The 286,623-nt window shown below is 38.3% G+C and overlaps 4 protein-coding genes and 2 long non-coding RNA genes across 7 annotated transcripts; 3 read left to right on the forward strand and 3 right to left on the reverse strand.

Moving 5' to 3' along the window:
• The first annotated feature begins 10,754 nt into the window (after nucleotides 1-10,754).
• On the forward strand, nucleotides 10,755-11,364 carry LOC135698515 (cuticle protein 19.8-like). Its single transcript, XM_065218524.1, has 2 exons — nucleotides 10,755-10,834; nucleotides 10,905-11,364. Exons 1-2 carry the CDS (start codon nucleotides 10,820-10,822, stop codon nucleotides 11,307-11,309), a joined length of 420 nt encoding a protein of 139 aa, XP_065074596.1. The 5' UTR covers nucleotides 10,755-10,819; the 3' UTR covers nucleotides 11,310-11,364.
• Nucleotides 11,365-20,674: 9,310 nt separating this feature from the next.
• On the forward strand, nucleotides 20,675-170,529 carry Ret (Ret oncogene). 2 transcript variants are annotated; one of them, XM_065218515.1, is made up of 10 exons: nucleotides 20,675-21,123; nucleotides 48,580-49,256; nucleotides 95,131-95,882; nucleotides 153,633-153,801; nucleotides 153,872-154,244; nucleotides 154,309-155,260; nucleotides 167,983-168,284; nucleotides 168,352-168,825; nucleotides 168,893-169,053; nucleotides 169,125-170,529. In XM_065218515.1, exons 2-10 carry the CDS (start codon nucleotides 49,028-49,030, stop codon nucleotides 169,820-169,822), a joined length of 4,110 nt encoding a protein of 1,369 aa, XP_065074587.1. In that variant the 5' UTR covers nucleotides 20,675-21,123; nucleotides 48,580-49,027; the 3' UTR covers nucleotides 169,823-170,529. The 2 variants fall into 2 exon arrangements, with proteins under 2 accessions (XP_065074587.1, XP_065074586.1); XM_065218514.1 differs by having other exon boundaries at nucleotides 20,675-21,119.
• Nucleotides 170,530-211,433: 40,904 nt separating this feature from the next.
• Nucleotides 211,434-211,836, reverse strand: LOC135698507 (uncharacterized). The gene is made up of 2 exons (XR_010517490.1): nucleotides 211,720-211,836; nucleotides 211,434-211,642 (listed from the first exon to the last, which is right to left on the reverse strand). It is a non-coding gene; the product is annotated as an uncharacterized LOC135698507 (long non-coding RNA).
• Nucleotides 211,837-245,692: 33,856 nt separating this feature from the next.
• LOC135698508 (uncharacterized) lies at nucleotides 245,693-246,226 on the forward strand. Its single transcript, XR_010517491.1, has 2 exons — nucleotides 245,693-245,819; nucleotides 245,884-246,226. It is a non-coding gene; the product is annotated as an uncharacterized LOC135698508 (long non-coding RNA).
• A 15,607-nt stretch (nucleotides 246,227-261,833) lies between these two features.
• Nucleotides 261,834-268,673, reverse strand: LOC135698509 (ATPase inhibitor mai-1, mitochondrial-like). The gene is made up of 3 exons (XM_065218512.1): nucleotides 268,499-268,673; nucleotides 262,259-262,400; nucleotides 261,834-262,193 (listed from the first exon to the last, which is right to left on the reverse strand). The coding sequence occupies exons 1-3, from the start codon at nucleotides 268,546-268,548 to the stop codon at nucleotides 262,062-262,064; spliced, it is 324 nt and encodes a 107-aa protein (XP_065074584.1). The 5' UTR covers nucleotides 268,549-268,673; the 3' UTR covers nucleotides 261,834-262,061.
• Nucleotides 268,674-283,637: 14,964 nt separating this feature from the next.
• LOC135698510 (protein MCM10 homolog) lies at nucleotides 283,638-286,170 on the reverse strand. The gene is made up of 2 exons (XM_065218513.1): nucleotides 284,862-286,170; nucleotides 283,638-284,792 (listed from the first exon to the last, which is right to left on the reverse strand). Exons 1-2 carry the CDS (start codon nucleotides 286,071-286,073, stop codon nucleotides 283,638-283,640), a joined length of 2,367 nt encoding a protein of 788 aa, XP_065074585.1. The 5' UTR covers nucleotides 286,074-286,170.
• Nucleotides 286,171-286,623: the final 453 nt, after the last annotated feature.

Genomic DNA, 286,623 nt, shown 5'->3' on the forward strand with positions numbered 1-286,623 from the left:
GTGGTGGTGTCCAGTCCAGTAGCAGCAGGAGTGCTTTCAACAACACCAACAACGAAAGGCTGCCTGCAAGCAGCGAGCTGCAGAGCTCGTATGAGCAACCATAGAGAAGGAGGAAGAAGTCCCACTACTAGGCTAGGATCGGAATCAGTAGCTCGTCGTGCTCAGCTCAGAATTACTCAACCATCACTACAAAATGGTCCTTTTCAGGACCACCATAAATTTGTTAAGAGTATTATTTGGACATTTGTCAAGGTCATCAGTTCCCGCAAGCAGCTAACTATCAAGGCTCAACCTGGTATCTATATAAGGTGTGGAATTGTAGACCCGAATCTATTGGTGAGATTAATCATCGTCCGACCATTTTCCAGAACACGCTGGTAGGAAGTGTTAAAAAGAAGTGGGAATAATTCGCTTTGGGTGTATTCAGTCCCCAGAAAGCCAATAAAATCAAATTTGTGAGAAAATTAGCTCTCACGAGTTCAATCTCTCGAAGTCCCTCCTTTTTTACATATTCTGCACAAACGATACTTTCCGCCCCGGCCCATTCATATAATTTGGAAGGAAATCCTGTGAGGGGTGAATTGAATACACTTTAATACCAAAATGCACAAAACTTAAAAATTCATAAATAACAAAACATTCAAAATACACCTTTTAAAGTCGGGTAGATGAATCGAAAATACTCAAGTTGAAAGTCCCTTGGATTCTCTTCATCAATTTTCTCTTTGAAATAAATACTACAAATTTGATACGCTTACAAATAAAAAAACGGAAAGAGTTAAGATAATTGATGATTGATCAATTAAAAGAACTAAATGTTCACATTTGTTCCGTCCACTACTCAGCAAAAAAATAATTTTGATATCACATCAAAGTGGATGCACTACAATCATGTCGAAAATTTCATGTAATTTTTATGACCACATAAATAAACAAATGCAGTAATAGCAGCGTAATCTCAGTTCATGCATTGTATTAATGATAATTTTGTCCTTTTTCAAAATTATTTTTTTGCTGTGTAGCGGTCCTACGTCAAGCTTCCGTTCGTGCTCCTAGGCACAGACCCTTCTACTTTTTTAAGGCCAAGTCACTAAAGTCACTTTTTTTTTGTAATCAGTCTTTATTTTCAACTTTTTTAGCGTGAACTTTTTTCAAGATTTATCATTCTTTGCTTTGTGACGTTAGTCGTCTTTCTCTATCGGCAGGGTGTCTGCTTATTTTTCTAAATAAAATTACCTGAGTTTTCCAAGTTTTCAAAGTTTTCCCAGAACATTGACGGATATTCCAGGCTTATAATAAGGAAGCTATTTTTTAATGCGTTAAAAATACGTTTCTTTTTGTAGACCAAACGATTTTAAGACAATTTTAAAGAAACAGCTTTGCAATCAAATGAATTGAATGTAGAATGTAACATTTAATAAATTTCTCACTTTAAGAAAGTTAAAACGCTTACTTAGTTTGAGTAAGTCCAAGATCTAAAAATATGCAATGTCTTGAATTTTCGTATTCCATGTACAAGTTCAAGATATTGAAAATTTACAAAGTGCCAGAATTAAAGAAAAAATAAATGATTTATTTCAAGCTCGTAATTAACGTTATGAAAGATTAGAGATCTTTATGGTAGTCCCAATAACTTCACAACAATTGTAGGAAGTTTGGAGAAGTTCTGAGGAATGAAAGGAAATGCTGAGAATTTCAGTGAAGCTCCATAAACAAACTGCGGGAACCAGGCCAGTGACAAGGCCTATACCAACAGCAGCGTTTGACAGTAGGCAGCATGTCCCGGGTTCAAATCATTTATTTTGCTGTGCTGGGCCCGCTGTCACTGTATAACATGTTGCCTACGCAACTGCCACTGGGCTGGCGGGAACATAAGGGATTTTAACATGCTGAAAATATGCGGAACTTACTGGATGTTTTAAGAACCTTAAAGCCTTCTTTTAGCATCCGAAAATTTTCAGGAACGTTTATCAAGTTCCTAGAATTTCAGAGAACTTTACAGGTGTCAAGTGAACTAAAAAAAATATAGAAAACATGTGGGGTATTGTGCAATTTTTTTAAGAAGTTTTAAGCACTAGAGATCTTTGGGGAATTTCAGATCTTAAGAGTAGAAATTTAGTCCAGACTTTTGGAGACCTTCAGAGAATTTATGAAAACTTCATAAATATTTCAGGAACTACACAGAAGTCCACCAAGGTATTTACGGGAATTCCATTTATTTCCGAGCACAACCGAGATCTTCAATAGAATTGAGAGCTTTAGAGAAGCTTAAAGAACATCAAACAGATCAGAGAATCAAAGGGCAGTTCAATTAATTTCAAGGATATTGTAGAAACACAGGGAATTTCCGGAAACTTCAGCAAAGCTCCGAGAGAATTTCTGGAACGTGATATTCATATAATTTTAACATACGGAAAACGTGTTAGTATTTTAAGGGTGTTAAATTGATTCCAGAGAGAAACTCCAGAGATCTTCTAATAAATTTAGATATTTTTAGATAGTTTTATGATATTCAGCGAAGTTCCAAGTACTTCGAGGACGATCAGATAGCTTCAGAACAATCCCATTAACTTAAGTAAATTTGCAGCGACTTACAATGAGTTCCGTGGAATTATGAGGTATTTCAAGAATTCTATGATTGATCCGAGAACGTCAGAAACATCAGGGAATTATGAATATATATCAGAAAATTTTCCGGTTATTAAACAAATTTAGAGAACTTCAGGTAAGCATAGATAAGTTCAGGGAAAATTAGTAAGCGTTTATAATGGTTATAATACTTGGGGAAAATTGGAGCAACTTTAAGCTAAATCCATTAATTTCAGTAAAATTTTGGGTTCTTGAAAAATGCTGTTAAATTCATGGCAATTAAGAGAACTTTAAAGAAATTCTGTAATCGTTCAGGCAGTTTTAATAACACTAGGAAAGTCTAGACTATTGAAGAAGTTTTAAATTAGTGTCGATAATTTAAGGGAAGTGCCATGAACTTCAGGAAAGATTCCATGGTAACTGAAAAAATATATATATCGAGAGAAATATAAGGAAATTCTCTCCGAACATTTTCAAATATACAAAGGTAAATGCAAAATAAATTTCTAGAATGTTTTTGTGGGGCCTCCCTTAGCTCAGTCGGTAAAGGCGCAGCTACAAAGCAAGACCATCCTGGAGGTGGCTAGGTTTGATTCTCGGTCCGGTCTAGGAGTTTTCGGGTTGGAAAATTTCACGACTTTCCTGAGGATAGAATATGATTGTACTTGCCACACAATTATACTAATGCAAAAATGGCACAGGCCTTAATAACTGCGGAATTGCATCTAGAACACTAAGTTGAGAGCACGCCATAGCTAAAATGCGATAAGCAATAGGCCTTTTTAATAGAAACTAAACGATCGATTCAACCTCTGGTGGTGAATAGGAGAACGTCAAAAAGAGTGTTGTGAGCATAAATTTTTACCTTGAGACATAGGAAGCGGAACACTTTTTTACTTTTCCTGATAAATTGATTCATCTGAGATGCTGCAAAACTTAATCTACAGTTGAAAAATGTAATTCTGTAACGTTTTTGAAAAGATCCTGCTGGTGTTCAGGAATATTTTTGTTGAGAAAAATGGAAAATTAGAAAAAGTGCCTTAGTGATTATGATCTTCCGGATTTCTTGTGTGTGAATAGTTAAGGTGCAAATCAGTTCAGATTTGTGGAAAATCGTACAATAAGTCAATTGCCGATGAAAATTGGCAAGACTTTGCATGAAAAATGCTGTTATTTGCGTTGGGGAAAATACTTATTCTGATGTCAAACGGTTTGGTTGACGTTTCTTCTCGAACTCGCGTGGCGCACTCTACGTTGGTGGTGCATTAAAAAGGCGTATAAGCTTGAAATGCGAAGAAGAACATGAATACAGAATTTCAAGACTAATTTTAACGGTATACTGATGGAGAGTCACCTAACCCGAGGTGTCTATTGGCACTTCACCATCACTTCACTGTAACCTCACCTCACACGCCGCGCAGAATAGGCCCAACTCTAAAGTCATTTTGAGATGATTCTAAGGAAATCCCTGAGAAAGTGTAAAAGAAATAATTTAGTTAATCTAGACATTGAACATTTTTCATAGAAATTCAAGATCCACGGTTGAGGAAATTGTTTCAAGATTCTGAGACTTCGAGCTAACAACAAACATGTCTGAGGCTTGGAGTTTGTATAGTAATTCCACTGGCATATTTAGATAAATTGACTTGGACTTAACACATTTATAAATAGGCTATTCTGTGAGGTGAGGTGAGATGACTCGCTGTCACTAGTGCAGTGATAATTGTCACCTCGGGTGTGGTGACTCTCCATTTGATTTGCATGGAGACTCACCTCACCCGAGGTGAAAACTTTCACCTCACCCGAGGTGACAATTGTCACCTCACCTCATAAGTGGTGATTGATGCTAACAAGTTATTTGCTTATATAATTTATTTAAACATGTATATTCATAAACATTCTGGTACTTACAATAAATTCCAGATGATTATACTGACCGGGAGATTGGCATATCAAATAGATTTAAAAAGCATTATGTTAAAAACAGGCAACAAAATGGTGAGTTGACAACCTGGAAGGAGCGGAATACCTTCCCCTGGCCCGCACAAGTTCCTACTTCACGCCTCCTCGAGTCATATGATAACAAAAGACTACCAGCTGAAACATGGACACAGCTGGGTAGCGTAGCCTGGGCAATGTTGCCAGTCCGGCAATAGCAAAGTGAAGAGGTGCGACGCGAACACTGGCACGGTAACCATAGTACCATAGAGATAACTCTAAGACTAGAAGGTCCCGAAATAACGGGCTCAACTTTTTGGCTCAGCTCTGGTACTATCTTCGGTCCTAAGCTAATCGATTCACCCATCGAAACATAGGAAAATCCAATAACCCCTCATTTTATCTGTCAAACTTTCATAGCGAATCAAAACAAACATTGTGTAGTACTAGAATTTCGACTAGAATGTGGTACGTTAATTGTTTGCTTGGGACCAATAGGCTAGTCAAGTAGTGAGCCAATTTAAAATCGTTAGTTTCGTATTGATTGTTGATAGTACGGTGATAGAGGAAATGCTTCACGAAATCTGAGCGTCTGTTCACCATGGAGGTGCGGCTCAAAACGGCGTCTGTTCTCCATGTTAGGAGCGGCTGATCACCGTCCTAGTGTCCCCCGGCGAGACGGGGGTTGGGGCAGGCCCAACAAGCCACCCTGGAAAAAAAAACAAAGTTGCAAATACTGAAGAAAGAAATACGGATCGGAACAATCGGCACATACCTACGCGACGAAATAAGGACTACGATTGGAAACTCGGAACATGGAACTGCAAATCACTCGGCTTCCCGGGTTGCGATAGGTTAATCTATGACGAACTTCAACCACGCAACTTCGAAGTCGTAGCACTGCAGGAACTTTGCTGGACGGGACAAAAGGTATGGAAAAGCGGGCATCGAGCGGCTACTTTCTACCAGAGCTGTGGCACCACCAACGAGCTGGGAACCGGCTTTGTAGTGCTGAGCAGTGCTGAGATTTCTCATTGTCATTGTCATTGACAGACTTTCGCGCAATATTGACAAAATTGTTCGTCACATAGTCATTGACAGACTTGATCCTCAAAAAAACCTTCGTCAAAATCTCATTCATTTTTTCGTCAATGACAAAGATTCACCTGGTAACAAAAAGTGAAATTTAGTACATTCTGTGTCACATTATTGTTATCCAAGTAGCTCAGGACGTAAATACTTGTTCATTAAAATGGATCCATGTAATTGTTTTGCTCAAGTCGTTTAATTCCGTTACAAATTTAGCTAATAAACAAATCTGCACATGTTCGTCACTGACACCATTGTCATTGACAATTGACATGGTTTGCCTTGACTATGACTGTTAGCTCAAATGAGTGACCAAAGCAGAATTGTCAATATCACCGTGTACTATCGAGATTTTGCAGCACTGGTGCTGGGTAAGATGCGCCAACGCGTGATTGGTTGGCAGCCGATCAACGCGAGGATGTGCAAGTTGAGGATTAAGGGCCGTTTGTGCAACTACAGTATCATCAACGTGCACTGCCCACACGAAGGGAGACCCGACGACGAGAAAGAAGCGTTCTATGCGCAGCTGGAGCAGGTGTACGACGGCTGTTCGCAACGGGACGTCAAAATCGTCACCGGCGACATGAACGCTCAGGTAGGACGGGAGGCAATGTATAGATCGGCAACCGTGCCAAACAGCCTGCATGCCGTATTGTACGACAACGGCCAACGATGCGTGAACTTTGCAGCCTCTCGAGGAATGGTAGTTCGAAGAACCTTTTTCCCCCGCAAGGATATCCACAAAGTCACCTGGAGATCACCTGACCAACACACAGAAAACCAAATCGATCACGTTCTAATCGACGGGAAATTCTTCTCCGACATTATCAACGTCCGCACGTACCGCAGTGCGAACATAGATTCGGACCACTACCTAGTTGCAGTATGCATGCGCTCAAAACTCACAACGGTGCATAACACACGTCGAAGTCGAACGCCGCGACCCAACATTGAGCAACTACGGGACGCCGGAGTTGCCCAGGACTACGCGCAGCAGCTGGAAGTTGCACTACCCACGGAAGAGCAGCTTGGCGCAGCTTCTCTTGAAGAGGGAGATCCGTTCAGCCATAGGTAGTACTGCTGCAGCGGCACTAGGTACTGCAATCCTGGACCGAAGAAATGACTGGTTTGACGGCGAATGCAAACTATTAGTAGAGGAGAAGAATGCAGCACGGGCGAGAATGCTGCAACACCGCACGATATTTAATTTGGAGCGATACAGACAAAACTCGGTTTTCCGAAGGAAGAAGCGTCAGCAGGAGGACCGAGATCGCGAGACGACGGAAAATCTGTTCCGCGTAAACGACACACGGAAGTTCTACGAGAAGCTAAATAGTTCGCGCAAAGGCTACGTGCCGCAAGCCGATATGTGGAAGGACTTGGACGGTAAACTTCTCACGAACGAGTGTGATGTGATTGAGAGGTGGAAGCAGTACTATGATGAGCACCTCAACGGTGAAGCAGCAGAAAACGAAGGTGGCACGGCAACAGACCTTGGAGCACGCGCAGAAGACGACAGGCTACCGGCCCCTGATCTTCAAGAAGTTGAGGAGGAGATCGGTCGGCTGAAGAACAACAAAGCAACTGGTGTAGATCAACTACCAAGTGAGCTATTAAAATACGGTGGTAAAGCACTGGCTAGAGCGCTGCACTGGGTAATTGCCAAGATTTGGGAGGAGGAGATATTACCGGAGGAGTGGATGGAAGGTGTCGTATGCCCAATCTACAAAAAGGGTGACAAGTTGGATTGCTGCAACTACCGCGGGATCACACTGCTGAGCGCCGCCTACAAGGTAATCTCCCAAATTCTATGCCGCCGCCTGTCACCATTTGCAAGAGAGCAATACCAGGCGGGATTCATGGGTGCCCGCGCTACCACGGACCAAATTTTCGCGATTCGGCAGGTTCTGCAGAAATGCCGCGAATACAACGTGCCCACACATCATTTGTTCATCGATTTCAAATCCGCATACGACACAATCGATCGAGATCAGCTATGGCAGATTATGCACGAGTACGGATTTCCAGACAAACTGACGCGATTGGTCAAGGCGACGATGGATCGAGTGATATGCGTTGTTCGAGTATCGGGGACAATCTCGATTCCCTTTGAATCTCGAAGGGGGTTACGGCAAGGTGATGGGCTTTCGTGTCTGCTGTTCAACACCCCGTTAGAAGGTGTGATCAGAAGAGCTGGGATAGACACGAGTGGCACGATATTCAGGAAGTCTATCCAGCTCCTTGGCTTCGCCGATGACATTGACATTATGGCACGGAACTTTGAGATGATGGCGGAAACGTACATCAGACTGAAGGCTGAAGCTAGGTGGATTGGACTTGCCATCAATGCATCGAAGACAAAATACATGAAAGGAAGAGGTTCTAGGGAAGACAATATTAGCCTCCCACCCCGAGTTCAGATTGACGGTGACGAAATCGAGGTGGTCGATGAGTTCGTGTATTTGAGCTCACTGGTGACCGCCGAAAATGATACCAGCAGAGAAATTCAAAGACGCATTATGGCAGGGAATCGCGCCTACTTTGGACTCCGGAGGACGCTCCGGTCGAATAAAATTCGCCGCCGCACGAAGTTGACTGTCTACAAGACGCTGATTAGACCGGTGGTCCTCTACGGCCACGAGACCTGGACTATGCTCGTGGAGGGTGTTTTCGAACGGAAGGTGTTGCGTACCATCTACGGTGGAGTGCAGATGGATGACGGAACGTGGAGGAGGCGAGTGAACCACGAATTGCACCAGCTGCTGGGAGAACTATCCATCGTCCACATTGCAAAAATTGGGCGACTACGGTGGGCTGGGCACGTCGTAAGAAAGCCACACGACGACCCAGTGAAAATGGTTCTAGAAAACGACCCAACAGGAACAAGAAGACGAGGCGTGCAGCGGGCAAGGTGGATCGACCAAGTAGAAGGTGACCTATGGACCCTTCGCAGACTACGAGGCTGGCGAACTGTGGCCATGGATCAAGTAGAGTGGAGACGACTTCTTCGGACAGCAGAGGACAACAAGGCCTTAGCCTGATTGGTAAGGTAAGTATGTTAAAAACAGGACTTTTTAGAGCATTCCAGATTTTATATTTAAAATGGTCCAGATTTTTCTGAAAATGACCTGGCATCACTGCTGATGGTGATGAACTTACTCAGAAGTAGCTAAAATTCACCATAATAAAAAATAAAAAAATATAGGAGAAATGGCTCTTATGGATTTAAGATTGGACCCATAGCTAAAAATCTGCTAATCGTTTTTTTTTTAAATGATGTTCTTCAACTATTTATAACTTTTGAACCGCTGCGTCGATATCAAATATCAAAATATTAAATGAAATGTAATAAATTATAATTTTTAGAAAAATTGTATTGATATTTGAATATTGAGTTTTTTTTTATGGTTTGTAGATAGAGGTATTTTTCTTAGAAAACGAAAGCTTTATTACACATTATATCACAAAATACATGTTTTTCGTTTTTCAGAAAATCAACAAAAGGAAGATTTTCGAACATTATATTTTATATTCGAAGCGTCAAATTTAAGTGAATATTCACCAAATGGAACACAGCCTTAGTACCCGAGTTACAATGAAGAAACGTTATCGTCTACCGTTTGCGTGACGTGGAAAATTGAGATGGAATGTTGTAATAATTACACAATTGTTGATCATTTAAAATAAATATAACTTTTATATGCTAATTACAAAACCACATCATATTTTGATGTCAAGATCGGAACGCGAGAAACTTATGTTGCTGAATCGGAGCGAAGAGGCAAATAGCTGGTGGGTGAGACTAATTAAGAAAGCAACCTCTCTTGGTCAATTCCGAAACATGGTCATCAGCCTCGGCTACAGCTACATTGGTATACTTCAGGTAGTAGGTTCCTTGCTATATTTTTTCAAGAAACACCTTCTCATATCAAAAACATCACTTTTTTGTAGGCCGATCTGCTTTATAAGATCTGTCCCGTCTGTAGCCCAAAGAAAAGGGGCGCCAAATGACCAATAATTCGAGCGCTGTGCCATTGGCAAATCCTTCCAACTGCTGACCGACGGGGAATTTTCGACAATAAGATCCCTTTTTTAAAGTAGTATAGCTATTCGACCACGGTTTTGCAGAGCAAAATCCGTTTTAGTTGCAAAAATGCATTATTTTAAAATGAATATTACCTATTAATTCACACAAACTCTCCCACAAGCTCACTTATCTGAAATGCAAGACTCGCGAGATAATGACTTTTGACCTATTTTCACAGTTCTGGACCACTGTGGAAGCATTTAGAGTGACTCCGCACCATCCAGGTTTTGAGTAGTTTTGACATTACGTTTCCAACAGCTTTGCTAAAGACATGATTCCTCTACATATATCCTCAAAGAAAAATGTTAGATTTTTCTATTTTCATCATAGTAAGTAAGACAAAGTGTGGAAGATGCTCATACAAACAAATCTTCTCAAGACCCTTTATGGCTAAAATGAAAAGTCCAGGCTTTTGGATAAAAAAAATCCACATATTGCCTATCTTGACCACAGTGCACTGGCTTGGTAATACTGTTTCTTAACCGACAACTGTCTAATGCCCCTAAAAACATATAACACATAGAAAACAAATTAGACACACATTGCTTCAATTGCTTGATTATATGGTTCATTGACCCACTACCGGTACATGCCCCCGTGGCAACAAAACATGACAATGACATTCACCTGTGTGCTCCAAATACGGGCAACATATTCCAATCATCAGTCGTTGCACAATTATGCAACTACCCCTGACTACCCTCCCGAGTGCCAATGATGCATCATACGTATCGGCTGAATTCCGCACAGACATAGAGAAGGCCATCAGATTGATAGATTTACACGTTTCAATACTACGATTTTGGACTACTGTAATGCGAATTCGAATCGTGATTTGAATGCAAATCAAATCCAACAACAACATTGGAGTGGACGCGTGTGTCCCGCGACTTAGTCCACGCGATCACTTTTGATTTCGTTTTGCCCATACGTGAGCTGGGTACTCGAATCGGAACTGGTGCCACCTCCAAATACACCTCTATGGACAGGTGGACTAAAAGAGTTCGTTTAGATTTACAGTATAAATATCAACCGATGCAATTGCAAAGGCATCATCAGTTCACCAAGTTCTCTTCTAGCTTCAGCAAGCCCCAAACCAAACCCTTAAACTTCAAAATGTTCGCCAAAGTGGTAAGAATAAGCGTTGTGTTTTTAAAAAGCCATTCTGTGGCAATTTCTCAATTGTGAAATATGATTTCAGATTGTCCTCGCTGCCGTAGCCATTGCTTGCGCTAACGGAAAGCCGCTGGTCGCTGCTCCGGTCGTGGCCGCTGCTCCAGCTGTAGTGACTGCCCAGAGCTCTCAGGTCATTGCTCGTAACTATAACGGAATCGCTGCGGCTTACACTGCCCCACTAGCTGCTGCCTATACTGCTGCTCCAGTTGCTGCTGCCTACACTTCCCCGTTGGCTGCTGCCTATACTGCTCCATTTGCCTCCGCTGCCTACACTGCTTACAATGCTGCTCCATACGCTGCTGCCTACACTGCTTATAACGGTGCTCCAATCGCTGCTGCCTACACTGCTTACAACGGTGCTCCAGTCGCTGCTGCTTACACCGCTGCTCCAGTTGCCGCTGCCTACAGCGCCTACCCTTATGTTTTTTAAAAAATCAACACCCTTTTTCCTTTCCTGAATAAATTGCACCCCTTGCAAAACCTGATACTCCAACTTGTTCTTGTTTTAATGCATTTCATCATTCAAAATTATTCGAAATGATCCCATATAGAGGGCGAGCATCGTTGATCATGTTCCAATTTATCACAAATTGTGTCACGTGTCATCTGTCAATATTCCATTTGACCCATCATTGTCTGTCCCTTGTATTGATCTCCAGGCGAAATATGCAGGTAATTGATTGAGACCAACACAGTACGTGTGCTGATAGGCTCTTGGCAGCATTGAAACGAGCGTGAAAGACAAAAATCAACAATCTTGACAAAAGGGAAAAACGTATCGAATGACCGCTTCAAAAGTTGAAAGAGTAAAATGCATTAATCCTCAGAACGGCAAGTAAATCACGCACCGATGATTACTTGACACCAATAATCTATCAAGGTCCTGAATGTGTCGTTCGTTATTGCACTCAATGCTATTATAATCATCTCATTTTGATTGCTATTGATTCGTTCTGTGAAAGCTCAACACCAACAAGGACAATAATTATTGTCCTTTATTATTCTTATTAGAATTACTCTTTACACCTGAACCTCATGGTTTTGTATTGAACTAACTGTTTGAAACAAATTTAGTAATTATTCAAACAAACTATTTCTCAACACCACCTGTTTTGATAAACTCCTTCGAACCGCAACGAAAAACCTTATTCAGATTCTCCCGTGCCCAAATTACCCATACTTTATCAATGAAGCTGTTTGCCACTCGAGACATCATAGCCACTATCCAAAGACCTTTTCCATTTTGTATTCGCCTATAACGTTACGTGATAACTAATCATGTGCAACGTGATTTGTAAGAAAGTTTATTAGATCTATCTGTGTGCCGCTGACAAAAGCCACCGTGCATTTCGCGCGCGTCTGTTTTGGGCATTTCAAGGATTCCATTTAACAATAACATGTTTCTATTCTTCGGTCGCTGCCGGGACCATCCCGGGAGGGAACCTCTCTTACATCCCATCCCGATCCCGGTCCGCTCTACAGAGCGCGCTTGTGGTGAGTACCTGAGAGTGCTTTTCTCGTGAGTTGCCCACTCTCCTCTCTCCTCTCTCACGCATGTCATGACTATGGCTGCATCATGAAAAGTTGGGGTCTTCTTTCCGGTTGGCGGTTTAAATGGAACGATGATGATTCCTTTTAAAAATTAAAAAAAAAAAACGACCCGGCATCGCGCTCTGCGTCTATGCGAACGGCGAAGCAACAGGACGATTGGCGATTACGGATGTTGTCGGTTTTTTACGTGAGAAAATTTTTAGAAACGCTTAAATCAAGAGCAAATTTTCTTTATGTCGAAAGTAACGTTCGCACCGATCCGAGGAAAATAAAGGTTTGTTTTGATGACCGAAAAGTTATTCATATTTCCAATTAAACACATATAATCTCATAGTGATAGCAATGTTTAACATATTAAGCAGGGTTTTAATCATACAAAGCAGGTCGCTGGCTTTTATGCTAAAAAAATACTGGTTTTTGAGTCAAAAGTTATCATACATCGTTTGGTGGTCCCCAAATGTTACTGAAGTCAAAGTATATTTACCAGGAGATTCGAGAGAATTATCAATCACGTCTCCTTGCGTGCAGCCCATTCATCATTTTAGGACCACCGAAATCATCTTAGCAACAAACAGTTCGATTTATTCACTTTTATAATGAGAAAATAAAACGACGAACGTACACTTTTTACGGGTTTTTCTGCGCTGTTACTTCAGACAAACGGCATCTCCATAGAAATCGTGTGACTTTAAATAACATCGAAACATATTTTGATCGGAAGGTGATTTCGTCAAAAGGCAATTTGAATGGTAAATAAGTTTAAAACTGGGATGTGATCCTATATTCGAACAGTACATATATAGTAGACTGATGCAAAATTTGAAATTTTTGCTCCACAGTGCTCAAACGGTTCCAAATTGGGCCCTGATTAGGCTCTTAAAATTTGAACTCATTTAGTGAGTAACTGACTTGGCACAAACCATTTGAAGTTTATATGGGAATTACCATGGAGAAACCATAATTTCGGTTCATATCTATCTCAAAATTCACCAGTTCACTCTACTTTAGAAAATGATAGCTGCGCTTGTTGAAATTTTTTTCAGCTACAACTTTGTTGAAGAACACTTTTCGATCAAATGTAAGGAACAAAAGTTATTAATGATTCAAGTCACTGATGTTTTATGATTATGCTCAATCAACTGTTCAGCAGGCAACATTGGTGTTTATGGCGCGTAGAATAGAGGACAAAAATCATGGCTACTATGTCACACTGCAGAATACAGTGTTGCCCACAATACAGTAGCTTAATCTAGAGTCGGTGTATAATGAGTCACGCCAAGAGTGAAACCAAGTCTACCAAGTTGATGAACTGTCAAACCGGCTACCTATCGAGCAAAGCAAACAAACATTACGATGCTATGAAAGGTCCACGAAAGGTATTGCAATAAAATATAAAATATAATCGAAGAAATGGTCATAAATACGCAGTGAGTTTTAACTTGTCATGGGATACGTTTAGTAATGACCAGTAATGAGAATTTCTACTATTTTTTGTTAAGATAATTTGACAAAATCACTGATATAATGATTTACTACAGCCGCTATTTTTATTTATGGCTAGAAGTCATTTGAAGTTGATGTAGAAGTCCTCTGTTGCCAAGTGAAAAGAAAGGGAATCTTTCGAAAACCGTGATGCGAGTTAAACTATTTTTCTCTTGGCGTGACTCATTATACACCGACTCTAGCTTAATCTTGCCATAAGATTATCAATCTCTTAAACAATTAATAACTATTTAATTTGACGTTTGGCTGAAAAACAATGTTGGGCAAAGTTGTAGCTGATAAAAATTCCCATAAGAATAGTAATAGAATTTGTTAACAGTACAATATGTAAAAAGGCTAGAAGACAATAAACAAAAAGTTTTGTTTTCCCATAGTAATTTCCATATAAACTTAAAATGGTTTGTGCCAAGTCAGTTTCTTATTAAATGAATTTAAACTTTCGGAGGCTCATCAGGGCCCGATTTCAAACCGTTTGAACACTGTGGAGCGAAAATTTCAAATTTGGCATCAGTCTAATATATAGTGTAATAGCAGGAGCATCGATTGACACTGATAGCTCGACTTTGTTTACCTTTGTTACTTTCGACGAGATGGAAATTTGCTCTTGAAATGAGAAACAGCGTTGAAGTAGACTGCCGCTCTCCGAATGTCGGCCCATAGTCGAATTGGTAAAAACTGAGTTTTTCAATGCAAATGGTAGCTAATTACACATATTTTCATAATACTGGATTAACTCAAAATCTTTGTTCTGAAAAAGTTTGGAAAGGCAATCAAATTGATTGTCCCATCACATAAGAAGCAATGGTACGAAGCAAACTTAAAACGTGATTTTTTCGGCTTGCTGATGTTCGCTTTGGGACGGACATGCGAAGAACGACAGTAAAGGTCCACCCACAATGCGTAGCGTTAGCATAAATTTGATAGTTATACAATAGATTTTGCTACAGCCCTACATTAAAAGTATGGACGTCTGTCAAAATATGTTCCAATCGAACCGTCAAAATGCACCACTTTGCTCGATTGGAACAGATTTAAGTTTTGTGGTCACAGTCGCCCATAGACTTCTCTGACGTTTGTGAAATGCACAAATATTAGTGCAGAACTTGGAATAAATTATAAGTATTAGTGCAAGAAAACCTTTGAATTCATCCAAAGTTCTGCACTTATACCATAGAGGTAACTCTAAGACTAGAAGATCCCGAAATAACGTGCTCAACTTTTTGGCTCAGCTCTGGTATTCTCTTCGGTCCCAAGCTAATCGAATCCCCCCTCAAAACATAGGAAAAACCAATAACCCCTCATTTTATCTGTCAAACTTTCATAGCGAATCAAAATAAATATTGTGTAGTACTAGAATTTCGACTGAAATTGGGTACGTTAATCGTTTGCTTGGGACCGATAGGCTAGTCAAGTAGTGAGCCAATTTAAAATCGTTAGTTTCGTATTCATAAACGTCAGAGAAGTCTATACTTTAATTAGATGGCTTTAATCAGATCTACACGGAGAAAAAATACTTCCTAAAAATTTTTTTACTTAATATTGACTTCAGCCTCTCACTTGCACTCGTTATTGTTGTCAAAAAAGGAACGAGAGATTCGACCCAACGATATAGTTCAGCCCATACTTACCTTACCAATCAGTTGTTGTCCTCTGCTGTCCAAAGAAGTCGTCTCCACTCTTTTCGATCCATAGCCACAGTTCGCCAGCCTCGTAGTCTGCGAAGGGTCCACATGTCACCTTTTAGTTCGTCATATATTAACCTATCGCAGCCTGGGAAGCCAAGCGATTTGCAGTTCCATGTTTCGAGTTTCCAATCGTAGTCCTTATTTCGTCGCGTAGGTCTGTGCCGATTGTTCCGATCCGTATTTCTTTCTTCAGTGTTTGCAACTTTGTTTTTTTTTTAGGGCGGCTTGTTGGGCCTACCCCAACCCCCTGTCTCAGCGGGGGACCATCGCGCACAGCTCTGTTTAGAGTCCCACGCTGGCACTAGGACGATGATCAGCCGCTCCTAACATGGAGAACAGACGCCGTTTTGAGCCGCACCTCCATGGTGAACAGACGCTCAGATTTGGTGAAGCATTTCCTCTATCACCGTACTATCAACAATCAATACGAAACTAACGATTTTAAATTGGCTCACCACTTTAGTAGCCTATTGGTCCCAAGCAAACGATTAACGTACCCTATTCTAGTTGAAATTCTATTACTACACTATGTTTGTTTTGATTCGCTATGAAAGTTTGACAGATAACATCAGGGGTGTGTGGATTCATGCAGAACATGCAGGGGTGAGTGAAATAGCTTGGGACTGCTTGGGACCGTTGTTCTGGTACTGAGTGAGCCAAAAATAATAATGATTTTCTTCGGGACCCAGTGGTCTTAGAGTTACCTCTATGGTACTATGGTTACCGTGCCAGTGTTCGCGTCGCACCTCTTCACTTTGCTATTGCCGGACTGGCAACATTGCCCAGGCTACGCTACCCAGCTGTGTCCATGTTTCAGCTGGTAGTCTTTTGTTATCATATGACTCGAGGAGGCGTGAAGTAGGAACTTGTGAGGACCAGAGCTAGGTATTCCGCTCCTTCCATTTAGTCAACTCACCATTTAGTAGCCCAGTTCAGCCCAATAAGTTACTTTTGAGTAAATTGCATATTCGCAAATTTACGTCAATTAAACTTAATTTAGGGTACACACTTAGTTTTTTCTACCGAGCTCGGCTGTGCAAATCTCGGCAAAAAAAGTTTCACTGAGATCTCAGCAAAAGTGACATTTGACTGCTGACTTTCGGAAAAAGCTTAGCTGAATCTCAGCAAACAAATGAAATGTTTGCTGAGATCTCAGCAAAACTTTTTTTGCCGAGATTTGCACAGCCGAGCTCGGTAAAAAAAACTAAGTGTGTAGAATATATTTAAAGCCTGAACAGAAGTTATTATTAAAAATAGTACAAGTACAATTAAGCATGCAGTTGAATAAAATGGCCAAGAAGTCGTTTCTTCAATAGACGATTGTTTGTTGGGTATGCGGTATCTTGTTAAAATTTAATGCTTTTCTCAGAATACTAGTTCGAGCACACGCAATTGTATTGTGATAAAGAATTAAGATACAATATGAACTTTACAAACCTGTTCGGTAATGTTTACAATAATCTATTACTTTACTACGGTTTGTTTTTGTAAAAGATTATTTTTACAGTACATTCGCTAAGCTTTTTACAGTATCGTGTAATTACAGCCCGTTACAATTTTGTTCGGTAATTTTTGTTTTCAGTTTTCGGTAAAACATTTTAATTTACGGAAATTCAGCAGTTTTGATTGCGGAAATTGGTGAAATTATATTTTTTACAAAACTTTCGGTGGAAATTATATTTTACAGAACGTATCCAGCAAAAAAAGTACCAAACAATATTTAAGATATTTGGTGTGTATCTGGGTATTGCGAACTCTGTCGGTTTAATTTTTCAAGTGAGCAAGAAAACATCTTGAAAATCTTTCGAAGCTTTAAATTGTTTTGCGAAACAGCTCACGAAATCGTATATACATGCTGCCAAATGAACTCTTGGCTCCTCCTTCTCTGCTCCACAAATAACGTATACATGGTGTTGGGAGTGCACCTGCCGACAAAGCTCACATGACTCTTATAAAGTTTGATTAAATTCTTGTTTTAGCAATTCGTAACCCAGTTTTGTCATTATTATTAATATCAAATAAAACTTATTTGAGCATCACGATCGATGATTTACATTATCCGCCTACTAAGGTTGATGTTTCGAAAGTTTCACAATTATAATTCTTAAGGGGCTGTTCATTAACTACGTAGACGGTTTTTTGGGATTCGTTAACCCCCCCCCCCCTGCGTAGAAAATTGTCCATACAAAAGATTTAAAATTTGTATGGGCCGTTGATAATTGTTAACCCCTCCCCCCCTAAAAAGTCTACATAGTTTATGAACAGCCCCTAATTTGTTTTCAGTAGGTGACAATACCTTTACTTGTGGTCAACGATGCCATATATACAGACTTGTGTACACGAAAAAAGTGGTCACCCTTTTTTAATTGTATCCAAAAAATATCAAATGAAGTATTTCCTGAAGCTAGAATTAATGCAATAACTAGTTAATATTTGTAACTATTTTTATATCTAATGAGATTAAAATCGTTATTATAATTAAAGTTACAAGGGTTCAAAAAAGATAGTGTCCACCTTTATCGTGTACAAAAGTCTGTTTATCTGGCATCGTTGCTTGTGGTTCAAACAGTAACTACCCACATGACTTCTGTGCTCTTTTGTATGTTTGACTCCCGTTTGACAGTTCGACTCGGCTCCCAGATGACAAGCATTTTTGAGTTAGTTCGCAGTACTCAGCTTGATACACACCTGAGTACTGCGAACTAACTCAAAATGCTTGTCATCTGGAGCCGAGTACTTTTTTCTTACTGTGTAGATTCAAATTCTATTCGCCAAACTATTTATTGTTAGTTGCAACTAAAACTGGACTGCTCCAAAAATGCAAAAAGTGTGATAAAAGTGCACGTTTACGTCAAATCGTTTTGTTGTCTTCAGTGCACTTATTCCTTACTCCATAAGGAATAAGTGCACCGAAGACAACCAAACGGTTTGACGTAAACGTGCACTTTTATCACACTTTTTAATAAGTGAAAACGCGCTTATTTGTCCAGTTTGGTGGGAAATGCGTAATACATATAGCGACTAGGAACACTCAAGGCCGGCGCACAATAGATACGTTTTCAGGTTTTTTGACAGTTAGCCCATCTGTCAAAAAAAACCCGAAAACGTATGCATTGTGCGCCGGCCTTCACTTCCATACCCGAAAAAAATAACAACAAAAATACATTAAAAAACAATGTAACAATAAGACGAAAATTATTGCCTTAACAATGATTTATATTGTTACGTCTACAATAAATTTACCTGGATTTATGTTGTACTAAACAGTAAATTTCATGGTAAATGGAAAATTTACAATAAAAAAGGGGGGTTGTTAAGTATCTTAACAATAAAATTTTCGAGATTTCCCCATATCATTTTTTTTTCAATAACAGTATATATTATTGTTATTTCACTGTTGGTTGGCGAATTTATTGATAAAAAAAATAACAGTGTACTTTAGAGTGTATGTGTTGGCTTGACAGATCTACTTTATCGACTTTTAAAAAATTCGAAAAAATAAAACATCGCCCCGGGAAGGGAAGGGGGTGGTATGTCTGTTACGGGTGAGTCCTTTTTTACTTATTTTGGATTGAGATTCGATCCGCAACTTGTGAGAAATGCAGGCCAACTCCCCTGCACTCGATCTCCCTAGGTCACGCCTTCTTGGTGGTTGAGCGTCGTTGATAAGTTAATGCATTCGACTGGAGAGAATCGCCCATGAAATATGCTTCCACCTGAGAGTTCCTTCCTTACATCTTCAAGTGGTGGATTTTTTTTATTATTATTGTATGATTATTAATACATTCGACTGGAGAGAATCGCCCATGAAATATGCTTCCACCTGAGAGTTCCTTCCTTACATCTTCAAGTGGTGGATTTTTTTTATTATTATTGTATGATTATGTCCGTGCAGTCAGGAAAAGGTCTGCATTAAGCGGGATTTAGATGAGGCAAGTGAGTTGAATTCAACTCAAACCGATCTGGTCGTAGGCGTTGAATTGACTTGGCAACGAATAGAGCAAGTCCGATATCGGTCAGATTTCTGGACGTTCGTTTCGCACTTCAAGTGTTGCTTCAAGTGAGTTGAACGCTGAATTGAACCATCTTAACCCAGCTTTAGAGAGGGTCTAGGATAAGAGATGAACGGACGCGGACTGGCTGGTTTTGAGCCAAACGAACTGTCAAAGCCACAGCCATACGAGCAGCGCCTATCTAGATTACATTGGCAGTGTTGCTGACCTTCTCATAGTCTGCATGCTTCAATTAGATTTATTTTTATTGTTCGTGACGTAGCCCACAATGAAAACACATCAATATTTAATGTAACAACATTTTTTATTGTAATAGAGTTGTTCATTATTGTTCATGATCGAATCATGTTAACAATAAAATAAATGAAAAAGACGATAAAAATCATTGTAACAATATTTTATTATGTACATTCATTGTACATCTAGGAAGCAGTTTTGCCGTTTTCGGAAGGGTACAACATTATAACAATCATTTTTATTGTCGAAAATAAATATTAATGTTAGAGCATTGTTTCCACTGAAAATTTCACTGTAATTTTTTTTTCGGGTATCCAATCAGAGAATTTCTAGACTTTTCTGCCATAAAGGCCAATGTCGCAAACATAAACAATGGCTTTCTTCCGCGAATTTTTCGAGAACCACGATTATTGGGGGAGTCTCCCTATCAGATGGAATTGGTGGCTTATGGATAGACTTTTAATTGCAAAAATTTACGAAAAAGCCATTGTTTACGTTTGCAATATTGGCCCTTATGAACGCTCTGTGTTGTAATTTCGTTCTCTCTGTAGAATGTGAAAATTCAAAAGCGCGCGCAAAATTTGATAATAGAAAGAGAGTAAACCAATCCATGAGAGAATGAGAGCTTTTTTCGCACAACCGAATGCAGGACGCAGCCATCCCACCCGAACGTGTGTTTTGATTTGCTCTGATGACGATGATGATGTGTGGAGAACAAGAGCAGAGCCTTCAGCACGAAAACTGGATAACAGACTCGGACGTCGCGAAAGCATCATCAGTTGACTTTTATCACTTGCTGTGTTCGGTCGAACAAAAGAACCAAACGGCCGCCAGAAGTAGAAAGTAACCCCAACCGTTGTGAAAAGCCTTTCGGATTGCCCCAGAACGAAAAAGCGCAGCAGAGTGTATTCTGAGTAGTCGATGAGCGAAAGTGTAGTGAAAGTTTTTTTTTTCTTCCTATGTGGGAAATTCCGAAGAACCCCTATTAAAAGTGGTTTCCGATTACTATCACTGAAAAGAGTGAGTGTTGAAACGTAATTCAAATCACTGTTCGGAACGCGTGTTTCAGGAAGGTGTTTTATTTTAAAGGAAGTGCATTGTCGTTTTTGTATCGGATTTCACACCCGAAATAGTTCGTCGTAGACGCCTGGACTGGTGAATTCCAATAGGAATCGGCGCTTTTATCAGGGTGGTACGGTACGGCGGCGATCGTAGATGTTCGGATTTATGAATGAAAACATACTCATACAGGTAGGTGTATAACGGTTTTCTGTTTCCACGCAAAGAAAGTGTGTTTTACTCGCTGAGTTCCATTCATAAGAATGTGGAAAATGTGAGGAATTTGAAACCGCTTGTTAGCGATGAAAGAAGTGCTATTTTTACGTTCTTACATATCAGCAAGGTGTTTCTGCTTGAACAATTTAAATTAACATATCCTAATTTGATTTCCTTAAGTAGAGGACCGTTTTTGTAGAGGACAGTTTTTGGGATGTTTTTCGACAACGCATGAATTTTCGAATATGAAAAACAGCATTCAGCTTGGCCAGACAGCGATTTATCGGTTATTATATTTTGCAATAGGTACTAGAAGGTCCTAATAGAAAAGTACAAGAAAAAGTGCTTAACGGCGTGTTCGAGGTATCAGCCACTGTGGTATAATTTTATCATTCGTTTATGGTTTCAGTATATTTTGGATCATCATGCAGTAAAGGATGTAAGGGGGGGACGCTGAATAGTTTTAAACAAGTTCAATTGCAGTTTTTTTTATTCAAATTATGTTTATGAAAATGTTTTCACTGTTTTCTATTTGGCAAGCGGAACTCAGTGAACAAATCTTCATAAACTACATTTCGGTTTTGAACGAAAAAATTGCATTTGAATTTTTCAAAAAAGTGTTTCGTTCCCTTTCTCTTCAAGTACCCACTTCACACTCTAAAGTACACCCCACGCGACAATTTGTATTGACAATAATCGTATTGTCAATACATTCTATATTGACGTGAATAGGGGTAAGAGGGGCATAGTAAACAGGTGGGGCATAGTGAGCATCCCGTGCACCAGCTTGGACTTCCGGCCGTTCATAACAAATTTATTGGTGGTAGGATCAATATCATAATGATATTGAACCTACTACCAGTTGATTTGTTTCATGCAGCTAGAGATCCAGGGCCAAACTGCGGGATGCTCACTATGCCCCACCTGTTCACTATGCCCTCCTCCCCTACATCGATATTGACATCATCAATAATATTGTCAATACTTGTAAGTATTGACACTATTTCTCACCGTGTGGGGTTCGCTTAAGTTATGAAGGAACGAAGAGGAGATAGGTTTTTCTCAATTTTGCGGGAAACACTTGATGAATGCTCCCTAGGATTTATTTTCATATTGTCTACCTTCTATTAAGTTATATGAAAATAGTTCGGAGTCACAGGTGAGTTACTTCTGTGTAAATAAAAAAAATGACCCACCTGAGCGTCGTATAACCTACAAATCTGAATACTTCCATCATGACAAACTCTTTACTCTCTACACTGAAGAAAAACTTCCGGTAAAACCTGATTGTTTTATTTTTTTTATTTGATTACCGTCCTACTAAGCACAACCCACGCTTTACCTCTTTTTTCGAATGGATATGATAAAAATGGATTCCACTATAGATGGCTTCTAAATGTATTTACCTTTTCATGAAGGTAATGAATTGTTACGATATTGCTTATTGATTCCAAGTTCATCCTATGTGTGCGATGAAAATAGTTACTATCCAGCATCCAATACGAAAAATATGTAAACGTTTTTGTAGCCGAGTTAATAATGGAAGCGAAAAACGATGGTCCGTTTGAATAGTTGAGCGAGAAATGGACAACACGACCTGAATCCGATCGATGCTGTAGATTTGTCAACTTGTCGATCTTAGTGCGTGTACGGATGAAGGCGAAAAAAATGATTTCGCTAGGAGAACTTCTTTTATTTTTGAGAACAATGAGGGTAAATATTCATACAATGCGCTCTAACGGGCTTTGTGTTGTAGCTTAAGAACTAAAGCATCGGAACAAACGTACACATTAATCCAGCCAGTAAGGTTTTATCGGGTTTTTGAATTGCGGAACTCGGTGGAAAATTCAAAAACAAGGGGCAAGCCAGCCGTACTCAGAGTTATTATTTTTGCAGTGAGTAAATATGAGTAACTCATAATTACTCAAAATTGATCAAAGCAGTCGCACATTCATCAACAAATAAAAATTAAAAATAGTTTGAATTAACATCAACTATCATTGGAGGCGAACCAGCCCAAGGCTGAAAGCCTCCTTAATAAAGCTAAATAATAATGATAATCAACTATCAGAATGATATTTTCCGTATTATCATATTAATACAAACACTAACTATTCAAATTTAGTACATTTACAGCACATTACCCTGATATGTGAAATCTTGAAAATGCGGTATAAGCAGGATGTGTGACTTTAAAATTATCCAAGTCAAACATCCAATCCAAATCAATTCATCTTTACTTACCTTACAAATCGGGATAAGGTCTTGATGTCCTCTCCTGTCCGAAGAAGTCATCTTCTTTCTTCGGTATTTGCAACTTTATATTTTTTCGATGGTGGTTTCTGGCGTGCACAGCTCTGTTTAGAGTCCTACGGTTCTACACGGTTAGAAAAAAGTACCCAAAATTAAGTTCTTTTCACTCATTTCGGCACTATAGTGCAGGAACCCAAAAGTAGGTAAAGCAGGTCAAAGTAATTTTCATTTACTTGTGTGCAGTTCGTATGGAATTTTCCACTAGCTTTTTAACCAAAAGTAAGTTAGTTGTACCCAACAGGTAAATATGATTATACCCAACGTTGGGTTCCCACACTTTACTACCCCTGTTGGGTGGTTTTACTCCTTTTTTTTTGACAACATTAGAAGGAGAAAATTAGACAAACTAGTCAAAAGTAGGTAAAAGTGAACTGGCCGTTGGGTACTTTTTTCTTACCGTGTAGAGTCCTGGAACGGTGATCAGTCGCTCCTAACATGGAGAACAGACGCCGTTTTGACCCGCACCTCCATGGTGAACAGACGCTCGGGTTTGGTAAAGCAATTCCTGTCACCGTACTATGGTTATCGCATCAGTGTTCCCGTCGCACCTCTTCAGTTTGCTATTGCCGGACTGGCAACATTGCCCAGGCTGCGCCACCCAGCTGTGCCTATGTTTCAGGTAGTAGACTTTTGTTATCATATCACTTGGGGAAGCGTAAGGTAGGAACTTGTGAGGACCAGAGCTAGGTATCCCGCTCCTTCCAAGTTCTCAACTCACCATTTAGTAGCCCAAATCAATCAATCCACAAGCATATTTTAATCTATTATTTAAGCTATTACTTAGCTAGAAACTGGTGCCGGTGGTTCCTGAAACATGACCGGATGTGTTGTTTATTAATTTATTTGATAAGGCTCAATCGAATTAACTTTACGGAGCCGATGATTCTTGTTCACTATGCAATACATCTTAAAGCTGTAGTCAAAGTATACAACACAATAAATAAAAACTTTATCTTTTGCTATCCAATAAGCCTCCTCCATCAGAATGAGAGCCACTTCCAGTAATTTCATTGTATAGCAGTATCGCCAACGAAGGGCAGAGCGCTTCCATTGCAGCAATGGACGCAAAACGTGGTCAGCACTCATCACGAAACGGTTGCTTTCCAAAGTCGATGACGCATCGACCAAAAGAACTGCTGATGAAGAACAATGAGGAGAACCACACGATGGTTGCTGCCGAGTAAACAGACAATCGCGTGACACATGTATCGAGAGTGGCCTGCTTCTGTCGAAGCCGAGTGAACACTCATGGCCGGATGTTGCCAGCTTTGGTTATTACTACCGTTGAACTGGTTTTTGAATTCCCATGTCATTTAATGGGTTTAATTCATTTTAAATTATGGGTTTTTTTCGTCAATCAATTATGGGTTAATTTCGTCAATCGTCAATCAGTGTGGACGCGTTTTTCAGTCGCTCCTAGCCGCGTGCGCTTTAATTTCGTTTTCATTTTATTTTTATTTTATTTTTTGCGTGCGGGTACCGTTTTGCGTGTGTGTATTTTTTTTAAACTTTTGTTGTTGTACGCCGTTAAAATGAGCTGTGAAATTTGTGCTGTGGATTCTTCCACTGAATCCGGCATGTGGAAATGTGCTGGATGCCCGCGTCAATTCCACGCAGCGTGCCTAGGATTATCTGTACCTGTGCCGGTTCAGAGGAGCTCAATTCACAAGAGAGACAAGACAATCAACATTTTGTCTTATGTATTACCATGCTGTAGCTCATGCCAAACTATGATAACGGCTAGTTTTGAGTTCAACGCGCTTGTGGAGCAACAAGCGCGGCTGGTCGACCAAGTCAACAAAAACACAGAGGTGACTCATCGCTCCACGGTTCACCCAAATAATGCTGACATTGTCCATGAAGCGATCGACCGACTCGATGCTTTACTCGTCGATATAAAAAAAAACAGCTGACGGCAACTGGAAGCAGTGGTTCTACTGACAACGTTAGTGCTATTAAAAACCACATTACCTCGCTTTTTGACATAGCGATGAAAGCTTCACAAGAAAATTTTGCAAATTCAATGCCAACAATGACATCAGGAATTTCCGAAGACCTTAACTTTCTCAAGGACGAGCTGAAAAATATAAGCAATATAACTTCTGACCTGTGCTCTACTGTTGCAATGCAACAAAACCCTATACTAGGGTTAGGTATTGTATAAGATGAGCTGAAATCGTTATCGGCTGGTATTGGCAACATCGAAACCCAAATTAACTGTGTCACACTTAATACGCCAGACTCCCCATACGAAGTGATATCACCATCACCTGACCCTCTCCCCAGTTTGCTGGAAGAGTTAAACAATGAGCAAAACGTTGATGACTCAGGATGGCGTCTTTTGGGCATGAGGAGGGTCTGGAAAGCAGACTGGTCAGATTACGACGCGCGCAAATCACTACGGCTAAATCAACAAAAACATGCTGAAAAAGCTAGAAAGAAAAGGAAACAAAATACAGCACGAAATTATTCTAACGTAAGGAACAACATACACAGCAACAGTTTAAAGCATCGTAATCATCGAAACATGAATTCCGACAACGGTTACAGTACCAATCACAGCAACATTTTCGGTCACCGGAGCATCATTCGACATAACGAACAGGATAACATTAACAGCAATAACAAAAACAACAGTTCCTACCAATTCCACATCAGAAATCATGGCAACCCCCGTTTTCTTCCACCTGATCGAGAGCTGCTTTCAGCAGCAAAAAATGTCTTCAACAAACCACCGGTTAATTATCAACCTACGATGCAGTTTGAAAAAAGGGAAACTAAAAACCCGTACCCAGTAAGCGGTCTTCAGAATTCACATGGTATGGCTCCGGGGAATTCTTCCTCTACATCGTGTCAGCCGTGCACATGTAGACATGCGTGTTTTCGGCACCACTGACGCACTCACCTGAGGTAGAATATGACAACATAGCTGAGCCCGAGGATCATGGCATCTCACATAACTTGAGGGATTTCGGACAGGATGCAGCCACTTCACCCCCTGACCAGCACGACGTAAGTGACCATGTCGCTAGTTTATCAAGTAGCTCTTTTTTAAGTGAAACTACAGTCTATTGCCAAAATGTTAACCGTATGCGTAGTGCGTATAAAATAAATGAAATTCAAAATAAAATAAGCGGATGCACATATGATATAATAATTGGAACAGAAACTAGTTGGTCTGATAGTATTAATAGCGAAGAGGTCTTTGGTGGTAAATTTTGTGTTTTTCGATGTGACCGCGATTTATCATTATCAGGTAAAAAATCAGGTGGTGGTGTACTTATTGCTGTGAATGCTACATTTCAAGCTGAACAAATTGTTAGTGAAAGCCAACAAGAATTTGAAGATGTGTGGGTTAAAATTTTAATAAACGGCGAAGAACATCTTTTCGCTTCTGTCTACTTTCCTCCACACTTTTCCAAAAAACCAGCTTACGAAAAGTTTTTCACTGCTGCAGAACTTAAAATTCAAAGAGAAGATGCAAGAACCAAAATTCATATTTATAGAGATTTTAACCAGAATACTGTTAATTTTATACAGGATAGTGATAATGATTCTCTGTTGTTACCAATTGTAGGTGAAAACGATACTTTGTAATTCATCTTTGATAAAAGCAGCCACTTGGGACTTCATCAAATTAACCATGTTCGTAACCAGCTCAATTCCTATTTGGATCTTATGTTTACTAATTGTACAGAAGATTTTTGTATTGTAGAAGCAGCAGTTCCATTATGGAAGAATGAAAAATTTCATACGGCTATTGAATACTCAGTGTACACAGACTCGCATCGGTCACGCCCAAGCGTTGTTGATTTTGAATTAGTTTATGATTTTAAAAATGCAAATGTTCCTGCATTTAACAACAGACTGAATAACATAAGTTGGCAAAACCTTTTAAAAGATGAAAACAACATGGACAAGGCTGTTGACATATTTTATACTAACTTATACAATATTATTGAAGAATTCGTTCCTAAAAGACAAAAGAGAATAGTGAACAGCACCAAATATCCTGTGTGGTATACACAAGAAATCAGAAATATTAAAAACAGGAAGCAAAAAGCACACAAGGCGTATAAAAAGTTTAAAACGTCACACAATTTAGAAAAATACGTTGAAATTTGCGGAGCACTTGAGGCAGAAATATCGTCAGCATATGAGAATTACAATTCAAGAGTAGAGAACAATATAATATCTGATCCCAAAACGTTTTTTAACTTCGCGAACGAAAAAATGAAGTCATGTACATTCCCATCACGCATGCAGTTTGAAGAGTGTGATAGCACTGATAGTGAGGATATTTGTAACCTATTTGCTCGTTTTTTCCAAAACACATATAAGAAATCCAGTAATGCTCTCGATTTGAACTATTTTTCTTACCTACATGAAGGGGAAAATTACGTATCAGTTAATAATATCACTGTTAAAGAAATTTTTATGACTCTTGAAAGTCTCGATGCCGGCAAAGGACCTGGTCCTGATGAAATACCTCCATTTTTATTGAAAAAAATAGCAACAAGTTTTGTTAAACCATTGTTTTGGCTTTACAATTTATCTCTCAAAACAGGTGATTTTCCAAAAATTTTGAAGAAATCATTTTTAAATCCAATATTTAAATCTGGCAAACGGTCAGATAGTAAAAACTATAGAGGTATTGCAATTATGTCATGCATTCCTAAAATGTTTGAAGCAATTGTTAACCAGAAAATATTTAACCAGGTTAAGCATCGCATTTCAAATAATCAACATGGTTTTTTTAAAGGTCGGTCAACGTCTACTAATCTGTTGGAACTTTTCTATTGAAGCAATGGATAGAGTTAATACCTTTGAAACTTTATACACTGACTTTAGTAAGGCCTTTGACAGAGTAGACATCCCCTTACTTCTTTTTAAATTAAAACGTTTAGGTATGACAAGTACACTTTTAAAATGGATTGGATCATACTTGACAGAAAGAACACAGATGGTCCGCTTTAAAGGAAAAATATCTTCGCCAGTTAATGTTACCTCGGGAGTTCCACAGGGATCTCATTTAGGTCCTTTATTATTTATTTTATTTGTGGATGACGTGAAGTTTGTGTTAAATCGTTTAAATGTGCTCATATATGCTGACGATATGAAACTGTACATGGAAATCTTTGACAATTCTGATTTGCTACATTTTAAAAATGAAATTGATGTTTCTACAACTGGTGCGTTAAAAGTCTGCTGGATATTAATGTTAAAAAATGCAATATTATATCATATTCCAGAAAAAACACTACTCTAGATTTTACATGTACTCTAGGAAACCAGCTGGTTGTAAGGTGCGATAAAATTAGGGACTTAGGAGTAATTCTTCACAGCAAAAAAATAATTTTGATATCACATCAAAGTGGATGCACTACAATCATGTCGAAAATTTCATGTAATTTTTATGACCACATAAATAAACAAATGCAGTAAAAGCAGCGTAATGTCAGTTCATGCATTGTATTAATGATAATTTAGTCCTTTTTAGCAAGTAATATTACACCATATTTTCGACATGATTGTAGTGCATCCACTTTGACGTGATATCAAAATTATTTTTTTGCTGTGTTGACTCGAAGTTGACATTTGTAGATCATGTGAATACCACAATTCACAAAGCTAATAATATGTTGGGATTGATAAAAAGATTTAGTTATCATTTTAAAGACCCATATACCATCAAAACACTTTATATAGCTTACGTGAGATCAATTCTCGAATACTGCAGTGTGGTTTGGGCTCCATACCATGAAACTTATATAAATCGTATGGAATCAGTTCATAAACAGTTTTTGTTATTTGCTCTTAGGAAACTAGGCTGGACCTCTTTTCCCCTTCCTTCTTATGAGTCCCGTTGCATGTTGATAAACATTGAAACACTTAAGAAACGAAGAGAAATTTCCATTATTTCCTTTGTCAATGATATTATCTCACAACGCGTAAATTCAGAAAAAATATTAGCAAGATTAAATTTTTACGTACCATCACGCATGTTAAGAACTCGAAATGTATTTCAACTGTCACCTCACAGAACGAATTATGGTAAAAATGGACCAATTAATAGAATGATGAGAGTGTATAATAATTATTGTGAGCATATAGATCTAACGATGTCTAAAGATACAGTAAGGAGAACACTAACTGCTAGGATTTCATCTCGTTAAGTTTAAAACAGTCTACATTGACTGACAATTTCAAATAAAACGTATGTTTTAAAATAGCATGTAAGGCAACAGCACTATTGTAAAACGGTCTACACTGATTGACGACAAATAAATAAAATAAAATATTCATTTCATGCCGCATTTAGTCTTTAATTTAAATTATTACTGTTATCAAAGTATATAAATTACTACAAATGTACATTTCATATACCACGTGCTCTTGCCATAAAGTGCGCGCCTCTTGGGTTTTATCCTGATTTTGGAGTATAATATCAAGCGATTTGCTCAACTTTTTTTTTTAGTTCTCAGTGATTTTTTTCTAAACCTTAAAATTCCTAATCATATTCATACACGCATAGAAAATTAATTACAGGGCTGTTACGACAACGCAGATTTCGCGGTTTTCGCGGATCGAACTTTATAGCGCGTATTTGGCGCGATTTTCAGTTAAAGCTCGCGCGGATATGGCGTGGATTTAATTTCAAATTTCTCGTAACAACCCTGAATTTATGATTTTTTGCAAAAACATCAGCTTTATAGTTTTCTACTTGGGGAAACCACACAGGGTAGGCGTTCCATTTATGGCAATACGTTACTTACCTTAGTGATTAATTTATTATAGAGAATCAATAATAACAATGATTTTGAAAAATTCTTTCTGACATAAATTTGAGTCATTTCAGACGCGAAATATAGCTCGATCAAACGTACTTTTCGTCGAGCAGCAAACTTCTCAGTCTCGGGGTACGTAATTACATGATAAGTCAAAGATGGATTCCGTCACGTGTAAAATTATTTATTTCTAAGTGTGTGTACCATACCATCACTCCACATTTGAGGATCATTTCCAGTTGACTTACACACTTTACTGCCAGATTCTTCTTCTTCATCTTCTTCTTTCTTCTTCCTCGCTTTTCAAGCTTATTGCGTATGGCATATTAGCTTTTTGCGTGCTCTCAACATAGTGTTCTAGATGCACTTCCACAGTTATTAATTGAGAGCTTTCGATGCCTGTACCATTTTTGCATTAGTATAATTGTGTGGCAAGTCCAATCATACTTCTATGCCCAGGGAAGTCGAGAAATTTTCCAACCCGAAAAATTCCTAGACCGGACCGGGAATCGAACCCAGCCACCTCCAGCATGGTCTTGCTTTGTAGCTGTGCCTTTACCGACTGAGCTAAGGGAGGTCTGTCAGATTTATAATTATTATTAGCTGACCCGTAATTGTGGGATGGCTTTAAAATGGGTGTGTAATGGATTAAAATATCGTAAAGATAAATGGTTTATTTTTTAATACATCAAGCGTGCCATTTTGTTGAAGTATACTTTCAGCGTTGAAAAATGATTCCTCTAGTTTTGCTATTGAAGACAATTTACCAACAAATATCATCGCAAATTTGCACTTGGTCACGTTTAAAAAAAGTTATTGAATACTTTCGATTTTTACTGAATATTATAAACCGGTAATTTTTCCATATTTAAACCTAGAAAAACCCTGGAATTTCAAAATTAAAATTCACCGGCCACCCTGTGAAAAAATGAGCTGCGGAATCAATTAAGTGTCGGGTTACTTTCAACCTCGCTCTCAGCCACAATTTTACATGTTATTAATATCGCAAAAAGGAGCTCGTTGACTCAATTTCACTTAGGATATTTTGTTCAGATATCACGGGTGATTTTGAGAGCGTTTGTTGCGAAAAAAAAATCGGTTTGCTGCTGTTCATGCCACAATTCCACTGATAGTTAGGATCGACCCAGTGTCAAAACTTAACCTACCCAAAGATGGGTAAACTAAGTGATGAGTTTCAAGTTGACAAATGAAGCAAATCGACCTGAATTGTGACGATGGTGTTCATTTGCCAATATGTAACAAGTTTTGGGCAGGTTTAGTTTTGACGGAACTGAGTAAATCCTACCAATTTTTGGGTAGTTTGGAAATAGCATGTAGTCATCTTGATAGATTTTAAGGCTGTGTTCCATTTGGTGAATTTTCACTTAAATTTGACACTTCGAAAATAAATTAAGATGTTCGAAAATCCCTCTGTTGTTGATCGTCCGATTTTCGAGAAGGTGTGCGTCAAAATTGATTCCTTGTCTGTCAGAAATAAGTCTGGTACAATAGCAGGTTTATTTGAAAAATTTCCATCTGTCAAATTTAAGTAAAAATTCGCCAAATGGAACACAGCCTAAGAAGGCTCGGATAAACACAGTACAAACTGTGTTTCTTGAACCCAGTTTTCAGCTATAAATAATATATTTCCAGAGTGATTTGAGACTTGGACGTATTTGCTTTTGTAAACAAACACGTCAATCGCCGATTTATCACGAATACAATCTCAATCTCGTAAACAAATTATACCAAATGTTAGTGGAATCATTCCTCACCTGATGGTGAGTTATTAGTTTTCGAGATTGAGCTTTTATTCGCAAGAAATTTGCGGTTGACGTGTTTGTTTACATAAGCAATTACGCTCAAATCTCTAATCACGCTGGATTTATGCCTAACGTCCATTAATCCTACAAAGGTTTGAGCTGGACGATTTATCTTTAAGATAATTGTGTAAAATATCTTAACCAGATTAGTAAACAAAATCGATCTGGATTATAATTACGGATATAAATTCTCTCTACAGTTTACAGTTGCTTCACAGCGATATAATTGTGAAAAAGCTTAGGCGTCCACCTCTTTGTTCACCTCTTCAAATATTCACAAGCATTCCCATACATAAGTGCATAACTTAAGCTATCGAATGAGTTCAAAAAAATGGTTTTCATGGAACCTCGATCAAATCTAGACCAACAATTGAAATAGGCGGAACAACCAAACGTAAACAATGGCTTTAAACACAAAATTCTCGAGAATCAAAACACTCCCACGTAGGATAAAGGAAGTTTGCTCTATCAAATGACGTTGTTAGATTGCTTGGATGCGCTTTGATTCTCGAGGAATTTGCGTTTAAAGCCATGTTTACGTTTGGTTGTTCCGCCTATTTCAATTGTTGGTCTAGAAATAGAGGCCGGTTTCAGAAAAAAATGGCTCACATAGAAAAACTGCAAAATAAATAAATTAAAAAAAGCAGATAGCTTTAACTGGAAAAACGTGACTACATTTTCGGTGATCTTTTTGGTAGACTGTAATAATGCAGTAGATAACCCATCAACCCATCGGGTCTGCTACCCTCGAGATAACAAGTTTCGCTAATTTATTGTCCTAGAGAGCGTGCGTGTTCATAATTCTGGTCCGTGATAGGATATATATATATATATATATATCTTGTCTACGATGATAACCGTACGCAATAAACCTATATACAGACGTCCTCCATAATGATAAGAAGTGTTAAGCAAAATACAAAAAATAATAATATGGAAAACACCACCCAAATGGAGATAGCGTTGGTAATGCAGGTAAACAATGAAAAGGTTGCCAATTTGTTTGTCACGGGTGACTGATAAAGCACGAGACTCGAAAAAAAGGGGTTTGCACTTAAAATAAAAAAAAAAGAAGAAAACACGAGCACGTCTAAAACGAAAGTATTTTTGTCAGACTTTGAACCGTGGACAACGAAGATAATAATTAATGGATGTGTCATCATGATTGGATAGGATTGGAATAGGCGGGGTGAAACAAGACTGGAACGACTCAAAACTGTGACACACCAATGGGCTTCGAATGATTTATTGTCTGCGAAGGCACGTGCTGGGGCAGAAATGATAACAATGATATTGGTAAAGAATTGGAGAAACTTTCATGCATCCAGGTCTTATCGGATTAACAAAGTAAATTGATGTCTGTTCAAATCTAATCAATTCTAAATAATCATCAAATCTATCTCAGGTCAAAGGTTAATTCACTTATGTGCAATATGTGCCTTTCTCCCGTGTATTTTTTTTTCACTAAACAGATAAGTAAATTGATAATTTTTTGATAGCAATTCATCAGAAACATAATCTATTTCCATTCCAAAATTAAAATGGAATTTGATATATAAGTTGACTAAATTGCACTTTTCCCTTAGTCCTTCCCCTTGGACATCATGCACACCAATCGCCATTGCATCAGCAACACGAACACAACACATTTGCAAAAACGTATTCAATCAAATTAAATTATAGCGGTATACACGATGTTTTACCTTAATAAATGCGATCACCGGTCCACAATAATACAACCGAAAAACTCACTCGAGAACAAAACGTACCGTAAGTGGGGGTGACAATGGGCCAAAAAATCAAAATTTGTCGTTCCCTACCTTATAACATTCACATTTTAGCAAGGAAAACAATTTTAATGATTTATTTACGACTGTCATGAAAATGGTTGTTTGAAATTGATATCTAATTTTACTAAAATTTAATAGAAAATAGACCAATGAAAAATCTTATGCGGGGTGACATTGGGCCAAAACATAAAGTCGGTTAAAATATCTTAAAAATGGAACGTAGCTATTAAGAATACACTTGGTTCTGATCACAATGTACGCGTGTAACCCTCATCTATCCACATACAAGTGTATTCAAACTTTTGTTTGCTTGTGGACATTTTTAAAAACGTATTTTTTGAAACTACTTTATTTACGACATTTGACTTTACAGCACTATTTAAATTAAAGATATCTACACTTTACTCCAAGAGTTCAAGGAACATATTCTAGTTATCATTTTCTGTATATTCAAGATATCGGCATCAATAAACATTTTTCAATTTTCGCCCAACCTCGTCTTACGGTATGCGAAAAACTAATATTATCAAATTATCACGCTTGAGACTGCATACTTAAAATCTTCGCGTACATCGTACGGGTTAGGCAAAAAAGCATGCGTTTGACTTGCACTGTCACCTTAATAGCCCTTTGCTCATTTTCAACTTCCATTCATTTTTCAAACTGCCGTACTCTAACGGAACTATCTACCTACCCTCTTCTAAGACCATTATCTAGCTAATAAATTATTACACTAAAGCTTCATGTTAGATAGCATTTCCAACCAACTCTGAAAATCGTAAACTTCGCGTATGAAGTAACATAAAAACACTTTGAATCAAATTATTTCTTCATTTGAAACCAAAGTTTTTGCAACTTTGGAAGTATCTGTTGAAACAAAACTTAGACAACTTACGTGTATAGCCTCCTATTTGCCATTCCAATGCGCAGGTCAGCAAAAGAATTTTCTCAAGGGTGACCTTCCGTGAAACCCGTCATAGGTCTAAATTCTTCATTATTGGTGATTTTATTGCAAACCACCGCTCATGGAATAATGCTCAAAGCAATTCCAATAGTAATATTCGGTATGATGATTGTTCTGTAGATTATGACACTATTCAATATCCAAACAGCCCAACTTGCTTTGCTTCAGCAAGAAATCCCTCAACTATTGATTTGGTCTCAACAGATTAATGTCAACCTTGTAGCCAATCGGTTACCTTCAGTTCTGATCACCTTCCAGTAACAACAGCACTACTTTCAATTACCATATAGCTGATTGGGAGCAATATCAAACATTTATGGAATTTCGATCCAAATATTCCTTAGCAAACAAAAGATGATGTTTATTATGCTCTTGAATCTCCGACTACTTCTATAGATGAAGCAAGCGCTGCTTCAGTACCAAAATGCGTACCAATTATAATAGAAGACGATCTTCAGCTCTTAATCCGTCTGAAAAATGTCCATAGGAGACAATATCAAAGAGCACGCGATCCTGCCATGAAAGCTATTTAGTGGGATTTGCAAAAACAAATTAAAAATTCGCTGCCCTGAGAAACAAATCTTATGAAAATAATTATTCAAAATTAGACTCGAGTTCCAAACTCTTTTGGAAGCTTACAAAAGTTTTGAAAAACCTTGAAAGCCTATTCCTGCGCTTAAAGAAGGTGGTAAAATTTTGACCAGAAATTCGGAAAAGCTCAGAAACTTCCTAAGCAATTCTTCTTCTTCTTTATTCTTCTTACTCGCATTTCAAGCTTATTGCGTATGGAATATTAGCTTATTGCGTGCTCTCAACTTAGTGTTCTAGATGCACTTCCACAGTTATTAATTGAGAGCTTTCGATGCCTGTACCATTTTTTGCATTTGTATAATTGTGTGGCAAGTACAATCAATACTCTATTGCCCAGGGAAGTCGAGAAATTTTCCAACCCGAAAAATTCCTAGAACAGACCGGGAATCGAACCCAGCCACCTCCAGCATGGTCTTGCTTTGTAGCTGTGCCTTTACCGACTGAGCTAAGGGAGGTCCTAAGCAATTCTAGAGTTCCCATAAGTTCAGTTTGGGTCTTACTAGTCCTATTGAGAATCGGGTTGCTCGGGATTGTCTGAATATTTTCTCTTGGGAAAATATGTTTGATGATTACCGCAGGGCTGATTTGGACGAAGTAAGATCTACAACTGAAAAGTTTCATAATATGAAAGCTCCAGGTGATGGAATTTTCTATATCCTCACAAAAAACTCATATAGAGTACCTCGTACAGGGTGCCCAGCGAACCGTGAAAACCGGGAATTTGAATAATAACCGGGAAAATCGGGAAAAACCCGCGAATTCAACGAGAGAACCGGGAAAAATAAATTTACCTTACCATAGGAACAAATGTTTACACCAGAATTTCAGAATAAACCATTCAAACAGAGTGATTCTTTACCAAATGAATATCTTGCTCTATTTGCTGAATTTTTTTTTTCAGTTTCCCGTCTTATTGTTTGTAGAATTAATCACTCAGCAATATTTCAAATTGATTTTTGTCGTTTCGATTTCAGATGTAAAATGAATGGGCCTTAAAAGAAAATATTGATGATGCTGGACTTGGGAAACACATATTTGTAAAAACCGAATCTGAACTATTCTTTTCCGGGGTTTTAATTTTTCGTTATTCAAAATTCTGCTCTGAATTAACATGGGATTCTGCTGAAATTAACCAGAAAACACTCCGCGTAATATTTACCGTTGAATTATTTTTGGAACTTCCTTGGAACCCCTTCTAAAAATTTGATTGGAATCCTTGTTGGAATTCCCTTGAACCTATTCGGAGAAGATTTTTTTGAAATTTTCTTTTAACTCTATTCAAAGCAGCAGAAATCTGTCAAAATTTTATTTAGAAACCCCTTAGAGTATTTTAATGAATTTCTTTCTAATTATCAGCATTTTTTCATTTTTTTTTTGAAGCTCTGTAAGAACCTTTGCACTAGGGTTTAATTATCCCCAGAACACTATTAGAAATCTGTTTCTTGTTGAATTCTCATCATAATTCTCTTGGAATTCTTCTTCAAATTTATCTGTCATTTTCCTCACGATTCCCATACAAATCTCCTCAGAATCACGTAAGAATTTTCCTCAATTTTTTTTTATTTTTTTTTCAAAACTCCTTTTTTATTTCTTCTAAAATTACCTAAGAATTTAATTTAGAACTTGTATTCTTCTCCACAAAAATCCCTCCAAATTCTTCTAATAATTTCTATGGACTTTATTTCAGAATATTGCTGGAGTTCTGCTCAGATCTTCTCCTTTGAAAATTATATTGGAGTTCTCCTATTTGTTAGAAATTATTATATTGAATACTTTTAAATTTTACTAAAAATTCAAAAAAAAAGTCACTTTTTTTCACCAAATAGTCACTAAAGTCACTATTTTCTAAAATGTAATCACTACAGTCACTTTTTACGACTAATACAATAAATGCCCAAACGCAATGCTAGTGGAAGTGGAACGGCAGTGGCAGCGGAATAGCCCGATATGAGTAAGCCTGCTTGTCAGGTAGGAAACTAGATAAAACCAAATTTACTCTGGTTAGACATCTTGGATTCATTTGTGACAACTGTTCAATATTGTTATAAAGGGAAGTCATTAATTTTCAAAAATTCAAGAGCAATTTTTTAGTCTAAAACTAAAATTCCATTCATGAAAATATGGTCATTGCATTCTACTTGCCTACCATAGTGGACACATTTTCATTGACAGAATTTCGGCTTAAACGAAAAAACTGCTTTTGAATTTCCAAAAATGTATGACGTCCGCTTTCCCTTAAGAATTTGCTAACACTTTTAAATTTTAAATTTTACTTAATATTCCAGATGTCGGCAAGATTCTATAGATTGTTCTGTAATTTGTTATAACCCTTCCAAATCTCAGAACCTTGACAGTTATGACTCTACGACCCATAAATATTTTTTTTACAAATCTGTGATCTTGAAAAATTCTCAAAATCTCACATTTTATTAATTTTTTCTCCAAATCTTGCATCACGAAGATTTTTATTTATCACAAATTTTGAAGAAAAGTTCTAGTTCCAGACTCTACACACCTGACAAACCCTTAGGAATCTTGTTAAATCACATTTTGTTTTATCGTTTCAATAAATTCCTTTCAGTGAAGAACCTTTCAGTAATATTCTGCAAGTATTAGTCTATTGGACGTGGGTTTTAAATTACATGAACCATGCTTAGTTTCACGTTGAGCGAGTTCCAACGTCAGTAGGTTTCACGTATTTTTTCGTGTTTAATTTTGTACATCAGCGCGAGTACTGAAAGGTTAATATTTGTGTTAGTACAGACAACGGAGTGAAGACACATTTTCTTTATCCGATATACTTAACACAAATAACCTCCAATATTTTTAAAATGCGTACAATTTCGTTTTTTCTTGAACATTAACAACCGGGAATTTTTAAAGATTTGAACAGGGAATTTCCAAATGAGAATTCATTGGCCACCCTGCTCATATTTCTTAGTACAAGTATTTAACAGATGTTTCCATTTGGCATACTTTCCTGATAAATGAAAAATGTAAAAGTTGTCCCAATTTTGAAGCCGGATAAAAATCCAGCTGAAGCTTTTAGCTACCGTCCAATACGTTTGCTTTCTTCAATAAGTAAACTTTTTGAAAAGAAAATTTTAAATAGGATGATGCTTCACATCAATACGAACTCGATTTTTGCAGATGAGCAGTTTAGATTTCACCATTGGCATTCAACTACTCATCAACTCTTAAGAGTTATCAATTTAATTCGTTCAAACAAATCTTAAGGCCACTCAACTGGAGTTGCTCTTTTAGACATAGAAAAAGCATTCGACAGTGTTTGGCAAGAAGGTTTGATTGCTAAATTGAAAATAGTTTAATTTTGCACTCTATATAATTAAATTAGTTCAAATTATTTAACTCAGATAGCTAAAATGACAGAACTCTGCAGGTAAGTTATCAAAATTCCAAATCTGAACGACTGCCTGTTATAGCAGAAGTTCCTCAGGGTAGCATTCTTGGGCCTATATTGTATAACATTTTTACTTCGGACCTCCCTGATTTGCCTCAGGGTTGCCACAAATCTTTGTTCGCTGATGACACAAGCATTTCCGCTAAGTCTTCGTTTTATTTGCAGTATACTGTAGAAAAGTTAAGATATTATCTCTTCTTATTTAGAAAAATTGAAGATTTCTCCCAACGCTTCAAATAATATTTCCACATAAGCCTAGAGCTTCCTTTTTGAAACCTAGTAGAAGTCACATAGTCACTATGAACGAAGTTCTAATTGCCTGGTCAAACCAAGTGAAATATCTTGGGTTGGTACTTGATCAGAAATTAACTTTTAAAGATCACATTGAGGGCATTCAAGTCAGATGTAACAAATGTATCAAATGTTTTTATCCTCTTATAAACAGGAAATCCAAACTTTACCTGACGAATAAACATCGAATATTTAAACAAGTTTTTAGACGACCATGCTTTACGCTGTGCCAATATGCTCCATTTGTTGCACTATTACGAAAAAAAGTACTAAGATTCAGATTCAGAAAAAAGTTCTGAAGAGGATTTTGAAGTTGCAAACAAAGACAATGATTTTTTTTATTAGAATACTAATATCTAATCGGATTGCTTCATCTATATCCTCGATATTTAAAATTGACTGTCCTTAAATTGTCAAAATTTGTCTAAATCTTTGAATTTGAACATTTTTCTCTATGCCTCAATTTTGGGATCTAATCACCAATGTGTGACTTGGATCCATTATTAGCTTAGTAACTTATAATGACTATAAAAAAAGTGTTTGAATTCTTTTGCTATAATTTTCCGAGTAAAGAGTCCTACTACTACCTGAGCGAGACATATCCTGTTACGAAGCTACTTGAAGATATAGAAACAGATTCATGCTTACAAAAAAATTAAAGGGTTGTGTCCTAGACACGACCGCAGTTTGACGTAGAACCTATCTATTTATCTCTATCTTTGATGCATTATATATGCATTTAGATTAACATCCGACGTCCCTCATTTTTTACATATTTTGTAGAAAAAATACATCCAAAGTCCCTCCTTTTTTACATATTCTGCACAAAACATACTTTCTAAGCCTCGCAACTGACAGGATTTCCCGTCATTCTATTATGATGACTGGAGGCGAAGCAGAACGTTTCTTTTGTGCAGAATATGGAATAAAAAGGATGGCCTTTTATGTTAATATAATTAACTTTTTAATTAAATAAGGTACTAGTTATGTTTTACAGTCAGTTGTGTGTAATTCACCAACATAATATGATCGAATATGTCTTTCAAGCATTTTTTTTCAAATTTAAAAGTTTTGGTGCGGGAAGAAATTAAGTTTTTACTAATAATTGTGGTTTGTTTAAAATTTATTTCCCGGAAAAAAAGTGATCGTCAAAGTCCATGTCTTTTCCGGGGTATTGTTGGGGGGGAGAGATTGTTGTGAAGGGGGAGGGGGTTTACATACATTGCTTTTCCTCATTCCTCATTGTATCGCATTCCTCATTGTGGTCACGCCGTGATCCACCTTTAGCCGCTGACTTGATCCTGCTTGCTGCAGGACCAAGTGCTATGCCGTCCGAAGCGACAATGAGCAAAAGCATTGCCATTTAAATGATCTTTATTTCTTGTGATTGTGTGGTTTACATGTATGAATTTGTTAAGTGACACAGATGCGTCTTTTCAACTTTGGTACATTTGAGATTTTAATTATTATTTACAGTTCCTAGTCCTATCAGGCCTATTTTAAAGTATGACCACCTTGGTGGGATTGGTTTGATTTGAATTGGAAAAAGGAGACTACTTATAACTACTATTTACAACTACAACTAACCTACAACTACTATATACACCTAACCTACTATATACAAATTGCTTATCAAAGCATGTTCTGATAAATTACATTTTTGTGTAAATTTAGTCTTAATTTCGTTAATTTTGGAATCTATTTTGGCAATGCCTGCCTCTTCATGTAAATTTGTTATTCTAGTGTCGAAAGGACGATCAAGAACCATCCTCAGCACTCTATTCTGAGCTACCTGAATTTTGTTCCTGTGAGTCTGTGCACATGATTCCCACACCGGAGCTGCGTAGAGGATCGCAGGTGCTACGATTTGTTTGTAGACGGCCAGTTTGTTCACCCTTGAGAGGCGGGATCTGCGGCAAATCAGCGGATACAGACTCCTAACCAAGGCGGAACACTTGACTACGGTTTTCTCCACATGCGAGCGGAATAGGAGCTTTTCGTCAAACAACATCCCGAGATAGGTTACTTCGGCGGACCACTCAACCCTTGTGCCATCCATGATTACAGTACAAGAGGGAGTCGGTTTTAGTTTGGGTGATTGCCGATGGAGGAACATGATTGTTTGTGTTTTGGAAGCATTGATTTTGATTTTCCACGTGGTGGCATAATCAGCAAAGGCGTTAAGGCATCGTTGAAGTTTGTTCGTTATTTCGCGAGGCATCCTTCCTTTGACGGCTATTGCGGTATCATCTGCGAACAGGAAAAACACGCAACCGTCTCCAAGGGGAGGAATGTCGGAAGTGTAAATGCTGTAAAGCAAGGGTCCCAGCAGACTGCCTTGCGGGACTCCTGCTGGGATGGAAAACGTGTCGGAAAGACAACCATTCAACGATACCTTAAACGACCTTTGCTGTAGGTAGCTACGGGTGATTTTAACCAGATGTAATGGAAAGTTGAAGTTACAAACCTTGTATACAAGCCCATTGTGCCAGACATTATCAAACGCTTTCTCAACGTCTAACAATGCCATGGCTGTGGACTTGGATACAGCTTTGTTACTTCGGATGTTATTCATCACCCGCACTAGCTGGTGATTGGTGGAGTGCCCCTTTCTGAACCCAAACTGTTCCGGAAGGAGAATGTTATTTTCCTCGACAAACTTGAGCAAACAATTGAGAATGAGTTTCTCGAACAATTTGCTCAGCGCTGAAAGGAGGCTGATTGGTCTGTAGCTTGAAGCTAGCGTTGGGTCCTTCCCGGGTTTGCGGATAGGTATGATTTTCGCTGTCTTCCAGATACTTGGAAAGTAGTGCAGTTCCAAGCATCTGTTGAAGACAGCAGCCAGCAGAGAGTGAACCTTCATGCTGAGATTTTTCAACACTAGGTTGAATATTCCGTCAAACCCGGGGGCCTTCATGTTTTTGGTGCATTTCAGCGCTGAGCAAATCTGTTCCACTGTGATTCTATCCTCCGGAGGGATGGCACAAGGGGAGGAATCAAGGTTGAGTACGCATTGCTCAACCTGAACTTCGAGCGGACTTTGGATGTTGGAGCCAAGCAGGTGCGATTTGGCAATATGCTCACCAATCGCATTTGCTTTCTCCTGAGGGGTGATTATGAGCCGATCGTCATCATTTTCATCTTTTAGTGGCGGAATGGGTTTAGGGTGCGTCTTTAAGACCTTGGCAACTTTCCAGAATGGTCTGGAGCGGTCGTCCAGATTCTGGACAAGCCGCCCGAAACTTTCGTTCCGGAGTGAGACCATTCTGGAAGCAATCTCCTTGTTCAGATTGGCCATTTCACGTTTCCTCGCTAGATCTCCAGTCCTCTGAAACTGGCGTCTACGAACATTTCTCAGGCGAATTAAGAGTTGGGTGTGGGAATCAATAGCAATAAACTTACCCCTCACAGGAACTCGTCGGACGCACGCCTCGTCAGCCACGGTTATGGCTTGGTGGAGTACTTCCAACGCTCGGTCGATGTCCTCCACGGAGTCAAGCGGCGGGTTGTCGATGATGTGCCTGTCTACCACGCGTCCAAACTGGGCCCAGTTTACGCGATGGTAGTCCTTGCGCAGGCTTGGAGCAGCAGCTACGTTGTATCCCAGTTCAGCCACCACCGGTTGATGGTCGGAGCTGAGTTCGTTTAAGGCTACCGGCTTGGACAAGCCGGTATTTGAAAGAAACAGGTCTAGCGTCGATGGGTTGCCTGCCGGTGAGATGAATGTTGGCTCGTCCGAGAACCAAACGGAGTACAGCCCATGCTGCGAATGGTCGAACAGCAGACGACCGTTCTGGTTCTGCTGGTAGTTCCGCCATGCCTCATGACGAGCATTCAGATCTCCTCCAACAACGAAGCGGGAACCGGTACGGGTGATGGTGGACAGGTCCTTCTTAAATTTAGCCGCTAGTCCACTGCTGGCGGCACACTGTCGAGGGCAGTAGACGGCGATGAACTGGACGTATCCAGTCGACGACTCCACCTCCACACCAAGGGCCTCGATGATAGAGGTGCGAATATGGGACAGAGTGTGGTATTTTATTCCTTTCTTGACGACGACCGCAACACCACCCCCCCTGGAGCTGGTGCGATCAAGCCGGATAATGTTGTGGTCAGGCAACCAGAAGCTGTCGCCGGACTTTAGATGGGTCTCGGTTAGAAGGCCCACGTCGATGCTGTGCTTGCGGAGGAAGTCGGCAAGCTCAATCTCTTTTGCTCTTACAGAGCAAGCATTCCAGGTGACGATAGTTAGCGGTTTAGACGCCATACTGGATGATGAACTTACCGAGCACCTGGATCTGTTCGGGCTTATTGCGGCACTTACGAAGAGCACCGGACATGTTGACGAAAATTTCCATCAGTTCATCCGCTGAGAACAGATCGGGGTTGTTGTTTTCCGCTGTTGGTTGTCTCCAGAATCCAGGGGGGGATGGAGAGCTTTGGCCAGCAAAATCACCGGAAGCTTCTTGAGGGGGGGCGGGTTGCACCCGCGAATTCGCTTGCCTTTGCTGGGGAGCACGAAGAGGCGGAAAATCCTCCGTCCTGAATGATGGGGTTTTGTCCTTCTTGCGTCCTGGATGATTGTTGCTTGACGCCTGCTTTCGGATGCGTTTGAAGTCCTCGCGTTTGGAGCACTGTCTGTCGGAACCTTGATGTGCACCACCACAGTTAGCGCATTTTATCGCCACGGCTCCATCCGCAGGGCAGTTGGAAGTGGCGTGTTCTTGAGCGCAGTTGCTGCAGCGTGGCTTGATGTTGCAGTTGCGGGTACCGTGTCCAAAATTGAGGCACCTCATACACTGCGTTACGTCACGATGGCCGCCACGGTATGGCTCCCACCGTACGATGATGGAGCAGATTGATCGGATGGCTTGTAGCGCATTGAGCGTCACTGTCCCTTTCTGGAAGTGCACCAGGAAAAGACAATCCGAGTACGTCTTCACGTTTTCGTCTCTCCTTGTCATTCGGAAGACAGCGATTGGGGCAAGCTTGTACCGGTTGATTTCAGCTTCAACCATCTTGGGGTCGAAGTTTGGTAGACCCCTGATGACTACCTTGAAGGGCTTCTCACCGGGGATGTCATGCGTGAAGAATTCCGCCTTGGTATCCTTCAGATGTTTCACGGCCACTTCGTACTCCGCTTTTGTTCGGAGCATCACCTTGGTGCCGATCCTGCCGAGCTTAAACTCAGCTGCAACGCCCAGCGATGAAAGATCGCCAATCAGCGTGTTGAGTGGGACTTGCTTCACCACCAGTGGAGGAAGCTTCATTTTTGCTGCACTCGGGGTGGCAGCAGTTTCGTTGTCGACGGCGTCGGCAAAATCACCAATGACGCTGACGTTCGTCGCGGTGGCATCGTCCCGTCCACTCGCACCATCGGACTGGCCTTGATTTTTCTTCCTCTTCTTAGACCGCTTCACCGTGGCTGAGGTGGGATTCCCTACATCGGTGGGAAGAGTAGCGTACCTATTCGAAATAGGTACACTCAAGCTACCCTCACCGCTGTTTTTCTTCTCCGTTTTCTCTCGGAGCCTGCTCCGGGAGCGCTGTCTTCCCATCACACGAAGCGACCGACACTACTGACGACGCGATTAAACTGCGAATGTTTGGAACAAACTATAAACTTTAGAACAACTCGACAGAGCGAGCAAAGACCGAACTGTACTGCTTGACGTTCAAGCAGAGAATGACCCATGAGCAAAAGCACGACAACAGCACTGTTTTATATCTTTTCAGGTTCAAGCAGAATGATGTGCAACCTAACCTGATAGGATTTCCCGCCGTTTTTTATGAATGGGGCGGAGCAAAAAGTTTCTTTTGTGCAGAATATGTAAAAAAGGATGGACTTTGGATGTTCATATAATTGCATATATAGGGGTACCAGATATGTTTTACAGTCAGTTGTTGGTAATTCATCGAGTGCATGTCTCCTGTTAAGCAATTTTTTTGAAAATGTTGGCTCTGCATGTAAAAAATTAATTGTTTATACATAATTGTGGTTTGCACAAAATTTATTTCCCGGAAAAAAATGATCGTCAAAGTCCTTGTCTTGTTCGGGTTATGTTAAGGGGGGAGGGGGAGAGGTTGTTAAGGGGGAGGGGGTTTTACATGCACGTTTTTTCAAGTCTCATTACTCATTGTGGTGGACACGCCGTGATCCACCTTTGGCAGCTGACTTGGTCCTGCTTGCTACAGGATCCTAGTGCCACGCCGTCCGAAGCGGTAATGAGCAGAGGCAGGAGAGCAGCGCTGATTTATATCTTTTCAGGTTTAAGCAGAATGATATGCAACCAAGTGGTATTCGTTTATGATGACTGGGTTTGGGAAAAAGGGCTATTTCATGCAAACAGTGATAACATTATCATTTGTACATTTTCAAAAGTTTAATTACAGAAAAATGGAAAAAAATATATTTATTTCAGCAGGTTCGTAATGTAATATCCTATCGATTGGCGTATTTGGATTTAAATTTCATCTATAAATGACAAAGTTACAAGCGTTCAAAACCTAACACTCCTTCACCACACATATTTTTTGATTTGCACCCCAGTATAGTCGACAAAGACGTAGTTCTACGTCAAAAATGTACGATCTCAAACTCCTTGCATGCCCGATTATGCTTGGCATGCAAATGTTCGACACCGGACACAATCAACGAACTATAAAAAATCATGAGATGCTTGGTCCAGAGATAAATTAAAAATAAATTAATTAATTATGGCACACAAGATTATTCAAGTCATCGTAGAATACCTTGGTTAGTCTGTAAAACATAAAGATCGGAATTCATACCTCTCACGCCAAAATCATGAGCTCAAATCTAACCGGGATATGACACGAATGATCCAAAAGTGTTAAAGTGATTATACAACAAATGAAGATCTGATCTCCAGGTGTTTTGGAAAACCTAATAATCCAAACCAATGATATTATGGGGTTCACGAAGGTTTACCCATTCTATCATTAAGTCGAATACCTTGTTGAGTCTGCAGAACTTCAAGAACAGATATCCGGGATGATTTGGATAATCCAAAAATTATTTATAAACACAATTATTAATTTTAAATTATGTTATGAGTCCGTGAAGCACAAAATGCTCAAAATTTCCGAGTGGAAGTCTAATAATATTGCGATTAACATGTAAAGTATCTCCAGGACAATTTGGAAAATATGTGTGTGTCATCCTCTACCTTTCACCCAGCTGGGACCGTTGGACAAAAAGCACTGTGAATAATTTGATCAAACCTAATGCTCCGTAATGGTGCCCTTTATGTTGTGAAGATCAGGATAACTTTTGAGGCAAGGCAAGGATTCTTCAACACGTTTAAGAAAAAGGATGTATTAATGCCCACAACAGGTACAGCAAAACATAGACGCCCTTATTCGCACTATCTATTCAAGGGTAGAAGGAAAAGTAGAGCCATCTCAGCCAACTGAAGCTTGAACCAGTTACCTGAGAAACCCACAATACCCGCGGCACAGCCAGCATACAGTTTTTGAAAATTGTTGCATTTTTAAATGCAGTTTATGTTATATACGGGAATAAATTTAATTTTTACTAAATGGATGGATCTCACCAAATTTTGAGTCGGATCCTGTTCTTCTCTAAACATAATGTAATGTGATGCAGACCGCCCACTTTCACCATTCTTCTTTCTGAATCCTATACACTTCTCGATGAACATTTCAAATGGTCCTATCTGCTTTGATCGATTCTCTTCATCGACTTTCTCTTTTCATAACCACTGCTATGCAAACAGATTTCGCGCTAATTCTACCATCTAGTTTGATAAAGGAGGTTCTTTTCTAGCGTCCAAAACGTCAAATACAAGAGGGAAAGGTTTTGCAGCTGAGTTATTGACGAAAGAGAAAGTCGATGAAGAGAATCGATCAAAGCAGATAGGACCATTTGAAATGTTCATCGAGACTTCTTCCATTCACAATACCGATTCCATATACCAAACTTCCACTACTAATCCGCGAACATCTGCTTCCAATTCTTGTAAACTCGTTTCTCAATCTCCAGGAAAAGTTGCTGCTCTCGTTGAACGTGCTCCTTCGCTAGTCAACCCACAACATGTTGTTTGGCTTATAGAACTTCAAGATCTAAACTCTAGGATGATGTGAAGAACTTCAAATACTGCGATTCTCCTGCTCAGGTCCCTTGTATTGATATATTCTTTTTCCGACACATCACAATAACATTTAGTCTCACTTTTTGCAGGAGACTCTTTGATTTTATACGAATTCATGATTTTGGAGATCTAGATATGTTAATGTTATTCTCATGTCATATTTTGTCTACAAAGTAGACGTATTGTAAAGCAATTCTGCTGAAAAAATATGGGTTATTTTTGTTATTTTTTGAACCCCTTTTTTGTTTAAGGCAAGGATGTTTTTTTTTTTCGAATAACCGGGAAAAAACCGGGAATTGAAAAATTGGATTTGAATGGACACCCTGCGTCAGGGTGTTGAATGAAGTCTTAGAGTGTTCATTCTTTGCGAAACGATGCCTTGGATTTAATTTACCCTCTGACGATAGGTAAAGAAGTGCTGAACCCGTCATTTCCTCCAGATGGCTCATAAAGTAAACCCAAATTGCGTAATTTAATGCACGAAATCAACAGTTTGGTGTGACGTAGGTTGTGCGGATACATGACATCATATTTCACCGAAATCGGAAAAGGTACGTTTCGATAGCGGTTGGGGCAATTGATATTTACATTGAAGATCCTTTTGTTTATGTACTGAATTGCTTTCTGACATTTAATACCAAAATCGGCTGATGCACGATTTCCTAAAAGGATTCTGGATAAATTTCAGAAGGATTTTAAGACATTTTGGAAGCAATTCCGGTAAATTTTTAGCGTGCAACCAAATGACCTCAATTTATGCTATGAACTGAAAAATTTATATTTTGAGTTTGCTTAATATGTATGCCCCTATTGCTTCCTCATAGTTGCATGATTCACAGAAAAGCAACTCCTCCGTTGACAGCGCTAACCAGTTACCAAGAGATGAATAATATAATAAAGATAACCATAACCCATAACTAACCAGTAACCACCGAATTCGATTCCATCGAACCATACTATTATGATGTTCTGCGAAAACTACTTTACTCGCAGTCCACCTCACCCTGGGAATAGAATGTACGGAGAATGATAACTCAATTACCTGGAGGGACCTGTTGCTGCATCCAGCAGTGGTCAGCAGTCGGTCCCCCGACAACTAACACACTTCCTTGGCACTTAAAACTAATCCACCGAGTAAGCGACAGACAACGCAGCACAGCATCGATCAAGTGTTTTATTAGCTTCACAAATCACTGTTCAAATAATTCCATATCATTCTCACCCACTTCATCTCCCCATGAAGGGAGGGGAGAACCTACAATAGTCTGGCTGATGCGCTCTCGAGTAATGAGATTTCATCTTTCTTATCTCCATTTTCAGATGCCTTCAGTCATTAAACCCACAGGACGACGTCGTGCGGCATGGCAGTAGATTCTCTTGCCAGTTGTTAGCAGACCACGAGGAGTTCATCTTTCAATTTGACTGGTTTTTAAATTGAATAGAATTGGCCAAGTCTCTCTCGAGTGGCACCGTGTTTCAGTCTTTTGTGTGTCTGACGGCTTTCCCGACTACGTCGAGCGTAAATCCCATTTGTAATGTGACTAATTGTGCCTCCGTGTGTCCGCGTTTCCGTCCCGGTGGAAAATCATAAAAACGTTAGAAACGGAAGAAAATTATTCTGCCGACCGACGATTACGACGACGGCGGTGTGTAAGAGCGCGCGAGTTTGTGTGGTTAGTGTCGGAAAGTAATCAGTTATCTCTCGGTTGAAAAAGAGAAGTGCGAATAAAAACTCTGCTAGCAATCCTCGAAAAATAGCAAGCATCCCATGAATCCGGAGCTGCCATCACAGTCATCGCCGGAGGGGTCGGCCAGACAAAGGATACCGAACTGCAACAGCAACAGCAGCATCCCGGTGTCGTCATCGAGTTCATGGCGGGGCTGCAATGCTGTGTCATTCCCAGGACCCGCCAGGACGACGATGGGGAGATGCCTGTGGATGATGCTGATCCCAACTCTACTGCTGAGCACGTCGTTCGCCGTGACTCAGTGCAATGGTAAGTAATTTAAAGTTGGCATTTTATCGGTTTTTTTTTTTCGCAGTTTTATATGCGTTTTCATATCTGTATTTGCGTGCGGGATTATGTGTAGGTACTTCATGGTGGCTGTACAAAAGTGAGGCACTTTTCCCTCGTACCACATCGAGATTGAAAATCGATTATTACGGGTTTGTGGAGTGAAACATTGTTACGATCGATGCAAGAGATTACCATTGTTTCTAATTATATTTATAAATGTGAGCAGACGGAAAATCGGTTGAAACAAATGCTTGCAAGTTGTTTTCATGTTGAGAGTCGAACGGAGGCGCAGAGTTATTGAGTGGGTTTGTTACGTATAATTTTATGTCAATCAAATACTGGATACGTCTGTCGTAATTAAATGTCTTCTAGATGTTTTAAAATTCCCTGCTTTGCTTTGCTTTAGTTTGGTTACAATCCGTGGATTTTCGTCTGTATGAGTTATTATTATTATTTATCTTTATTAGGGAGGCTTTCAGCCTTGGGTTGGTTCGCCTCCATCTGTATGAGTTGTTGTTGTTTGGAAAATTCACGTATTTTAAGAACAAAGCCAGAAGGCACACACAGTAGCGAGAGGGTTAGTACCGCTGCAAAAACACTCAAACGATACTAAAGGGAGGAAAATCGTAGCCTTAAGTTAAAAATGGAGAATGATCGGCAAAAGGCATGCGAATGGCCATCTTCTAAAAAAAAACATGCTAATCGTTGTCAAATCATAAACGAATCGTATATAAGCGAGTAATTGCCATGTATACCTGATATTCTAGGTTCTCCAAATCGTCCTGGGGTTCAGTTGATTTGTTCTACTATATCAACCAAGACTGCAATAATGTCTGTAGTATCGAAATATGTCCAAACAGATTCAAAGTGTCTATGTGGATTGTACTCAAGCTATTCGATCTACGTATACAAGATGTTATAGGTTCTGAAATCATTCTGTAGATCAGGTTATTTTTCTACTAGATCACCCAAGACTAATTCAATATCTATAGTATCGAAATATGCCCAAACAAATTTGCAGTGTCTATGTGGATCATGCCGAATGTTTTAGGATTTCCTAATCGATATTCGATACTACAGATATTATCCTAGTCTTTGTTGATCTAGTAAAACAAATCATCTGAACTGCAGGACGATTTGGAGAACCTAGATATCTGGTATACGTGGAAATAATTAAACATTATCCATATAGACACTATGAATCTGTTTGGACACATTTTGATGCTACAGACTTCATCCCAGTCATGGTTGATCTAGTTGAATAAATCATCTGAACTCCAGAACGATTTCTTCTTCTTCTTATTCGCATTTCAAACTTATTGATTAGTGCATATAACTTAGTGTTCTAAATGCAATCTCAAAGTTATTAATTGAGAGCTTTTGATGCCAATACCAATGCATAAATTTGTATATTGTGTGGCAAACACAATTATACTCTATTACCAGGGAAGTTGAGAAAATTTCCAGCCCGAAAGTTTCCCTCGACCGGACCAGGAATCAAACCCGTCGGCTCCGGCTTAGTAATACCGTGCCTTTACTGACCAGACTATGAGGCCCAGAACGATTTGGAGTACTTAAAACATCTGGTATACATGACAATAGTTCATGCATGATCCACATAGACACTGTGCATCTGTCTGGAAATATTTCGATACTAAATACATTGTCCCAATCTCGGTTGATCTAGTAGATCAAATTATCTGAACTCCAGGACGATTTGAAGAACCTTGAACATCTGATTTACTCGGAAATAGATCATGCATGATCCACATACAGATCATGCATGATCCACATAGACATTTTGAATCTGATTGGACATATTTCGATACTACAGACATTATTGCAGTCTTGGTTGATCTAGTACAACAAATCAACTGATGTCCTGGACGATTTGGAAAACCTATAATTTCCTGTATACACAGTAATGAGTCGTGCATGATCCACAAAGTCACATTTATACAATTCGGTTATGATTTGACAACGAAAAGTGCTAGGTTCATATTAGAAATAAAAAATATCATGAAAATGTCTCACCATTGGGCAGAACCCAAGGAATATCCGTGTAGATACACAAGCGTGACTTATAAAACTTTGGTAATTTCTCGATTATGTGCAGGGTGTTTGGTTTGAATCGGTAAAAAATTGAGAAAACTAGAGCCAAATTAACTACAACATTTAGAATAACAAAATTCGTCTCTGGTTCATTTTCAAAAAAATTTGCATTTCAAATGTAAATGCATTAATTTGTTTTTAATAATGTTTCATCAAATCTAGGCCGGTATTATTAAATAGAATCTCATAATGTAAAGGTGTTTTATTATGTTCATTATTACTCAGAATTTATACTATACATAAATAACTAAAGATGATACAATGTTATTCTTTTTTTTTAAATTCGAGCGGTTCCATATCATTAAAGCAACGAGTAATTTTCATCTTTTTTGATTTGCATGAAACCTTGCATACAAGTTTTTGGGGAAGAAAAACGCCGTTTTGCATACTTGGTTCGCCATTTTGAATCTAGCCTTACTTATGAGAAGGGCCTATGAAAAATGCACATGATATCTTCAAAAAATTGTATCTCGGAAACGGTTTGTCCGATTGGTTTGGTGTCTTGGGCGAAGTTTTAGACAATTGTTGGTGTTATATGGAGAAAATATGCACGGTAAAAAAAAAGTTTGGTATTTGTGTTTTGAACTAAAATATAAATTTTCCCTTTAAAGTGACATGTCAATAATTTTTTTATTATCCTTACACAACTTTCTTAACAATATTGAATATTTTGGCATCATTGTCAGGACAGTTTGAATAAAGATTTGCCTTTATTGTATTTTCTGATAGAGGAAGAAATGAGTGGAATTTTAGAGTCCCTTGAATTGTTTTTGCATTATTATATTGATTATTTAGTTACAAAGACATATTTTCGTATTCTTCTGTAGTAGAATAACAAAATGACAACTTTGTAAGTTCTTCTTCTTTTCGTTTGTTTACCCAATTAAACAACTCTCTTGCAGTCTTTATCGGGTGTTCGCGTTCTTTGGCTAAACTTGCTCTGGTAGCCATGCGTTTTATCGTGGCATCGTGAAGTCTTCATTTGATTTAATTGTGCTTAGCGTTGACTCTGATGGTATCGTGACCAAACTTTCATAGCTTTGCGAATCAGGTAAATCAGGTATGGTCTGAACAGTTGGCATCCTTGAGCCGCCGGCTACGCTTTGTTCCTCGTTTTGGGTGAGGTGAGCTCTTGAATCAATATGTAGACGGCAAGACGAACAAACACGAAAATCCTTGGTGTTCAGTGTGGATACCTTGGAAAATCCAATTGATTTTAGTTTTTGGATGATACCATCCGTGAGATATCGCAGCTCTTTCGAACACTGAATGTCTTTGAATGGGCGAATACATCTTATTTTACTCATTTTGTAATCTGTAACATAGACAATATTTTCCAATTGTTAGTTTTGTACGAAAATATCACAAAACATATAATTAAAATGTTTACCTTTGTACCAAAACGTGTTACACTTTCCTTTACAATTATTATGTTATCAAACAACACTGGATCTCGTTCAAAAACACAGGATTATGAGCTGAAATTACTATAATCACTATGCTACTAGCAACCTTTCTGCATTTACTGTTTGGTTTTCCCTAGTAGATACTGGATGAATTCAGAACCGAGTCAGACATTATTATACAGCTCACGGGTAGAAATCATAGAATGCTGGGTAAAGACTGTTGGAAGATAGGTAGAGTTGAACGCTCAGGTATCGTCGAACCTTCAGGTACGAGTTTGGAGAGTTGGAGCGAGGTAGATATGCTGGCGTAGGTATATTGTTATTGAAGAAGATTGTAAATTGTATATACCTGGAATGAATAAAGAGTGCGGCGGTTGTTGATTGAGGTATCAGTCGGCAGCCCTCTAGTTTGATGGAAGGTGACTACTGCGTTCTTTTTATTTATTATTAAGGAACGGTCAACGACGGAGCTAGCCTCGTTATGGCCAGCGTTGCCATGGTGGACTAGTTCCAACAAAGACCATGTTTACAATCACCAACTGTACGTAGTACAGCTAACTGGTATCTGATTACCTGTATCTAATACTTGTTAGCACGTTTTCAGCACAACGCACCAAAAATCATTTGAAGAAATCATTGTTCCTGATAGTGGGATTTTGTAACTTGTTTTTCAAAATACTTTTAAGGCAGAGAATTTTACTCGAATCTTTAAGCTGTCAGTGTCATTTTAACTCAAAATTTTCCAATCTTTCCGAAAAAAATACTTTTGAAACTGGAAAAACACGGAGTACATCCAAAAAGAGCCAAAGTTATCAAAAAAAAAAACAATATTAAATCAGTAATATCTTCTAAACGGTGCATCTTAGAAAAATGTTACCGAAGTACTTTTTGTTTGCAAATTTGATTTACTTTCATAAAATTAGGGTGACAAATTTTTTTGACTTTTCTTAATAGCTTTTTTGAAAATTGTATTTTTTTAAAAAACAATTTTTTTCATTGTAACCTATTTTTCTCCAGAACAACCTACTGTGCACTAGATAGCATTTTCAGTCAGCTATAACATAAGGATAATAAAAAAATATTGACATGTCACTTTAAAGGGAAAATTTATATTTTAGTTCAAAACACAAATATCAAACTTTTTTTTACCGTGCATATTTTCTCCATATAACACCAACAATTGTCTAAAACTTCGCCCAAGACACCAAACCAATCGGACAAACCGTTTCCGAGATACAATTTTTTGAAGATATCATGTGCATTTTTCATAGGCCCTTCTCATAAGTAAGGCTAGATTCAAAATGGCGAACCAAGTATGCAAAACGGCGTTTTTCTTCCCCAAAAACTTGTATGCAAGGTTTCATGCAAATCAAAAAATACAAAAAATAAAAACTGGAAAAATTTCCCACTTGTTCGTGGAACCGCTCAATTCAAAGGTTACAAACGATACTCCTTTAGCTCAGTCGGTAAAGGTGCATGCCCGTCCGGTCTATTAATTTTTCGGGTTGGAAAATTTCTCTACTTCTTTGGGCATAGGATGGTACAGGCATAGAAAGCTCTCAATTAAAATGTGAAAGTACTTCAAAGAACACTAAGGCAAAAATCTAATATGCTATAAGCAATTAGCTTGAAATGCCATTTAGTAGTATACAAATGCTATTTTTAGGCAATGAAAACAGTTTTTTTTTTGTCGTGGATTCCTTTTGAGAAATCGCGGATTTCGCGGATTAAATTTATAAAATCTTGCAACAGCCCTGGATTTAGAGTGATGACGACTTGAGTAAATAGATAGAAATGATGTGCGTAATCTTCTGAAGTCATAAGTGTTTTGATTAATACTCCTAAAAAAGATATGCGAAATTCAATCTTTCACAATTTTGAGGTAGACTATTGAAATCTTGGGCAAAGTAGTAGAAAACAATATTTTAACAAGGTTGGTTTTTTGAGATAGTGATTTTTTTTTTTCAAAAATTTACCTCCAAAAAACAGTTTTTATAGCAAAATGTAATTATTTTTATCTTCTTGTAGCTAGTCGTTTTTTAATGGTTTTTGCATAGATTTACTTGAATGGATTTGGCATAGATTTACTAATTTATTTATTTTTTCATTTAGTGTATTTTTTTTTCACAAAAATCATTTAATTATCTACATCTATCTTCTCAGATGTCAATTTGATCAGATAAATAATTTTCAAGTTATGATTTTTTAATAAATTTAATCTATGTAAGATACGCCGTTGTAAAAGTAACTGTAGAGAAAAATAATCATATCTTGACGAAAAATGCAACGATGGGTTGTAACCAATATATAAGCGAAGTTTTATTCAAATCGGAGAGGTTCGAGACAAAATGGTCATTGTGCGTTTTAGGCCGGAAATGCTCCATTTTGAAACGAATTTTAGTTAGCAAAAATGTAATGGTTGCCCATAAAAAACAATCATGCAAAGTTTCCTGGGGATACTATATATCTAAAAACATGTTTCCACACCACTCAAATCTCAAACGATCTTCCTGGAGGCGAACCAGCCTCAGGCTGAAAGCCTCCCAAATAAAGATAAATCAATCAATCAAACGATCACGTTTTTGCGTGTTATGACCGTTGTGCAAACGTTAAGAAAAGACATGAGGTTTTTCGCCTGTTTGAGCAAAGTGATAAGTCAGATCAACTCAAATAGGCTTTTCCCCATCAGACTTCTTTGAGACTACAAAAGATGAAGATGAAGATAAATAAATAAACAAAAAACTCCAAACTTTTTATCCACTTTATATTTATATTTCGTCTTAAAATTCGAAAGATAAAAAAACTTTCTTATGCGTATACGCATTAAAGCTACCATGACCACACGTAACCAGTGATTTGAATGCTATTTTGGAATTCGTTATTTATCTCCCATTTAGTCGTGCATCCATAAATCGCCGAATGATTCATGATGCTGGCAGAGATCCCCATTAGAAATATTCACCACAAAAAAATGTAAAGAAGAATCCGTGTCGGTCGCTACCCTCTCTGATGTAGCTTTCGGATTTTCCCATACATATATTTGAATCAGATGTATGTTTTTATCATTTTCCGTTTCGACACTACCATTCGCAACCATGCGTCGAAGAGGAAAAAACCGGAAACAGCCTTGAAATCGTTGTTTGCCATCTCACAGACAAGGACTTTCACAACATTCGCAAGAGATTTTACCCCATTTCCATTTTTGGCACATTCATACTTTTATCCTACTTTACTGCTACTCTGCCCCTGCCGCCGTCGTCATGTCATGTTGCGTCTCACCGCATGCCTACCGTCTGTCTTGAGGCTGTCGGATCGGTTTCCGACGATGACGACAGAACGGGGGAAAACAAAGTTTACTCACAAATTTTCATTCACAGTTTTGTGTGCAATAAATGCGTGCGAATGCGAATGATGCTGATGCTGATGATGATGATAATATTCTCGGTGGCATGAATCACTTTAGAGCTCGGGTAGTAACATCTTAAGAGGGATGAAGAAGGCTATTTGCCTCATGGGATAAGTACACAAGAGGAAAATTGCTATTGCTGTCAGCAAGATTCAAGAGTGATTCATCTCAACCAAGGAAATTACGATATTTCAAAAGCAAACCGTAAGAAGCTGTGAATAAAAGACCAGAAGTAGCTACACTCCAGTTCGAACAGGTGGAACGAGAATTGCTTTGTTGTTCGTTGTAGAAAATTGGTAGAAAGCAAAGCAAGGTTATCTCAGTTAATGCGAATGGGTTGGAAGACATTTTAAGGTTCAGTTAAATTAATGTAGTCATTCCGCGAAAGCTTTTAGTGAGAAAGTTGATCCTAATGGGTTCAGATTCCAAGTACTGCGAATAATGCTTTGAAAATAGGGTGCAGTGAATACTTATGCCCTCAATTTAGTCGTTTTTGAGTTTTCAGTTGTTTATTGAAAGCGTAGGGTTAACTATGTTGTGTATCTTAGCTTGGTTTAGTTTAGACTGACTGCACATATCAATGGTTGCTACCCGAGCAAAGTTAGAGATCAAATTGAAATCAGAATTTGCTGTTATGATGTAACTTATTTTGAATACTCCATTTGATCTTATTTTGGTTGACTGAACGGTTAACACAGCAAAAATGAGATCAACATTTTATACTGTTGCATCAAACGGAAAACTAATTCTGCTTTCAATGATATCAATTTGATTACTGATTTTGCATTAATAATGTTTGACTGAATACGGGCCTTTCGTAAATGGTTAGCATCCATGCTTCTCACGCTGAAAGATTTGAGCTTAAATGTCACCTCGGGCTAGTCACGAATGACCTAAAATATGTTAAACAAAACAAATAAACAATAACCGTTAGTTTAACGACAGATGAACTTAAATCAAATTTTAAACAAGAAATTAAAAGCAGAACTTCAAGTTAAGGGGGTATTCCCGATCTTTTTTTTTCAAAAAATCAAATTTTTGTTTTTCACGTTTTTTTGTACTTTAGACTATATACTTTCATCCCCCCAAGCCGTTTTCCGATCAGCGAATTCGGTGTCCAGGCATAGCTGACTAATGGTAAGAACCCCCAAATGGTTTTAACTAAAGTCTAAACTTTAAACGCGTTTTTCTCGAAACCACATTTTTTTTATCGGGCGAAGATTTTTCTCAGAAACTATAAGAGATATTGACTTGAATCTTTGGGCATTTTGTTCCTTATTAAATTCTTTGGAGCTTCTCCCACTTTCAGCCAAAAATATTAACATTTAACATTGTTTGAAGCACCTTAAAGCTGCAAAAAAGCGGGCTAAAAATCGCCTGTTTTTCATATGGCCGCCATTTTGTTAATTTGCAAGATTTTTTGCTGCCAACGGGAGAAGCTCCAGAGAATCTTATCAGATTATTAATTTCATCACGAAATCTGTTTCAGATGAAGCCGTTCCAGAGAAAAGTCTTCGCCCGTCCAGGTGTTTGCGGCGAACAGGGGTCTGTTTGCCGCCATTTTGTGACGTCAATAATGTCTTTTTTTATGTCGAAAAAAAATTATTTGTAAACTTTAATGTTCAATAAACAAGAATCCCAAAGAGTTAGGCGCATTACTATTCATTTTCCTTGAAAAAAAAATAATTGAAAAACAGGCCGAAAAAAGGCAAAAGATTGGGAATACCCCCTTAAGTTGCATTAATTTTAAAAGTCTTGACTGCATAATGAAATCACAATATGATATCAGACTTCTGTCGCGACAATTGGAATCAAAATGAGTTTTCATTATGATAGGAACTGCAAACTTTAATATCGATTTGCTTTCATTTTGTTAACCGACTTTGCTCGGGTACTCCGTTTCAGTGAATCTATATTTCAAAGATCAATTACGGCGCTGGCCACGTCCTTTAATTCAAGTAATCAGGGATGGAACATTCAGTCCGCATCGTGCTCTCTTGCCGTGCGGATCTATTTGCTTTTTGCTGAAGGAAGTGTTACTACTACCTAAAGCTACAACAAATTTAAACAGCACTTTTCAGTGCTCAACCTGTAAAAAATTTCTACCTTGTTCAACTCTTATTCCTCTTCGATCCTTGTTTGGACCCTACCCGAGGTAATCCTTCTTGGATATCGATTTGGAAAATTCCTCTTCGATCCTTCAGATTCTTATAGTAATCTGCTTGGAAGTCGATCTGGATAAAAATTTACTGCCGCCATGGCGCCTAAACGCAAAAGAAAGGGGCAAACTCTTGACCCCCCTTCTGATGAAATTAATTTGAGTAATCAATTTGATTTGCTCACGGATGATGAGAATGATCCATCATCCAAGAAAAATTCTAGTAAACTTTCCCGGCTTAATGCCAAGAAGGAAAAGATTCCCCCTATTGTGATAACCACTACCGATTTCCATGCTCTTCGCATGGAACTTTTGAATTTCGTGAAAGTTAAGTTTTCACTACAAATTGGACGTCGGGGTGAATGCCGTGTATTGGCTGAAACCTTGGACGGATTTAAATGTCTTCTCAAGTATCTTACTGAGAAGAAGCACAAATTTTTTACTTACGACACCAAAACTGAACGTGTGTTCAAGGTTGTCATGAAAGGACTGCCCAGTGGTGAATCCCTGGATCAGATCAAAGATGAACTGGCAAAATTACTTGGAGTTGTGCCACTCCAAGTAATCAAAATGAAAATGAAATCCCGTCCTGGCGATTCGCGCAACGGGATTTGTAATGATTTTTATTTAGTTCACTTCAAGTCTAGTGAACTAAACAACCTTAAGGCCTTAGAAAAAGCTAGCCTTATGCTCCATGTCCGAGTGAAGTGGGAACACTTCAGGAAGACTGGAGGAAATTTCCAAAACCTCACCCAGTGCCGTAAGTGCCAGGGATGGGGTCACGGAACTAAAAATTGCTACATGCCAGCTAAATGCATGAATTGTGGTGATTCCTCTCACGCAAAGGACGACTGTCCTGTGAAGGAAGATCCTAAGAAATTTAAATGTTCAAATTGTGGTGAAAACCACAAATCCAATTTTTGGGAATGTAAGACTCGCAAAGCGATCCTACAATCTCGTTCTAACCGACAGGTAAGAAACGCTCCACGTTTCCGACCAGGTACAAATTCCTCTGCTGTTAACAACGGTCAGCGAGGAACAAATTCTACATTCGTACCCGTAGGTACAAATATCACCCCTGCTTCAAATGTTTCATCTGTACCTACTCCCCTCGCTGCTAACAATGTTCAGCGAGTTAATGGAGCTACCTATGCTGCTATTGCAGCGGGTAGAAATCAAAATACTAACCAACGTTCTAACGGAAATTTTGACAATTTTGACTTAGGAAGCATTACTGCCCCCAAAATGGAATTTTTACAGAATTCATTAATTGACATGATTTCTGATATGCTTAAATCTAACTCCATGTTTGATGCTATTCAAACTGGAGTAAAATTTGCAAATAATATTGTCATGACTTTAAAATTCAGTAATGGATTTTAAAGCATTAAATATTGTAAATTGGAATGCTCGATCTCTTAAAGATAATGAAGACGAGCTTTTTAATTTTTTGAGAGTTCATAACGTGCATATTGCCGTTATAACTGAAACGTTCCTTAAACCTCCCCATAAGGTTAAGAAGGACGCAAATTACTTGATTTATAGAAATGATCGTCTTGATGGACCCTGTGGTGGCGTTGCCATCATTATTCATAGACGAATCAAACATAAAATTCTTTCTTCATTTGAAACCAAAGTTTTTGAAACTTTGGGAGTTTCTGTTGAAACAAAATTTGGACAACTTACGTTTATAGCTGCCTATTTGCCATTCCAATGCGTAGGCCAGCAAAAGAATTTTCTCAAGGGTGACCTCCAGAAACTTACCCGTCATAGGTCTAAATTCTTCATTATTGGTGATTTTAATGCCAAACACCGCTCATGGAATAATGCTCAAAGCAATTCCAATGGTAATATTCTGTTTGATGATTGTTCTGCAGGTTATTACACTATTCAATATCCAAACAGCCCAACATGCTTTTCTTCTGCAAGAAATCCCTCAACTATTGATTTGGTCTTAACTGATTCATGTCATCTTTGTAGCCAATTGGTTACCCATGCTGACTTCGGTTCTGATCACCTTCCAGTAACTTTTGAAATATCCCAAGAAATAATTTGTAATCCCAACAGCTCTACTTTCAATTACCATAGAGCTGATTGGGAGCAGTATCGAACATTTATGGAATATAACTTCGATCCAAACATTCCTTTGCAAACCAAAGATGAAATTAATTATGCTCTTGAATCTCTGACTACTTCTATAGTTGAAGCAAGAGCTGCCTCAGTACCAAAATGCGAGGTTAAATTCGATTCAATTATAATAGACGATGATCTTCAGCTCTTGATCCGTCTTAAAAATGTCCGTAGGAGACAATATCAAAGAACACGCGATCCTGCCATGAAAGTTATCTGGCGGGATTTGCAAAAACAAATTAAAAAGCGATTCTCTGCCCTGAGGAACAAAACTTTTGAAAATAATATTTCTAAATTAGACCCGAGTTCCAAACCCTTTTGGAAACTCACAAAAATTTTGAAAAAACCTCAAAAGCCTATTCCAGCGCTTAAAGAAGGTGGTAAAATTTTGATCACAAATTTGGAAAAAGCTCAGAAACTTGCTAAGCAATTCGAGAGTTCCCATAATTTCAGTTTGGGTCTTACTAGTCCTATTGAGAATCAGGTTGCTCGGGATTTTCTGAATATTTTCTCTCGGGAAAATATTTTTGATGATACCTGGGGGACTGATTTGGACGAAGTAAGGTCTATAACTAAAAAGTTTCAAAATATGAAAGCTCCAGGTGATGATGGAATTTTCTATATCCTCATCAAAAAACTCCCAGAGAGTACCTTGTCTTTCTTGGTCAAATTATTTAACAGATGTTTCCATTTGGCATACTTTCCTGATAAATGGAAAAATGCAAAAGTTGTTCCAATTTTGAAGCCGGATAAAAATCCAGCTGAAGCTTCTAGCTACCGTCCAATAAGTTTGCTTTCTTCAATAAGTAAACTTTTTGAAAAGATAATTTTGAATAGAATGATGCTTCACATCAATACGAACTCAATTTTTGCAGATGAGCAGTTTGGATTTCGCCATGGGCATTCAACTACTCATCAACTCTTAAGAGTTAACAATTTAATTCGTTCAAACAAATCTGAAGGCCACTCAACTGGAGTTGCTCTTCTAGACATAGAAAAAGCATTCGACAGTGTTTGGCATGAAGGTTTGATTGCTAAATTGAAAAAGTTTAATTTTCCACTTTATATTATGAAATTAGTTCAAAATTATTTAACTGACAGAACTCTTCAAGTAAATTATCAAAATTCCAAATCTAATCGGCTACCTGTTAGGGCAGGAGTTCCTCAGGGTAGCATTCTAGGGCCTATATTGTATAACATTTTCACTTCGGACCTCCCTGATTTGCCTCAGGGTTGCCACAAATCTTTGTTCGCTGATGACACAGGCATTTCCGCTAAAGGAAGAAGTCTTCGTGTTATTTGCAGCAGACTGCAGAAAAGTTTAGATATTTTCTCTTCTTATTTACAAAAATGGAAGATTTCGCCCAACGCTTCCAAAACTCAACTTATAATATTTCCACATAAGCCTAGAGCTTCGTTTTTGAAACCTAGTAGTAGTCACATAGTCACTATGAACGGAGTTCCAATTTCCTGGTCAAACCAAGTGAAATATCTTGGATTAATACTTGACCAAAAATTAACTTTTAAAGATCACATTGAGGGCATTCAAGCCAAATGTAACAAATATATAAAATGTTTGTATCCTCTTATAAACAGGAAATCCAAACTTTGCCTGACGAATAAACTTCTAATATTTAAACAAGTTTTTAGACCGGCCATGCTTTACGCTGTGCCAATATGGTCTAGTTGCTGCACTACCAGGAAAAAAGCACTTCAAAGGATTCAGAACAAAATTCTGAAAATGATTTTGAAGTTGCCTCCCTGGTACAGTACAACCGAAGTACATAGAATTTCGAATGTTGAGACTTTAGCACAAATGTCCAACAAAATAATTAATAATTTCAGGCAAAAATCGTTGCAATCCTCAATTGCAACGATTAATTCCCTTTATACTTAGATAAGATTTAGTTTTAGTTTTTAGTTTTAAGATATCAATTGTTATACTGACATGCAGGTTAAAAAACCTGTTTAAAATACTGAATTGCCAAGACATGAACAATGTACAAACACTTAGATATATATCATAACAATTAAGGCTGGTACGTTACTGCAGTAACTGGAGCACCTAGGTTAAAATGAAATGTAATTTATTTTGAATTTGGAACAAATAAAGAGTTAAAAAAAAAAAAATAAAAAAAAGGGATGGAACATTATAGTAGATTTGTTGTTTTGGGGGCCGTGTCTACCTCTACGTCCTCATTTGGGACCATAATAATAGAGGATAGAGGATATTTTGTTAATAGGTATGTACTTATAGAATAGAATAAAACCTTGATAAAACTTGCAATGCTACTTGCATTACTTGCATTTAAACTAAATTAATAATTGTCATACTCTTCAACAAAATGTTTAAGCTGTTGACATTCTCAAATCAATTTCTATACCCTCATGGCTAATATGAGCAATGCTATGACAGTTCATCTTTAGTGTATTTTGTAGACTATTTTTAAATTGCCGAGGAAAGTATTTTTTTTCCAACGACAGATGAAAAATATTAAGCAGCGTGCAAAATTAGAATAAATGTTTATTTTTGAAAAAAATAAATAAACATTACCACTAATTCTCTTCAGGTTTCCAGTTCTGACTTACTAATAAAAACGAGTAATCATAGTACATTGAAAAAAAAACAAACTTTGTTCAATCATTTTCCGACCATAAACATTACAGAAATCAATTCAATACATATCACAATCTTCACCAACGTGAGTGATTCGTGATTCAAAAGCTGGAAGAATCAGATTACCTATATATTATTGCGAAATGCTAGGTTTTCTTCCATCTGGTTGCTCCACCTTTCCTAGGAAGTCAATGGATTAGCTCCGTAGAAAACCTGAAATATCCGTACCTTCTACACGCATGACATTTTCAGATTCTCTCTATTTCCTCAACTTCAAGAGATAATAAATACGAGTCATGAATGCATCATTAGTTTTAAAATGTCTCTAATCAAAAAGGGGGTTGAGATTATCGCAGTGGCGTCTCCTCAACCTCATTCTACCTGTGCACCAGCTCTCAAAACGTTAGCAAATCTCTAAATATTGCTTGAAATGGAAGAGATCCAAGGGCTAAATTTCAAAGTTATGTCCCGTACTAAGAAAACATTTGAACAATCCACACTTGAGGATAAATATGTGCACGATCTGTTTATGATTCTGGGTAGACATTGAAATTTTCGTACTTCTATGACTTTCTAAAAATTTATAATTCCGCACAGACCTCGAAAAACTGCTTCAATGCCAAGTACGTAAGCACCACCAGTTAGACTCTATGTCTTACACCACTGGGGAACACCCCTCACCTCCATAAGAAATAACAACTCATAAAAGAAAAGACAAGAAAGCTGACACTACTTTTTTATATAAATATATATTTAAGAAAACAAAACTGTATTAGTTGTACTAGTCTACGTTGGTTGACGAAATAAATAAATAAATAAATAAAAAAAAATAAATATTCACCACCCAACTAACATTTTCAGCTTTGTAAGCCAACTTTTCCAGCGTTGTGCTGTAAAATAGCTGAAAAGAAGCTGCAGATACAGCTACAAGCAAAAGCTAGCAAAATAATTTTGAAGAGCGTTTACTCAAGTTTCTCACAACCTTTATTCAATTTGTCAGTCGCACTGAATAACATCAGCCAATAAACGCTAATGTCACTTCTATACACACACTAATCAACTTTCCACTTGTAGCTGCAAAACAAAGCTAACAAAGTGAATATATTACTCATTTGATGGCTTCTACACAACCAACAACTCTTGCTGAATAATATAAACATCAAAAGTGCCTTTTCAACAATTAAACAACCTGTACTCAGCTTATAAACTGTGTTAGAGCAACTTCGGAAGCATTTTCACAGTCAACTAGGTTTATTTTTAGACGTGTGCAGTTTTACAGCTTTTACTCTGCTCTTTTATAACTAGTCGAGAAAAGTGATTCATGTGCACTATTATAAAGCCTCTACTCAGCGATTTTGCTGTAGAAGGGAATGTTGATTTGTTTACATAAGTTCAAAGTGTTGGCGTAGCACAGTTGGTAGTGTCAAGGTTTGCCAATGAGGCCGTCTCGAGTTCGATTCCAGGTTCCGGTGCAGGGTAAATAATTTGGTGATGATTTGTAACTAATTTCGATTAATTTGATTCACAGCAAAATAAACTCAATAAATTCCATCATAAAAAAACGTAAACAGTATTTAACCCGGCTTCAAGATAAAGCTGTGTAGTGATTATTGGACAACCGGGAAAAGGTTGAATAAGCGCCTTTCAAGTTCACACACAACTAAACAGCAGGATAACAGCTGTATAGAAGCGTTAATGGATATGAAATAAGAGCTTCTCCCGACTGTTCCAACAGCCATAAGTAGCTGACTAAGTTCGCCAGATTTGCGTGTATAGAGGTTGAGTAAAGGTTTCCTCATATCGTATAACGTTTTGAATACAGCTTGAGACTGTATAAATGAAATGAGTAAAGCGTTTACATTGTGAAAATTGTTAGTTGGGCATCCTTCTCCAACGGGGGAGTTTGGTAAAGAGAGATTATCAAACCGATTTGTTGTTGTTCTTGCTCGCTTTCTACTCTCCACATACAATTTTCACACTGCCGTACTCTAACGGAACTATCAACTCTATACTTTCATTTCCTCATATCTTCTATCTTCTATCTTCTATATATATATAAATGAATTTCTGTCTGTCTGTCTGTCTGTCTGTCTGTCTGACCCTTATAGACTCGGAAACTACTGAACCGATTGGCGTGAAAATTTGTATACAGGGGTTTTTGGGGTCGTGGAAGGTTCTTATGATGGTTCGAGACCCCTCCCCCTTCTGTAAGGGGGGGCTCCCATACAAATGAAACAGAAATTTCTGCATAACTCGAGAACTAATCAAGCAAATGGAACCAAATTAGGCATGTGGGGGCGAGTGGGGAGGTATAAGGAGATAATCATAGGGGGTAGTCCCTTAGATAATAGGGGGGGAGGGGTGGCTACGTACAATATAGCATGCTTTTTTTTTTTAAATCGGCGCATAAACTCAAGCTAATATTGAATCCCGAGCAAGACCGGGCACACTCAGTTAGTATCGTATAAATATTACCTGTTATTTGAAATTAGCATCTTCAACTATTAGTAAAACACTGGAGTCGCTTTTTACGCGGTTTTTTTTACACGGGTTTTTTTCGCGGTTTTTTTACGCGGATTTCAGAATTTACACGGTTTTTTTTACGCGGATTTCGGAATTTACTCGGTTTTTTTTTTTACGCGGATTTTGGTTTTTTTTTACGCGGATTTCAGAATTAACGCGGTATATCGTTATACACTAGAGTCGCTTTTTACGCGGTTTTTTTACACCGTTTTTTTTTACGCGGTTTTTTTCTACGCGGATTTCGGAATGTACGCGGTTTTTTTTTTACGCCGATTCCGGAATTTACGCGGTTTTTTTACGTGGGACGAATCACCCGCGTAAAAAGCGACTCCAGTGTATTGTTGTTTGACCCTGGTGGTGCTAGTCGCATATCTTGCCACAATTAAGGTGTGATATACATTGGTTGACATAGCATGCAGTCCCACCTACGCTCAACTCGTTTGATAAAGTCTAATACCCTGTTGGGATTGCTTTGCCAAATTTCAAAGGGTTCTAATAGCCCTTTTCCAAATATTGACATTCTTTGATTGAGCAGTGCTCCGCAATTACAGAGTATATGTTCAGCAGTTTCGTTTTCAACATGACAAAAACGACAGTGGCTAAACTGATTTTTACAATTTTATAAAAGTGATATCAGCTAGAACAGCGACCAGTTATTACCCGAGGTTCTGTTTTCCTAAGATTAAGTAATTTTCCACGCACCATAATGGCCACATCATCTGCGTAACCAATCATCTCGAAACCTTGCTCCACCAAACATTTAACGAGTTCGTCCACTACTAAAGACCACAATAAAGGTGATAGTACCCCTCCTTGAGGGCAACCCTACACCGATCTTATAGTTAGTTAGGCATCTCCAAGATCAGCACATATTTCTCGGTCTGTGAGCATTGCCATTATCCAATTAATAAAGCTGTTATCCAAGCCCTTTGCTTCCATGAGCTGTAGGATGCATTTTCGAATGCACCTTCAATATCGAGAAAATCAACCACGGCTATTTCCTTGGTTTTAAGTGACTTCTCGATTGTATTAACTAGCGATTGTAGAGTCGTTATCGTAGATTTATCTGATTGATAAGCAAATTGGAATTTGCAAAGAGGTAACCTCACTAAACTTGTTGATTTGATGAAATCATCTAGATTTTAACAGAACAGATGAAAGGCTTATGGGTCTAAAGGCTTTCGGAGTCGTTTTACCTCTTTTGTACAGGTTTTGAATTGAAAACAACTCGAACCATTATCCATGCTTTTAGTATGTAGCTCATAGTAACACTGGCTTTGAATAGTTCAGTAAGGAGAAGGCTGAGCGTTTCTTTCCCCTGTTAAATTCAGCGAAATATAGCGCAGTGCGTATCTGACGAATTTGCGTTGAACAGCTTTGAATCGTGCCCTCCATACTCCCTGGTAGGTATTCCAGACAACACACGTGAATTCCAGTACTGAGCGTACCACTGAACAGTAAAGGGCTTTAAAACACAGAGGATCACGAAATTCCTTAGATATCTTCAACATGAATCCAAGCTGACGATTAGCCTTGTCGATCGTGGTTAAGAAGTGGAGAGTGTATGTGAGCTTTTCATCCAACATGACACGTGATCGAACTGCAGTCCCAGCAACGTTACAATCAAACAAAACGGCAGTCCTAGTTCGACGGAATCTAATTACGCTGCACTTTGAGACGCACAGGACCATAAAATTACGTTCACACCAATCATTGAAAATTTCAAGAAAGTTTTGTAGTTCTAAACAGTCAGCATAGCCTCGAACGACGACTAGGTAAATCTTCAAGTCATCGGCAAAAAACAATTTACATCCACGTAGTAGAATAAACGTTACATCGTTCACAAATAAAGAGAAGAGCAGTGGTCCCAAAGTGCTACCCTGTGGAACTCCTGATCTATTCGAGAAACTACGATGAGTAGTTTCCAATGCATACAGTAACTTCACGTTGCACGAGGTACGATCTAAGCCATCTGCAGAAGGAAACAAAACATCCAATTTTTTCAAGCTTTGCTAGCAGAACGTCGTGCACAACTCTATCAAACGCAGCTTTAACATCAGTGTAGATGGCATCTACATGAAGTTTCTTGTATACTTTGCATACAGAACGACGTAAAGCTGACGATATTCGTTTCCACGGAGCGGCCAGGAAAGAAGCCATGTTGACAAGTACCTATGTAATATTTGCAGGAAGCAAACAATCTCTAATTTATCAGCGACTCAAACACCTTAGATTCAACCCTGAGCGAGGTAATCCAACGGTAGTTTTCCACATTGCGTTCGTCTCCTTTCTTGAAAACAGGGAACATAGTAGATGACGTGAAGATTTCACAAGCTTTCTGATAGGCATCTATTGACCATTCATGTCTCGCCATTTCAAAGTCCTGTTCTTCAGGCGAAGATGGAGTCGACTCTGGGAAGTGAGTCCTCATAATTTCTTCCAGTGTTTCAGAAGAGTCAGCAGTAAAACTACCATCTTCATTTTTTTTGGCTGCCAAAACAAATTTGAATGGTATTTTGAAAGAACTTTATGCATCCTTGCAGCTGCTGGAGCGTTATTGATGTCTAAAACTTACCAGTCTCTAACCCTTCCGTTTAGTTCGCCTCAATGCTCTGTTGTATTCAGTTAGTGCCTTTTTGTATTGATCCCAATCTGGACAATCGTCTGGACATCTTCCTCAATTTTGCCAGCTTGTCGTTCCACCAAGGAACATCTCATTCGTTCCAATCAGTCAAGAGACAAGCTCAAACACTGCATGATCGAACGTATTTATTGTATCTATTATTTTAAGAACACACTACACTCGCGTGAACAAAAGCCAGACTCATCACACCACCTGAACAATACATCACAAGCGATCGAGGTCACAGCCTGCATTATTCGTATATTTTGCAACAAGCACTAAGTTGATAGTCACACGAGAAGACCGCCACTTTAAGCTTGAAGTTCATTCAATCACATCTATTATAAATTTCAGGGAATTTTCTTTAATTTCAGGGTAGTATTTAACCAATCTTTAAACTGTCACCCCATTTTATCTTCAATTACATGTTTGAAAAAATATCACTCACACTATAAGAACGGTCCTATATCATGCCAACTCTGAATTGTAATCGGATACCCGATTGATAAGCTCAAATGACTTACCTATGCTATGCTATATTCATTAGAACCGATGAGCTCGGCATATTTGCAGTGCTATCTTGTTTGCCTACTCTCATTGCTTTGGCATAACCGGTTAGGGCAATCAGTGTAATCAACGGATTATTTGGACTGTTGACCCGATAAGAGAGTTGTAACGTGTTACAAGCGGTTTTCGTGATTTAAAAGCAATGTATCACAATTGTTTCACGGTATCTTTTTTAGAATAACATTAAAACAAAAAGAAATCGGAATTCCTGAAACCTTCGCCATGGGACTTTTTCATACCAAATATCCTTTTTCGAATGGTGAAGGTTTCGGGAATGCCGATTTTTTTGTTTAAGGTCGTTCTATCAAATGCACTGTGCGTTTTGTATCACGAAAACCGCTTATAACACGTTTCACTCCTTATTCTAAACACATTCTTAACTCATCTGGACAGCTAAGCATCCGGAAAACACCTCCAAAATGTGTTAGCGTATAAATATTCAAACAAGAGCAACCGGAAAAGACCGGAATAATGAAAATCGTGGACTTTGCCAGACTAGCTTTAAAATTCAGTGAAGGTTGGCAAAAAGGGAAGTGCAAAATGTCTGCTCATGAAAGAGATGGGAGCTACCCTTTCAATCCAGAAAAATAAAATCTTCGGAATGGGGAGCGGCAGGACGGGTGCAGGAGAAGACTGAACTAAATTGACTAATATATTTGAGTGGGTGGCCCAAGCGGAGCAAATTTGGACAGCAGACCATGTTGGAGGAAGCAGTTGACTTTGATTTTAATTTTTATTTCTACGAACCGATGACGGGATGAGTGCGGGAAGCAAAGCTATCGCCGCTTCCCGGAAGGTCAATGTGAAAAACTTCATTCATTTTAGTGGGTGAGAATGGTTCGGTTTGATGCCGGGACGATCCGAACGTCAATGTCAAAAGCAGTGGAGTTCTATTTGTATAGGATGAAAGGCGAAATAGGGATTGAAATACTTTTGTGCGGATGAAGCGATTTTATTTATTGATCGGAAGTGGGATGGATTTTCGGAAAACAGGTTGTAGAGACACAATCAATTAGTAGTTTGATCGACGCTTATGGGATATTGTCGACTTGGAAAATAAAGTTTATTGAGTAGATGTAAGGTGCTTTGAGAGTTCTTCTATCTTTGCATTGTGATTTTCTACCATCAGTTGCAAAAACTACTCTGGTAAATCAAAGGAGACATTGATTATCATAGGTTTTATTTTGTGTAACTTCATGATCTGATTTTCTGGGGGGCAATAGTAAATAACTGTTGTAGTGATCAACGAAACCCAAGTTACAATTCAAGCTGAACAGTAAGAACAGAAGCTGATTATTGGTTGATTTAAGGTGTACGAAGCTGGTTAACACCATTCTGAATATATAGTTGATTAGTAGTGCATAAAGCGAATTGTATCCCCATAATTCAACCTCAATAAGTTAGCTGAACTTAAGACTGAACTTATTTAAGCTTAACACTATTCCACAAATCAGCAATGCGCCACAAATGTGTTGATAGCATGATAGAATAATTTGAATATATTGCACAATATTGTTAAATGCCGTCAGTTCTACGCGTTGCATTTCCGGCATAATAATTCTTCTTAATTCACTGTGCCTATCTTACTAATTCCAAGCAGCACCAGCACTAGAGACAAGGAAGAGAAGCTTTTGAGAAATATCTTCAGGTAGAAGTGGAATGCAACGACGTATTACTGTGTTTTGACTTGTGCATACAACCACTCACTGGACTGAATTTTCAGACCACATTCCAAAAATATAATCCAATTATGGCACTAAATCAGCATCCAAACGCCAATCGAAATAAATCGCGCACTTGTTTACTGCACTTGAAATTGAGAGGAATATTTTACTGTTATCATGTGTTGTTTACAATTTTGCATTGCTGTACAAACCTCTTCCGGTTGCTATTATTCAACTCAAATTTGACGTCCTTCAAGTTAACGAGCATACCTTTAGACACACATATGCTTAAGTGATCCAGTAGGTATGGTAGACGTCTGTAGATTAGCGACTGCCGGTTCGAATCCCGAAATGCAATAAAAATATTTTTGTGAATCCAGTTTTTCAGCATTAAGGTAAAACAATCCCATAACAATTTTAATATAAGAAGCGGTCTTCCATGATTTTTAAAACTAAAAATAGCAGGCTGAACAAGGGTGACAAATACTGTTATATAATGCCTTAAAAAGCTTAAAATTTGTTTAAAAGCTGAACACAAAATTGCTACCTGGGAAGTGCACCGCAGAAACATATTTGAACGCTACCAACACGTTACGAGCCAAAGTGGTACATACAGTGTATCGCAAAATTGAGCGTACACCCTAATAGATTTTTTTTTAAACATTGTTAATCGATATAGGGAAAATGGACGTAATGTCGGCCTAAATGCCCCTAATTTGGGCACATACATAAATTCAGCAATCGACTAAATTTTCAATAGCGACCAAAAATATCCATTAGCACCATCCCAATGACGCGTTCATCTAGATAAAATTAATAAATATCAATTTTTTAGCGATGGGCCCAATCTTAGATCCATAGGCCAACATTAGAGCCATTTCCCCTATGTATTTTTAAATATTGGCTGGTGGTTTTTTTTTTCCTTGATTTGTTTTCCGTCGATCTTGTTTTCCGTGCTGAGCACCAATGCTACCGACGCCAGGGAGGCAGCTCCCACACCTGGACCTTACCTATCGACCCATCAACTCATGAACCGGGGACCAAGGGCTTTACTTCCCTTCCGAAGGAAGGCGTGATCAGAGATGTTATGCCTCAGAACATCCCGGCGGCGCCGACTGGGATTGAACCCAGGCCTGCTGGGGTGAGAGATAATCACGCTTACCACTACACCACCGGCGCCGCTGTCTGGCTGGTGGTTAAAAAGATATTTTTTTTTTCGCTATAGTTTTGGACTTTATTTGAAGAACCTGTATCAAGTTAGATTTATTTTAGTAAAACGCTCGATTTTCAACTAGTGGATGAATTTTAGAAAAATTATTGGAATATTAATGATCTTTATTATGACTAAAAATGAGCAAAATTTCAAAAAGTTTAGTTCATTGCATTTCATGATATTAAGGTATTTCAAGTAAAAGCATTTTTTCTCAAAAAGCTCTTATTAAAAACGCAATCAAATAAGCCCAATACTGTACCAATTGATAATAAGCCCAAGCCCAATACTGTACCAATTGATGATAAATGAATGATGATTCAGCAGCCAAAAAATCAGAAATCTTTAAATTGGGCTTTTACAACTGTTTTCCAAAATTTAATAATGACATCTGTGCGCTCAATTTTGAGATACACTTTACATATTTATCTCTTTTTTTAACGATATCAGAATTCAAGAGGATCTACTTGAATAATAACAAAATATTTAAATGACAAAATGAAATTTGATTATTGAAACACATGTTATTCACGATTTAATTTTTTGGTATATGTATGTTCAAGATATCTTAGGTGACCCAAATCGACCGTAAGTTCAGTTATTGAAAATCTACATTCTTACAAAATACGATACGATGTCTTGGCTATCTATAACATCTCGTAGAGTATTGTGGGGCCTCATAACATCATTCCGAACTTAAAGTTGTATTAACTTTTCAAATAGACATACCTGTTTTTGTAAACAACTTCAACCGTCGATTTGTCTTTGCTACTAGCTTATTCACTCAAGCAAACAATACTAACTAGAAGGGGTAGGTTCCCAGATATACTACCCATAAGAAGTATGACTGATTACACCATGAAAAATATTCATGATATCAAGAGTTACTTTGCGTAATGCAGCTAAGATTCCCGAAATCATGAATCATCCGAGTTGAAATCATGAGCTAAATGCATGAATTTATCTTTTAGTTTTGAAACCAAATCATGTACAAAAAAAAGTAAAATAAAGCATCAGATCATACTGCATTTGAACCAAGAAGCATGCGATCATTAAACCCATACTTGGACCACTAGACTATCAATACTTGTATAAGATGGAAGGCAAAAGGCGTCTAAGAGATACCTATGTAGCACGTTTTATGAACACGGTTTGCCAGTTACGTATAAGGCTTGTAGCAGTCATGATTACGCTTCATTATTAGGGTGTCTACTACCTGAAAAAAAAACCTGGAAAATCAGGGAATATCAGGGAATTCATTTTTTGACCTGGAGAATCAGAGAATCTCTGGGAATTTAAATTCAGAGAAATATTTCTTAATCACTGAAATTTATTAATGAGTATGATTAACTTTGTTAGTTTCAAACAACTTAATTACTCGGTGTAGTTTGAGGATGGTTGTGCATTTCATATTTTAAATAGAGTTCCGAATTTGTGGTTGCTTAATGCTTGATGTTGCATTTTTGCAAGTTGAGCAAGAATTTCTCAAATGAAAGGATAGTTTGATGATTTTGTACCTAATATAAATTCAGCTCCCACTGGGACACATTCCTTAGTTAAACTGAGATACTGAGGGTTGATAAAAAAAATTCCGTAGACACTAGACGTTGTTAGTTGTTGCAAAATTGAGCCTCCAAACGGGTATGTGCGTCACTTCTAAGATGTTACACCTAATTGCGTCTGACGAAGATCCTTTGGGCGCATTGGAGAGCTTTTGCGGTAAAATAAGTGGCACGATCTTCATCGAAATGTAAGTATTATTGACAATAATCATAGCAATCAACTCGTATACACATTGAAATACATATAAAAAGGAAAAGGACGGTCCAACAGGGCACCCGCTTGAAGCGATTTGGACAGGGAGAGTGGGAATCCCAACTCCCTGTTGATAAAATTTCGTAGATAAAGGGCGGGCTCTTCTCCCCACTCATTGGGGCATCTTCTAGTTTGGGAGCTTGTCTTTTTGACCAATTGGCTGATCAAGTTGCTGGTATAGGCGACTTTACCTATCGATCTAGTTAGTTAAGAGAAGAGGATGATTTTTTCTGAACACTTGTAGTTCTTTTTCCTTATTGTGTTCTTTATAGCCTCAGAGAATCAACTAAATAAAAATTTAGGATAATTGTCTTGCAGAGGTGGATTTTTTCTTTGATTGCTTGGAGTAGCACTTTTATGATTAAATAATGATTCAAAGAAACGTAGACAAGGATTGCCTCGACAGCATAGAGTGGCTTTATTTAGTATTCCAGGTCTTCATTGTAAAACTGGTTAGCTCGGAAAATTAGCTTCTCAGTGAAGTTTTAGCATTGCAATTGCGATGAAATTTATCTTAAGTATCAACTACTCGCATTCTCGCCTCTTCCACGGTTCAAGTCAAAGTGAACGAGTAGAAGTTTCAGAAACCCTCAGATATGTGTGACTTCGACGGCCATCGTGGCCGGAAATACGTCAAATTACCGAAGTAATTCAACGTCCTTTCAAACGACAATTCTTATCATCTTTCTCTGAAAACGTGCTCCATCTCTTTCCTTATCATGCAATTTCAATATACTATCTCGCTCCAATCTAATTTCGGTTACTCTTTTATAAGAGAGAACGGTTCGGATTCGAACCCCGGACTTTAACGAACAGGTAACGTATTCGGGTCAAATGGAATTAATTGGCTGAACGTATTGAGAACTCATTGCTTGTTGTATGACAAGTGTAACTCTACATCAGAGGACATTCCTTGGTGGGGAACACATTTATGATTTAATTGTAAAAAACGTAACTTCATGTAATTTGATTAAATGTGTAAATTGGATAAAAATGAATTCTGTATAAATAAATAACTAACAAAATAAATAATTAAATAAATGAAAAGCGAACTTGTTACAAGGGGTCTAGGGGAGCGGTATCTAAGTTAAAAGTTAGTACCAGTATGCAAAAACACCCAATGTACAAAAGCGTGGTTCTATCTCATCAGCTAAGCGATCGGTACGTCCTTCAAAAACAACTGGCCGAATTGACAGAGCTATCGTGAAGAAGGCGGAGCTGGACCGGGGACTATCAGCTCCGAAAATTGCGAAACAGATTGAAAGCGAGTTTTCCATTCAACTAACAACACAATTCGTACGAAATCGTCTTCATAAGAAAGGTCTTAAGCGCAGAGTAGCTCTTAAGAAGCCATGGTTGCCGCAAAAAAAAAGTCAAAAAATGATTGAAGTGGGCCCAGGACCACACTTTTGTTAAGGTAGGGTAGGGTATATTTGTTGTGCTGTACAGGTTTAAACAAGTGTATTTAATTTGCTACAACTTGTCCACCTACACCTCGTGGATCCAACCATCCATTTTTAAAGTTACAAATACAAACGTAATTTTCATTTTTACATTTTTTTTTTTTTGGTTAATTGACTTTTCCACATTTTTACATAACATTTTAAGGAAAAATTACTGAACTGTACTGTACATAAAACTTAGTTGGTATTTAAATACCTTGTAGGTACCATTACTTCCATGCAGCTAAACAAATCGCTCATGAAAAAATGTACCTTCATTCGTATTTAAACTAATTCAGATTTGATTATCAGACATAAGTTGGAAAACCACTGTTGGGGATTTTTAAATTATTGGTTACTGTTTGATCGGTTCTCTGCTCTCATCAAACTGATCAGAACCGTTGAATGGTGTTATCGTTTCTTAAACAACTCAAGATTTCCAAAGAGTGAATGCAATCTCGATCAGATGAATCCTGAGGGAGACGCAATTGAAAAGCGGCTTTTCTCCTAGTGGTTCGTTTGTACCAGAAGATCCTAGATCCAACAACGGAACCTATCATCCGCTTTGAATCCACCACTTAAGGGAATGAATTTGTTCATGTGCCAGTTCTGGTTTGTTGTGACTGGCCATGTATTCGGTATAGCCAAATACGCTACAAGTTGGGAGGGGATGTAAAATTAATCAAAAATATGCTACGACATTTAACTGATTTTTTGGAAAATAAAAACAATCATCCCAATACCCAATACCATTCTCAAACATTCCTCCACAATCCAATCAAAATCTGTAATCAGCCTAGCGGCGCCGGTGGTGTAGTGGTAAGCGTGATTACCTCTCACCCCAGCAGGCCTGGGTTCAATCCCAGTCGGCGCCGCCGGGATGTTCTGAGGTATAACATCTCTGATCGTAAAACCGTTGGTCCCCGGTTCATGAGTTGATGGGTCGATAGATAGGGTCCAGGTGTAGGAGCTGCCTCCCTGGTGTCGGTAGCATTGGTGCTCAGCACGAAAAACAAGATTGACGGAAAACAAATTAAGGACAGCCTGCGGGTAAAGTGTTAACATAGCCTTTCTCTTACAGCCAATGTACGACAGACGTTTTTGCAACACCACGGTTCACATCGCAGGCGCGTGCCACCCGGTATTTTGTTTGGATTTGGAAAAAGCCGATAATCGAATTTACGATAAACAACACTGCGAATCAGACCAGCGCAGCGAGAACCGTTTCATAATCTCAACCGAAGCTTCGGGATGTTCTGCTTTAGTGTAGCAGAGCAGAGTAGATCAAGTAAATTACTTTGCCACCACCTCACTGCTATGCCATTTCGATGATGCTTTCCAGGAATAATCGAATGTTTTCGATGTTGACACAATACAGCAATGTCGCAGCGACGAAGTGTATTTATGTTTAGTTTACGTTCCTGAAGTTTATCGGAGGCCCAATAACAAAAAAAAAGCAGTTAGTGGGAAACTCTGTCGTTTGAGTTTTATTCTTGCTTTGCAAGCTATTTTTCAATCCTAGCGTTAGCTTTTGTCGGCAACAAAGGAAATGTGAAGTATTTAGTAAACAGTCGAACCGAACACATTATTTAAGATTGTTTGCGGGAAAAATTGCACACACGTAAACAGGTATGACTTTTTAAATACGATACCAACATGATTTAAAATGCTGTTCATATTGTAAATACGAGTGAATTATTATTGCACATTTTGCTCCCAATTAGTTGCTATAGTTTCTAGTAGCGAGGGTGCATTCCAGGGTGGTGTATCGAATAATCAGTATGTTAACGTGCATGGAAGTGGAGGTGGACGGTACTGAAAGAAAGGGTTATGTTTAGACTCGTTAATTTTTGCAACTATGATGATTTCCATTCCATTCCATGAAACATATCACCTTCATAATGCTTCTGTTTGCCTCAAACGATAAATTCTTGGTTGTTAATAGAACCTCCATGGTCAAATCGACTGCTTCATGCAGACTGAGAAATTATGATCAGATGCTACTCACAATACAAGAGCATATTATATGTACATTGTGAAAACACTTACTGTGTATCTCAAAATGGATCGCTGTATTAAAATTTTAGGAAAACGTCTCTGATTTTTTGGCAGCAGACACAGCATAAATTTATCAATTATTGTCTCAGTATTAGGCATATTTGGTTGATTTTACAAAAAGTCAGAGCAATTTAAGGAAAACGGCTTTTTCTTGAAAAACCTTATTTTCTTGAAATAAAATGATCATAACTTCTTGAAATTTTGCTCATTTTTAGTCGTAGTAAGGATCATTAATATGCCACTAATTTTACTAAAATTTGTCAACTAGGTAACAAGTTGGAAATCGAGCATTTTACTAAAATCAATATACGCACTTCCAATAACGATCAAAACTATATCAATAAATCAATAAACATCTGTTCAACCACCAGCCACGATTTTAAAAAAATATATCTATTCACCATGTTTCAAAAAATTGTCCGTGGAGTAATTGGTGCTACACCAAGCTTTTGCTAGTGCGCCGTGGAGCTTTTATAAAACTTGTGATTTAGTTTAGTGAAATAAAGATTTCTAACAGTAATGTACCTGTTTTATATGTTTTACATTTAGGGTGCATACCAGCCAACTCTCACTCTTACCACTACACCACCGGCGCCGCTAGGGATTTCAGACGTTCCCAAAAAATATTCCAGACGAAAATTTCAGACTTTTAAGACAAGAATTGCAAACGTGTCGGCTTCCGAAGAAGATATCAGACATTCTCGACTTTCACAATTATTAGGCTTCCAATTAATCAGTTAATTGCTACTCAGTACTCATTTCCTTGAGACAATATTGAAAACAGATAGAACCTTTGATTTTTATATCGAAATTCCAAAACTAGTTCGTTGATCTCACACTTTGCCCCGTTTGTGATGATTTAGCCCTCGGCAAAAAATCACTTTAATAAACTTAATAAAAAAAACCTTTCCCCCATTGCATCAGTTTTTCGGTAAACCAACAACAGAGTAGATTTGACAGCCTCACCATTTTCTTGGGTGAAGACAGCCGAGAAATAGCGCTACTCGGAGGATTCCTGTAGCATTGTTGTCTTCTCCCGTGAACTGGCGAATCACAACAAAAGGTGTCGTTTGTGTGTCGGTGATGTTTCGAATCACGAATAAAGCCATTTTGTACCATCGTCTATCGTTCTTCTAATGGATCCGATGGATGTCAATAAGGCCAGCATGATCTTTTACGTGGAGGTCATTTGTAACTCTATATGGTGGAAGATGATGATGGTGATGAAGGGAGAAGCTGATAACCTCGTATTTGTCCTTTATGTTGCCTGTGTCTCGTTGGCACCTATCATGTTTATGATACTACGGTTCGGTTTTTTTTATTAGCGATAATTTCACGCACGTGTTTGTACTCTGTGCTAAATTAGTAAAAATTTTACTGAAACTGTATAAGCGGTGTGAAATTATATTAATTAAATTCTACAGATCATATGCACATCGTAAGTAACAATGTCCAAGATTCGTTCCAAGAATGACATTCTTCCGGGAAAATGTTTTTCCATCATGGGTGGACGTTTCACGTACTGCTTTTGACTGCAGCACGTCTCAGGTTGAGCACGTTTGCGTTTATAGGAATCATACAAAGCAAGATTAAACCAAATTAACTTGCTTTAGGGTATTTGATCAAATGTCCGTTCTACTAAGCACAACCCACACTTGATCTCTTTTTTTTTCGAACGAATATGAATGAAAAATTGAATGATTCTACTATAGATGACTTCTAAATTTATTTACCTTTCCATAAGCACCGTTGGATTCGATAGAGAGTAACAAGTTGGGAAGATATTCTTAAGAATCTAACACTGCTGCTTGATTCCAAATTCGACCTGCGAATTTCAATTCCGTCCAAACGCATTGAAACGCCATTGGATTTTGTTCGTCCTACAGATGAAAGCAGGATTCGCTAGGAGCGCCTCTTTTGTTTTGAGAACATTGAGTGTAAATATTCATACAATACGCTCGAATAGGGTTTGTGTTGTAGCTTATGAACTAAAGCATCGGAACAAACGTATAATTGATTTGTGCTCTGTGAAATAATTGATATTATTGATTTTTTCTGCTCAATAGTACGGAAATGGGCGATTACGACGAAGAAGAGCTCTACCCTATGAGTTTCTGTCAAGAGCAATTCACTTCATCGTAAAAAAAAATGTCTCCATGCGTCGGTGCACAGCAAAAAATCCTTCAGAATCAGCAGCGATAATAAAATAGAAAAGAGACGAAAACAAACTACATATCGAGCATATATTTTCGTCAAGTTGGCTGGCACACCCCCGACTGGCGTGACTGGGAGACGTTACAATAATAATGCTTCTGTGCTGTGCATGACAGGACGATAGCAGCAACTGATAGCAGCGTGGTGTCAATGTTTTTCAGTGTTCGATAGAGACTGGGGTGAAAGCGTGCACTTAGCTGTTTGATTTGAAACAACTAATATTTGTTATAGTTTAAGAATTTTTCAATTAACGACTTTAGTTACATTGTTTAAATTTGGACAAATTTACTTCCAATGTGTTTTACACATCACTATTCAACAGTTTTTTTTTTTACAAATTTATCGCTCTAGGATATTTGAATCAAAGGTCTTTGTCAATTGCAGTAACAAATTCTGAAGAATGTGGGCGTCTTAGGGGAATACCTGTATTTCCATTTAATTCCACTACATTATTTGCTTATCCTTTATAAAAACGAGTATTTCGTCGACAGAAGAAAACATCGCATCGTAAAACATTTTCATGGACAAGGATGATTACGACAATCAGGTGACAACGGACCGTATAGGCAGCTTCGAGTAAACCCCTTACTAAGCATGGTGAAACACTAAAGGAGTCCTGAAGAATGTGGGCGTCTTAGTGGAATACCTGTATAATGAGAGAGAGAGAGAGAGAGAGAGAGAGAGAGAGAGAGAGAGAGAGAAGGATTAGTATTTTCCATTTAATTCCACTACTTTATTTGCTTATCCTTGACAGATACGCGTATTTCGTCTACAATGTGCAGACTTCTCGTCGTCGAGTATTAGTACAAGACACTGAAGAAGTCTGCACATTGTAGACGAAATACGCGTATCTGTCAAGGATAAGCAAATAAAGTAGTAGAATTAAATGGACAATACTAATCCTTCTCTCTCTCATTATACTAAATCAGGTCGTTTACGGGGATCCAATCCCATTCTACCCAGGATCAAATGTATCCCCAAAGTCCACAAACTAGCGAAGTGGCTAGTCACAGAGTTCCATAGTATGCCGAATCAGTTTCAGAGTAAGGCAGTTAGTAACACCCAGGAGCTCGCCCAACAATTACTAGCTTCAGGAGACATCACAAGGACGAGATTATGGTATCTTTCAACGTCGCAGCTCTTTTTTCCCAGCGTCATGGAAACGATCAACCATTTTGGAGGACTGGCTATTAACACAACGAGAGGATTCAGCATGAAGAAACAAGGTTCGGACGTACATACTTCTCTTTTAGAGGTAACTTCTACTAGCAGACAAAAGGAGCCCCAATGGGAAATCCCATATCCCCCTTGCTGTATGAAATTTTCATGGCTAACTTGGAGACAATCGTGAAGGAGAAAGGATTATTACCAAACCATTGGTGGAGGCTTGTCGACGATGTCTTCAGCGTGGTTAAACGGGAAGCCGTTTCACAAATTTTAGATGAGATCAACAGAATTCACAAGGATATAAAATTCACTCACGAGGTAGAAAAAAAGAAAATCTCGCATTTCTCAATATTCTTGTCATCAGGATGGGAATCGTCATCATCTTCTTCTTTTGAATATGAAGTTTACAGGAAACCAATAAGCACCAAAAGAGTTATCCCCTATACTTCCAACCATTCATTCCAGCAAAAAATGGCCGCCTTCCATCACATGATTCATCGGATGCAGACTTTTTCACTCAGCGAAACAAGAAAGATTAAGGAATTGCAGTAGATCTTCGAATGGTTGATCTGGTACGCAGGTCCGCAGATAGTGTAGTTGTGGTTGTTGATCAGTAAGTAAACGGTGAGTGACCGGTGATCACTTGTTGGCTACCTTCGTTTGGGATGACACCTAAGTGGCACGATGGATTTCGTATCCAAACATCCTGCCCCCAGCAGAAATAACAATTTCTGAAGATTCTGGAGCATCACAGTTCAAGGGTCTTGTATTTATAAAATCTTTGCAATCACTTCCCGTGGTAGAAGCGACGTCTTCATTGTTTGGTGCAGTTATTGGTTGAACAGTTGCAGAGATGATGATCGAATGCAACGACTAGACTGACTGAATTGCGAAGTATCATTTAATTGAATGCAATTGATGGAGATGACAAAAACACTCGTGATTTTAATGTCAACAACTAGGATGGCCTCCGGAATTGAGTTGACGACGAAGTAATCTTGCGTGAGAACTTCAACAATGCACGGATTGCTTGATAAACTGATGTGATAGCAGGAGTGAACGATTCATATTCGCTGTCGTTGTTGGCGTTGTTATATGTCGTTGTTGGAAAAGGGACTGATCTATGTGCATAGGATCTAGAACGTCTGATATCATATCAGCAATGGTGGCCATGTTGCAGACAACATATGGATGTACATCAGAAGTTATGCCACTGCCTACCCAACCTGAGTTTGACAGGCAAGGCAGAGCCTCGCTGAGTGGAATGCGCGCTTCTACGTTGAACAGGTCGAAAAATACTTCGGCTCCTAGCACGAGATCAATAGCTCCGGGTTGAAAGAAGAATGGATCGGCCTGATGAATACTTTCAGAATCCTGCAATGCTTTTACGTGATGCTCATTACCGCTTTCATCTACCATGAAAATATTTGCTATCGCCAACAACACCTTGCTTCTCGCTCCGTCTTGAGATGTGCAGCTTGTAATTCCTGTGTATGCTGCTGGTGTGAATGAAACAGTCTCGGATCTATCGCTCGGTTGACTGGCCCGGAAGAACAATCAAACCTGGTCTAGAAACTCGACCAACTGCTGGAATTACGCAGCGTTATTCGTTATTCGTAACCGCATCCAGTCGTGTGCGCAGCAAGTGAATTATCAGTACATCCCAGTTCCTCCAATTGCTTCAAAATTTTCACGTTTGTTTGAAACTTGTCGATGAGCGTGTACAATTCTGCCGCCGTCTCACGCTTGATTGAAGGGAACTCAAACAACGATTGAACATAATTGCGTTTCAATCGCCGTGTATTGTGGTAATGATTAACGAGCAGATTTCATTGCATAAAAAATCTTGTTAACAAGAAGTTTAAAAATATGACCAAAAGTTATTGTTCTACGATAAAGTCTGGTCAATGTTAAATTGGTCAATTTCAAATTGGTGTATTTCTGTTAAAAATGCATAAAAAAAAACCTGAAATGCTGCATTTGGAAGTTGAGTGTATATAGAATGGTTGGTGTGATGAGTTTTCACCGTTTGCTCTCCAGTTTTCAAAATGACGTCCAAGCAAGAGAATCCGACGTTCTCACACGCCAAGTTGGCAAAATTGCTGGATGTGGCCAAATCGACCGTGACAAACGTTTTAAAAGTGTTCGGGGAGCGTCTGTCGACCGCCAGGAAGCCTGGAAGCGGTGGCAATCGTAATCCGGACGTGACAGCGACGAAGAAGAAGGTGGCGGTGAAATATAAGCGAAATCCTAACCTCTCCATCCGGGACGTCGCTGGCAAGCTCAATGTCTCCCATATTACTGTGCAGCGGGCCAAGAAACGAGCCGGGTTGTCGACGTTTAAGAAAGTGAAGGTGGCGAACCGCGATTACAATCAAAACACGTCGGCAAAGCAGCGGTCCCGAAAGCTGTATACGAATCTGCTCACTAAGCTCGACTGTGTCGTCATGGACGACGAAACTTATATGAAGGCGGATTTCCGGGACAGGAGTTTTATACCGCATCAGGAAATGGGAAGGTGTATGAAATTTTCAAAACCATCATACTATCGAAGTTCCCGAAAAAATATCTCGTCTGGCCTGTCATATGAACGTGTGGTTTAAAAAGTGGCATTTTCATTACTACGGGAACCATCAATCAAAAGATCTACGTCCAGGAGTGCCTGAAAAAGCGGATGCTACCATTCCTAAAGCAACATAATAGACCTGTGCTGTTCTGGCAGGATTTGGCGAGCTGCTACTATGGGAAATAGGCAATCGAGTGGTACGATGCAAACAACGTGGTTGTTATACCCAAAGACCACAACCCTCCCAACAGCCCAGAATTCCGCCCTATCGAACGGTATTGGGCCTTGGGCAAATGGAATCTCAAAAAAACTAATAAATCCATGGAAAACGAGCAGCAGTTTAAATCTAAGTGGCGTTCGGCGGCGAATAAGGTTATGAGACCACTGTGCAAGCCTTGAAGCGGAAGGCACGGCAGTTCGGATTTGGCAAACCAAAAGAATAAACGAACATTTTTTCCTTCAAATATATGAATTGAACTACCAAAAGAAAATAAGATTTTTGTGATATGAATTTTGACTGAAAGAAACGATTTTTTTTGTCGACCAATTTTTACGCCTTCCGGTCTTTAATTGTAAATTTTAAAGTGTCCATGGTTTTAAATACTCCAATAGTTTGCATTTTTCTTGAACTCTATTATTTATATTTAATATATACCTTTGAGATATTTCAGTGTTAAACATAATTCAAAATTACTAGAGAAAAATTACCGTGTATATTTTTCCCAGAATTACTTTACTTTTCTAAACAACTTTATCTCAGACGTCATTTCTATCTTAAGTTACGTTCTAGTGCTACAATTTCTTGAAAAATTTCAAGGAAGCCATTTTGAAAAAAAAATACATGATCCAAAATGGCCGAATATGCAAAGTTTCCTGCAAATCGGAGTCTTCAATTTATATTTTGTTTATCGGATTTGGCCTGGTACTAATAAAAAATTGAATGCTTTGAAAATTTGTCCATGCTAAAGGCATGAATCTAGGAAATTCCTCATTGTCCGGAACATTTTAGAAGTCATGACAATTAAAAAAAGAAACTGGGGGCAACCATACCTCTCACGCCAAAGTCACGAGCTCCAATCTCACCCCCGGACAAGTTATATGATCCAAGAGCGTTAAAATTACTATAATAAAAAAAAACTACTATTCATGAAGATTTCTCTTAATCCAGAATCAAGATTTTTTTTTTTTCTAAGCATGAGATATTAAATTTTGTTAACCTTCAAACTCTCAGAATTTTGCTTTCCTTCTATAATACCGATAAACTTTCTGTGTTTGAATCGACTTGTAAATTTAAAAAAGTTTTGTTTAATTGTCTCAAGAATTTTCATAGAAACAACAACAACAAAATCCTCAGAGTTCATCCTCGTTATTCCCTTATAACTTTCTTCATAATATTCTACACGTAAATAGTATATAGATAATATACCGCTCTTTCAATTCATCCTGAAATTCTCATAAAATTCTTAACAATTCTCGGAGTTCCTGCAAATATCTATTCTAAGTGTGCTCCTAAAATAGCCATAGAAAAATCTTCGGAATTCCCTGTAAATTAAAATCTTGGAGTGATTCCGTGAATTCCTTGAAATGGTCCTCAGAATTCCCTAGGAACTCTTCTTTGAGTTCTCTAAAGATGATTACAAAAACAACCTTGAAACTCTCCATACTATTCCTTTGAAATTTTAATGAAAACTTCATTGAAATACTCCTAGGAGTGCTTTTGGAATTATCCTCAGAATATTCATTGAATTCTTTTCAGAATTCCCTTTCGATTCGGTTTTTTTTTCGGATACTACTTACAAGTACCGTGGAGCTCTCCGTATAATCAGTGCTGGCAAAAAAAAAAATTTCTTCTACTCTCAACTTAGCTAAAAATGAAGACAACCTCAGCAGATAGACCAACTAACTGCATTAAGATGAATGTTGACATCAACGTTGCCATACTGTTTTCAAGCTTATCGCTATCAAAGGTTTTAAAAAAAATCGGTGTTTATCGGTATTTACTATTTTAATAAATTTTAATTCTTTCCGTTTTTGGACTTTCTACTTTCGGTAGAAGTTAAAGGAACTTCCTGGAGAAGACGAGGAACTTCCTGGAGACGCTGGAAGAAACTTCCTGAGGTAGAGTGCTAAAATCTTCTGATGAAAGACGGAGAGTTTTCGAGACGGCGGAAGCCAGAGGGTTTTCGAAACAGTCGGAAGAAACTTCTAGGGGAAGTTGGAAAAAAAAATCGGTTTAAAGATATTTCTGGGGAATGTCGAAAAAAAATTCTGAAAATCGGTAGAATCTTCTAGGGAAAGTTAGCACAATATTCCGGGGGAAGTTGGAAAAAACTGACGTGAGAAGCCGGAAGAACCGAACGAAGTCTGAAGAAGCTTCCAAGGGAACTCGAAATAACTTCCCTGGAGGAATAGGAGATTTTCCTACTTACGGGATAAAGAGGAAGTACATTTCTAGGGGAAAATGAAGAAACTTACAAGAGAACATTAAATAAACATCCGAAAGTTACAAAAGGTTAACATTTTCATGGACCGTTTTTGCTCAAGATTAAAGCCCAAGTAACAATTTTGGTTTTATGAGGGTTCTGAAGACCGTGATTTAGACTTGTAGATTATTTCAAAAACCACTGTAAAACTTGCAATGCTACTTAGGAGTAATCGTCAATTTCCAAGAATTACCGGGATGGGCCATCAGCTGTTTCTCGATTCCTAGGCAGATCGATGGAAAATTATTGCCTCTTGCTGAATTGATAATAATATCGAGGTTTCAGGCTGTGGTGTCGACAATGTTCAAAATAATCATTTTGCATTAAATGATCCTTTTTTTTTATTATTATTATTATAATAGTCACTTTAACACTCTTGGGTCATTCGGGACTTGTCCGGGGATGAGATTTGAACTCGTGACTTTGGCGTCAGAGGTATGGATGCTAACCACTACGCCGGGGTCGCCCCTAAATGAATTTGATTATTTTGCTTTTGAGGATCGATTTTTATTTTGACAATATTGGATTGTATAATCAAGCACTAGAACAAGAACAAACGCGTATTTGTTGATGTATAATGAACTCATTTGTTCATTTCGCTCGTACGTAACAGTAAAGATTTTCAATACTAATGCAATTCATCTACACTTGGTTGAAGCGCTACTCCTTGCGTGTGATAGTAAATGATAAAAACAGACACTGCTTAGAATTCACTTCGAAATTCCCCTTACAAATTCCGTAGAAACATCTCCTGAAAATTAGTTAGCAGTTTTGGTTAAAAATATCTTTAAATTATTAACAGAATTCTCTTGTAAATTTACTTTGAATCCTTCTCAGGATTATCTTGGCATTCTACTCAGAACTACCTTGGAATTCTCCTTACGTTCCACCTGGAGTCTGGAGTTCTTCAGAGCTAATTTGAAAGGAATCCTCAGGTATGACTTACCTAACTATGTATCTTTTGATATTTTCCTCTCAATTCCCTTGAAACTATTCCTAGATATCCTGGTGAAATTATCATCAAATTTATTCATTAAAGTTCATATGCTTTGAAACTTTTGCAAGGCCCTTAATTAATTTGAAATTGGTAATCGTAGTCTTGAATATTTATTTTCGTTCCAGATTCTTGAAAATTTCCCCAAGTTTGATTTCATTACGTCAAAGATTTAAAAAAAATAGTTTAAGTTTAAAATGTATAGAAATTATCCATGTTGCAGAGGCTTTAAAAACACAATTCAAGCTTGAGAATGTATATTGTTACCGAAGATAAGTCCAGGGCACAACTATTATGTTCAAAGAGTAAAAATAACTAACAGGAAGCTAAAGATGGTTGTATTATAGAATATTTTAAAAATCCCGAGAAGGTTGTCTGGTGTACTTTAATATTGCAATCTTTAAAAAAATTGTTGATATCCAAAGGAATATCCAGTTTTTAAGATAAAATATACTTTTTTGAAATTTCCAGGTTTTCCAGTTCGTAGACACCTTGTTATGGCAAAAAAAAAATGAATTTTTCATAAATTTTAACTGCAAGTAACTCACCAACACTAGCAAAATATGAGCGGGATATAAGAGATTTAAGGGTGTGAAGGTGCTCACAACTTCATTGGTGAATTATTTGCCGTTAAAGATCATGAAAAATTCATAATTTTGCTATACGAAATGCCCAAATATCAATAACGGATGGATTTGGACGGCTTTGGGACCTGTTGCATACGACCGTATGGTTGTTACAAGTGCCTTGCCAAATTGATTTCCTATCCAAGCAATCAACTTTTGATATGAATTTTTCAAAGATGGGAAATTCTTAGCGTTATTGTTAGCGTTGTTATGATATTCTTCGTAGATTGGATAAAGGGTGTCCCACATCAAATTGCATCACGAAAAAAAAACGCTGTAGAAAATTACCTAGTTCGCCGATCCTTTTCAAACTTTCAGACAATAAAACATAACCCATTAGTAAGCTTTTAGCATATTTATTTCATTCAACTTCAATACCATAACCGTACGCTCGCACCTTACGCTTATCTCCGCTCATTAGGTTCTGTACAACATCTGGCTGCAGCTTCTTCTGTACGGAAACCCACTTTTTCTTCATATCTTTCTCAGATTTGACCTCCTTGGATGCTTCCGTAGTGTCTGCTTCATAATAGCCATATCCTTGGGTACAAAAGTGACCCCGTTGGCTTCGTACCACTCCATGACAACATTTCAATAGTGGCACGAATCTAGATCCGGCCAGAAGATCGTAGGGTCCTCGTGTTGCTTCAACAGAGGAAGCAGACGCTTCCGTAGACACTCCTTCAGGTAGATCTCCCCGTTTACAGTCCCGGTTAGTCACGAACGGTGCACTCCGTTTGCCAGATAAGGGGGTGGTGAAGAAAAGTAGCCCTGGAAGCTACCGGAAGTCCGCCTTGACGTAAGTCTCATCATCATGAGACAATGAGGCTTCGTCAGCATCTGGGTGTACAGTTTCCGGGACCGTGACCTTCCCACCGTATTTTGCCGTTCGTCACGATTTGGAGCCTTCTGCACTTTGTACGTATGCAGTCCCTCCCGGTACTTGGCTCTCTGAACGAAAGACTTGGACAGATTCAACTTTTTGGCCACATCCCTAACCGAAGCATTGGGATTCCGCTTAAACGCTTTCACGACACGCTTGTGATCATGATCACTAATAGAACATCCAGTCTGACCGCATTTCTCCTTCCGTTCGATGCTCAGAGTTTTGTAGTAGCGTTTAATCACACGACTCACCGTTGACTGCACGATTCCGAATTGTTCTCCAATGACGATGAGAGAGTTGAGGATTTTCCAGGTGCTTACGCAAAATTAATTCGCGACGTTGCTTTTCGGGTAACGCAATTTATTCCAACTTTCGAAAAACTGACAGCGATAAAAAATACAATGTACTATAAACAATACACTCTAAATTACTGCTACCCAAATTGTCAAGAGAAAATACCCAATGGGTAATTTTTCACAGCGTTTTTTCCGTGATGCAATATGATGTGGGACATTTTACTAGCGCCACTCGCGACTCTATTGAAATTCTCAGACTACTTTCAGGAATAATGCTGGGGAGTAAAAATAACTAGGGATAGTGAAGGAAATGTTGATGTAGTACTTACTTAACGAGAGGCCACCGACTTAGTGACACCCTCATAAGTGCTACGGATTTGGAGGTTCGGGTAGGGTATTCGATTAGGATTCGCCTCAAGTTGGCGATGCAACCAAAAGTATATATTGTTTATGTGCTGCTCATTTAATCTCTTGATAGCCGAAAACGAAAGAAAATATTCATTTTGTTTAGTTACCAAGCATTTTGAGAGTCACGATGGAGAGCTTGGGATTAAACCCATGATTTTCTGTTCAGTAAGCAAAAACGATCCCTCCAGGGTCATCAGGCATCTCACAATCCACAGCGCTTCGCGTCAAAGTACGATTAAGTTCTCTTTTGGTTTGTAATCATATGACACGTAGAGGTGTGAGGTAGGGACTTGTGAGGACCGGAGCTAGGTGCCACGCACCTTCCAGGTTGTCAACTCACCATTTTGTAGCCCTTTTTCGAAGATGGGAAATTCTTACTGCACAAACTTACAATACAAATTGCCCATAGTTCATTTTCGTCAACAAACTAACACGACTACGAACATCACATCCTTAAATCTCTTACATCCCGTCCCCGATTAGCTTTTTTGTTTGAGGCAAGAAGCTCAAAGCTCACCTAGGGTGAGAGTAAGAGCTTGTGAATGAAAACATGAAAGTGAATGGCTGCAAACCTCACTCCCGTTTTATCCCTCTTCGCTCACAAACTGTGAGGACTCGGAGGAATGATTTGTGAGAAGGAATTCCACTCCTCGAAAAATGCTACGCTCGGCTCATTTCAGACTCGCGAGTGAGGCTCCATCAAGCCTGTGCTAGATTATTCACTTGACGTCATATTTTTTCGAAAGAATTAAAGACAAGCTACAAATCCACCCAATTTTACATATTAACTAAAACTTTGACCTGCTATCTGACTCCTTGCGCACTTTGACCCCACACGCACTATCCCCCCTCCCTCACTTTCCCTTCCATTCTGATATGCCTTAACTCTGAATCGAAAATTCTCGATTACTTTTTCGAAGGGTCGTATCAGCTTTTGTTAACAATGCATTTGGTCGTCGATTTGGCGGAACTGGTAACTGCTAACACTTTCATCGGATAGGGGAGATTACCCCCTACCTGATAGTATGTTAGTATGCGTTGGCGAGCTACCACTTACGCCAAATCGACAATCAAATTCATTGTTTACAAAAGCTGATACGTCGCTTCGAAAAAGTAATCGAGAATTGATGCTTTAAATTTTACACGACATAAGTTTAATTAAAGCGGGCATTAGCGCAAACACAGTTGATTGAACAGAGCGTTTATAGTCTGAAAATCAATAAACATGTTCCAGGAAACGCCTGAATGTTTGCGATGGGAAATGTTGTTCGAAAAAGAAAAACTTTCTTGGGGCACTTCAGTTGATGTTTTGAATTGTAGGTAAAACAATGTTGTAGACTTTATCTCAATGTCGTCATGGAGTTCTTCCACCAGTGATACCCGGAGCCAATTAAGGAAGATGCATAAATGACGTAGTGTTTTAGAGTGACCACAGTCATGTAGAAAAATACGCTACTAGGGGAAGGAGGTTCACAGTTGATGCTTCATCAAACGTAAATTTAACGTATTTTTTATATGTCTGGTCACCCTAAAATCCTACGTCATTTATGCATTTAGGCGTTAAATATGGTAATTATGTTCGCTGAATGATTAGCCATTTGGTGGCAGTAATTGTACCGCTAACAGTACCGGGCTGTGTAGTTGGATTTTGTGGATGATCTGAAAAATCAGAGTTGGAGTTGGTTAAACTTTACCAACTCCGACTACATGATCAAAAGATTGAAATCATAATGAAAAGAGGAACTCTGTACAAAAATTAATTGATGTGTTAAAAGAATCAAATTCGAAAACGGGCTCGATGGTTCAGTGCGTCGAGCGTCCGTTCAGTGAGCAGAAGTCCATGGATTCAATCCCAGGCCCGTTCACTTGAAATATGAAGCTCCATTTTGGTTCTGCAGCATTCCAAGAGGGATTACTGAATATCACTATCCACAACCAACCAATCAACCCAAGAAGACGTTCAACGTAAATCATCAGAGTTAGTGTGGAGAACACAAGAGGAATTCTAGAGAATTCCAAGATGGATAACCAAGAACCTCAAGTGCGATTCTGTAGAAAGTCAAATGGAATTCTAGAGTATTCCAAGTGTCATTCTCGAATAGACAGGAAATTCAAATAACTTCAAGGAAGATTCTGAAGAGTCCCAATCAAAATTTCATAGAATGCTTACAGGAGATGAAGAACATAACAATAAATTCCGGTGAATTGCACGAAGAATTGAGGGTATAAATTTAAATTGGAATTTCTATACATACAAATCTAGAAAAAAAAATTGTACATGGTATTGTAACTAATCTTATATGTGCTTCATTTTGATTTGGGATAAGTGTTTGAACTATGGCTCGGGATTTCCACTGTGGCGTGCTTCTATTATGACATACCCATACGTATTTTTGTGGTGCGACATAGTGGAAACCCTATATAATTTAAAAATCAGCTAGGAAACTAATTTCAAAGTGAAGCATTTTAGTCACTTGAAGGTGTCACCTGGGTCGATCTAAGATATAATAAATATAGATCAAATTCAAAATTACTTGAAACACGTTAAATTTTAGATTACATAGCAGTTTAGGTACTTAATAAAGCATGAGTTAAGATTGATTAGGTAAATTAGAGATTTCAATTATTTATTAAATTAGACTAATGAGATATCTTAATCATCAAACGAACTTAAATAAGAAAATTTAGAAGCCTAATAACATTAAGTAGATTAACAAAAGAGTTAGGATGCGGGGGGTCCGCTTAGGGAGGCAACTAGCCTTTAAAGCAACTGGCAACTAGCCTTTTCATATATTGTCTGTTTATTTTGATGGTTGCTTTAAAATATCAATTTGGTATACATGTGAAAGGATGAATGGGTGGGAGATGGATTTTCGGTTTCTTAATATTTTGCAGCACAAATCTAGTACTATGTGTCATTTCCTCAAAACCCCTCAATAACCGACCTCTCCAATCCCTTCCCATGGCGTTCAAGTGGTCCGCATATACTATTCAGCCATTACCCTTCCTTTATCCTCGGCTTTGGATTGACTTGTGCTCCCATTGCCCCAATAAACGCTGCAAAATGAAAATGAAAACTAAAACAATATTTGTTTTGGTTGGTGCCATTTAATTAAGTTTTTTTAATTACCTTATTTGTACAGGCTCAATTGAATAAAATTTACAGAGCCAAGTTATAATTTTCTTTACACATTATAAATGTCTTAAATCGAAAATTGAAGGATTTGACCGATTACTCGCGGTCTTCTCGAGGTTAGTGGATGACAATTGTTTGAATCGGGAGAATATGATTTATGATTCAAAAATTTCACTATTTCTAAAACATATACACACTTCAGAATACCTAATCTTACACGTGACGGAATCCATCTTTGACATAAAGGATGAGACGTAAACAAACATGTCATGTAAAATGGAGTACTCCAAGACGGACAAGTTCGAAAGTACGTTTGATTGAGCTGAATTTCTCGTCTATTATGACTCAATTTAATGTCAAAATTGACGCTCGTATATGTCAGTCTCAGAGCACCTAAATTTAAATCAATTTTTCTAAGTGTGTACTTAATCCTATCGACGTTATATCAACTCTGTAATTATACAATTATTACAGAAACAAAATACAAAAAACACACGCACACACAAAATACAAAGTAAACACAAGGTTAATCAAACTTACAATCTATGGTTAATATTCTTAAAGAAAACATATATGAGTTGCATAAACTCCAGATCGCGTCTAGCTAAAATATCCCGAACTGGGACGTTATGTTGTCTACCTCGAGCCCGAAGGGAATCGTTCAACTTGGATCTGACTCCACGGTGCTCAGCACATGACCAAATAATGTGATCTGCGTCCTGGTAACCTTGTCCACATTCACAGAGATTACTGTCCCCTAGCCCAACACGGAACAAGTGAGCGCTTAGCGAATGAAGTCTCGACCCACCTCCAAACCTTTGAACCAAGGACACTTCCACACCTTAGGGATGATTGAATATAACCATCGTCCAAACCTCCCTTCATTCCATTTATTTTGCCAGCTGGCGAGTGACGGTTGACGATAAATGAAGAAAAATTCGTCGTAGGCGATTTGTCGATCGTAAATATCGCCTTCCATATAGCGCCCACCTTTGCAAGCGAGTCCGCCTTCTCATTGCCCGGAATCTAGCAATGAGATGGGACCCATGCAAAGGTGTTTAATTCAATGAGTAGTGTAAATAATTGTGAAAGCTTTAGGGCAAGAATTACGTTCGAATTGCTGTAGCTTCGCTATAGTCTGTTGGTGTTTCGTTTTTTTCTCTCTTGTTTCAGTACTCCGCCACCGCTCCTGGAATTTTAACGTATCTTTCTTATAATGGTAAGGTCCAACCGGTATTATCCACGAATTAAATCCCAATCAATAATGTCCGGCTGCTCTGATGTCGATGTCGATTAACAATCAACACAATTCTAATCAAATATTTTGCAGATCATCCAAACAGGGACGGTATTAAAAGTAAATCCGAATTGGAGCTTACCGTCATTAGTCCTGTCTTCCGGGCAATAACCACAAAAGAAAGCAGGTGTTTACTGTGTTTTTTGCCGTTTTTTCGGTTCTGATTACTACCAATTCCGATCCGATTTTCAAGTGTTAATCGTGTACAAAACTAGGGAACCAAATATGTAAAATGGAATGTTGGACAATAACAAACAACTGTGCAAAGTTTCAGCATAATCGTAGAAGGTCGATCAAAAATTTAAAAAAAAAATCGTCATTTGAAATGGAACTGCTGTGCTTAATCTCTAGAAAAATCTGAGCTTCTACAAAGTTCTAATGATACATAATTTATGTTTTCGGTCTCATAACACCCATCATTTTCTCAAAACTTCAGGATAGAACCTGAACCTTTTCTAACAATGTTCCTAAACATATTGGCGAAACGAAAATCCCCAAATTAGAATTTTTTCAACATTTTGAAAGCACAACTGTTGATGATGTGATGTGATGTGTATGGAACCCACCATCAGTGCAAGGATTACCAATGTCTGCAGATACTTTACCGGTTGTAAAGTTCTGCCTGATGGTTTGTTGCAGCAGGGTGAATCAGCTTTATTGAAGACCTTTGGAAGACAAAATGACTAGATAGCCATTTGTAATCACGTGGCAAATCCACGAACCCTCGTCCAGTCAACAAATCCTTTGATTCCCTTGGGCTGCTCCTCCCCAAACCAATTAAAAAAATATATATGATTTACAGTAATGTCAATTTTGTCAACCCCTCTCACCTAATTCTGCACCTGTTTTTGGCTATTCAACGCTGTTGAGGATTATCATCACAAGTGAATTAATAAATAGGAACGAACTCACCAATTGAATCCATGAGCAATGTCAACCGGATGAAATTGCATGGTGCTGCTGGTTCACCTTTCTTGCTTGAATCAGGATGATATCTACCAAGCCCTTGACCGCTTCCTCCACCTCGTACTGATGATACTTTTCAACTGAATTAACATGTTGCCTCTCCTTGAATACATCTTGATCCATGGTGATTCCTTTTCATCAGGAAGGATTTCTTGTCTGTATCTGTGATTAAAGGAGTCTACAGGATCAGTACTTGTGGGTCGCTTCTCTGTGACAAACATAAGAACGTCGGGGGTTCAGTTTGTTTTCGGAGCTCATTCTTTACTCTTTGCTTGAACTCTTTGTTAGCGGCTTCTGGACCGGTGTGATGGTTGGTTTTTTATGCTGTTATTCTGGGTTTTGTCAAATAAGGTAAATATTTACATTGCTTGTACCAAAGATTAAAAATATGGCGTAATACATTTTCCTATTTTTTACTAGTCTAATAAACAGTGGAGAAAATGCTGGTCAAACTTGTTCAAAGGCAGAGCTTACTCCCGACATTTTGAAAACACAACTGTTCTGCAAAATCTCGACCACACACGGCGATATTGACAAAACAGCTGTCATCACTCACTCGTTCTCAATTTGATGTCAAAGCTGTGCAGTTTTTACTATCGGCTAAATTAGTAACTAAATTAAATGAACTAAGCACAATAAATCCATGGAACTGTCAAAGTGAATAAACATCTACGTCCTTAACGGCCTGGAAAACAATAATGAAAATTAATAATGCATGAAATTTTACTTCTTGTAACCAGATGAATCTTTGTCATTGGTCGAAAAATTAAGAGATTTTGATGAACATTTATATGAGGGTTAATTTTTCTAGTGACAATGTCAAAAATAATTTCGTCAATATCTCGTGAAATCATTCAATGACAATGACAAATCTCAGCACCAGCTACCGAGTGGATTCCTAAACACAATGTCCACCATGGTCGACCGGCATAAGTACTTAAATACTGAGCAACTTTACCGATGACATGAACCATCTATCTTGTATCAATATCAACAGTATAATTACTGTCATTCTTAGGACGTTGGGCGGATATGAGTTAAACTAACATCTGAATCTCTTCCCTCTCTTGTTTCCCTTCACAGCCTTGGATGCCTATTACTCCATCGGGAGGCTACACCTCAGTGTTCCCATTTCCCGGGAAGCCTACATCATCCTGCGCGATCATCCCCTCCTGAGCGTTCCGCTGCTGGACAGGAGGTCAAATTCCACCGATGACCGACAGTACCATTACAGTATCGAGGATCCCGCTGAGCAGTACCTGAAAGTTAATGCCACCTCTGGCGACATTTGGATAGCGTCTCATTTTCTCGACATGCGGACCCCGACGGAATTTATCATTGCGGCATCCAACAACCAATTGGACACGCTACGACTCAGTCTGACAATCACTCCTATCCCGCTGGGTGAAATCTATCTTTCACGCTTCTGCGAGCAAAACGTTGATAAGATTTGCTTCTGGGATATGGTTACTTACAAAGTTCAGGAAAATGAATCACCCGGTTTTGCTATTGGGACGCTCGGTACTGACCTGTATAGAAAACTCTGTCGAACGCAGTCCGTCAGCTACGGTCTCAACAATGCAACGGATTATCTGTACGAACGCAATGGTTCCATCTACAGCAACACTTTGCTGGACCACGATTCACCCCGGCCAGGTCCTCTCCTGAAAACGAGTGTTCACTGTGCCGTTCAACTGAGTGGAAACGATGTTCCCATGGAGCTGAACAAAACCATCGACATTACCGTGCTGGATCGGAATGACAATCGACCTCGCTTGGAGCACGCTAATGACACACATATCGCGCTGGCCCTGGATGATCCGCATATTATACAGGTGAGTGGTTTTGATTTTTCTGGAACCAAATTGTTTGATTTATTCTAGTCGTGTATGGTGGGTGGAAACCCAATGCCATGATTGCTTCTGTGGGATGTTGTAGGTATGTGTTGTTTATTCAATCCCCACATCAACCGTAAAAGCTGGGTACCTGAGTATACAATTTTCCAGCTCGATGGAATAAACAATTGGTTTTTTTCTCAGAAGGATCGAAATGAATTATATATTGGGTAAAGATATAACACATTGTTGAAACATTGTTACTCAATCCAATACATGTACGTTTTAAATTCCGAATTTTGTTTTTCAATCCAAAATGGATTAAACTTCATTACCAAACCTGTTTAAGAGATTTGTCGAGATGTATTTCTAACTGTAGTGGAAGTAGTCACTCCTCGCTAGTTATGCTATACTCATTATATTTCCAATATAGAAAAAAACATTATAAAGTCGAAATTGGCAGCCCCAGGTTTTTGTTCTACTAATGTTGCAGGGTTTTTTGGTGCGGTTTTCGCGCTTTTTATAGTTCTATGGCACGGATTTTGAGGAAAAATATTTATTTTTACTGAATTTAAACACATTCAGGCACGTTTTATTATAGTAACTTATATTAATAGGATGTACACATGTGAAATAAACAGACGGAAAATAAAAAATAATAAATCAAAATAAATGATAAGAGGCGGCTAGTATTTTAAAACCATCAATCCCATCAACCAGTGCGAGGGCCATTTCATTTTTTTAAACAACTCCTGAATTTGTTTCTGAACTACAAGAGGCTCTAAAATTTTCAGTGTGTGTTTAACTTATCTCATTTGCAGGGCTGTTACAACAGGCGCGGATTTCGCGATTTTCGCGGATTTGTCGTGGATTTGAACTTTCAGTCGCGAAAATCGCGGAAACATAAAATGATGTCGCGAGAATCGCGAATGGACTGATGTGCTATCACAAAAATTGTGGAATTCATTGTAGCCTTTCCGTCCCGGATTATTTTGCTGTCATCAATTTGGTTGTTCATTTGGCTCTCAATTTTTTACCGGTTCAAACTAAACACCCTGTAAATAATCGAGAAATGATTCAATCCCATAAGTCACACCGAATTTACACGGAAATTCCCTGAGGTCTGTCCAATGTGAGACATTTCCCTTTTTTTAATATGAACATAGCATTTTCCATTGTCAAATCATAAACGAATCGTATATATGCGAGTAATTGCCATGTATATCGGATATTCTAGGTTCTCCAAATCGTCCTGGAGTTTAGTTGATTTGTTCTACTATTTCAACCAAGCCTGCAATAATGTCTGTTGTATCGAAATATGTCCAAACAGATTCCAAGTGTCTATGTCGATTGTACCCGACCTATACGACTTACGTATACAAGATTTTATAGGTTCTGAAATCATTCTGTAGATCAGATTATTTTTCTACTAGATCACCCAAGACTAATTCAATATCTGTAGTATCGAAATATGTCCAAACCAATTTGCAGTGTCTATGTGGATCATGCCAAATATTCTAGGATTTCCAAATCGATATTTCGATACTACAGATATTATCGTAGTCTTTGTTGATCTAGTAAAACAAATCATCTGAACTGCAGGACGATTTGGAGAACCTAGATCATCTGGTATACGTGGAAATAATTAAACATTATCCATACAGACACTATGAATCTGTTTGGACATAATTTGATGCTACAGACTTCATCCCAGTCGCAGTCATGGTTGATCTTGTAGAATAAATCATTTGAACTCCAGAACGATTTCTTCTTCTTCTTATTCGCATTTGAAGCTTATTGATTAGTGCATATTAGCTCATTGCGTGCTCTCAACTTATTGTTCTAAATGCACTCCCAAAGTTATTAATTGAGAGCTTTCGACGCCAATAACAATGCATGAATTTGTATACTGTGTGGCTAACACAATTATACTCTATGCCCAGGGAAGTCGAGAAAATTTCCAGCCCGAAAGATTCCCTCGACTGGACCGGGAATCGAACCCGCCTCCTCCGGCTTAGTAATACCGTACTTTTACACTAGGCTATGAGGCCCAGAACGATTTGGAGTACTTAAAACATCTGCATGACATGACTGCAAACAATAGCTCATGCATGATCCACATAGACACTGTGCATATGTCTGGAAATATTTCGATAATAAAGACAATGTCACAATCTCGGTTGATCTAGTACATCAAATTATCTGAACTCCAGGACGATTTGAAGAACCTTGAACATCTGGATTACTCGGAAATAGATCATGCATGATCCACATAGACACTTTGAATCTGATTGGACATATTTCGATACTACAGACATTATTGCAGTCTTGGTTGATCTAGTACAACAAATCAACTGATGTCCTGGCCGATTTGTAAAACCTATAATTTCCTGTATACACAGTAATGAGTCGTACATGATCCACAAAGTCACATGTATACGATTCGGTTATGATTTGACAACAAAAAGTGCTAGGTTCATATTAGAAATAAAAAAAATATCATGACAATGTCTCACCATTGGGCAGAACCCTAGGAATATCCGTGTAAATACACAACCGCGACGTGACCAACAAGCGTGACTTATGAAACTTTGGTAATTTCTCGATTATGTGCAGGGTGTTTGGTTTGAATCGGTAAAAAATTGAGAAAACTAGAGCCAAATTAACTACAACATTTAGGACAGCAAAATACGTTTCTGGTTAATTTTCAAGAAAATTTGCATTTCAAATGAATATGTATTAATTTTTTTTTTCAATAATGTTTCATCAAATCTAGTCCGGTATTATTCAATAGAATCTTATAATGTAAGGGTGTTTTATTATGTTCACTAATTACTCAGAATTTATACTATACATAAATAACTAAAGATGATACAATGTTATTCTTTTTTTTAATTCAAAGGTTACAAACGATACTCCTTTAGCTCAGTCGGTAAAGGCGCAGCTACAAAGCAAGTCCATGCTGGAGGCGACTGAGTTCTATTCCCGTCCGGTCTATTAATTTTTCGGGTTGGAAAATTTCTCTACTTTCTTGGGCATAGGATGGTACAGCCATAGAAAGCTCTCAATTAAAATGTGAAAGTACTTCAAAGAACACTAAGGCATAAATCTAATATGCTATAAGCAATAAGCTTGAAATGCCATGTAGTAGTATGAAAACAGTTTTTTTTGTCGCGGATTAGTATTTGAAGTCGCGGATTTCTTTTGAGAAATCGCGGATTTCGCGGATCAAATTTAGACAATCTTGTAACAGCCCTGCATTTGACACAAACAATCATGTTTTATGTTGTTTACAATGGTGTTGCCAAAAACGGATGTTGTTAAAAACGGATGTTGTTAAAAACGGGAATGTACTAAAATCGGTAAACATTGACCAAATACTGAACCAGTTAACCGATGATAGAATAGCGAGGATTATGTAATCGAGGTGAAATTCGAATCTGTTGTTATTGATATAAATACTTTAGTCTCTTAGTTTTGTAAACAATGACTGCAACAGCCGATTTCTGGTGAATAGGAGCTCACTATTGCAAGCAAAAAGCTCTAAACTCGACACAACCACCAAAATGCTTTGCATTGCGTAACATGCATCAGAGTCTACTTACGGAAACACTAATTTTCAACGTTATAAATATTTGATTGCTGGAACCTGAAAAGCAACATTAAGCAACACAATGTAGTACACTAGCGATAAATTAATCTCATCGAGCACAGTTGAAAACCCGACGTCGTGATGCTTATCGACGGGAGGAGAAAGCTCAATAAGCCTCTAGGAAGGATAAATTGGATCGTGTACGTGTGCTCAAACACTCCTGCTTCCCGCCATTATTGCTATTAGATATTTTGCACTCGCTTCCGGTAAACCGGTAACGACGATGATGACGACGACGACTACGACGTCGATTGTTGCCCCGGTTTAGATTGCTTCCGCTTGGGTTGTGTAGTGTTTTTTCATTGAAAATGTAGGTAATCCTTCCATTTTCTTAATTGAATCGTATTAGGTTAAAAGTCTCCGGTCTATGTGGCAAATCGCCACCCCGCTTCTCAGATTGCGACAAGCTTTGAATTTGCTAATCAATTTGTCTGCTTGGTGGTGGGTTTCATAGGGCGGCGGTTGTCTTCTTGACTGAATAGCGAAAAAAGTGAGGATATCCTTCGGCTCACTTTGCTTTACATAGGGTTAACTACACCATTCCCGGCCACACTTAATCTTTCTTAATCTAGCGTAGTTTAGCACCAAAGGAATGTTATTATAACATATAGCTTCCAAATTTATTAAGCTTTCCATATGTACCGTTAGTTCTGATAAGGGGGCGCGAAATATTCGTATATTGTTGAAAATGCAAAACTGCTTCTGGCCGCTCAACTTGTCCTACGGGTTTTCTGGGGCCTATTAGCCATTGAAACGCCATTGGGATTCTCTTTGGCCTATCGAACGGAAAGAAAAGTGAATTCGCGTGCGCCTTTTGTCCACTTCAAGTGCGCCTTTTGATTTCGAGATCTTATTTTGCGTTCTTCAACACTTGCAGCTATTGAATAGAAGCATCGTACCAAACGTTTGATTGACACGTTCACACCGAAATCATAGATATATTTGATGTTTTGTGCTATATAGGCCGGGAATGTGCGATTAGGCCGAAGTAGATTTTTCCCCTATGTAGGGGAAATGGATGTAATGTCGGCCTATATGCTGGGCCCATACATAAATTCAACAATCGACTAAATTTTCAATTGCGATTAAAAATATCCATTAGTGCCGTCCCAATGACGCGTTCATCTAGATAAAATTGATAAATAGTAGATTTTTAGCGATAGGCCCAATGTTAGATCCATAGGCCAACATTAGAGCCATTTCCCCTATATATGTTATTACATCACTCTGGTTTTGTGTTTGAAACATGATGGATAGATTTCAAGGCCTGGTCCCTTTACTCATCAAGTCTACGCACGTTATATTCGCACATATCAGCAAATACATCTTGTGGATGCGCCCAGCCCTATCTGGTGGCACCCATGTGTGAAATTTACATTTCGCCACGTGACAGTCAAACAACGTGTGGCGTAGGTAGACATTGCTAATGCAATATGATGGCCGAATTTCCGCCGCTCCGGTGTTGTATATAATGAGAAATTAATTCTCTGCGGTTTTCCGTTTCGTTTAGATCCAGGCTCTTGCTTCTCTAGGTTGCGATAAACCTTTTCGGTGCCGTTGATGAATATTTAGAGTAATTAATCTAGGCGGAAGCTTTGCCTGGACATTCTCAGTCTGGTGGAATTCATGGCGGTCGAAAGTAGGTGGGTTTATTTTATGGAAACTTTTGTTTGTCAGTTAATCAGCAAGAGGGAGAAGCTTAATCAACGACATTTATTTTAATTTATCGACCGTAATGCTGTAGGAATGGCTTAAAGTTCAAATTTATGAAAAGCGTTTTCAATCCCTGCTCTAAGACATCACTTCAGATTGCAAAAAGCTCTAGTCGATGTTTTCCTTTTATTATTTCGCACAAAACGATGAGAACTTTTTCCAATCTGAAGTGATGTCTCAGAGATTACCATTTTTGGCATTTTTATTTACTCACTAGGTCTTTTTCACCTTAAGTAGGTCCCCTATATCGTCGGGTTCAAGCAATACTGTCACAACTCAAAATAAAATCGTCGAAAATTTCACTTTGTTTTTGATTTTTCATGTAGATTCAAGGTGGTATAAAGGGACTTTATTCGGATTTTTTATGCTTTTATCCGATAAAACAAAACAATGGTCAATTTTGAATTGTGACAGTACTGAATGAACCCGACAATATGATGCAAGTGTTGGTACCAAAACTTAGCTAAATTTATGGCAACTTCTTTTTTGCTAAATTATGCCAATCCGCAAACCCGATAAGGATCCAACATTGTCTTCAAGCTACAACAGACCAATCAGTCTCCTTTCAGAAATTCATTCTCAATCGTTTGCTCAAATTTGTCGAGGAAAACAACATACTCCTTCCGGAACAGTTTGGGTTCAGGAAGGGCACTCCACCAATCACCAGCTAGTAAGGGGGATGAATAACATCCGAAGTAACAAAGCTGTTGCAACTCCAAAATCATGGCCTTGCTAGACGTTACAAAGGCGTTTGACAATGTCTGGCATGACAGACTTGTGTACGAGCTTCGTTACTTCAACTTCCCATTACATCAGGTTAAAACCACCCATAACTACCTCCAGCAAAGGTCGTTTAAGGTATCGTTGAATGGTTGTCTTCAAGACACGTTTTCCATCCCAGCAGGAGTCCCGCAAGGCATTCTGTTGGGCCCCTTGGTTTACAACGTGTTTTTCCAGTTCGCAGTTGATGTCGCAATTTCGTGCCGATTCAAATTTCGGACACTTAAACTCGAATTTCGGACACTTTTAAAAGTTGATTATCTCGGTCGAATATGATCCACATGTCTTGTAAATTTTAAATTTTTTTGACTAGTGCCCTCCACGATCATCTAACATTATTACTTTGTTTCTAACTGGATGTAATATTTAATTAAAAATGAAAGTGTCCGAAATTTGAATCGGAACGGTAGCCGTCAAAGGATGGAATATCACGGAATATCAAACAAACTTCAACAATACCTTGATGTCTTTGCTGATTATGCCAACATGTGGAAATTCAAAATCAACGCCTCTAAAACTCAAACAATTACGTTCCTCCATCGGCAATCGCCCAAGTTAGAACCGGTTATATCTATCTATCAAGGGTGAAAAAACTGGCTGTCTACAAACAAATCATACCACCGATGCTCTACGCTGCTCCGGTGTGGAAATCATGTGCACAGACTCTCATAAGAACAAAATCCAGGTCGTTCAGAAAGGTGCGCTGAAGATGGTTCTTGATTGTCCCTTCGACACAAGAATTTCAGACCAAGAGGTGAACGTTCCAAAATTAGATTTTAAAATTGCTGACATTGAAACTAGACCTGTGCACCGGACCATTCATCGGCGGCGGCGTGGAAACCATTTCTGCCTCGGCGGAAAATTCGCCGCATTTTAGTTGCATGGCAGCTTATTGGAGTGCTTAAACCCGTTGCACAGTGGGGAAAAATCGACCCAAAATCCCACTTAATTAGACGGCGCACGGTAGGAGTCCTGCAAAATAGCCTATCTTATGTGAAAAAATCGAGGAATCGATTGGTGATGGTCCCGTTTAGGGTTGACTTCGGGAAGTGGTTCGTTTTGCCCGATTTACCCTTAATTTTGTAAGAAAAATATAATTATCATCCAGAAACTAAACTTGGTGCGCTTAGATTGAGCCAACGTGAACTTTATCCTTGTAAAAAGAGCTTGGGAGTTGAAGTTATTTGGGAATTATTTTGATAAGACGTCAATAAGTGGTCCATTTTACCCGATTTCCCGTAAGCCTATAAAAACAAGATTAAACACTCGGAAAGCAGAATTTGACGGACAAAATATTGAACTTTATGCACTTAACTATTGTACAATTATCCAAGGCATCGAATGCTGCGATGTTCGCCATGTGGCGACTACTGTAAAACCTCATTTCACCCTATTTTAACCTCAAATTTGAACAAACTCACACATCATGTGGTTTTATAGATTGGCGTCATTACTATTACACGCACTTGCACTATACTCATGTAAAACTAAAAATATCCGGAGAATCGAATGGTGATGGTTTCTTCTTAGTCTGACTTCAGGATTTTTTTAAGTATCGTAATCTGTACGAATATAAATATTAAAAACAAATGTAATCTTAAGAACAATTGTAATTTCTAAGATTCTGTTTAGATGTGTTTAGAGTCTTTGAATGTGCTATCCTAGATTTAGAAGAAAAAACAGGATTTGATTTTTTCCAACAATTTGAAACTGATAATAATTCTCATAATGAGGCATTCAAAGTGTTTTTATGTTACTTCATACGCGAAGTTAGCGATTTTCAGAGTTGGTTGGAAATGCTAACATGAAGCTTTAGTGTGATGATTTATTAGCTAGAGAATGATCTTTAGAAGAGGGTAGGTGGATAGTTCCGTTAGAGTACGGCAGTATGAAAATTGAATAGAAGTTGAAAATGAGCGAAGGGCCATTTTTGCCTGTGGACTTGGAGACATACTTCAAGTCCCCGCGTACATCGTACGGGTTAGGCAAAAATGTGCGTCTATCTTGAAAACTGTCGCATTAATGGCCCTTCGCTCATTTTCAACTTCTATTCAATTTTCATACTGCCGTACTCTAACGGAACTATCCACCTACCCTCTTCTAAAGATCATTCTCTAGCTAATAAATCATCACACTAAAGCTTCATGTTAGCATTTCCAACCAACTCTCATAATGAGGGATTTTGATCAGGGTGGCCAGCAAACCGGGAAAACCGTTAATACTGGGAAATATCCAGGAATTTGAAAAGAAACCGGGAAAATCGGGAAAAACCCGGGAATTCGGCGAGAGAACCGGAAAAATAAATTAACCATACCATAGGAACAAAGTTTTAAACCAGAATTTCAGAAAAAAAAACATTAAAACAGAGTTCATTTACCAAACGAATGTCTTGCTCTATTGGCTGCATAATTTTCTTTAGTTTCCCGTCTTGACAATTTAATCACTCAACAATATTGCAAATTGATTTTTATCGTTTTAATTTCAGATGTAAAGTGCATGGTCCTTAAAAGAAAATATTGAAGATGCTGGACTTGGGAAACAAATATTTGAAAAACCAAAACTGAATTATTTTTTCCGGGGTTTTAATGTTTCGTTGCTCAAAATCCTCATGATTTGAATTTCAAAATTAACTTGAATTCTGCTCTGAATTATCTTGAAATTGTTCTGAAATAAACCAGAAAACACTCCGCGTAATAATTACCGTTGAATTCTTTTTGGAATTTTCTTGCAACCCCTTCTAAGAATTTAATTGAAATCCTTCTTAGAATTCCCCTGAGCCTATCCGGAGACTTTGATTCCTTTGAAAATCTTTTTGAAAATTTCTTTTAACTCTATTCAAAATAGCAGAAATTCGATTTTTTTAGAAACCCCTTAAAAAATTTCTTTATAATTATCAGCAAATTTTTTGCAGTTCTGTGATGAATCTTTCGCACTAGGGTTGAAATTATTGCCAAAACACTCTTAGAAATCTGTTTCTTGTTGAATTATGATAACAAATTCTCTTGGAATTCTTCTTAAACGTCATCTGTCATTTTCCTCACGATCTTCATACAAATCTCCTTAGAATGACGCAGGAATTTTCCGCAACGTTTTGTTTTCCACAACTCCTTTTTAAATCTTCTAAAATATTCTAACAATTTAATTGAGAACTTGCATTCTTCTCCACAGAAATCCCTCCTAATTCATCTAACAATTTCTAAAGATTTCATGTCAGAATAATTCTAGAATTCTGCTCAGAACTTCTCCCTCGAAAACTGTGTGGGAATCCTTAACAATATTTGTTTGAAATCAACACTTTGAATTCTTTTAAATTTTACTAAACTTTCCAGGGTTTGTCCGCTAGATTCTATAGATTGTTCTGTAATTTGTTATAACTCTTAAAATGCTTCTTAGCCTCAGAGCGTGACAATTATGACTCCACAACTCATAAGTATGATTTTTTTTTTAAATCTGTGATCTCTTAATTTTACCGAATTCAAACATTTTAATTATTTTTCTCCAATCTTGCATCACAAAAATTATTATTAATCACAAATTTGGAAAAAAAATAGTTCTAGTTTCAGACTCTACACAAATTTTAAAGCCCCAGAATTTTGGAAATCTTCTTAGATCAATTTGTTTTATACTTTCAGTAAATTCCTTTCAGCACGTTCTTAGAAATGCGTTCCATTTCGTTTTTTTGTTGAATATTAACAACCGGGAATTTTTTAAGATTTGAACCGGGAAAACCGGGGAAAAACCGGGAATTTCAAAATCTAAATTCACTGGTCACCCTGAATGTTTTTAGATCCCTGATTTTTTTTTCTAGATTCCAGATTTGGAAACATACAATCCCTGTAAAATTTTGTGGGCTTGGAAAAATGTTCAGGGTTCTAATAATTTGAAGAATTGTTAATAGAATTTCGAAAATTGAAAATTCTAAGGAGAATTCGATGAAAAATTCAACGAAGCTCTGACAAGCATCCAAACAAAATTCTAGGATTAAGTCTTGACGAACTCTTAGAAGAATTACAAGGGAATCGAGGGGAGGAATTCAAGGAGAATTCCTAGGTGATTCTGAAGAGAAATGTATGCGGATTGTGAGAAGAATTTTAAGGATAATTTAAAAAGAAATATAAACAGAATTTAAAGGGGTTTCTGATAATAATTTCAAAGGAATACTGAGAAAGATTCACAAGAGAAATTTAAGCAAGATCCGAGAAAAATGCTGAAGAACTTAAATTAAATTCTTAAGAAAGTTTAAAGAAATTTTAGCACAGAATTTCGAAGTATTCTGAGGAGATATCCAAAGGATTTTAGAGAGTGTTTTGTGAAAGATCAAATAATTTCTTATATGATTAAGAGCTGAATAAACCATTTTTGAGCTGAAGAAACAATATGGTAAGGTTTATTGATTTTTCCCGGTTCTCCAGTCAAATTCATATTTTCGATTTCTTAATGTGACCCCCAAAATGTGTCATGTTCTTTGTGGTTCGATCATATAATCTATGGACGAATGAAACTTCAAGTTGGCATGAAGACATTAGTGGTAGAACTCAACCGGGTCGGCCATACTTTTAAAAAGGCAATACCAGCGCCGGCCTCGTCCGCATGCAGGTCAATTAAGGAATGGGTAGGAATATGTTGGCCTCCCTCAGCTCAGTCGGTAAAGGCGCAGCTACAAAGCAAGACCATGCTGGAGGTGGCTGGGTGCGATTCCCGGTCCGGTCTAGGAATTTTTCGGGTTGGAAAATTTCTCGACTTCTCTGGGCATAACAGTATGATTGGACTTGCCACACAATTATACCAATGCAAAAATGGTACAGGCATCGAAAGCTCTCAATTAATAAATGTGGAAGTGCATCTAGAACACTAAGTTGAGAGCACGCAATAAGCTAATATGCGATATACAATAAGCTTGAAATGCGAAGAAGAAGAAGAAGAAAAAGGAATATGTTAACGTGAAAACTCGTGTTGTACGAAACCGAAAAATTTTCTACACTTGCATGAGAATTCACTGGGATGTTGGATACAAGGGTTGGGTTCGTTTTGGTAGACGATACGCTACATTCAGAGAATTTGTTCATATTAAGCGAAATTTCTGGATTTGCCTCAACGAAAGCTGAAAAAATATCATCATTATAATACTTTAACTATATGTTTTTTGGATTACTTCTGCGCGAAGTCAATGATTTACATAGTTGAAGATGCTAATTTCAAATAACAGACTAAAGTGGTAATTTTTATACGATAGATGAGGAGATGAAAGTATAGAATTGATAGTTCCGTTAGATTAAGGTAGTGTTAAAATTGTATATAGAGAGTAGAAAGCGAGCAAGGACAACTTTTTAGCAAGGTACAAATCAGTTTGATCATTTCTCTTTATCAAACTCTCCCGTTGGAGAGGGATGGTGAGGGGTATTCCCCCCGCCACCACTGGCGGGGTCATCATTATAATATAAATCCAAATAGACAGCTGAAAACTATTTAAGCAACAGCGGTGCCGGTGGTGTAGTGGTAAGCGTGATGGCCTCTCTCTCCAAAAGGCCTGGGTTCAATCCCGGTCGGCGCCGCCAGGATTTTCTGAGGCAAAAAGTCTTTGATCACGGTAGGGTCCAGGTGTGGGAGCTGCATTGGTACGCAGTGCGGAAAACAAGATTGAATTATTGAATTACAATGTAAATCTAAAGATGTTCCATCATCAAAGAGCTGAAACGAAAAGAAAATAATTATAATGCTAATCTAAAAGTGTTCCATAAACGAAGAACTGAAAAATATTTTCATACAACCAACAAACGAATCAACAGAAGGTTGAGAAGTATTTTAAATTTTGATTAAAGAGATTTTTAGTCCTAGGCTAGTTCATCTATAAGGTGAAAAAGTTAATATTTATAATTTAGATACAAAATTCAATAATTTAAATGAATTATTATAATATAATCCTAGAAATTTTTCATCATCGAAGAGCTGAAAGCCAGCTTAAATAATTTATATCCATACATCCAGCATGAATGAAAACCTTTTAAAAGAAAGTCTATTATTATTATGTATATCTAATGATGTCGTATATTCCAAGAGCTAAAAATAAACATATCACATTTAAAACAATGGAACTAGCCTGAGTGAAGGCTGAGAAAAACTAATCATTACGATATGATTAAGTTTTCACTTGTTAGGGGAAATGGATGTAATGTCGGCCTAAATGCCCCTAATTTGGGCCCCTTACAAAAATTCAGCAATCGACTAAATTTTCAATATCGACCAAAAATATCCATTAGTACCGTCCCAATGACGCGTTCATCTAGATAAAATTGATAAATAGCAGATTTTTAGCGATGGGCCCAATCTTAGATCCATAGGTCAACATTAGAGCCATTTCCCCTATGTAATGAACAACAGAAATACGCGATAATTCATATAGTTTCAGTGGCTGATGGTTAATTTTAAATATACTAACGGTACTGCCTACGGCGACTACCACAGCAACTACGACGACGACATCAGCGAATTTTTATAACTTACCATTTGTCTATGATATAACACCTTTGCCCGGCACCTCCACTTGAGCTTCATGTCTGCTCCCTAGTAACATTGCAAGTTTTATTGCGGTTTTAAAGCATAAGTGTAAATCATGGTCTACAGAACCCTCATAAAACCAAAATTGTTACTTGGGCTATCTGTCACTGCTTGCAAAAATATCTAATAGCAATTACCTTTGTTGTAATACTTCCTTCAAGAAAACAAATTTTCTTGTATTGCCATTTGGTCATCTGGGAGGAGGTTCACGTCTAGTGCTTTCCCCAGGAACCGTTCACGGCCACCAGCTACCGCCCGTCCAGTCTTGGGCGTATCCGTACCGAGGCATCCTTCAGTTTGCTCACAATCTCCGACACTGCCGAGAGACCACCAGACGAGCTTTTTTGCAAGCCGCAACTTGCTGATTCACGGCAACGTCGGCCACCAAATCACCACCAAAACTCGCGGCGGACACATTATCAGCACTTTCCAGGGTGTCCATCCAACCGGGAAATCCGGGAAAAAACCGGGAATTCGGATTCGCCGGGAAAACCCAAATCGCACCGGCAATCATATATATATTCATCCTAAGTAGCATTTTTTTTAAATATCATACACAGCTAAAAAAAAGTAGTGTAAATCTCCGTTGCTATGATGCACATAAATGGAGCGTCATATATCATACAAGTTTAGATTGTAGATCGTGTAAATTTATGAGACATGTCATGCAATATTCCATATTGCATGACATGTCTCATATACAAGGTTGCAAAGACTCATTTCAACTAAAACAATGTTTTTCTAAATTATGAAATAATTAGATGCCATGATCAAATTTTGAATTGGTAGGATACAAGAAGAGGTTGCAAAAAATGTGTTTGAAATATTAAACCTGTTTATTTCACTTCATGAGAGTCACAATCAGCGATTTTTCACAAACTTACTCACTCACTCACTCAGCGATCAGCAAATCGCTGATTGTGACTCATAGAAAGCAAAATTTACAGGTTTTATGTTTCCAACGCATACTTTGTAACCTCTTCTTGTAAGTTATAAGTAAAACATGCCATCATACCATCTTTTGGTTTTATTATTCCGAAAAACATTATTTTAGCTGAAATGAGTCTTTGCAGCTCATATATGCAGCTGTCCACTTTTGTTTGCAAAATTTCTTGCAAGCTGCTAGTTTACGTGAAAAGGAAGTTTACATGTATGAATGTTTGCATGCATGGATGTTTACATCGCCAGTGAAATTCAGAATTTTTTGGTGTGTAGTCTTGAAAGCCATAATATGGCCATAATCATTTACATCTTTATAAAACTTGCAATGTCAATCAATCAATCAATTTTATATCGTGTACATATTGCATCAATCATATCTTTCGATGGATAATTCGTCGAACGAGGTTGAAGATATGATCACGGTGCTACAGTGGAACTGCCGTAATCTAGTGCCTAAACTAGACTCGTTCAAATTTTTACTTCACAATTCTGATTGTGATATATTTGCTCTCTGTGAAACATGGCTTTCTTCCGATAAAGAACTCAACTTCCACGATTTTAACATTATACGCCTGGATAGAGACGATTCTTATGGAGGAGTACTTTTAGGGATCAAAAAGTGCTACCCTTTCTACAAAATTTCCCTTCCTGCTCTATCCGGCGTCGAAATCGTTGCTTGCCAAATAAATGTGAAGAACAAAGATCTTTGCATAGCTTCAGTATACGTTCCACCAAGAACCTCCATTAGCCGTAGTCAATTCTGGAATCTAGTTTCGATTCTTCCATCCCCAGTATTAATTCTGGGTGATATGAACTCCCATGGTACTGGGTGAGGCGATCTATATGACGATAATAGAGCGGCTATTTTTTACGATTTATGTGACGATTTCAATTTGACTATTTTGAACACTGGTGAAGCGACACGTATAGCAAAACCTCCGGCTCGAGAAAGCCGACTCGACCTATCTTTGTGTTCAAGATCGCTATCATTGGATTGTCAGTGGAAGGTTATCAATGATCCCCATGGTAGCGATCATTTGCCAATCATCATTTCAATAAAGTGTGGCCCTCACTCTGCAGAACCATCTCGGGTTCCATTTGATCTTACAAGGAACATCGACTGGCAGAAATATGCAACGGCGGTGACAATCGGTGTCGAATCAATAGATGCGCTTCCACCATTGGAAGAATATCGATTCCTAGCCGATTTGATTTACAAAAGCTCACTGGAAGCACAAAAACGAAAAGTTCCAAGTGCACCCTTTAAAAGGAGACCAGCCACACCTGGTTGGGACGAAGAATGCACAAAATTGTATGTAGAAAAATCTGATGCTTTCAAAGCTTTTCGTAGACACAAAACCTCCACTTACTTCGAGGAATATTCAAAGCTTGAGACAAAGCTGAAACAATTAATCAAAGCAAAAAAACGCGGTTATTGGCGCAATTTCGTCGAGGGACTCTCACGAGAAACCTCAATGAACACCTTGTGGAGGGTGGCTCGCAACATGCGTAACCGCTCATCTTTCAATGAGAGTGAAGAATACTCCAACCGATGGATATTCGATTTCGCTAAAAAGGTCTGTCCGGACTCAGTTCCAGCACAAAATATTCTTCGAGAAGCGTCTCCTAGCGGCGGCTCTCTGAATAGACCATTCTCAATGCTGAAATTTCTCTATGGCTCTTCTTTCATCGAACAACTCCTCACCGGGAAGCGATATGATTAAATTCAATCTTCTGAAAAATCTCCCAGATATCGCTAAAAGACGCTTGCTAGATTTATTCAATTCCTTGCTAGAAAACAACATTGTACCGCCTGAATGGAGACAGGTCAAAGTAATAGCCATTAAAAAACCTGGCAAATCAGCGTCTGACCATAATTCATACCGTCCGATTGCTATGCTTTCGTGCATTAGGAAATTGTTGGAGAAAATGATCCTTCGGAGACTCGATCAGTGGGTCGAAACAAATAACTTGCTATCAAATACACAGTTTGGGTTCCGCAAGAGCAAAGGAACAAACGATTGTCTAGCGCTGCTTTCCACAGATATTCAACTGGCCTTTGCGCACAAGGAGCAATTGGCTTCAGTATTCTTGGACATTAAGGGGGCTTTTGATTCAGTTTCCATTGAAATTCTGTCAGACAATCTGCACAGATGTGGACTTTCTGGAATTTTAAATAATTTCTTGTACAATTTGTTGTCAGAAAAGCAAATGAACTTTTCTCTTGGAAAACTGACAACTTCCAGAATTAGCTACATGGGCCTGCCCCAAGGCTCATGTCTCAGCCCTCTTTTATGTCAAAGATATCGACAACTGTTTGGCAGAACAATGCACGCTTAGACAACTTGCAGATGACGGTGTGGTTTCCGTAAGAGGTCCACATGCCGTGGACTTGCAAGGACCATTGCAAAGTTCCTTAGATAACTTGTCTTCTTGGGCTAGGAATCTAGGGATCGAATTCTCGCCGCAGAAAACTGAACTGGTAGTGTTTACTCGAAAGCGGTACCCAGCCCAAATGCAACTTAATCTTTTGGGCAGAAACATTACTCAATCATTGTCTTTCAAGTACCTTGGGGTCTGGTTTGATTCAAAGTGCACTTGGAATACCCATATTACGTATTTGAAGCAAAAATGTCAGCAGAGGATCAACTTTCTCCGTTCAATTTGCGGCACATGGTGGGGTGCTCATCCGGGAGACCTCATAACGCTTTATAAAACAACTATTCTCTCTGTTCTAGAGTACGGCTCTTTCTGCTTTCTCTCGGCAAGAAAAAGTCACCTAATAAAATTGGAACGAATTCAATATCGTTGTCTGCGTATTGCTCTAGGCTGTATGCACTCAACGCATAACATGAGTCTCGAGGTTCTGGCAGGAGTAACACCCCTCCAGAACCGTTTCTGGGAGCTCTCTCTCAGAATACTAATCAAATGCGGAGTGACGAACACACTTATAATTGCTAATTTTGAAGAAATTCTTGGGCTGAACACACAGTCTCGATTTATGAGAATCTACCACCACTACATATCATCAGATATGTGTCTTCCTTGTTATACTCCAGACCGTGTTCACTTCACCAATCGCAGTTCCTCAATTGAATATGATCTGACCATGAAACAAGCAACTCATGGGATTCCCGATCAACTTCGACCTATTATTATTCCGCGTATTTTTACTGAAAAGTACCAACAAGTCAATTGCATGAAAAGATATTTTACAGACGGGTCCCGTCTCAATGGATCCACTGGCTTCGGTGTCTTCAATGAAAACTCTAGCGCCTTCCGCAAACTTCAGGAACCTTGTTCCGTTTTTGTTGCTGAGCTGGCAGCAATCAACTTCGCAATGGGGATGATTTCCAACATGCCCGCAGACCATTACTTCATCTTCACGGATAGTCTCAGTTCGATTGAGGCTATTCGGTCGATGAAACAAGGTAGGCACTCATCTTATTTCCTTTCAAAGGTAAGGGAGCAGATGTGTGTGCTGGTCGAAAGATCATATATGATTACCTTTGTATGGGTCCCCTCACATTGCTCAATCCCAGGCAATGAGAAGGCGGACTCTCTCGCAAAGGTGGGCGCGCAGGAAGGCGAATTGTATGACAGGCAAATTTCACACGATGAATTTTACCATTTAGTGCGTCAGAGTACCCTTTCGAGTTGGCAAACCGATTGGGACACTGGAAATCTTGGACGGTGGTTACATTCAATTATTCCTAATGTTTCTTCGAGAGCGTGGTTTAAAGGCTTGGGCTTAAGTCGTGACTTCATTCGCGTGATGAGTAGACTTATGTCCAACCACTACTCACTAGATGCTCATCTCAATAGAATAAACCTCGTGGACAGCAACATCTGTCGGTGTGGAAACGGTTACGATGACATCGAACACGCAGTTTGGCAATGTACGGATAATGACGCCGCCAGAGAGCGACTTTTGAATACCCTCGAGGCCCAAGGAAGACAACCCTATGTTCCTATCAGAGACGTGTTGGCAACCCGTGATCTCTGCTATATGCAGTCCGTTTATGTTTTTCTTCAAATGTCTAGTATAAGAATTTAATGCCTTTTGTCTTTTGTCTCTCTTTATTAGTTTTTGTTTGTCTTGTCCCCCCGTCTCGATGAGTCTCATCATCGCCCACTGGTCACCCACCATAGCCGGTCGAACTCCGGACGAAGCTAGAACAGCACTACCGTTCATACTGGCGACAACGTTCTGATGAGACAACGTTACCCTACCCCAAGCTCCTCCCCTGATCCTATCCTTCGAAAATGTACCCTTCTAACCTCGAGTAAGCCGCGAGTAATCGGCCCAACTCCTACTAGACATAGAATTAAGTGAATTTTGTTACACACAGTGAACAATGAATTATCGGCTCCGTAAAGCTAACGCGATTGAGCCTTCCAAATAAACGAACTAGATAAAAAAAAATATCGTGTACATAATTATATTATTTTGTTTACACATCTGTTTACAACTTTCATATTATATGTTTTTCATTTTGATAAAGTATCAAAAATCTTCAAAATTACAAAAACTCTATTCTTTTCTTTCACAATCTGTTAGCGCACGGGGTAAACGTTGATTTTGCCGTTGTTTTTGGTTTCATTGCAAGAAAGATGCTTGAATTCTTTTGCTACAGTTTTCTGAGTGAAGTAGTTCCTAAGTTGAGCCAGGCATACTATAACTTGTTACGAAGATACTTGAAGATAGAAAAGCAGATTCAAGCCATTAAAATAATGACCGATCTAAAACTCCTTGCATGCAAATGTTCGACACCGGACACAATCAACGAAATTATAAAATCATATAATGATTGGTCCAGAGATAAATTAAAAATAATGTCTGCATTTGTGTTAACCAGGTACACAAGTCAGGACATCGTAGAATTCCTTGGTTAGTCTGTAAAACATGAAGAATCTATACATCTCACGCCAAAGTCGAAGTACTTAGTTATCTTAGAGATAAATCGTCCAGCTCAAACCTAAGGGAAATCATCATTATCCTGAGTTAAAATCTAACCGGCATAAGTCACGAATGATCCAAAAGTGTTAAAGTGACTTTAATAATAATTTAAAAAAAAATCTGAACTCCAGGTATTTTGGAAAACGTATTAATAAAAACCAATGCTATTATGGGGCTTCACGAAGGTTTACCCATTCTATCATTAAGTCGAATAATCGTACACCTTGTTGAGTCTGCAGAACTTCAAGAACAGATATCCGGGATGATGTTGATAATCCAACAATATTTTTTAAACAAAATTTATAATTTTAAATGATTTTATGAACTCAAAATGCTCAAAAGTTCTCAAAATGGTTAACCTGTAAAATATCTCCTAGATATTTTGGAGAAATCTGCATATTTTGGTAACACATCTTTGTATCCCAGAAAATGTTTTTTGGCTTATAGAACTTCAAGATATAGATATAAACTGCGATTCTCCTGTTCAGGTAACTTGTTTTGATATATCTCGATTACTTTTTCGAAGAGTCGTATCAGTTTTTGTAAACAATGCATTTGCAGGTGGGTTATGGTAGTGTTAGCATACATGCTACGAGCTACCAGTTACGCCAAATCGACGATCAAATGTATTGTTTACGAAAACTTATACGTCCCTTCGAAAAAGTAATCAAGATTTGCTTTTTCCGACATCCAACTACAAAATTTATGCTCATTTTTTGCAGGAGACTCTTTGATTTTATACGAATTCATGATTCCATGAGATGTTGGAGATCTAGATCATAAACATATCAATACAAATCTCATCTCATTTTTTACAGAATAGACGTATTGTAGAGCAATTCTGTAGTAATTCTGCTGAAAAAATATATGATTATCTCCTTCCCTCCCCTTGGCTAGTTTTTAACCTGGACGTTGGTGGGCGGGCCTAATCTTATGCTTCATAGTGGAGCGTTGGAGACGGTTGGTTTAGGTCCGGCATCGTTGGCTCATGCCGTGACAGAATAGCGTCATGAGCATGCGATGAGAATTACTGAGTTTCCCCTCTCTGATGAACCATTGCATAAGAGAACCAAAGTTCTAGCCTGAAGTGATAGTATCACACACATGTTACTCCTTTATTTGAAAGCCGCGTTGTAGTACGCTTACGTATAGGCACTGACGTTGGGTGCGATACTGGCGGGTTTTGCCGCAAATCACTCTTATTTTATTTATTTTTACGCAGATAGATTTATTTGGGTTTGCAAGGGAATTATACTATTGAAATATTTCAGAAAGTGCCCAACAGTGCTCCTTCTACTTGCGTGACAAGCTTTCGTTGTTGTTTTCATTGAGGTATTACTCAGGGAACAATGTTAAACCTCATTTTTGTACATGGTATTGTAACTAATCTTATATGTGCTTCATTTTGATTTGGAATAAGTGTTTGAACTATGGCTCGGAATTTCCACTGTGGGGCGCTTCTATTGTGACATAACCATACGTATTTTTGTTGTGCGACATAGTGGAAACGTGTGAGCGTAGTTGAAGCATATGCCCTATGTAGTTTAAAAATCAGCTAGGAAACTAACTTCAAAGTGAAGCATTTTAGTCACTTGAAGGTGTCACCTGGGACGCACTAATATATATTAAATATAGGTCAAAGTCAAAAACAACTTGAAACACGTTAAATTTTAGATTACATTCACAAGTGCAGGTACTTCATAAAGCATGGTAGGTAGATTAGAGATTTCAATTATTTATTAAATTAGACTAGAGGTATCATAATCATCAAACAAACTTAAATATGAAAATTTAGACAGCCTAGTAGCATTAAGTGGATTAACAGAAGAGTTAGGATGCGGAGGGTCCGCTTAGGGAGGCAACTAGCCTTTAAAGCAACTGGCAACTAGCCTTTTCATGTATTGTCTGTTTATTTTGATTATTGCTTTAAAATATCAATTTGGTATATATGTGAAAGGATGAATCAGTGGGAGATGGATTTTCGGTTTCTTTACATTTAGCATCACTATGTGTCATTTCCTCAAAACCTCCCAATAACCGGCCTCTTCAATCCCTTCCTTTTCCCATGGCGTTCAAGTGGTCCGCATAGACTATTCAGCCATTACCCGTCCTTTATCCTCGGCTTTGGATTGACTTGCGCTCCCATTGCCCCACCAAACGCTGCAAAATGAAAAAAATGAAAATGAAAAATATATGATTATCTCCTTGAATTTGTTTTCCGTGCTGAGCACCAATGCTACCGACGCCAGGGAGGCAGCTCACACACCTGGACCTTACCTATCGACCCATCAATTCATGAACCGGGGACCAACGGCTTTACTTCCCTTCCGAAGGAAGGCGTGATCAGAGATGTTATACATCCCGGCGGCGCCGACTAGGATCCAACCTAGGCCTGCTGTGGTAAGAGGTAATCACGCTTACCACAGCACCACCGGCCCCGCTATATGATTATCTATTAACGGTTATTTTTGGTCGCCTTTTTAGTTTAAGGCAGAGTGATTTTTGTGTTGGGTTTGTTTTTTAATAACCGGGAAAAAACCGGGAATTGAAAAATTGGATTTGAATGGACACCCTGACTTTCCCCGGCCAACCGGAACGTGTTTAAACTCGTACACGGTGACGAGACTCGATAGTACTACACGCCGAAAGCGTGACATCAGAACACGGTTAACCAGCCTCACGGGAGGCAATGAAAATCACAAGCACACTTACACACCGCTGGCTACGAAAAACACACCCGTGCAAGGAAACGGATCCAATAAACGTCACTTTCGTGAAAGCAAACCTGTCGTCGTCGAACGGCAAAAAAAAGGAACTCGGTGAGCAATTTTTGTATCAACAAATTATCCGGGCATGCATGCGCCAGTCTTAATTTAACGCGTGAGCAATGAATTTGATGCATTTATGTTGGATGCTCATTAACTACATAGACAGTTTTTTGGGATTCTTGGTCCCCCCCCATGCGTAGACAATTGTCCATACAACAATTTTAAAGTTTGTATGGGCCGTGAATAATTTGCATCCTCCCCCCTAAAATGTCTACGTAGTTTATGAACAGCCCCTAGCAGATTGTCTTAATTGTTTTTTGTATGACGGAAATGGATCCCATATCACCTTACTTTTCCACTGTGGTGTGTTTCTTTTAAAGCATATCTAGATAGATCTGGAATTAGGGCGTAACAGCCTTTGTAAACAATGACTTCTCTCGTTGATTTCTAGGAATTCACGGTACGTCTACACACACCAACATATCCATCGCATCGAGGAAAACCTACTCGCTGGTGATGTCGATTTGCCAGCGAGAGCCATAACTTTCGAGAAATCATCAAGAGAAGTCTTTGTTTACAAAAGCTGTTACGCCCTAATTCCAGCTCTATCTAGATATACGGTTTCCAAACCACACTAAGAACACACCATAATAGAAACGTATAGAGTACGGACAGACGAATCTGTGATACATCTACCGTTAATGGAAGCCTTTTATAGCATTGGGCTGAATCGGTTTTATTACCACCCGAATCTATTCTATGCATTAAAATGCCTTATTTATGATCAGTTGGTTGATCATTCTACGGTCCTATAACCAAACATGGTGACACCATTGCATCGGATTTTCATTATTGTGTTTTTTCTTTCGTCCGCCAATACCAACCAACGAGAGAATCTTCGTCAAAGGATGTAAAGCTTTGTTGACCATCATCACCCACACGGTGACAATAAACAACCCGATGACATTGTGTACAAGCTATTAAGCGATGTTTGCAAATAACCGCACTACACCGTGTTTCTCTCATCCATCTGTGTTCACCAGTCATATATAAGTAGGGTGACCAGTGAACCGGGAAAAACCGGGAAAATTTTGTCAAGGCCCTTTGACTGGAGTGGATGTTCAGGATTTTGTCACTTTGAAGAATTAGGAACATTTAGAAGGAATTCTAAACCAAATTATTTCAGGATATGTAACAAGGAAGTTTTGACAATACCTCCAAGGCAATTGCGAAAAGAATTCAAAGTTGATAGTGAGAAGAGCTTCAAGTGAAATATAAGGAGAGTAGTTCTGAATACAAATTTTATGTGGTTCTGAAGAGAATTCCATGACAATTGTGAAGAATATTCTAGGGGAAATTTTAATTTATATAATTTATAATAATAAGCTAATTTATAGCCCTCCCCTTGGCTAGTTTTTTAACCTGGACGTTGGTGGGCGGGCCTAATCTTATGCTTCATAGTGGAGCGTTGGAGACGGTTGGTTTAGGTCCGGCATCGTTGGCTCATGCCGTGACAGAATAGCGTCATTAGCATGCGATGAGGACTACTGAGCTTCCCCTCTCTGATGAACCATTGCATGAGAGAACCAAAGTTCTAGCCTGAAGTGATAGTATCACACTTGTTACTCCTTTAGTTGAAAGCCGCGTCGTAGTACGCTTACGTATAGGCACTGACGTTGGGTGCGATACTGGCGGGTTTTGCCGCAAATCACTCTTATTTTATTTATTTTTACGCAGATAGATTTATTTGGGTTTGCAAGGGAATTATACTATTGAAATATTTCAGAAAGTGCCCAACAGTGCTCCTTCTACTTGCGTGACAAGCTTTCGTTGTTGTTTTCGTTGAGGTATTACTCAGGGAACAATGTTAAACACCATTTTTGTACATGGTATTGCAACTAATCTTATATGTGCTTCATTTTGATTTGGGATAAGTGTTTGAACTATGGTTCGGGATTTCTACTGTGGCGTGCTTCTATTGTGACATAACCATACGTATTTTTTAGGTGCGACATAGTGGAAACGTGTGAGCGTAGTTGAAGCATATACCCTATGTAATTGAGAAATCAGCTAGGAAACTAACTTCAAAGTGAAGCATTTTAGTCACTTGAAGGTGTCACCTGGGACGAACTAATATATATTAAATATAGGTCAAAGTCAAAAACAACTTGAAACACGTTAAATTTTAGATTACATTCAAAAGTGCAGGTACTTAATAAAGCATGCTAGGTAGATTAGAGATTTCAATTATTTATTTATTTAGACTAGAGATATCATAATCATCAAACGAACTTAAATAAGAAAATTTAGACAGCCTAGTAGCATTAAGTGGATTAACAGAAGAGTTAGGATACGGAGGGTCCGCTTAGGGAGGCAACTAGCCTTTAAAGCAACTGGCAATTAGCCTTTTCATGTATTGTCTGTTTATTTTGATTATTGCTTTAAAATATCGATTTGGTATATATGTGAAAGGATGAATCAGTGGGAGATGGATTTTCGGTTTCTTTACATTTAGCATCACTATGTGTCATTTCCTCAAAACCCTTCAATAACCGGCCTCTTCAATCCCTTCCTTTTCCCATGGCGTTCAAGTGGTCCGCATAGACTATTCAGCCATTACCCGTCCTTTATCCTCGGCTTTGGATTGACTTGCGCTCCCATTGCCCCACCAAATGCTGCAAAATGAAAATGAAATAAGTTCTTAGAAGACATTAAAGAAAGTTCTGATGAGGGAACTTTAAAGCTAAAGAATTCTGTGTATAGCACTTAAATAATACTGTGGATAATTCGAATCGAATCAAGAAATTCTGCGAAGAGTTTCAAGACAAGAGAAAAGTTTCGAGAATGAAACCAAGGGCATTTGGAGAAGAAATACTAGATAGTTATAAAGAGAATGCCAATTGCCAAGTGAATCACAAGAATTTCAAAGGTAAGTCTAGAGAGTTGCAGATTTGAATTACATGGGAATTCTAAGGATAATTATAAAAGGAAGCTTCATTAAATTCTTGGGAGAATCATTAAAATGCTAAAAGAATCTTATACAGGGTGAGGCAGACTTATTGAAACCGATTTCATACGTATGTAATACTTAATAGATAAAATGAATACATGTTTAAGTATTGTTATTTTACAGTGTAAATTTCATTCGTTTCGAGATTTGGGTTTGACTAATAGCGAATTCGTTTATTATCGGGGTTAACACCAGTTCCAACCCAGTGCGAAACCGAACTTTTTGTCAGTGTAAACCTCAACCTGAGCTAGGTTTTAAAAACAAACGAGCAAACTGACGTTTGTCAGAAAACAAGCAGACCCAATCTTGAAACCCGATCCAGGTTGGAACTGAATAATAAACGAATTCGCTATAAGCTAAGTTGAAAGTTAAATATGTACAATATCTTAACCTTCTTAGTGCTTTGGGGTCATTTTTGGCTTGTAAATACTGTGTAAATGTTTCCTAATGCCTTTTTTTTTCTTTTAGTGACAGTTACTTCACCTCACCTTGTGTAGGGTGAATTCCACAAATGTTGAGTACTCTGAATAATTAGGGGACTGTTATAAAGAAAATTACAAAAGATGATCAGAGAGTTTGCTTTAGGGGATGCTTGTGTTTTGTTGTGTTGTGGGGATGTGTTTCTCGTGTTTATTTTAGGATAATTTTAAAAAAAAGCTCTGTAAGTGCCCCCTGCACAAAAACTACTTCCTTGCTAATTGACTCAGAACCAGTGTCTGTTTTTATCATTTACCATCACACGCAAGTAGTAGCGCTTCAACCCAGTGTCGATGAATTGCGTTTGTTTTGAACATCTTCGTAGTTACGAAACGAGCGAAATTAACAAATGAGTTTATTATACATCAACGAATACGCGTTTGTTGATATTCACCAGTGCTCGATTATCAAACCCAAAATTGTCAAAATCAGAAGTGATCCTCAAAAGCAAAATAATCAACGAAATTTTGGGCAAAATTATTATTTTGAATATTGTCGACCACACTGCCTTAATCATCGATATTATCATCAGTTCAGCTTGAGGCAATAATTTGCCGTCGACTTATGTCTAAAAACCACGTTCTTCAGCGCTATATGTGTTTAAAATGAAAATAATCATTTTGGATTTGATCCTCAATATAATCCCGACCAAGATGAAGACGAATATCAATATTTACAACAACAGAGGCGATAATGAGAATCCAGCCACGAATGAAGAAAAACAAATGTTATTTTCGATACTCAGAGGTTACCTAGATCAAGGGAATTTGTTTATATCAAAATTCAAATTCATGCAGGTAGTTGGTCTATCTGTTAAGGTTTTCTTCATATTCAGCTAAATTGAGTGTAGAAGAAAGGATTTTTATCAGCACTGCTCAGAACACCTCTAAAGGTAGAGCTTGGACTCAGGAAAAAATCGTTATGTAGAAAAACTGCTTTTTACTAGCCACTTTAACACAATTTAGGTCTTTGTCCTGAATAAGATTTGAACTCGCGGGGCACATCCCTAGGAAAAATGCTGCTGTCGTAGTCATGACTCATTTAACCTCTTCGATTTCAACCGGGAAAACTGACTAAATACCGGGAATAAGTTGGGAAAAACGCGGTAAATTGATAATCGGTATTTGCTGGTCACCATGTATAAGCTAGGTTAGATGTTGGAAACCTACGTAGGCATAGAGACAGACACCCTACCCTACCATCAACGTTGATATCCTGCTGGTGGTCAGAGGCACTTGATTCGACCGAACGTGTCGTCGTTTATGTGTGTAGAGTGTATAAATCAGTCCCAAATGAGCTAACCGATGTGGTTAGACCATGGGGGTGATTTGCTCTTGTTTTTTCGTTGGTCTGTGGTCACAAAGTGTGACATCATTTGTGTGTGCACACACCCTTTCACGATAGAGACGTTTAGTTTATTGGCCATAGATCTGGAATGGCAATCGAGTTGCACATTTTCCGAGAATCATCCTACTATGGACTATGTAATTTTCCAAGTAGAAAGCTCTTAGTGCTATAAAGACATTAGCATGGTATACATGCGCATATTGGAAAACACGTTTTCTTAATTTAGCTCAGACAATACTACGCACTTAGAAATAACTAATCTTACCCGTGACGGAATCCATCTTTGACATAAAGGATGAGACGTGTCATGTAAAATTAAGTGCTACGAGACTGGAAAGTTCGAAAGTACGTTTGATTGAGCTGAATTTCGCGTCTATAATGACTCAATTTTATATCAAAATTGACGCTCGTATATGTCAGTCTCAGAGCACCTAAATTTACATAAATTTTTTTAAGTGTGTATAATACAAACAATTGACCGATAAACTCGTTCAAGCAACTCTCCTATTAGCTAGCTAAAATTCAAATCAATTTCACCGTCCATAAATTCCAACTCATCGATTCGATTGCATCACTAATCACCTGTGGCTGATGATATTCCTCCTCTGTAGCACCTCCCAGCAGATTGTACTCGACAACGTGCATAAATTGCTACAACGGTCTATCCTGGTGTGCATTTCCGAGCCACCCCATCGTTCCATGCACATGTGTTACTTTACTAGCACCACTGATCCAACCGTTTCCCCATAGTTTTGCATTATTGGTTCCATCTCCTTTACTAGCTCGTTTTCAAGTGATTCCGTTTGGACATGTACCAGACTTAGCGCTTACACGCAGTGTTGTCACACACACACACTACGAAAAAGTCATGTAAATTTCGGTTTCCTGAGACCCACACATGTAAGCGGCCCTTTGACATAAGAATCAGTTGAAAGAAACGAAAAAATCAATTCAATCAAACATTCTCTTCGTCGAGTTGCTTATGTTTCGATTTGAAAAAAACTTAACGAATAAAAAAATAAAAATATCATGAAATATTTGTTTACGTTCCATGATTTGCATCCAGTATGGTTTACGTCTCGTGTAAAAGTAGCTATTTCTAAGTGTGCATATTTTCAAGTTCCAATCTGTATTTTCATCGCAAAAAATCTGTTTTAATCTGTATCTGGCTGACAAAATTCTTTATTATGGTCATAGTGCGGTCTACGTTAATCTCAATTGAGTTCATACACAGTTCAGAAAGAGTTAGTTGAAAGTTTAGAATCTTGAAAAATGACTTAAGTTTGCTTTCTAAGAATTTATCTATTTATCTCGAAATCTCACTATCTTGATTCGTAAGTGAATTTTATCTTTTTTACAAGTCTGGAAATACATAAAATTATGTTCCAGTAGTGAGAGGCAAATCTTCTTCCGGCTGAACATGTTCTTAATTAAGTAACAATCTCATTTCTCAAGAATTTGATTTTTTATTTTATCTGAGACTACGAAAAACTTTATTTGGTGTGTTTTTAGATTTTTTCGCAAATTTTCTCACACGCACGTCTCTTGCCGATGATATGTGCTAACCTCTCAGTATCTTCTAACTGTCGCATATAATTTATTTGGTTATTTTTTTTTAACTCCGTAATTCTTCATTAAGTTTTAACACAAAACTTTTACTGAAAGTCGAATTGCATACACTATAACTTTTTTTTATAATATGACGCTATTCAAATGTCAAAATATCCAATTTGCTATTCTGGTCACAAACTGTAATCAATCAGTTGGTGTGTTTTGCATTAATGGCTTGTTTACCATTTTGAATTTCCCTCCCCTTGGCTAGTTTTTTAACCTGGACGTTGGTAGGCGGGCCTAATCTTATGCTTCATAGTGGAGCGTTAGAGACTGTTGGTTTAGGTCCGGCATCGTTGGCTCATGCCGTGACAGAATAGCGTCATGAGCATACGATGAGGATTACTGAGCTTCCCCTCTCTGATGAACCATTGCATAAGAGAACCAAAGTTCTAGCCTGAAGTGTTAGTATCACACACATGTTACTCTTTTATTTGAAAGCCGCGTTGTAGTACGCTTACGTATAGGCACTGACGTTGGGTGCGATACTGGCGGGTTTTGCCGCAAATCACTCTTATTTTATTATTTTTACGCAGATAGATTTATTTGGGTTTGCAAGGGAATTATACTATTGAAATATTTCAGAAAGTGCCCAACAGTGCTCCTTCTACTTGCGTGACAAGATTTCGTTGTTGTTTTCATTGAGGTATTACTCAGGGAACAATGTTAAACATTTTTGTACATGGTATTGCAACTAATCTTATATGTGCTTCATTTTGATTTGGGATAAGTGTTTGAACTATGGCTCGGAATTTCCACTGTGGCGCGCTTCTATTGTGACATAACCATACGTATTTTTGTGGTGCGACATAGTGGAAACGTGTGAGCGTAGTTAACGCATATGCCCTATGTAATTTAAAAATCAGCTAGGAAACTAACTTCAAAGTGAAGCATTTTAGTCACTTGAAGGTGTCACCTGGGACGAACTAATATATATTAAATATAAGTCAAAGTCAAAAACAACTTGAAACACGTTAAATTTTAGATTACATTCAAAAGTGCAGGTACTTAATAAAGCATGGTAGGTAGATTAGAGATTTCAATTATTTATTTATTTAGACTAGAGATATCATAATCATCAAACGAACTTAAATAAGAAAATTTAGACAGCCTAGTAGCATTAAGTGGATTAACAGAAGAGTTAGGATACGGAGGGTCCGCTTAGGGAGGCAACTAGCCTTTAAAGCAACTTTCTTTACATTTAGCATCACTATGTGTCATTTCCTCAAAATCCCCCAATAACCGGCCTCTTCAATCCCTTCCTTTTCCCATGGCGTTCAAGTGGTCCGCATAGACTATTCAGCCATTACCCGTCCTTTATCCTCGGCTTTGGATTGACTTGCGCTCCCATTGCCCCACCAAACGCTGCAAAATGAAAATGAAAATGAAAATGAAAATGGCTTGTTTACCATTTTGAATTTAATTAACCATCGTATATGTGCGACATGGTTAATTAAACAATAATAAAGTGAAACTAATATGACTTCCAACGAAAAATCAGAACATCTGAACATCAGAAGTCTATTCAAAATTATCGAAGATAATACAATCTTATTTTATTTAGTGAAAAATACGATTTAGGCTTGATGCTCAAATAGTGAATTTAAGCTGCTCTAAAGGAAGCATCTGTATATACGGATATCTGTATCAAAATAATGAAAAAAAATCTGTATGGTTACAAATACATCTGTAGATGTGGCATCACTGCGCTTACGATGTTTTCTTCTCCAGTGATGATTCCTGTTGCTACATTATGCAAGTCCATTGAAACGACTTTTTCATACAAGCAGACCATACCAAATTTAAACCGGTCGACCGTTATGTGATCCCTGGGTTTGGTTAACTGGAAAAAGAACGCCCAATGACCTACCTGCATTTTCAAATTCCAGAACAAACACAACCAAAATGATAACGATTGCTTTCATGATTCGCTTAAATGGGCTGACCTTCAGAAAGTACTACTACAGGTTGATATTGAAATAAAAACAGTTTGTTTAAATGAACTTCAAATTTTAACCCATGTTCATTTTGCCAAAATAACACTGGGAGCTCATCCAACAAATGATAGCCAAAGGTATGGCTATGGAGTTTTAGTTGGAGTCGGACGCATTGTTGAGCATAAGGAATCAGAGTCGGAGTCGAAGAAAAAGTACCGACTCCGACTCCAACTGTTATGAAAAAATAATTTGAAACTAGAAACTAATTTGGACCACGTGCAACTAGATTCGTTAATCACTCGTATTTGTTAATGTGAATACATTGGAATAACAACAAATCGATCATTGGTGCGTTGTAAGGAGCCCGTTTGCCTAGTGGCGAACGTTTTTGTTTACTGAGCAGAATATCATGAGTTCAATCCCAAAGTATGTTGCGTTATATGATCGTTAGGAATAAATTGAAATGCACCAGATTTTCGGTCAATTATGTTGGAAGTTGTGATTAATTTCGAAGAAAGCTGTGGCAGTCGTTAAACATTGTGATCAATTTTATTCAAATGTTCATTTTGCAACTATGACCAATTTTTGAAATGTTTGGCACTCCAACGTTAACTGGTAGCGCTAAGCAATTTTTTTTTTTTTTTTTTTTTTTTTTTTTTTTTTTTTTTTTTTTTTGTCAATCTCATTAACAGTTATGACATAATCATCTTATTTGAACATTATAATCGGTGCTGACTGAAGTTGTGTCCATATTACTGTAATTCGTGAAAAACTGTGATTAATTTCGTTAAAAGTTGTTAAATATTTCTCTTGAAATCTTATCAATTTCTTAAAAAAAAAATGTTGCCATTATATTTAGGGTTGTTACACTAGTATTACCGACAATACCGGGTAATTTTCCGGTATTGGCATTTAAAAATACCGGTATTTTTTGGTACTGATCATTTGAAAAATTCTAAAGTTAATTTCAATTTTTGATGCTAAGTGTATTTTTAAATCATATTTAGTAGCCCTGATGAGTGAATACTTTATAAAAGCGTCTCGAATTACCTAGCTTAAAATATTTTATAAAAGATCGTGAACCAACAAGCTAATCAGAGCAGCAGAAGAGAAAGTGCAAAAGAATCGATGAATCAAAAAGTTAAATACACTGAAGTCTTTTTTTTCACGGTTTTTTTTACACGGTTTTTTTACACGTTTTTTCGCGATTTACACGGTACGTTTTGAACGATTTCTCGACAACGATACAACCTATCGACTTGATTCCAATCACTTTATCCGTTTCAAACTATAGCTGATAAAAAAAAATAAAAAACTCAAGCATTTGAATACTTGAAACGCAGTGGAGGCGAACCAGCCCCAGGCTGAAAGCCTCCCTAATAAAATAAATTAATTAATTACTTGAAACGCATCTAAAGGCGGTTTTAATAGGTTTTAAAGTGAAGCCAGGATTTATGAAAACATTGCGAAATTTTTACTTTTTATGTGTCTGAAGAGAAGATACGTTGAATTTTTGAATTGACCGTCATCGCATTTCGAGCATAAATACGGTTATGACGGTAATTCCGCTTCCAAAATCACGGATAAAGCGATAGTTGGGATGTATCAAGGAAAAAGTCTTACCAGAAATTATTATTGTGAGAATTCATATCTGCATGAACACGTACTACCTGTAGTCAAGAATGCTTATTCATGGATAGAGATTTTGCAGCTATTTATTTTTCCGGATACCGTGACGATTGAGCTCGAATAATAAGGATGCTGACCGCATATCGTATCCACATTACCGAAGCCCAAGTATCAAGGGATCCGTAAAAAAATCCTTGCGTAAATAGGAATTCCCCTCTAAATATGAATTGTAGCTAGAGGTGTTATTGCTGAGTAATCAAACGTTGAACTGTTGAACAAGTCATTGTATATCTTAAGGTTAAACACAATACAATATTTGCTTGGTTTACCACAGATCAGGATTGTTGAGAAAAAAAAAGTTGACAAGCATCAAATTCAAGGGTCATACAATAACGTTAGCAGTTTTTCGGAATTTTTCAACTCGCCATCTCCCAATGTAAGACTTTGTAAAATCATACCAATTGCTCCTCCACTCTTATTAATATCCTACAGCATTCTGCATTTGATTTCTTCATCCTTAAATAAGATATGTCCCTCTAGTAAAGATATCGTTTGAAAATTGCAAGCACCCCATCCCTCTTTGATGCTTACACAATTCAAGACCAACAATTGAAAAAGCCTCAACTCCATTTTGTAAACAAACCTTACAACCATTTTCTCGCAAAACGAAACCTACATTCACAAACCTAAATCAAAATCGGGAAGAGGAGAATTTTCCCTATCTGTTAATTTTGTTCGTTTGCGTTGGTTGACTTGGGTTCGCGACAAAATGGCTTTACAAGGTTTGTTTACAAAATTGAGTTGAGGCCTTTGCAATTGTTGGTCTTGAATTATTGCACGGTGCATTATAAATACACATTTTCTACACTTGAGGATTAAACAATCAAAGCAACCATTGGTATCCATCAACAAAGAAATCTGCAAAGCAAATCGTTACCTTGAATTCCGTAAGGAAACGCAGTGTATTTCAATAAATCATCGATAAAATTAATAGCGAATTCGTTTATTATTCAGTTCCAACCTGGATCGAGTATCAAGATTGGATCTGCTTATTTTCTGACAAACGTCAGTTTGCTCGTTTGCTTTTAAAACCCAGCTCAGGTTGAGGTTCGCACTGACAAAAAGTTCGGTTTCGCACTGATTTTGTCGAAGGTCCAGCTGTTGGTTCCATGATGTTCCTTGCAATTTTTCGGAGCAATTCAAAAATCTAAGATTTTTCGCTTCACTTTTCGCACGAAAAGTAACCATGTTGAAAAGTTATTTGTTTTGAAATTATTTAATTCTCATGAGCTTTTCAATTGTGAGTTGTGTTAGTTTTGAGATTTATTATGCATCGTACGCAATGACGCGTACGTAAGAGAAAATTGATATTGCCGATGGAACATAAAAAAGTGATAGTGGCAAGTTAAGAAATGGCATTTTTGAAGATAAACGGATATTTTTCTACATTGTAACGTAACAGCACCCTCATATTTATTTGTTACAAGGAAAATGAAAATCTAACGTTTTCTTCCAAATGTTTCGTATGTTCTGAACTTAACAACTTTTAGCAAGAACAGGAAAATGAGGGAGCATTATTCTCACTTCCCACTTATAAATGTTAAACAGTTCAGTGCCAACATTTCAAAGGGACGTAATTGCATTTGTAAACAATGGCTTTAGCCGTCGATTTTTCGCGAATAAAAGCTCACTCATGAAAAGTAATGACACCAATAGGTAGAGGAATGTTTCCTCTACCATCTAGCATTGTTATTTTGAAGGAGTGAGCTTTAAGATGCGAGAAATCGACAGCTAAAGCCATTGTTACAAAATCAATTACGCCCCTTTGAAATGTTGGCACTGAGTTGTTGATCAGTGAGTGAATGATTTTGCTACTCTCTCCTTGTCATTTAATCTAACTGTCATGGATGGCTTTGATGAAGACGGTCTAGTGATGTAAAGGTGTTTCCAAGTGATATGCTAGTTGACCGTCATTTTTGATATGTGACGGTTATATGAGGATGACCGTCAAGGTACAATAACCGTTATGATAATGCAGAGCACTGCTAGAAGAACAGTAAACGTAAGTAGCCATCAACATAAACTCGTATATTAAGAAAAACAAACACATCTAACAAGTATCCTAAACATAAAGATACACACGAATTGTAGCTTAAAGCCCAAGCCCAAACTAATGTATTTCTTATTAATTCTTCCCAAAGGGATTTTTTAACATCCCGTGAAATAAATGTTAGAGAATTGGAAATCTTCTTCTTCCTGTCAGTTGCTCGCGCAACAGGTTATTCGTGACATGTATTGGATTTTTTTTTTTAAAGAAGTGTCCTTATTGTGAGAGGAATAGACTGCACTGTACCAGAACGATATCAATTTATTTTCGTAAAATCCCTTGGTACCGGAACTGAAAATAAATCCTCAACCCTGATGTTTTAGACATAGTTTTTCAGCTCTGCCATTGGCATTGATTGCTGCATTATTGAAAATTTAAATAAAAATAGCATTTTGATAAGCTTTAAAATTAGCATAATTTTGAATTTATTTTGGCCATGTTTTGATGATATTTCACGTTTTTTACAAGTTTGAGATCTTAAGTTGTGTTAAGCTTGTTGATTTAATTCTTATTCATCGGGGTTCATATACATATCACCCAGAAAACGCACAACGATTGTGATTTAATTATTTTTCTGAGGTATACCCTAAATAGGATACTATGATCAAAACTGGTGTACTCACCCTAGTATGTTGATGATGATGGTCCCACCTCTTACCCCTACAAAGGTTTGAGCTGGACGATTTATCTTTAAGATAATTAAATATGGCAATTTAACCAGGTTTACAAACAAGATCGAACTGTTTACAGTTACAGATATAAATTCCCTCTAGAGTTTACAGTTGCTTCACAGCGATATAAATGTGGAAAAGCTCAGGCGTCCACCTCTTAGTTCGCCTTTTTGTCCACCTAATATATTCATAAGTATTACAAACAATCAAGAGTTAATGAACAATCAACAACATCCTATTACACTAGCAACCCCGTAATCTGAAGCTATCATAATTTTCAGCAATGCCAGAAAACTTACTACTAACTCAAGGTATCTTCCAAATAAGCTTTAAAGCTGCATTTTTTATCAAATGTAAAATTCAGTCCTCTATATCCGTAGTACGCGCGCGAGGCACAAACCTTTGTAGACTACTTTTTTTAAGTAATCTGCTACTATTAAATCAAATATTAAAAATCCATTAATCAATCTAAGAAATGTGTGTTTTTCCCATATAAACCTAAAAAAAAATCCAGAAAATCCAGATCGCAACCAAATTGTTTCAAATTTAGCGCAGCTACTGGGGACCTCAATACAAATCGAAAGAACAATGTAGAGCAGAGGGTTGTAAAGTGGACCCACCCTAGTTGCTGCTTCCTGATATTAATATTTCTTTTGTCTGGAATGTTCACTCACTCAGTCTAATATGACAACGTCATCCTACAAGACGACCAACTAGGAAAAGTTCCTTGACTGGACGTTGGAAGCCACAAAGTCGTGATAATTCGGTCCCATTCAACCCTTTCATTTTGACGCTTCTGGGTAATGGCCGAAAATGTCGCAACCACGGGCGAACACACGTTATGTCCCTAGATATCCTTCTACAACCAGTATATACATTTATGAGAATGAATTGTTATTATCGTGAATTTGCATATTCACCATCGAAGCTTTTATTTCCGGACATCGACGACGAACTTGCGGCGGCCGGCGGGTCGTTGTTCACGGAAGCATGGAAATAGTATAGTGGCACCGCATCTCCAACTGCTCCAACCAACTAACCTAACCACACACGATGATGAAATGGAATTTTTGCATATGTGTAATTCTCAGACAAAATACATAAAATTTCCAGACAGTGGTTTCTGTGTTGTCCGCGTCCACCCATTATATGGCATTGGCGCTCATTGGTTCTTTGTTTCGGTGGGGATTTGATTTTTGATATTCATTAGCATAAATGTGGGAAAATAAAAATTGCACTGTTGCAGTTCGAGAGCTGCTTCTACTTTAGTATAGTTTTGTATATAAACCCACAAATCTCATCTTTACAAACTAAGGAACTAAGCCCAAGGAGAATCACGGTGTTTCTTAAAGAAAATATTATTAAAAGAAAATCAGTATCGCTGAAACACCGACCATACACTAAAGCTTACCATTGATTCTCATGAGAGTCCCCAGTAGTTAACATGTTTGAAAATCCACGCTTCACTTACAACAAGTTTAGTGTTGTGATTGAAGTCGATGTCGATACGTTTAAATGTTTGTTATGTGCGAAAAAAGTAAATGTAGGGTTTGATCGGTGCTCGATAGTTCCCGCGATTAATGTGTTGAGATGCTTCAAATGTGAAGTTATTTGTTTATCATTAGGAAAATCGACTGAAGTAGATAATGTTAATGCTAGAGTTATTCAAGATTGCTTTCATGTCATTGGCCACATCTTTCTGGACCTTATTAATAAATCATTGCAGAATGGATTTGTGCCACAAATTTAGAAGGAATCCTTAGTGGTTTCTATTCAAAAAAGTTACTGGAACGATTAAAGCCGAAGAGTTTCGTCCTATCAACATGTTGCACATATTAGAGAAAATTTTATAACTTGTTGTTAAAGGCCAGTTGTTGGAGTTGTTAAATAGTCATAGTTTGTTGATACCAGAACAATCGGGATATCGAGAAGGTCATTCTTGTGAAACTGCGATGAATTTGGTGTTAGGAAAGTGGAAAGAAAACTTGGAGCGTAAAGATACGACTGTTGCTGTTTTTTTTCGATCTGAAACGCGCTTTTGAAACAATTTCTAGGCCCTTACTTTTAAGTACAATCAAGCGCATTCCGAGCAGAGAATGAAAACAAAATGAAAACTAAATTTATTATTTTGATATACTACCCATAATCGCATATCAGTCCAATCTCTGCTTGATTTCCTATCCATATGGGACTGATATGCGATTATAGGCAGTATAAGCGTTCGTGATAACATATTTTGCCTACCGTGTGGTCGAGTTAACAGTAATCATAACAAAAATGAGATGTAAATGGTATATGAAGAATATTAAAAAGATAACAAATTATGTTTTTTGATAACAAATCTATGTATGCGTTTTGATATTAGTAATTTCATCAATAATAAACAAAATAAGTAATCAATATGTTATTATAACTATGGTAGGGAACAAAAATAAAATAAAATAAAACTAAATTAGTTATTATTTTGATATCATGATATCAAATTTAGTAATCTGAATGTTTTGAAATCTATTGGTTGATACCTATCAAAAAAATTGTCAATAGAGTGCGAATGGTGCCATATTAATGTACAGAACTGGAAATAATCATCCTTTTTCTTCTTCTTATTCGAATTTCAAGCTTATTTTCTTTTCGCATATTAGCTTATTGTGTGCTCTCAACTTAGTGTTCTAAATGCACTTCCACAGTTATTAATTGAGAGCTTTCGATGCCAATTACCAATGCATGAATTTGTATATTGTGGGGCATGCACAATTATACTCTATGCCCAGGGAAGTCGAGAAAATTTTCCACCCGAAAGATTCCCTCGACCGGACCGGGAATTGAACCCGCCGCCTCCGGCTTGGTAATACCGTGTCTTTACTGACTAGGCTATGAGACCCCTATAATCATCCAGTGGTACAAATTACAAGAAAATATATAATGAATCGCTTTTGTCATTATAGACAAATAACAAAAGTTAAAATATGACGAACGATTGAAGTTTATTAGATCAAATAGCATAGAAATAGACGATGTGAAGTTTTTAAATTTAGAGTTTCGTTTTCATGATAAATTCAAGTGGAATTATATTCAATATAGGAATAGGACACACGAATCATGTAAAAAATTAGTCTACGAATCCTTTAAGTATGTCGAACCTCTTAACGGAATCCCTTTATGAAGAGCTTTGAGGGGGTTGGTTTATTTCCTTTAAATTCCGTTATAATTGCTTTATCTAGCAATTATAACGGAATTATGTCTACGAAGATTCTTATATTATTATGAATGATCAGTTCCTTTCGCATCGAACATATTTTAACAGACATGAATGACGATATTTATTTTGTTGGGAGAGAACTGATACTTAATGAGATTTATGACAAAATGTTTAAATATGAGCTAAGAAATCGACTGAGCCTACGAAAGTTAAATTACAATAGTCGACAATGTATTAGTATAAGTATTACAGACGAACAGGACGAAATCAATTTTATATCGATTTGTAAATTCAATTTGCTGGTAGATTAATATCAATAAATTATGTAAATCAACACTGTAAAAATCATAATTGTCTTTGTGATGTTCATAAAGAAAACAGCAAGCATCCTGATCGACTCGTAAGAAGAAAAAATAAAAATAAATGTAGATTTCAGTGATAAATGTGGATGCTCTTTTTATAAAATATCAAATTTTGTTTTTAATTATATTTTTTAGAAATATCAAAATAATATCAAAATATGAATTCAACCGAAATTAAAAAATAGCATATCAAAATATGTTATCGATATGATTTCTAAAAGAAAATTAGATATAATTTTGATAGTATTTTGATATCCAACTTTGCTCGAGATTGGAATTACGGGTATTGCATATTAATGGTTTGAAAGCTAAATATCAGAACAGAACTCAACGGACTGTTTTTAATGATTCTGTTTCCAGTCCCGTGGGGAATAACCTTGGAGTGCCCTAGGGAAGTGTATTAGGGCCCCTTTTATTTATTATGTATATTAATGACTTGCGACGTGTTTTACGGTTTTGCGGCATTAATCTTTTTGCAGATGATACTGTGTTATTCATTGCAGCTAAGGATTTAGATGATGCCGTTTTACGCTTGGATGAAGATTTGCGTTCTCTAAGTAGATGGTTGAAGTAGAAGCAGTTGAAATTTAATACAAGTAAAACTAAATTTATGGTAATTTCGCGGAATCGAGTAAATGAGAACGTCTCTGTTGCAATTGATGATGAGACTATTGATCGCGTTCGCGAGATTAAATATCTTGGCGTGATTATTGATGACAAACTTAAGTTCAACTCTCACATTGACAATGTCTTAAAGAAATTTGCCAGAAGTATATGTCTATTGAAAAACGATTTAAATATTACCAGTGAAATACAGCTATACAAATCAATCATCTCTCCTCATCTAGACTTTTGCCCGTCCAGTTTATTTCTGTCCAATGAAACACAAATATCAAGATTACAGCGCTTCCAGAATAAAATAATGCGTTTGATTTTGCGATGTAATAGGTTCACTTCCTCAACTTTGATGCTGGACGCTTTACAATGGTTGTCAGTGAAGCAAAGAATAGTATATTTGACGATGGTGTTCATTTTTAGAGTAGTTAACGGTTTGCTGCCTCGATCGAATTGAAAGAGGAAGTGATTATCATAGATATAATACTAGAAACGCGGATGAAATAAGAACACCACATTTCTTGACTTATGCTTCACAAAATTCATTATTTTTAAAGGAATAAATGTTTTCAATTCGATGCCTAGACATATCAAACGTTCAGCAGCACTTACAGACTTTAAAAGACACTGCATTTCACACGTTTTAACTGTCGATTGAACAATTATCCAGTGATGTTTTTTTTTTATGAATTGACACATTATGTATCTTGAAAAGGTTATTTTTAACGGATTATTTGGTATGAATAGCTGTTATAACGACTTTTTAATAATTAATGTAGCACTGCAAAAACTATTTTGTTCCACGATGGTGAAGATGGATTTTTGATATTTGATTTAATAGTAGTAGTAAACACAAATGTTTTAAAGTAGTCTACAAAGGTTTGAGCCTCGCGCGCGCGATATAGAGGACTGAATTTAACATTTGAAAAAAATGCAACGTTGAAGCTTATTTGAAAAATACCTCGAGTTAGTAGTAAGTTTTCTGGCAAATATCGGGGGTTCGTGAGCATTCCTGACATTGCTGAAAATTATGATGGCATCACATTGCGGCGTTGATAGTGTAATAGGATGATTTGTTGATTGTTCATTAACTCTTGATTGCTTGTAATACTTATGAATATTTTTGGTGGACCAAAAGGTGAACTAAGAGGTGGATGCCTGAGCTTTTCCTCATTTATATCGCTGTGAAGCAACTGTAAACTCCAGAGGGAATTTATATCTGTAACTGTAACCAGTTCGATTTTGTTTGCTTTGTTTGCTGGTTAAATTGTCATATTTAATTATCTTAAAGATAAATCGTCCAGCTCAAACCTTTGAAAGGGTAAGAGGTGGGACCATCATCATCATGATCTATAAATGTATGGCACATAACAAACTTGAACAAAACATACGAACTTTGCGGCTGTATTGCATATTTTACAGCTGCCGCTTACATCGCATGTGTTTGTTTTGCGATGGGTGGAACTATGTTGGTGAAAAATAGTAGGCAACATAAAAATCCTGGCTTAGCAGCCCCTAGTGTGAAACCTATTGGCTCATGGCCAGCGAAGACAACCACATAAAGCAACCAACGATAAAGACAAAACTCTTGCTTCTACTACCACGATAAACTCTCTCTGTAATATAGCTTGATCGGAGCTGTAGAAGGATAATTATGTATAGCTTGCCTGCTATGTGTATATTGCAACAAACACGATTGAGGACATAGCTTGATCGGAATCGAGAAAAGACATAACAAAAAGTAAGAGGTTGTATCCAAGACACGGCCGTAGGTTTGACGTAGGATTACGTGCTCGGTGTCAATATTTGGCGACTGTGTTAGGGAAAGCACTTTTTCCCATCACGGAAACGCCTCGTTTTCTGATGACAAAATTGAGCATTTTCATGCACAAAATGCACGGAATTTTAAGTTTACGATCAATCATATAAATACGAGATTTTTTTGCTTTTTTTCTGGCGTTCTGGAGAAAACCTTGCCTGAATTTGAAGTTTTTCTGCTTAATTGACAAGGTCATGTTGTATTCGGTCATTACGAGAATGTGTATGTACCACTTCAATACTGTTACGCTCCTGGGTACATTATCAAAGAGCTTTGGGGTGATGTAGCTGGCAGCTAGGCGAGCGAACGTTCAATGGAAATTAACTCCTAAACAACAATGATTTATAGTTGCACTGAAAAGGACCGTTGTGTCGTGATGCTGAGCTATTAGGGTGTTCAACACAGATTAGGCTGGCGAACTGTAGGTTGTTTGGAACGAGGGTTGCGCGCTTGGCATAGATGGCTCACAGTGACTCACAAAGAGCTACTGAATCCGTAGCGACGCGGCTTCTTCTTCCTTCTTCGGCGAATGGACGCTCATGTGGACAGCCTTTCATTGTGTACTGGAGAACAATGTTCAACGCCACGCGGCGAAAGCACTGCTGCTGATGACGACCGACCGGACACTACCACACACGGTGATTGAATAAGCACCATTCGGCGAGACCGGAGGGAATTCGATTTTGAAATCTGCGCTTTTTGCAGACAATCGGTGATAATTTTGATCACCATTTGCACCATTTGTCCAACAGTTGGACATTTGTGTAATTTTCAATAGTGACTTATTAAAAATTGATCAAGTGTTCATTTTGGCAGATTCGATTGGCTTGTTTAGAATTAAAATCCGTCCGCTATTGAAAGATTTATAATTGGTCAAAACCTGACCACTTTTCGTAACGCGGGCGATTTTGGTTTTTTTAAATTGTACCCCCAATATGTTGCCGAAAATCGTAATCCTACGTCAAAAATTCTAATCATTTGTATTATGAAGCTGTTCTTTTACCCAAAATAACATATTGTTTACCGCATTTTTAAAAATGTTTATTTAATTTAAACCTGAAAGTTTTCGTTGAAATCCTGGAAAAACCTGGAAAATTCAAAAAATTTCATTTAGCAAACTCAATAGACATTGAAGAAATATTTCATCTGATGATCATACAGATTAAAAAGCATTCCCATTCCTTAAAGCTTGTTCTAAACTGAAATGAAATTGCATGTAAACAATGCTGGGCATTACACAGGAAATACCCATTGATCTATTTGAAGCATCTGCTTTCAAAGACTTTTGTAATTTATCGTTTCTAAGCAAAGATTGAATTTACTCTTAAAAGCTGAAAAGCAAACTAAAGCTGACCAAGATTTCAGCCCTTCTTTTAGTGCCATCCGCGGTCAGATTCTACTGACGAGAAGCTACCAACGTAGGAGTAAATACAAAGTGAAAGCAGCATCCGCAGATCAAAGAGTTTAGCTTTTCTCTTCAACTCGGCGACTACGTACATTATCAAACGAGTCCAATGGAAACTTTGCCACTGACAGCTTGACTCAAACTCAAAATTAATTAAACAATAAGTTCACATTTTGAACAATTCCACAAGGAAATTTATTCCAAGTTCTAGGAAATTCTTCGGGGAACAACGAGCTTTCAAGTAAACCAACCGGGGGCGGGTAGATAATCGCGTAAATTTTTCTTCGCCGGCGAATTTACTGTGGACAAAGCATTCAGCTGTGATTAATTGGCAAGCTAAATAATTGCAGAACGAGTGGGATTGTTGCTTGCTTTCGTTCACAGAGAAATCTTACCTTGGCGTGTATCGTCTCTATCCAATGTAAGTTTACTTAAACATGCGAAAATTCCGTTGAATGGCCATGAAAATAAAACGAAATTCTCGTTACGACTGTCGTTACTTCGTCTTGATGCGTCTCCCCCTCATCTGAGGGAAACGATAACAATATTAAATGCATTCATTGTCCGCAGGACGGATCTACCAGGACGGATCTACCTTAACATTTCTAATGCATTAGGAAAAAAATATGCTGTGTCCAGGCTTAAAATGACCCCAGTATACTAAGAAGGTAAAAAGTTGCTGACGTTGCACAAAGGAGTAGTTGGTCCAGATAGCTGTTCGAAATATGAATTACATTGATAGGAAAAATAAAGTTCCCACGTCATCATTTTGTGAATTATCCTCATTTTTTTTTTTTTTCAAATTAAAGTATCCACATTGTAGTCGGTTTTGATATCTTATTTTTTATATTCTTTTAAAGTTTCACTTATGGAATACTAAAAATGAAAATAGTTTTACTTAAAGAAAAAAAATCATTTGTATTGAAAAAAAACAGTGACAAAAAAAGTGCCCACTTCATTTTGACTCCAGAAAAGATAAATTAAAGTAAAAGAAAAGCATTTTAATAATTAATGTGCCCTCCTTTGGCCTTCAGGACCTGATGCAGACGCTTCGGCATGCTCTTCACCAGGTTCTTAAGGTGCTGTGGATCTAGCTCTTCCCAGACGCGCTCCAAGGCCTCAAATAGTTAATTTATTGGTAACGACAGTTTTGTCAACCCTGGCATCGAGAACCGCTCACAAATTTTCGATGGAGTAGGTCCGGGCTTTGTGGAGGCCATTCCAGCGGTTTAATCCGACAATACCTGAAGAAGGACTTGGTCTTCTTGGCAGTATGCTTCGAGTCGTTGTCCTCCTGAAATACGAACTTCTTTTCAAGGCCCGTCTGGATTAGCGAAACCACCAGATTTTCCCGCAGGATGTTGATGTAAGAATCTGCCGTCATTATCCCGTCGATTTTCACGGGGCTTCCCACTCCAACCCACGAAAAACATCTCTAGATCATCCCATTTCCTCCTCCATGCTTCACCGTGCCTTGGATGTGGCGTTTCTGAAGCTCCTCACCCGATCTGCACCACACTCGAACCCGCCGCTTTCGGTTAAATAGCTTGAATTTTGATTCCAGAACTCTAAAGGCTTATCAGCATGCTCCTTAGCAAACTAAAGCCGCTTGGCTTTGTTTGCCTTGCTGATAAATGGGCGCTTCCGGGCAACTTTGCTATTCAACCCCTGTGCTACGAGACAGCAACGAACAGTTCGACTGGAAACTGATAGCTGAAGGGTTTCCTGGATCTCGCGGAGAGTTACCTTCGGGTTCTTCTTGACTTCGCGCATGATCTTGGTGTCCGTTCTCGCAAACTGACGAATAGATCGGACTGGATCTGCTTTTTATGAGGGCTTGTTGCCAAAATCGAACGGGTACTGCACAGTGGTCCAGAATACATATTTAGTTGGAAGGATAAGTTTTGAGCCTGAAATTGGAACTTTAGACAAAAAGTGTATTCAACAAAGTTGTTCCTTTTAGTCAGGCCCTTATTTTTATGACAATGAATTCTAGGGTGGTTCTTATTATCATTAAAATAAAAAAATGTAACTTTTTTGTTTGAAGAAATTATGGTATACATTCTTTGGCAAAGTTATTGCTGAGCTAATTTCAAGCAACTTTTTACAGAAGAACTTTTGTGTATCTCTTAAATTGACCGATTTAGAGCTATTTTCTTGAATTGAGTTAGGGTGCCTCTAAAAAACAGTTATTTTGCTCTAGTTTTCTTATTTCAAATTTCTCAGCAAAGATGTCTTCAAATAGCTTTTAGACGAATGTTTTATAGCAAGCGTTGTTGTCTGTATCCATTCTAACAAAAAATAAATACCCAATTATAGTAAAAAATATGAATAAATTCAAATTGATTTTATATGAGTTTAAAAAATAACATATCTCTAAATTTTTCATATTATTGAGAATTACATACGCCCTTGCAAATTCAGTGAAAAACTATTTTTGCCCCAACCAGAGATATTAACATTTGAAAATATTTATATATTTTTAATAGAAAAACTTCAATAATTCTTGATCGGCGAAAGATATCGACAAGCTCAATGCAGCAAAAATTTGCGCCATCTAACGATCCAAAAGCTATTTGAAGACATCTTTGCTGAGAAATTTGAAATAAGAAAACTAAAGCAAAACAACTGTTAGAGACACCCTAACTCAATTCAAGAAAATAGCTTTAAATTTGTCAGTTTAAGAGATACACAAAAGTTCTTCTTTAAAAAGTTGCTTGAACTTAGCTTAGCAATAACTTTGTCAAAGAATGCATACCTTAATTTCTTCAAACAAAAAAGTTAGGCCCAACCGGAGATCAACCAACCAACCAACCAACCAATCAACCAAAAAAGTTAGATTTTTGTTTTCAATGATATTATGAACCAACATAGAATTAATTGTCTTAACAATGAGGGCCTAACTATAAGGAACAACTTTGTAGAAGAGGCTTTTAGTCTAAAGTTACAACTTCAGGCTCAAAACTTATCCTTCCAGCTAAATCTGCATTCTGGACCACTGTGCATTGTCGCTGTCGATCAACACGAATTTCTTGCAGCCTGAGACCTCCTGCTTAAGCTCCTCGTCTTCCTCTGCCTATTTGCTGCCATCTATCCGACGATCTTTAAGTGGAAGCCACAAAACTCGACCTGAAGTTTTAAATTTAAAACAAAATCCTCCGTCCTTTTGTCGGGGTTCTGTACTCTGGTACTAAATTTGTACCGCTGTACCAAATCGGGTCTATCTTATCCAGACGATTTTTCAGTATTTTTTCAAATGATAGTAAAAATAGAAAGAAGCAGAAAAATAATAATATTAGGTTTTCCTCTAGGTTAAACAATAGTATCACCTAAAATACTTTCACTTTGCAAGCGTAAAAAAAAACAAAATGACGATGAAGAAAACAAGCGACTCACCCTATTGGAGCGGTCACCAGCGCTAAGCTTGCTTCTACCTTGTATGTGCCGGGTCCCGGGGAAGCTGCCACGCACTCCAGGAACAAAACTTGCCTTCTGTTCTCTTCAACTGAGGTCTGCCGCTGAAATACGTCCAAATTTCTGGAATAACACTTGTTTCGACCAATCGCCGATCTTTTACGATTTGCTGAAACAGCCTTCCGCTCAGCGATGGGAATGGGGAAACCAATTTACCTCCCGAAGCCTCCAGCAATCTCGGGTCGATTTGATGTTACAGCAGTGGTGATCACTGCTGCTGCTGCGGTGAAACTAAATTTTCCCTGCTGGCTGCTGAAAACTGCCGATGAACGGTAGCAAACGGCAATGCAGGTGATCCTTGGGTGGCGGAAGGAATTCTCCTTTTTTTATCTAGTTCGTTTATTTGTAAGGCTCAATCGCGTTAGCTTTACGGAGCCGATAATTCATTGTTCTTTGTTTGTAACAAAATTCACTTAATTCTATGTCTAGTAGGAGTTGGGCCGATTACTCGCGGCTTACTCGAGGTTAGAGGGGTACATTGTCGAAGGATAGGAAAAGAGGAGGAGCTTGGGTAGGGTTTCGTTGTCTCATCAGAGTGATGTCGCTAGTATGAACGGTAGTGTGGTTCTAGATTCGTCTGGAGTTCGACCGGCTATGGTGACCAGTGGGCGACGATCATAAGTCTACTCATCACGCGAATGAAGTCACGACTTAAGCCCAAGCCTTTAAACCACGCTCTCGAAGAAACATTAGGAATAATTGAATGTAACCACCGTCCAAGATTTCCATTGTCCCAATCGGTTTGCCAACTCGAAAGGGTACTCTGACGCACTAAATGGTAAAATTCATCGTGTGAAATTTGCCTGTCATAAAATTCGCCTTCCTGCGCGCCCACCTTTTGCCTGGGATTGAGCAATGTGAGGGGACCCATACAAAGGTAATCATATATGATCTTTCGACCAGCACACTCATCTGCTCCCTTACCTTTGAAAGGAAATAAGATGAGTGCCTACTTGGTTTCATCGACCGAATAGCCTCAATAGAACTGAGACTATCCGAGAAGATGAAGTAATGGTCTGCGGGCATGTTGGAAATCATCCCCAAAGCGAAGTTGATTGCTGCCAGCTCAGCAGCATAAACGGAACAAGGTTCCTGAAGTTTGCGGAAGGCGCTAGAGTTTTCATTGAAGACACCGAAGCCAGTGGATCCACTGAGACGAGACCCGTCTGTAAAATATCTGTTCACGCAATTGACGTGTTGGTACTTTTCAGTAAAAATACGTGGGATAATAATAGTTCGAAGTTGATCTGGAATCCCGTGAATCACTTGTTTCATGGACAGATCATATTCAATTGAGGAACATAAAAAAGTTATAAAGAAGAGGGCTGAGACATGAGCCTTGGGGCAGGCCCATGTAGCTAATTCTGGAAGTTGTCAGTTGTCCAAGGGAAAAGTTCATTTGTTTTTCTGACAACAAATTGTACAAGAAATTATTTAAAATTCCAGAAAGTCCACATCTGTGCAGATTGTCTGCCAGAATTTCAATGGAAACTGAATCAAAAGCCCCCTTAATGTCCAAGAATACTGAAGCCAATTGCTCCTTGTGCGCAAAGGCCAGTTGAATATCTGTGGAAAGCAGCGCTAGACAATCGTTTGTTCCTTTGCTCTTGCGGAACCCAAACTGTGTATTTGATAGCAAGTTATTTGTTTCGACCCACTGATCGAGTCTCCGAAGGATCATTTTCTCCAACAATTTCCTAATGCACGAAAGCATCGCAATCGGACGGTATGAGTTATGGCCAGACGCTGGTTTGCCAGGTTTTCGAATGGCTATTACTTTGACCTGTCTCCATTCAGGCGGTATAATGTTGTTTTCTAGTAAGGAATTGAATAAGTCTAGCAAGCGTCTTTTAGCGATATCTGGGAGATTTTTCAGAAGATTGAATTTAATCATATCGCTTCTCGGTGAGAAGTTGTTCGATGAAAGAAGAGCCATAGAGAATTCCAGCATTGTGAATGGTCTATCCAGAGAGCTGCCGCTCGGAGACGCTTCTCGAAGAATGTGTTGTGCTGGAGCTGAGTCCGGACAGACCTTTTTAGCGAAATCGAATATCCATCGGTTGGAGTATTCTTCACTCTCATTAGAAGATGAGCCGTTACGCATGTTCCGAGCCACCCTCCACAAGGTGTTCATTGAGGTTTCTCGTGAGAGTCCCTCGACGAAATTGCGCCAATAACTGCGTTTCTTTTCTTTGACTAATTGTTTCAGCTTTGTCTCAAGCTTTGAATATTCCTCGAAGTATGTGGAGGTTTTGTGTCTACGAAAAGCTTTGAAAGCATCAGATTTTTCTACATACAATTTTGTGCATTCTTCGTCCCAACCAGGTGTGGCTGGTCTCCTTTTAAAGGGTGCACTTGAAACTTTTCTTTTTTGTGCTTCCAGTGAGCTTTTGTAAATCAAATCGGCTAGGAATCGATATTCTTCCAATGGTGGAAGCGCATCTATTGATTCGACACCGATTGTCACCGCCGTTGCATATTTATGCCAATCTATGTTCCTTGTAAGATCAAATGGAACTCGAGATGGTTCTGCAGAGTGAGGGCCACACTTAATTGAAATGATGATTGGCAAATGATCGCTACCATGGGGATCATTGATAACCTTCCACTGACAATCCAATGATAGCGATCTTGAACACAAAGATAAGTCGAGTCGGCTTTCTCGAGCCGGAGGTTTTGCTATACGTGTCGCTTCACCAGTGTTCAAAATAGTCAAGTTGAAATCGTCGCATAAATCGTAAAAAATAGGCGCTCTATTGTCATCATATAGATCGCCCCACCCAGTACCATGGGAGTTCATATCACCCAGAAATAATACTGGGGATGGAAGAATCGAAACTAGATTCCAGAGTTGACTACGGCTAACGGAGGTTCTTGGTGGAACATATACTGAAGCTATGCAAAGATTTTTGTTTTTCACATTTATTTGGCAAGCGACGATTTCGACGCCTGATAGAGCAGGAAGGGAAATTTTGTAGAAAGGGTAGCACTTTTTGATCCCTAAAAGTACTCCTCCATAAGAATCGTCTCTATCCAGGCGAATAATGTTAAAATCGTGGAAGTTGAGTTCTTTATCGGAAGAAAGCCATGTTTCGCAGAGAGCAAATATATCACAATCATAATTGTGAAGTAAAAATTTGAACGAGTCTAGCTTAGGCACTAGACTACGGCAGTTCCACTGTAGCACAGTGATCATATCTTCAACCTCGTTCGACGAATTATTCATCGAAAGATATGATTGATGCAAGGAGGGGCCATGAAACAGTCAATTGCTTAAGATATGATTCTAGTGTTGGAAGCAAGGCAGAAACTAAGCTTCTAAGAGGGTCTTGTATGTTGAACATATTTAATATGAATTCCACAATGTCCGAAAAAGCTAGCAAACCTCGTTCGGACTTGGATTTCTTTTGAGAAGTTTGAGGAGCAGCTTTTTTGTTTTTCTTATCTTTGTTGGGTAATGGCGGAAAATCCTTACTGCAGCCAGGAAGTGGAGCAGTAGGAGCCTTCGATTTAATTTTTTCATCCCCATTACCCTGGGAATTTTGCAATCCTCTGGGAGTGACTTTAGTTTTCTTACGGCGCACTTTCGGGGAGGAGCATTTTCGTTTTGAGGATCCGTTCGTTTTCAAAGGTGCGTGTACCACCGTAGAGTCACCCTCATCGGATGAGTCAGAGTCCGATTCTTCAGCTGACAAAATCGAAAATTGATTTTCATCTTGGACGGCTGATGCAGCCTTCACCATTTGTGCATATGACTGCTTGGAGCGTCCAGAGATTGAACGCTGCACTTTATCGGAGTGCTGCTTGTACATCGGGCACTCCTGCAAGGGGTGAGGATTCTCGCCACAATAAGCGCATTTTACTGATTCTTTGTGGCAAGAATCCTCTTTGTGGTTTTCACCACATTTGCCACAACGAGTTTTGTTGCCGCAATGGCTGGCCGAGTGTCCCAGCCTTTTGCAGTTGGTACAATTATATACCCTCTGTACAAACAACCGCACCGGAAAAAAAGCACCATCAACTTTAACAAAGTTTGGGAGAACTGAACCAGCGAAAGTCACCCGAAACGAGTCTGAATGCTGATAAACTTTTTTGCCATCTTGCAAAGATACTGAATGCAGTTGCCTGACATCCAGTATCTGTACCTGATCTCCGATTTTCGAGTTTTTGAAGCAACCCGATGCTCGTTTTAAGTCCGCGACACTCAGACTCGCGTCGGAGACCACACCTTCTATCTCCACATCTCGAGAAGGAATGTAGATGTTGTACTCAACACTAAAAAGCTCATGTTCAGCAATTTTATTTGCCACATCATAAGTCGGTGCTTCTACACGCAGTTTATTGAATCTCTCTTTATGTACATGTACCAAGATTCCCGGATACTTACGCAGCAAGTCTCTCGAAATGTCGAGAGTTTTCAAAGGTTTATTTTTAGGCCGAAAAAAGACAACCTATGGTCCTTTCGAAGACGGTTGGTAGTATCTTGTTCGCGCAACGTAGGTATCCGAAGACGCCATAAGTGTTGCGCAAACGCGGTGCACAACCGCTTAAAAAGGAAAAAAAAAAACTTCAAAAAACCTTCACCAATTAATCTACTTAACTACTAGTTGTTAATATTTTGTTGCCCAGTGTATGAACAACCAAGCAAAACAAAAACAAAATTATCAAAAAAAAAAAAAACTTTTTACTAGTTGCAAGAAGTTGCACCACTATAGCCCTCACAACCAGGCATGTCTAAACGCAACACTACACTGCGTACTGCCTCTTTTACACACCACGAAGAGCATTGAGTTGTACGCTCCGTACCAGTGCTCGATAGAAAACACCAAACGCAGCGAACAAGGCACCGGTACCGGTGCCCGTGTATAATTGTTTGCACCGGTGTATGGATCTTCGGCAAGCACCAAAGCCGAGTGTTTCTGACTTCGGGAAACACCGCAGCCGAGTGTTTTCGATTTCCGAAAACACGCTTGCTGCTCGCAGGAACTTTCTTTGGGGCGACTTATGAAAGATTATTTTGTTACACAAGGTAATTCTTCAACGCGACTAGAGCTAATAAATGAGTGGTCAAAGCAATGGTCTCATAATCAGAGGTTGAAACTGTTGACGTTTTTTACGACACTCGCTTCGTTGTCATGCGCGACAGTCTGTTTTTATTCGTACTCTCATGCTCTACCGTCGTCTCTCTCACACAACACAACCGGTAGAATAACATTCGAGCAAAAAGAAAATGATCAAATAACTATCACATGATATGAGTGATTCTGTTCTAATTCCTCAGTTAGGTGTAAATTAAACCATTTCTGATCAGAAATGTTATTCCTAGGACATCATTGCTTGATTTTTTTCAGAATTCACACAAGCACAACATCAGCAGCTCTTATAATGAGAGAAACTAAAATACATACATTCGTGACGGTCTTCGGCGACAGTGTCGTATGACAGAGCCTGTCAAATGACATTTGAGTTTGGTACTGTACTATGATAGCTTGTTTTGCAAGTGTCGGAGGCAAAGGTAGTCGATTATCACAGAAAATGTGTCGACTACCGTGACCGCTTACAAGACTGCTCATAATGCCAATGTCCATGGTTCGATTCCAGTCTGCCGCCTTTTTTTTAACTTTTTTGTCAACATTTTTTTCATAAGGTAAATCTATGAAATTCATTTACATTTCTTTTGGCTAAAAAGCATTATGCAATCTTATTAATCTTATGAGCTCAAAGGATCATCTACCAGGATTATTAAAAATACGCAAATCACCCACTTCGAAAGAGCGTGTTTCTAATGCCGTCCACCCACTGGTATTTCTTGGCTTTATGTTAACAAATTGAGCTGATTGTTTTCACACCATTTGAGTATATCTAATAATGATAACTTATATCCAACAACAACATAACAGCTACCATGGCTGATACGGAGCTAGTAGAAGGTAGAATGCGATCCTTCTTGAGCGCGTTGTTTTTATTTAGGGGAAAACAGCCCAAAATGCACCTCGCGCAAATCGCTCGATGCGATTTTTCATAGCATTTTCGTTTTTAATTCATAAATTTGACAAGTCACAGTGCTAGTTTAGTTCTTGAACTAGCATTTCGGCAAAATTAAGAGTGGAATAGCTATGGAAAATCAAATCGCGCGTTTGGCCCGGGGTGCAATTCGGGCTGTTCTACCCTACATGAATGGTGAGTAGTTCTGTTCACCCACCGCTATTTGGGTGTTTACATCTGTGCTGGTGTGCTGATGCTAGTGAACTAAAGCTGTACTTATAAATGGTCAGCATAATGTAACCAGGGCGTCAGCATCTACCAGCATGTATTTTAGGAGCCTCTGAAATTCGTGCTAGTTAGTTGAGTTGGTTGAGCTAGTGAACCAGCATATAATATATTATTTATTATCTAATAGTGAACCAGCATATAATATATTACATATTATCTAACCCCCCCCCCCTCTTCTATTATTCAATCAGTTGAGCTGTTTGTTTTTGTTGGAAATAAGTTATGATTATTAGATTGACTCTGATCACATTAAATCAATCAGCTAAATTAATTAATATAAAGCCAAGAAATACCAGTGGGTGGACGGCAACAGCAACACGCTCTTCCGAAGTGGGTGATTTGTGTATTTAAAAAAATCCTGGTAGATGAGATCTAAGCTTTATAAGATTGCGTAATGCTTTTTCGCCAAAAGAAATCGAAATGAATTTCATAGATTCACCTTATGAAAAATATTGACAGAAAAAATTGAAAGGTGACAGACTGGAATCGAACCATGGACATTTCCATAATGGAAGAATTGCTTTGACCACTTATCTATCAGCTTTAGTAGGAATGGAAGATGCTAAAGGCGTATAAGAGCTACGATAATCTTTCAGAAGTCACCCAAAGAAAATTCCTACGAGCACCAAGCGTGTTTTCCGAAATCTAAAACACTCGGCTGCGGTGTTTCCCGAAGTCAGAAACACTCGGCTTTGGTGCTTGCCGAAGATCCATACACCGGTGCAAACAATTAATCATTTTGTTCGACCATTTTCCACAGAGATGGCGCTGTTCCCCTGGTAGGAAGTGATAAAAATCCCCATATAGAAATTGAGAGAAGTGGGAATAATTCGCTTTCGGTGCATATTCAGGTGAAAAAAAGTGAACGACAACCTAAAGAAATTTATTAGGGACTTTGTCGTTCAGTTTTTTCCCGGAAATTATAGTTAATCAAGCTACAATTAATTAAAAATTATTTTTCCTCATACAATTTTACCCGCTTTACTACCAGTCCCCAGAGAGCCAAAAAAAATTCAAATTTGAGAGAGAAATTCTCTCTCACGAGCTCAATCTCTCAAAATGCCATGTATTTTGTTGACACTCGATTTGTGATTTCCCTTTCACAGATTACAAAATAGAGTACCTGACACTACAAAACATGTCTGATACCTCTATATATGCATTTGCTTTAACATTTGAAGTCCCTCCTTTTTTACATATTCTGCACAAAAGATACTTTGTGCCCCGCCCCATACATAAAATTCGGCGGAAAATTTTGTGAGGGGTGAGCTATTTTGTGTGCAGAATGTGTAAAAAAGGAGGGACTTCGAATAATAATCTAAATGCATATATAGAGGTACCAGAAATGTTTTGCACTGCAGTGTCCTCTGTGAACAATTATAGGAAAACAGATTGTGTGTAGTTTCCGATATATGTCACCGCAAACAACAGCTGTGACATCTGATGGAACATGAATGCAGAAGCTTGACAAAATGATCAATTATACACGGGCACCGGTACCGGTGCCTTGTTCGCTGTGTTTGGTGTTTTCCATCGAGCACTGGTATGACGCGTAAAACCCAATGCTCTTGGTGGTGTGTTTGTAGACAAAACTGCCACCCGTGCAAAAGGGTTCAGTGTTTTTACCATGGCTGCTCACAACCCTATCAGGGGAGAGGGCAAAGCCATGCGCAAAATTCTATAACAAAAGCGCGGCAATGGGCTAGAAAAGACTATTGTATAGTATACTTAACACCGGCCGTTGCCGGCTGTGTGAGCTGGTGCAGCCACTCCGTTTGCTGCTTTGTTGTTGTTGCTTGCTGCTTTGAAGTGGTGATGAGACGATGACGGTGAGATGATAGTCCACCTATAGCGTCGCTAAAGGTGGCTACTTCCTCTGCTGACTGCGGTTGCCTTGGGCACTGAACTTCGTCCACGGTAGGTAAAACGCGCGATATAAAAAAAACCACTATGGTGGGAAAAAAAAAACTCCACCGGCTACGAAACCAATACCCGCAACGGAGACACGAACAAACTACGTCCGGCTACTTCAAGCTATCGGCGAGGAATGGAGGAATTCTCCTTGTCGACAATATTATATAGGGGAGGATGGTATACAACGCACCCCCTGGGCAGAACGCACCAGCTGACTTTCATTTGTGTTTTTCATGGCTTTTTCATAACTTTTTTGTTGTCTTATCAAGCAGCACTTCTAGCATAGCATCTGAACTCAAAATCCTGCATGATAAGTCCTAGAATTGGATTAAAAATTCCAAGAAAAACTCAAAATAAAATGAAAAAGTGCGTCTTACCCCGGGGGTGCGTTATGTACTGTTCTCCCCTACACGGGTTTTCGGTTGGGGGTGAATTAAAAGTTAAACTTTCTAGCTTGCCGGCGCCTGTGGTGTAGTGGTAAGCGTGACTGCTTTCTAACACCCCAATGGGTCTGGATTCAATCCCCAGCCGAGGTCGGTGGGATTTTTCTGAGGCATAAAAATCTCTGGTCACGTCTTCCTTCGGAAGGGAAGTAAAGCCGTTGGTCCCGGCCCATGTGTGTTGAATGGGTGTCCCGGCCCATGTGTGTTGAATGGGTGTCCCGGCCCATGTGTGTTGAATGGGTGCGATATCCTACGCAGGTGTGGAAGCAGCCTTCCTTGCACATTCGGTTGCCGTCAATGGATGGCAATCGATGTCCGTCGGTGATTGGCACCGTTAAATAAAGGAAAAAAGACTTTCTAGCTCGAAGTTTCTCGCCTGTTTTGCGTATTTTCTTGTTTACTCGAGCCCTTCGGCTACCCGGTTCGATCGTCTCAGTGACGATCGTTAAACGACTACAAATGTCATTGGAAATATTTCAGAGCGCGCTAGGGTGCGCAAATAAATCACAACACACTCCTCCACTTCACTTTCCAAAACCACTTGTATTGTCGGTTTCTACTGACACGTTTTATTCTCCCACTGTCTACTGGCGTACTAAATCCACTTTCTAAATCGCTATCTGACCTGTTTCCTGTTGTCCTTCACTTCTCCTTTGGGGCCCCTCGCAATTCCACCACCACGATCCACTTTCTTCTTTCACCACGCTCGGCTTCACATTCCACTTTCTTCACTTCTCCCCTTTTATACCTTCTTCGCGCGTGACTGAACTTCTCTCGCTCTTCCGATGCTGGCTGGGCCACCGAGTATGTTGACGGACTCGGCTTCGGCGGTTCGTGCCGGAAATGTCCTTATTTGCTTGGGAACTGGCGTAGTCTACCGGTACGTCTACCAGGTATGCTTCAGAGGGTCTGTATTAAAAATTACAGCGGGATCCTGCTGTCCGTTCCTTCCACTAACTCTCCTCCACTCTCCGCTCACTATCTCTATCGATTTGCTGTCTAAACAGTAATTCTTTCTAATATCTAGGCATTATCTTGTATGATATCCCGCATAAACAATAACCATAAGATGCGCCTAACCACCAATTCGGGATATCATCCCAACTTTATGTGGGATAGTCGTACCATCTATGATATCGTTAGAGTATGGTTAAACGGGTACGGGTACGGGTCGACGAAGAGAATCGATCAATGTTACTTAGGACCTAATGCAAAGTTCAGCTTGAATTGCTCTTGTAAAAAGAAAATAGTTCTCGTAATAAAATCATGCATTATGCTTTTCTGTTCTGCTTTCATCCTATGCACACTGGGACAGGAATGCAACCTAGCGGACGAAAATTAATAACTCTGAAACGAAGCATTTCCGCGACTTGGTGTCTTCGGTAAAATTTCTCATCATAATAAGGACCATAAACAAATAGTTCAAAACTCTTCTGCAGGGTTGCTTCCACTCACTTGCTATAAAAAAATATTTTTCGGAATTATGCAATCATTAGATGTTATAATGATATGTTGTACATGTAAGTAACAAGAAGAGGGTGTAAGGCATGTGTTTGATTTATAAACCCTGTCAATTTCGCTTTCAGAGCGTCACAATCAGCGATCTTATGATTCGTGAGCGTTCACTCAGAGTGAGTGCTCACGAGTCGTAAAATCGCTGATTGTGACGCACTGAAAGCAAGATTGACAGATTGTATGTGTCAAACATATACTGCATGACCTCTTCTTGTAACTTACAAGTACTAATTAGCATTATACTATTTCATGATTTCATAATTCTGAAAAACATTTTTTATAGCAAGTGAGTGGAAGAAACCCTGCTCTTCTGCAAAGATGGTGTCACAATCTAACTTCTTTCTCTGACGTTTTGGAGACTTGATGTCTTGGGCAAAGTCGTCTGTCGCCATATTGTCATTATGAAAATGCCATTAGCCTTGGAATAAAATCCAAGAAATTTCAATAAAATAATGGCTAAATTAGAAATCCGAAATGATTTCCAGTGTGCATTGGTATGAATTTATGTATTGAGATCTATTTTCTGTAAAATTAAAGTGATTCCATCAAATTCATTTGATTTCTGAAACAATCTTTTTTGTTAACTTGAATTATTTTGAAGGCGCATTTATTAAACGCCCATATTATCCCAATATACACGATAAAATTTCAAGCGCATGTGTTTTGGAACTTCTAAAAAGTCATATATTTTCTTTAAGATTTTCACTAATGTCACCATGAAACAAAATTGATTGCATGGTGATCTTGACACCAACACTCAAACCTATTTTTTCCGCTAAAGATTTCCATTTGGAAAAAAAAAGTTTCAGCAGAACAGAACAACAACAAGCTAATTTATGGCGGTTGCTTTAAAGCAAATAAAAATTAAATTGGATTTATAACTGGTTTTCACCAAAGCGTAATAAAACTGCTTGAATACAATATTACTCTTAAAGAGGCTATGAGAACCTTTTGTAGAGTATGGGGCTTTCTGATAAAAGGTTTTAGGACAGCTTTATTGTGATTCAAACATGCTTTATAAACCTTATCAAGAGTGGTCCACTAAGCTGGAAGACGATCTTATAGCGGTTATCAAGAGGTTGTGCTGGAGCTATTAATTTTATTGACGATTTTATAAAATTGATCTCAATAACCACTAATAGAGTGCAATAAAACAAGAAATGCTACTTGGGAGATGTGCACTGAGTATTTCTCACTTCATTTTTACTACGCAAAAACAAATACAGTTTATTTGTAGAATTAAAACCTACTGTTTTGTTTTTACGTATCTATAACACGCCAAGCATGTGGTCAGTGACCCAGGCCATTTGGTTTCCATCGATCTAGATGCCATTTTAGTGACCAAAACATGACCATCCCCCTTCACCATAATACCACTTGTACTCTATGCAATCCTGAGGCTTTGTTCAAAATTTGAGCTAAATCGATCAACATTTACCTTTTTGAAGCTATTTCTTCGAGTTGAAATTTTAAATGTACACACCAAAAAAATCTTAATTTCAATTGTGATGTAAACATTTATTTACGTAAGCTTGTATTTCATTTCACGCAAACGAGCAACTTGTAAGCTATGTTGTTTAAATATTTCAGAACTTTACACGATTTATATAGTAACCTTATGTGTGATATCTGACGCTCCATTCATGGGCATCATATTGAACAGAAATTTACACTACTTTTTGAACTGTGCGTATAAAGTTTTGGGTATTCGCTCAATACTCCTATGAGACTTACATAACAGATAAGGTGACCATGTAAGTTAAGCGAAAACCGACATTCCTCAAACTCCTTGAAAGTTCCTTCTTCTGCGAAGTTTCCTGGATTTTTACAAAATTTCTAAAATTAAAGTTTTCTAAAGTTCTGCGACGTTTAATGAACTTCTACGAAGATACTTGAAGTTGATGAAAAATCTATAAATCTACAGCAATTAATTTCCTCGAATTACTACAAAATTCAATTATTTTCTAAAGTTTGCTAAATTTCTACAAACTTCAGTGAAGTTCTACAAAGTTCAATGAACTTCTACCAAATTCTTTACATTTCTACGGACAAAGTTTCACGATGTTGGCTGAGCTCCTGCAAAGTTAACTGAACTTCTATCTAAGGCTTTGCAGTTTTATAAAGTTTCCTGATCTTCTACACAGTTTTCCGAACTACTCCGAAGGTCCTCGATATCAAATGATGTTCCCTTAACTTCCCTGAACGTCTGTAAAGTCTCTGTTTTATCCTTATAATGAAGATTGTTTTGCTTTTTTCTACACCGTGTTATTCAAATAGGAGTGCGACACCTGTGTAAATGTTATGAAATTCTGACATGGTCAGCTCCAAAAATTGACGAAAAAAAGTGTAATAAATCGAAGTTGATGTTCTGCAATTGGTAGCCGCTAATGGTTTTTACATCTGTGCTGGTGTTCTGGTGCCAGTCTACTAGAACTATACTAAAAGTAGTCAGCATAATGTAAACAGGGCGTCAATAAAAGCAGCCGTGTAGGGTCCACTTAATTATTTCATTTTTAGGTTAGAACTAATCCATGTCGATGCGTGAATACATATTTATCTTTCTCTATTGCAGGGTGAGCCTCTCAAGCACTTGAAAGTCCTCTTCGTAGACAACGACACAATTGCCATGAACAGTCACGTGCACTATCAACTCCTAAACGATTCCCACCAGCTGTTCGAACCGAAGTGCATCACCTACGAAATCGAACGGGACGACGGAAGGCAAACCGTGTTCGGCTGTTGTAAGCTTATTTTGTTTACCGACCTACGATTGTTTGTGATCCCAAACTAATTTTCCGTTGTTCTATCTAGCATTGATTGCTCGCAAAAGTGGCATTATACTGAAGGGACGCTACTGTGTCGTGCTTCAAGCGGTCGACGAAACGCTTGCGGATATGGACCCCAATCCGTTGAGCAGTTCTACTATTTGTATCGATCCCAACTACGAGCAGATCCTGTTGCCACGTCCTGAACCGCTCATCGGCGTCGATCCTCCAGCTCCAGTCGATAGTAAACCAGCTCGTGCGGGTGGCAAGAAACGTTCCAATAACAAGATAGCAGCCACCCTCGCGAACTTCACCTACCCAGAGAGGGTGGAACTGTATACCAGCGCTACCCAATTTGCTCGCATAGCTCAAACGAGCAACATGTATGAGCAGATTAAAGAACCTAAAACGGATTTGAAGTGAGTAGTTGTATCACATTGATGTTGTTGAATTGTTGTCTTAACTTTTGGTAAATTATTTCAGTTATCGTATACTCACTAATCCACTGGATGCTTTCGCTATCACGTCAACTGCGGGAATCATCTACCTCAACAATGCCACCACAATCCAGCAGCAACCATCAAGCGTATCGTTGAACCTGGTAGTGGCTTGGCTGAACCATACTGCAACGATCCGTATTTCTATCAAATCGCTCCCGGGAATCTCATGCAACGTTTCCACCGAACATTTTTGTTCGAACCATGCGAATCAGACGAGTTGTATCGCTAGCTGTGGCGTAGGTAGCAGGGAAGGCAATTGCAAGTTTAGAATTCCCAACGATCCCTTCGGAATGCACTCCAGCAAAGATGAATCTCCATTCGAAGAGAATTACCCAACCTGCACACCGGATCTCAACTATTGTCCGGACAATGTGTGCGACCCCCTTGAAGATATGGGCCACAGGAAGAAGATCCAAATTTGTCCCCAGGATTGTGTGTACCCAGGTGAAATCATCGGTATCCATCAGAGCGATCACCCTGCCGCCAGAGGGCTCCATATGTCTGGTGCGGGCACTTGCACTTGTCGTCCGACTGGACAGTGCGATTGCACCAGCAAACTCGGAATCAAAGTCGAGCATCGTAAGAACAAGACTAGAACAAAGACCAAAACCAGTACCACGACGGAACCGGTTGTGCTCTTTAACGGCACGGACGGGGCATCTTCGCCGGCTGCTGTGAGAGATGGTAGCAGTTACTATCAAACCGGGTTGATCAATGGGCCGAATGCACCGATGTACCTGTTAGCGATTGTCGTCATTCCGATGATTGTGGCCGTGCTGTTGGTGTCCTATTGCTTCTCGCGAAAGACAATCATGAAGAAGAAGCTGACCGATGGGAACAACATTCCGATGCACATGGTCAGCAACGAGACCGAGGTGTTCAATGTGGACTTGCCGCTCCATTCCAGGATAAACGATATCAACTTCAAGATTGATGTAAGTAGAAGCATAGTCTCAATCTAAGATTCGCGGGTGGGTCGCAGAAATTCAGACATCTTGGTTATATCTTAAAAATTAAGATAATCCAAATTAAGCTGCAATAACAACCTCTTGGTTTTATTTTTCGTTTCGCGATAAAAATTGGAAATTCTGGATCGTTTTAGAGATTTTTTTTTTTAATTCTTTATTTAAGAGATTTTTAGCCTTAGGCTAGTTCATCTCTAGTCAGTTGTTGAGGTCTCAGAAGGAGAACCTCCTACGGAGTTGTTGGACATAGTAGGCTTAAAATGAGTTTCTCCTGACAATGCCTGGGGGGAACACCTTCATGAGGGCCAGAAGACTCATCCCATGTGATGCCCCTCCGGCTGCTGAGGCTGTAAGGTGACAGCTCTCCTGGCTCTTCACGAAGACGACAACAAGTTCAAAATGAATAACACAAAACTGAACGAGACGACACCGTGACGAGGTCCAAAGGCTCATCCCGTGCGGTGCCGTCCCGACAGTCAGAAGAAATTAAACATATAAACAAATGAACGAGTATACAAACGAATATAACAGCTATGGCTTTCCTAGATCTCATGGTATAGGTTAGCTTCCCTGAGGAAAACTAGCAGGGCGTCTGCAGCGGCTGAATCCTCTCCGAGTAGGTTCCGGATGCTGGAGGTGATCCCATAGGATTCCCTGAGGTCCTGGAATTCAGGACAGATGCAGAGGACGTGTTCAACGGTGGCCGGGAGATGGCAGATGGCACAGCTTTTGCGGAAGGGACCTCCGCCGCCGAAGTTATAGTAAAACCGACAGTGGCCAGTCCTCAGCCTTGAGAGCACTCTCTGATCCCGGAGGTTTGGGAGGTCCGTCCATGCCTCCGTGGTTCCTTTGATCTTCCGGATGAAAGGCTCTCGAGTGCTGAACCACTGGTCGGCCCAGGCTTTCTGTACGGTTGTTTTGATCCATCGCCGGAGATCTGGAAGGGGGACTTTGTCCGTGAATCTCGGACCCGCCGGTCCAGTTCCAGCGAGTTGGTCTGCTGCTTCATTACCAGGTATTCCGCAATGACTGGGGATCCATGTAAAAATGGTGCTGCTCGGGGCGTATTCGATGGTAGCTTGAATCCACGGGTGGGTGGGAACTGCTGAAGCTAGCTCTTGGATAGCACTGAAGGAATCGGTTAGTATTACGATTGGCTGGTTTGCTGGTGACGTGGCCGCATGGAAGATTGCGGCCGCTTCGGCCGAGTAAACGGAGCATTGTTGTGGTAAGCTGCTGCTAGCGAGTATGCCACTTCCGGATACTCCGATGCCAACGCCCGTGTTGGATCGGGAACCATCGGTGTACCGGTGAGTGTGTTCGGCGTAATGGGTTCGGAGGCGTTCGATTACTGTGCGATGGAGGGCCGCGGAGTTGTCTCCTGCTTTAAATCGATTTTTTATGTGATAGTCAATATGAATGCTGGAAGAGAGCCAGTTCTTCTCTCCGTGCCAGTGGGTCCTAGCCACTGGGGGGAGGTCAATGCTGGCGATCGTCTGCAGGATTCTGTCCCCCTCGTCGAGGAGGAAGATTCTGCCGTTTCCTGCTGTCTTGGCGGCGAAGGATGCAGCTTTGAAGATGGTAGCGTTAAAGATGCGGTACCGAAAGGGTAGAACCCCTGCTTCAACACAAGCGGAATCAGCGGGGGTGGAAGGTAGAAGGCCAGAGATTATCCTGATGCTGCTGTTGAAGGTTGGAGGTTTTAGAGATGTTAAGGGCATCATTTTGCTTTTTAAAGCAAAAGTAGTAATAATAGGCTAGCTTAGGGATTTTGTGATTTTTTTGGACCATTGACGTTTCGAAGGTTATTTTTTTATAGCGTTACCAACATTATTTTGAGGGTTTTCAGCACGTTTTTAAAAACCATTTCAGCGTTTCAAGAAGAGAAGGTAAAGTGTGTCTATGACACATACAAGCTGTCAATTTAGCTTTCCGAAAATCACAATGCAACGCGATAAACGAGCAATCAGCGATCATAAAATCGCTAGTTGTGACCTTCTGACAGCAAAATTGACAAATTGTATGTGTCATACAAAAACTTTACCACCTATTCTTGCTTCATACAAATAAAAATTATCATTATAGTATCTCATAGTTTCATAATTACGAAAAATGGCATTTTAGCTTTCGATGCCTGTACAATTTTTGCAATAGTATGATTGGGTGCCAAGTAAATTCTTACTCTATGCCCAGGAAAGTCGAGACCGTCTAGACTGGACCGAGAATCAACCCAGCCACCTCCAGCATGGCCTTACTTTGTAGCTGCGACTTTACCGACTGAGTTTAGAGAGGCATCCAATAAAATTAAGGTGGTTCTCAAATCATTGCTATTTAAAAACTAACTTTTTTGACGTAGGACTACGTTTGTGATTTCTATATGGGAGTAAACTTTGTGAAAACTGAAAATGGAACATGTAACAAAATTATGAAAGATTTTGAACGTTAATAACTCAGCTTCCCCTGAACCAATTTCAATAATTTTAACACCAATCGATCAGAAATATTTCTACGCATCTGTGAAATTTAAGACTTTATCATTTTTCAAAATTTCATATGCAACTGTTGCTATGATAATTATGATAATTAAAAATCGATTTCCCTAACATGGATTTCAAAGTTGAATTCCATCCGGTCTCATCAAACGGTGTTTATTTGTGCTCTTCGTGAGTCGTTGTGGACCATCTATGTTAAGCGCGTCATACTAAAGAGTATAAACAGAGAGAACCCCGCTCAAATTCCTATTCCCACACAAAACACAAGCTCCTACTACAGTTAACAAATAAGATTTATTATATAAGACCACGTAGTCCTGCGTCACCACTGCTTACTACCCCATAGGGCTGTTCCTTGTAGTTTTTTTTATATTTTAAAATAAAAACGTATGCTTTTCGACAAAGTTGTAGCTGAGCTTTTTTTAAGTCAATCACTTAAAAAAACCTGTTTCACCCTACTCCTTAAAATGTAGTCACTAAAGCCTTTTGTTAACGACAAATAATTTGCCTTCAAAACATCGCATCAAATCACAGCTTGATTTGGCAACAAATTTGTGTTAAAAATACTCCTTAAAAATTAGCGTGTAAAGTTGGACAAGAAGAGTTGCGAACAGACCAGAACTGTCCAATTGATGTTGAAGGAGTCTCTAATATTTTGATTTTTGTTTCAACTCCATGATCAAGACATTCAAGTCCGTTGTCTCCGGCCAATGGCTGAAAGTCTTTTTAATAAAGTAACCTAACCTAATTCCTTTATCTTCAAAATGTGTCCCTTGCCTGTGATTTCGAATTAGTCATAGACTCATCCAGGCATGGAAAATCATTTGCATTCATTTGGTGCATTCATTTACATTCATTTGCCCCTAACTTTTTTCATCAACAGAATTCCAAGAAAATGATGTATGGAGTTTTTGTAGGTTTTGTTATTAACTACAACTTTTGTTAAGAACTCAAATCCGTATTTCTTATGCATGACGAACCAGAGCAAACAGAATCCACTACTGTTTTTCAGTGAATGTATTTTACATTCACTGAAAAACTGTAACGAGTTCTGCCCACTCTAATTCGTGATGCATAAGAGATACAGATTTTATGGGCAAAAGTTGTAGCTAATAACAAAACCTACTAAAACTCATTTTGCGAAATGCTGCTGATGAAAAAAGTTAGAGGCAAATGAAAATAAATGAATGTAAATGATTTTCCAATCCTGGACTCATCACTAATTTTTTCAGTTCTCGAAAAAATATATATTTGATTTACTAAAGGCACTACTACGCTGAGGCAAAAGACCGTAAGAATTACATAAGAACCACTAATGTAATTCGACCACAAGAAATCGGTATGAATTTCATTGATTTGTCTTATGAAAAATACTGTTGGCAAAAAAATAAATTATAAAACGGAGCAGACAGGAACCGAACTATGGACGTTGATATTACGTGGCCCGTGTGTTGACCACTCGTCTTTCAATGCTTGAAAAAATAGAATGGCTAAAGGCGTATAAGAGCTACCTCATGTTAGTCGAAAATCATTCATAAGTCATGCTTATGACATTCATATGTGTCGTTCATAAGTCGAGCATTATGAAATTCTGAAGTTTATTTGCCTCAGTGTATTATATCACATACCCACTACCAGCCCTGCACGTGGACAGTTTTTGATAGATTTTATACATTTGCCCAATGGCGTCCCGTAACCTCACTTTCTACCTGTGCACCAACTTTCAAAACCAGATTTAATGCCATATTCATACTCGACTCGGTTGAAAAATACACTTCTTAATCTTCTAGTTTACTCGATATCTATCCATCGCAAGTAATATTTTGATAATTGTTTATGTTTTGAGAGTTGGTGCACAGGTAAATTGAGGTTAAGATAACGCCACTGCATTTGTCAACCAACTCCTGAACAGTGATGCCAACTATCAACGTAACGAAAACGTAACACTCGCTGCTGATGACATAAAGCACAACGAAAACAGTGAAGACTTCTGCGGTACGATGAAGAGAAAAAGCGAAACGACCGAAGAAAATGAAAACAATGCCTACGCATTCCAAGTTTGTCTAGTCAGTCGCCACTGTGTGACTTACAAACAAAGCTGGCAAAATTAAACGGAAGCTGTTGGGCTCACTCACATAAGCAAGCAAAACAGCAACTGCTTCAAAAGGAGCACAGATGAGTGTCGTGATTGTCGGGAATTACCAGATCGGTGATGGATCACCACCGCAGACGACATTCACTAGTTGCTTTTTACTTCTTTCGTCAACTTGATGGATGGTCGTGGACTGGGAGGGAGACCCAGACTCCAAACGTAGGAGCCAAGCACAAGCTGCCAGGAACTGTCATTGGGAGCCAAACAGTTTGACGATGCTTTTCTTACAATTGAACAAGAATACAGAAGGTGGTATTGAAATCTTGTGAAAAGTAATTTCTGACAAACTGGCGTTTCTAGCTATCTTATTCAATGGGACATCGTTTTTTAGATTCATTAATTGAATAGGCCATATGTATACTTTAATCCATATTGAAGGATACCATTAACCAAGGTTTTTGTCAAAATCTTTGATGGCATCATAAAATACAAAACAGAAAAGTACATTTTCTCACTGCACACTGAACAACGTCAAACAAGCACTACACGCTCTAAGTAAAACAGGAAATATTGCTAGGTACGCCTATTTTGATTTGATTTCAATAGTTTAAATTTTCATGACATAAAGAAAAGCTAAAAAATGAATGCCGTGTGTGCTATCTGTGTCTCCCTCCCAGGTCATGGAGAGCGCTTCGACAAGCACATTGATAGGAATGTACAAAGCGTTACTACCATCAGATGTTTGACGATCGTGATTGTGATAGGTCGCAACTCTGCTCCTGGATAATTACAGTACCGCGAGACTCATCCAGCTCAACTCTTTATCTAACTCTAACCATCGCTTGATCTCGTTTTGTTAGCCAAGCTTAATCACGATACTACTGTTTCTGCTACAACCCCACTTGTTAAGGAATGCCGTCATCATCCGCCTCTTCAATTGTTCATAAAGGAATGTGTTCCTCATGAATTCATCCCTGTCACCGAAGCTACTCGTTATACATTCAGGAAAACTGACTTCTCGAAAATGAACCTGTTTTTATCCTCTATCGACTGGGAAAGCATGTTCCAGGATTTGAGCGTCGAAACAACAGTTGAAGTTTTTACTTTCGTCGTAGCTTACGCCATAAATCAGTTCACCCCCAAAATAGTGTGTCAAAATCCTGTGTACGCACCCTGGTCCAACAAATTTCTTAATCGCCTGAAGTCGGTTAAAAAATCTGCTCTGCAACAATCGTAACTCTCCGAGACGTTTTGGGATGTTTTCAAATATTTGCGTGGTATCCAGAATATCTTCAAAGATGTACCTTATCGCATGGCAACGCCAATGCAGAGAGAGGTTTTTAGGTAAATCTAGATAGATCTGGAATTAGGGCGTAACAGCTTTTGTAAACATTGACTTCTCTCGTTTATTTCTAGATACTCAAGGCACGCCTACACAAACCAACATATCCATCGGGTAGGGGAAGTCTTCCCCCACTCGATGATGATGTCGATTTGCCAGGGAGAGTTATGAATTTTGAGAAATCATCGAGAGAAGTCATTGTTTACAAAAGCTGCTACGCCCTAATTCCAGCTCTATCTTATTAGCTTATTGCGTACTCTCAACTTAGTGTTCTAAATGCACTTCCTCAGTTATTAATCGAGAGCTTTCGATGCCAATACCAATGCATGAATTTGTATATTGTGTGGCAAGCACAATGATACTCTATGCCCAGGGAAGTCGAGAAAATTTTCAACCCAAAATATTCCTTCGACCGAACCGGGAATAGAACCCGCTGGGCTTCTCAACCGATGGTCCGCGGCCGAGAGGAGCCGCAAGGGTCTTGGTTTGTTTGGTCTAAAAAAAAATTATGCTAAAAGTGACAATATCATGCCTAAAATCAAAAAAGTTTTTGAATCGGGTGGCTTACAGTGGGAAAAAAGTGAGTGGAGTTAAAACCGCTGATTCCAAGAAGAGATTATAGAGCTTGCTCCATACGATATACCCTTGTCATTAGGAGCAAGACTATGCCGGAACTAATGTTAAAAGTACTTGATTCTGTCATGGCAGTCCGCATCGTGCTCTCTTGCCGTGCGGATCTATTTGCTTTTTGCTTAAGGAAGTGTTACTACTACCTAAAGCTACAACAAATTTAAACAGCACTTTTCAGTGCTCAATCTGTAAAAAAAAATTCTACCTTGTTCAACTCTTATTCCTCCTCGATCCTTGTTTGGACCCTACCCGAGGTAATCCTTCTTGGATATCGATTTGGAAAATTCCTCTTCTATCCTTCAGATTCTTATAGTAATCTGCTTGGAAGTCGATTTGGATAAAAATTTACTGCTGCCATCGCGCCTAAACGCAAAAGAAAGGGCAAACTCTTGATCCTTCTTCTGATGAAATTAATTTAAGTAATCAATTTGATTTGCTCACGATGATGAGAATGATGCATCATCCAAGAAAAATTCTAGTAAACTTTCCCGGCTTAATGCCAAGAAGGAAAAGATTCCCCCTATTGTGATAACCACTTCAGATTTCCATGATCTTCGCATGGAACTTTTGAATTTCGTGAAAGTTAATTTTTCACTACAAATTGGACGTCGGATTTGAAACCTTGCACGGATTTAAATGTCTTCTCAAGTATCTTACTGAGAAGCAGCACCATTTTTTTACTTACGACACCAAAACTGAACGTGTGTTCAAGGTTGTCATGAAAGGACTGCCCAGTGGTGAATCCCTGGATCAGATCAAAGATGAACTGGCAAAATTACTTGGAGTTGTGCCACTCCAAGTAATCAAAAAGAAAATGAAATCCCGTCCTGGCGATTCGCGCAACGGGATTTCTAATGATTTTTATTTAGTTCACTTCAAGTCTAGTGAACTAAACAACCTTAAGCCCTTAGAAAAAGCTAACCTTATGCTCCATGTCCGAGTGAAGTGGGAACACTTCAGGAAGATTGGAGGAAATTTCCAAACCCTCACTCAGTGCCGTAAGTGCCAGGGATGGGGTCACGGAACTAAAAATTGTTACATGCCAGCTAAATGCATGAATTGTGGTGATTCCTCTCACGCAAAGGACGACTGTCCTGTGAAGGAAGATCCTAAGAAATTTAAATGTTCAAATTGTGGTGAAAACCACAAATCCAATTTTTGGGAATGTAAGACTCGCAAAGCGATCCTACAATCTCGTTCTAACCGTCAGGTAGGAAACGCTCCACGCTTCCGAACAGGTACAAATTCCTCTACTGTTAACAACGGTCAGTGAGGAACAAATTCTACATTCGTACCCGTAGGTACAAATATCACCCCTGCTTCAAATCTTTCATCTGTACCTACTCCCCTCGCTGCTAACAAAGTTCACCGAGTTAATGGAGCTAGAAATCAAAATACTAACCAACGTTCTAACGGAAATTTTGACAATTTTGACTTAGGAAGCAAACTGCCCCTAAAATGGAATTTTTACAGAATTCATTAATTGACATGATTTCTGATATGCTTAAATCTAACTCCATGTTTGATGCTATTCAAACTGGAGTAAAATTTGCAAATAATATTGTCATGACTTTAAAATTCAGTAATGGCTTTTAAAGCTTTAAATATTTTAAATTGGAATGCTCGATCTCTTAAAGATAATGAAGACGAGCTATTTAACTTTTTGAGAGTTCAAAACGTGCATATTGCCGTTATAACTGAAACGTTCCTTAAACCTGGCCATAAGGTTAAGAAGGACTCAAATTATTTAATTTATAGAAATGATCGTTTTGATGGACCCTGTAGTGGCGTTGCCATCATTGTTCATAGACGAATCAAACATAAAATTTTTTCTTCATTTGAAACCTCCAGAAACTTACGCGTCATAGATCTAAATTCTTCATTATTGGTGATTTTAATGCAAAACACCGCTCATGGAATAATGCTCAAAGCAATTCCAATGGTAATATTCTGTTTGATGATTGTTCTGCAGGTTATTACACTATTCAATATCCAAACCGTCCAACATGCTTTTCTTCTGCAAGAAATCCCTCAACTATTGATTTGGTCTTAACTAATTCATGTCAATTTTGTAGCCAATTGGTTACCCATGCTGACTTCAGTTCTGATCACCTTCCAGTAACTTTTGAAATATCCCAAGAAATAATTTGTAATCCCAACAGCTCTATTTTCAATTTCCATAGAGCTGATTGGGAGCAGTATCGAACATTTATGGAATATAATTTCGATCCAAACATTCCTTTGCAAACCAAAGATGAAATTAATTATGCTCTTGAATCTCTGACTACTTCTATAGTTGCAGCAAGAGCTGTCTCAGTACCAAAATGCGAGGTTAAATTTGATTCAATTATAATAGACGACGATCTTCAGCTCTTGATCCGTCTTAAAAATGTCCGTAGGAGACAATATCAAAGAACACGTGATCCTTCCATGAAAGTTATCTGGCGGGATTTGCAAAAACAAATTATAAAACGATTCTCTGCCCTGAAGAACAAAACTTTTGAAAATAATGTTTCTAAATTAGACCCGAGCTCCAAACCCTTTTGGAAACTCACAAAAATATTGAAAAAACCTCAAAAGCCTATTCCAGCGCTTAAAGAAGGTGGTATTGAGAATCAGGTTGCTCGGGATTTTCTGAAGGTCTATAACTAAAAAGTTTCAAAATATGAAAGCTCCAGGTGATGATGGAATTTTCTATATCCTCATCAAAAAACTCCCAGAGAGCACCTTGTCTTTCTTGGTAAAATTATTTAACAGATGTTTCCATTGGGCATACTTTCCTGATAAATGGAAAAATGAAAAAGTTGTTCCAATTTTGAAGCCGGATAAAAATCCAGCTGAAGCTTCTAGCTACCGTCCAATAAGTTTGCTTTCTTCAATAAGTAAACTTTTTGAAAAGATAATTTTAAATAGAATGATGCTTCACATCAAAACGAACTCAATTTTTGCAGATGAGCAGTTTGGATTTCGCCATGGGCATTCAACTACTCATCAACTCTTAAGAGTTACCAATTTAATTCGTTCAAACAAATCTGAAGGCCACTCAACTGGAGTTGCTCTTCTAGACATAGAAAAAGCATTCGACAGTGTTTGGCATGAAGGTTTGATTGCTAAATTGAAAAAGTTTCCACTTTATATTATGAAATTAGTTCAAAATTATTTAACTGACAGAACTCTGCAGGTAAATTATCAAAATTCCAAATCTAATCGACTACCTGTTAGAGCAGGAGTTCCTCAGGGTAGCATTCGTGGGTCTATATTGTATAACATTTTCACTTCGGACCTCCCTGATTTGCCTCAGGGTTGCCACAAATCTTTGTTCGCCGATGACACAGGCATTTCCGCTAAAGGAAGAAGTCTTCGTGTTATTTGCAGCAGACTGCAGAAAAGTTTAGATATTTTCTCTTCTTATTTACAAAAATGGAAGATTTCTCCCAACGCTTCCAAAACTCAACTTATAATATTTCCACATAAGCCTAGAGCTTCCTTTTTGAAACCTAGTAGTAGTCACATAATCACTATGAACGGAGTTCCAATTTCCTGGTCAAACCAAGTGAAATATCTTGGATTAATACTTGACCAAAAATTAACTTTTAAAGATCACATTGAGGGCATTCAAGCCAAATGTAACAAATATATGAAATGTTTGTATCCTCTTATAAACAGGAAATCCAAACTATGCCTGACGAATAAACTTCTAATATTTAAACAAGTTTTTAGACCGGCCATGCTTTACGCTGTGCCAATATGATCTTGTTGTTGCACTACCAGGAAAAAAGCACTTCAAAGGATTCAGAACAAAGTTCTGAAAATGATTTTGAAGTTGCCTCCCTGGTACAGTACTACCGAAGTACATAGAATTTCGAATGTTGAGACTTTAGAACAAATGTCCAACAAAATAATTAATAATTTCAGGCAAAAATCGTTGCAATCCTCAATTGCAACGATTAATTCCCTTTATACTTAGATGAGATCTAGTTTTAGTTTTTAGTTTTAAGATATCAATTGTTATAGTGACATGCAGGTTTAAAAACCTGTTTAAAATACTGAATTGCCAAGACAGGAACAATGTAAAAATACTTAGATATATATCATAACAATTAAGGCTGGTAAGTTTCTGTAGTAACTGGAGCACCTAGGTTAAAATGAAATGTAATTTATTTTGAATTTGAAACAAATAAAGAGTTAAAAAAAAACTTGATTCTGTCATCAAAATTGTTAGCTATGTCAAATCTGGAGCTCTGAACACTCGTTTATTCAAAGAACTCCACAAAAAAATTAATTCAGATCACGTGGTCAGCGGTGCCGGTGGTGTAGTGGTAAGCGTGATTACCTCTCACCTCAGCAGGCCTGGGTTCAATCCCAGTCGGCGCCGCCGGGATGTTCTGAGGCATAACATCTCTGATCACGCCTTCCTTCGGAAGGGAATTAAAGCTTTACTTTTTTCTTTAAATGATCTTTATTTCAGTTGAACTTGGATGATTACCATATACATAAGTAAAGCCGTTGGTCCATGGTTCATGAGTTTGATGGGTCGAAAGGTAGGGTCCAGGTGTGGGAGCTGCCTTCCTGGCGTCGGTAGCATTAGTGCTCAGCACGGAAAACAAGATCGACGGAAAACAAAACAAGGAAAAAAACACGTGGTTCTTCTTTTCTACACTGTTGTGCGTTGGTTGTCCAAAGGTAATGTTCTCAACCGTGCTTTTGAATTGATGGGGTGTTTACATATGTTCGAATTTGCTAGCGCTAGTGTACTAGCCAACTAGCACGAATTTCAGTTGCTCCTGAAATCTAATGCTGGTAGACGCTGATGCCCTGTTTACATTATGCTGGTGAGCTTGTTTGCTAGCTGCTAACTCATTTAAACGAAGGACGAAATCAAAATATTCTGGGAAGTTCAAGGGAAAAATGATTTCATTGTTAATTTTTAACTAACAAATCGAATGAATAGTTTTTATTCATCTCAGCGTAATTTATACAAGGTACTTTCACAAAGGGTGTCGCGGAGCTGAAAAGGTTGAGAACCACTGATCTATCATATTGAACGAAATGAACAGGTATAATGTGTGTAAACCATTCTTTGCAACCACTTCTTATATCTTACCAATACCAAATATGATCATAGCATCTGATTATTTCATAATTAAAAAAAAAACATTGTTTCAGCTGAAATGAGTACTTGCAACCTGGTCTTGAAGAAGTGTAGTTCTGCTATCTCGCAACTTCTAGCTACTATTTTCAACCGTTCGCTCTTATCCGGATTTTTTCCTAAAACATGGAAGATATCATTCGTTTTTCCCGTGCACAAAAAGGGCGATAAACGAGAGGTTTTAAACTACAAAGGAATCGCAGCATTATGTGCTACGTCTAAACTATTTGAGCTGATTGTCCTCGACTTCCTCACGCATCATTGTCTCAACTACATTTCCACGACTCAACATGGGTTCATGCCAAAGAGATCCACCTGTACCAATCTGGTTCCATACACGTTCTTTATCATCAAGACTATAAAAGCTCACAAGCAGGTCGATGCAATCTATACTGATTATTCAGCTGCTGTCGATCAAATCAATCATGAAAGCTTGAACGTCTTGATTTATCTGGTTCGTTGCTAGATTGGCTAACTCTTATCTGGTTGGTCGTTCAATGTCGGTCTAATACTATATCAGAACCATCCCATGTCACATCTGGTGTTCCACAGGGCAGTTATATTAGACCTTTCTTATTCTTGATGTACCGGAATGACGTCAACCTTAAGCTCTCGTATGCCGATGACTTCAAACTCCATTATGTAATAACCTGTCAAGACGATGCACATTCCTTCAGAAAGAGCTTAACCTTTTTTTTCCAAATGATGCGCAACTAATCGCATAAGTTTGAATACCATTTGATTACACCATTGCCGGAAAATCTCTAAAGAGAGAATCTACTGTTAAGGAATTGGGTGTTCTCTTAGATTCGAATCTTACTTTCAAAGATCATGTAGGATATATAACTTCTAAATGCCTGGGCTGCAAAAGAATTCTCGGATATTTACTGTTTGAAGACCCTGTTCAAATATGCTGTACACTAGTGATATCTCCATTATCTGTAGCAGTTCTTACCAAAGACTTTCAAACTATTTCATAATTTCTAGTTCGACTCCAAGTGGGAATTCCCGCGCTCCAATCTCATCCTGGACATAACGCTCGGCGAGGGTGAGTTTGGGAAAGTGTTGAAGGCCTACGCCACCGATCTGCCGGACAAACCGGGAATTACCACCGTGGCCGTGAAGATGCTGAAAACCGGCGCCAATTCAGTAGAGCTGCTGGCTCTGCTCTCCGAATACCAACTGCTGCAGGAAGTAACCCATCCCAACGTTATCCGGTTGCTTGGAGCCTGCACCAAGGGAGACTCACCCATGTTGATCATCGAATACTGCCAGTATGGATCGCTAAAGTAGGTTCCTATTATTATTCGGAGATAGATTCTTCGTACTGAACACATTATAACTATTTTCCAACAGAAACTACCTCCGCTTGAGTCGCAAGCTGGAAGTGATGAATGCAACCGATTACGAAAACGCCATCGAACCCATCGCGGTCAAAGATATCCTGTCGTTTGCTTGGCAAATTAGCAAAGGAATGGCCTACCTCACCGAGATCAAACTGGTCCACCGGGATCTGGCTGCCCGGAATGTGCTGCTGGCCGAGGGAAAAGTGTGCAAAATATCCGACTTTGGGCTGACGCGAGATGTGTACGAGGACGATGCCTATCTGAAGAAGAGCAAGGACCGAGTGCCGGTCAAGTGGATGGCACCGGAATCGCTGGCGGATCATATCTACACAACCAAGAGCGACGTGTGGGCTTTCGGTGTCGTGTGTTGGGAATTGATCACCCTGGGCGCCTCTCCGTACCCTGGCATCCCACCGCAAAATTTGTACACCCTTCTGAAGCAGGGTTACCGGATGGAGTGTCCGAAAAATTGCTCCGAGGAAATGTCAGTAGAAGGATCTGCGACCCCTAATCAAACAAATAATCGAGCTTATTATTTTCTACCATTTCAGATACAGCATAGTTCGCTCCTGTTGGGCGGATGATCCGAAGCTACGTCCCTCGTTCAAACACTTGGCTGGCCAATTTGAACGACTGTTGGGTCGCACCGCCAAGTACGTTGATATGGAGCAGAATTCAATTTCCAATCCGGTTTACTGTGAAAATAATGACGGTAAGTTCCTGGAATCCAGATCTTTTCTAGGCTACAAACACTGAACATAACACACGCTCCTCCATTTGCAGAAACCGACTGTGCCAAGGTATCGTTCGTCCAGGAAGAATTGGCCCGACTCGAAAGCCTCTGGACAACGCCGCAGTACGAACCGGCCACCGACAGCAGTACCCTCGAGAGCATCCGCTACCTGTCGCCGATCACGGACAAAAAGTCCCTCATACTGCAAACCTACGACACACCCCGTCCTCTTATCGAGACGGCAACTATCGAGCAGAAGCTGCGCTACGAAAACGACGTTCGATTGCGACCGAAGAAAATCCACAACGGCATCTACCCACCGTCCTCGACTCCGACGATCTACATAAACGCATCCAGCCATCCGAATCTGTTTTCCAAATTCATGGACGAAACATCCTTCAGCACCCTCCCGGACGGAGGAGAGTATGATTCCCCCAGCAAACAGCCCCGACCCGTTTCCTACTTGGACATGAACAAGAACAGCGTTAACCTAAATTTGGAAATCAACAACATCGTCGACAAGAAGCAATCGAAAGATATCGCTTTTCGGTTTTCGAGTGTGGATAACGACCTGCAAATTATGGGCGGCACATTGCCAAGGACGCCCACGCAAGCAACCGTCATTCCGATCGCACGGGTGCAAAGCGATTCGAAAGTGGACAACGCTGGCAGGGATGAGGTAGATTACCCCATCAAGAAGCTGAGCGATCAAGATATTCTAGCAGTAACCGTAACCTCGACTGTTTAGGTTAAGCAAAACATCATTTATAGAAAATGTTTTGAGTTTGTTAGAATTGTTTCAACAATTTTGTCTTTGTTTAGCTAATCCTAAGAGCAAAACAAATAACCTAAAAACAGCAAATTCCATAAGCTAAACAGTGGTCTTATGTGCAGTGGAACCAAAGTAGTACCAAAACAAAATAGAACAAATCAAATATTTGATATCAATATTGAACCGTAGATAGGTGGTTAAGACAAATGTAGAAGCGGAGCTTACAGAGAAAGTGTTTTTTGAAGAATTCGTTGACCTGATTTTATGTATTTATTTATATAACATAAATAACTTTTTGTTTGCTGAAAAACGCAATGATCTCATTTAAGTAATCGAATACCAAATTTGTCGTTCCAAACATCAGATCCAGCTGATACATTTATGTTTCTTAAGTTATTTATTTTTGTATGTTTTAGAGACAAGAACAAATGTGCCATAAATTGTTAATCTATTGATACCAGAGAAGAAGCCTAGTTGTAAGTTGTTTACTTTGATATTTATTCATTGAATCATTCCTCGACCTACGGCTGGAACTGTGGCAACAATCCGGGTCTACATGTTATAGCGTTCTACTATTCATCGTAACTGTGAGAACAATTTTCAGCAGCCAACAACCATACAAAACCCACATGGCTCTTAAAGCAAGATTACATGAAGCAAATAAACGTGATTACAGCAATAAAGACATCATATCTCATAGTGTCCGAAATATTAACAATCCTGATAAGCGCACACAATCGGCAATAAGTTGGCTTTTGCATTATCTTGTCTTCGAACCGGATTTTCGGGTTCAACTTGGGGGCTGGACAACTTCGCTGAATTACCAACATATTTGTTGATATTTAGCTCTTCTTGGGATGGGCTTAAAACAAAACGACGTAGGGGAAAGTGGGGTAAGATGGTCACCCTAACGAAACTCGAGTTAAATTCCATAATTTTGACCAGAAAAATAATTATTTCTATAATTCTATAGCAGCTTCAAACACAACGATAAGGCCCTATTATGTAAGTCGAGTAGAGCGTCACTTTTGGTCGCTGCACAGTGGGGCGAACCCGGTCAAAAATGATTATTTTAGGAATTATTATTTTTATTTTCTTCAGATTCTTAGATAGATTTTAGCCTCAAATTTTAGGATAATCGGACAAGTATTGAATGTTGTACATAACGGCAGGGATGAAAATTCGACAATAAACAGTAAATTGTTGATCAAGTCATGACACACTGACCTCTAAAGATTCAAAATAGCAAACCACTTGTTGGTGGTTCTTAAGCAGTAACAGGCGACAATGCCTTTACCGAGGTCCTTACTGTCCCTGAACCCACCGAGCTGTTTTGGCTGTACCTTTCTCGTATTCATCCTAGCGTGAAATCTGAATCAATCGAGAAGCCAGTCAAAGGTTGTGTACAGTGTGAAGATCCGATTAAGGTTGTGCCGCTAGTCAAAATAGGATCCGACATCAGTGAATTTGAAGACGGTTCAAAAAACATGTGGTTGTCTCGTTTTAACACACCTACAATCACGATCTCTCCTATTCCGGGACCTTCCGAGTTCTCAACTCCCATTTCCGGACTAGACCCAGTCTGCTGATTCAGAATTGGATTTTGCGTTGTGAATTGGAGCGCTGTAGACCAGAACGCACTGCCTGTCGCATTATGGGAAATCTCGAACCACTCGATCCAGTCGCGCTAGCTGTTTCCCGCCATCAAAGTCGTTCTATTTCCTGCCATCAGAGTCGTTCTGGCCCTGCGGTCGAGTTCGGTGGTGGGGTCTCCCAAGCATCGTCTTCAGGCAAGTATGCATACATTAGTTACAGTCATTTGCCTGATCAGTTTCCGTGTTCCAGTGCAACGCTTCATGATGTATCCAAGATTTCCATGACTAATGCTGCTACCTCTTCTGCTTCTGGACCACCACCATCACCAGCGAGACGCATCGTGGATAGCACTATTAAACTTCATTTTACCATTTTACTCGTATTTTATTTACAGTCCATACGCAAATGCCCGCACCTTGGCCTTAACCCCGGCCATAAGATTCTGCACAACCTGTGAATCAACCATTTTTTGCATGTAAACCACGGCACGGGTTTTGGCGGACTTGTTCTGCTTCTCGTCGCGATTAGGGGCCTTTTGTACCTTGAACGTTCGAAGCCCAGCCTTAGTTTTGGCCTTCTGGACAAAACTTCGGCTTAGGTGCAGCTTCTTAGCCACATCCCTAACGGAGGCGTTCGGATTTCGGTTGAAGGCCCCAACTACGCGGTTGTGATTTTTGGTGTTGTACGGAATACTTTTTCCTTCACTTGTGGGCTTCCGATCGGTGGTCAACCGTTCCTCGAACCGCTTAATCACTCGCGACATCGTGGAATTCGCGATTCCCAACGTTTTACCGATGGAACGATGCGAGAGATCCTTGTTCTCGTGATGAATGCGCAAGATTTTATCACGCACGAACTGTTCTTTCGACTCCATTTCCGCGAGTTTTAACTTGCAGGATGTAAATAATGCACTATGAACTAAATCCACCCAAATTTTCATTAAATTCTACCCAACGGTTAAAAAGTTAGAGCAATTTCATAGTGTGGCAATTTCATCGTGGACACCCTTTACTGGCAAGTATATTGACGATTCAGCTTCTCCTTTGCCTGATACTGCTTCAACTTCTAGCTGTGTTTCCGGTTCTGCGACCTCGACACTAGCCACATCATGTCCATGCATCCGTCCTGCCAACTACCAGCAGGTTTATGCTGCCACCTGCTCTTCCTCGGATCCGGGACACCCTAAAACAGGCACTGAGGAAGCTTCCGAACCTCCCGACCCAGTCGCGCTTGTTGCAGACATCCGCCATCGTCATCGTCCCGGTCCTGTGGTCGGTGATGGTATCGGCGGCTTCCGGCCTGCAACCGCAGGCAAGTATGTTAGCGATTCCGAGCTTTCGGTACCTGATGTCTTTTCGATTTCTAGTTCCCGTGATTGCTCTTCGAATGGTTCGGATCTACTATCAAAACGTGCGTGGGCTGAGGACTAAAATCGACTCGTTTTTCCTGGCTGTTGCGGAGGCCGGATATGCTTTGATTGTGCTGACGGAAACGTGGCTGGACGACCGAATTTACTCATCGCAACTTTTCGGGTCACTCTATTCCGTCTTCAGAACTGACCGGTCTGCCCTAAACAGTCAAAAATTGCGCGGTGGCGGAGTCCTGATTGCAGTATCTACTAGACTAGCCAGCTACGTAAGTACGTCACCCATTTCCAGTCATCTGGAACAGCTGTGGATTGTCGTAGAAGCAAGCTTAGTGTAGGCGCAATCTACCTGCATCCCGACCGCAAAAACGACTGCACGGTCATCCGTGAGCATGTGGAATCGTTAGGCTCAATTTCGTCACAATTAAGTCCCTGCTCTTCCGCTTTCGTATTTGGTGACTACAATCAAGCTGGTCTGCAGTGGCGCTTTACAGACAGTGGCACACCATTAATTGATCCACTGCTTTCGCATATGCCCGTTGCTTGCTGTGCTCTTTTGGACGGTTTTAACTTTTACGGGTTCATACAAGTGAATACTTTTCCGAACCGAAATGGACGTTTGCTAGATCTTGTCCTGGCAATGATTCCGCACTGCCGGGCACTTCTGTTTCCTTGCCGGTCTAGCCACTGATTGATCTAGATGCCGATCATCCCGCTCTCGTCGTGTCATTTAGTTTACCTACGCGAATCTTTTTACGCCGTCATCTGAGAGCTACTCTTTGGACTTTCGCCGGGCCGATTATGTTGCATTGAACAATGCGCTTGCGGAAATTGATTGGCAATTTATCGAAACTGCCGCTAGCGTGAATGATGCAGTGGATTTTTTCAGTGCTACACTGAAAGATGCTATTTTCCGCATTGTCCCAGCTCGACGACCTCCGCTAAAGCCTGCATGGTCTAACCCACGCTTACACTTGCGAGGCTATTCAATCTTTCGGCACAGTAATGTGAGTTCCCCTGCCGCTGGAAACTTTCTTATCTGTTCCCAGTGCACAAAAAAGGAGATAAACGGAATGTCATAAATTATCGTGGAATCACCTCCCTGTGTGCCTGCTCAAAACTATTCGAGATTATCATAAATGGTGCTCTGTTCGCACGCTGCAAAAATTATATCAATATAGAACAACACGGTTTCTACCCGAAGCGCTCCGTGTCCACGAACCTGGTGCAGTTCACTTCTAACTGTCTGCGATGCATGGATTTAGGATGGCAAGTCGATGCTGCGTATATGGATCTAAAAGCTGCATTTGACACGGTGGACCATAATATCTTGCTGGCCAAGCTGGAGATACTTGGCATCTCGTCAACTGCTGTGGATTGGTTCAGATCTTACTTGGTGAATCGCTATGCACATGTCAAGATTGGCGCGTCGGAGTCGGATGTTTTCTCAAACAACTCGGGAGTCCCGCAAGGCAGTAACCTAGGACCGCTACTATTTTTGATCTTTTTAAACGACGTCGCCTTGCTCGGACTGCTGGGATCTCCAGAATATGTTAGGTATTTCTGCTGACTGGTGCTCAAGAAATTTGATGAGTCTAAGCATAGAAAAATGTAAAGACGAGGCTCGGTAGCTCAGTGGTTACCGTTTCTGCTTACTGAGCAGAAGGTCGGGAGTTCAATCCCAGGCCCGTCCCCTTCCTTGCAATTTTTCACTTTGCCTTATTTCTATACCCACTAGATTTTAATGAAAACAAATTCTTCTTTAACACCGATCGCATCACTTACCACAGTGTGGGTCCTGATCTAAAAATATAAATTGGATGAGTGCGCGCGCGTGTGTGTGTGTGTGTGTGTTTGTGTATTATTAATCGCTCTACCAAAAAACGATCCCTGCGTGTGCGTGTGCAACCTTTCCCCACATCCAACATCCCAGTGATTTCTCGTGGAAGCGCAGAGGATTTCTCGGTTTCCTTCACAGCGAGTACCACGTCAACACATTCCTTCCCATTCCCTAGTTGACCTGCATTCGGACACGGCCGGCGCTGGTATTGCTAAATATTAGATCTCCAGTTCTTACACATTGAGGATGAATGTTAGTCCCAAACATCATCTGTTGGTTCTCTGTGTAATTGCAGCTGATCTGGTAATAACAGAGCAGCAACCGTGGGCGGGTCAATCTGATTTGATTTGATTGAAGCATAGAAAAATGTAACATTATTTCATATCACCGAAAAACCAAACCAATCATGTTTGACTATGTTCTATACGGACGCTTTCTTGCTCGTGTAGAGCACATAAAGGATCTCGGCGTTACCTTGGACTGCAGACACACTTCCAGAATCCACTACAATGACATCATCTCTAGAGCTAATCGACAATTGGGCTTTATTTTCAAAATTGCCGACGAGTTTCGTGACCCGCTATGCCTCAGGTCACTTTACTGCTCGCCAGTGGCGTCGCGTAACCTCACTTTTTACCTGTGCACCAACTTTCAAAAACAGATTTAATGCCATATTCATACTCGAATCGGTTGAAAAACACTTTTAATCTTCTAGTTAACTCGATATCAATCCATTGCAAGCCATATTTTGATAATTGTTTATGTTTTGAGAGTTAGTGCACAGGTAGATTGAGGTTAAGGCGACGTCACTGCTGCTCGCTTGTGCGATCCTTATTGGAGTCAAGTTCAGTTGTTTGGTGCCCTGTCCCGAGCCCTGTCCTTAGCTGGATCACTAGAATTGAATCCGTTCAACGCAAGTTTGTGAGATATTCTCTTCGTTTCCTCAACTGGCGTGACCCAACTAACTTGCCACCGTACGAGGAGCGTAGCCGTCTCCTGGGAATCGAGCCATTAGAGGTGTGACGGACGGTCGCTCAAGCTATGTTCGCTGGAAAGCTGCCTACAGGTGACATTGACTGTCCAACACTGCTGTCACAGCTAAATATGTATGCCCCTGAGAGGTCTCTTCGTCACCGTTGACCGTTTAAGTTTTATTCATTTAGACAATAATTGTCAGTTGAATTTTTCAATAAACAATAAACAACAATAAACAATGTATATGAATAGTTAATTTCAATAACAATTTGTTTTTCTAATCTTTAAGCATGAGCATGATTGACCGCCCACGGTTGCTACTCTGTTATTGCCAGATCAGCTGTATTTACACAGAGAACCAATAGACGATGCTTGGGACTAGCAATCATCCTCAATGTGTAAAAACTGGTTATATCAATTTAGGCAATTAGGCCTATTACGCGTGGCATGTGAGGTGAGGTGACAGTGAAGTGATGGTGAAGTGACAAATGACACAAATGTTTTGTTTCTGAGTTTGATGTGTTTTCCCTAATACATATTTCATTTCCGCACCTAAACTGGCTTCCAAGCTTCCAACCCATCGGCCCTTTTCAGGACCACAAATGACTAACAAAAGAGTTGACTAAAGAGTTCATGTAAGAGCTTGCTTAATTACCTTACTTACCAATCAGGCTAAGGCCTTGTTGTCCTCTGCTGTCCGAAGAAGTCGTCTCCACTCTACTCGATCCATGCCCGAAAAAAAAATTTCAGTGGAAACAATGCTCTAACATTAATATTTATTGTCAACAATAAAAATGATTGTTATAATGTTGTACCCTTCCGAAAACGGCGAAACTGCTACCTAGCTGTACAATGAATGTACATAATAAAATGTTGTTACAATGATTTCTATTGTATTTTTCATTTATTTTATTGTTAACATGATTCGATCACGAACAATAATGAACAACTCTATTACAATAAAAATTGTTGTTACATTAAATATTGGTGTGTTTTTATTGTGGGTTACTTCACGAACAATAAAAATAAATCTGATTGAAGCATGCAGACTATGAGAGGGTTAGCAACACTGCCAATGTAATCAATATAGGCGCTGCTCGTATGGCTCTTGCTTTGACAGTTCGTTTGGCTCTATTCGTTGCCAAGTCAATTGAACGCCTATGATCAGATCGGTTTGAGTTGAACTCAACTCTCCTGCCTCATCTAAATTCCGCTTAATGCAGACCTTTTCCGTGCAGTCAATAATCACATGGTAACCACAAAATACCCAATAATGACTACAAAGTAAGCATTTTCGAGGGAAACTGGAACTACCTATTAAATGAGTAAAATTTTATCCATTTATGAGTAATTACAACTACAAAAATAAGTAGTAAGTATTCATTTTAGAGCAACAAATACTCATAAATGGGTAATATTTTTACTCATTTAATGGGTAGTCCCAGTCTCCCTCGAAAATGCTTACTTTGTAGTCATTATTGGGTATTTTGCGGTTATCGTGCATACAGTAATAAAAAAATCCACCACTTGAAGATGTCAGGAAATAACTCTGGTGGAAGCATATTTCATGGGCGATTCTCTCCAGTTGAATGCATTAACTTATCAACGACGCTCAACCACCAAGGAGACGTGACCTAGAGAGATCGAGTGCAGGGGAGTTGACCTCCATTTCTCACAAGTTCCGGATCGAATCTCAATCCATAACCAGTAAAAAAAAGGACTCACCCGTAACAGGACATACCACCCCCTTCCCTTCCCGGGGCGATGTTTTACTTTTTCGATTTATTTTTAAAGTCGATAAAGTAGATCTGTCAAGCCAACACATACACTCTAAAGTACACTGTTATTTTTTTTAATCAATAAATTCGCCAACCAACAGTAAAATAACAATAATATATAATGTTATTGAATAAAAATTATATGGGGAAATCACGAAAATTTCATTGTTAAGATACTTAACAACCCCCCTTTTTTATTGTAAATTTTCCATTTACCATGAAATTTGCTGTTTTGTACAACATAAATCAAGGTAAATTTATTGTAGACGTAACAATATAAATCATTGTTAAGACAATAATTTTCGTCTTATTGTTACATTGTTTTTTATTGTATTTTTGCTGTTATTTTTTTTTCGGGGCCACAGTTCGCCAGCCTCGTAGTCTGCGAAGGGTCCGCAGGTCACCTTCTACTTGGTCGATCCACCTTGCCCGCTGCGCGCCTCTTCTTCTTGCTCCTGTTGGGTCGCTTTCTAGAACCATTTTCACTGGGTCGTCGTGCGGCATTCTTACGACGTGCCCAGCCCACCGTAGTTGCCCAATTTTTGCAATGTGGACGATGGATGGTTCTCCCAGCAGCTGGCGCAATTCGTGGTTCATTCGCGTCCTCCACGTTCCGTCATCCATCTGCACTCCACCGTAGATGGCACGCAACACCTTCCGTTCGAAAACACCAAGGGCGCGTTGGTACTCCACGAGCATAGTCCAGGTTTCGTGGCCGTAGAGGACCACCGGTCTAATCAGCGTCTTGTAGACAGTCAACTTCGTGCGGCGGCGAATTTTATTCGACCGGAGCGTCCTCCGGAGTCCAAAGTAGGCACGATTCCCTGCCATAATGCGTCTTTGAATTTCTCTGCTGGTATCATTTTCGGCGGTCACCAGTGAGCCCAAATGCACGAACTCATCGACCACCTCGATTTCGTCACCGTCAATCTGAACTCGGGGTGGGAGGCTAACATTGTCTTCCCTAGAACCTCTTCCTTTCATGTATTTTGTCTTTGATGCGTTGATGGCAAGTCCAATCCGTCTAGCTTCAGCCTTCAGTCTGATGTACGTTTCCGCCATCTTCTCAAAGTTCCGTGCCATAATGTCAATGTCATCGGCGAAGCCAAGGTGCTGGATGGACTTCCTGAATATCGTGCCACTCGTGTATATCCCAGCCCTTCTGATCACACCTTCTAACGCGATGTTGAACAGCAGACACGAAGGTCCATCACCTTGCCGTAACCCCCTTCGAGATTCAAAGGGACTCGAGAGTGTCCCCGATACTCGAACAACGCACATCACTCGATCCATCGTCGCTTGACCAATCGCGTCAGTTTGTCCGGAAATCCGTACTCGTGCATAATCTGCCATAGCTGATCTCCATCGGTTGTGTCGTATGCGGATTTGAAATCGATGAATAAATAATGTGTGGGCACGTTGTATTCGCGGCATTTCTGCAGAACCTGCCGAATCGCGAAAATTTGGTCCGTGGTAGCGCGGGCACCCATGAATCCCGCCTGGTATTGCCCCACGAACTCTCTTGCAAATGGTGACAGGCGGCGGCATAGAATTTGGGAGAGAACCTTGTAGGCGGCGCTCAGCAGTGTGATCGCGCGGTAGTTGCAGCAATCCAACTTGTCGCCCTTTTTTGTAGATTGGGCATACGACACCTTCCATCCACTCCTCCGGTAATATCTCCTCCTCCCAAATCTTGGAAATTACCCAGTGCAGCGCTCTAGCCAGTGCTTCACCACCTTATTTTAATAGCTCACTTGGTAGTTGATCTACACCAGTTGCTTTGTTGTTCTTCAGCCGACCGATCTCCTCCTCAACTTCTTGAAGATCAGGGGCCGGTAGCCTGTCGTCTTCTGCGCGTGCTCCAAGGTCTGTTGCCGTGCCACCTTCGTTTTCTGCTGCTTCACCGTTGAGGTGCTCGTCATAGTACTGCTTCCATCTCTCAATCGCCTCACACTCGTTCGTGAGAAGGTGACCGTCCAAGTTCTTGCACATATCGGCTTGCGGCACGTAGTCTTTGCGCGAACTATTTAGCTTCTCGTAGAACTTCCGTGTGTCGTTTACGCGGTAGTGATTTTCCATCGCCTCGCGATCTCGGTCTTCCTGCTGACGCTTCTTCCTTCGGAAAACCGAGTTTTGTTTGTATGTTCCGCGCTTGTCTGTATCGCTCCACATTTAATCTCGTGCGGTGTTGCAGCATTCTCGCCCGTGCTGCATTTTTCTCCTCTACTAACAGTTTGCATTCGCCGTCGAACCAGTCATTTCTTCGGTCCGGGGTTGCAGTACCTAGTATCGCTGCAGCTATATACTACCTATGGCTGAACGGATGTCCCTCTAGCCATATTCAAGAGAAGCTGCGCCAAGCTGCTCTTCCGTGGGTAGTGCAACTTCCAGCTTCTGCGCGTAGAGCTTGCATGAAAGACATATCATCCAGGATTGGCTTGTACTACATCGACACCGACAGAGCACCTCAATAAAGAGAACTCTCAAACTGCTTCCGAATTTCAACCTATCGAACTTTTTCACTGATAACGAGTTAAGAAATCAATTTAATATTTACTATACTTCTGCTGTGACATCAAAACTACCTTTCGTAATCCTACGGTAAGTCTACGGTCGTGGCTTTGATACAAACCTCTTACTTTTTTTGACGGGACTCAGGTATAGTCATTACAGATTCTGATGCAGTAGGTGTCTTTTCTTCATTCGAGTTTCAGGGGGATATAATAGGTGTGTTTTGTATCTGATCGATAGTGTTTTGGTGCGTCAATGCGATTTTCGCGCGTCGTGTGTAGTTCGGTTGTTGCGATCAAATGCGTATGTTGAGTTTGAAATTACGGAAAGGGTGTATGCGTGATCCAGTTTGAAAAACATTGTCAACTGCTTTCGAGGACGTCACTTCTTTTGAATAGCTTCTAGTTAAGTCGGTCGTAGATTGTTAATAATAGAACTCGGCGAAACGATTCGGAAAAGTAAAAAAGTAAATCCTGTTCGGAAGACATTGGTAACTACTTTCGGGGATGTCATTTAATTTTAATATCTTCTTGTAACCGATAATGAACCATCGTCGTTCGTAGTTTGTTGTGATGTAAGGAGTACGGTGGCCTTAGAGCGACCGTTTTTGCTTACTGAGCAGAAAATCGTGGCTTTAAAAGATCGCATCACTTTCCAATGTGAATGCAGATCTAATTCACCCTTTCCACTAACAAAAACGTCCTTCCCGTGACAACCGTGGAGATTCAGAGGTATACTCAGTCTCTATACTCGGGTGTCGAAATAACAATCCTTTCCGTCCACGATTACCGTAAAGACGTGGCCGACGGTCGCTGTTATTGACCTAAAAAAATAAGGATTTACCAGATTGTGCACATTCAGATGAATGTATGATGATGAATTGCTAATCCCAAGCCCCAATAATATGGTTCTTTGGCTAGTTTCGTTAGGTCTGGTCAATTTACGGAGTAGCGTCTGCTGAAATGTACGGTCGTCAATGATCATGCCCGAATTATTTTTCTTTATTAGAGTGACTTTCAGCCACTGGCTGGTTCGTCACTTAAAAAGGGGTAGAGGGTTTCAGAGAGCGGGCCCCCCTGATGTGAAAAGGGTACAATTGTATTGGACAGAGTTATAATAACGGAGTTGGTTTTGTTGGCAGATATTCAGATAACTTGCGGTGTGTCTAGTAGTTGGTCCTTGTCATAATCCATTGTCCATTGTAATTTTGTTTTTATGTGCAGTAGTTTTCCGTGTTCAGTTCATTTTAATAAAGTCGCTGGTCCGTTTTGAGTCTGTCGTTGTTACCAATAGTAGTTCAATCCTTTGTCCGTTGGTTGGGTCATATATCAAATTTGGTTGATCAATCCTGTCTCCCGCAGAAAGGAGAAGAGCGCTGTGGGGCTAGAGGGGTCTCAAGGTGCCCCTGACGCTTGTTGAGATCCCATATTTGACGCGTGGTCCGTAGTACTGGGGGCAGTTGCATAGGAAATGCTCCACTGTATGTGGCACATTGCATGTCATTGCCGCCAGAAGCAGTTTTGCATTTTCAACAATAAACGAATATTTCGCGACCCCTTATCAGCACTATCGGTACATATGGAAAGGTAAATAAATTTGGACGCCATCTGTTATAATAACATTCCGTTTGGTGCTAAACTACGCTAGATTAAGAAAGACTAAGTGCAGGTTGTACTTAATATACCGGGAATGGGATAGTTAACCCTACTTTCCTTTCCTTGTTTTCCGTCGATCTTGTTTTCTGTTCTGAGTACCTATGCGACCGACGCCAGCTCTCACGCCTGGACCCTACCTATCGATAGTGATGATGATGATTACTCACGTGTCACGACAACGAATCCGAATTAATTGTTCCCAAAAGTACCTATACTAGAGCCGATCGCCATTGCTGATAGGACTTTTGATTATGTTCAAACCAGGTTAGAGATGATTCCACCATTTGTATATATTTAACTATCATCACAAATTAGATTTGTTTCACATCGGGGTCGTGAGCTCTTAAATATTCATCTTAGGGAATATCTCTGGTTACACCGAAGCTTTCAGCTCATCGATGCAACGCAGTGCTTCTTTTTTCAAGAGCTTAATTTGCTGTTTGCGATTGTTCAACCTCTGATTCAAACATTCCGAGTAAACCGGAAGCGTACCATTCAAATATCGCTCAAAATTAGTAATAACACTACCAAACTCTGGAATAGCATTACTTAAGCCAACAACTGTATTCAAAATGGCCTCATCGATAGATTGTGGATTGCTAATGATGTTCCTCTTTTGGAAAGCGTCGAACAAGCTGTAGTTATAGTTGATAGTGGTCTCATCTTTGAAGAAATCAGCGTAGACGTTTCCAATGACCTTCGCGACTGAATTATCTAACTGCATGATGCATTCGCTGTAGTCTGTACCGACCCATCCCATGATACCTTCAAGCATGGGAATGTTGCTCTCCCAACACCAGTTATCGATCCTTGCTCCAAACGACAACGTTTCCGCTTCTAAGTCCACAATAGACTGAAGTGAATTTATCTTGATTTCAATCACGTTGAGTAGGAAACTGTTCAAAACATCTGAGGCATTTTGCTTGGCCTCGGACACATGATGATCAATCGAATCCCGTGCGACTGTGAAGTCAGATAAGGTTTCCCGCAATTTGGTCAATACAGCCAGCGAGTTTTGTCGTTGTTGGGACATTTGTGCGCTCTAGATGGTCATAGAAATCAATTAATATAATGGAATCCATGTGATTGCTTAATTAGATTCTTACAGCCACAGCCACGAGCAGAAAAGCAGCTAAAAATTTCATGTTGATATGAATAAACTGGATCGATTTACACTCTCTGGAGACGAATCTCGAGTGGCTTTTATTCCGTTGTAATCTCCCTGGATAGATTTTTTGAACGATTTGCATTCGTTCCAAACTAATTCCGAATCCAATTCGAAATAACACGCAGATTCGTTTTGGAAGAATGCGATATTATTCGATCAAAATAGCCAGCCGATGGAAATCAGACGAAACGGTTAAACGGCTGTGTTCATGCATAGTGATTTTTCGTTGGTTAGCATTAGCTTAGCTTAGCACAATCGACTGATGCAAAATTTGGTCTCATTTGGTCCACAGTGCTTAAACGATTCCCGATTGGCCTCCCAAAATTTGATCTCATTTGGTAAGAAACTGAATTGGCACAAACCATTTGAAGTGTATACAGAAATTGCTATGGGAAAAACTAATTTCTATCTAACAATTCACCATATCGCTCTGCTTTAAAAAATGATAGTTGCTGAATAACACCACTTTTTGATAAAATGTAAGGAACAAATTAACTGGCTATTAACTGACAGAACCCAAAGCCATCAAAACTTCCTCAAAGTACCAAGGCTGCAAAATGCGTGTCGATTCATGGATATCCTGAATCACCGGTAAAATGGTCAATTCCTGAAAGTAGACATAGAGATCTGTGATATTTGTAAATTGTATACAATCACAAGCATAGAGGAAATATGTCATCACCATATAATACGGCCCGAAAACGGAACTCTGGATATCCGCAATCACCGGCAAAATGGTCAATTCTTGAAAGTAGAACTGGGGCTCCGCGGTTTTTTTTTTCAAATTTACATACAATCATGATCATAGAGGAAATATGTCATCACCATATCGATTCTGCTACCGGGTGGCTATGAAACGGTCCTGAATCACCAGTGAAATGTTATTTTCTTTTTTTTTCTTGAAATTGTTTTCCGTCGATCTTGTTTTCCGTGCTGAACACCAATGCTACCGACGCCAGGACCACAGACAAAAAGACGTAAGGTTTCATTCTGGATCATCGTTTGCGCATTTAACTATTGGTTTGCATCTTATCGTTTCCGCGAACTGTTCGCCGCAGCGCTGGCATCGGATCAATTTGACGTTTCTATATATTCGATTTTTCTTGCATGCAACATTGTTTGCTAATCAGCGAGCAAGCTTGTTTTCCGCGTGAAACCCGCGAGATGCCGTTACTGTAATCCTATGTTTGGCGCTACAATGTTTTGAAGATAATTTTATTCAAAGCGTTACGTCTGTTTGTCTGTGCCTGGACCCTACCTATCGACCCATCAACCCAAGAACCGGGGACCCGGGTTTACTTCCCTTCCGAAGGCGTGATCAGATATGTTATGCCTCAGAATATCCCGGCGGCGCACAAATAGTGGGACATGGCTATTTGCGACGAAACTATCGAGTGTAACATTTTGATGTCTTTTAGGATGTTTCTTTATTTTTGTGATATGATGCATGATAGTGGTTTACTACCCATTGTAGCACGGAAACTAAGTCCGACAGCATTGGACTCTCTTCTCTGTTTGTCTTGATCAAGCTTAATAACCTCTGATTGTCCTCAACATGTCGCTGTATGAAGGGCCAAAAACGGATTGGGTAGATCGATAGGCAAAGTCGCCTATACGCATCTACGGAACAAGAGAATCTCCTTCCAGCAACTTGATCAGCCAATTGGTCAAAAAGACAAGCCCCTAAAGAGGAAGATGCCCCAATGAGTTGGGAGAAGAGCCCGCCCTTTATCCACGAAATGTTATCAACAGGGAGTTGGCATTCCCACTCTTCCCGTCCAAATCGCTTCAATCGGTGCCCTGTTGGACCGTCCCTTCCCTTTTATTTATGTATTTCAATGTATATACGAGTTGATTGCAATGATTATTGTCAATAATACTTACATTTCGATGAAAATCGTGATACTTATCATTACAGAAACCAATTTTGAATCGTAGACCATGTCGTTCAACAATCCACTCGTTCCGAGACGGGGCTCTATGATAAAGCCATCTTCTTCATCATGTTCGCTCGTCACCCGGAATGCTGCAAATAAAAAAGAGATACAACCAGGATTAGTTTTTTTTTGTCTTTGTCTTTGTTACACATTTTCTATCTTATCCTTTTTTCTTCCAGTGTTTATAATTTCCTTTTCCTCGATCTTCTTCCTCTGTCGATACACCATCTGAAATTTCGCTATCCTCATTATTATAAATTTCTTCTTAATTTTTCTTTGTCCTTAGCTAGTTCTTCCCATTCTTCTATATTAAGTTCTTCATATCTATCAAAGTCCTGATTTAATGATTTCCTCCAAGTAAGGCTTGGTCTACCCTCTTTTTTCTTGTTGAATTTGAATCTATACGCTAATTGCCGTGGATGATTCATCTCTCTTCTTCTGATATGGCCAAAATAACTTATTCTGCCTACCCTAACTCGTCTATTTATTATTTTTCCTGCTAAAATTTTTCTTGGTTTTTTACAGCTATTAAAAATGTTCCTTAGAATATTTTTTTCGTAGTTTGCTAGTGCCACCCTGTTTTTCTTTGTTAATACCGCTACCTTAGTTCAGTATAATAACGCTGGCGCCAAAACTGTATTATCACAGACAAACAGACGTAACTCTTTGAAAAACTTGTTCTTGAAAACATCGTATCTCAAAACATATAACCTCAGTAGCGACATCTCTCTGGCTTCTCGCGGAAAACAAGCTTGCTCGCTAACTCGTAAACAATATTGCATAAAAGTTCTATAGAATATATAGAAACGTCAAAGTTATCCGATGCCAGCGCTGCGGCGAGTAGTTCGCGGAACTGATAATATTCAAATCAACCGTTAAATGCGTGAACGAAGATACACAATGAAGAGTTACGTCTGTTTGTCTGTGGTATTATATATAAGCTTTCCTAATTCCCAGCTCGGATGAAATCTTGTACAAAAATCTACTACTAATCTTGAAGTTTTCAAAGCGTTTATAGATCTATGGCTATTGGTTAATTTCCTGTTTAGGGTTGCTGTCAGACAAACTCCTAAATACTTAATATATTCACTAGTTTTAAAAGCAGTTCCATTAAGCATTAATTCGTTTGGCTGTACTGCTTTGTCATTTGGGTATCTGACTAAAATTTGACTTTTCTCCCTATTGATTTTAAGACCTACTTTGGATAGCTCCTCTTCTAGTACTTTAAGAATATTTTCTAACTCATTTATACTTCTTGCTATTATTAATATGTCATCGGCAAATGCTAAAATTATCGGCAGTTTTAAGCAATCTACATCTATCAATTCTAATTCATGAATATTTCTTGCAACGTTTTTAAGAACATCTTGTATTAAATAATTAAAAAGTTGAGGTGACAGGGGACATCCTTGTTTAATTCCTTTACCTCTTTTGAGCTCTTTAGAAAATTTGTTTTGCAATAAAACTCCAGTGAGTTCATTCTTAACACATAATAACACCCTGTCAACTAATCTAGATGGAACATTTAAATTAAGTAAAACTTCTCTTAAACTCTTCACATTTACTGTATCAAATGCCTTACTGATATCCAACGCTAAAACAATTAGATTGTTTCCTGCATTCCAATATTCTTCCATGACTCGCTTAGCAATGAATATATGATCATCTGTTGATCTACTTCTTGTAAATGCTGCTTGATGGAGCCCTGGATCTCCTGTGAATTTTCGAAGCTGGTTACCTATCCATTTAGCATATACTTTATAAGCCACATTACAAAGAGATATTCTACGAAAATGATCGGCTTCTGAAGCTCCTGCCTTTTTTGGAATGGGAATTTGCGTCGATTTGTTCCAGTCTTTGGGCATTATGTTTTCTACATACACCAACTTCATAATTTCAACTAGCTCTTCTATCGTGCTCTGATCTGCATTTTTAAGATATTCTAAATAAACTCGGTCTGGCCCTGGCGTTTTTTTCCATTACTAGAAGTATTGATTATAAATCTAATTTCATCTAAGGTAGGAGGGTTTAGTAACGGAACGTAATCGTGTTCATTACAAAAATCTATTTCTGGCCCTTGACAATCCTTCAAAATATTATCCCATACTCGTGTACTAATTTTTGATGCTTTTTGATGTTGTTCTTCTGTTTTCTGAAGTTTTTTAGATAACTGTATGTTTTTCTTATTCTCATTCCTACGTCCAAATCGTTTAATTGTTTGAAGAATAACATTATTTCTTTTTCCTTATGGTATTTTATAGCTTGAGCTAACTCTTGTTTGCGATTACCTAATTTGTATTTATAGTTCTGCATGTCAGGATGTTTCTTGGAAAATCTCAAAGCATCTCTTAAATTATTAAAAGCTTTTCTCCGCTTTGGTGTACTTGGGATTTTACTTACTCTTAATATGCTAGAAGCGGCTAGAAAGATGAAATTTTTTAACTAGGTTTGAGTATCTTTGATTTACCGAATATTTGTTTGTGTGTTTTACTTTAATTGATTTTATTTTTTCCTGATATTTCTTTTTAATACTTGGATCCTTCAACAATTCTATACAGATGCGAGATGATTCTTTTGCTTTTGATGCTTGAATTTCTACATCTTTAAGTGGAATGCCAACTTGAATCAGTTTATGGTCCGTTTTGACCTGCGTCCAATATCCTTTAATAAATTTAATCTTAAAATTGTTATACTGCGGAGCTAGAATATCCCTCCCCTTGGCTAGTTTTTGCACCTTGCTGTTGGTGGGCGGGCGTAATTTCATGCTTTATAGTGGAGTGTTGGAGACGATAGGTTTATGGGCGGCGTTGCTGGCTCATGCCGCGATAGAATGGCGTCATGGGCAGGCAACGGGGATTACTAAGCTTCCCCTCTCTGATAAACCACTGCATGAGAGAACCAAAGATCTAGTCTAGCAGTGATAGTATCACACTTGTTACTCCTTTAATTGAGAGCCGCGTCGTAGTACGCTTACGTATAGGCACTGACGTTGGGTGTGATACTGGCGGGTTTTGCCGCAAATCACTCTTATTTTATTTATTTTTACGCAGATAGATTTATTTGGGTTTGCAAGGGAATTATACTATTGAAATATTTCAGAAAGTGCCCAGCGGTGCTCCTTCTATTTGCGTGACAAGCTTTCATTGTTGTTTTCATTGAAGTATTACTCAGGAAACAATGTTAAACATCATTTTTGTACATGGTATTGTAACTAATCTTATATGTGCTTCATTTTGATTTGGGATAAGTGTTTGAACTATGGCTCAGGATTTCCACTGTGGCGTGCTTCTATTGTGACATACCCATATGTATTTTTGTGGTGCGACGTAGTGGAAACGTGAGAGCGTAATTGGAGCATATACCCTATATAATTTAAAAATCAGCTAGGAAACTAACTTCAAAGTGAAGCATTTTAGTCACATGAAGGTGTTACCTGGGTCGAACTAAGATATGATAAATAGGTATAGGTCAAAATCAAAAGTATTTGAAACACGTTTAATTTTAGATTACAAGCACAAGTGCAGGTTCTTAATAAAGCATGGGTTATGCTTGATTAGGTGAAGTAGAGCTTTTAATAATTTATTAAATTAGACTAATAAGATATCATAATCATCAAATGAACTTAAATAAGAAACTTCAGAAAGTCTAATGACATTAAGTAGATTAACAAAAGAATTAGGATGCGGGGGGTCCGCTTAGGAAGGCAACTAACATATAAAGTTGTAGAATAAATCTTCTTATTTAGTCTTGACCTTTAAAAAGAAAACGCAGGCAGACCAATAGCATTTAGCAGATTAACAAGTGACCAGCTTTTAGACTGAAAACCTCTTAAATAAAGAAAAAAAAAAAAGATTAACAAGTAGAGGAATAGTTTAGGAAATAAGCAAAAGTAGAGGTATGTGACAATTAATAGCTTTTAAACTTTTGGAGGTATTGTATTCCCCTGAGTTTGTTGTACTCGATTACTATATAATTCTCTCAATACGCGAAATCTCTTATATATGCGGTTAAAGCATTTGAGTTAACTTATTTATTAGTGTTCAAGTACTTACATTTGTAAACAGCAGTCAATGTTAATCTATGAACTAAACTATACGTAAAATCGATCTTTCCTTATGTGATATTGATGCATGTTTAACTTTTCGCGGCTGTCGGAATCAACGCGCCTACGTCTACGGAGCTTACGCAGAAGTGATTCGCAATGCGGTAGAGCTCACCAAAAGTTTTTTTGAGCTTCTGTAGTATAGAATTTGTTCGGTACGGTCGCGAAATCTTGAAATGATTGATACGTGCGGTAAAATAACTAAATTGAAACAAAGCTCAACAGTAAAATAAGTAGAATATTTAGGGAGGAAACCAAAATTAATAAACTTGCCAACATAGGCTATCACATTTATTTTGGTGGCACTCTTTAAATGATAATAAGCCTTTTTCTCGCTTCGGTTGTCTCGCACGGCTTTCGGAATTCGCGCGGTTTTCGTAACTTACATAATTTAGATATTTCGTTCGAAACGGATTTACTTATTCAATCGGTTTACTACGCGGATGTATCTACGCGCACACGTCACAGCATTTTTCTATAACTATCTTGAAGCAATTCTGCTGTATTGTCAAAGATAGAAGCAAAATTTATTCAAATTGGTCAAGTCTTGAAAATTAAGCTGTCACGCAGTTCCAGCTTGATACCCAAAAAAAAAAAAAATGTTATACTGCGGAGCTAGAATATGATCTATTTGAATTTGTTTGTCTTTACATTTCCAAGTTACTTTTATATCCTTCCCTATTTTGGATGAAACGTTTTTAATTTTTGATGCATGCAAGAATAATTTGAGCAGTTCTCCATTTGCGTTACAGAAATCATGACCGATCATATTTTCTATATATTTATGGTCCTCACTACTCATGTCTTTTGTTCCTAGTTGTGCAATAAAATCACCCATGATCAACAAGTTCTTTCTATGTTTGTCTTTTGATATTAAATCACTAAGATTAGATAAAAATGTATTTTGTCTAACATTAGGTGCATGGACATTTATTAATATTAAATTAATTCCATTTATTAGAAGCTTACACACAGAGATTATTTTACTGGAGTCAGTAATTTTTTACTGGGTTTTCAAACAGCTGAAAAAGTCAGTAAACTGAAAATAACGGTCACACGTAATGCAACGAACAATTTTAACATATTTTATTTTTATCATCAAATAAATGTAATAAGAACACAGTCTGTATAAATTTCAAGAAAAAATCACTTTTATACAATTTTTTACAATTTTTTTAAGTTTACTGACTTTTTCAGCTGTTCAAAAACCCAGTAAAAAATTACCGAACAGGGAGGCCGTGATTTTGTGTGTACACCACATAATGCCTCTTTTTCTTTCTTTAATATGAGCAACTTTTATTCCTGATCCTTTCCTAATTAAAATTGCTAGTCCTCTTGCCTTATTAATATGGTTGCCTTCCACCATCCAAGTGAAATTCGCTGTGTGTATTTGATTCCCTAGGGTATTTGCTTCCTGCAATACTGCGACATCTACTCCATATGCATCTAACGTACCGTCAATTTCGGTCCTTTTGGTTAATGTTTTGCACCCTCTTACATTCCAACTAGCAATTTTTATTCCTATGCTCCTTTCTACTGGTTTGCTTTCAACCGAATATTCAGAATTATTTCGATTTCTTTCATTCTTTTGTTTGAAAATTGCTGGTTCTCTTACTTTATTCATTTCGCTTGCACACCTACTTAAAGGCTTACTTTTATCATTTTGGTTTCTCTTATCGATAACTTCTGTATCACAATCCTGAGCGGGAGTTATAGTTGAAACATTTTCTATTGTTCTATCAATTATACTGTCGGATGTTTCTTTATTTTTGTAGTACTTTAACTAAGAAGTGAACATTTTTGATTAAGGAGGGTATACACTAAGATGAAAAATAACCTTTTTATGTATCGTTGAAATTGATGAACATCTATGGAAACATTATACACGGACAGAAAATTGGTTGCATTGAACCAAAAAAAAAACTTTATTTGTATTTATACAAACAATTCCGGTTGAAATTATATTGTTTTTTATTGTTTCAATAATATTTATTCAAAAAAAATCAAAATAAAATTCTTTTTTGTTTTAATAAGCCACTCTTCAACTGCAACTATTGTAAAAATAACAATATTCTTTTATTAAGCCAACAATAGTTAATTTTAATTTAACATTTATTTGTTGTGTCTATTCCCCGGGCCATGAATGCAAAAATAACTACCAACCATTCCCTCGTTTTCACCCGGACAAAAATGTAAACAATAACAAAAATTGTCTCGTTTGATTCAGCTCTAGAGGTAAGTAAGTATGCTGCAGTTGCAAAATATAAACAGTTTTTCTTTTTTTCCTTGATTTTTTCCGTCGATCTTATTTTCAGTACTGAGTACCAATGCTCCCGACGCCAGGAAGGCCGCTCCCACACCTGGACCCTACCTCTCATGAACCGGAGAGATTTTTTGCCTCAGAAAGGTTTTTTTTAATTCAATTGTAATTCTGTTTGTTACAAATAGAAAACAAAACATAAAAATAATCGCAAATTATTAAATATTGAATCAATACCCGAAAAAAAATAACAACAAAAATACATTAAAAAACAATGTAACAATAAGACGAAAATTATTGTCTTAACAATGATTTATATTGTTACGTCTACAATAAAATTACCTTGATTTATGTTGTACAAAACAATAAATTTCATGGTAAATGGAAAATTTACAATAAAAAAGGGGGGTTGTTAAGTATCTTAACAATGAAATTTTCGTGATTTTCCCATATATTTTTTTTTCAATAACATTATATATTATTGTTATTTTACTGTTGGTTGGCGAATTTATTGATTAAAAAAAATAACAGTGTACTTTAGAGTGTATGTGTTGGCTTGACAGATCTACTTTATCGACTTTAAAAATAAATCGAAAAAATAAAACATTGCCCCGAGAAGGGAAGGGGGTGGTATTGTCTGTTACACGGGTGGTCCTTTTTTTTACTGGTTATGGATCGAGATTCGATCCGGAATTTGTGAGAAATGCAGGCCAACTCCCCTGCGCTCGATATCCCTAGGTCACGTCTCCTTGGTGGTTGAGCGTCGTTGATAAGTTAATGCATTCGACTGGAGAGAATCGCCCATGAAATATGCTTCCACCTGAGAGTTCCTTCCTGACATCTTCAAGTGGTGGAATTTTTTATTATTATTGTATGATTATTGACTGCACGGAAAAGGTCTCCATTAAGCTTTAGAGAGGGTCTAGGATAAGATATGAGCGGACGTGGACTGCCTGGTTTTGAGCCAAACGAACTGTCAAAGCTATAGCCATACGAGCAGCGCCTATCTTAATTACATTGGCAGTGTTGCTGACCCTCTCATAGTCTGCATGCTTCAATCAGATTTATTTTTATTGTTCGTGAAGTAACCCACAATGAAAATACACCAATATTTAATGTAACAACAATTTTTATTGTAATAGAGTTGTTCATTATTGTTCATGATCGAATCATGTTAACAATAAAATAAATGAAAAATACGATAAAAATCATTGTAACAACATTTTATTATGTACATTCATTGTACATCTAGGTAGCAGTTTTGCCGTTTTCGGAAGAGTACAACATTATAACAATCATTTATACTGTCGACAATAAATATTAATGTTAGAGCATTGTTTCCACTGAAAATTTCACCGTAATTTTTTTTTTCGGGTAAACATATTTTCATTTCTACTACGTATATTTTCAGGCTTAATAAAATAAATATGATTGAATCAACAAGAAATCTCTTTTAAAAACAAACATATTTTTTGTTGACCCAGCTGCCAAATTTGACAGCTTACGTCAAAACCATAAAAGCTCTTGTAAATTCGAATAGATTTTCTTTTTGATTTTACAATCCATGAGTTTTTAGAAACAAAGATAATGGATTGTTGAAATAATAATGATTTCTTTTTGCAGCAAAATCAAAATGAAATTCTTATTAAATTTACGTCAAATATTATTACGTTTAAAATTTTCTATCTTACAAGTGGACGAAGTTATAGGCAGAAAATAGAGTACTAACGCTAGTACCCCCCTAAAAACCGTTTTTTACCATAACTTTTTAGTTTGAATTTTAATTTTTTTTAAACGTTCTACAAAGTTGTAAGTGCTCTAAATATGCACATTTTATAATTTTTATTTATTTATAATTTTTCAACACTAAATTTAAAGGAATGTATCTTGCAGGTTAGCAGGTATTAGCAGCTAAACTCGACGTAAGTTCGTTCAACAACTTATACCTTACAATTCAGAGGGGGATCCAAGGGGATGCCTAATGCAGTTTCTAATATAGTACCTGCACTAGCGTGCACAGGAATCTTTTTAAGGAGGGGCAATTTTTTTCTATGGTGCATTCAATCTGGGGATGGGGAGTACTCCAAAGTGCGTGGTGGATGGTGCTGTCCACCCACCACTGTTTCCCTACTGTTCAATTTTGCTAATTTTATTTATTTTTTTATATTTTTCTTCAATGCAAACTGCTTTCAGACGGCCAATGGAATAGATCGTAGTTAGCCACCAACTGGGTGGCACACTTTTCGCTCCTTCCGAATGTCCACGAAGTGGTCGGCCACCTTTGCAAAGTATGCGCACAATATCGATGAAACGTTCCATTATATAGCGATTTTGTAGCCGCTTTGCCTCACCTAGCAGCAATCATATGTAGCTGTTTTTGGTGGTCCAGTTCTTCGTCGATACCTTTCCTGGTTTTGAAATTTTTCCACGCTTCCATACTACCAACATAAGTATCACTGCGATTGTGTTTGCCCAGCAACTCGGTCGCTTTCTTCCAATTTCTGAACCCTGTAGGAATCGTTGTAATAATGTTTTGCGCCATGCTCTTCTTTACAGGTTAAAAATATGAACCAAAGAAAATATATTCTTCAAGGTACTGGTATCATCTTTTATTCAGTTACCTTTCTGAAATTTTGTGCAGTACGTTTTTGTACATTTTGAAGGCATCGTTATAGTTATTTTTGAGTATTTCAAGGTTTTGTTTGCGTAGAAATTGATCATTTTTTTTCAAATTTTGACCTTAATTCCAAGGTTATAAGTTTAGGATCATTAAAAAGGTTTAAACAAATATGTAACGATTGGAACAAAAGCGAGTACATGATAGTTAACAGAATTACGACTTGTGCATGTCAACCCTGCCCAAAGTACCGCCAGTCGGGGTGACACGAAACCCGACAAAACTGGAGATCAAATTGAAATCAAGATTTGCTGTTATGATGTAACTTATTTTGAATACTCCAGTTGATCTCATTTTGGTTGACTTAACGGTTAACACAGCAAAAATGAGAGCAAAATTTTACACTGTTGAATCAAACGAAAAACTAATCCTGCCTTCAATGAAATCAATTTGATTACTGATTTTGCATTCATAATATTTAACTGAATACGGGTCTGGTTTAAATTGTTAGCATCCATGCTTCTCACGCTAAAAAACTTGAGTTCAAATCTCACCCGGAGAACCCAACAAGCAATTTGAGTTGATTAACATCTGAAAAGGCCATATTTTAGCTGAAGAAGCTTATTTTTACCTGAATAAGCTCTTATTCATAATTCAATGTTTGTTGGGAAGTCACGTATGACCTAAAAAGTGTTAAACAAAACGAATTGACAATCATTGTTAGTTCAACGACAGATGAACTTATATTAAACTTTTAACAAGACGTTAACAGCAGAGCTTGAAGTTAAGTTGCTTTCATTTAAAAAGTCTTGGCTGCATAATGAAAGCACAATATGATATCAGACTTCTGTCATGACAGTTGAAATCAAAATTAGTTTTCATTATGATAGGAACTGCAAACTTTAATATCGATTTGCTTGCATTTTGTTAACCGACTTTGCTCGGGAATGATGCCAAACATTCAACATGTTTTAAATATGATACAAAGGACAATCCCGAATTTATTGCAATGCACATAAACTGCTGTAACTTTTTAACCACGGTAGCAAATGACATGAAATTTTCAGAGAAGATTCTTAGACGAATTCTTAGTAAGACAACAACAGACCAAGGTTCAATGGCAAACTAATACCCACTTTTCAATTAGGGAATCCAAGAGCTGTCTTTAAATTTTATATAGTTGCGAAAAAGTTCATCCTCAGAATTCCGGAATATTTTGAACTTTGTTTTTCTCAGAACACCTTGAAACTGAAATTTCCCTAAAGTTTCAAAAAAATTTCCTCTGTATTCTCCAGAAATTCTTCCCAGAATAAGCTTGAAATTATCCTCGGAATTCCCTTGAAATTTTTCTCAACATCCCTTTGGAATTTCACTCAAAATTTAATTTTCTCGGTATTTTTTTTTTAGAATTGTTTTGGAACTATCTGCAGGATTCACTAGAAATTATTCTTAGAATATTCATGGAATCATCCCCAGAAATCTTTTCTTTTGGAACAGTCCTCAGAATTCAATACCCTTGAGGTTCTTCTCGGAAGTAAAGTTTAAGTTGTCCGTCCATTCACCAAAATGTTGTATTTTTTTTTTCAACCAGAAATGTTCAATAAAGCTTGCCCCTACATTCACCAGAACTGTGCAATTCAGCTTGCCCCTCCATGTAGCAGGTTGTTGCAAATCTTACACCAGAAATTTTCAATACAAACTTGGCCCCAGGTAATTTTAGACCAGAAAATTTAAATTGAGCAGAAGGGTGTAAATTTTCCACAGTTAATAAAAATTGCTTCTCCAATCTTCTGATTCGTGCAGATTTCCTTTTTCCAATTTTTACCAGACATTTTCAATATAGCTGGCTTCTCCCATCATCAGAATGTTGCAGGTTTTCCACCAAATAAAGCTTGCCCCTATTTCCGGATTTTTCATCATAAATTTTCAGTAAAGCACAGCTTCCCTCCAATCATCCGAATGGTGCAAATTTTATACCTGAAATTATTATTGAAATTTGTTTCTCTATTCAGCAGAGGGATGCAATTTTAAGACCAAAATTTTGCCGAAAAGCTTGCCCATCCGTTCACCAGAACGGTGCAGATTTTCCACCAGAAATTTTCAATAAAGCTTCATTTTAAATAACACTTGTACCTTCATTGTCCATATCAGTGCAAGTTTTCCACCAGAAATTTTCTGCTCATTTCATTTATCAGAGCGATGCAAATTTTTCACCAAAATTTTTCAATAAATCATGGTCGTCCATTCACCAGAACCTTGCTTCTACATTCACCACAGTGTTGCGAACTTTCCACCAGAAATTTTTAGTCAAATGTGCACCTCCAAATTTTTAGCGTGATTCATTTTTTTTTCCCGCCAGAGTTTTTCATTTTGATTAGTCCTTCCATGCACCACCACCTTGATGATATTTTTACACCAGAAATATTCAGTAAAAAGCGAAGGCAAATTTTTCCAACCTTAAATTTACCCTCTTCTTTTAACCCTCCATGAAACACCTTGAAAAAAAATACACCAATATTTTTTGTATGCACCACTGTGGTGCAATTTTTTGACCAAAAAATGTCATTGAAGTTTGTCCCTTCATGCACCTTTGTGGTGCAATTTTCAGGCACCATCTCAAAGAAATTGACGCAATAAAAGGTTTTCAGTGCCCTTATATTATGAAATGAAGTTATTTTACCTTCAAATCAAGTTATCAAGAAATCAAGTTATTTTATATTCTAATTTTGAAAATTTGAAAATAAAAATCTTATTTATAAAAAAAAGGGAAATTGCCCCACCCTGTACACGTCAGTGGTACCTCAATGTTTTGTAACGTTTTGCTGTTTTCATGACCATTTTTCTAAGTATGTACATTAGAGTGGGTTGTAGCTTCGACAAAGTTGTTTGGTATAGTATTCTCAATCTATGTTCGAGTTTTGGTGAAATTTGAGCAATATTTGGATTTTTGGTAAGCAGATGAATAGGATCGTTCTGTTTCCCATACAAAATTTAAAATTCTCCCGCATGTCGAAATTATAAACAAATTCGTTCAAATTCTGCCCAGTTGTTGGGGACCAGAATAAGCATTGAAAGAGTAGTGGGAAACCCACTCAATTGCAAATACTTGGAAAAATGGTTATGGAAACAGCAATACGTAACAAAATATTGAGGTACTTATGAATTGTATATCAAGAGCAAATTTTCATTATGTCGTAAGTAACATTCACACCGATCCGAGAAAATAAAGTTTTGTTTTGATGACCGAAAAGTTATTCGTATTTCCAATTAAACACATATAATCTCATAGTGATAGCAATGTTTAACATATTTAGTAGGGTTTTAATCATACAAATGCAAATCGCTAGCTTTCATGCTAAAAAATACTGGTTTTTGAGTCAAAAGTTATTATACGTCGTTTGGTGGCCCATACTGTTACTTAAGTTAAAGAGTATTTACCAGGATATTCGGGAGAATTATCAATTACGTCTTCTTACGTGCAGCTCATTCATCATTTTAAGACCACCAAAATCATCTGAGCAACAAACAGTTCTGTCGTATCCCAGGTCGTATCCCACGTTGAAACGCACGTCCTGCTTTCATGAAATAAGCACACAGAATGAATCCAATTCGCTTCTCAGTTATGTAACCGAACATTCCGGAAATGCTGCCAAAACGCATAGGCTTTGCGTTAATTACATGCCTGGTTGCCAAACATGATGCAGTGACCGTTTGGGTTGTGCTTACATTTAACCGTGTTGTTATTTTTATTTAAATATTCAATTCTGTATAATAAATATGTACCTGGTTTTATCTACAATATATTTTAGAGTTCAACTACGATTTCTGTATCACTACATCTACCCCCAACAGTACTCCTTCTTATAGTACGTTCAGACTACAGAGTTATTATAACATGTTATAGTGCTATCTTGATGGTGGTTTCTGTGTTGCAATTATTCGACAACCGTTATAACATGTTATAACTGCTCAGTCTGGACAGCGCTTTACTTGCTTTCTAACTTAGATCACGTGTATTAAAAAAATAAGTATCGGAAAATAAAATTCTCATTCAATGATTTATTAATATAAATACTTAGAAATTCCTTTTTTTATTATTTACTATCTGTTGTATGAACGGATGTTTCGAATATTCGATTTTGCATACTACTGAAAATAAATGCGATTTTTGTTTTGCCCTGCCGGAAAAAAAAACATATAGTTACCATAAAACAAAATACAATTACAACTAAATCTCTTGCCAACAATTGATCTTATTGTGCATATATTGTACAAGAAATTTTAACATATTGTTATTACAATAAATGTACAATATGTCCCATACTGTAAGGATTTTACAAAAATAGAACAACAATACAATTAGTGGTAAATGCTCGGGTAAATGGATCAAGTTTGTACGGGAAAAAGTGATTTTTGGTTAAGATACATAACAACCCCCTTGATCTATTGTAGATTTCGCCATTTACCATAGATTCTATAGTGAAAACATTAAATTATATGGTTAGTTTATTGTTGTGGACATTATGATTTATTGTTAATACTATTAATACTAATAAATTTTATTATTTATGTCGAATGTGAATCCCAGCAAAAAAAGAGGTTTTTTTGTTCCAGTGTACCAAATTCTCTTATGGCGGTAAGCTCCAACTCGGATTAACTTTTAATACCGTCCCTGTTTGTATGATCTGAAAAATGTTTGCTCAGAATTATGTTGATTAACTCTGATGTCGACATCAAACCAGCCGGACATTCTTGATCGGGATTTAATCCGAGGATAATACCGGTTGGAGCTTACCACCATTATAGTACGTTCAGACTACAGAGTTATATTACATGTTATAGGGCTATCTTGATGGTGGTTTCTGTGTTGCAATTATTTGACAACCGTTATAACATGTTATAACTCTCCAGTCTGGACGGCGTTTTACCGATTAACTTATAACTTTTCTTTAGCACAGTGGCGTCATTGACTTTTCTGTCTTTTATAACACACACACTTGCGTCACCAAACTTCAAAAGCTCTACAAAAGGCTAAAGGGTTCGCTAAAGTATGATTGTGTCAGTGATTTGTTTTCATCAAGAAAATTTTCCGCTATGAAGTTTTTTTTTTTTCGATGAAAACATTTTGCGTATATGTATACGTGACGGAGTGTGCGTACGATAAACGTCAGCAATCTCTACAAACCGAATTTTAGAGAAGTATACAACTCGAGTTGAGAACAAAATGAATAGGAATTACCAAATCAATGGTTCTTTATTTAGCCAGTCTTAAATTTTAGTTTGTAGTGTTTTGAATAAGCTTTATAACAAAAAAAAATCAAGTACTCGGGTACATCGAAGTGCTTTGCCGTTCCAGTTCTGGGAATGTTTGGTGTTAACGTTATGAGATCCTTGCATCGAGATTCAGTAGAATAGTTGGTAGATGTAATCCTCGTCAAATCTTGCTGGTCGACTTAGAGTGTTCCGTTGTCGAAGATTCCTGAAGTCCCGTTGAAGCGATGGTTGATCGTCAGTAGATGTGCTATGTGTAGGCTGTGTATCACTATCATGCGACTCTTGCCGATCAGAGTGATTTAAACCTGGTGCTATTTTAATATCTTGGACATTCCTAGTGTACTGAATTCCAGATCTACTCATCACTACAACTTTTGCACCATCTCTACTCTAGCAATAACTTCAAACCGTTCTGAAGAGAAAGTAGGATCTGTCTTAGTTTTTCTGTGGTGTGCAAGTAAGACCGTGTCGCCGCTGACAATATTGCTTTCTTTAGCCCCACGTACGTGATCAGCATACTGCTTCGATATTAACTTCGTCTCAGTATCAAGCTCTCGAACTTCCGCGCGGTCAAGTTTACTGGAGTTTCCGTTAAAATCGGAAGGCTTCCATAGACCGGGAAAGTTACCCCTGTACTTCCAACCAACCATTAGTTCGAAGGGGGTAACTTGCAGCCGTGAATGCGGGATTAACGTGTTATGTCTGTGGACATACTGCTGTAGTGCTTTACGCCAGTTAGATCCTTCTAATTTAGACGCTGATAGGGCTTTAATGATACCTGGATTTTGTCTTTCAACAGCCCCATTGCTCTGAGGACTTAGTGGTACAGATTTTCGTACTTTAACTCCTCTGTTTTCCCAATATGAGATGAATCCGGTACTCTGGAATGGAGGTCCATTGTCACTTTGTATGACAGAAGGGTATCCCCACATTTGAAAAACATCGTTTAAGGCTGAGTTTGTAGCAATTGCATCCATTGACTTCATCTCTACTACAAACAGGTAGCGCGAGTATGTGTCCGTTACTACCATAAATTCCCCGGATCCACAGGAGCGTACTGCAAGAAAGTCTATTTGAAGCATTTGCCAAGGTCCTTCAGGCAATTCTCTTGAGCATAGGGGCAATGGTGGATTTCGTCTCGAGAGCTGAACACAGGTGTTGCAGGTCTTCATGAAGCGAGTTATTTCCGCAGACATCCTGGGCCACCAGAAAAACTCACGCATTACACGCTTCATCGCCACCTCTCCTATGTGGCCTCCATGTGCTGAATCAAGTGCCTTTAGTCGCAGAGAGTAGGGTAGGATTACTCTGTCATCTTTGAAGACCATAGAACCACGACAACGCAAATTATTTTTCTGTGCCTCATATGCTCGCAGTTCAGATGGCCATTTGTTTGACGACACCGCTTTTCTCACTGATAGTAATTCGCTGTCATTTTCAGACATCGTTTCTATTTCATCCCACGTAATGATCATATTACCAGTATCCAAAGAGTATAGGTAGTGAGTTTCTTCTTCTACTTCAATGCATCCCTGGTATGAGTCGAGACAACGCATCGGCTACATTTTGGATTCCGGGTACTCTTTGGATGTCATAGTCGTAAGGCTGCAATCTCAACGCCCAGCTCTCCGCACGTGAAATTGCTCGTTTTCCCAAACGGTCATTAACGTTTAAAATATATTGGATTGCTTCCACGTCTGTCCGAATAGTGAACGGCCTAGTCAACAGATAGTAGGCAAATTTTTCTACACCCCAGACAACTGCAAGTGCTTCCTTCTGTGTTTGGGGGTAACGTTTTTCTGCAACGGATAACGCTTTAGACGCACCAGCTATAATCCGTGGAATGTTATTTCCGTCGATTTGAGTAAGTACCGCCCCCAAACCAACAGGTGAGGCATCCACAAATAATTCTATGCGGTCTGTCAGGTTGTAGTATCCAAGCCTCTTAATGGATTCCAAAGCTTCGTTTTTCAGCCAATTGAACTCATCATCTTCGTTGTCATTCCAATAAAATTTTTCGGAGTTCGCGAGATTTCGTAAGTGTTCAGATCATAATGAATTTGTCCATGAAAGTTATTAGGCCCAAAAAGCTTTTAACTTCAGCGCAGCAGTTTGGTTGCCTGAAGTTCTTAATTGCTTGTTCTTTTTCCTCCTCAACTTGCCAACCGTTAGGAGTTAGATGAAATCCGAGAAAGGCAACCGACTGGCTTCCGAAGACGCACTTGCTTTCGTTCAATACAACATTGTGGTTAGCAAGGCATGCTCGTACATTCGCCAGATTGACGTCATGTTCTTCCTTGGTTTTCCCGAACACCAACACATCATCCAAATATTTGTTGCATCCCTTGCAATCAGCCAGCACAGTTCGTTGAAGCGTCTCTTGAAATATGTCGGGGGCGTTGCAGAGACCGAATGGCAGTCGAACGCAGCGAAACATTCCGAATTCGGTGTAGAAGTTAGTAAGATGGCGTGAGTCTTCGTGCAATTCTATGTGGAAAAACGCATAGGACAGATCTATTGTAGAAAACCATCTGGCCCCATCTAACTCGGAGAGTATTTTCTCCAGAGTAGGTATTGGAAATGGAGTTCGGTGAATATAGCGATTTGGTCCACGCAAGTCAATTACTAGACGTATGTCGTCTTTACCTTTGGGTACCACCAACATTGACGAGCAGAACGAAGTATCCATTCCATCGACTACTCTTTCGATAATGTTGGCTGAAACCAGATTCTGGAGTCTTTTTTCGACTAACGGTTTGACTGCCAGAGGAATATTAATAAAAACATTCCTGCATGGTGGTTTCGATGTGTCAAAGTAGATTTTAACTGGAGGGACGTTGAATTTAGGAAATTTTCCGGCTATCAAAATCGAAGCAATTTCACCTGCGTACATTGATTCTACAAACGGGTGCTCCACTATAGATTGAATAGGAACTTGTAAACCTAGCATCAAAACACTGTACCGTGATGACGTTGGTCTTCCTAGTAAAGCACGGGCTTCTTTGACTACATAAAATTTCTCTACGAAGGTTGGCCTATCGCTGGATATATAAAGGGGAGCATGGAACGTAGCCAAAACGTTGATGGTATCTTCTGTTGCGTATGCTTTGAGTGACTTGTCTGATTTATACTGGACATTTAAAACCCCGCTGCTATAGCTGCCGTGTGAAATCAGCTCCTCAAACATTTTCTCGGTGAACGTATTCACTTGCGCACCGGAATCAATCATGAATACGCATTGCATACCTGATACCTTCACAGTGATAGTAGCGTCGCCTCTCCCAATATACTGGACATTGGAGCTGGTACACGCAACCTGTGTATATACATAATGAGATACATCATCTTACAAATTATTTACTTAGATACCTGTGCAACGTTCTCGAGAATAATCCCTTGAACTTGATTTGATAGCATTTGAGGGCCAACTATAGATTTTGAAACAACTTCCGCCACAGTTTGTGCAGGTTCCGAACTTACCTGTAGGAAGATGTGTTTACTATTGATAAGATTGTTTTATTTAACATTGCCTTTTTGAGATACCTTTTAAATACATAGTAAATAACGGAAGTGTTATATATTTAATTTTTTTATTTAAAATTTATTTATTTATTTTTTTTTTTTAGAAGCAATGATTATTAAATTGTATTTTCATCCATTTTTTTTTTGTTTCAGAACATTGTGCGTTAATGATATTTCAAAGAAAAGAATAAAAAAAAAATCAGCTTAAAATTCAGTCAATTCACATTACTGATTCAACAGAAACCAAGTCATCTTTCACTTCTTCAATTGCTGCTATCTTCTTCGCAGTAGTCTCCAACGACTCCGTTGCTTGTCGCTTCATACCATGACCTCTACCACGAGAGAGACACGCTCGCTGAATGTGACCAAGAATCCCGCAGTTGTTGCAGTTCTTTTCTCTGTGACCACAAACATCAGCCTCGTGATATATGCTGTTACAGCGCCAACATTTCTCCTTAGATGTGTAACGAAACGATGAACCACCACTAGCGTAAGACTCTTTAGGTGTGTAACGGAACGATGGACCACCACTAGCGTAAGGTTGTCTGCCACGTAGAGTTCGACTGCCTCCTCTCATTGATCTGTTTACGTGATGCTGGAAACCTCTCTGCGGTGTATAATGACTCGTGTTCCTCGGAAAAGATGCACTAACGGATGCTACCACTCCTTGCTCGACATTGCGGTACTTTTTACGGACGTATTCTTCGTTCAATTTAATGGTTTCAATTTCGCGTGCTTTATCGATCAGGTCTGTGAAACACTTATTGCGACTCAGCATTTTTAGTGCAGTCGTTCGGACATCTCGGTTTATAGCATACTCGGCGATTGTTGCGACGATCTGTTCGAATTCTTTTGAGCCATCGAACTCGCAGAGTCTAGCCATTGAGCCAACCCGATTTATGTATGATAAGTCGGACTCATCTGGCTTCTGCGTCAACAATGCTAATTTACGCCTTATTAGCATTACATCTGATCCCGATCCAAAGTATGATTTGAGCCTGGACATTGCATTCGTGAATGGAAAAAAGTCAACATTCGGATCTTCATTCGACGACCTAGTGTTCTTGAAGATTTCAAGAAGTTTTGCACCGGCCTTAACCTTAAAAATTGTGAACTTAATGAGTTCATCCTCCACTCCTGCCAATGTCATTGAGTCCACAAGAAGATCTTTCCAAGCTTCAAAAGACTGGCGATGAATCTCACCGTCATCCGCAGGTTTGCATTCGGGTATGTTCACCGAGGCAATGGAGAGCTGATTAATGGACGTGTAGAACCTGGACTCTTCCAAGTGTGGTACAGCTGTCATTCTCCGAGTGCTGGAAAACCGGGTTTCCCTGTCAAAATCGGATCCATCAGCCTCTTTATCAGCTTGGTTAGCCAAGAGTTCCTCGTTGATTCGCTGACTTTGTTCGAGTTTGCCAGTTCACGGGACAGATCTTTAATTTTATATTTTTTCTTCTGTTTCTCTACCGGAGGGGTACATATTCTGTATCACTACAAGTTCGAGTTATTCACTTTGATAATGAGAAAGCGAAACGACGAACGTACACTTTTCACGGGTTTCTCAGCGCTGTTACTTAAGGCAAACGGCATCTCCATAGAAATCGGGTGACTTAAGTAACATCGAAAACTATTTTGATCGGAAGATGATTACTTCAAAAAGCAATTTGACTGGTAAATAAATTTAAAAATGCGATGTGATCCTATATTCGGACAGTATTATAGTGTAATAGCAGGAGCATCGATTGACACTGATAGCTCGACTTTGTTTACCTTTGTAACATTCGACGTAATGAAAATTTGCTCTTGATATGTAACAGTAGACTAGAAGATGCTGAACATAAATAGTTAAGATTAGCTGCTAATACCTGCTAACGTGCAAGAAACACCCCCTTACAGATAGCGTTAAAAATGATAAAAAGGGACTTAAATCCTTAAAACAAAGATATAGCGATTTATTTTTGCAGAGAAAATGTGCAGTTTTAGAGCACTTACAACTTTGTAGAAAATTGAAAAAATTGTAAAATTCAAACTAAAAATATATGGTAAAAAACGGTTTTCTACCGTTAGTACTCCATTTTCACCCTATATCTTCGTCCACTTGAGAGATGGAAAATTGACGTCTTCGACAAAGTTCCTTAAAATGACTTTATCTACAATGTTTGCATAGATGATCATCAATTTCAACAAGACATATATTTTTTTTATCCCCCTTAGCCAAAAATTTCACCACTGCAATAAAGTATTTGAAAATTGAAGAAAGATTCTAGAAGACTTTCAAAAATGCTACACTGAATAGTTTCGTCGCAAATGGCCATGTCCCTCTTTTTTGATTTCGTCCCACTGTGCGGCGCCAACTGGGATTGAACCCAGGCCTACTGGGGTGAGAGGTAATCGCGCTTACCACTACACCACTGGCGCCGCTGAGTAAAATCGATATGGTGATGGCAAATTTCCTCTATGCTCATGGTTGTTTGCGAGTAGAGAAAATCGTGGATCTCTAGGTCTACTTTCAGGAACTGACCATTTTCCAGTGAATCCGAATTTCCGAACAGTTACCCCGAAAAACAAATTATAATAAACAACGAAATTACAATGATTGTATTGTTCTGAGAGTAGAAATTGTTAGAGAGTAGAAATCGAGCAAAGGTTACTTTTGAGGAAGGCACGAATCGGGTTGATCATCTCCTTTACCTGATGGGGAGGGATGGTGTGGGGTACCTCCCCCCGCCATCACTGGCAAAAGAGATGATCGCCGGTTTGCTCACGTACCTTCGATGTGCGGATACAGTTCTATCGATTGTTTCACACTCAAGTCGTCATCTGACGTAAGAATCTAGTCGATGGGTTTGGAAATTGCCGCTATTGTTGCCTCTACCGCTGTATGTGCTCCTGTCCTCGTTAACTTAACGATCTCAAGGAGACGCGGGTATGGGAGGTGCTGCTATTGTACCTTTCGACGAATGACAGTATGATCATTTATTTTGCCAGTGGTGGCGGGGGGAGATACCGATCACCATCCCTCCCCAACGGGGGAGTTTGGTAAAGGAGATGATCAACCCGATTCGCACCTTCCTCAAAACTGACCTTTGCTCGCTTCTATATATACAATTTTCACACTGCCGTACTCTAAATAGTCACCCACATCTCATCTATCGTATAAAATGACCACTTTTAGTCTGATACTTGACGTTAAGCATCTCCAACTATGTAAATCGTTAACTTCACGCATGAAGTAATACAAACATGATTATTGTTTAATGTTTTTCTTCCGTTATATTAAACTCACTTCAGAGTTGGTTGGAAATGCTAACATGAAGCTTTAGTGTGATGATTTATTAGCTAGAGAATGATCTTTAGAAGAGTGTAGGTGGATAGTTCCGTTAGAGTACGGCAGTATGAAAATTGAATAGAAGTTGAAAATGAGCGAAGGGCCATTAAAGCGACAGTTTTCAAGATAGACGCACATTTTTGCCTAGCCCGTACGATGTACGCGGGGACTTGAAGTATGTCTCCAAGTCCACAGGCAAAAATGTGCGTCCCTCTTGTTGCTCATAAACTTGCTCGTACGGGCTAGGCAAAAATGTGCGTCTATCTTGAAAACTGTCGCTTTAATGGCCCTTCGCTCATTTTCAACTTCTATTCAATTTTCATACTGCCGTACTCTAACGGAACTATCCACCTACACTCTTCTAAAGATCATTCTCTAGCTAATAAATCATCACACTAAAGCTTCATGTTAGCATTTCCAACCAACTCTGAAAATCGTTAACTTCGCGTATGAAGTAACATAAAAAACACTTTGAATGTAAACTCACTTATTAACTTTGGAAGTTGTCGTCAAAAGAGAACGACTGACTACTAAAATTATGTTTATTTCTGTTTGTTGATGAATGTACATTGATTTTACAGTTTAATTGATTAGCCTACTTAGCTCTGCATTTTTGTTTCATTGGATATTCTTATTTAATATTTTCGTTTTTCAACTAGTTTACAGAAAACCCCTTTGTTGTGTTTGGATTGAAAAAGTGATAACGAGTATAACTTAACCTAACGTGCTAGATCATGATCTGATGAGTTGATGTCAGACAGGTGCCTCTGAACCTTTCCAGGATACAAACTCTCCGTTCTTCTAATGTCTGAATTCCAGCCAGGAGGGGGATCTCAGAATTTCTAGTCCGCGGGGGACTGTTTAGGATCATCCTAAGGATCTTGTTCTTGATCCTTTGGAGTTTAAGGTGATGGCATTTGGCGCAACTCTCCCAGATTTATAACTGATGTAAGAAATCAGCACTCACCAACTACCTACTCGGAGATCAAACATACAGCACCCGGTCGACTCAGGCGACAAGAGCAAGCTCCGGAACACCCAGGGTCGGCTAGCTACCGGGTAATCAGAGGGTTTCGCGATACAAAAACGAAGAACTTTCACTTTTCTTTAAATGTGTGCGTGTTGTTCTGTGTTCATAATTTCGTGTAATATGTGTCGTGTAGCCTAATCGCGTTGTTTACTGTACCGGTACATACCGCTGCTGTCGTTGATGGTGAATCGGGATGGCCGACACAGTGCCACCTGTCCTACTGTGCGGCCGGAACTCTCGCCAGATTGGCGAAGCGAGCGGATCAAAGGCCAGTGGGCGTTGCTGGATGGTGGGATGGCAGGCGTCGTCCTTCGTTGGCACGATCGGCCGACCGTGGCAAGGCCACCTTGGTCAAGCCGAGAAGGGAAAACTCCTTTACGATTATGGCCTACGTTTGGCCAGATAATAATGTTTGGCCCTTGACAATTGGGCTCGGAACCTGTTTCCAAGTTTATGAGCCGGCCGTGTGCTGACGGATAACCTTTTTAAGGTCCAATATAAAAAAGAGGTCCTGAACGTTAAATTTCCCTAGCGCACACTAGCTGTTGCTAGGGGTGGGGGTCCTGGTTCACGTTCTAAAACACCAACCACTGCACTTAGCTAATACAATTGCGTCTTAGCACACGGACGCCTGATATTAAAAGAGGCCGATTTTGGGCAATGGCCGTTCTTTCTCCCAATTTTCCTTCATCCCGTCATCCCGTCATTCTTGTTTGTATAGTTGTTTGTAGCTCTATGGTGGACATAACGTAACGGCACAACATTTTCACAGCGGTACAGAACCCTATCACTTCTGTGGTATACTACTGTTTTTGCACAAGAAACGTGAAGGTTCTGAATATATAACATAAATGACAAAAACCTATGAATTTGTGACCAAACGGTTACAGATTAACATACCGTACTAGATTACGGGAAGGATGATTTTTTTGTAGACAGCAAGCTTGTTTTTCAGGGACAGAGTAGACATCCTGTTGATGAGTGGATACATACTATATTATGTATCATACAGTGATCTTATCAAGATGTTAAACTTGGTTTTCGTTTTGTCAACGTGTTCCCTGAAAATCAGCTTGCTGTCTAGTGTTAAGCCGAGGTAGACTACCTCTTTCGACCATTTCACCACTGTGTTCAGGCAGATCTTATTATTCTCCGACGGAACAAGTCTGGGAGATTTAGAGTGTTGGAAGATGATGACCTGGGTCTTTGCCACGTTGATACGGATCTTTCATTTGTTGAAATATTCAGACAGGACGTCCAGGCCTCTTTGAAGTTTGGCAGCCAGATGACCCTACCCTTGTATACGATGGATGTGTCATCTGCGAACAGAGACAATGATTCATCATCAGGGATAGCCGGCATATCGGAGGTGAACAGGTTGAATAGGATGGGACCAAGGATGCTTACTTGTGGAACCCCGGCACCGATGTTGAAAGCATCCGATGTGATGCCATTCAAAGAGACTCGGAACGTGCTGTCCGATAGATAGTCGTTTATTATCTTCACTAGGAAGACATTGTCGAACGCTTTTTCAACGTCCAACAACGCCATGGCAGATGTTTTCGACACAGACTTGTTCTGAGAATGTTTGTTACTCGAGTCAGCTGGTGGACGGTCGAACGACCTTTCCAAAAACCAAACTGTTCCTCGAGTAACAAGCTGTTTTCTTCGGCACATTTTAGGAGCCGGTTATAGACTGCTCTTTCGAACAGTTTTGATAACCCTGAGAGAAGGCTGATTGGTAGATAACTTGAAGGAGAGGACGGATCCTTCCCAGGTTTTTCGAATGGGTATGACTTTAGCTGACTTCCAGCACGAGGGTAAGTAGCCAAGTCGGAGGTACAGATTAATAATTAGTGTCAGATGGTTGTAGAATCTGGAACTTAAGTGTTTGAGTTCCAGATTCAGGATGTCATCGAAATCTGGGGCCTTCATGTTTTTAGATGATTTGATATAGGCCAACAGCTCGTCAGCCATAATCTTGGATTCATCGGGAAAAATATTGGGAATCTGATGAAGGTTGCTTACGTTTTCAGCAACCTCAGCTTCGTGAGGGCTGACGATGTTTTGTCCAAGATAATGCGAACTGACGAATTGTTGACCTACCGCGGCAGCCTTGTCTTCTAAAGTTATCAGATTAACCACTGGGAATATCCAGGGGGTCAGTGGTGGAATTGGTCTTGGCTTATTTTTAAGGATTTTGGTTAGTTTCAAAATGGGCTTTGCACAATCTGGAAAAGAGTGGATCCTGTTAGCAATGTTCTGATTTCTGAGGTCCACCATCCTGGCTTGGATGGTTTCTGTTAGGCGATTACAGTGGGTCTTCAAGACAGGCAAGCCAGAACGTTTGTATTGAGTTACAGAGTCTAGCAAGATTTTTGGTAATTCTATCAAGGTTCAGAGTATTGCTCACCTGTCTGAATAATGGCACGTGTTGTTCCCTAGCCCGGGATATCGCCTCCTCGATGGAACGCAGACACCACACGATATTTTGATCATTCAAATGGTTCAAATGTTATAATTTTTAAAAAATGCCATTTTTGGAAAAAAAAATAGAATAAAAAACGATTTTTTGGACCACCCTAGCAGGGAAATGGTCACCCTAATTAAAAATTCAAAAAAATCGGGTCTAATATTTTTCGGTAAGGAACAAAACTGCCAATTGTTACGAAATTCTGAGAACCACTATATCGTTTTGCTATATATATCTAGATAGATCTGGAATTAGGGCGTAACACCTTTTGTAAACAATGACTTCTCTTGATTATTTCTAGAAAGCCAAGGCTCGCCAACTCAAATCAACGTCCCCAGCGAGTAGGGGAAGACTTCTCCTTCCCGCTGGTTATGTTGGTTTGTGTGGGCGTGCCTTGAGTTTCGAGAAATCATCGAGAGAAGTCTCACCTAACTTTTCAACAGGTCCTAAGTAACAAATGTAAACAAATCGAGTTTATAAATGCACATTGTAACATATGTACCTAAAAACATTATGCACACACACACACATTCAGATTAATGTCAATTGAATTGAGAAAATTCTAAATGAACAAAACGTCTGAAGTCCAAATTTGCATTAACGATATTTTACTGTTACATAAGACGTTTAACTATGTTCATCAAGACAAACGTCTGAAGTATCAGAAAAACCAAAAGAATGCAGATCTGTACTTCGGTCCTTTGTGTTTATACGAGTAGAACGTCTAAAATGTTCAAACAAACCAAAACAATGTGATTGTGCACATCGGAATTTTCATGTCAAGCATTTTTCTACAATTTCCCCGTTGGGGGTGGGGGGGGGGTGGGTGTGGTTTGACAATTATCCACGGCCCATACAAATTTCAAAATTTTAATATGGACAATTGTCTACGCATGGGGAAGGGGGGGGGTCAAGAATACCAAAAAGCTGTCTACCTAGTTAATGAACAGCCCCTAAAATAACACTGTTATCAAATAAAAAGCAGCTCACGCGACCACCAACGATCGACCAAAACAATCTGTGGGCAGTGTTGCGATATACCGTTAAAAAAAGTTGATGCATTGTCCAATACTCATATTGTTCATTTAACTCGTATAACTTGAATTATGCACTCATAATGCTTAAAAACAAACAAATAATGTTGAAAACATAAATGACCTATGTAACTGTGATTATAACAAAACGTCCTATATAACAGGTCCAATGTACACCTGACAAGAGCAAAATGTCCTATGTAACATTTTTCACGTTTTCATAGAAAAAAATGCATGAAACGGGTAGATTATAATTTCAATTTCCATTTTACTATCGCATTTTACTATTAAAGGTCTTAAAAATGTCAAAAGTTGATTTGGTTTAAAATAGTATCAAAAAAGATTTTGTCAATCTTCAACCTCGTTTTTCTCGAAAAGAGTGAAATGTTAGATAGGACCTTTTGAAAAGTTAGGCGAGAAGTCATTGTTTACAAAAGCGGTTACGCCCTAATTCCAGCTCTATCAAAATATATATACTGAACGAAAGTTAGAAAAAATATAATTACTTCAAAAAAAATCTGTAACTTTGGTTACGTGTACATTAACGGTTTTATATTCATTTTGGAGGAGTAAAAACACATCACTCGTTGTGTGAGATTGATGGCCTGTCCTGCTGCGTCTTCAAATAGCCAATCGTTTGGTCATGTATTTCCATAGTTGTTTAAACTTAAACATTCAGATTAGCGGTACAAGTTTCAGCTAAAGTTCTCAGCTCTGCCATCATTGCTAGGGGTCCTGCAAGCTTTTCGGCCAAACAACAAGTGTAGACTGACAGTTTACCTTTCAGATCATGTGTAAATCTGGTAACAATATCATCAAGCTCAGGAACGGCGTTAATAACACCGGTGTTAACGTTGCCAATGGCATCAATGATCGACTGTGGATTGTTGATGATGTTCCGCATCTCGAAGACCTCGAACAAACTATACTTGCGGATACTGGTTTCGCCAGCGTAGAACGTACCATAAATAGTGTCAACGAGGTCAGTGATTGAGTTATCCAATTTCTTGATGCAATAACTGTAGTGCGTACCAATCCACCCCATGATACCTTCGAGCATTGGTACATTGTTCTCCCAACACCATTGGTTAACTGTTTCTCCATACTTAAGCAAGTCAAGCTCTTGGTTAATCATTGACTGAATAGAAACTGCTTTCGCGTCGAGAACTGAGACGTAAAAGTCTTTAAGCGAATCCGAAACTTGCTGCTTCGCGTCAGATATTCTAAGCAAACTCAAGTCCGTTGCATCTTGGAAGCTGGGAATAGTATCGTTCAACAACGTCACGACGTACAGAGAGCTCTGACGTTTCTCGGAAACTTGCGAGTGCTAAGCGATGAGATAATTTGAAAATTAATAAATACACTGCGTGGAGACGATGCATAGAAAATGTGAAAGATACTCACGGCCACAGCCAAAAATCCAAGAAGTACCAGAAGTTTCATGTTGAAGCTGGGATTTTCGTGCGCAGTCAACTCACTTGTTCTTGTAAATGATAGCACAAGTAAGACTACGATGCGTTTTATAGGATTAAACAAGCTTTATTACGTGCGCCTAATGAAACACCAATTATTCAATTTGCTTATCAATTGGCGATATTGGAGAGTGTGGATTTAAGGGAGGGGTGGGGGGGTAATTTTGCCAGCTACGATAAGTTACCAATTTTCAATGATAAGCATTCCCGGGAGTTTATGATACATATTTTTATGACGCTGTCATTCGTGTTACGCGGTTGAAGCCGATAAGCCGATTAACATCTGAAGAATTATCAATACGCAGATATAGGGCAGAGAACTACTTCGGCATAGGCGCCCATTTTAGTCATATCGAGCAGAATCTTCAAATATATCAATGATTACAGAACTAAGTTGATATGAATGCATAATTTGAATATCGTGTGTGAGTTTATTTTTAAACTTTCCTATCTTCCTCTTGCAGGGTTGTTTTACTGATACACGCTAAATGGGAAGTCAACATAAAACTTTCCCGTTTCCACGACTTAACTTATTTCAATCCGAAGCAGTTCAGGCAACAATAAATACGAAACTAACGATTTTAAATTGGCTCACTACTTGACTAGCCTATTGGTCCCAAGCAAATCGACTAACGTACCCCATTCTAGTATAAATTCCAGTTCTACATTATGTTTGTTTGGATTCGCTATGAAAGTTTGACAGAAAAAATGAGGAGTTAGTGGATTTTCCTATGTTTCGATGGGTGAGTCGATTAGCTTGGGACCGAAGATAGTACCAGAGCTGAGCTAAAAAGTTTAGCACTTTATTTCGGGACCTTCTAGTCTTAGAGTTATCTCTATGGTTCAGGTCCAGCATGTAATTTTCAAACCGTAATGGTTTCCGGACCGTTTGGATTTTAGTCCGTCGATGGCGATACTGGATGAATATGGTTTCGGCGATTGGTTGACAGACTCGCTGAAACTTCTGGTGACTTGTTGTGATTTTCCAAAGGTGTAGACCAGTCAAGTACCTCATCTTCTGCAGCTGCATATTCTTCTTCTTCCCTTTGAAGTTTTCTCAGCAGAGATGAATTTTTTCGCAAAGTGTCTGACCTGCTGGAGTTACAACTATCACCGAATTCCTTCCTTGTGGATGACTCTAGCAGGATGCGACAAAAGTGTAGCGGCTAGCTTATTCGTAGGATGCAAGTTTTTCTTCAGAACTTGGCCTCCCGCTTTCAAATTCGAAGCCTTTGCTCCTTTAGCAAAATTAGTATATATTATATTTGTTAATTGCATCTCTATCTCTAACCTCTCCGTCCAAATCATTCACGGTCTGGATAAGATTTTGGAATCCAATTTCTAAATTTTCGTCCAAAAAGTATTTCTGCAGGCGAAAATCCAGTGACTGGGTGCGGCGTCAATGCGTTTACACAGTTACACTCCTCCAAGTCCTTTTTCCAATCCGATTTGATGAGTTCAGCAATTTTCAAAATCTACAATATCGATCTGTTTTGGCGCTCAACTTCGCCATTGATCTGTGGCCAGTATGGCCAACAATCAATACGAAACTAACGATTTTAAATTGGCTCACTACTTGACTAGCCTATTGGTCCCAAGCAAACGATTAACGTACCCTATTCTAGTCGAAATTCTAGTACTACGCAATGTTTGTTTTGATTCGCTATGAAAGTTTGACAGATAAAATGAGGGGTTATTGGTTTTTCATATGTTTCGAGGGGTGAATCGATTAGCTTGGGACCGAAGAGAATACCAGAGCTGAGTCAAAAAGTTGAGCACGTTATTTCGAGACCTTCCAGTCTTAGAGTTACCTCTATGGTTATATCATGCCGATATAAGCATTAACATCTCCAGAGGATCATCACCGATTGTTTCAAACATGTGCTGCACTCTCATTGGTGGAAAAATGGCAGCACAGCGAACAAAAAATAATCGATTAGTTGTTAATCGACTAATTAAAAAATGGGACTCCGATTTTTGTGTGATTGTTTTGATAAAAAGGAGCGCAAAATTTCATCTCTACTGAGGGGGTAGCAAAATCACAAAATTACCTTGAATACGGGGGGTATTCATTGGATGAAAGGGACCGCAAAAGAGGACACTAAAATAGAAAGTTTTTCTTCCGACAGTTTCATCTTAGTATTCATCTTTGACTGAACTGTCAACAGATTGAGGTTGACCCCGACGGTAAAAAACCTAATTATAACGTTCCTTATGATTTTTTTTTAATATTGCGCATTTTGCACCAAATTAGACTCCTGTGCAAAAAATAATTGCATAGTAATATTTTCACACATGCCAGAAAATTAAAAAAATCGACTTATTTAAAAGCAGTAACAGCTTTAGAACATTACTAGCAAGCTACACTGTTGAATTAAAGCTCTAGAAAGCAATAAGAAGCTCCATATTTAACTTTTATGACCAGTGCGAAAATATTACTGTGTACTTATTTTTAGCGCAGGAGTCTCATCAGGTGTGAAATACGCAGTAAACACTCTTCCAACTTTCAAAATGCGCATTGTGAAATTCAAACATAAGGCGCATGAATGGCTTATATCCAAATAATGAAAACTGACATGTGTTATATGAAACGCATAAGTAACTTATGAAAGATTTTTTTCCTTCATTTTGAAATTTCATAATATTTGAATTTTGGATTTCTAATGCTCTCTGCGTGTATACAAGGTGTGGAGATCTAACCCTCACGTGTGCGTTGGTAGAGGAAAAAAAGGTAAATATTGTGGGAGAGGCTGGTTAGGAAGTCATAACACTCGAAAGCAAATTTGCTAATATGAAGTAAAGCAAATCCTAGCTATGTTTGCATGATGATATTGCGCTTGACTGTATTCTGTTGTAAATTCTCCGGGAAATTTCAGCAGGCGTTTCTTGAAAACGGGCACAAACTTACCGGTAGACTGCTTTTACATGGTATACAGTTTGATAATAGAATAATCAATAAATTATCTCAACATTCAGTGGAATAACATTTATAAATTTTGGATTCATACAGAAATTCTATAATCGATATTAAATTTCTTATGCAAACGCTGATTGTAACAAACGTTATGACGTCACTACGAGCGCGCTTGAGCGTACGAAAAAACGAATCGTGGGAAGCCGAATGGAAGCCGAGTGAAAAACGAACTTCACCAATATCAATCAATTTCACACCTTGTATAGAACAGGTGGGTCCAAAGAACATCGATTACCGTAACCCGTTCTAGTCGAAATTCTGGTACTACACTATGTTTGTTTCGATTCGATATGAAAGTGTGACAGATAAAATGAGGGGTTCGTGGAATTTCCTATGTTTCGAGGGGTGAATCGATTAGCTTGGGACCGAAGAAAGTACCAGAGCTGAGCACGTTTGTTCAAGACCTTCTGGTCTTAGAGTTATCTTTTCTTTGGGATCGACTCTTGCTGATGCCCATCAACAAGTGAAAGAGCTTGATCGACAACGAGTGTATAATGGGTCCATGACATCAGTTAATAAGGTGTTCAAGTCAACGATACGCCAAGGCTCATTCCGTTGGAGACTCCATTTACCAAATGGAAAGACAGAGTATGTTTTGCGTGTGGTCACAGAACAGAAGTGGAACTTTGGATCAGAAGTGGCTCCACTTTTATTGAATTGGCGAACAGTAGCGAACCTAGCAGTAGAAGGCATCATCTGCCTGCAGTTAAGATATGCAGCATGCTATGATAGTGTGAGTGCGCATAGAAAGCCCGTGTGAAACGCTACCACAATGCATCGCTTGTTGAGCAGAAAAACGCACCACTTTTTGATTCACCGACTAGTTTGCACTTCCCCTTTTGTTCTGTGGTGTGGGCGTAGAGGTCACCTAACAGGAAATATGACATGTCGTGCAAGGAATGCAAAATGTGCCAAAGCGTAAGGCAGTTGACACTACAATTCATCAACCGAGAAGATTAGATTAGTGACTGATGAGGAGAAAGATGAATTTAAGGAAAACAACATCTTCTACGCAATGAGAACACATTTGAGTTCCTGGTGGGAGGAGTCAATGTCCATGATAATTAACTCGGGAGCGGATGTAAACAGTCTGCATGAGGTGACACGGGATCAGGCCAAACAAGTAGGAATGGAGATGCAAGATTTTTTGTGGAAAGCTACAAAGCAACCAATGAAAATCAAATGTATGTTCTGTTCGGATGTTCAAGCCGGATCTCATAAAGTGAAGGCAAAATTCTATGTAGCGGAGAAAGGGCAACGAAATCTTCTAGGTGATGTTAGTGCAAAGCAACTGAAAGTTCTGAAAGTCGGATCCATCGAATCATCTTCCAAGTCAACATTTCCAAAGACAAAGGGAGTACTGGTTGAGACTCGGGTTGAGATACCAATTGATAAATCAATTCAGTCAGTGCAGCCGACATACAGACGCGCTCCAATCGCTCTCGAAGGAAATGATATTATGATAAGCTCCAGTATCTGTTTCAAAATGATATCATGGACCATCACCGTGGGTATCACCATTTGTTCCCGTTGTTAAAGAGACTGGAGATATCAACTTGTGCATCGATTTGAGAAGGGCAAATCAAGTTGTGACGCGAGAGACACATCCACTTGCAGTAATCGAAGAGCTGCTGACAAGTGTAAACGGTGCAGTGAAATGACTTATCAAGAACAACATGTAAAAAGGGCATACAAGCTTTTGGTAAACAAACATTCTTATGCCCTTTTCTCGCCACCCATAGGACACCAACGCAAACCATCAACACCGCCGGATAGGGGAAGGTTTCCCCTTCCCAATGATGTTGTTAGTTTGCGTGGGTGACCCTCGGTTGGCGAGAAGAGGGCCTACAAAGGTTTGTTTACAAAAAGCTTGTATGCCCTTTTCACATGTGGCTCTTGTTATGTAGTAATTTGAAAAGGAAATAAACTGACATTAAATAATTGCTCAATATTTCTTAATTTTCTTCTTATAACATAGATACAAACAATTGCGCCGCGAAAATTTTTCAGAAAGTTATGGAAACTATAGTTGCTGGCCTGGAAGGAGTAATAGTCTATTTGGATGACATAGTGATTTCAGGGCGTACCCAGACAGAGCATGATATTCGATTGGAGGCATTGTTGACCCCATTGAAAGAGTACAACGTTCTGTTGAATAGAGATAAATGTCAGAAGGCCGAGTGTCGGCTGTGAAGCCATTTAGATAACCAGTAAATGCTACGGAATTGAGATGTTTCCTATGTCTGGCTACGTACGTTGGACGGTTTATTCCTCACTTGGCAACAAAAACTGATTCGATGAGAATGCTCCTACGTAAAGGAAGGAAGTTTGAATGGACGCTGACTCAACAACTGCGTTTGACTCAATAAAGGAAGCAATTTTCCAGATCAAGAATCTTGGATTTTCTTCGATCCTAAAGATGTTACTATTCTAGTCACAGATGCAAGTCCATCAGGATTGGGTGCCGTGTTGATGCAGGAAGATTCGTTGAAAAGGCGTAGTGTTATAGCTTAAGCGAGAACCATGGATCACGGACTTACAACGGAAATATTTGCATACGGAGAAGGAGGCGTTGGCTCTTGTATGGACAGTGGATCGGTTTCGTTTATAACTTCAGGGAATCCGATTAAAGTTGGTTACAAACTGCAAGCCCCTTATATATTTGTTCAGTCCCCGTTCTAAACCATGTGCTAGAATAGAACGATGGGTACTTCACCTACAGTCTTATAGTATGTGCCTGACATAACTAATATTACGGATGCCTTATCTTGAGGAAAATTATTGGTCAGAAGCTGCAAATGACCGGAATAGATAAGGAAGTGGAAAAATTTGTCAAAAGTTGCAAAGAATGTAGCCTTGGGCTCATATTGCTGCTGATTTTATGGGGCCATTACCATCCAGCCATAATCTATTGGCGTTTGTAGATTATTTCAGCCGCTTTATTGAAGTGATCATCATGCGGGAAGTAACTGGTAAATTGACCGTCCAAGCTCTACATGAGACTTTCTACAGATATGGAATACCAGAGGAAATGCGTACAGAACATGGAATACGACTTGTGCGAACCACTCCGTACTGGCCCCAAGCTAATGGAAAGGTGGAGAGGGCTAATAGAGCTCTTTTTTATCTCTTTACTAGCTAAGTGTGCCCGGCTTTGATCGGGATTCAATATTAGTTTGAGTTTATGCGCCAATTAAAAAAAGCATGCTATATTGTACGTAGCCCCCTCACCCTCTTATCCAAGGGGCTACCCTCTATGACATCCAAATGCCAAATTTGGTTCAATTTGCTTGATTAGTTCTCGAGTTATGCAGAAATGTCTGTTCCATTTGTATGGGAGCCCCCCTTTACAGAGGGGGAGGGGTTTCGAACCATCATAAGAACCTTTTCCTGCCCCAAAAAACCCTGCATACATATTTTCACGCCGATCGGTTCAGTACTTTCCGAGTCTATAAGGGTCAGACAGACAGACAGACAGAAATTCATTTTTATATATACAGCAATTCCATAGAAAAAAGTTATAGTGGGTCTCAGAATTTCATGAAAATTAGTATAGTTCTTCCTTATCAAAAAATATTAGACTCGTATTTTTTTATTGCGCCATTAGGGTGACCATTTCCGTGTTAGGGTGGTCCAAAAAATCATTTTTTTTTCAAAAATGTATTTTTTCAAAAATTTATAACTTCTGAACCTCTTGACCGATTTTTACGATTGACCCTTCAAATGAAAGATGTTTTAATGTAGTTTTAAGAAAAATTATGAAACACTCAGAGATATTTGATTTTGTAGGAAAAAAATATGGTACAAATGCTTTTTCTTGATTTTCACTGCGAGGGTCTTCAACAACTTCTTATTTTAGTATTTTTAATTGAAAGATCATTTAATTTTACATAACATATCAAAAAATTAGCGATGTTCTCTAGCAGTTTTGGAGATACAATTTTTTTTAAATAAAAAATTATTGTTCCGCAATATATGCACCACACGTGCATGGAAACGATGAAGACGCAAGGTAGGTTCACAATGCGTCTCCATCGAGTCACAGCAGCTGTGACTAATGAAATCTATGAGTAACTTACAAGCTGGGTGCAACATTCAGTTCAGCCTGGAGGCTGTCCATAAACCACGTAGACCAATTTTTAAACATTGGAGATCCTACCTCCCCCCTCGTATACTTTACTAAAATTTTAAAATATTTTTACCGAGCGTAACTGTGGCTGGACTTCCCTCCCCCATTGAAGTCTTCGTGGCTTTAAAACAGGCCCCAGTTTGACATTATTAATTTGTGGTATCAAAATTCTGGGAGAAGTACTTAAATGCTACAAATAATGACGAGGTCGAAGAAAAATAAGTAAAACATGAAGCATTTATTTTCTTTAATTACAATTTCACACATTTTTCTTCCGTTGAAAATGAATACCGTTTGACAATAATATACTTTTCGTTTTGAGGCTTAAAACTATGGAATGACTGTGTCCCCGAAATTTGGTTCACATGTATATAACGGTTTTTCAATTTTCTTTCCATTTTATTGTAATCGGATTCCGAAAAAAACTGATAGTGTATTTTTGAATCTGGCTTAGAAATAGCCCATGAGTAAAGTTCTTGGGCCGTTGTTATATGGTGGCCTTGCAAACTCGCTTTCGCAGCGTTTCGTTTTAATACTCCTCCCAAAGCATCACAAGGGCCCTTTCCATGACAAGTTGCGAAAAAATTCCACTCGGCAGCAATGCCAAAATCTTTTTGCATGTTGCATAAATTAAAAGTGGTCATCTTATTTTTATATTGGCTTCCTGATCCATCTGAGAAAAAGTAAATCTGTTGTAAGCTTGGCAATTTACATTTTATGAACGCTAGACAATGCGTAAGAAATAAACGAACTGCGACATGATTATGTTTAGTGAAATCAGCAATTGCAATAAAACTAGTAAATTTCAAATCGTTAGATTCTTCGTCTTTAAAATAAATAGCACAAGAGTGAATAGTACATTGGGCGTTCGCCCAATGAAAGCCTTGAACTGCATCCTGCACAACGAAAGAATAATTCTCCGAAAAATCACAGATTATGATGCATTCTGTAGCTCTCAAATTGCTTTTGACGTGTTTCATGTAATTTGCCTGTTGCTCAGCTATAAAGTTATGCGGCAATAAATTGAATAATTTTTCTAAAAAAGTATCAATAAATTCCTGTGTGTCCATTTCAACTAAGTCCATAATGCATCTCTCTACTTGACGCCATTGTTTGAATTGTATTGATTCAACATGTCCGTTACTAAGAATAGTCATTAGTTCTGTGGCCAAAATTTGCGTTCCTGAACAATTTTTGCAACACTGCAGCCAGCATTGTTCATTAGGATTTTGACAAATTATTTTTTTAAACAAATCGTGATAGGAATCAACACCATCTGGGAGTGATTGTCTGCTTTGTAGTGTTTTAAAAATAAGTTTAACGTTCTGATGATATATACAAACGCATACGGTATGCGTGCCACTTGTCCCTGCCAAAATGCAGTGTTTCGGACGGTTACTGACGAACATGGAAAATCCTATTTTAATATCAGAATATGTTTTTTTTAAAGATGGAGTACGCCTCCTGCAAGTTACACAAAACTAATCTTCTTTGTACGTAGATTTCGCCTTCATCATTTTTAGATATTAAATAATCTCTTTTCCCCGGACAAACACGACTTATATCGTCACTATTGTAAAAATCACGAACAAGCATTATCGTTGGTTCTCCTAATGAAGCTCTGCTTAACCTCTTTACAGGCACCGACATTATTCCTTTCTCTTGCTGCAGTGCTTTTGCTTGGTTTGCCATATGTTGGGTTCATAATTCTATATGTAGACCAACTTTTGGGAAGTGTGGTTAAAATCCTGTATCGCTCATTGCTGTCTCTTGTTTCTTTATATTTATCCTTAAGTTGTATAAGGAATTCATTTTCGTCCGACAAAGGTGCGTTGTAGGTGGTAACGATCGATTCAGAACTGGTTGTTTCCACTGATTCTGAAAATAAATATAAAAAATGATTGATTATTAGAAAAAAAAACATACAAATGATTTATTTTTTATTATTTACCTTGGCAGGGAAAAGGAACCATTCTGGACGGTCCCGCAACGGAAATTGATTCAATGCTGGTTGCTTCGATGGACTCTGAAAAATGATTGCAAAAAAGAAGAGTTTAAGTTAGTAGTTAGAAGAAAAGAATTGAAATTTAAAGAAGAATCACATGAATTTTTAAATAACGTACCTGCAGCAGCGATCCTGGATGGTCCTGCAACGGCTTCTTCGGTCACGGCATCATTGGGTTCATATAGTTTGTGGTAGCATCGTTGACAAATGAAGGAGCTACTCTCATCTATTTTAATTTTTTTTTCCACTGCATAATCGTACAATTTATTGGTGATTTTTCTGGCACATGAACTCAACATCCAAACATCACACATTGAACACTTACGTTTCATTTTTAGATATTCTTCAATTCAACTGTTCTAGTAGGAAACTTTGATTTCTAACTGATCATTTCTTTCATAACATTCGTTGTTTTATGTGAAGCATTATATCGTACCTACGAGTGAGTGATATACCTACGAGTCTAAGCTGTAACTAATAGGTATATCACCTGTTCGTAAGCAATGACGTCACTTCAAACAGCTGTTTCAGGTAAATAGATGAATATTGCGAATAAATACAAACACCACCAAACATTTCCAAATGTCACTAACACCGCGAAGCCTATTGGGCTGGAGCTTATGTAAAATTCATTGCCTACGAACGAGTGATATACCTATGAGGTACAGCTTGGACTCTTAGGTACTGATGCAACATGCAAAAAATTTTTGGCATTGCTGCCGTGTGGCATTTTTTCGCAACTTGTCATGGAAAAGGCCCTATGGGAGGAGTATTGAAACGAAACGCTTTAAAATTTGAGTATACGAAGGGAAAGGTAGGATCTGCAATGTTTAAAACTTGGTCTACGTGGTTTATGGACGGCCCGCAGGTTGAACTGAATGTTGCACCCAGCTTGTAAGTTACTCATAGATTTCATTAGTCACAGCTGCTGTGACTCGATGGAGACGCATTGTGAACTACCTTGCGTCTTCATCGTTTCCATGCACGTGTGGTGCATATATTTATTGCGGAACAATAATCGCTAATTTTTTGATATGTTATGTAAAATTAAATGATCTTTCAATTAAAAATACTAAAATAAGAAGTTGTGTGAAAATCAAGAAAAAGCATTTGTAACATATTTTTTTCCTACAAAATCAAATATCTCTGAGTGTTTCATAATTTTTCTTAAAACTACATTAAAACATCTTTCATTTGAAGGGTCAATCGTAAAAATCGGTCAAGAGGTTCAGAAGTTATAAATTTTTGAAAAAAGACATTTTTGAAAAAAAAAATGATTTTTTGGACCACCCTAACACGGAAATGGTCACCCTAATGGCGCAATAAAAAAATACGAGTCTAATATTTTTTGATAAGGAAGAACTATACCAATTTTCATGAAATTCTGAGACCCACTATAACTTTTTTCTATGGAATTGCTGATATATATATATATAGATTTGTTTTAAATTCAAAATAAATTACATTTCTTTTTTACCTAGGTGCTCCAGCTACTACAGTAGCTGACCAGCCTTAATTGTTATGATATTGTTCCTGCCTGTATTATAAACAGGTTTTCTATACCTGCATGTCAGTATAACATTTTATTCTTGGTAGTGCAACAACTAGACCATATTGGCCCAGCATAAACATTACCGGTCTAAAAACTTTTTTTTAATATTAGAAGTTTATTCTTCAGGCAAAGTTTGGATATCCTGTTCATAAGAGGATACAAACATTTTATATATTTATTATATTTGGCTTGAATGCCCTCAATGTGATCTTGAAAAGTTAATTTTTGGTCTAGTACTAATCCAAAATATTTCACTTGGTTTGACCAGGAAATTGGAACTCCGTTCATAGTGACTATGTGACTACTACTAGGTTTCAAAAAGGAAGCTCTAGGCTTATGTGGAAATATTACAAGTTGAGTTTTGGAAGCGTTGGGAGAAATCTTCCATTTTTGTAAATAAGAACAGAACATATCTAAACTTTTCTGCAGTCTGCTGCAAATAACACAAAGACTTCTTCCTTTAGCGGAAATGCCTGTGTCATCAGCGAACAAAGATTTATGGCAACCCCATTGGCGTAGCTACTAGCACTTATCTTGATCCCCCCCACCCCGAACTTTTGGTGTTTGTGGTTTTGTTTGTCAAGCTTTTCAAGTTCGATGTTACTAATCATTTTTTAAAGTTCTTTTTGTTGACTACTTTTCTTTCGTTCTGGACTAGAAGAAGCAATTTTGATAAACTATATTATATCGATATTTAATCGATGGCATAATAAGACGTCTACAGGCTCTTCAAAGTGGTAATGAGCCCAAGGATTTTTCTTTAACTTCTGGGAACTTCGTAAAATTCAAAGGACTTCTAAGACGTTTAGGGAACATCGTAGAAATTGAGGAAACTTATTTTAAATTTTGGGAAATTCATAGATATACAAAAAAATTCGTAGAAACAAGGAATTTAGGAAAAGTTCTGAAAACTGCATAGAAATGGAAAATTAATTTGAGTTTGGAAGCTTCGTAGAAGTTAAGGGAACCTTATTTTATTTAGGGAAGCTTATTATTGATCGGGAACCTCTATATAATTTCAGGGTACTTTTTTGAGGCCTCATGGTCTTGGAATAGTTGTGCAAATTACGTACAAATGCAAGAATTTTCTTTCGTAGAACTTCGCGGAAAATCATCGAGAAACGTAAAAGTACAGCAAACTTTGTAGAAGTTTTGCAAATTTCGTTGCATTTTGAGGAGCTGCGTAAAACTTCAAAGAAGTGTAAGAAATTTTGTAAAAGTTCAGGGAATTTTGTAGAAGATCTAAGGATAGTTCAATAAGTCCACTTTGAGAAGCGTTGGAGAACGGTTGTGTGTTTTGCTGCGCTGCGTGCTTTAATTTTTTTTAGAGCTCGGGATATCTTTGTGCTAGCGTGTAGTTTTTTGGTGCTCGCATCTGAATAGTTTTGTGTCCCAGGCGCGATAATTTGATTAAGAATTGTTTGTGCTGATGTTTTTCCCTCTGTTGCTTTGATGCCTGGTGTGCTCTCGCTTCCCTTTGTTGCCAGTGTGACTCGACCGCGCTGATCTAGTATTAGGTTTTTGTGATGTGCATTGCTTTTGTGCACAGAGTGACTTGAAAAAGAGAAGCGATAGGTATTTGGTTATTGTGCGGTTGGAATCGCTGGAGAAGGAATTGTTTAAAAATTACTAGAGAAAAATAAGCATCGGGAATGCGCTCCCGGATATATTGATTTGGTGAGTACGTTTCAGTTGAAGATTGTTCTTATACATTTCTCGATTGCATTTTCGAGGGGATGTGTCTGCTTTTGTGGGCAGTGCGTTTGATGGTCGGTTGGGTAGTATCCTTGTAAATATAATGTCTCATGTCCAAATAACCTCGATTTTCGGTCTATTGCTTCAATACTTTAGAATTATATTTTCAAAGCATACAATGATGCATTATGTCATTTCATGGCACATAAAACAGAAAGTGTGTGTATAGGACCCAATAATCTAGGTTATTTGTATTTTGTAAAACATCTTTATTTTTTATTATATTTTTCATTTGACTACATACTTTATATACATTATACATTACATGATTATATATAAATTTATAATGTAAATTACAATAAATGCTGGGACGGAAGGGAGCATCAGTTGAAGTTGTAACTGGACAATGGAGTGGAGTGCCAACCGGAGCCTAGGAGGGAATGTGTACTGTCATTTTAGATAGTTACATTTCACTCCAACAGTTGTAATGAATTTGACGCGCTCTTCTTAAACAAACCATCCCGTGGACGCTTAACATGTATTGCTAATTTCGTTATTCATTTTGTTCGATCATATTGTTGGAAGGAGATTCTCTTATTCCCGCGGGTTCACGTAAGTGTCTCTGCTTACGGATCCGTCCAACCCCTTTTGGCCCTTCATACAGCAGTATGTTGAATTCAGAATGATGACGAAATTTGATCTTGCTGTTGAGTGGCGCCGCATGCAGGGCAAGACCCAAGCTAGGATGATGGCTACTTACATACATACAGATCTAAGGATAGTTCAATAAACTTCTTAGAATTTCAGGGATCCTTGCTTCAGTATAGGGATTTTCGTTGCAGTTTGTCAGAGATCTTAATTCGAAAAAGTTCCATGAACTTCTTCACAGTTAGAAAAAAAAATGTAAATTAACGCTAAATCTAGCGTACATAAAATTAACGCGACCTTAGCATAGCTTTACACGTGTTCAGAAAATTCCATGCTACTTTTTTGAGTCATGTAAAATAACAAACCATCATCGCGGAATTTTCCACAATTGTGTAATTTTACTCTTATTAGTTTAGATTGTGAATTTTGGTTGCATTTTTTCTTACTTGGGTACTCATGATGGTCTGCTTTATAGTTAGGATTGAATTTTATTACCAGACCTGGCTGACTTTGGAATTAATCTATTTATTTATTTATTTATTTATTTATTTATTTATTTATTTATTTATTTATTTATTTATTTATTTATTTATTTATTTATTTATTTATTTATTTATTTATTTATTTATTTATTTATTTATTTATTTATTTATTTATTTATTTATTTATTTATTTATTTATTTATTTATTTATTTATTTATTTATTTATTTATTTATTTATTTATTTATTTATTTATTTATTTATTTATTTATTTATTTATTTATTTATTTATTTATTTATTTATTTATTTATTTATTTATTTATTTATTTATTTATTTATTTATTTATTTATTTATTTATTTATTTATTTATTTATTTATTTATTTATTTATTTATTTATTTATTTATTTATTTATTTATTTATTTATTTATTTATTTATTTATTTATTTATTTATTTATTTATTTATTTATTCATTTATTTATTTATTTATTTATTTATTTGTCGTCGATCAGTGCATACCGTTTAACAATTGTTGTCTTAAGTGCTATTTTTACAATTTTGTCTTTTTTATATAAATTATAATATATTTTGAGAACAAATAAAAAAATTACTTCTAGCTGACGTTACGCGAGGAATTAAAATATTGCTTTAATTTGGTTTTTGTCATTGTAAAGTCAATGTTATGGCAGTGCTTATTATATGTGTCCATCATTTGGTTCAAGGGTCCAAATTTGGCATAATTCGTACGATGACGATTCGTGGTAAATATATTTCTATTTCGTAAATGCCTAGATGGTGTATATAAATTTAAGGATGACAATAGTTCCATTGAATCAATGCGATGTGATACAATATCGTTTACGAATGAAATCATAGCAAATTCACGGCGTTCTTTTAATGTTTGGATATTTATGAGCATACACCGAGCTGTTTAAGATGGCAGAGAAAGTACAGTCCAACCTAACTTGCGGAGTGCATACAATAGAAACTGCTTTTGAACGGACTCTATTCTTTCTTCGTGTGTGATTGAAAAAGGAGACCAAACTATGCTGCAATATTCTAATATCGACCTTACATAAGCAATGCACAGTGGTACAGAATGCAGATTTAGCTGGAATGATATGTTTTGAGCCTGAAATTGAAACTTTAGACTAAAAGTCTCTTCTACAAAGTTGTTCCTTATAGTTAGGCCCTCATTTTTATGAGAATGAATTCTAGGGTGGTTCCTATTATCATTAAAATCAAAAATCTAACTTTTTTGTTTGAATAAATTAAGGTATACATTCTTGGGCAAAGTTATAGCTGAGCTAATTTAAAGCAACTTTATTGAAGATAACTTTTTTATATCTCTTAAATTGGCCGATTTAGAGCTATTTTCTTGAATTGAGTTAGGGTGACTCTTAAAAAAACAGTTTTTTTGCTCTGTTTTTCTTATTTCGAATTTCTCAGCAAAGGTGTCTTGAGATAACTTTTAGATCTTAAGAAGGCGCAAATTTTTGCTACACAAAGCTTGTCAATATCTTTCGCCGATCAAGAGTTATTGACGTTTGTATACTAAAAATATGCACTTTTCAAATGGTAATATCTCTGGCTGGGGCGAACAAAAAAAAAGTTTTTTTGCAGCATTTGAAAGGGCGTATGTTATTCTCAATAATATGAAAAAAATGGAGGTATGTTATTTTTTAAACTCGTATAAATTCAATTTGAATTTATTCTTATTTTTTACTATATTTGAGTTTATCTTTTTTATTAGAAGAGATACAGGCAACAAATTCAGCTATAAAACATTCGTCTTAAAGAGTTTTAAAATGCTCTAGAAGATAACTTTCATGAGAATTTTCAAATAAAAAAGTTATTGCTAAAAAACTATTTTTTCCAGGAACACCCTAAGTCAACTCCGAAAAATTACTCTAAAATGAGAACGTTAAGAAATAGAAAAAAATTTTCTTCGACAAAGTTGCTCGCAAGTAACTTAACTACAACTTTTTTGAACAACACATGTTTATATTTTGTAAAACAAAAAAGTTAGTTTTAAAAATTCCCTAATTTGAGGACCACCCTGACGTCTGCAAACATCAAAAGAAGGGAATTTTTAAGAACAAAAACTTCTTCGAAGACACTAAATGTCCAAATATTGAAACAAATGTACTAGCACATTTTATATAAATTTGTCATTAGAGTGGTCCTATAAAATCCATCTTTTGCCAATAACTTTTTTATTTGAAATTTATCATGAAAGTCATCTTCTAAAGACTTTTAAAACTCTTTAAGACGAATGTTTTATAGCGGAATTTGTTGCCTGTATCTCTTCAAATAAAAAAGATATACTCAAATATAGTAAAAAATATGAATAAATTCAAATTGATTTTATACGAGTTTAAAAAATAACATACCTCCAATTTTTTCATATTATTGAGAATAACATACGCCCTTTCAAATGCTGCAAAAAAACTTTTTTTTTGTTTGCCCCAACCAGAGATATTAACATTTAAAAAGTGCATATTTTTAGTATAAAAACGTCAATAACTCTTGATCGGCGAAAGATATTGACAAGCTTTGTGTAGCAAAAATTTGCGTCTTTTTAAGATCTAAAAGTTATTTAAAGACACCTTTGATGAGAAATTCGAAATAAGAAAAACAGAGCAAAAAAACTGTTTTTTTAAGAGTCACCCTAACTCAATTCAAGAAAATAGCTCTAAATCGGCCAATTTCAGAGATACAAAAAAGTTATCTACAATAAAGTTGCTTGAAATTAGCTCAGCTATAACTTTGCCGAAGAATGTATACCTTAATTTATTCAAACAAAAAAGTTAGATTTTTGATTTTAATGATAATAGGAACCACCCTAGAATTCATTCTCATAAAAATGAGGGCCTAACTATAAGAAACAACTTTGTAGAAGAGACTTTTAGTCTAAAGTTTCAATTTCAGGCTCAAAACATATCATTCCAGCTAAATCTGCATTCTGGACCACTGTGCAATGTACAATGTTTTAATCGTATACGGATCGTGAAATTTATAGCAGGAACGTTTTATGAAACCAAGCATGTTGTTAGCTCTGTTTATAATTGTGTTATAATGATCGGTGAAAGTAAGTTTTGAGTCTAAAATAACACCTAGATCCCTGACTCTATCTTTATGACACCAAGTATGGAATATCTCTATTTCCAATCCAAGTCAATATCGGTCAAAATTAGGAGATCTTATATTAAGAACTATTAATAAAGTTTAATCATATAAGAAGCATTCCACAATAAATTTTCAGAGAATATTATTATGTAAGTCAAGTCAATCGTTATCGGCCCTATATTCAAGCAAGAAACGTGACCAGCATAAAATACAGCAATCCGTTTTGTACCCGTGGAAAACGAAAAAAAAAAACAAACAACTAATTATCACGTATTACCAACCAACCATTGCTATTACCATCCATATACAAGATTTTAGAATTGAAATAAGATTGAAATAAGAAGGTTGATTGATCGTGATACTAGATCTCAACCAAAATGCACAAGACAAATGGCAGACTGATTTTTACTTGCGCAGTATAAAATTCAGATATAAGAAGTAGCATTTTACGCGATGTCCTGTAATTTGCAATGATTAGTGAGATACACTTCATGTGCGCGATATATTGCATAACATTACGCTCGAACTTAAACAAACGCTGTCGAATGCTTTTTCTATGTCCAGTTGAGCAGCCTTCAGATTTGGTTGAACGAATTAAATTGGTAACTCTTAAGAGTTGATGAGTAGTTGAATGCCCATGGCGAATTCCAAACTGCTCATCTGCAAAAGTTGAATTCGTATTTATGTGAAGCATCATTCTATTTAAAATTATCTTTTCAAAAAATTTACTTATTGAATAGAGCAAACTTATTGGACGGTAGCTCGAAGCTTCAGCTCGATTTTCATCCAGCTTCTAAATTGGAACAACTTTTGCATTTTTCCATTTATCAGGAAAGTATGCCAAATGAAAACATCTGATAAATAATTTTATCAAGAAAGACAAGAGATATAAAAAATTCCATCATCACCTGGAGCTTTCATATTATTAATTTTTTTACAAACTTAAAAAAAATCATGTAAATTTAGGTACTCTGAGACTGACATATACGAGCGTCAATTTTGACATAAAATTGAGTCAAAATAGATGCGAAATTCAGCTCAACCAAACGTACTTTTCGTTCAGTAACGAACTTTTCAGTCTCGGAGCATTTAATTTTACATGACATGTTTGTTTACGTCTCATCCTTTATGTCAAAGATGGATTCCGTCACTTGTAAAATTAGGTATTTCTAAGTGTGTAGTTATAAGATCTTAATTCACCCAAATCAGTCCACCAGGAATCATCAAAAATATTTTCTCGATTGAAATATTCAGATAATCACGAGCAACCTGATTCTGAATAGGAGTAGTACGTCCCAAACTGAAATTATGGGAACTGTTGAATTGCTTAGTTAGTGTCTGAACTTTTTCTGAATTTGTGAACAAAATTTACCATCTTCTATCAGCGCTGGAATAGGCTTTTGATGTTTTTTTTTTCAAAAAATTTGTGAGTTTCCAAAAGCGTTTGAAGCTCAGGTCTGATTTCGAAACATTATTTTCAAAAGATTTGGTCTTCAGGACAGAGAATCACTTTTAATTTGTTTTTGCAAATCCCGCCAGATAACTTTAATGGCAGAATTGCATGTTTTTTTTATATTGCCTCCTGCGGACATTTTTCGAGAGCTGAAGATCATCGTACATTGAATCGAATTTAACCTCGCTTTGGTACTGAGGCAGCTCTTGCTTCAACTATAGAAGTAGTCAGAGATTCAAAAGAATAATTAATTTCATCTTTGGTTTGCAAAGGTTTGGATCAAAGCTATATTCCATAAATGATCGATATTGCTCCCAATCAGCTCTATGGTAATTGAAAGTAGAGCTGTTGGGATTAAAAAAATATTTTTTGGGATATTTAAAAAGTTACTGGAAGATGATCAGAACCGAAGTCAGCATGGGTAACCAATTGACTAGAAAGTTGACATGAATCAGTTAAGACCAAATCAATAGTTGAGAGATTTCTTGCCGAAGGGGAGGCTGTGTGGTATTGAATAGTGTAATAACCTGCAGAACAATCATCAAACATAATATTACCTTTGGAGTTGCTTTGAACATTATTCCATGAGCGGTGTTTTGCATTAAAATCACCAATAATGAAGAATTTAGACCTATTGTGGGAAAGTTTCTGGCCTACGCTTTGGAATGGCAAAAGGCAGCTAACCTATAAACGTAAGTTGACCAAATTTTGTTTCAACAGAAACTCCCAAAGTTTCAAAACTTTGGTTTCTAACGAAGAATGAATTTTATTTTTGATACGACTATGAACAATGATGGCAACGCCACTGTAAGCTCCATCAAATCAAGACGATCATTTCAATAAATGATATAATTTACGTCCCTTTTAACCTTATGGTCAGGCTTAAGTAACGTTTCAGTTATAACGGCGATATGCGCGTTATGAACTCTCAAAAAGTTAAATATATCGTCTTATTCATCTTTAAGAGATCGAGCATTCCAATTTAAAAAATTTAATGCTTTAAAATCCATTACTGAATTTCAAAATCACAACGATATTGTTCATGGAGTTAGTTTTCAGCATATCATGTCAATTAAAGACTTCTGTAAAATTCCATTTTAGAAGCAGTTATCAAAATTTTCGTTTGAATTATGTTGGCCAGTATTTTGATTTTTACCCGGTGCAATAGCAGTATAGCTAGCTCCATTTACCGGCTGAACATCGTTAGCAGCGAAGGAAGCAGGTATAGATGAAGAATTTGAAGCAGGGGTGATTTTTGTACCTTCGGGTTCGAATGTAGAATTTGATCCTCGCTAACCGTCAGCAGAGGAATTTGTACCTGTTCGGGAAAGTGGAATATTATTTTATTTTTTGTGACAAAGGGTAACCACTGATGGGTTAGATTGCAACAATCGAAATCGAAACCGGAAGCCTAATCAGGTGCTGATAGCTGTTTTTATTACTCAGGTGGCCCAGTAGTCTGCGCGAGGAATTACTGGAAGAAAAACTGGAGAAAGCTGGCAACCGTTTATTTTGCCAATTTTTTGTTTGTCACACAAATCGACAATAACAACCAGAATTTTATTTTTTTAGCTGCGTATTTGTAACGTATTTTAATTTGAAAATTTACACAACAATTTGATGAACGTCTTTTATTTTACTTGAATTGTTTTCGATCGATCATGTTTTCCGTGCTGAGCACCAATGCTACCGACGCCAGGGAAGCAGCTCGTACACACCTGGACCCTACCCTATCGACCCATCAACTACTCATGAACCGGCGATCAACGCCCGGAAAAAAAAATAACCATACAATTACCATAAAATAAAATACAATTACATCCACATCTATTGCCAACAATCGATCTTATTGTGCGTATATTGTACAAGAAATTTTAACATATTGTTATTACATTAGATGTACAATACGTCCCATATAGTATGAATTTTCAACAATAGAAAAACAATAAAATGAATGGTAAATGGTTTGTTCGGGAAAAAGTGATTTTTTGTACGGTTAAGATACATAACAACCCCCTTGTTCTATTGTAGATTTCTCCATTTACCATAGATTATATTGTGCAAACAATAAATTCTATGGTTATTTTATAGTTGTGGACGATACAATTTATTTTAAGTACAATAAGTTCTATTGTATGGTTACAATACATTTCATTGTACCTATATCGTTCTTTTTTTTACGGGCGGCTTTACTTCCCTTCCGAAGGAAGACGTGATCAGAGATGTTATGCCTCAGAACATACCGGCGGCGCCGAAGGGGTTTGACCCCAGACCTGCTGGGGTGAGAGGTAATCACGCTTACCACTACACCACCGCACCGGCGCCGTTTTGATGAACGTCTGTCCGTGGGATTTATCCAAAAATATTGAAAACAATAGGTGAGGAAAAAGAATTAATATATGAAAATCCTTTCAACACCATCCATAGATTCAAACGAATAAAGGAAAGCTCACAGGGCCGTATTATATTTACTTTTTCTGACACTGCACCTTCTAGCAATGACATTTATATAAGGTCCAAACCAACAGGCAGCTTGCTGGTGATAGAAGCAAAAATATTGTAAAAGTTGCTGAGCACTCAAGTGACGACGTCACTCTACCATAATATCATAGTGGTAATTCGAAGACCAGAAGGTCCCGAAGAAACGAGCTCTACTTTTTGGCTCAGCTCTGGTACTATCTTCGGTCCCAATAATCGATTCCCCCCTCTGAAACATAGGAAATTCCACTATGATGAACCAGCCGAAATCTCTTTAATAAAGCTATAAAAAAAAGAAATTCCACTAACCCCTCATTTTATCTGTCAAACTTTAATATCGAATCAAAACAAATATTGTGCAGTACTAGAATTTTGACTAGAATGGGATACGTTAATCGATTTGCTTGGGACCAATAGGCTTGTCAAGTAGTGAGCCAATTTTAAATCGATAGTTTCGTATTGATTGTTGATAATATTCCATACTGCCAACTGCTATTTCGTGTAAAAAGATAAACATGGCAATGAAATACGAACACCACTAAACATTTTTCCACAGAACTCTAAATAAGGTAACTCGCAACCCGAAACACTAACTCCCTTACTACATACTACCAACAATCAATACGAAACTAACGATTTTAAATTGGCTCACTACTTGACTAGCCTATTGGTCCCAAGCAAATCGACTAACCATCATAGTATAAATTCCAGTACTACACTATGTTTGTTTTGATTCGCTATGAAATTTTGATAGATAAAATGAGGGGTTAGTGGATTTTCCTATGTTTCGAGGGGTGAATCGATTAGCTTAGGACCGAAGATAGTACCAGAGCTGAGCCAAAAAGTTGAGCTCGTTTCTTTGGGACCTTCTGGTCTTATAGTTACCTCTATGATACTATTAACCTTCCTAAAATAAATGAACTAAATACTAGGACATCACACTTTTCACTTCGGACAACTACCTAAGAACGCGCCACGCACTACTAACTCTGTCGATGTCTTGAGCCAGAAAGAAAAAAATGGCTGGATGGCGGTATCTAGAAAATACTTGGGAATTCCTTTTTTTTTGACGTGACCAATATCATTCATGTTTTAATCATGTTTCCTTGTTATACTGCATTTACAGTATAGAAATAATAAAAGTCGACCTAATTATTTTCTACTAAATGAACCACGTCAAGGTATTTTTAAAAAAGGTGGCACACTTGGCGAAGCTAATGCAAATCGATTTATGAAACCACCGGTTACAATTATTAAGTAGATGCGGCAATAAGAAAAATGGATAATATGTACAGGGTGATTCGGAATAACTGTCACTGTTAAAATGGTCATAATGCATGATTTTGTTTATATCAAAATATTCCAGATATACCAAAGAAGAATACTAAGATGAAATAGTCGCAAGAAAAACTTTCTATTTTAGTGTCCTCTTACACGGTCCCTTTCATCCAATGAATATGGGGTATACAAGGTAATTTGTGGTTTTGCTGGCCCCTCGATAGAGATGAAATTTTGCGCTCTTTTTATCAAAACAAACACACCAAAATCAGAGATATCCCATTTTTTTTAAATTATCCGATTAACAATTAATCGATTATTTTTTGATCGCTGTGCTGTCATTTTTCCACCAATGAGAGTGCAACATATGTTTGAAACGATGTATGATGATCCTCTGGAGAAGTTAATGCTTATATAAGCATGATATAACCGACTACAAATATTTTACTTTTCTGTTCGTTAATCGATTAATCGATTATTCGAATGAAAATCGGCCATCACTAGATGAATGTGAAAAGTCATTTCAAATTTAAGGTCGTACATAAATAATGGTAACGGCACCGGTGGTGTAGTGGTAAGCGTGATTACCTCTCACCCCAGCAGGCCTGGGTTCAATCCCAGTCGGCGCCGCCGGGATGTTCTGAGGCATAACATCTCTGATCACGCCTTCCTTCGGATGGGAAGTAAAGCCGTTGGTCCCCGGTTCATGTGTTGATGGGTCGATAGGTAGGGTCCAGGTGTGGGAGTTGCCTTCCTGGCACGTCGGTAGCATTGGTGCTCAGCACGGAAAACAAGATCGACGGAAAAAAACAAACCAAAGGTAAAAAAAAAAATAAATAATGATACAATTTGAAAGGGACCGGGTCTAATCACAAATTACGTCCCCATAGTAACTATTACACGTGTGCGGACCGGTTGGATATACTGCATATATAACCACAGACAAACAGACGTAACTCTTTGAAAAAGTTTTTCTTGAAAACATAGTATCATAAAATATAGGACCTCAGTAACGACATCTCTCGGGATTCTCGTGGAAAACAAGCTTGCTCGCTAACTTGCAAACAATATTGCATAAAAGTTCAATAGAATGTATATAAACGTCAGAATGATCCGATGCCAGCGCTGCGGCGAGTAGTTCGCGGAACTGATAATATTCAAATCAACCGTTAAATGCGTGAACGAAGATACACATTCAAGGGTTACGTCTGTTTGTCTGTGATACAACCTTCAACTTAGCATACGTTAATTCAAATCTTTCTCCTTTTACCTTTAATTACCAAACACATTTGTCACGAAAATGAAATGGAGTCATGGCGATGCGATTCTATAATAATACGAAATCGGTGACAGTTATTCTGAATCACGCTGTATTTTCTTAAAAAAATACTTTCTTTCATTCAAAATTCAATATCTCAGGAACTATGCAAATTGCTTGTTGTCGTTAGGTGTTTGGTATGTAAAAAAGTAAGCGGAATACGATTAAGTGCTATTTTTGCCAAATAGTTTGACTAAGGAGGTTTTTATCTAGTGTCTAAAACGTCAAACATGTTATGTTTGAGTATATAATAATGAGTGTGCCTTGTACTTGTGGTGTTTAGTTTTAGCGTGCGCTTTCTATGCGTACACTCAAAAAATTCCACACGTCACCATCATGTGTCTCACACTTAATTTTGCGCTTATTGTGAAACACATCCATTTCATGTGTGAATCTTATGTTATGAATTATGCCCGAACACTATGGATTTGAATTGTGACACACTTGGATTCTATGTGCCTCATTTGGTGAAATCAATCGCTTTGCACATCATTGTTCAATATTCTACAATATTCTACTTTATCGACTTCTACTTAACCGACTCTAAAAATGAATCGACAATATATATACAGAACTGCCAGACGCCAGAGCTTTCACATATCTTTTTAAGTTGCCATAAGGCACGGAATGAGACTATTGCATGGCTGGGTAGTCAAAGTCTTCCATTCGTTAGTCATTTCAGGTGGATTAGAACAGGTTTAGGTTTAGGGTGGGCGTTGGCCAGATTTGGATTTTTCAGATGTAATCCTGGATAGGACCCTGTCATTGAACGTCGCGTGAAAGTGGAACTTAATGAAGGCCTAAGTACTTTTTCGTAGTTTTTAGTTTTCGGATTTGAAAGATCGTCGGTTACAGTGGCCTGCTTACTAAGCAGAAAAACGCGGTCTCAGGTCCTTACATATCAAAGAGATTTATGGTAAAATCGCTTGTGTATCGTGTATTTTGCGAAACTCGTTGTTGTCGTTGGTTCCGGGTTTGAATGGATACACAAATTTGAGCAACGGTATTATGTGATATGAGGGGCTCGGTGGCCTTAGAGCAACCGTTTTTGCTTACTGAGCAGAACATCATGAGTCTAATCTCAGGCCCATCCATATTCAAGATTCGTCAATCGTTTTATTTGTTAATATGACTACATGGTAATAACAGCAACTCGGTGATTAAAAAGGTGCTCGTCTGCCTAGTGGCAAACGTTTTTGCTTACTGAGCAGAAGACCGTGGGTTTAGTCCCAAGCTCCTTCGCGTTATAGGATCGTTAGGATATCAATTCAGCTTATCGACCAACTTTGGCTGTGGACTACATCTACCTAACTGAAGTCGTGCATCATCACTGCCATGATAACCTCCTGCAATCTCACCTGGAAGCGGACTTAAGGAACTTGCACCATGTGCAATGACTCTGGCCGTGCTTGTTTCGCACAATTCAGTGACCGGCTCTGGCTGTGGACTAAATCCACTTGCTTGAAGTCGAATATTATCAACGTCATGATCATCTCCAACGATGTGGAAGTGGATTCACGGAGCTTGCGCTTTGTGAATCGATACTGCGTTTTTCGACCGCCTCTGGCTTTGCACTATATCCGCTTTGTTGATCATGATCATCTCCGACGATCTCACTTGGAAGTGGATACTTGGAACTTGCGCTTTGTATATCGACAATGCGTTCTTCGACCGTCTCTGGCTTTTGACTATATCCGCTTTGTTGAAGTCGTTCATTATCACTGCCATGATGATCTGCAACAGTCTCATCTGAAAATGGACTCAAAAAACTTGCGCATTCTGCATTGATACTGGTCGTGCTTGTTTTGTACACCTCAGCAGCCGGCTCTGTCTGTGATCTACATCCGCCTTGTCGTTCAGGGGAACATTCAATCAGATCGATTGATGATTCGTTGTTAGAGCCTGTCAGTGAAATTCTACGGGTGGTCTGCGCTCTGAAGTTGTCAGTAGTTGGCATACGACGCACCGGAGCATCACTTCGGGATGTACCTTCACCACAGCACTCATCATTCTCGTCCAACCAACCTTCTTCCATTCCTACATCTGAATGTTTGTCCCAGGAATACCTCGTTCGTTTTCTCCGGCAAGGTGAAAGCGCGAAGTGGTACTGACTGCAATGTTTGACGAAATTCCCTATCAGCCATGTTCCTGCCATGCATACACATTCTAGCAATACAGAAGCTTACTTTAAACTTAAATCTTAATCACTTGTTACTAATCTCACCTGTACGGCGCACTCCATTTTTATGTTTTGTTGTGAAAAACCCACAACAAAGGTTTTCTTTATTTTGACATTTCATATGCACTCTAAACTAAATTCGTGTGAAATCATAGTACCACTCAGATTTAATATTTTAGTACTGATATTAATGATATTATAATACCACTTTGTACTATATTAGGATATGTCTTCCCCCAAGGGATCAGTAGTATTTCTTCAACCTAACTATATGCGTGCATTAGAAAGATATCCGAGTGGTTGCAGTTCTTAGATTATTATAAAACACAACCGAAAATGATTTTGCAACTAAGTTATTACCGAAAGAGAAAGTCGATGAAGAGAATCGATCAATGCAGATAGGACCTTTTGAAATGTTCATCTATGTTTCAGAAGTATACACTGAACCAATTTGACATATTCCTGTTATGTGCAAGTCTAATAATTTTGCGCTATAAGATAATCCATTGAAAATGATATGATTGAAAATGTGTCAGGTAAATTCTATATGAATATCTGATACATTGAAATGCTGATAATTTTACAACTTTTATATGATCGTCATATGATAAATGAAAATCGGTCAAATTATAATAATTAACTGAAATGGATTTGAAACCCATAAGCATTAGCTTTACTTTTCACCACAATATAATATATGTGTCATAAATCAATCGAAGTAAAGTTTATGTGAAAATCACATGAAATTTACTTCTTCTTTTGACACATATATTTAATCAATTTCTAAAAATAAATCGAAAAATAAACACCAGGCAGTGGGAGCTTTCACAGTTGTGTCTTTTTTTATTGTAGCTGATTTGGGGTTCGATCCAGAACTGTTGAGCTGTGATGCTTTTCGTGTCTGCGCTCGATTCCATTGGGCCACGGCTGATTTCAATATTGAGCTCGTTCAATTAGCATCAAGTAATAACAGCTCTCCCGACGAGGAATATAGAGCAACGTTATGCTCGTTTTGCTAGAGTGAAGAAAAATAGCACTGTGTGCAATAAAACAACGACTACATTATATGAGTTTATGGAACTGGTTCATGAAGTTTGAGTACTAGTGCTGGAATCTGAATTAGCCGCCTAGAAGGCTTACAATTAGAATCTTATCAAAGTAAATATTGCAGTAGAATATTATTTTTCAATCTCAAAACATTCTTTTCCGGAACCCCTAATCTTATGAAACAATAACAAACAAAGATTATTTATTACAGTATCATTGTTGTTAGCAATAATTAGTTCGACTAATCATTCTAATAAGTGTACGATAACATCGTTGAAAATTGTTTCAATAATTTATAAAGAACAATCATGTAAGATGTATTTTATTGGGAGCGATGTTCATCCCAGAAAAACATGCCAAAACATATGTTTGCTGTTGGATTTCTTAAAAGGAAAATCTATATGACTATTTAATGATTGGGATAGATTTTTTTACAATCTTCAAACCTCAAAAATCAAAGATAGCTATTCCAATGAGATATACATGTTTTCCTATACTGCAAAATTAAATGACAGTTCAATAGTTTCTACATGTCTGTTTACACGCGGCATATCAACAAACGTCAAAAATCGTTAAAAGCAACTCCAATAAAATATACATGATTATCTTATATGATGTATCTTTTAGTGAGCAATATTCATCATGAAAACAGGTATATTTTACTGGATTTGCTCATAGTGCAAATTGTTATGATTTTCCATTAGTTTCTAGATGTCTGTTCCCACCCATGACATATCAACAGTTTTTCACCATGAAATATATCAGACAATATTCATATACATCTTACCTACCGCTAACCACGTTCGAAGCAAAGTATTATCAAGTACTAAGTATGTGAAATTACGATAGAAATCATTCCATATCGCAGTCATAGTTTTTAAGTGATATTCCATTGGAATCTATCAATCATCACATAGAATGAATAAATCTCCTGACATTGCTATGTTATAAGATGGATCCAATAAACGGTACATGTCGATTTGTTTCAGTGTAGATTCCTTGCAGTGTTCCGAAAAACTTAAAAACTCAAATCTCATGCATGAGTTTATGCGCCTATAAGTTTTGCCTTGCAAAATTCAACGTCGCAAAAATCACCGATAAGTTTGCAGGTTCAAAAATTTATTGCTTTATATTGTGGCGTTATTCTTTGTTATTACTATTGTTTGTGCATCAGGGGTTCGGAAAACTAACACAACATGCATAGGCATGATATCAATTGACGTTTGAGTGGTTTTTATGAGTTTAAAACTGGAATGATTTTTCGGCGTTGTGAGTGTGAGTGCGTGAATATGCATGAGAATCTCAAGCGTGAATTTTGTTTGCCACAGTCGCATGCGAGTTTATTTTCGCAGGGAGGCTCAATGAAGGAGATGTGAGAATGATTTTCCGAAGACTGATTCCTTGCCTAATTTTCTTATGAAAAGGGTACCCAATGATATCTGTAGCTTTATTAGCGAATCAAAGCAAAGCCAAAACTGGACATGCGACACCTAGTTTTAAGATCAGCTATTACAAAAATGATAATGTACACAGATAAAAATTCTGAATTTTAATTGTGATGTAAACATTCAATCACGTAGACTTGTATTTCATTTCACGCAACCGAGCAACTAGCAAACAATGTTGTTTACAAAGATGGGTTTTTGTATACAATATTTGCTACATTGCATGAAATGTGTCAGAACTTTACATGATATATAATGTAAACGTATATGATATGTAACGCTCCATTTATGTGCATCATATTGAACAGAAATTTACTGTACTTTTTAAAACTGTGTACTAAAAAGAGTCATGCAATATGACAGATATCAAAACGTCTTAACCATTTTCACCCAATCGCCATCTGTGAGTCAATCGTCACTTTGATTCTTCAATTCGTTCCGGATATATAAAACAAAAGAAAGCAGTGCTTTCTTGAAAATCGTGAAAAAATAGAAAATACTCCCTTGAACCAACGGTTGCTTCGATCGGCACATGAAGTTGGATTTTAAAATTTGGTAAAAAAAAGTGCCTCCTCCAAATTTGTTCCAATTCGGAAGAGGTCAATTTCACTTGCCTCGGATACTTGCGCGGAGGAGGCGAACCAGCCCCAGGCTGAAAGCCTCCCTAATAAAGATAAATTAATTAAATTACTTGCGCGGTATGACGCTTATGATAATGATAATGAGTGAACCAGAAATCGATCCCACCACCTGCAAAACAGTATACTTTATCGCTGCTAATTGTTCTGCTCGTGTGTAATTAAAGATGTTCGTTTCAAGTAGCAATAAATAGTATTATCTCTTGAGATTGTTAAATGTTTGCGATAGCCATTTCTTAAAAAAAAAAACAATTAGGTAAGTATAAATACTCTGTTCACTCTGGACCGAACCTTGGATTAATCCTATAGGTGGCAAACTGAATGCTATTGTCCAATACTCTACAGAGTTTTGTTCTTATAATCAGAATGAAACGTTTGGCAACATTACTGCTTGTTGCTACTGTTGTAAGTATAACATTAATTTCACGCAGGAAATAAATCACTGAATTAATTCTTATCCAGAGCGCAGCGGTTACCCCACAACGGCAGAGCTCTCTGGATGCATTGGGTATTTTACAAGCATCAATTCCTGACCATCCACATAAAAGGAGTTCTGGCATATATAGAGCGTTGGACACAGCTGCGGAAGATTTAATTAGTTTTTATAACAACGTGCTGGAAATCCAAAAGAACTCACTCCAGTCTATCTTCTCTGATGAAGCAGAGACGTTGAGCTATGGAGACAAGGTTGAAGATTTGTGTTGGAAAAATAACATTCCAATCCTCGAAGGTATCATGAGGTGGATCGGTATGGATTACAGTGAATGCATTAAACAGCTTGACAATTCGGTTGTCGATGTACTCAGAACTATCTACGGTAATTTTCATGATGAAGAAATCGACCTCAGCAAGTACAGTTTCCTACAGGTCTTCGAAAAGATGAATATCGTCAGTAACCCACAATCCATTATTGATGCGATATCGTCGAAGAATTTCGATGTAACCGAAGCTATCCCTGAGCTAAACAGCGTAATAACCGGATTCGAGCATGACCTAAACGACAAGCTTCCGGCTTATTCGGGATGCTTGACCCAGAGGCTCAATCAGCGCAAGCAGAAGATCGACAGCCTGAAAGACAAAACTGAGAAATGTCTAGCGAGACGAGGCTGACATCATATTAGATAAACATTAAATAGTTAGATTAACTATGGGAAGTAGAACAGTCAAGTTTGGACAATGTGCAATGTGAGTTCTATTAAACTCTAGTGTTTAGAATACGTCAGTAAATTGATTGCAATTAATTTGAAATGAGTTTTTCTTATTTATCTCTGATGGTTCTCGATTTATACTGGTTTGAAATAAGTATTTTGAGGTGACTAAGGGGTTTTATTTAATTTACTTTCTTTACACTGATTTCTCGTACATGACATTTAGACATTTGATGCCGCACATTTTTGCTGAAGCAAGCAATTTGTGATTTCTTTTTAAAATTGGAAAGCTATAAACGATTACTTTTCGTAATAAGTAATCGACTGTAAGTCATGCATCTAATTACTTTGGAAATATTTAGAAGATACTGAGAATTCTGGGAGCTCTCTCTCAGAATACTAATCAAATGCGGATTGACGAACACAATTATAATTGCAAATTTTGAAGAAATTCTTGGGCTGAACACACAATCTTGATTTATGAGAATCTACCACCACTACATATCATCAGTTATGTGTCTTCCTTGTTACACTCCAGACCGTGCTAACTTCACCAATCGCAGTTCCTCAATTGAATATGATCTGACCATGAAACAAGCAACTCATGGGATTCCCGATCAACTTCGACCTATTATTATCCCGCGTATTTTTTACTGAAATGTACCAACACGTCAATTGCGTGAACATATATTTTACAGACGGGTCTCGTCTCAGTGGATCCACTGGCTTCGGTGTCTTCAATGAAAACTCTAGCGCCTTCCGCAAACTCTAGGAACCTTGTTCCGTTTTTGTTGCTGAGCTGGCAGCAATCAACTTCGCATTGGGGATAGTTTCCAACATGCCCGCAGACTTCATCTTCACGGATAGTCTCAGTTCGATCGACACTCAAAAAATTCCACACGTTTGATCGAAGTATTTATACACTTGATTTTTTAAATGCACAATTACATTTACTTTAAGTGTATTTCACCTTGGTTTAATGTATCATACACGTTAATTTATAGTGTTTCAAACTTTGAAATGTTGAAAATCTTTCACTATCTATTCAAGTGTATTGCACATTGAATCACACTACTGTTCAAAACAGATGGATTTAAAGTGTTTTGCATTTCAATGCGATAAGAATTGCTTGCTCAGAAAGGTAAACATCGAAAACAAGACTTGTGACTTTATCCTATCAGTACAGTGAGATCGAACGAAGACTCCGGCAGCAGCACACTCCAACAGTCTTCTCTTATTTCTCGCATCTACTTACGCTTACATCGCGCATCATCTTTTTGCAGGAAAGCTTCAGAATCGTCATCAATCCTCTTTCTATCTACTCAGCGTACGCGCAGCTAGCCACAGCAAACCACAATCTTTCATGCGTCGTAGATAGAGTCGTTCCCCTCGAATTTTGTCATGTATTCAATCGAAAATCCCCAGACAAAATGCAAACTAAAAGTGCCAGCTCATCCTACAACCAAATGAACTAAAACTTTCAGATAATGGTTTTCTCAGCTAAAGGCACCAATCTAAAGGTTGGCCCGTTGAAAATTAGAACTTTTATTTTTGTGGGCCAGTCTTTTCGACATTGATTGGATTGTACCAAGCGTTACTACCATCAGCTGTTTGACGATCGTGATTGTGATAGTAGGGTGTTTCATTCTGGAAAAAAGATTGATATTTTTGATAGGCCACCCCCTAGTTCAGTTCATAACACAAAAACAAACATCTGCCCGAGTAGCACATTTCCGTCACAATAAGTTGCAGCAACTTGTTTATGACTGATATTAGTTGTATAGTTGTTGCCACAACCGATATGTGACAAGCGTGCTACTAGGGTGTGCAAAGAGTCAGCTAAATTGGTCAACGTTAAGAGGTCGCGCCAACGATTTCAATTCTGTTCGGGATTTTCGTCAAATTAGTATGGGAGAAAATGATGACCCACTAAAATCATTCTAATTTTTTTTCTTAATAAACTGATTCGCATGAAATTAAAATATGTTTACTTAAAACTATAATAAACAACTTTGTTGAAGACTGCAAGTCGATTTGATGCTCCAGAAAACAGAAATTGGCTTTCGGAACTCAGATTGCAGATAAACCTTGATTTGAACAGAAAAGCAGGTATGCTGATAGGGCATATTTCATAGTATTAATATTTGAATTAGAGCTGGGACTATCCGGATACTTCAGTTTTTACAATAGACTTACTTTCCGACAAATGAAATATCGTTGAATTGATTTTCAGTTTACAGAATATCATGCTTTCTAGTGCCCAATATTGAAATAAAATTAATTGAGAAAACGTTGAGATGGTTATCATGAGGATAGTAACTATCCGGATATCCGAATAGTGAAAATTTAAATTAATTCTCCTTTTAACAATTTTCTTTTCTACACCCAACCAGTGGATGTAAGATTCGCTTACAATTATGTGAGATTCATCATCAGAGGATGTAAGTGGAGACCGCATGAACAGAGGATGCGATATACCTAGCTGCGGTCCAATGCAAGAAAATTGGAGACCGAAAAATGGTAAATTTATTATGTCGAAAAAATAGGAAAAAGGTTGCCGACTGGACTCGAACCATGAACGTTTCGATTATCAGACCTGTGCTTTCTCCACTGCTCTCTCCATGCTTCTGAATAAGGATAGCCTAAAAGCAAACAAGAAGCGTTCCTTTCCTCTCACACTCGACTTCGTATGCTTTTTCTGCTGGAGAGATTCGCGGCAAGGGTGTGTGTCGTTCTACCATGTTATACATAAAAATCAAGGCAAATGCTTGCTTGTGTAGGTGAAAGCACAGACAGAACACGAAATAAAAAAGGCAAAAAACCATTACATCGCCTGTAAGGTCAACTTCTAACATTCGCTGCGATGTTCATGAACAGAGGATGATAGGAAATGGAACTAACATTAATTGTTATAGATTTTTGGTTTGCGTGTACACCCAACCGAGGGATGTAAGATTCTCTTACAATTATGTGGGATTCATCATCAGAGGATGTTAGTGGAGACCGCATGAACCGAGGATGCGATATACCTAGCTGCGGTCCAATGCAAGAAAATTGGAGACCGAAAAAATTAGAGTGTATTAGTGAGGTAAATTAGTTATGTCGAAAAAAATAGGAAACAGACTGCCGACTGGACTCGAACCACGAACGTTTCGATTATCAGACTTGTGCTTTCTCCACTGCTCTCTCCATGCTTCTGAATATGGATAGCCTAAAAGCAAACATGAAGCGCTCATTGTCTCGCATACTCGTATGCTTTTTCTGCTGAAGAGATTCGAGGCAAGTGTGTGCGTGGTTCTACAATGTTCTACAATGTGCGTCGTTCTACAAGCTTACTGGTATAGTCGAAAGCGTAGATAGAACACGAAATAAAAAAGACAAAAAACCATTACATCGCCTGCATGGTCAATTTCTAACATCCGTTGGAGGCGAACCAGCCTAAGGCTGAAAGCCTCCTAAATAAAGCTAAATAATAATAATAATAATTTCTAACATTCGTTGCGATGTTCATGAACAGAGGATGATAGGAAACGGAACTAACATTCATTGTAATAGATTTTTGGTTTGCATGTACTGTTCTAAATATTTGTCAAAAAGTTGGTTCTAGGTTGCCCATGTGACCTGATGTGGAATGGCAGATCTGTTAATTGCCAAAATTTAATAACATTGAAAAATAAAAATATCCGGATACTCGAAGTCCCAGCACTAATTTGAATCAACACCAATGAATTTTTACACTTAAAGTCCGAGCGTGTCCGTGCAGCGAGCATTTCTCACTTCATTAACAAATAAGTTTATTACTATAATTAAAATCTACTTTTTTTACGTATCTATAACAAGCTTAAACTCTATTCTATCGACTGCTTCAGAAAGAACTAATTTTCGTCAACTGCATGCCCAAGATTAGTGTGCGGAGTTACCAACCCCTTGTATGGTATACACATATTTTGAATCGGATAAAGTCAATCTTTTTCTTATTGACCACTTGAATCCCCATGGTGAGTTGTAGGAGTAAGAGGTGGGACCTTCATCATCATCATCAGTTACAGTCGTTACAGTTTATATAACTGTATCCCTTAGGTTAGAGGGTGTAATATAATAAAAAAAAACGGGGGCGCCCTAGTATTTTTAATGTTCTTCCTTAGAAATGGGGAAATGAAGCAATCTTATCACAAACTCACATAAATGCTTATCGTTCAAGATACACAAATTGATGCAATTGGTGAAATTTAAAATCCCCTATCAATAAACACTGTTAGCATCGCAAAGTGATAACGAGATCATTGCATTAGTATATGCCTGGATTAGTCCTATAAAAAGGCATCGTAATTTAACCCGCGATACCATACACCTACTCAAGTGAGTGAAGTGAGCTCGAAAATCCTAGCCACAACATGAAACTTCTGGTACTTCTTGGATTTTTGGCTGTGGCCGTAAGTATCTTTCATATTTCCTAAGCAGTGAATTTATTAATACTCAAATTATCTCATCGATTAGCACTCGCAAGTTTCCGAAAAACGCATGAGCTCTCTAGACGTTTTGGAGAAACTCAGTCAGCATATTCCCAACTACAAATATGCAACGGACTTAACCATCCTTAGACTATCTGAGGCAAAAAAAATGCATCGGAAGTGCTGAACGAATTTTACAGGAAAACCCTCAAAATTAAGACAGAATCACTTGTGTCGATGATTAACTTAGAGCTAGAAATGATAAACTATGGAAAATCAGTTATCGAATATTGTTGGGAGAATAATATACCCATCCTCGAAGGTAGAATGGGATGGGCCGGTGATGACTACAGGTACTGTATCAAGCAATTGGATAACTCAACCACTAATGTAGTTGCCAAAATCTATGGAAGCTTCAACGTTGACGAAAGTAATATCCGCAAGTATAGTTTGTTCGAGGTCTTCGAGGGGAGGAACATCATCAACGAACCGCAGTCGATCATCGATGCCATCTCTAAACTTGATACCGTTGTAACTGATGGCATTCCGGAGTTCGGTGATGTTGTAACCAGCTTAGAAACTGATCTGCACAATGTACTTTCAGTTTACACTTCTTGTTTAACTGAGGAGCTTTCTGATGTAATACAAGAGATAAAAGACTTAAAAGTTGAAACCGAAAAATGTCTCAATAGCCTTCCTTCGGAAGAGAAGTAAAGCCGTTGATCTCCAGTTCATGAGCTGATGGGTCGATAGGTAGGGGCCAGGTGTAGGAGCTGGCTCCCTGGCGTCGGTAGTATTAGTGCTCAGCACGGAAAACAAGATCAACGGAAAACAAATCATAGAAAAAAATGTCTGTCGGCTATAAGGCTATTTGGTTAGTACACTGAGAAAAAAAACCATATAAAGTTGATGTGAACTCATATAGATTTTTGCAATAGTACCTCGCTAATACCAACCGGTGGAAACTAACGATATTAAATTGGCTCACTACTCGACTAGCCTATCCGTCCCAAGTACATCTATTAGCGTACCCCATTCTAGTTGAAATTCTAGTACTACACTATGTTTGTTTTGATTCGCTATTAAAGTTTGACAAATAAAATGAGGGGTTCGTGGATTTTCTTATGTTTCAAGGGGTGCATCGATTGGCTTGGGACCGAAGATAGTACCACAGCTGAGCCAAAAAGTTGAGCACGTTTCTTCAGGATCTTCTGGTCTTAGAGTTACCTCTATGCTAATACCATGTATGTGTTAGACACATAATCTCAATGTTTTTTTTTTTTTTTTTGAATATGAATTTTATATGTGATGACTTTAACTTTTATTTTAACTTTCCCAATCATAATCTTTAATATTTATCTTTTAATATGAAACAATAAGACGATTAATATTTAATCGACAATCTCTTCAATTTCATTTGTTTGTTGGAATGAAATTTATATCCTGTAATAGTAGGTTCCGTATTTTATGCGTATTCATTAATAAAAAAAAACATTTCATTACCAATACTACATTATGCAGTTATCAGAAATATGGCAAACATAAAATGAATATTAAATACAGCTACTATTATATTTATATCTCTTTTAAAGGTATAATTATAATTTAGGTTTTGGACCTAAACTATAAATTTTTTTTTTTTTTTATTTGGAAAATTATTATTATAGCATTTATCAACTATTAGACAAGATTCTTTAGCTATAAATCCATTGTTACAAAATCGTTTTTTCCAAAATAATTGCTTGTTCTGCACATTGTAAACCATTACCGGTGGCCCGTCAATATCTTTCAAGTTCAGTATGAAATATTTACTGCTAACATCAACCACGTTATTTTCATTTTGCAGCGTTTGGTGGGGCAATGGGAGCGCAAGTTAATCCAAAGCCGAGGATAAAGGAAGGGTAATGGCTAAATAGTCTATGCGGACCACTTGAACGCCATGGGAAAAGGAAGCGATTGAAGAGGTCGGTTATTGGGAGGGGGGGGGGGGTTTATTTTAAAGCAACCATCAAAATAAACAGGCAATATATGCAAAGGCTAGTTGCCAGTTGCTTTAAAGGCTATTTGTCTTCCTAAGCGAAACCTTATCAGTGATTGCGGTGGTTCAAGGAACATTAAATAAAGCATTTTCGAAAACATGACGCTGCAAAGTCACTAGGCCAATCGGGTGAGATCTTTTCATTTTATCTATTTAGATTCCATTTGTGTCACTGATTTATAAAATGCTCTATATTGACAAATAGAGCTTCCAAATCATTCACCCTCCCACTAACACAACTCTTTCCTTCCTGTGACACCTATGAAGGTAGTATGGGTTCCCTGCACCTTCTTAAGTAGATGTTGGATTAACTTTCCCTCCCTTCCCCTGCGATTGTAAGGATGTGGCCAGGTGTATAATGCGATGCTTGTTTTGTAAATTTTATGTTTGTGTGGGAAAAATCACAAATCCCAAGTGATATTTTCTGCGTCAACACACGATATTTTCTGCAAAACGTATTAGTTGACCATTAAACAGCCACCCACGATTTGTACAATCGCATATGCCAGACGCGATGGAAGCGAATGTTGAAGAGTCGGAGGAAGGCAGTATTCTAACCACAGAGCAGCAGGAGCGATTGGAAGAGGTTAAGAGGAAGTTTAAGGTGTTCAACGAAGGAGACAAGTTAGGTGTCACTTCTCTGATCTCCCACACCATAGAATTCACTGACGAGTTCAGGGATGCAAAACCAGTACGACTGAATCCGTATCCCTGGTCGCCCGAGGTTCAAAAGTACGTGAACGAGGAACTCGAAAAGTGGATTGAATCTGGTGTGGTGGAAAGATCAAACAGCGAATGGGCAATGCTGATTGTCCCAGTCGTGAAGAAAGCTGTTGGAGAAGACGGAGAAGAAAAGATCAAGGTCAGAATGTGTTTGGACGCACGGAAGCTGAATGAACGAACCAGGAGAAATGCGTACCCACTACCTCATCAGGACAGAATCTTGGGAAGATTGGGGTCGTCAAAATACCTGTCTACGATAGACCTTTCAAAGGCATTTTGGCAGGTACCATTAAACCCTGACTCCCGAAAATACACTGCCTTTCGGGTATTCGGACGTGGTTTGTTCCAGTTCACCCGTTTACCCTTCGGTTTGGTGAATAGTCCCGCGACTTTGTCTAGATTGATGGACCAGGTGTTAGGATACGGGGAACTAGAACCCAATATTTTTGTTTATCTCGACGACATAGTCATCGCCAGTAACTCATTCAAGGAACACATTCGATGCCTAGAGGAAGTAGCCAGACGGTTGAACGAAGCCAACCTTTCTATTAACATCGAGAAGTCACGATTTTGCGTTTCAGAACTACCGTACCTGGGATTCATTTTATCGAAGGATGGAGTCCGTCCCAATCCGGAGAAAGTGGAAGCAATCGTGAACTTTGAAAGACCATCGTCGGTACGTTCATTGCGTCGTTTCTTGGGGATGGTTAATTACTATCGTCGCTTTATCGAAGGTTTCAGTGACTTTACCACGCCACTTACGGATCTTCTAAAAGGAAAACCGAAGGTGGTAGCTTGGAACAATGGAGCAGAGGCAGCGTTCAACTTACTGAAAGAGAAACTTATCAGTGCACCTATTCTAGCCAACCCTAATTTCGATCAACCGTTCAAGATCCAAACAGATGCTAGTGATATGGCTATTGCAGGTATCTTGACCCAGGAACATGAAGGCAAGGAGCACGTGGTAGCTTACTATTCCAGGAAGCTCACGACTCTACAGAGATCCTGGAAAGCTGCTGAGAAAGAGGCCTCGCAGCTCTAGAATCGATTGAAAAGTTTCGTCCGTACGTTGAGGGAAAGAGGTTCACCCTCATAACCGATTCGTCAGCTGTGTCGTTCATCATGAACTCCAAATGGAAACCGTCAAGCAAGCTCAGTCGTTGGAGTATTCTGCTCCAACAGTATGACATGAAGGTACAGCATCGCAAGGGATCAGAAAATGTAGTTGCCGATGCCCTGTCTCGATCTGTAGAAGCAATGGAAGTCACGACAGAAAACGATTGGTACTCGAAGCAGTTTCGAAAGGTCGAGGAAGATCCAGAGTCGTTCGTTGACTTCAAAATCGAAGACAATAAGCTCTTTAAGTTTGTAGCAGCAGCCACAGACGTGTTGGACTACCGCTACGAATGGAAATTATGTCTACCGGAAGGATTGAGGAAATCGGTATTAAAAGAAGAACATAACGATTCTCTCCATCCGGGGTACGAAAAAACGTTGCAGAAAATTAAAACTCGGTACTACTGGCCGCAGATGGCAGTAGAGACAAAACGATTTGTGCAGGCTTGCGAAGTTTGTAAGCAGTACAAACCCTCAACAGTCTCATCAAATCACCAGATGGGAAAGCAAAAACTGACAGATCGTCCATTCCAGATCCTGGCCTTGGATTTTATCCAAAATCTTCCACGGAGTAAAAATGGGAACATCCACTTATTAGTCCTGATGGACCTCTTTTCTAAGTGGACAATGCTCATTCCTATACGGAAAATAGAGGCTAAGGCAGTCTGTAGAATTGTGGAGGATCAGTGGTTCAGGCGATATGGAACTCCAGAGGTGATTATCAGTGACAACGCGACTACGTTCACTGGTAAGGACTTCCAAACCTTAGTGAAGAAGAGAGGGATTCGTCACTGGCCAAATACAAGGCATCACAGCCAAGCAAATCCAGTTGAACGAACAAACCGTACCATCAACGCATGCCTACGAACCTACATGCAACCGGATCAGCGAGTGTGGGACACTAGGATACCCGAGGTAGAGGAAATGATCAACACGACGTTACATTCCTCCACAGGTTATTCTCCATACCGCATCCTATATGGGCATGAGAAGGTAGTGAAGGGTGAGGAGCATCGTCTGGAGAGGGATGAAGGTGAACTTTCCATCGAAGCGAGGGACCAGTATAGGAAGGAAGTTGGAGGAAATTTCTTGGAAGTCGTTAAGAACAATCTCCAGAAAAGTGACAACAAGCATAGGAAAGTGTACAACTTACGGTTCAAGAAGTTTGCACCAGATTATGAGGTCGGCCAGAAGGTTTACAAACAGAATTTCCGTCAATCGTCCGCTGTTGAGCACTTCAATGCGAAATATGGGCCATTGTTCACTCCATGCACGATAGTGGCTAAGCGAGGTAGCAGCTCGTACGAGTTAGCAAATGAACAAGGGAAAAATTTGGGAGTTTTTTCAGCCAGTGATATCCGTCCGGGCAACGAGACTCCACGTCGTTATTCTGGCTGATTCCTAAAAAAAAACAGGAAAGTTGTAATTTCTGTCTCGTCTTAAATTGCGACTAAATCAGAAACAACATACCGTACTAACACGTGTAACATTAAGACACGTGTAAAAATCCTTAGGTCATCAATAGTGTCCAAGGGCTACATTAGTTCCGTTTTCGTGTGATGTCCAGTTTTGCCTGTTATTGATAGGAGATATATGGTTTCGTCATGTGAGAGCGTCGTCAACATCATCGTTAGTATTGTTTCCAACATAGGTAATCGTCGATTTTGTTGTGATTCCGATTCGTGAAGTCGTCTCGCAATGTAGATAGTACTCGTGAGTGTTCATTTACGCCTTCACCAGAGAGGATGAATTTTATGGCACTTTATCATCAACGTCATCTCAACAGTCCGGTGGGACAATCGCTGATGAAGATGGGATGCTGAAAAAGAGAAAGAGAAAAACTATATAATTATTGGTATCGATAATTTCAGTCCGGATAGAAAAGGAAACGATAGGCTTTTGTTAGTGCACAAACAAAAGCCAAAAGCGTAGAAGAAGACTAGTGCCTCTCAGTAGCAGAAATGGCAATGAGTTAGGGTCGAGATAGAGAAACATTCACCTACGAGAATAGATTGCGACTTACCTGAATACATAATTAGATGACATGATACCACGAAATATGATTGTTGCTAGGGTTATTCCCTCAAACCAGGTGGCCAACTGGTGAATAAACCTAGAAAGAAACTGTTTCGTCAGCCTAACATAGTAAGGAACGGAAATAAATTCACTCATCTTTTAATCAAGATTATCACCAACTACATTAAAAGCAATAACCCCAGAAAACGTAGCATCTCACAGCTTCACTGTATCCACTACACATCAGGGATACGGTACGCGCGCGATCAAAGACGTAGGTAAACTGAATCGTCTTCTGCTATAGTAGACCCGAGAACCCGAAAACCGAAAACACGAATAAAGTTGTTTAACGGCAAAAAAAGAAGTAGTAGAACCTGATAAGTGATAACAGACTCACATGAACACTAAACAACATCACTCCTGGTATATTATGGCAAATTTTAATTGAAATTTAGCTTTTAGTTGCTCATGATTTTAATGTGTTAATGTAATGGTCTAAAACAAGTATTGGAATTTTAACTGCTACGCGAAATTGTAATTGTTCAAACGTTGATTATTTGAAAATTTTACCGGTAAATATCTAATTGTTTGTACTGAGTGTAAGCTAGTTTCTAGGTGAAATAAATGTTAACTTTTAGTTAATCATTTATTTCGCCGAGGTGCGGGATAGTGTAACCGACTGTTACAAATTGTTAGTATTTTTTTATCTGTGCTTTTATTTTGTGTACAGTCACGTCTCTAGAGTTAAGTGGTGTTGGATTAAATTTAGGGTTAGTAGTAGGGCTAGTAACTGTTAGTAAAAATGTACCTATTGTCTATTAAAAATGTTATAGGCTAGTAAATGTTAGTAAAAATGTACCTAGTGTCTATTAAAAATGTTATAGGTTAGTAGAATTTGAATTTTGTACAAAATAAGTGGGGTGAATCGCATGCAAGCTAGTGGGTACAACAACTAAATGATAGAAGAGTAGACCAGCAGGCGAAGTGGGTCAAAATTTATAAAGGTGGTGATAACAAACCCCCCCCCCCCCCCCCAACCTTACAGACAGCAACAAAGAAGCTACAACGGGGTTGATGAGAATAAGGAGGAGCACCATTGCTCAGAAAGTTACAGGCGTTCGTGTGCACAAGAACCATATTTTAAAGTGTCCTTCACATTGTTAAGTGAGTGGTATCCAGCGAAAAAGGGAGAAGACGGCGGATTCGTCAGGTACGCCAATGACCTATCCTACGCTTAAAAACTAACTAAATCTAGTTCACTACTAATGACTAGAAGATTAGTACGGCTTCTCTAATACCTCCCATTACCCTCACAGGACCTTTTTGTATTCTGTAAATTCGACTGAAAGTCGCCATTTTGTCTGGTGAGAAGCTCTACCAGGTGCACACGATTCGGCGTAGTAGACCTCGGTTTGCTACGTCTAACTGCAAAGGACCAATCCAACCTCTGGGTCAGCCGCCCGTAAGGAGGCTTTTCAAGCTCGGGGGCGAAACCCCTAAACGTAAAGGAGCCTTCCCCCTCTTGACACGGTCACTCTGGTATCGTCCTGGGCCGTGTCAATCTCCGTCAACGAGGGAGGACGCCTGAAAGGCTTACACAGCCACATACCATCGAAAAACCCCGCCAAACCATCGTGCGGTAACAGTAATTACCCACTGTTTTGGGAATCAGCTTGCCAGCTCGTCATCAGCAGCAGTAGCAGCAGCAGCAGCAGCAGCAGCAGCAGCAGCAGCGAGCGCTCGCAGGACGCCAGAATAAGCAGTGGTACGTACCGAAGAACAAAGTTAATTTTATCCACACCCACAATTAGAAAAATAGACTACAGAAATCAAACCCAATCCTACCATCACACCAATTTGTTAAAATAAAAACCCTCACAGTCAAAGTTAATTTTTAAATCAATAAATTCACACTACACAGTATTTTTAGTCAGGTTACCGTACGCTGCACGTTTTGTCCGCGAAGTTCCTCGAGATTACCAAGTAGTAAGCCGATCCTGAGACCCAGTTCGAGGGGTCTCTTGCTACTGAACTTGCCGGGAAAAACGAACAGTTACAGCTGTCTGATAAACATGTTCCGGGAAAAATGATCAAAATTGAACATTTTGAGTGGCTAGCGCCCCTACACGTTCAGGAAGAAATTTTAAAAAAATAATAAATTTGAAATGGCTAGGCCTCTGGTAAACATGCTCCGGGGAAAATTGACAAAATGTTAAATTTTAGGTGGCTAGCGTCCATGATATACGCGTTGAGGAAAAAAAAATGTTAAATTCAAATGGCTACCAACTAACCTACACAATCCTACACACTAAGATTATTTTTTAGATTTCTGTGAATTTTTACCGAAATCTCAACAGCTGAACGTTCGGCAAACAGTTCGGTGATTTTTCACAGCTTTCCTATATTTTTCATAGATTATCAGTGAATAACGGCTATACAAGTGTTTGTAAGTTTCCATGAGGCCCATATATAGCCAAAAAGGTGAAATAGCGATTTGTTTTCCGTTGATCTTGTTTTCCGCGCTGAGCACCAATGTTACCGACGCCAGGAAGGCAGCTCCCACACCTGGACCCTACCTATCGACCCATCAACTCATGAACCGGGACCAACGGCTTTACTTCCCTTCTTCGATCTTTCAAAAATAAAAATAATTGTGATTGAAGTAGTATTAAAAAGAGTTTCAAGTGATAATTATCAAATCCCACGTGTCAAACGGCGCCGGTGGTGTAGTGGTAAGCGTGATTACCTCTTACCCCAGCAGGCCTGGGTTCAATCCCAGTCGGCGCCGCCGGGATGTTCTGAGGCATAACATCTCTGATCACGCCTTCCTTCGGATGGGAAGTAAAGTCGTTGGTCCTCGGTTCATGAGTTGATGGGTCGATAGGTAGGGTCCAGGTGTGGAAGCTGCCTTCCTGGCACGTCGGTAGCATTGGTGCTCAGCACGGAAAACAAAATCGACAGAAAAAAACAAACCAAAGGAAAAAAATAAAAAATCCCACGTGTCCCTCGTGTTTGTCGCAATGATCTGTGAGTAGACTGTATAATCAAATCCTTCCTGTTCCGTGGTATGAGCCAAGTTTATTTACCATCCATATAATTATTTTTTTATGCGTATAAATTGCAACTTTAATATTATTTCTAAATACGTGCCAGTATCAAAGAAGATGTTTTTTGTTTAACCTGGAAGTGTGAATACAGATATGCATTTGATATGTAAATGTTTTCATGCGGTGCTTATTATATATGAAGATGACCTCAGAATGTACGTGTATGAACAGACATTCTTGAAATGGGTCATTGGATTTACAGTAGAGCTATCACATTTCATCTCCAGGACTAAAAATGTTTGCATCTATCGTTAAAAACAGTTTTATCGACAAATAGGTTTCTTCCATAAAAGCACTGCCAGTTCAGTGGGAGATGGATTGTACACACATCAGCATTAAGTTGTTCGGTATTTTTTTTACTGGGCTTGAACCGTAAAACAAATATTTACTGAATATTCAGTTCAAATTAGCGGAATTACTGACATTCAGCAAATACAAACTGAACTTCGGTAACGTTTATTGTAAAATACTGAGCACAGAATTTGTAATTACTGAGTAAGCCAGAAAGTTCTAAATTTTCTGTATTGAGCTTGAGCTTGAGCTTGATTGACCGCCCACGGTTGCTACTCTGTTACTGCCAGAACAGCTGTAATTACACAGAGAACCAATAGACGATGCTTGGGACTAGCAATCATCCTCAATGTGTAAAAACTGGTGATCTTAAATTAGGCAATACCAGCGCCGGCCGCGCCCGAACACAGGTCAAGGAAGGAATGGGAAGGATTGTGTTGACATGACACTCGCTTTGATGGAAGCCAAGAACACCTCTGCACTTCCACGAGGAATCACTGGGATGTTGGATAAGAGGGTTGGGTTTGCAGCAGGGTTCGTTTTGGTGACAGGGTCCTATCTAGGATTACATCTGAAAAATCCAAATCTGGCCAACGCCCACCCTAAACCTAAACCTGTTCTTATCCACCTGAAATGACTAACGAATGGAAGACTTTGACTACCCAGCCATGCAATAGTCTCATTCCGTGCCTTATGGCAACTTGATGATTCTATTGCGCTATGGAGGCGAACCAGCCCACAGTGGACACCGTCCATACATATCTCGGACAAAAATCCAAAAGTTGTCTGAATTTGATGGAAAGTTCATTTTATAGTGGTTTTAAAATGCTGCGTCCGTTTTTGATGTTTTTACTTTAAGTGGCGATCCATAGAGTACGTCACGCTATATTGAGGGAAAATCATGCCTCCTCTCCCCCTTTAAATGCATTTTGCCTAGACTTAATGCATTGTTTGTCACCGATTCTTCATGTCCCCCTCCCCCCTTAGGGTGTGACGTACTTAATGGACGCCCCCTCATCACCTTACTTGAAACCGCTGGAAAAACGGTTTTTCGATCAGAAACGCGCAAGTACGGGTGAGTCATATACAATATGTACGTATGTATGTTTATACTAATAGACCGAGTGAAGCATCTTCAGATTTTCCACATATTCGAGAAGTTTTTCCTGGAAAAGCCAGGAAAGTTCTTACTAAAAAGTGAGCAGATCCACTTTCGACAAAAGTGAGTAACGTTCGCATGGTCGAAAACAGCTTTTTGCCATCTCATCCGTGCACATTACTGAACCATTTAATTACAGATATGTGAGCAAGAAAGATACAGATTAGTGGGTAAACAAAGAATCGATTTATCTCCATGTGCTAGACAGAGAGAGACGATTAAACGTCAAAATGGTCTATGAGGAGTGAGTAGCTTTTATTAACCTGGTGAGTAGCTTTTTTTGTCCGTGAAGAGTACAGCCCAAGTAGCAATTTGGGTTTTATGAGGGTTCTGTAGACCATGATTTAGACTTATAGTATGCTATAAAACCTCAATAAAACTTGCAATGTTGCTTGGGAGTGCAGCCCTTTTAAAAAATGTGGTGATTCTGATAAGCTTCTTCGAAAATCAAAACATGTATGTTTTCCGGTGTGTTGCATCCGCTGACCGGATTTAGATTGATTGAATTTAAAACTACTGAAAATGAATTCCCAAGCAGCAGGTAAAAAGTCATGATTTGAAACTATATTTGGAAACACAATAGTTAAACTCTTTTCATTGTTATATAAATTTTCTTAAAAAGAAAAGACATACTAGGTGGTTTACACGTTCTGGGCAGTTGCGAGGAAAAGTTCAGATCAATTCGAGACATGTGGAAATAATTTATCAGGATGTCGATGTTACAATCGGCGCTTTGTATCGCGAATACCTATGTCGCTGGAACAATGCAAAACGAATGAATGAACGATTTCTGACAGCAAATGCAGAATGGTTGGATCAATTCATAGACGAGCTTGTAGTTCGAGTAAGTAATTACTTTAATTGGTTATAATTTTGTTTTTTAAAACTAGTATTTTCTTGAATTTAAGGTGAGCTATATTTTGCAACGGAAATGACAATGCGGGCTGAAGGTAATAAAGAATTGGCGAACGTTTTGAAATCTGGTACAATTTCAAAAATATCAAATGAACAGGCATTGGCAATTTTTACTAATGCTATGTTTTCAAAACGAAAATATAACATCATCCGTGAAACAGCAAAGATCGTGTACCCATCGTACAAATCAATATCAGCAGCTAAAAAACTGTGCTACCCTCCTGAAACTTATTTTGATACATCAAAAGTTCACTGTACAGTTGATTTGCAGGAAGTCCTTAATCGCACTGCTTCTAGATTGTCCATACTTTTCGAAACAGAAATCATTTCTTCGCCTCAAAAGGGTTGCACGCGTTTTCACCTCTATGTGAAATGGGATCTTGACGAACATGCCTGAGTACAATCAGAAATTCTCATGTAACACTACATGAGAATTTCTGATTGTACTCAGGCATGTTCGTCAATTTTTTGTCATTAATTGTTCCACTGAGAATATTCGGAGAGGAATGTTTGATTTGGGACAACAATTTTCCTCCACTCGGTATTGCCGTCCAATCGCGATATATTTGGCCAAGGAAACTCCAGAGCAAACAACGGAAGAGTATGAGCGCATGATTGGCGCAATTAAACAGCTCAAATTAAAAGTGGGAGAATACGTGATTAGTATCGAATATAAACTCTCAATGACTATGATTGACACTAAAACCATTAATGCCATTACGCTGACTTCATCTTTACATCGATGTTACCTGTGAAAAGCCAAATTTCAATGATATTGAAAACATTGTGAAAAAACCTATTGAAACTGCCTACTTAAAATTTGGAATCATTAGTCTACACTGCAGGATTCGTTGCTTTGAATGTTTATTGCATATCGCCTACAGGCTCAGCTTTTGCAAGTGGGTAAAATCAGGTCATATGTATGAATATAATCGCAACAAGAATCGCATTCAGACAGAGTTCTTCAGTAAACTTGGCCTGCACGATGATATACCTCGTCCTGGTTTTGGCACAAGCAACACTGGCAACACCGCCAGGCGTTTTTTTTTTTAAATGCGGAAATATCTTCGGCAATCACCCATAGCGACTTGAATTTGATAATAAGATTTCGGACCCTGTCAAAAGCTTTTTCAACATTGAGAATCCATTGATTCTGAAAAGTTTACGAAATATGCCACAAACACACAAACATGAGCCGTCTGTACGTCCAATTCTATGACTGGAACCACATGCCCACATCGGTCCATAAGTAGTTGATTCACGGACATTAGATAATTCACGAAGCATCAGTACCGATTGGTTAGCTTTCAGAGGAAGCTCAAGAAATTATGAATAAGGAGCTTCGTTATAAATTTTTGATGAGAAAAATTATAGTAAGCCTGAATTCGAGGCCAGCTATGAGAGCGATGACAGTTGAATGACGATGAATGAAGCAAATTAATTTGGTTTGAGAGTAAATATACGTATTTGAGGATAATAACTTTATCTTTTTATCTAAGATATATCTGATTTATCTTGAGGTAATACACAATTTTCATCGTCAAACATCATCTCTATGAAAAGTGGACTAACAAAAATCAAAGCATCGCACGATGCATCGCAAAATCCTTTTGTGTTACGAACTACCATGCGTCTCCAATGTTTTTTTTTTTGAAAAATTATACCTTGGGCAAAAAGGGGCAAAACAACATGTACATTTCCAAAAAGTTCAATAATTTTCCATCATTGTGAGCTACAAGCGATCTTTTCGAACTGTTTCAAAACATTTACAAGCTCCTTAAACATTAAGATTTGCAATTTTCTGCATGCCTTATCATTTATTATCGAATGTAGGAAAGAGAAGGAATACTTGTATGGGATAAATCGAATGGCAAACATAAGCTGTATGAAAACCCTTCAAATTAAAACCATTTTGACCCAGATCGGAAATATAGTTGAAAAGATATATTCATATCAATGACAGAGGTTTGCTCTTGTTTTTTTATGCAAATTATCACAGAATTTCCCGACCTCCTCACCTTAGAATAGCTGCTAAAAAAATTATTTTCTTTATAATGTTGTGATATTGTGGGAAAACATTATTCAATATGTATATAAAATAAAAAAAAATCAAGCCATTGAAAACCAATAAACAATTTTTTTGATTAAAGTCCAGCTTGGCGCCATTGTGCAGCCCCAGGCTGAAAGCCTCCCTAATAAAGATAAATTAATTAATTAATTCTATTGCGCTCATCTTTTGGCACCACCCAGGGGAGACTTGTTCCTATACCCAATGCTTAACTTATCTCCATTCCACTCAGCTACTCGCAATTTCTTGTGATATAGTGGGCGGAATATTATTATATGAGACAATTCAATGCAGACGTCTTTCCAAATTTGGCAGATCGACAGGTAATCGGTGAGTTACCACGATAGTTGCTATTCAACAACTCGTCAACGTCCCATCGTCAATGCCTGCTATGAGAATTTCCCATTGCAGACGCCAACGAAATGACGTCATCGAGCTATCGATCAACTACCCTGGTTATCGCCTGGTACCTTATAGCACGATGCTAGGAGGCGAACCGGAAGAATCGATGAGCTACCTCTCCCCCAGAAAGATCTAAATTTTCTGTATTGTACGAAAAGTCGGTAATTATAATTACTGTACACGCTAAGATCAGATAACCCAAATGTAGGTTTACTTTACCCAAATCAGGCGTAAACTGCACAAACTCAGATATGGGTAAATTTTTTAACCCAAATATGGATAAAAATAAATCATTTATGGATCATAAGAACCCATATTTGGGTTAAAAAATTTACCCATATGTGAGTTTGTGCAATTTACGGCCAATCTCGGTAATCTCTTTGTACCGTCTGGGTAAACTGATCTTAGCGTGTACACAAAGTAATCATAGATTTTTTTCTGGACATCCGTCAAAATACTCAACATATTTTACTGACCATGAATTGTAAAATTCTAAGCTGTCACTACGTGCGTGGGAAATTATGCGAAGACAACACAGATGGTGTTTATTTGCGGGAGAATATCATTATCCATCAGTGCAAATCCTTAACTGCTGACAAATATAATTCAACAAACGTGTTTTCTTCTGTTATTGAATTGAAATTATTATTTCTCTCCCAACACTAATAAAAACTTTTTTAACTGGCTTACACGGTATTTACTAAGAAAAAATAACTGCCTTGTCAGTTAAATGCAAAGCAAATAACGTTCGAATTTACTGGGCTTACCAGTTAATATAGCCGAATGCAAATCGAATGGATTACCAAACGTTCAGTAGTGTTTGACAGTTTGACTTAACTGATAGTTCGGTAACGAAAATTAATGCTGTGGTGATTACTGGGTGATCCGCAATTCAAAAACCCAGTAAAATGTTACTGACTTCGGTAATCTAGACTAAGTGTGTATCTATAGTTTACACTAAAGATACTATAGATTCCATGTGTTGCGATTTTGAGGACCGTACCAGTACATGCGTGTACCGGTTGGTTTTCTTGTCCACCACATTAGATGAAAATATTTTCAGTGCGGGGCCTCCCAAAAGTTTTCATATAAAGTAAAACGTATTGTCTATGTCTATGACTATGTCGAAGAAACCTATGTTTCCGGAATGGCCAAACCAGTGGGTACCGACGGCAAAGTAGTTCAATGCAAACCGCGATATCAGCCAGCATTCTGGGCGATATACAAGAACACCCTGAACGGTGGTCCACGTGGAAGGTTGGCACAACAAGGTTTGCTAGTTAATCAAAGGTAGAAATGATTACAATTGACCTCTTTGTCAAGCAGTTTTGGCGTGACTTTCTACCAGCGATTTCACAAAACTGGACCAAATAATTTATATTTTTTTATGAAACGCACAAATGTTGGCTACTTTTCTCGAGGTCCTAGAAGAAAAAATCTCAAAATAATCACCCCTATTCTGTATTTCGTTTCGAACGAAATTCTCATACAAAAAAATATTTTTTTGTATGAGAATTTCGTTCGAAACGAAATACAGAATAGGGGTGAATGTTTTATTTCAAAGTTTGAGTGGTAGTAAACGTCATTTTAACTGCTCGAATAAAGTGGTTAATTTATTTGCTGTTTTGCAAGCCTTCCAGCAAGAAGAACAGCCCACATCGGCGGAATATTTTCAATTTTTCTAGATGGAAGAAAGTCCGAGAAAATTTTAAGATAAACGAACGCCTGAAAGGAGCAACCCGTAACAGAATGGGGGTTTCATTGTTGGATCACATCCAAGGAATCGCATTGATATTGCAGGATAAATGATCAACTATCTTCATTTTCGCCACTTTTTCTTATTTCTGTTGATATAATTGCTACGGTAAATGATTATAAAGCGCATAGATTAGAGATGTATGTTTTTAACAGCTATTCTTGTTGCAATGCTCATCAAAATACCAATGAATTAACTTTTTGTATCAAACAGAAAAAAATCCGGAAAATTGTACATTCTGGTTAATGGAAATGAATGCGATGCTGACGAAGATTTTTTTTAAGAATCAATTCTTCCAGTGACGATGTCAAAAATAATTTATTCAATACCGCGTGAAGTATTTCAATGAAATGACTAATGTAAGCATTACTTCCAACTAAAAAGTCGCTCGGCGAGAAAACCCCCAAAGAACGATCACTGTAATCAATTGCAACATGGTTTTCTTCTGATCCATTGATCTACGAATGAACAATCTTTCATTGAAGGCAAAATTTATTTCGAATATTAAGCCATTAAAAAAAAGTTCTATATCGCCTTCTATATTTATTCAAACTAGTCTGGCTGCTGAATGATCTATATCACGCTATCAGAGGTAACCGTAGTGTTTCAGCATTCATACAAATCGGTATTTGTTTAATGCCCATGCAGTTCTTCAATTGCCTTCCTGTGGCGTTCGATAGCTTCCTCGTGTTGTTTGATCGACTCTTGGTGGAAATCTTCTTGTTTGATCAGCTTTTCCTTCAGTTTATTCAACTGTTCCTTACGCTACAAGAAATATTTGTAATGAATATGACAGATAATGTGCATGTGGGATAAAGAAGCACGCTCACCTTGTGGTAGAAGTACTCTTCCTCGTGGGCAACCTCCATCTTACCGAAGGCGCCTCCTGCTTCGCGAATAGAACCTCCACCACCGCCACCCTTTCCGGCACCGCAACCCGGCTCACCAAGTTGAGTGCCAATGCGGGCAAATCTGCAAAGAAATATACGAGAAAATGTCATTATTCGAGAAAATGTCAAGAAATATACGAGAAAATGTCAACTGTAATTTTTCGTTTTTAGCCTTTTCTAATTTTGGAATGTTCTGTATTTGATGCGTCCCGATTTTGGCAACATATAAATGGACCTAACAAATTTGAAAGATAATGCATTATCCTTTGAAGGCAGACCCATGTCTACCATTTCCATAACGTAAAATTATTGATTTAAATTATTTAGATCTATTTCAAGTTCACAGTCTTAAAAGCATTTCGAAGATCGGCATTACGAATATTTATGTGAGTTTCAAATTTTGAAAACTTCTTATGTTCCAGAATAAAAATAAAACTCCCCGAATCTTGAAGATTTGCCTGAATCCAGGATCATACAATTTTCTAATTAGGTATAAAATCTAAAAAAAATCAAAGCCTCAAATTTGTTTTTTGCAATTTTTGTTTTTTTTTTTCTATGTCGAGGATCTTGATAAGATTTCTATACTTCAATTTTCTTGATCCCATTGGAACTCTTTAAAGAATTTCTTAAGTATTTTCTCAGAATTTCCTTAGAGTTCATCTTAGACATCTCTATGGTATCGCTCTATAATTTGCTCCCTATTACTCTTGACAATCTGAATTCCACTCTGCACTGCTCTTCAAATTAGTAATAATTCTTGCAGTATTACCTAGGAATTTTTCTAAAAAATCACTTGTAGTTCTCCTGGGCATACACGTAGTGTTCTCCCGAAATTCACATGGAATTATCCCAGAAATTCAATCTTAATTCTGCTCGGAATTCTCGTGAAGTGGTCCCATCAATTCTTTGAAATGCTCCTCAGAATTCTTATTTAGCTCTAATTCGAATTCTTTTAAAAAAATAGCAGCCATCAGAATAATCTTGGAACTGTCCTCGGAGCAGTGCTGAGCAGGACTCTACATTTTCGAAGCTCTAAAATGAACTCGTGTTTTGTTTCTCTAATACATACGTGTTCGACGCTTCATTTCTATAACGCCTAGCTAGACTATCAGCAAGAAACAAAAATAAAAACCCGAATTTATCCACCTATGGTGTGATCAGACCCTTCTTACTTATTCAAGTTTATTTTATTGTCATTATCAGTGACCAAGCCCCCACCCCCGTGTCATCCAGTGACGCTACGCCACTGCCTGGGGGTACCCGGAATATATTCAGGTGTAGTCTATTTGGTGAGGCTACCAATCACCTTATCATCGTATTTTAATGTGATTTAATGGGTTTTAATTCAATTCATATTCAAGCAACTTCCCCGGGGAATTGAATTGAATTCTGTAGTAATTTGATGTGTCGCATGATGGTTTTGATACGTTTTCCGTTAAATCCAGCGTGAAGGCCCATATTCACCGGATCTTATTCCGGCCATATCTCCGGAACCGGTTCACCGATTCCAAAACCGTTCAATGGGACCCCAAGACCTATCATTTGGCGCCGAGTTTGTCCAAATCGGTTGAGCGGTTGCTGAGAAACGTGAGCGCATTCATTTCGTTACATACACACACACACAGACACAGACATGTTCCGATCTCGTCGAGCTGAGTCGAATGGTATATGACACTCGGCCCTCCGGGCCTCGGATTGATAGTCGGTTTTTCAAGTGATATCTATACCCTTCTTTGTAAGAAGGGTAAAAAGCAGGACGCTTAGAAGGAAAGGCTGGCTGTGGAACTTCTCGTCGTTGCTTTGCTCATCGCTTTCAACGTATAACTAACGTCGATTTTCTATGATTTTCTAGATTTTCTTGATTTTCGATTTTCTAGTTAAACGAAACCTCATTATGGCTTTCAATCCCCTTTCACGAACACTCTATCACCGCTCTTTCAATTTGTTTAAAATGCGTTATGTCCCGTTTTCGTTAATTTTTTTAGATAAATATGTGGATGGAAGATAAATTAAACATATTACGTGTAATCTTCAAGTGTTTTCACGTAAGAAATGCTTTAAATATGTAATTTCATTTTCCGTCATATACGTCATGAAACCGTTGATGTGTTTCATGAAAGAGAAAACTATCAAAGTCGAGCGCTCTTTCGCTCATCCGTTTCACCGAAGCTTGAAAGGAAGACCAATGGAGCGACGGGAGAAAGAGAGACAAGCGATTGAACATTTGTTTGTGCACGCCGACTGAGGTTCTAGAATGCTGCGAAGCTGTTCGACTTTAACAGAAAAAGAAAGCCAGCAGTCTCTTCGTCGCATCGATTTGGTCGATTGAAGCTGATATTGTGACGCCCTGGTGCTGAGATTTATCATTGTCATAGACAGACTTTCGCGCGATATTGACAAAATTGTTTTTCACATAGTCACTGATAGGCTTGATCCACAAAAAAACCTTCGTCAAAATCACATTATTCACATTTCTTCAATGACAAAGATTTACCTAGTAACAAAAAGTGTAATTTCGTGCAATCTGTGACACATTATTGTTATCCAAGCAATTCATGACGAAGATGCTTTTTCACTTTAACGGCTCCATGAAATTGATTTCCTTAAGGGGGGAAGGAAATACAAATAAATTTTTTTTTATCGATTTTTTATATTTTACTTTAAGATTTTTAAAAAAATTCTACGAGCACGAGGAAGGAGTGATCTATAGCCCCGGTATCGCCGATTAACCGTAAGTTCCAGAAATCATGTTTTTACACAACCCAAAAATTTAAACGCGTTTTTCTCGAAACGGTGTTTTCCAAATTGGCGGGAAAGATGACTCAAAAAGTTCTCCTCCAAATGACTTGAAACCTTAAAGGAAATAGATTATATTCTATGTGAACCCCTGATATCATAAAAAATATTAATAGTTTTCAGGTCTGCCTAAAGTGGAAAAAAAACAGTGAAAAATCAACTTTTTTTTTCAGATATTTTTTTCTAAATTTTTAAATCGTTTTTTTTTTTTTGGTTTTAGAGGTTCACATAAAACAAAAATCTTTTCTGAATAAGGTCCAATTGATAAAAGTAAGTTTTATCTATTTTTCAAGTCTCTAGAACGCCCGCCAATTACCAATCCCCACCGGAGGCGACCTCCTTCCGATGTGACCCCAAGGAGCCACAGTGGTCCACACCAATGAAAAAAATCTCAAATGTAGAGCAAGATTTAAGTAATTTAATGCAAAAAACCCCAAACGTTTGCTGACAAAAAAATTCCGAAAATCGTCGAGTTTTTGACGTGTTACTTGTACTTCCCCCTTAAACCAAGTTCTTGTCTATTATTTACACCTCATAAATTTCTGAAAAATAAATGCCATCAGAAAATTTTATTTGTTTGCTTAAGGTACGTTTAGACTATCTGATTTGTTGGTCTGATTCGAGCGAACTGCTCGATAATTTTGTCGGATGCAATGTTTGGATGCGTTAGCACTTTTTCGACAGGATGATTAGACTTGACGTTTGATTTGTCGAACGAAATAGGTTTGCGTTTAATTTTCATTCGACTCATCCAGCAATAGCCGCAAGTTAGGTGAAAATATTGATTTTCTTCTAACATTTCCGGATTTGAACCGCTATAGAACGCTTGATTTGTGTTTTGATGGCATCCAGGAGCAACCCTAATAATACGTGTATGGTTATTTTGCTTAACGACGTGATCAGGGTATCATCTAAACCACTTGTGGAATAGTTCAATCATTTGGGTTATCGTTCGGGTATGGTATTTTTATTCGGGAAGGTAAACCGATTTCACTATTCAATAATGTCCTGTGTATGGTTTGACTGATTTTTATTTCCAGTGTGATTGGCCGAAAGATGCCGTAATGGCTTTGATCATGGCATGGTAAAAAAAAACAGTGTTTATATAATACGAAGCATGTATTGTATAACAATAAGCATGCCAGACAGCAGGTCTGAGCGCCTACTAAGATTTTTTTAGAGCTTCAGAGAACTTCGGAGCTCTACTGAGAAATTTGTTGAGGTTCAGGGTAGTTCGTAGATCTTCGAAAATCACAAGATCATCAGATAAATGTTCAAAGAAATTATCAAAACTTCAAGCAAGATAAAAAAAAATTCAGATCAATTTGTAAAACTATAAGCGAAATTTTGCAAATCTTCAGGGAAATCCGCATAACTTCAGACAAGTCCAAGAATCTACAGTGAAATATAAAGTATTCCACAGAAGTTCGGAGATCTACTGAAAAATTATTCGACATCAGAAAAGTTCGTAGATCTTCAGAACATAGCTACAGAACTTTGGAAAAAAATTACAGAACTTCTGATGAAATCACAACAATGGCGAGGGGGCGACTCTATCTAAGATGCTGGACAAAATTTGTTTGATGGAATCGATGGAATTTACAAACTTCAGAGAAGTTTGCAGATCTACTGAGAAATTTATTGAGCCTCAAGGTTTTTTTTTCGTAGATCTTGAAAATAGAACTACGGAGCTTCAGACAACTTTACAGATATTGGCATGAATTTTTCAAATGTGAGTTCTTTTTTTAAGTCAGAAAAATGTCATGCGAAATTCGTTAAATGTCATAAAAAGTACCTCAATTTCAAAAACAAATCGCAGCGAAGTACAAAAGTCCAAGATTTTGCAGACCTCCATGGACGTTGGAAATAGATAGATCTGAAGAACTTCAGAGAAGTCTGTAGAACGTCAGAAAGTTTGTACGTTTTTAGAAAAAATTGCAAAACCTTAGGCAAACTTACAGAACTTCGGGAAAATTCGCCGATCTTTAGAAGTAATTACACAACTTCAGAGAAATTCGTAATCCTTCAGATAAATGTTTAAACTTCAGCGAGTTCAAATATTTTCAGATAATTTGTAGAGTTTTGGGGAATTTCATAGAATTTCTGATAGATGTGTAGAACTTTATGGAAATTCAAGAATCCATGAATAAATTTATAGAACTTTAGAAAAGTTCGGAGATCTACTGAGAAATTTATTGAACTTCAGGGCAGTTCGTAGATCTTTAGAGCAGAAAAACAGTACTTCAGAAAACTTTACAGAGTTTGAATGAAATTTTAGAAACTTCAGAAAAGTTCAGATGGTAGATCGTAAATCTACTGAAAAATCTGCAGATGTTTAAATATATTTTAAAAGATTTTTATTGCGGTGCATTTAGTAGAACACTAAGTTAAGAGCACGCAATAAGCTAATATGCGATAAAAAATAAACTTAAAATGCGAAAAAGAAGAAAAGCAAATTCTGAGTAGGTAACGCGCAACAACTGATATGTTCTTCAATGTTTACAATACCTACATATATATCAAATGACTGGCTCTTATCGATTTAAACTGTAGCAACAATCCCGATTTGCAACGACGAAGTTATTTGTATCGAAACATGTTATCGTAATGAATCAGTTGCACCTCACACATTTTCTAATCACCCATGCCGACTCCATTGCATTTTTTGGTTGATTGCATAAGAAGCAACATGGTAGTATGCAGACCGCACTGTCATTTGTAGCTGCAAAGCACGATAAGGCTGATGCATTTCTTTTTTTTAACGGTGAAGGTTCAAATGAAGAAGTAATTTTTCAACATGAGTTTTACCAATGAATTTGCAGACATCTTGAAATAGAAAAAAAAAACATCTCAAGCGTAGAAGGTCGTTTTCCATTGATGTGAGCTGGGAATTGTAAACATACAATGTCCCAATCTGTATGCTCGATTACTAGTTATATAACATGCAGCCTGCAACGGTTAAAATTTCACTCAGTTAATATTTCAGCATTTTCATTCACATCTACTATAGCTATATGGTGGAATTGAACCAAACAAAAGATAATATAAATAAGATAGAAATCGAATAAAAGGAAACTCACAAAAAAACGCATACACAACGGCTAATCAGATAATGTTTAAATACCGAGTATCTCTATACGTGTGTAGCAATATTATTGCAAGTTATCGGTAAACATTTAAAACCGAACGAAAACATCTAATAATATCTCTCAGCCAGTAGAAAATAGGCTTTAACAAACAAAACCAGTTTCATCCGAAATAGCGCACTTAGATTTTCATCGTTTATACGCATTTTCTCATCTACCTGACAATCCATGGACCATCCCACGATATCAACACGATAATCAGTACAGTTCCAGAACTGCTATCGAAATTTTTACTTACCTCATGGCGGACGGTGCAATCCAGGTGGTCGTCTTTCTGAGAGACTGCATTTTTCTAAACTCTTTCCAACAAAATATAAATAATTTTCACTGTTTACAACAAAATGCGCACCAGTTCAGTTCAAGGGCCTACGATGTAATGAAGATGATAAAAATTTCGGCTACGTGCTGCCTGTTTGGGCGGAATACGCATTTACACTCAATTCAATTTTCACGCGATTTTTTTTGTTTTCGTCTGTATTTTTGATCGTGTGATCTCAAATTGCAACCAAATGTAGTAACACTTGTTTCTAAAAATCAAAGGAAAATATGGTGACATTTGAATGTTTATACTGATCCTAAATGAGAACAAAATCGTGAAAAATAAAATCGCGTTAAAACAGAATTGAGTGTACCTACTTTAACGAGCAACGAGCGCACGCATACGGACGGAGGAGAAAACAGCCCTTCGCACCCTTGGGAACTCCTGGCTATGTGGTCGTAGTTAATACGATGTTTTCTTCACGCACCTACCGGCAAGTTCGTAGTAGTTGTTGTGATGTTATTCACCTAGAACCACTGTGGAACGTGTGGAACGAAAATCACCGGTGCACACTGGATTTACCGATTTATCAAAAGCTTCAAATTTAGGATTTATCAGTTTAAAAGATTTGCTATCTATTGTTGAGGCACCGCTTGCTACGCTTTACAAAGACAGAGAGGTACCGTTATTTGCGGATTGAGTTTTAAGCCGGTATTCCTTTTTTTCCGATTCCTAGCTGCCTGATCTTTGGTAGTAAGAATATTGACCTCAAATGGTATCTTTATTAATGTAAAACTCCATCCACAATCAACGATACCATGCAAGCATCATATTCTGAATGGTTAAGAAAATTGCAATAGCGCACATTGGGGAATCTCCATACATGAAGGTGGCCAAAAATATGCTCGAGCATTTTATGCATTTTTGTCTTGATTTATGATAGTATGGGTATGAATTGTCAGCTTCAAGATGTTTTTGAAGCCATGTAATATCTTAAGGTCTACAAAATGTCCTCAAGTTGAGATCTAGATGTCCTCTTGAATCAACGTGGTTAGACTCGTAAATTTTCGACATATTTGACATGCCATCAGGTCCCTACTGATGATGTTAAACGCAATATGCGTTTTAGGGGCCATGCAGAAACCACGTAGTTAATTTAGGGGGGGGGGGACGAAAGACCAAGACCCATACAAATTTTCAGAAAATTGTATGGACGTTTGACCACTTGTGGGGAGAGGTTCAAAATCATAAAAAATGGACCACGTGATTTCTGGACAGCCCCCTAGAGTATCAGTGATCAAATATTAATTGCTTCCAAACTATTCTGGAGTTATGGCCATTGAGTAAGGTTAACTTATGTCGTAAACAATGTCCCGAAAATCTTTATAAGTTCAAGAAGTTCTGGTTATATGTAAATCACAGAATGGTATTCGGTGCCCTCCTCACTATTCTGGAGCAAAAAGATAGTGGAACTTTACAAGTCAAGATCAAGGCCTTTAGCAATCACCTCTAGTCTGTACATCGGGTTGACCTTCTGTCATTTGCGAGGGAATGAAAGTCACGCCTTGTGAGATGACTCTATTTGATTTGCATGGAGAGTCACCTCACAAAGTGACTTTTATTGTCTCGTAAGCGAAAGAGAGACTATGTGATACGTTGAATTGGGGTAAATATCTTAACTTTTTTTGAAAAAGATCCCCAATATTTTTTAATTGATTAAAGTCATCGTTTTAATGTTAATCAATCACAATCGAATCTTTGATGGTGTTCTGAAATTTTACGGAAGCATTCATCTCTTTTGCCAATCTTTTTTCTTTTCTTAGTAAAGTGTTTGGGTAACTGTGCAACAACGTCATCAATAATTCTATCATTTTGGCAGCATTGTCACTGTTCTTCAAAATGTGACCAATCACTTTAATCAATATCGAATCCACTTTTGAATCGATCAATTCGTCGTTTATTTTCCGCCGTTCACTACGCTCGCTTGATACATCGAATTGTTTTGATGGCCGTCCATGAAGATGAAGGTTCTGGTTCGATTTCCAGCATAATATAGATTCAAAATGAAGTATTACAAAAATTGCAAAAAATCATGTCTCATGCTGATGTGTCGAAAATCGAAGTTATTTATAATAATTAGACATGATAAAAGGGTTTTCGAATTTACAAATATGTTTTTCAACATCACCTGCATTGAGGCATCACTATTAACGATTAATTGAAACAATAACAAATACAAATACTCAATCCAAGGAATCAAATTCCCTGAGTTTTCCAGGTTTTTCAAAATCGGATGAAAAAAATTCCAGGTGCATACAAATTATACACATTTTTTTTTTTCTATTTATACATCTGGAATCCCTTTTATGTACTCATTGATTTATGTTATTTTCGATTGCCATCTCTGTGGAAAATGGTCGAACAAAATGATTAATTGAAACAGTCCTTATAAAATACAACAGCATTGCGAACGGCCTTAGGGAGACTCTTTAAGACACCATAGGAACCCATTGCACTAAAGTACCTCCACTATTGGTGCATTTATCCTACATATAATTTGCGAAAAGAAATTATATCCATGGGTGTAATATTGTATTTTTTCTAACTCTTTATTTGTTTCAAATTCAAAATAAATTACATTTCATTTTAACCTAGGTGCTCCAGTTACTACAGTAACTTACCAGCCTTAATTGTTATGATATATATCTAAGTATTTTTACATTGTTCCTGTCTTGGCAATTCAGTATTTTAAACAGGTTTTTTAAACCTGCATGTCAGTATAACAATTGATATCTTAAAACTAAAAACTAAAACTAAATCTTATCTAAGTATAAAGAGAATTAATCGTTGCAATTGAGGATTACAACGAATTTTGCCTGAAATTATTAATTATTTTGTTGGACATTTGTTCTAAAGTCTCAACATTCGAAATTCTATGTACCTCAGTAGTACTGTACCAGGGAGGCAACTTCAAAATCATATTCAGAACTTTGTTCTGAATCCTTTGAAGTGCTTTTTTCCTGGTAGTGCAACAACAAGACCATATTGGCACAGCGTAAAGCATGGCCGGTCTAAAAACTTGTTTAAATATTAGAAATTTATTCGTCAGGCAAAGTTTGGATTTCCTGTTTATAAGAAGATACAAACATTTTATATATTTGTTACATTTGGCTTGAATGCCCTCAATGTGATCTTTGAAAGTTAATTTTTGGTCAAGTACTAATCCAAGATATTTCACTTGGTTTGACCAGGAAATTGGAACTCCGTTCATAGTGACTATGTGACTACTACTAGGTTTCAAAAAGGAAGCTCTAGGCTTATGTGGAAATATTATAAGTTGAGTTTTGGAAGCGTTGGGAGTAATCTTCCATTTTTGTAAATAAGAAGAGAAAATATCTAAACTTTTCTGCAGTCTGCTGCAAATAACACGAACACTTCTCCTTTAGCGGAAATGCCTGTATCATCAGCGAACAAAGATTTGTGGCAACCCTGAGGCAAATCAGGAAGGTCCGAAGTGAAAATGTTATACAATAAAGGCCCAAGAATGCTACCCTGAAGAACTCCTGCTCTAACAGGTAGTTGAGTAGATTTGGAATTTTGATGATTTACCTGCAGAGTTCTGTCAGTTAAATATTTTGAACTAATTTCATAATATAAAGTGGAAAATTAAACTTTTTCAATTTAGCAATCAAACCTTCATGCCAAACACTGTCGAATGCTTTTTCTATGTCTAGAAGAGCAACTCCAGTTGAGCGGCCTTCAGATTTGTTTGAACGAATTAAATTGGAAGGTGATCAGAAGCGAAGTCAGCATGGGTAACCAATTGGCTACAAAGTTGACATGAATCAGTTAAGACCAAATCAATAGTTGAGGGATTTATTGCAGAAGAAAAGCATGTTGGACTGTTTGGATATTGAATAGTGTAATAACCTGCAGAACAATCATCAAACAGAATATTACCATTGGAATTGCTTTGAGCATTATTCCATGAGCGGTGTTTTGCAGTAAAATCACCAATAATGAAGAAATTAGACCTATGACGGGTAAGTTTCTGGAGGTCACCCTTGAGAAAATTCTTTTGCTGGCCTACGCATTGGAATGGCAAATAAATATATATAAACGTAAGTTGTCCAAATTTTGTTTCAACAGAAACTCCCAAATTTTCAAAAACTTTGGTTTCAAATGAAGAAAGAATTTTATGTTTTATTCGTATATGAACAATGATGGCAACGCCACCACAGGGTCCATCAAGACGATCATTTCTATAAATTGAATAATTTGAGTCCTTCTTAACCTTATGGTCAGGTTTAAGGAACGTTTCAGTTATAACGGCAATATGCACGTTATGAACTCTCAAAAAGTTAAATAGCTCGTCTTCATTATCTTTAAGAGATCGAGCATTCCAATTTAAAATATTTAATGCTTTAAAATCCATTACTGAATTTTAAAGTCATGACAATCTTATTAGCAAATTTTACTCCAGTTTGAATAGCATCAAACATGGAGTTAGATTTAAGCATATCAGAAATCATGTCAATTAATGATTTCTGTAAAAATTCCATTTTAGGGGCAGTAATGCTTCCTAATTCAAAATTGTCAAAATTTCCGTTAGAATTACGTTGGTTAGTATTTTGATTTCTACCCGTTGCAATAGCAGCATAGGTAGCTCCATTAACTCGCTGAACATTGTTAGCAGCGAGGGGAGTAGGTACAGATAAAAAATTTGAAGCAGGGGTGATATTTGTATCTACGGGTACGAATGTAGAATTTGTTCCTCGCTGACCGTTGTTAACAGCAGAGGAATTTGTACCTGGTCGGAAACGTGGAGCGTTTCCTACCTGACGGTTAGAACGATATTGTAGGATGGCTTTGCGAGTCTTACATTCCCAAAAATTGGATTTGTGGTTTTCACCACAATTTGAACATTTAAAATTTCTTAGGATCTTCCTTCACAGGACAGTCGTCCTTTGCGTGAGTGGAATCACCACAATTCATGCATTTAGCAGGCATGTAGCAATTTTTAGTTCCGTGACCTATCCCTGGCACTTACGGCACTGAGTGAGGTTTTGGAAATTTCCTCCAGTCTTCCTGAAGTGTTCCCACTTCACTCGGACATGGCTAGCTTTTTCTAAGGCCTTAAGGTTGTTTAGTTCACTAGACTTGAAGTGAACTAAATAAAAATCATTAGAAATCCCGTTGCGCGAATCGCCAGGACGGGATTTCATTTTCATTTTGATTACTTGGAGTGGCACAACTCCAAGTAATTTTGCCAGTTCATCTTTGATCTGATCCAGGGATTCACCACTGGGCAGTCCTTTCATGACAACCTTGAACACACGTTCAGTTTTGGTGTCGTAAATAAAAAATTTGTGCTTCTTCTCAGTAAGATACTTGAGAAGACATTTAAATCCGTTCAAGGTTTCAGCCAATACACGGCATTCACCCCGACGTCCAATTTGTAGTGAAAACTTAACTTTCACGAAATTCAAAAGTTCCATGCGAAGAGCATGGAAATCTGAAGTGGTTATCACAATAGGGGAATCTTTTCCTTCTTGGCATTAAGCCGGGAAAGTTTACTAGAATTTTTCTTGGATGATGGATCATTCTCATCATCCGTGAGCAAATCAAATTGATTACTTAAATTAATTTCATCAGAAGGAGGATCAAGAGTTTGCCCCTTTCTTTTGCGTTTAGGCGCCATGGCGGCAGTAAATTTTTATCCAAATCGACTTCCAAGCAGATTACTATAAGAATCTGAAGGATCGAAGAGGAATTTTCCAAATCGATATCCAAGAAGGATTACCTCGGGTAGGGTCCAAACAAGGATCGAAGAGGAATAAGAGTTGAACAAGGTAGAACATTTTTACAAGTTGAGCACTGAAAAGTGCTGTTTAAATTTGTTGTAGCTTTAGGTAGTAGTAACACTTCCTTCAGCAAAAAGCAAATAGATCCGCACGGCAAGAGAGCACGATGCGGACTCGAGTAATATTGTATTTGATTTTTGCAATCACATTAGTTATTCATACAGTAGCATGCATTACGTCGATCAATATTACATTCTTTTTTGGTATTTGTGTAGTATTTTTTAATTCAAGAACATAAATACAAGTAAGAAAACTGTTTTTTGGAAACCCCATATATACTATTTCGATAAAACGATGTATCAAAATTTGATAACAATATGCTTTCAAAAACAAAATATCATTTTGATAATATATTTGAGTCCAACTCTGTTTGGAAGATCGAGACGGAATAAATCATGGCTTCACATCTCTAAAATCTCTTATTAGTTCCCCAATCAACAAATTTTTCTCTGAGATACATGTATTTTTATTGCTATTGATTCAATCAATTTAGAGAAAGTGGTAACAAATAGAAAACAAATTTGTAACGAATTCTTTTTTTCCGCCAGCACATTCGCTTCGTTTTGCCCATCTTCAAGTATTTTTCGCCAGATGCTTGTCCAGTTCAGTGCCCTTAATAAATGTTTCGAGAAACTGAACGAAAAACTTCTTTTGAATTACGAATAGTGATAATTTCAGAATTCCCTGAGTGGAACCAAAATTCCCTGAATATTCCAGTTTTTCCAGAAAAAATAAAATTCCCTGTAAATTCCCGGTTTTTCAGGTTTTTTTCAGGTAGTAGATGCCCTGAATAATAACAATGAATAGCTAAATATTTTTATATTATTGGTTAAAAATCACCTTCTTAAAAACGAACCCCACATGGGCAAGAGTGCCACCCCTACATTTATGAATGAAATTTATATAAAATTGTCAAAGAAATTGCATCATTATGCATTTAATTCTTCTCAAAGCTTGTGTTCAACAAATTTTTCAAAATCAGTCACATAAAATATCATCAAAAATACTTTTATTTAGATTTCATTGGTAAACATGGTTTATTTGTTATGTATTGAATAATATTGTCAAATTCAACAGTTAAATTGGGTATACAACAACAGCTATTGCTAGCATGATTAATAATAAAAGGACTATGTTAATAAACAAGCATTAATCGATTTCACTCAATTTAAGACGCATGGCCTTTTTGTCCCATAGGGGTTGGCACTCTTGCGCCATTGCAGTTAAAAAAGAGTTGAGATGAAATTTTGAAAAAAAAAATCGTTAATAACTGTTGACGAGATTTAATGTGCACTACACTACTGATTTATGAAGTCGATGCTATGAACTTGCAATACGGTTTTCAAACTCCTTTAAATATCCACTACGTACATTTGTTAACGTGGCACTCTTACACTAGCTTAAACTCTACCTTTTATTCATAAATTTTACTTCTATGAGTCTCTATTTTAAATCAACACACAGACGTTCCTAGGCTATGGTGCCCGTTTGGTCACTGTTGTTTTTGTGTTGATCCAAATAGTTTTGATAATATAATTGCGCATTCTTGTTTTTTTCAAGGTTGCTTTTGTCCCAGTCTTGTCTTCTGTCGTCACTTATTTTGTCATTTTGTCTTGTGTATTAACCCCAACTTGTCTTGCATATTGTGTCAACTTGTGTCTATTGTCCTTCCCCAACTGTTTTTAAACTCTTTCTGTTACTCTGTTATGACTAATTTCTTTTGATTATTTTTCAAATACCTCTTCGAGTATATAACTCACAGGTGTCTTGTTGATTTCTGGTCTCTAATGGACTGGTCCTGAATTTGTTTGATATCCTGTTCGAAGTAATTCTATTCCTTCTCCAGTTCATTGAAATCACGTTATTTCTTTGAGTTCCAGCTCCATAAGATTCGCCATTCATAAAGTTAATGGGTTAAAATGGAGCAAAGCATACATAAAGGTAGATTAGTATTAGTTGTACTTGATCCAAACAATAGAAAGCTCTCCCTATTGATATGGAGGTTGACGGTACTGAAGCAAAGGGTTATGTTTAATTTCTTTATATTTGCAACGATGATGATTTCCTATAGTGACACATATCACCTTCTTAATGCTTCAGTATGCCTCAAACGATTAATTTTTGGTTGTTAATAGAACTTCCTTGATGAAATCGGCTACTTCATGCAGGGCTGGGAGGGCTGATTAGAAACTTCTCACCAATGATCTTCTAGTAAATTTTGCACATAATTTTATAAATATTTTATTTTATTTAAGCATATTATTTTTGTTACAGTCATTTAGCATTAGAATACGATACAAGAGATTTAATATTACTTGCTCGTTTTTGCGTAAAATAATCAATAATACCTTTGAAAGTTTTTTCAAGTTTTTGTTTTTTTTTTTTCCTTTGGTTTGTTTTTTCCGTCGATCTTGTTTTCCGTGCTGAGCATCAATGCTACCGACGTGCCAGGAAGGCAGCTCCCACACCTGGACCCTACCTATCGACCCATCAACTCATGAACCGGGGACCAACGGCTTTACTTCCCATCCGAAGGAAGGCGTGATCAGAGATGTTATGCCTCAGAACATCCCGGCGGCGCCGACTGGGATTGAACCCAGGCCTGCTGGGGTGAGAGGTAATCACGCTTACCACTACACCACCGGCGCCGTTTTCAAGTTTTTGTGATCTAATAGATTTCCCAGTTTGGTTAGAAGTTTCGAAGCTAACGCATGTCCACAGGCCTAATAGAAAGATAGGCAGAAAAAGTGTATCATGAAGAATGGTTGCATGCAGGGTTGCTTCCACTCATTTGCTATAGATGAGTGATTTTCGGAGTTTTGAATTCGTTAGATGTTGTAATGGAGATTTGTGTTGTTGGATGCGAGAGGAGGTTGGAGGGCGGGTGTTTGACGCATAGAGCCTGTAAATTTCGCTTTCAGAATGTCGCAGTCAGCGGTTTTATGATTCGTGAGCACTTGCGATTCGTAGAATCATTGATTGTGACTGCAAGTGGATTTGGCGGCTTTTGTGTGTCGGACGCTTGCTTTTTGACCTCTTCTTGTGTCTAACATGTGCAGAGTATCATTATAGCGTCTAATGGTTTTAAGATTCCTGGTTGCGTGAAATATATTTGTAAGAATATCTTTTGGAGATTTTAGTAGTCACGTTTTGTTTGTAGTTTATATTTTATTTCTTTCATGTAATTATCGTAAATAATAGTTATTCAACAATAGATCGTTCATCCATATATTCGTACTTTGACGCGGAGCGCTGTGGATTATGAGATGCTCGATGACCCTGGAGGGATCGATTTTGCTTACTGAGCAGAAAATCATGGATTTAACCCCAAGCTCTTCCCCAGCACAATAAATCGCCACCGTCATGTGAATATTTGATATTGAACTTTTTTTTTTCTTGATTTGTTTTCCGTCGATCTTGTTTTCCGTGCTGAGCACCAATGCTACCGACGCCAGGGAGGCAGTTCCCACACCTGGACCCTACCTATCGACCCATCAACTCATGAACCGGGGACCAACGGCTTTACTTCCCATCCGAAGGAAGGCGTGATCAGAGATGTTATGCCTCAGAACATCCCGGCGGCGCTGACTGAGATTGAACCCAGGCCTGCTGGGGTGAGAGGTAGTCACACTTACCACTACGCCACCAGCGCCGCTATTTATATTGAACATTAACCTCGGAAACTATTTGCACATCAAGCGAAAACGTAGTCATGTATTGTCGCGAAGCTTTATGGTTCTGAGATGCTCGATGACCCTGGAGGGATCGTTGTTGTTTCCTGAGCAAAAACCCATGGGTTTAATCCCATGCTCTCCGTCATGACTCTTAAAATTCATGATAACTAAACAAAATGAATATGTTCTTTTGATAGCCGGATATCAAGAGATTAAATAAACAACAAATAAACAATACATACTTTTGGTTCCATCGCCAACTTGAGGTTAATCCTAACCGAATACCCTCCCCAACCCTCCAACTGCGTAGCACTTATGAGGGTGTCGCTAAGTCGGTGGCCTCGCGTTAATTAAGTACTACATCCACATTTCCTTCCCTTGACCCCCCCCCCCCACACACACACACACACACACACAACGAAAAAGAAACATAGATGCACAGACAAACAGAAATAACACATTTAATATTTATCTCCACAAAACATAGTCACTACAACACTACCGCCATCTGTTCAGTATCATGTGATGGATAGTACGCTGAACAGATGGCGCTAGTGTGCAGACGTCAAACGCAAGGTAACCGACCGTGCGCGCCATAGGTGGCGGCACCACCAACCAAAAATACTCAAATTACTATTAGTGTACTATTAGTGCAATGGATGAACGTTAGTGTCGGGGTCATCTTAGTGTTAGAGTTTTGTTCGTATTGACCCGTATTCAGCCCTGTCGGCTCCTCGAACACTTGTCGCAGGCATTTGTTGTTAGGACATGCGACACTGTCACTAAATCACGCTACTATGTTAGAGGTATGACAGAAAACTGTTAGAACTTTCTTATAAATCAACTTTACACTTAAAGCAAACTATTTACCTAGCATTACAAAAGCGATTTTAAAATTACTATTTTATTTTATGCTAATATTAAAATTATGATAAAACTACAATTTATGGCTCCATGAAATTAACTTGCTTGAACCTTTCAAATAAATAAGCTAGAGAAAAAATACAATTTTAACAAATTGCAAAAAAAAAATCATAGCAACACTTGACAAATCATCAACAAGCCCCTCATCCTTGGACCAAGGGGGACGACTCTATCTACGATGCAGAAAAGATTGTGCTTTGCTGTGGCTAGCTGTGCGCACGCTGAGTAGATAGAAAGAAGATTTATGACGATTCTGAAGATTTCCTGCAAAAAGATGATGCGCGATGCAAGTAGATGCGAGAAATGAAAGAAGATTTTTCAAAGATTGATTCGCTAGTGTGAGATTTGTTGAGCATCTTAACTTGAGATTTAGATGTGTCGCCCCCCTCGCCTTGGACAGGGTACTTTCAAAACCAGATTTAATGCCATATTCATACTCGAATCGGTTAAAACATTCATTTAATCTTCTAGTTTACTCGATATCTATCCATTGCAAGCAATTTATATAATAGTTGTTTATGTTTTGTGAGTTGGTGCACAGGTAGATTGAGGTTAAGGAAACGCTGCTACTATGTTAGATGTATGACTAGTCAATTTTCGTTAGAGAAGAATACTGTTTTCTAACGCAACGCAATGTTTCAATGAAGGTGTCTTTTAATAAATCGCTCAATCAATTTGATTTTTGAAAATTGGCTCAAAAGGGTTTAGTTAACACATCATACCTTACCGAAAACTAAAGCACAACAATCCTAATTCTTATTTCAAACCTATCAACATGTTTAACACGCCTATCCTAAAACTTCACTCATCCGTAAGCGCCTGATTGAAGATATGACTGCTATTGACATTGCCTGTAATTAACGAGGTGGACGACTCTATCTACCATGCAGAAAAGATTGTGTTTTGCTGTGGCTAGCTGCACGTACATTGAGTAGATAGAAGGAAGATTTATGTCGATTTTGAAGATTTCCTGCAAACATATGAAGCGCGATGCAAGTAGATGCGAGAAATGAAAGATGATTTTTCGAAGATTGATTCTCTCACACTAGATTTTTTGAGCATCTAGAATTGAGATTTAGATGTGTCGCCCCCCTCGGTAATTAACAAATATACTAAATAGGAAGATTTATTATACAACTCTAAAGGCCAGTTGCCTCCCTAAGCGGACCCCCCACGTCCTATCTCTTATGTTAATTGACTTTCTGAATTCTCTTATTGAAGTTAATTTGATGATTATTTAGTCTTATTTAATAAATAACTGAAATCTCTAATCTACCTACACAATCATAACCCATGCTTTTAAACTAAAATTTAACGTGTTTCAAGTACTTCTGGCTTTGAAATATATTAATTATATCTTTGTTCGTCCCAGGTGACACCTTGAATTGACTAAAATGCTTCACTTTGAAGTAAGTTTCATAGCTAATTTTAAATTTTATATTATATAGGGTAAATATTCCAATTACGCTCTCACGTTTCCACTATGTCGCACCACAAAAATACATATGGATATGTCACAATAGAAGCACACCACAGTGCCATAGTTCAAACACTTATCCCAACGTGTTTAACGTTGTTCCCTGAGTAATACTTCAATGAAAACAAAAATGGAAGCTTGTCACACAAATAGAAGGATTACTGTTGGGCACTTACTGAAATACTTCAATAGTACAATTCCCTTGCAAACCCAAATAAATCTATCTGCGTAAAAATAACTAAAATAAGAGTTGATTTGCGGCAAAACCCGCCAGTATCACACCCAACGTCAGTGCCTACACATAAGCGTACTACAACGCGGCTCTCAAACAAAGGAGTAACAAGTGTGATACTATCACTGCTAGACTAGATCATTGGTTCTCTCATGCAGTGGTTTATCAGAGAGGGGAAGCTTAGTAATCCCCATTGCCTGCCCATGGCGCCATTCTATCGCGGCATCAGCCAGCAACGCCGGCCATAAACCTACCGTCTCCAACACTCCACTAAAAAGCATGAAATTAAGCCCACCCATCAACAGCAAGGTGCAGAAAATTGGCCAAGGGGAGGGATTTTGAAAATGGAGTCATTTTAAATGCTAACTCACCATCACACTGGGCCAGAAATGCAATCTAGCGGAGCAAAATTAATAACTCCGAAACGAAGAATTTCCGCGACTTGATGTCTTGGGCAAAGTTTCTCATCATAATAAGAACCATCTATTGACATAAACAAATAGATCAAAACTCTTCCACAAAGATGGCGCTACAATCTAACTTCATTTTCTGACGATTTGGAGACTTGAAGTTTTAGGCAAAGACGTAAAATTTCCACAGCCTACTTCCGAGTTATATGGAGTTAAAGAAAAAATGTCGAAAATATGCTTTTTTCTTTCTGTTTCGTTTTTTTTTGCCGACAACCATATAATGTTATGTTTTTTTCTTACCCAAATGCATTAAATAAATAACTTTTGTGAAGAAAAATGCTGGTTTAAGCTTCAAATTTTAAAGATATTGTTGAAAAACCGAAAAAACAACATTTTTTTTAATTTAAATATCTTCCAAAGCCTACTGTTTGCGAGTTATTTGCAATAAACTTAAAATTAAAACACTTATTTTCACATTTTTTCTGTAATTCCATATAACTCGAAAACAGTAGGCTGTGGAGTTTTAACTGCTTCAGAAGAGTTGTTTATTTTATCAAGATAAACAACTTTGCCTGTGTCGTCAAGTCTTCAAAACGCCATTTTAATGCATTAAAAAAAGTAATAGAAAAAAATTCATGCTCCACTAAAATGATGAAATCTAAAAAAAACACCAAAATATACCTCTCTCAAATTTTGATATTTTGTATATCGAGTATTGCTTAATTTTTGCTGAAAATGTCAAGTTGCGATTTTTTGCGCTTTGGGAGATATTAAAGTTCAAAAATTGTTGTTTTTTTGCATTTAATGCATTTGCGTAAGAGAAAAATATAAAATTATATGGTTGTCAGCAAAAAACGAAACAGAAAGAAAAAAGCATATTTCCGACATTTTTTTCTTTAACTCCATATAACTCGGAACCAGTAGGCTGTGGAAATTTTACGTCTTCAAAAGAGTTGTTTATTTTGTCAAGGCAAACAACTTTGCCGAAGACATCAAGTCTCCAAATCGTCAGAGAAAGAAGTTAGATTGTGACGCCATCTTTGCGGAAGAGTTTTGAACTATTTGTTTATGTCAATAGATGGTTCTTATTATGATGAGAAACTTTGCCCAAGACACCAAGTGGCGGAAATTATTCGTTTCGGAGTTATCAATTTTTCTCCGCTAGATTAGATTTCTGGCCCAGTGTGCCATGGTGTCTATGCATGGTATTCTTATGAAGCATTCTACAAAGTTCTGTTCGAAACGAAGACGTAAAAAAATACAAAAAATCATTTTGTGTTGATGTGTTGAAAGGCGATTTTTTTTTATAAGAATAAGGCATCATAAAATAAGGATTTCTGAATTCCCAATTTATTATTTTCACTATTTCTGCTATTAGACGCTATTGATGGTGGATTGAAACATTAATAACAATACATCATTAAATATGTTCTTTAATTGATTAAACATTATATTCCTAAAAATAAACTTTATGCCACCCCTATATTTATGTATAAAATTATACAAAATTGTTAAGAAATGCACATAATTGGGCATTTATGATTCCGTGAATTTTTGCAAAACAAACTGTATAAAGTAGTAACAAAAATGCTTTCCATCTGAATTCTTTGACAGCACATGGTTTTTTATGTTTTGTGTTATACAAATCTTTTAAGTTCAACATTTTTATGAAATAAACAATTAAAACTGTTGCTGGCATGCTAAGTTGTAGTTCATAAATAAACATTAATCTGTTTCAATTAATTTTAGGCAAATGGCCTTTTTGCACCACAAGAGTGGCACTCTTGTCCTGTAGCATGTTTTTAGAGCAGGCGTGACATGAATTAAAAAAAAAGCATTAGCATTTTTTGATGGGGTTCAATTTTAATTTCAATGATGATACATGAAGACAATGTTATAAACTTACAATTCGGTGTACACACTTCACAGGATCGCATATATCAACGGACAATCGTCCCCTACCTACACCAAACATAATTTTTGTATGGCGTATCCGATTCGAACGAAAGCAAGAATAGAAGCGATTATCATATTTCTCGACCTAGTACAAATTTAAATTTTGAAAATGTTGGGTTTTTAAATTAGTTTTTATATAAAGAAAATAGTTTTCATGGGCTTTCAAGACTCTGGGACTTCTTCATAATTCCTTTATTTTAGCGTCGGTCTCTGATGTTCCGCAATTGAGTACCAACCACCCAATCGCATCCATCAACGACATGGGCCGGAACCAACGGGTTTACTTCCCTTCCGAAGGAAGACGTAACTAGCTCGTATAGCTCTGAAAAATCCCACCGACTTTGGCTGTACGTCTAAGGGCTGCCAAATACAGTCAATTTCAGATGTCCACGCTTTTACTTAGGGGCTAACGACTAATCCTATAATCCCGAATTTATTGCCTACCATGGCCAGCTAAGGATTTCTTTTTCCAGCAATGAATACATTTACAGATCATTATGCAACAGTATATTCATGAGACTCAAAAAAAAAACTTTATAATGAACCAAAAATAATGAAGACGCTTACTGCTTAATACCAGTTTAGTTATCTTCCGGAACGAGCAAGTTCAAATTTGCACTGTTAGCGCAGCTACCCAAGAATTTCTCCTCGTCACCTCGAATGCATAAAGACACTCCCGTTCCCTTTTTGTCACGCATCATTGCACAGCGCTCCCAACGAGAACTCTGACAGTTCTTACATGTAGTTTTAGGTAAACGATGCAACGTAACTGTCCTATTCCCACAATCGGCACATTTAAAGAAACGTTTCTCGGCATCTCGCACTTTGAGTTCGTGTCGTTCCTCTTTGCACCGATCGGCCGCCGAGAATGCAATGTACTTGCATCGGAGACAAATCACAGCCTTGCACTCCACCTTGAAGGTGTTCATCATTTTTTCCTCCATTGCTTCCTTGCGTTCGAGGTCTTTGAAGTACTTTTCCTGCTGTTCATCCTCGTGGGCTTTGATTAGATCGGTATGCGATGAGCATGCCTCCATCATTGTTTTCAAACGATCCTTTCGAGCCTGCTCTTCTTGATCCAGCTTCTGCTTTTTCGAAGCATTTCCGTTTGCTACTTCGTCGTTTGCGTGGATCTCGTCCAATGCACGTTTTTTCCCCGTTTCTGAGCCACGGTATTTAATGAAATTCGGATTGGATTTCGCCAGGGGGTTCTTCTTCAAAATGTTGGCGGCTTTTTGACGTGAGTATAGTGCTTGCTTCGGAGACTGTCCCAAGTCAATGACAAAATTACCCGTACTCAATCTAGGTGTTGCTTTAGTTTCAAGACTAAACGATCGATTTTCGAAACCATTAGGTGCTGATAGACATGGAGATGATTTCGATGTCGATTTTGATACCTGTGTAGGAGTTTTAGCTGTCTCTCTGGAAGTTGTCAAAGACAGAGTATCTTCTGTACTCAAACCAAGTTGCTTCAAACGCTCCACATCCTTTTCTCTTTGTTTTATGTTGAATTCCAACCTAGCTGCAGATCCCTTGTTGGGGACGGATTTAATAGCCGGCTGTTGACGGTAAGCTGGAAGCGAAGAAGAGCTTGCTTGTGAAGTTGCATTACCGCTGCCTTGCAGCGGAGACTGGTAGTATTCCGAAAGCGTCAGCATGCGATTATTATCCTTTGCAACTTGCTTCGGATTCTTCTTAGCTTTAACTGCCGAAAAACTTTGGCCACCGTAGAATACCTGAAATGTAATAGGACATAATGGGGTATGTTAATGTTGAGAAATGTTACAACTCTATCATCATGTCACCTCATTTTTCCCAAGCACTTTGTTCCGAAGCTCGTTCAATCCTCGCCCGGCAGTAGATGAAATTAGGCCACCACGATTGCAAGCCTTGTTGTACTCTTGCTTTACGTGGTACACGCAATGTTCACATTTGTCCAGATTTACATAGGCCGTACACCGCTCTCCGTTCTTTTTCTTACTGCGACACGTCCCCATGTCTCTCGACTGTCCCAATATCATCACTTTGGCAGACTTGTCAATCGAGAGAACTGCCTCCGTATTTTTATCATCGTTACGCTCCAGCACGCCGGGGTTCAATATGCAAATGACCATCCCTTCGGCCGTTTTCCACAAATCTTTGTAGGCTTGTGAAAATAGGAACAAACTAACCATTTTGAGTTCCCCATGAAGATCGCTTAGCTTCCAGATGGAAAACTGACTTCCCTTAGCCGTAGTTTTCGGAGGACTTTTGCTGAGTACAACTCCGGCGATAGCCCAGTCTTCCTTCAAATTTACATGCTCGATATGATGTTTTATCCGAGCCATGGACACTGGTTTCCTACCCTGCATTCGCTCTTGCATCATTGTGCTTGAAATCAATGGATGTACCAGGCGTATCCCAAAGATTGGATCAGTATATACGCTCTTCTTAAATATATCCGGTATGGTATTTTTTGATACCGGAAGAGGCTCCGCCTTCGTGGCACCCGGGAAAGGTCGAACATCCTCCTCTAATGATTCCGGTGTTTTCGTAGGAGCTTTCTTTTTCGGTAGCTGGGATGTGCCTTGATCGGCGTTTTTCAATGTACGGTTAATAAAATTCGATATTTCCAAATCAATTCTCTCGTCCTCTTTTTGCTTTAAAATTGCATTGATACCCATTCCGTAATCATCGTATTTTCGCCCCAGTAAATTTCTTATCTCCTCGTCGTCTGAAGAGTCGGTATCACCACTGTGGACCGCGCTGGTCGGTTTCGAGAGTTTAGATGTTTGCTTATCCGGACTCTGCTGTTCCAAATTCTTCAGGAACGTTGAACCGTTGAGGGAAATTGAGCTGGCTTTAGTAATCAATTTCGTATTTGCTGAGCTGGTTGGCTCCTCGGACGTACTAGCAACAGGAGACGGCACAATTTTAACGAAGGATATTGCTTCGGATTCTGCTTCCAACAACAGCTGTTCCAATTCATCGATCTCAATCGATTCCTGTTCATCGTTGACGGTGCTCAATGACGACATTCTGAGGTAAAATTAACCTATCACTCTTCTATTATTATATTATTTACTATTGGACTATTAAATTAAACAAACTTCATTAGCTAATACCTATGTAGTTAAAATGCAATTAGAAATCGGTTTAGCACAATAAATAAGTGTTGTTAGTCTGGCACTGCAAGTTAATCTGCAAATTTTGTTACCGACCGCAAAGACGTGTTTACATATTTTGCGCGCTTTTCGCGAGCGAACCGGTTCGAATAGGGCTTCCCGATCCCGACTCACATCTCTTATAGACGTGACTCGAACCACAGACAAAAAGTCATAACTCATTGCATATTTCTCACTGTAAAACCAACAATCAATACGAAACTAACGATTTTAAATTGGCTCACCACTTTAGTAGCCTATTGGTCCCAAGCAAACGATTAACGTACCCTATTCTAGTTGAAATTCTATTACTACACTATGTTTGTTTTGATTCGCTATGAAAGTTTGACAGATAACATCAGGGGTGTGTGGATTCATGCCGAGGGGGACGACTCTATCTACGCTGCAGTAAAGATTGTGTTGT

The sequence above is a fragment of the Ochlerotatus camptorhynchus genome, unplaced genomic scaffold (assembly GCF_037179485.1).
Source record: "Ochlerotatus camptorhynchus isolate MF236.1 unplaced genomic scaffold, CSIRO-AGI_Acam_v1.1 ptg000088l, whole genome shotgun sequence".
NCBI lineage: Eukaryota > Metazoa > Arthropoda > Insecta > Diptera > Culicidae > Ochlerotatus > Ochlerotatus camptorhynchus.

Bases quoted from the DNA above. Each gene is read 5' to 3' on its own strand.
- Ret (XM_065218515.1), top strand. From the start codon at position 49,028: ATGAATCCGGAGCTGCCATCACAGTCATCGCCGGAGGGGTCGGCCAGA. The intron at 95,883-153,632 runs GTGAGTGGTTTT...TCTCTATTGCAG, and splicing joins ATGATCCGCATATTATACAG to GGTGAGCCTCTCAAGCACTT. The intron at 155,261-167,982 runs GTAAGTAGAAGC...CATAATTTCTAG, and splicing joins ATATCAACTTCAAGATTGAT to TTCGACTCCAAGTGGGAATT.
- LOC135698509 (XM_065218512.1), bottom strand. From the start codon at position 268,548: ATGCAGTCTCTCAGAAAGACGACCACCTGGATTGCACCGTCCGCCATG. The intron at 262,401-268,498 runs GTAAGTAAAAAT...ATTTCTTTGCAG, and splicing joins ATTGCACCGTCCGCCATGAG to ATTTGCCCGCATTGGCACTC. The intron at 262,194-262,258 runs GTGAGCGTGCTT...TATTTCTTGTAG, and splicing joins AAGAGTACTTCTACCACAAG to CGTAAGGAACAGTTGAATAA.
- LOC135698510 (XM_065218513.1), bottom strand. From the start codon at position 286,073: ATGTCGTCATTGAGCACCGTCAACGATGAACAGGAATCGATTGAGATC. The intron at 284,793-284,861 runs GTGACATGATGA...ATTACATTTCAG, and splicing joins AAGTGCTTGGGAAAAATGAG to GTATTCTACGGTGGCCAAAG.